At 45.1% G+C, this 260,000-nt stretch overlaps 16 protein-coding genes, 2 long non-coding RNA genes and 1 other non-coding gene across 29 annotated transcripts; 14 read left to right on the top strand and 5 right to left on the bottom strand.

The window, feature by feature from the left end:
* Positions 1-2,320: 2,320 nt before the first annotated feature.
* Positions 2,321-6,580, bottom strand: fgl1 (fibrinogen-like 1). Its single transcript, XM_084470005.1, has 7 exons — positions 6,486-6,580; positions 5,825-6,008; positions 5,260-5,419; positions 3,990-4,084; positions 3,625-3,713; positions 2,969-3,195; positions 2,321-2,710 (listed from the first exon to the last, which is right to left on the bottom strand). The coding sequence occupies exons 1-7, from the start codon at positions 6,549-6,551 to the stop codon at positions 2,530-2,532; spliced, it is 1,002 nt and encodes a 333-aa protein (XP_084326131.1). The 5' UTR covers positions 6,552-6,580; the 3' UTR covers positions 2,321-2,529.
* Positions 6,581-8,311: 1,731 nt separating this feature from the next.
* Positions 8,312-11,106, bottom strand: LOC311345058 (uncharacterized protein). The gene is made up of 5 exons (XM_084469423.1): positions 11,095-11,106; positions 10,447-10,516; positions 9,508-9,627; positions 8,916-9,018; positions 8,312-8,400 (listed from the first exon to the last, which is right to left on the bottom strand). The coding sequence occupies exons 2-5, from the start codon at positions 10,513-10,515 to the stop codon at positions 8,366-8,368; spliced, it is 327 nt and encodes a 108-aa protein (XP_084325549.1). The 5' UTR covers position 10,516; positions 11,095-11,106; the 3' UTR covers positions 8,312-8,365.
* An 879-nt stretch (positions 11,107-11,985) lies between these two features.
* On the bottom strand, positions 11,986-18,257 carry LOC311345203 (cyclic nucleotide-gated cation channel-like; the record flags this gene model as incomplete). Its single annotated transcript, XM_084469586.1, has 10 exons — positions 11,986-12,165; positions 12,732-13,109; positions 13,318-13,416; positions 13,508-13,786; positions 14,131-14,618; positions 15,596-15,702; positions 15,959-16,069; positions 16,393-16,584; positions 17,246-17,356; positions 18,169-18,257. 10 exons carry the CDS (start codon positions 18,255-18,257, stop codon positions 11,986-11,988), a joined length of 2,034 nt encoding a protein of 677 aa, XP_084325712.1.
* Positions 18,258-19,752: 1,495 nt separating this feature from the next.
* LOC311345523 (plastin-3-like) lies at positions 19,753-35,431 on the bottom strand. Its single transcript, XM_084469943.1, has 16 exons — positions 35,315-35,431; positions 33,077-33,145; positions 31,874-32,025; positions 31,430-31,559; positions 31,089-31,221; positions 29,157-29,238; positions 28,411-28,576; positions 27,578-27,720; positions 26,127-26,222; positions 24,658-24,844; positions 23,818-23,896; positions 23,518-23,635; positions 23,177-23,310; positions 22,582-22,705; positions 21,962-22,086; positions 19,753-21,329 (listed from the first exon to the last, which is right to left on the bottom strand). Exons 2-16 carry the CDS (start codon positions 33,135-33,137, stop codon positions 21,197-21,199), a joined length of 1,863 nt encoding a protein of 620 aa, XP_084326069.1. The 5' UTR covers positions 33,138-33,145; positions 35,315-35,431; the 3' UTR covers positions 19,753-21,196.
* Positions 35,432-44,772: 9,341 nt separating this feature from the next.
* On the bottom strand, positions 44,773-55,350 carry ptcd3 (pentatricopeptide repeat domain 3; the record flags this gene model as incomplete). Its single annotated transcript, XM_084469033.1, is given in 24 exon segments — positions 44,773-44,943; positions 45,509-45,661; positions 45,860-45,901; positions 46,249-46,394; positions 46,753-46,838; positions 47,058-47,148; positions 47,935-48,013; positions 48,186-48,292; positions 48,396-48,424; positions 48,588-48,677; positions 48,768-48,818; positions 49,708-49,852; positions 50,934-51,016; positions 51,612-51,672; positions 52,880-53,044; positions 53,380-53,483; positions 53,589-53,712; positions 53,912-54,016; positions 54,337-54,405; positions 54,491-54,536; positions 54,650-54,689; positions 54,812-54,864; positions 55,221-55,333; positions 55,336-55,350. Coding segments are annotated over 24 exon segments (2,043 nt in total). The 3' UTR covers positions 44,773-44,897.
* Positions 55,351-55,600: 250 nt separating this feature from the next.
* polr1a (RNA polymerase I subunit A) lies at positions 55,601-94,054 on the top strand. Its single transcript, XM_084469181.1, has 37 exons — positions 55,601-55,736; positions 56,136-56,244; positions 57,559-57,654; positions 58,265-58,414; positions 58,736-58,846; positions 58,951-59,036; positions 59,272-59,360; positions 59,468-59,548; positions 60,304-60,418; positions 61,452-61,593; positions 62,215-62,412; positions 63,132-63,254; positions 63,812-64,039; positions 64,167-64,274; positions 64,652-64,798; positions 65,171-65,362; positions 66,647-66,796; positions 67,416-67,599; positions 67,977-68,059; positions 71,011-71,169; positions 71,506-71,604; positions 72,692-72,844; positions 76,339-76,421; positions 76,653-76,818; positions 77,466-77,589; positions 79,331-79,431; positions 84,133-84,326; positions 87,266-87,433; positions 87,671-87,806; positions 88,646-88,803; positions 89,356-89,467; positions 89,601-89,723; positions 89,815-90,093; positions 91,384-91,584; positions 92,292-92,409; positions 92,743-92,907; positions 93,680-94,054. Exons 1-37 carry the CDS (start codon positions 55,660-55,662, stop codon positions 93,778-93,780), a joined length of 5,109 nt encoding a protein of 1,702 aa, XP_084325307.1. The 5' UTR covers positions 55,601-55,659; the 3' UTR covers positions 93,781-94,054.
* A 527-nt stretch (positions 94,055-94,581) lies between these two features.
* st3gal5 (ST3 beta-galactoside alpha-2,3-sialyltransferase 5) lies at positions 94,582-111,046 on the top strand. The gene is made up of 8 exons (XM_084469391.1): positions 94,582-94,629; positions 95,963-96,058; positions 97,797-97,917; positions 101,574-101,783; positions 102,573-102,706; positions 104,565-104,751; positions 105,687-105,845; positions 109,895-111,046. Exons 2-8 carry the CDS (start codon positions 96,027-96,029, stop codon positions 110,150-110,152), a joined length of 1,101 nt encoding a protein of 366 aa, XP_084325517.1. The 5' UTR covers positions 94,582-94,629; positions 95,963-96,026; the 3' UTR covers positions 110,153-111,046.
* Positions 111,047-111,195: 149 nt separating this feature from the next.
* Positions 111,196-132,446, top strand: LOC311345564 (long-chain-fatty-acid--CoA ligase 1-like). 3 transcript variants are annotated; one of them, XR_014633686.1, is made up of 21 exons: positions 111,196-111,253; positions 116,584-117,050; positions 118,989-119,103; positions 119,585-119,751; positions 119,899-119,998; positions 120,339-120,514; positions 121,096-121,128; positions 121,254-121,305; positions 121,444-121,517; positions 123,855-123,932; positions 124,446-124,580; positions 124,902-125,036; positions 127,816-127,911; positions 128,009-128,081; positions 128,173-128,261; positions 128,355-128,471; positions 128,735-128,878; positions 128,977-129,081; positions 129,695-129,756; positions 130,919-130,990; positions 131,198-131,213. XR_014633686.1 is itself a non-coding variant. In XM_084469982.1 (20 exons), exons 2-20 carry the CDS (start codon positions 116,856-116,858, stop codon positions 131,336-131,338), a joined length of 2,097 nt encoding a protein of 698 aa, XP_084326108.1. In that variant the 5' UTR covers positions 111,196-111,253; positions 116,584-116,855; the 3' UTR covers positions 131,339-132,446. The 3 variants fall into 3 exon arrangements, 2 of the variants coding, with proteins under 2 accessions (XP_084326108.1, XP_084326109.1); XM_084469982.1 differs by lacking the exon at positions 129,695-129,756 and having other exon boundaries at positions 131,198-132,446; XM_084469983.1 differs by lacking the exons at positions 123,855-123,932; positions 129,695-129,756 and adding an exon at positions 123,684-123,761 and having other exon boundaries at positions 131,198-132,446.
* An 880-nt stretch (positions 132,447-133,326) lies between these two features.
* On the top strand, positions 133,327-140,760 carry cenpu (centromere protein U). Of its 4 annotated transcripts, none has more exons than XM_084469419.1 (13): positions 133,327-133,468; positions 134,023-134,071; positions 134,249-134,330; positions 134,465-134,726; positions 135,807-136,031; positions 136,181-136,265; positions 136,670-136,763; positions 137,645-137,765; positions 138,025-138,103; positions 138,222-138,269; positions 138,363-138,424; positions 139,972-140,128; positions 140,408-140,760. In XM_084469419.1, exons 1-13 carry the CDS (start codon positions 133,455-133,457, stop codon positions 140,516-140,518), a joined length of 1,389 nt encoding a protein of 462 aa, XP_084325545.1. In that variant the 5' UTR covers positions 133,327-133,454; the 3' UTR covers positions 140,519-140,760. The 4 variants fall into 4 exon arrangements, with proteins under 4 accessions (XP_084325545.1, XP_084325543.1, XP_084325544.1 ...); XM_084469417.1 differs by having other exon boundaries at positions 137,962-138,103; XM_084469418.1 differs by having other exon boundaries at positions 135,804-136,031.
* A 1,069-nt stretch (positions 140,761-141,829) lies between these two features.
* LOC311345575 (caspase-3-like) lies at positions 141,830-147,800 on the top strand. Its single transcript, XM_084469993.1, has 8 exons — positions 141,830-141,909; positions 143,056-143,130; positions 143,625-143,773; positions 144,574-144,702; positions 144,919-145,094; positions 145,632-145,746; positions 147,055-147,299; positions 147,390-147,800. The coding sequence occupies exons 1-7, from the start codon at positions 141,875-141,877 to the stop codon at positions 147,279-147,281; spliced, it is 906 nt and encodes a 301-aa protein (XP_084326119.1). The 5' UTR covers positions 141,830-141,874; the 3' UTR covers positions 147,282-147,299; positions 147,390-147,800.
* Positions 147,801-148,071: 271 nt separating this feature from the next.
* LOC311345043 lies at positions 148,072-150,457 on the top strand. The gene is made up of 4 exons (XR_014633653.1): positions 148,072-148,291; positions 148,468-148,552; positions 148,957-149,050; positions 150,106-150,457. It is a non-coding gene; the product is annotated as an uncharacterized lncRNA (long non-coding RNA).
* A 1,175-nt stretch (positions 150,458-151,632) lies between these two features.
* On the top strand, positions 151,633-157,598 carry LOC311345446 (caspase-3-like). The gene is made up of 8 exons (XM_084469849.1): positions 151,633-151,701; positions 152,846-152,920; positions 153,415-153,563; positions 154,372-154,500; positions 154,717-154,892; positions 155,430-155,544; positions 156,853-157,097; positions 157,188-157,598. The coding sequence occupies exons 1-7, from the start codon at positions 151,667-151,669 to the stop codon at positions 157,077-157,079; spliced, it is 906 nt and encodes a 301-aa protein (XP_084325975.1). The 5' UTR covers positions 151,633-151,666; the 3' UTR covers positions 157,080-157,097; positions 157,188-157,598.
* Positions 157,599-157,869: 271 nt separating this feature from the next.
* On the top strand, positions 157,870-160,249 carry LOC311345449. The gene is made up of 4 exons (XR_014633677.1): positions 157,870-158,089; positions 158,266-158,350; positions 158,755-158,848; positions 159,904-160,249. It is a non-coding gene; the product is annotated as an uncharacterized lncRNA (long non-coding RNA).
* A 1,218-nt stretch (positions 160,250-161,467) lies between these two features.
* LOC311345445 (caspase-3-like) lies at positions 161,468-167,158 on the top strand. Its single transcript, XM_084469848.1, has 8 exons — positions 161,468-161,541; positions 162,686-162,760; positions 163,255-163,403; positions 164,170-164,304; positions 164,519-164,694; positions 164,935-165,049; positions 166,414-166,658; positions 166,749-167,158. Exons 1-7 carry the CDS (start codon positions 161,507-161,509, stop codon positions 166,638-166,640), a joined length of 912 nt encoding a protein of 303 aa, XP_084325974.1. The 5' UTR covers positions 161,468-161,506; the 3' UTR covers positions 166,641-166,658; positions 166,749-167,158.
* Positions 167,159-169,229: 2,071 nt separating this feature from the next.
* On the top strand, positions 169,230-181,202 carry casp3b (caspase 3, apoptosis-related cysteine peptidase b). The gene is made up of 7 exons (XM_084469850.1): positions 169,230-169,289; positions 169,949-170,023; positions 170,373-170,527; positions 175,227-175,355; positions 176,570-176,745; positions 178,153-178,267; positions 180,361-181,202. Exons 2-7 carry the CDS (start codon positions 169,956-169,958, stop codon positions 180,585-180,587), a joined length of 870 nt encoding a protein of 289 aa, XP_084325976.1. The 5' UTR covers positions 169,230-169,289; positions 169,949-169,955; the 3' UTR covers positions 180,588-181,202.
* Positions 181,203-181,671: 469 nt separating this feature from the next.
* Positions 181,672-193,716, top strand: irf2b (interferon regulatory factor 2b). Of its 3 annotated transcripts, XM_084469396.1 has the most exons (10): positions 182,005-182,222; positions 183,143-183,217; positions 184,641-184,733; positions 185,080-185,179; positions 186,081-186,257; positions 186,405-186,454; positions 186,955-187,045; positions 187,833-187,985; positions 189,838-189,884; positions 191,218-193,716. In XM_084469396.1, exons 1-10 carry the CDS (start codon positions 182,151-182,153, stop codon positions 191,473-191,475), a joined length of 1,116 nt encoding a protein of 371 aa, XP_084325522.1. In that variant the 5' UTR covers positions 182,005-182,150; the 3' UTR covers positions 191,476-193,716. The 3 variants fall into 3 exon arrangements, with proteins under 3 accessions (XP_084325524.1, XP_084325522.1, XP_084325523.1); XM_084469398.1 differs by lacking the exons at positions 182,005-182,222; positions 183,143-183,217 and adding an exon at positions 181,672-181,923; XM_084469397.1 differs by lacking the exon at positions 183,143-183,217.
* Positions 193,717-195,459: 1,743 nt separating this feature from the next.
* Positions 195,460-214,395, top strand: snx25 (sorting nexin 25). The gene is made up of 22 exons (XM_084469572.1): positions 195,460-195,580; positions 195,846-196,528; positions 197,276-197,360; positions 200,865-201,081; positions 201,983-202,155; positions 202,969-203,155; positions 203,662-203,732; positions 204,119-204,309; positions 204,818-204,949; positions 205,621-205,770; positions 206,201-206,326; positions 206,557-206,721; positions 207,150-207,281; positions 207,767-207,907; positions 208,043-208,156; positions 208,439-208,516; positions 209,057-209,140; positions 210,334-210,451; positions 210,830-210,896; positions 211,844-212,025; positions 212,971-213,071; positions 213,291-214,395. Exons 2-22 carry the CDS (start codon positions 196,157-196,159, stop codon positions 213,354-213,356), a joined length of 2,952 nt encoding a protein of 983 aa, XP_084325698.1. The 5' UTR covers positions 195,460-195,580; positions 195,846-196,156; the 3' UTR covers positions 213,357-214,395.
* On the top strand, positions 198,521-198,636 carry LOC311349401 (U5 spliceosomal RNA). The gene has a single exon (XR_014636477.1). It is a non-coding gene; the product is annotated as a U5 spliceosomal RNA (small nuclear RNA).
* A 518-nt stretch (positions 214,396-214,913) lies between the features above and the next one.
* On the top strand, positions 214,914-237,547 carry LOC311345072 (centrosome and spindle pole-associated protein 1-like). 4 transcript variants are annotated; one of them, XM_084469436.1, is made up of 28 exons: positions 214,914-215,047; positions 215,700-215,820; positions 215,939-216,017; positions 216,153-216,256; positions 216,624-216,677; positions 216,893-217,215; positions 218,363-218,460; positions 218,882-218,978; positions 219,507-219,561; positions 220,604-220,824; positions 220,967-221,097; positions 221,740-221,908; positions 222,517-222,640; positions 224,482-224,629; positions 225,593-225,730; positions 226,839-226,951; positions 227,438-227,587; positions 229,289-229,432; positions 229,704-229,820; positions 230,018-230,084; positions 230,364-230,490; positions 231,249-231,388; positions 232,358-232,489; positions 233,225-233,265; positions 233,813-233,873; positions 234,354-234,463; positions 236,879-237,020; positions 237,175-237,547. In XM_084469436.1, exons 2-28 carry the CDS (start codon positions 215,716-215,718, stop codon positions 237,396-237,398), a joined length of 3,414 nt encoding a protein of 1,137 aa, XP_084325562.1. In that variant the 5' UTR covers positions 214,914-215,047; positions 215,700-215,715; the 3' UTR covers positions 237,399-237,547. The 4 variants fall into 4 exon arrangements, with proteins under 4 accessions (XP_084325562.1, XP_084325561.1, XP_084325563.1 ...); XM_084469435.1 differs by having other exon boundaries at positions 229,701-229,820; XM_084469437.1 differs by lacking the exon at positions 232,358-232,489 and having other exon boundaries at positions 229,701-229,820.
* The last annotated feature ends 22,453 nt before the right edge of the window (positions 237,548-260,000 follow it).

Below are 260,000 nucleotides of genomic sequence, written 5' to 3'. Positions count from 1 at the left end.
AGAAGCTCATAAAACAAAATGCATTCTAATTAACTCTGCGGCACAATGCATCCTCATTCCATCCTCATCAACCTTAATGGCTGTGGAGCTCAGTGCCCCAGTTTCACCGTCAGGGAGCCTCCAAGTCCCTTATTTGGCCATAATTGGTACACTGTTTTCATGCTGTTACTGTACGCTGGGGTTATTTCAGCGAGGACTTCTCCTGAATAATAAAGATGCGACCACGGCTTGTGTCATCATGTTCTGAATAAATCTACATTAAGTTCAGACTCTACTCTGGCTGGGCTTTCTTTTGCACAGGTTTGTGCACCTGTGCAGGTAACCCTGTTGCGTGTCTCAGTCTGTGTCTTCCTGTTGGGGACCGCAAACCTTCTGAAGACACTTCTAGTCCCCACAGTAAACTACAAAAGAAAGATATTTGCAGACCTTTTTCGTTGTGGTGCAATAGCCTTCGTTGCGTGTTCGCTGTCGAACCCTCCTCGTATGGGAATAACCATATTCTTTGTTATTCCTAGTAGGCAGCAGACATCTGTCTATGCATACTGAACTATAAACAGTATACTGTATATGAGAAAGTCGGAAGTGAGGGAGATAGTGTCTGCTCTCATTTGGCAGTGAGATGCTTGCAGAAAAACGAAAGACACACTCAACACACACACTAGAATGGACACATTATTGGTGGTTTGTTATGTTTTATTAAGAAATATCACCCATCTTCTTCCTTTTTTCCAATTTCTTTCGTCAAATGCAAGGCCACATGTTCCATTCTGCCCATTATCAAGCGTTCCCATCTGTCGTTTAGCCTGGAAGCAGCAGGGAGGAAGAGTGAGATGATTGAAGAAATGATTATGTTTGGTTTATCACCACCGTCATCTCTTGTCCTCCTCCTCTCCTCTCTTTTCCTCACCCGCTTCACTCTCCACATTTGATGTTTCCTACGCTTTTCTCAAGTTTTCAAGTCTTTCTTTCTTCTTCTTTGTTTTCCTCCTCTCCTCCACAGGCTCTCCCTGTCCTCCTTTTAAAACAGAGTTAAAGTTCTGTGCTACTGCTAGCTACTGAGCCCTGTATCTTTTTGCTTTAAGGACTTTATGGATTATTAGAGGAAACATTTTACGACAATAATCCAAAGGTTTTGGTAAGTACTGGAAGATAACTGAGCCTTAACTTCCAATATTATTCTATCAATTCCAGATCCAGATAGTGTTCCTTCACAGAGCCTGTACAGCATGGCGGTCTGGACAGTGCAAGGGATAGGGGGGGGTCCTCATATCACTCATCTGCTGCTGAGTGCTGTCGTTTTATTGTTATCCACCCGGGCGTCCATCTCTTCTCGGTGGAACTATTGTCACGATCCTACTGTTGGGTAATGTTAAGCTTGTGGGTAACTGGTTGTCATGGTAACTGTGGGAGTGGCTCCCTTGATTGGCCTTGTTACGGGTCACCTGAGGAATCCAAAATGGCGGATGGTAGCAAGATGGCTGCTGAACAGACAGCATGGTGCCCACACTTGGTTTCACTAAAAACCCTCTGAAACACTATGTGAAGGCTATTCCCCTTAACAAGGACAGCACCAGGATTAGGGATTCCTAAAGGGGGAACGTGACCGCCCCTTTGTCGTGTATGTTTGTCAAGTGTTCGTCTATGTTATATGTCAAACCATAACCAAACGGGACAGGCTAACGTTTACCCCAACGCTTGGGCTATCCCTCAACCAGTGAGAAGGACCAGAGCTCGCCAGGAACCCAGGTGAGTCACTGCTCACGTGGCCGGAAGCTAGTTGCCTGCCAGCTGTGGTTTTTACCACTTATGCGTCTCGACTCCTGCCTAGACAGAGAGCTGGTTCGAATATATCAGTGGGGTCGTGACACTATCACCTGTTTGGTCAAAGGTTATCATATGTAGCAACTGAGACATGAGAATCACACGATGAATGGCTTCTTTTTTGCATATGGTATATAGAGAGATTTCAAACATTTTGACACTGGGCGGGGAATAGCTAAGGGAATAAAACCAACTCTGAGTCATTGAAAATACCAATACAATCCTTTGGCCTGTCCTGCACAAATGACACATAGACCTTGAGAACATTGAGAGAAAGGAAATATGTGCTGCAAGTGACATGAATGATCGAAGGTGTCATATGAAAAGCTTGGCTTTATTTGCACTGGTCATTGCATTTATTTTTGGCTGGAAAACACCCATTAAAATTTCAGAAATATTCTTGGCTCAGTATAGTGTGACCTGCTGATATAATGTTTTTAACTAAACTTAATCAGGTTCCCCTCCAGCGTTTGCACTCCAGAAGACTTTTTAAATGACGAGCATATGCAGCTGGCTCCAAATCTGTGCCCTTCATCCTCTTCTTCCATCCACGCTACTGTCCTGTTGAGCCGGCTGAGTGTTAGCCGCCGTTCATCAAAGCCCATGTGGTTGTACTGTGAAAGGTTGTGCGTGTGTGCGTGTACGGGGAATAATCACGAGCCGATCATTGAGCAGAAGCAGCTGGGTTTTTCGAGAGGCTGGACTGGTCTACACAGAGCTCAGGTCGTAGAGGGGGTCCACTTTGAAGTCGGCAGGTCGCAGCTTCATGACGGTGGTCTTGAGAGAATACCACCAGCCTCTCCAGGTGACCCACACCAGGCCATCGTCGGTGACAGCGCTGTAGGGACCGCGGTGGTAGTAGAGTCCATTAAGATGGGCTGAATGGCACCTTGAGGGAGGATGGATAGAGGAGGAGTTGGACAAGGGCTCAAATCTCGATTGGGACACTTGACACTCATTATAAGGGATAATGTAACAGGATTAGATGGGTCTGTTTGGTGTTAATTTAATCTATCCAACAGATCTAGTTATCTGAGTTGCAGGCAGGGTCTGTAAACCAGGCCCTTATGACTGTATTATAAGAAATAAACATAACTTAATTTGTTGGATGGTTTGCCAGGAAGTGGCTTGGGCCTGAGATCCTCACCGATTGAACCACCAGCCCCCCTTGTCCTCTTGGGCACAGTTCCCCCCGGCGTAGTTGTCATTGTCCCGGTCGTATGTGCTGAACTTCGCCCCCTGGTGGCTGGCCCACCCAGACACGCCCCCCTGGTAGTTGCCAGACAGCGCGTCTCCAGCCGTGCCCGAGTAGGCTCCGAAGGACAGCCGGTAGTCGCTCTGCGGAAGAGCATTTGTTCTCAGTCTAGACACAGCCTACATGGAAATGCATATGAGCCATAAAGGCATGGGAGACGGGGTGTACTTTTAACAAGTGCAACATCGTACCATCAGACCATAACGCTGCCGTTTTGACCTGTCACCACTGAGGTGTCTTGTGTAATAATGAAGTGTAGGTGCATGGTGCAAGATACATGGTTCTTCAGTCGTTGTCAGCCAATCACTGCTCAAGTAAAACAAAGAAATGTAATACTTGACAGACATTGGAAATGTACATCAAATGACTTAACCACTAGACTTTTTAGTTGGAACAATACAATCAAAACAATGATCTATTCTGTTTGGCTGAAACCAACTGGCCCAAACGTATATGATACTGCCGAGCCAAACATGTCATGTTATATTGAAGTGTATATTGTTCAGTTTCAAACAACCCTTCCACATTGATCCACTGATCCATCCCACCTTCTCTGGCCCCAGTCTGAAGTTATTGTACTCAGCGTAGCGCTGGCTGCCCTCAAAGTCCCCCAGGATGATCCTCACAGAGTAGTTCCCTGTTTCACGTAGAACAAGCCATTAGAAAAACCCGAAACACAATAATAAATAGTTCAATCAAGGGAAAACAATTATACTCCAAAGCAACCTACAAAGATTAATATAATTAATGTTATCCATAATAATCATACATTGTATATATATATATATATATATAATAATCTAAATTTGTTATATTACATAAAATTTATCTCATCCCAAAAGTAAAGTGGCCTCTTGACTGTTATTTTCCAAATGTTACTATTAGCTGTAAATTTGTATATTTATAAATATACCTTGGTCTGTTAGGTAATGTAGGTTTTCGTTTCCAAACCAGAACTCTCCAGCTCCTGACTTGTCCCCAAAGCCATTCTTATACTCAGTCCACGACCTGAGGGAGATGAGGAAGATGTGAACATCATAGTGTTCAAACTAACAAAAACAAGCACCATTTAGTAACATTTTAATATTACAAGATTAAAGTCATATGATTTGTTGCGTATGACTTCCATACTGGGTGGCGGGACCTGGTCCCAGAATTCTGCCAAAAATACCAAAACTAATATATTCTATACATTTGATTCTATATGTATCACCAGTCCTCTGATAAACAGGGTCATTTGGTTAAATAGTAGTTATAGTAGTAAATCCATTAAATGCACATGTGGTGCAGTGAATCGCTGTACTGCTGTCATTTAGAACGGACACAGGTCCCTCAGAACGTCTACGCTTCTTCAAAAGTCCTCAACTGAAAGGACACACCGATAATAGTTCACTGTTGATGTTTTCACACAAACCAGCCTCCTGAACTCGGGCTGCACTTGTCATTTTGTGATATTTAAAGATAGCATGGTTTGAAGACAAGAGCAAAGGAGCAGAGGCACCGGAGCATTAGATACGTACTGGCAGGACCGTTGACCTGAGAATCTCAAATCCAACAGAAAATCTTGTTTTTCCAAGTTATTCCCAGCAGAGTGAAAATAATCATGCAGCGACTGCTACATGATGGAATATTTGTTTTGGTTCAGCAAAACAGGAAACGGCAATTGCTTTTTCACCAACAAACTTTGCAATACTGATGTGATCAGCAATACTGATGTGATCAGTATTGCATGCACAGTGACACAACTTTTCCAACCTTGCCTCATAAACCCAAAGATAGCGGCTCTTACGATTTAACTCAATGAACCTTAATTACCTAACAATTTACCCTGACACTGAAATCCAAGCTTCATCCAACCAATGGAAATGCACCTTAATGCCACAAGTTTGTTATGTATGTGAGGGCTTGAGCTCTGTCTATAAGGAGAGATAGAAGTGGGTCTGATTAGGAGATGAGTTAGAGAAAGATGTGTCAACGTGCTATCAGCTGTCTCCCCACACAATGGAATAAAACATGCATGCAGAGTATATGATCGGACCCAAGATGGCAACATTGCTGCTTCACCACACCATGACCAGCGGATTCTCAGAACAGAATGCCCGGTTTATCCACGTTCACTCCCCAGTGCTCAACTCTCCCTCACACCACGTCATGTGCGCCCACTCAGAGGCATAGAACTGCACCTGTTGAAGAGCTCCGAGCCGTCGAAGCGTCTCTGCACCACCGTCCAGCCTCCGCCGTCACTCATGTCGCAGTAGGCCTCCACCGGCGCTGGGCTGCCCGGGGCCCGGAGGCGGTAGACACCACTGGAGTTGGAGCCAGAGGTGAACACATCTGCGCAGTCTGAAGCAGGACACAAACAAGAGGAGGTTGCTTCTTTTACAGAACTTACCAATTGTTTAATCTGACGGGTGAAAGCTGAACATCAGACACAGTGGTCACACTTTGTTATGGTTTTAATTACAATTGTATTGTGGTTACACTAAACTTGCACTTTACATTATAGTGTTAGGTGTTACGGTGTAATTACAAAGGTAAGTGCTGGGCAATATGAATGTGGAAAAGCATGTCACCACAGTGGTTATGATTAGGCGTAAAGAGTGCAGTACACTTGGGGTAGGGACAGGGCTGTTCCATAATGTCATTAAATACTAAGCATATTTAACGTGTAAATCCCACTGTTACAAGTACACTGAGGTAAAGGGTATGGTCCAAGGTTAAGGAGTAGGTGCAGCAGGTTCCCCTCACCTCTGTAAGGGGTGTCCCCTGCAGCCTGGTCCCCCTGCGCTGGGGTCCGGTCCTTGTGGGGGTTCTGGGGCCGACTCAGCAGCTGCAGCCTCTTCAGGAGACGCTCCTGCTTCTGCACTTTGCTCTTCAGGAGCCTCTCCCGTGCCTCCAGCTGGGCCAGCTCCTCGTCACAACTGGCTGAAGTCTACTCACATGCACACGCACGCACGCGCACACACACACACACACACACACACACACACACACACACACACACACACACACACACACACACACACACACACACACACACACACACACACACGTGTACTCACACACACACGCACAAGTACTCACACACACACACGTGCACATACTCACTCACACACCACACACACAAATAACATACAGAGTGTATTTTATTTTGATAGTTATTTAACACTTTTTAAAAAGAGATGGATCCAATTTTTGGATTTCGTTCTATTTAAGCGGTTTGTGCTTAAATGCTACAGAATGTATAATTTATCGATTCTTAGTAGCTGACAAGTAATTCAATTGTGAAAAACACAACCTCAATGCAGTCTTCAGCATCAGATTGCATTGCTTTGTTGGAGTAATACATAAAAACAATATATAAATTCATCAAATCATGAAGGAAAATGTTATCCAAAGCGATACTTACAGCAAGGGCTGAGGCAGCAGCTGCCATCAACATCACTCCCACGATGAGGCATGTCTGGCCTGCCATCCTGTGCCTCCTGTGGGTCCGAGCGAACAGTACACCAGTACAAATATGACCGCCTTTGGGTTTCCCTTGAAACTATGCGGTTCTTATGAATAAAATCAACGTTTCTGTTCAGACAATCCCTCTTGACGTATTTTGTGTAAATGCAGTGTATATTTCCAATTAATCCTTTTTGGTGCCTTTGTTCCAGGGAGAAACAATGTTCTAAGATGAAAGTGTTCCTCTCTGCAAGGCAGCAGAAGAACTGAAGGAATACCGGATCGTTCACGGCTATAAATCAGAACAGGGGGAGCTGGTTCAGGAGAGTTCTGAACCAGTGACGGGAGGATGTGCTTCGCATTACAACAGAACAGAAGGGAAGGATAGAGCGTGTCTTCACTATCCGTTCCCCTCGCTCTCCTACTCAAACACAGGGAGGCGACAGCTTTGTGTGTGAGAAGGAAACTTCAACCAGCAGTAGTGACAGACAAGACAATGGGATGTACCTTTTGAATGAGTGGAATATTAGTGCTGATAAGACATTAGAAGTTTAAACGTCTTAGTGTAAAGTGAAGATGTTCCGGACATAAAATGAATGGTTAATTCATCAGGCGTTCAAATGAATATTGCCACGAAAGTCCCCTCTTTGGTGTTATTGCTAAACATTACATTCCGTCGTATCAGTCCGTTCCCTCCCTCCTCCTCCACATGCCAGCTGTGGACACACTTTCCATTCCTTCAGCCAAACTACTGACCGAGGTACCAGCGCCTGCTTCTGGTAAACACCTCGCTCACATATCTGTGCACATATCATTGGAGCAAGGGATTGAGGAAACATTTCAGCGTATCGATTACAATGGATTTGAAGTTAATGCTTTGTTTCATTCTAACAAGCTGGCGCTCAGGTCTGATGGGTGAAGGTTACAGACGCAGAACATTAAAATACACAGCACTCAAATAAATGTTGCGATAATCAGAACGATTAATGAAAAATCTTGAATAGACATTGAATAGACATGCTACATGCCCCCTGTCAGACTCCACCTAGGGGGATTCTACTGGGCTCCTCCAGGCAAGGACCAGGATGGTCATAGTGTAAAACTGGTTTATCGTAGAGGTTGATTGAGACATGCCGTTGAGGCACGACTCTGAGAAACAGACTATGGGACTTGACTACAAGACTTGACTATATGGAGGACTGGAGGAATCAGATTAGGTACGGAGACTATGTCAAAACACTGCTGATTGGGAAATGTTTGATAGTTGTCATGGAGATTCATTTGTAGTACGTTGCCATAGTGACGTGTGTGAAGAGTGTTTTCTGCTTCAGGGCATCCAGGAGAAAAATGGATTGGTCCGGCACAGTGTCTGATTATCATTAGGCTCTGATTATCATTAGGAAGCCCCTATGCTCTAAGGTCTAAGCAATTTATATAATAAATATATAATAAAATTAAATTTATAAGGAGCGATTTTCTCCATATTTGGAGAAAGCGTATGTATCTCAACCTCTTAGAAAGAATATGACTTTGACAAAAGGACATGTGTAACATCTTTATATTGACTTTATATTGAGTACTATATTGAGTTTTGCCGGTGAATACTAACAGGTTCACATTGTAAGTACAGAGAGCTGACACGCGGAATAACATGATCGTTTTCATCAGCTTCATATTCCTCTTCTTCCTGGCCCCTGGGAACACCAGAAAATATTTATTTCCAATATTTTTACATAGACTTGAAGGCTGGATGAACATGCACTTGAAAGTGTGTGTAATGTTTTTGTTAAAATTATTATTTATTCACCTTGAGATTCCTGAGGTGTTTTGGCTGCTGGTCTACTTCCTCTTAGTCAGAGCTCTGTCGACGCTCCCTACACAAATAACACAACATGTTACTCTGTCATTTACATTTACATTTGACTTACAATAAGTACATTTGTCAGTAGAAGGTGAAACAATATTTTGCTGTCGGTACAGTAAGGATGTTCATAGAACCAAGTGCCAAGCACTTACAATCTCTAGGTTAACCAATTCCCCTTATACAACAAAGTATATATAGTATGTATATAAGTATATATATATATATATATATATATATATATATATATATATATATATATATATATATATATATAGTATAACAAAGAAGTAATTTAGCAGACACTGTTATCCACAGCCACCTATATTGAGTTCAGGTACGTGTCTTTAACAACAGGTAACGGCCTCTGGCTCAAGGCCCAACAGACAAGGCTGCAGACACTGGGAATGGAATCCAGTACGCCACGGATGGGAGCCAGACATCCAACATAGTCCTCTGTGCAGTCCCACAACACAACGCTACAGCTAACACCATACTACTGATAACATGAACACATGCTTTGTTTACCGTCCGTCCCCAGCTTTGGTTTGTCCTCTGACGCCTCAGGGTCATCTGGTTGAACATCGTCTGACTTCTTATAGTAGTAATCTTGATTTGGTGGTCCGAACCTCTGGGAACCAGACATACATACACACACACACACACACACACACACACACACACACACACACACACACACACACACACACACACACACGCACACACACACACACACACACACACACACACGCACATGCACAAAAACATACACACACACACACACACACACACACTCAATGAGACATTTGAGTGTGTGTGTGTGTGTGTGTGTGTGTGTGTATGTTTTTGTGCATGTGCATGCGTGTGTGTGTGTGTGTGTGTGTGTGTGTGTGTGTGTGTGTGTGTGTGTGTGTGTTACTATATGTCTGTATGTGTATGTGTGTGTGTGTGTGTGCGTGTGTGTGTGCGTGTACATGTGTGGGGGTGCTATCTAAGTGTATGTGTGTGTGTGTGTGTGTGTGTGTGTGTGTGTATGTGGTTGTACACACACACTCACTCAATGAGGCGTTTGACTCTAGAGTATACTGTTATATTTGAGGTTGAACTGTTGTGCGCTCACCACGTCGGGCCACATGAAGCTGATGAAGAGGATGGCGGGCAGGCCGATGACGAACACATAGACCCCCAGGAGCCAGGGGCGCTTCTGCACGGCCAGCAGGAGGCTCTCTATCCATCCGGCCTACATCACACACACACACACATGCACACGCACATGCACATGCGCACACACACACGCACGCGCGCACGCATGAGCGCACAAAGGTACGCACGCATGCACGCATGTACACACGCACACACACACACACACACACACACACACACACACACACACACACAAACACACACATGCCCATCCGAGATCAGCAATGGAACATTTTTCAGTTTTACAAAATAAAAGTCCTTCCCAGTATATTTTGGGGGTTTTGTTTTTTTGGAAGACAGCAACAGTGAAGAATGCATTCTGAGTTCTAGGTGGATCAAAGTGAATCCCAAAAGGTCACTAGATGGATTCTTAGATCTGGATCTGTGTTTCAACCTAAAGCACAATCATTTCTTCTTCCTTTTTTACAGGTAAAGAATACAAAGTTGTAATGTTATGTAAACTACTCTACACGTTTGAATAATTTATTATTCATTGGTTTATTTGTTATGGACAGAATACATTAAAACACATTATGTTAATGTGTCAGAGTTAGCTGGAAATACTAGATTCCTGGACAGGACATACATTAAAATACATTATGTCAAATAATAAACCTTAAACAGACAGGACCTGCATCACTAAGGGAAAGATGCACGATGGGAGTGAAGTGATATGGACTATATACAACAGACCAGAGAGATCATCTTTGCCAACAGGTTGTACTTTGTGAAAATGATGCAGTGGTGATTTAGTGTAGGGTTTTCTGTGTCGTTTGTCTTTATCGTTTGTTGAATAGTGATTCACCATGTAAATGCACTTAAACCATCTTTGAATGAAAGAGTTTCAAAGCCGTACCGGTTGAGCAGCAGAGGCAGGTGCCACACCAGCCAGGGTCAGGCATAGCAGAAGAGCAGCATGCTCCATCCTGTTCAAACACACACACACAATCACACCTGCTAGCGCTGTGTGTGACCACAAGCCTGTTCCTGACGAGCACGTACATAGATAACATTCAGTGGAAGATACATGTAGATAAAAAAAACTGTGATAAGCTGACTACTGCGTAAACAATGAGAACAACACTTTCGGTGTTAGGTTCACTTTCGGTGAGATAGCTGAACAGATAGCGGGTCTTTTGGCAGACTGTGACATTACCCAAAGGAACTGGAACATAAAGCTAGATACACGGTAGGTCATCTATAACCCAGGGCATGTCAACATGAAACCTGGTCCAACTGACGAATATGTAGGGAGAGCGATACAGAGGGAGCGGACATCAAATGAAATAAGAGCAGAAAAGAACATTGAGTTAAAAGCAAGTGGAAAAACATGAGACAAAGAGACTGAGAAAGGCTGAGAAAATACAAACTCAGCAGAAAGTCAGCAGAACAGTGTAGAAAGAGAGAGAGAGAGAGAGAGAGAGAGAGAGAGAGAGAGAGAGAGAGAGAGAGAGAGAGAGAGAGAGAGAGCTGAGGGAACCTGAAATAAATGTGTCAGCCTTACCTCAGCGTTTGAGTGTCCCTGAGTGTGCGAGTGACAAAAAGCACTTCCTGGCAAGTAAGTCTTGTCCTGTTGGACTTTGGTCCCAAGTCACTTGTAACCACGGTTACAAGTGACACAAATTACCAAAGGGTAATTACTTATTACACACATACATGCAGGCACACACTAATGCACACCTTTTAGAGCCCAAAGTGGTAGAATAAGTTAATATTTACAACACAGCATGCTGATAAAAAAGGTTACCATACCATTAACTATTATGGTAAACAAATAATTTATTTCAAAATGGACATTCATCAACAAGACAATCTGACAATTGACTAAGGCCATCTAAATTAATCATAAAAAAAAAAAATAGCATAACATTACACAGCTGTATTTTTTACAATTAACACAAAGAAACTCAAACAACACTACTGCAGTGCATTGCTGTACCCACTATCTTCTTGGTAGACAGTGTTTTCCACTGCATATTCCCACATCTTCACTAAAAATGATTGAGCTTCACTGGTGATAACAGAGTGCCTCCTAGGCCATACTTATACTCTAAAAGTTCACATCACTTTTAACTTAAAGTTAAAAGTGCTGTCGGTTGTATCTGAGAGCTGCAAAGACGGCAGAAAAGAGCTGCTCTGTTCTTCTATTCTGTCAGGAAAGTCTCACCTGGAATATGGAACATTTACCAGATAAATGAGGCCTGAAAATGACAGAGAACCAGGAGCACACCCAGATCCTCAGCAGTTCGACGTGCTATGGTCTGGACAAAGAACAAGACGGGATGAGGCAGGCATGGGGGATTTTATCAAGCCGCAAAGTTGCAAAAAAGTTTAGCTAAATGTCAGATAAAAGACGAGCAAGACTAGGGTCGTTTCCATGGCAACCATCCGTCTTCTAAAGCTGGATGTTGATTTCACTGCGAATCTCGTCGCCTCCGGGGATGCTGTCGTCGGCCTCCGAGAGGAAGCCGCTGCCAGTGGTTGCCGTGGCGATGCTTTGCTCGAGGACCGTGATTCGCTGTTTGAGTCGTAGCTGGGAGGAGTTAAACTCACTCTGGAGGCGGGCCAAACAGGTCTGAACAGGAGAATAATATAATTAGAACAACGTTCTATAACACACAATATTTTTTATGTTATTATAAAAAGGAAAACCTGCATATTAGCACATGACATAAAGGGGCTATGTATAATTAAGAATCAAAAACTCCTTCTCATTACTGCCCCCTTTGGTCAGTTTGTGAACTGCAGCCTGCTGGAGCTCTATCACGAGAGACCTGGAGAGCATGCTCCGTGGGTCAATATTATTGACAATATTAGTTCAGAAATCAACGTTGGACAATTTTTTTTATCAGATCGGTTCTGATCAGATCAGAGGTTTCTGCCATCATCAGCGCTTAACCGTAAACCGTCCCGGTTCAAATATAATAGACGTCAGACCACAGGTTGTTCTACGCAAAACGGTGAGAGCCAGTGAAGGTTAATTAATTATTTAATTTAACAACCTGTTCATATATTGTCAATTTAAAGCATTTTTATACAGCTAAAAAATCGTAAAAAATCGTACACATAGTCCATTTAAACAAAGTCTGCAATTTTATACAAATGCGTTATATTAATTAGTGTACTTCAAATTGTCACTACCTGCAAGCGGTCCAGACTGGACTCCAGCCTCTCTACCTTCTCCTCCACCTCCTCCCCGGCAGAGATATTCACTTCCTCCAGAAGCCCCTCCTTCTGCAGGATGTCCCGCCCCCTCTGCTCCAGCTGTGCCCTGGCGTGAGGAAACTCCTGTAGCACGTCCATCAGGTCTTGTTTGGAGAGGCAGAAGAGGTCAGAGTAGCCCAGGCTGCGGATGTTAGCGGTGCGCCGGTTCCCCATCTTGCTCCCGCTGATGTTCAGGATGCTGATCTCTCCGAAACAGCTCCCGGCCGTCAGGACAGCGAGCTGGGTGCCCCCGTCCTCGCCCACCACCGCTAGGTGTCCGTCTTTGATGATGTACATCTCCTTGCCGACATCTCCCTAGCACACAGGGAAGAGGTTGGGCAGGTTGGGCAAAAATGTCTTCACAATACTTTAAATACACTGAGTATACCGTACTGTTAATATACTTACGTATGCCTCATCTGAATCTCTAGGACAACAGCTTCAGTTGTTTTAAATGGTGAAGCAAAAAGTAATGGTACCGATCAACAGCTCTGCATACTACCTTTAGGGAACATGTTCTTACCTTCCTACAGATGTAGTCTCCAGGACTAAAGACTTGCGGTCGAAGCTTTAATACCAGTTCAACCAGAAGGCCAGCCTCACAGTCCTGGAATATCCGTACCTGTACACAAATACACACTTTCACACATTGTCCTAGAGCAAAGCGATTTCGAAAGATCGAGCGTGCAATTGTAATTGCGCAGAGGCCTCACCTTTTTCAGTGTCTCGAGGTGAACGTTGATGGCAATCTCCGCTCTCAGCTTATTGGGCAGGCTCTTCAGCACTTCCTGTTCGTCTACTGTCTTCTGATTGGTCCATAGATAGTCGAACCAGCGAATGACCCGCTGCTCCAGGTCTTTGCTGACGTGTCTGAAGTGCATGTAGTGTTTAAGTGCATCCACGCGGCTCTGGAAGGTGGCTCTTGTTGCGTTCATGTTGGAGATCATCGCTCCCACGTTGCCCACGATGGATGCAAAGATGAGCACGCCAACCTAGGAAAGAATTGAGCTATTAGAGAGATATATCATATGATGTTTTATGAAAAAAAATTGGCTCCTCCTAGCCAATTGTCGAGGTGTCCCTGAGCAAGACACCAACGCCTGAAATGGAACTTTTATACAGTCGCTGTGATGTTTGACAAGTCACCGTTTTGCCATAAAGAGGCTGTGGAGGGTCGGGGTTCGGGTCATTGTGAGCCACTAATCGTTCAGCCCTTTGCGTGGCCATAGGTCTTAAAAACGCTATTTGACATAACAACCCCTTATCAAAAATGAGGACACCTTGCTCAAAGTCAAGGCGCGACGCAATCGGACGGAACCGCCGCCAACGCACTCACCAGGAAGTCAAACACCAGGAAGAGGTACTCCTCGTCGCGGACGGGGGGCGGGGTCTCCCCGATGGTGGTCAGCGTCAGCGTGGACCAGTACAGGCAGTAGATGTAGCTCCGCGTCAGCGAGCCGAACTCGGGGTCGGAGGCGTTGGGGTACACCCAGGAGTCGGAGCCCAGGCCCAGCAGCTTGGAGAAGCTGTAGTAGACGCAGGCGTTCCAGTGGATGATCACCAGGATGTAGAGCACCAGCTTCCAGATGCGGAAGGCGTTGGGGCAGCCCGTGCGCGTCTCCGTGCGCTCGAAGAGCTCGAAGAGGCGCGGCAGCCGCAGCAGGCGGTTGAAGCGCAGCAGCGGGGTGTAGGAGGGCCCGGCGGCCAGGTACAGCAGGTCGGTGGGCAGCACCGAGCACACGTCCAGCTTGAACTGCACCGTGCGGACGTAGCTCTCCCGCAGGCGCCGCACGTCCTTCACCATCAGGCCCTGGTCCAGGAAGCCTGCGGGGGGTGGGGGGGGGACGCAAAGGGGAGCTGGGATCTGGCTGGAGGTTTGACAGGGTTATGGGTAATAGATAGTGATGTGTGTGTGTGCGTGTGTGTGTGTGTGTGTGTGTGTGTGTGTGTGTGTGTGTGTGTATATCTGTGCGTGTCTTTATTAGGCATGGGCGATTCGCGAACGATTCGGTCAGAACAAACAAATCCCGAAGGTGAACGACGAGAACTGATTTCCAAAACAAGAGAACTGATTATTTTTATTAATTCTTTTTCACGTTAATAAAAGATACAAACGAACAGAGCTTCGTCTCCCCTCGACTTTATATTGATTGAGTCTAAAATGTTCTCATGGTGGTTGAGGCAGCTTGGGCTATTCTTCTTAAAACCACACACGTGTAATGCTCGAGCGGAGTCGTAGGCTAATGCTACAGAAATTAGCTATTTTCCCGAGCACTGTCACCGTGTGAGACGTTCTGGTGTTTTAAAAGGCTCCATTTGCGGGCGTACCTCATATTTAAAAGCAAAGGGGTGAGGCCAGACAGCTGAGATTCCCTGCCAAATGACGTAACAGACCATATGTGTGTGTGTGTGTGTGTGTGTGTGTGTGTGTGTGTGTGTGTGTGTGTGTGTGTTTTTCCTTAGTGTATGTGTGCTAAGTGTGTGCTTAGTGTGCTTAGTGTGTGCTTACTGTGTGTGTGTGTGTGTGCGTGTGTGTGTGTGTGTGTGTATGTAATTTCCCCCCGGGGATAAATAAAGTTATCTATCTATCTATGTGTGTGTGTGTGTGTGTGTGTGTGTGTGTGTGTGTGTGTGTGTGTGTGTGTGTGTGTGTGTGTGTGTGTGTACAGGCTTTCCCCCTCCACTGCTTGGATTGACGGATATCGCCTTCCATTATTAGCGTACAAACCCGGTATTGAACTCAATGGACACTGTTGTGTGTCTGTTGTGTGTCTGTTGCGTGCAGCTGTGTGACCTATGACCTGTGCGGAGCCGGACAGCCGTGTCCAGGATGTAGAGGCTGTCACAGAGGTAATCCAGGACCGGCCACGCCAGCACGTTGTTGGTCTGGAGCTCATTGAAACAAGCCCTGCAGACGCACGTCAGCGACAACAAGGAGTGAGTGATTGCTTTGTGTTCACCGTGTTTGGGGTGTGTGAGAATTACATTTGTTTTACTTTCTTGATCATATATGTTTTTACGATGAATTGTTTTTGGTTATTTACTAAAAAAGGACTACCTGTAATAAATACATAGTAATATTAGCAGTACTCTAAGTGTACTGAATGATAGGGTGACGGTTAACACTTAATGATAGAATTGGTAATATCAGAAGTGTTATTGACCTGGCGACCAGGAGGCTCCAGTTGTAAAGAACAGCAGCACCAATCACAATCAGCCAGTGGTAGTACGCGTCATCAGAGGGCGACAACACAAAGACCTTCCACCTCCTCTTCCTGCGGGGGGGAGCAGGAGTCAACGAGAGCAGCGACAGCCAGGTGTTCAACAGATGTGTGTGTCCGTACCCGTAGCGGCGCCAAAGAATTATGTTTGCGGGAGCTACGGGGGGGGGCTAGATTGTTTATAGCAGGTGCTAATACATTTTGACGCAACAAATAATACTACACAAAGCAATATGATAAGAATCAACCAATCAAATCACACAACAAGCAGCCAGGGTCATCATTATGCAAATGAAAAATATGATTTTGTAGTTTTCATAAATATTTGTCATCACAAAATGACCGGGGGTACCCCGTGCGCCCTGGCGTCTCCCTACATGCGTCTCATACGTCGGCCCTCTGCGTCGGCGTCCGAGTCCGCGTGGGTGTGGCTAAACCTGCTGGGCGGGGCCTGTATGTCGTTGGGGGCGGGGCCCCTGAAGCGCTCCAGGAAGGAGTCGGGTCGCTCCACCTCCTCCACCAGACTCTTGTGGGCCCACTCGCGTAGCGTCATCACCATGTTCACTATCCTGCGCGCACACACACACACACACACACACACACACACACACACACACACACACACACACACAAGTCACCCCCCCCCCCACAAAGTCACACATGCTGTCCAACTCATGCACACACGCAGACACATAGATATAACACAGTGTACAATATACTGATAGACTGCATACACATAGACTCAACATAGTGTTTTGAATAATTATGTACTGCACATACTTTCACATAAATCATACTGTAAATAACTTTACTGCTGCATAGACTACCTCACATTTAATTAATTCTATTTACTGTACATACTACCTCTATATGTCATTTTTTTGCACTTTTTAAATGTAAAACTGCTACAGACTTGATATTCTATATAGGGCTTTAGGTTAGGGTGAGGGTTAGGGTTTAATGTAAGGTTATTTTATTTTATTTAACTATTTTGAATGTTGCACAATCTCTGCACTGCCACTTTTCATTTCACTGCATTTCATCTATCTAATACATTTCATCTATCGAATACATTTCATCTATCGAATACATTTCATGTATGTGACCAATAAAACTCTTGAACTTGAACACACACACACACATACATGGCGACAGACGCACAAACTGTGCTAGGAGCAAACCAAAGCAGCAGGAGGAGAGGCTGATGGCAGCAGAACCCCTGAGGTGTACCTGGAGAGAGCCCCCCCGCCGTGGAAGGAGCTCGGGGAGTTATGATCTCTTCTGTCATTGGCTGCCATCCTCTGAAGCTCTGAGCAGGTGTCGTCACACATCGACTGGCCCCTACACAACCAGACGCACAACCAGACAAACAACCACACGCACAACCAGACGCACAACCAGATACACAACCAGACGCACAACCAGACACACAACCACACGCACAACCAGACGCACAACCAGACACACAACCAGAGACGCACAACCAGACACACGACCACACACACAACCACACGCACAACCACACGCACAACCAGACACACAACCAAATGCACAACCAGATACACAACCAGACACACAACCAGTTACACAACCGTACACACAACCAGATGCACAACTCAGTCCATGTCCGCAATACACATACAGTGTAAAGAAAAGAAATACAAAAATATCTAAGGGTAAACCACGATGGAATAATCCGTTATTGGAAAAAGACAAAGTACATCATTTCCAATAACAGGACAACCAGAGTTATTTATTCCCCTTGGACCACAGTTAGCGACAATGAGTTGATTTTAGTTACTTTCATCTATAACGTCATTGGTGTTTGACTGAATCTAGTAAATATTCCTCTGTGGCTTGGAACAGTTTGTTTTTGCATCATCACAGAAACATCTAGTCGCTAGTTGTATTTGACTTGTTTTTAAAGTTGGATTAGTAGAGCATTGATTTGAAACAACTTCAAGGCAGTGGTGTGTCTCCACTGAAAAATAATACAAGCCCTTGGAAAGTATTGCAATGGTATCGAATGCTGTGGAATAAGTAAAGATAAACATAGTGACATGAAGGGATGTACTGAATAAAAAACAAGCGCATATTGTATTGATATTTGACGGTACAGAGATACACACATGGCTGTGGTGGGCGTCTGGTACCTGCTCTGAAGGCTGTCTGCCCGGTCGCTCTCCTCATCCGTCCAGGTCTTCACAGAGAGCCGTTGTGAAGCCACCACCTGACCGTGCATACTGCACACACACACACACACATGCACACAAACATACATACACATGCACACACATGCATACACATAGGCTCGACACGCACACACACACACACACACACACACACACACACATATAAACACATACTCACATTCTCACACACACGCACACAAACACACATACAAGCACACACTCACACACACACACACACACACACACACACACATACAAAGACACACTCACGCACACACACATACACTAATATTTCTCTCTAAAAATTCCATATATAATTAAAGCAGACTGCAAGCGATACTAGGGGGGAGGCAAGTTAGGTTATTTCTGTCCATAAGAGAATGCGTATTATGCATATGCATATTATATTAAGTATCAACATGATGCAAAAGGTGATAGATACCCAATAGGCTACAACAGAATAGCAAGCCATTTGGTGATGATTGATGTGGAAATGCAGATATCAATATAGATCGTTCACAGCTCCCCCTTTTGGTACCCCTGATAATACATTGGATGAACACAAACACACACAAACACACACACACACACACACACACACACGCACACTCACATTTCTCACTCACCAGTCTATGTAGAAAGAGTTGGATGCACAAGAGACTGTGTGAAACCTACTCAAACATCCCCACAGTGACCAAGTGGCCCTATAGCATCGAGCTGCTACCCTCCACTGTCACGCAAATGACACAGGAGTAGATGGAGAGACAAGCAGACAGACAGGCAGGATGAGACACAAAAACAAAAAGTCTGAATCCACAAACCTGATCACTGCTCCAGTTCACCTCAGCCTGACCTGTTTAGTTCAGCTCATCTAATCTCCCTTTCATTCACTCAACCGTTCGGAAACCCGTTAACGCCACGCGTCCCTCGTGAATCGACCGCTAGATGTCCAACATGTCTCCGACGGTGGGTCAGCGGTGGGCGCCGATGTTGTGAGGACCACAGCACACTGGAGAGGACATGGAGGAGCCCACTGCTGGAGGGAGCGACGCATGAAAGAGTCTGCAAATGGATCCGCTAAAAGGATCACAGGGCACTCGGCTCACACACATTTTTAATTGGGAATTGTGTGTTAGTGTGTTAGTTAGTGTGTGTGTGTGTGTGTGTGTGTGTGTGTGTGTGTGTGTGTGTGTGTGCAGCACACATCTGCACTCGCTTTAAACAACATGCTCCTTTTGTGATAGCGAGCTCATCTGAATTCAAGGACCCCTTTTGAAGTGGCCTCAAGGCAGACTGCAGTGTGTGTGTGTGTGTGTGTGTGTGTGTGTGTGTGTGTGTGTGTGTGTGTGTGTGTGTGTGTGTGTGTGTGTGTGTGTGTGTGTGTGTGTGTGTGTGTGTGTGTGTGTGATTTTACATAAGTATGTCTCGAAGATAAGTGGTTTTCTGCCACATTTCACCCACACCTCACTTTATTTTCAATCCTAGAAATAATGCATTCAGCACAGACAGACACAGACACACAATAAAAAAGACATCACACAGAACGGCATTTTTACATCTGTATTATTTCTTAACATACTGATACATCTCCAGTTGCAAGACATTGTAGTAACTCCAGTTTAGACTTGGAATTGATATGATCCCATTTTGGTAATTGGAATCCAAGACCTAATAGTCAAAACATAATGAACAGTTGAGAATGCAGATTGGCCACATATTTTGGCAGCAAATATATGTGATTCTGAAAGTGCTAATGTTAATTATTGCCGTTTGCAATGAATGAAAGCAAAAATATATGTTCCCTGATTACAGAATAATTCTGATCGGTTAATTAAAGTCGGTGATGATGACATTTTAAAAACACATTTTAAGGCAACATTACTTATCTGGCTGGATTCATACAAAAGCTCTTTGGAAATCATTAAAAAGCAGATGTAACAATGTTTGTTTTTTTTGTGTTGTTTTCAAAGTTAGACAATTGAATGTACATAAAAAATAAAAGTGTGAAGTTGAAAATAAAAACCTGTACAATCGTATCATCTCAACTTTGGTCAGAATAGCTCCAGTCTGTAATCTGGCTGAGGCCACAGGTACGCACATTAATTCATGGCTTTGGCTCCATTAAATGCTCCTGTCACCCAGAGATACAGGCTGTAGGACTGGGCTGAGTGATGGTCTTGATGTTCCATGAGGACCATAGAGGCTACACTGACATGCTGTTTGTGGGCCGGTGGAGCCTTCAGGAGGTGAGGCGTGGAGAAGTGAAAGCCAGTGTGGACCTCCCCATAGATACCAACGTCAGCGCGTCCCTCTCCCCCATCCGCTCAGCCTGCGATATAACCCTCCGTAGAGGGTTATAACCGCCAAATATAACATGCCAAGCTGTCGCCTTTCACAAAACCAACTCTAATCAGACGCACTACTCGAGTTGCTCTTCAACGAGTGACACTGAAACAGTTCTAAGATGTATAATTGAACCACACATACGTTTCTTAATTGGAAGCGAGCATTAACCACACAGCACTACCTATGATGAAACGGGCTGTTGCAGTGGCTCTACATGTCTGGCCATGAAGAAACGATTGCAATACCCGGCCCGTCTCCTGATCAAATGTTCCGAGATGTTAGTAATGTAGTAGACTAATCTCCACTAGCGTAGTAGCTTGGTGCATAAAAGGAGCAGACTCATAATTAGCGGGTTTGTCTGATGAAAAACGCCTCTGTAAAGGGTCTACTGTGGGTTGATTCAACTTGTTCAGATGTGTCATGTGATCAGAGAGGAGAGGAGTCGGTGGAGAGCTGGATCTAGGAACGCTGGGTGGATGCTCTGAGGAGCCCCCACCCCACCACTAACCTGGCTGCTCTGCATAACCAGCCCCCAAGGACTTAGCCAGCCAGACAGGACAAAACAATCAGAGCGTGTGTGTGTGTGTGTGTGTGTGTGTGTGTGTGCGTGAGTGTGAGTGTGTGTGAGACGTATGAGTGTCTATTACGCCCTCTTCATGCCCCTCCCCATCAGGCAGGCGAACATGGTCATCACCATCTTGGGGTTCACCTCCACCAGGTCCTCGGGGAGGGCGTACACGCGGGCGCCAATCTTCCTCGCCATGGAAACCGCGTACCTTGTGATGATGTCAGTGGAGGAGGGGTGTGGGGAGGGGGAGGACACACAATCAGTGTGGTAAGGAATTTACATTTGGGAATAGGAAATATAGGCTGTTCATATAAAACGTGTAGATATATTGAATTACTAGCTTTTTCAGAAAAAGCAATTAATGTTATCATTTTTATTAAGCTATTTATTCAGAGAACTAGGTCACGGATAAATCACGGTGTTTATTAATAAACCACATACCGTTTATGGAAAATGATGCACGACAGCAATGTCGATGCAATATCCAATATGTCATTTTATATATACAATATATAAAATAATCTAATCATGACAATGATTAGATATTACTAACGTTTTATCTATAACAACTGTTTTATAACTGTTTTTTCATTGACTATGCTGAAATAAAAATACATTTCTGCAACGTTCTGGGCATATGCAGTATATGTTCTCAACTAAAATTCTGGTCGATGGTTGGAATTGGCCTTCCATTTAAATATGTGATTAGAGGTGCACCGATTCAGAAACGTTAAAGGGCATGGAATGTTATTGACCAATAAGGATCAAGTATTGAACAATGCCATTGCTGTGGTGTAACTCAAGCTAGCATGCTGTCAGGCAGACATAGAGGGGCCTTACTTAGCGTTGCTCAGCTTTTCTTCGTCTGTTAGGCTGCCCGTTTTAACCAGGTCAAAGTTCACACTGTTTGGCTGAATGGAGTCAATCAGATCCAGAACGGGACTACTGTCGCTGATGCTCTTATCCTAGACAGACAGACAGGATGATAGACACACGTCAACATTAGACTTCATATTCAACCAAAGATCTTTGGATCATTTGTTTTCGTTTATATCATTTAAAAGTTGGAAACTAAACCAAAGTCAGATGATTCAATGATAAGATAAGTAACAATTGAGCCGGTTACTACTATTGAATAAGTACTAGTACCTATTACAATATGACCAGCAAAACAAAAGTAGTTACTACTAACTCATGGAAGAAAATCGAGTTTTAAAATAAGTAAAATAATAACAAAATCCTAATAACTTTGAATGATGTGTTTAAAAGTCTGATTTGCAGAACTGAACGTAGAACTGAACATAGAACTGAACATAGAACTGAACATAGAACTGAAGAGCAGAACTGAACATAGAACTGAACGTAGAACTGAACATAGAACTGAAGAGCAGAACTGAACAAAGAACCGAAGCGCAGAACCGAAGCGCAGAACCGAAGCGCAGACCCTGACCCTAACCCACCTTGAAGCTGCGGAGGGACGAGGTCTTCCCGGCGTTCTTCAGCGTCGTGTTCACCCAGTTGATGATCAGCTCGTCTCCGGCCGCCTCTCCGTCTCCGAGGTCCTCCAGCACGTTCAGAGTGTACCTGACGGGTCAACCCCCCAGACGTTACACCGCTGGACCCCCTCAGGGGTCAGGGGTCACCCCTGGTGGTCAACCCCCCAGACGTTACACCGCTGGACCCCCTCAGGGGTCGGGGGTCACCCCTGGTGGTCAACCCCCCAGACGTTACACCGCTGGACCCCCTCAGGGGTCAGAGGTCAGGGGTTACCCCTGTTGCTCAAAGCGCGGTGCTTTGGGAGAAAAGCTGAAACAGTGCGACAGTGCCCCCTAGTGGCTCCTTTAAGTCACACATTCCCCAGGATGGAACTGATTCACGCACCTGTTGACCGTCTCGACAACCACATAATTCAACGTGAAATTATTACATTAGAGCAGTTATTGTTTTTAAATCTATATGTCTGGGTTGGCCGCAGGATGCGTTTTCAACGCAATAATTAAAAAAAACAAAATTAAATTACAACCAAACACATGCTCATAGTAGTTTATAGTTCACCTCCTCATTAGCTGCCAGACCAGGGCCAGGGTAAGGGTGGGGTTTCCTTCATTCAGGTCCTGACCTCCAATACCGACCAGAGAGAAGCCAGCTGACGACTTCCCCAACTCCACTGCATAGTTACAGTTCTCCAGCTGGACACACACACACACACACGCACACACACACACACACGCACACACACACACACACACACACCAGATAACATTTGTTTTATTTGCTGGTTGTAGGACTGTCTCGTGGGCCGCTTCTCTTTGTGATGCACATCATCCTATTGTATATATGATAATGTATTAGATATATGATAGATATTTGTCCAGTGAGTTCAGGACCACTGCTACCTTCTTCATGATGGCTCCTATCTTGGGGTACGGGGGCCGATTGACTCTGTGGTCCCAGTCCACCTGCACCTTGATCTTCTCATACAGCTGGAGGATGACCAGCGCGTCCATCAGGTCACTGGACACAGAGAGAGAGAGACATAGAAAGACACATCAGGAGAGAGAGAGAGAGACACACAGATATAGACATAGACACAGAGACTGAGAGAGAGAGAGAGAGAGAGAGAGAGAGAGAGAGAGAGAGAGAGAGAGAGAGAGAGAGAGAGAGAGAGAGAGAGAGAGAGAGAGAGAGAGACTGACCCGTAGATATGGTGGACGTGAGGATTGACTCCCAGAGAATTCATCCAGTTGCAGAATGTCCTCTCCTCTCGTGTCTCACCTGGGGGTGTATGATGGGGGGGTGAGGTGTGTTTAGTACAGAAAGGGAAAAAAATTATAGCAGAAAATAAGCAGACAATAATCATTAGGGACAGAAAAAGGGAGTCAGGAGAGAGTTCCAATGAGTGGGAATGTTTGTTGGTCAATTATGTATTGCTCAAGTATAATGCAAAAACAATGCACTAGCGCTATAATGGTGGGACAAACAAATATGTTGAGGTAAGGGGAAATACAATTTGAATACTTAAAGGCACTCCTCAATAATGGTGCAGGTCAACTTGTATTAAGGAGAGAGCTTAGTTTAGGTGGGTGGATTCTGCCGGTTTATTCTGCCCAGTGATCGGATTAAGTGGTTGCCTTTATTCCTGCCCTTTTTGAGCTTGTTCCTTGACCACTGTTGTTGTTTTTTGCATGCGCTCGGGCAGCTGCTCGGGTCGAAATGCAGCATTTCCTTGTTTGAATACAGTAGTCAAAACTAACGATGCATAATGTTTAACTTGAAGGACCTGGTTTATGAGCTGCCCTACTGCGCGTCACTCAATTTAAATGTCTGTCTGTCTGTCTGTCTGTGTGTATGTTGATGTGGATGTGTGTGTGTCTGTCTGTGTCTGTGTGTGTGTGTGTGTGTGTCTGTATGTGTGTATGTGTCTGTCTGTCTGTCTGTCTGTCTGTCTGTCTGTCTGTCTGTGCCTGTGTGTGTGTGTGTGTGTGTGTGTGTGTGTGTGTGTGTGTGTGTGTGTGTGTGTGTGTGTGTGTCCCTACATTCCAGGGTCCACTCCTGGTTGGCTGGCCTGGTGAGTGCCGGGTGCTTGTTGAACAGGTTGGCTACGAAGGCGAGGTTGAGCTTGCTGTTGCCGTTGACGACGTCGCTGGGGGTGACGAACTGCCGGCAGCCCAGACGGTCGGCCTGCTGGAGCATGAACTCTGCCCTCCGTAGGTGGTCCATGTCCTGTTGAGACACACACACACACACACACACACACACACACACACACACACACACACACACATACATACACACACATGTCAGTTCATTCATGTCTCAAAGTTTTACACTTTCATTTGTATTTTCCCATAATTTGAGCAACAGAATATCTACATTTTATTTTTGTATTGGAGCCTTTTCACAGATCGTCAACAGCAGGGTTGATTCACTTCCTCTTTGTGTAATTGTAATATTTGGTCAGTTTTATTTAGGTCTGTAGCATGGTGAATCTATGTAATCTAATAGTTGTGTCTCTACTGGGTAGCTGGTGAACTAGGCTGTGTTTTTCTTAACTGTAAAGGGCCTACAGGAGGGGCGGAAAAGGTGTAGATTGTTAAGGTAATTGCGGGTCTGTAGGTATGCCGGTGCTCATGATTAACGTCATGATACACCTGTTCTGTGTTCACAAGCTCAACCGAGCCTGTCATTTTTAACAGGTAAGAAACCCCCAAATATCACTATTTTCAGTGAACCGGTTTAATAAGGGTCTCAAATGTTGGTGAACATTCCTGTTATTTTCGACAGAAATGTATGAAGTTGTTAAATGATGGGAAATTCTCTCTAAAGTACGAAGCCTGCTACCTCCGGCAAAAAATGCTTTTCCAGAGAGGTCGTTTTCTATTGGCTGCCCACTCTAGTGGAGTGACAGTGACGTGGGTTTGGACGACGCCCACTGCTCTCGCTCCTCCGGAACCCAATAGGTCAGTTTCTTCTAAACCTACCGACTTTCACGACGGAATGGAACACATATTTGGAAAATCGTAGGAGGCAGTTCTCTTGCTGGAATGACTTGCCCTTTAACAGAAGTATGCCCGATTAATTTAGCTTTTTCTTTTCTCTCTCTTTCTTCTTCACCCTGACCGCATCTTGACTAGAATCACAGAGTGGACAACTGCGGCAAAGGGTGACATTGGGATTCACCATCCAGCCGGTTCTGATGGCTGGAGGGTGAATCCATTACAAGATTACTGCAGTAAAAGTCCTCTCTGCTCTCCTTTTCATCGCCGCCTGTCAGTTCAGTTTCCCCCTGTGGCTCGGTCCCCCTTCTCTGTGTGGGTTTAAAGAGCTATTTGACTGTTTACAGGAATGGAACAAACCCCCCCTTTGTTATTTACCAAGACGACCCCAGCTTAGTGACAGTAGGAGGGTGACAGTAGGTGTAACTACTCTGAGACAGTAGGAGGGTGACAGTAGGTGTAACTAGTCGGAGACAGTAGGACAGGTGTAACAGAGGGGGTTTACGTACGTTCAGACCGCTCATGTCGATGCTGATCTGTGGCACGCCCTCTTTGCTGCCGTTTGGAGCGATCTGCTGCAAGAGGTTGAAGTATGCCCTGGAGTCCTTCGCACGCCCGGGAGAAAACCAGTTAGAGAGACACGCACGAACACGCACAAAAACGCACACAAACACGAGACAGTCATGAAGCTTATCCGATGGGCTGTAAGTATCGGGTGAATTCAAAATGAAGAACCATCTTCTTGACATTTTTGCAAGCACAGCATGTTCTTTAAAAAATAACCGTATTCTCCAATAAAAGAAAGGGAATAAGTCAGGAAAAGATTTGAGGCAGATACCTTCACCGAGTTTGAGAAGTCCCCTATCTAGAATGCAAGAAGAAGAAGAAAAGGCTGTCAGTTGAAAACCAAGAGACAGAACCCCCAGAAAGTTTATGAATTTAAACCAAAATAGAAAATAGAATAGCAGGACAGGCTGGTGATTCAGGGCCTGGATACTTGCTGCAGGTTCAGGTACCATTCAGGAGAGTAGCAATGCATGTAGGTAGAGGGGTATGCATGCAGGTAGAGCCATATGTATGCAGGTAGAGGTGAGGTAGGTGTATTCATGTAGGTAGAGGTGAGGTAGGTGTATTCATGTAGGTAGAGGTGACGTAGGTGTATTCATGTAGGTAGAGGTGAGGTGTATTCATGTAGGTAGAGGTGAGGTAGGTGTATTCATGTAGGTAGAGGTGAGGTGTATTCATGTAGGTAGAGGTGAGGTGTATTCATGTAGGTAGAGGTGACGTAGGTGTATTCATATAGGTAGAGGTGACGTAGGTGTATTCATGTAGGTAGAGGTGAGGTAGGTGTATTCATGTAGGTAGAGGTGAGGTGTATTCATGTAGGTAGAGGTGTATTCATGCAGGTAGAGGAGTATGCACGCAGGGTGAGTAGTATGCATGCAGGTAGAGTAGTTGACATGACCGAAACAGAAACAGGTACATGGGTTTAGAAGTCAGACAGATGGAAGACCGGCTGTCTGACAGACAGACAACCAGAAAGCATGGGACGTTTGCTGTAGCTTTACATACATAGATGATTACAATAAAGGGAGAACATCCTTATTAAACACATCGTCTTAACTACTGCTGAACTCCTGCAAACCTATGGGACGACACCATCTCTGGCCAACAAAAAAAAGATAGGAGACATAATGTCTGATATTTAACGCTTTCCTCATGGCTTCATTTGGTAAGTAAATGTAGTTGATCAAACACAAAGATTGTCACATCCTGGAAAGTAACACCATGTTAGATATCAGACAATATGGTTATATGTGGGATATTATCATCGGTCAGTTTAGTGTGGATTAAATCTTGGTTGCCACGGTTGCTATTCTAGCATCGGTCCGTTGAACAGTACGGTGAGGTTAAGAGGTGAAGGGGTTAGGGGCTCAGTGGGGTTCAGCAGTTCCCACACCTTGATGTCTGACTGGAGGTTGTTGATGGGCTCGATGCCGGCGTTGTTCAGGTGGAAGTTGGCCCAGCGGAGGAGCAGCTCCTCTGGGCTGAGCTTCATCAGGTCCTCCAGGCTCTCACCATCACGGAGCAGAGCGGCCAGCGCTAAACACACACACAATCACACACATTAACACACATTCACACACATTCACATACATTAACATACATTCACACATTCACACACATTCACACAAATTCAGACATCAAACACAATCACACACATTCACATTCATCACATACATCACACCCATCACACACATCACACAGTCACACATTCACACACATCACACACATTCCCACATCCACACTTCACACATCACACGTCACACACATTCACACATCACACATCACACACATTCCCACATCCACACTTCACACATATTCACACATTCACACATATTCACCAGCTGGTTGGTGGAAACTCTTCTACGTCTACTTTGCATATCAAGATAGAGAGCTAGTATATCTGTATGTTCCACTCTCAGTCCCAGGTTTGAACCATTTTGCATATAGTATAGCCAGTATAAATCTACATTTTGTAACATAGAGTTTCATGATTTATTATAGAATGTCAGTTAATGATAATATATACCACCCTTTTCCGATATAACTGATGGCTACTACCATCTGTTTTTAGTCTAGTCTTCTTAAAGTCTTTCTTTTAATCCTGCAATACTTTGAAACACGTATTGCAAAGCACAGTCCTGTGAGGAGCATACGCATGTATCATCTGTGGTCATCTTGAGACAAGTGTGTGTGCGTGTGTGCGCGCGTGTGTGTGTGTGTGCGTACCTTCGTTGCGACTCAGTTCGATGTCCAGGAACAGCCCGATCTTGATGATCTGCCACAGCAGACCCAGCACCAGGTGGGGCTTGCCCTCCTTAAGGTCCTGGGCTCCGATGTTCACCACGTGACAGCCGATGGCCGAGGCCGAGTTCAGGGCCAGGTTCAGGTTCTCCTGTGTGTGTGGGGGGGGGGGGGGGTCACTCGTGTCCACTCATCAACATAACGAGGGTCTCAGTGATGCCCGCTGAGATCAGTGGTCACTAGGCGCTGATGTGTCTAGATGTCTTGTGTGTCTACTTTGGCTTTACACTTTACTGTTTGTTTTTGTGCTAAATAGTTTCATCTATAATCATGTACGGTGTGTCAAGCGGTGGCCTCTTGTGCCAATACACTAACAGTGTTGTGTAGGAAGGAAGGAAGGAAACTCTAGATATCCACTCATTGAACTATGATCACGTCGACTACGCTGATCGTTGCGCCTCAAACTAGATTTTTACACTGTTTTAGAAATTGTCTGCATTTTCAGCTTACACTAAACAGAATGATTGTTGAAAATAATCTAACTATATGTGACTTTCGAGTCATCATCCTTTTATAACAATGTCATTTTGGGTGGAATATTGCAGGATAGGCCAAGCAACTGTCAATTGAAGTAATATTGCAAATATTTGAAATACTTGAAACACTGACAGTGTAGTATATAGTGTAAATGCATTGTTTGTATTAAAATAACTTCCTCATTGAGAACGCACCTGTGTGGTGAATGCAGTGAGCTTCTTCTTGTTGATGGTTCTCTCATCAATGGTGTCAGGAACTGAAAGGTTGATCATTTTACTGCAAACAAGGAAAAGGGTGCTTTTGTTTTGCATTGGGCTATTTATACAAACCAGTGTGGTAGAAACTCATTTGGGCTTATTTAAAACCACACCCATGATAAACTCTGCTGCAAGAGGTGGGAGTATGCCCTGGAGTCCTTCACACAACCGGGAAAAAAACAGTAAGAGAGACACATAACGTCACTGATACACGCACACGCACCCATGTCGTAAAGATATGCGATGGGTTGGAATTATCGGGTGAAACAGCTAAATCTTTGCAGGAACAGCATGTACACAGCATGTACCCAGTATGTACACAGCATGTACACAGTATGTACACAGCATGTACACAGTATGTACACAGCTCCAGTGAGGAGAGGGAGGAAGATCCTCCTTAACATTGTTGAGAATAAAAAATATAGATTGCCCAGACTACTGTAATGAATTAATGCCCTTAAATATGACTACTTTAATGCCTTTGTACGTGTAGTGTCCGTTTCCCTGGGTAAGGGGACATTAGCACCCCCTGTCACCTATTGGATATTACTTCGGGGAGGACGTTCCTCCCTCAGCCTCCATTGACTCCCATTCATTTCTCGGGAACTACTGGCGGCCGGTGAGTTACATGGGAGACAATGGGCGAGAGGAGGAAAGTCCTCCTCTGAGTGGGTGGGACTAGCTAAGGGACCTGAATCGCGTCAATGTCTATTCACGAATAGGCTGGAGCCCTGGCTGCGCTATGAACCAATAAGCAGGAGCCCTCGCTGTGCTATGAACCAATAAGCAGGAGCCTGGCTGTGGAGCAGCCTGGAGGGAGGGTTTATCCCCTCAAGTCTCTACTCTCTAGGCTACGAGATCCAACAAACCCGCTCGTATGCCTCGTTTCCACCGAGCGGTGCGCTACTGTTCGTCGCGGTACAGTGCGGCTCTGTTCGCTTATATTGGCGTTTCCACCGAGTGGTGCGGTTTGGTTCACTTATATTGGCGTTTCCACCGCCAAAATTCCGCCGAAATAAACACGCTGAGTCTACCTATTTTTCGGTACTCCACCGTTCGGTTACCAAGCCGTCTGAAATTGTGGAGAAAACGTTACGAGTTACACACACCGTTATTCTGAAATCACTTCCCGTTACTATCCCGTTTGGTATGACCAGGTCACTGATATCTTTGCAACATAAACAGCGAGGAGGATTGACTTGATCTATAAATGAAGTCCCTCAATCTTATTTGGCTTAACACCATGACCAACATTCTGAAACAACCATTAACATCCACATTTGCCTCAAACAATGTTAGGCTTACAGCCCATGTCAATAGTAATTATGTTCTTGTTGTTCTTTTAATTGTTTGTTACTCTGACCGTTCTGTTTAATATTGTGGAAAGGATGTTAGTGAATGATTCAGAGCATGATGCATTTTAAATGGCAAAACAATTGTAGCTGAAAATAAACATAGCCAAATTACAACCAATAGCTTCAGTCATTGAGGGCAAAAATAGGCCCAATGATTTTTTTATTTAGTTTTACAAATCAAGAGTAGGCCTGATTTGACTAATTGGCTTTGCATCCTTTCCTTCTGCCCTAGTCCAAGATATGCTGCCAACCAGCTTTCAAAGTACAATGCTGTCACTGGTGGATTTGTATCAATTTTATTCACATAATTATCCCTCCCTGCTATTTTGTAGTTCACCAAAACACCCTGAAACTACTTGATTCTCACATACTTATGTCACCATACGCCACTAACAGTGCAAGCAGGCCAATGGCAACCAAGCGCGCGGTCCTTCCTCCCTCACTTTAAAAACCACCAGTTTACACAATGTTATTTAGTGAACCTTGAGCCCCTGGAGGTCTGACAGAGACTCACCACAGCACTATGCCGTCGCCCACTGCCTGGAACAGGGCGTTGGTGTTGGGGTTGATGGGGATGATGTGGGCACAGTCTGGGTCGTCCTCCAACGCCGAGTTGATCCAGTTGGTGAAGGCAAAGCACTCTTCATCTGGGCACAGAGAGAGAGAGAGACAGCGCTGGTAGAGATACTCTTTATTATTATAATAGATATTTATAGCTCGATGCTCACCCCTAAAAATCAAACCTTCCCACAGTAATTCTTGTGTAGTTTACTGTCCAATTTAGGGACCAATCAGATGATGTCCAGATTTGGTCACTAGAAAGTGCTTCCGATTTGTGAGTGCGGTTGTACTAACGAGAGTATGAATGCTGTGTTCCCGTGCTGGACTGCTCGCTGGTGCCCCCGATGGCCAGGATGCCCTCCTTCTTGTTGATGGCCTTCCTGAAGGTCTTGGCTACCTGGTCGTCCTTCAGCTCGGTGAAGATCTGTGGACAAACACACACATTAGCACCATTTTTCGTTTTAACCCATTGGGGTTAGAATCCTGGCAGAAATCCATTGAATCCTTCATTTTGCCGGAAGTCATTCGTGCTGTAAATCAGGCTGGGATTAATTTAGGGAATTATTAATGGTAAATTAATGGCTTATCAATATTGTTGTTTTTCTACTAGTAAATATGTGCACAATACAAAATATGTGCACAATACATAATAATTGTCAGTCAGTTGATTGGCCAGTTAATTACTCAGTAAAAGACTCAGTCAGTAAGTTAGTTAGTTAGTTAGTCAGTGTTACCTACAGTTATGAATTCTTCAAAGTTCAGCTGGTTGTCTTTGTCCCTGTCCATCTCCTGGACGATCTCCCTGATCCTGAATCCAGGGAGGGCCAAGTTGGCCTCTTTGAAGAGCTCCGTGAGCTCTCTGTCGCAGATAAAGCCATTTTCATTCACATCTAAGACCCATGAAAGGAGATGGAGAGAGAAAACATGAGTTAATACTTGATACTACTTTGCTACGATGCGCTCACTGCAGGAATGAATGCAGTATTCCCATTATTCAAATATCTTTTCCCCTCGAGGCAGGACAGGGTAGGTGTGTGTGTGTGTGTGTGTGTGTGTGTGTGTGTGTGTGTGTGTGTGTGTCTGAAAGACAGAGGAAGGTCAAAAGCTTTGAAATGCCAGTCAAATTGTAAATCGTGAAAACGTGTTGGCGCTATCTGCTTGTAAATACACAGCTGCAAACAGTCAGACGCAAAAAAAACATTACAATGTAGAGAATACAGAACACACAATGAAACAACCGAATGGTTGAGTAAACCCAATAATCAAATCCATAGCATAGCAAATCTAAACCACCTGATAAACACAGATGCAAAAGTTTGTGTATCTGGGGGTTGTTCATGGGTTTACATTTAGTGCACAATGCAAATGTAGAGTCTGTAAGTAAGCACTATGGAATGTTACATACACCCCTTGCGTAACGGACTGCAATCAAATACACACACACACACACACACACACACACACACACACACACACACACACACACACACACAGAAACACACACACACCTACACTTCAGTCCTACCCTTTCCAGTCCCAACCTTTAGGGCATGATGCTGAGTGTAACTGGAAATTGACACCGCAGGCGAGAGAGAGATGTGAGTGTAATGTAGGCGTATCAATTCACACTGCCGCTGTTTATTTAGCTATATTTTCAAGATTCAAGATCAGATAATAGGCCTACACGTCATAACCGTGAAGCTTCAGAAATGCTTGAAAATAGAAGTGAAGTGTAAAGTTAAGCTTTGGTCGGCCGTGAGACGGGCGTAGAACACTGCCGGTGTAAATCAGTGCACTAGTTTGAATGAATTCTATCTCTAGCTGAAGTTGGATGTATGACGGGCGACTAAAAAAAAACGTCTAAAACGGCTCTGGTGTAAATTGGCCTTGAGTGTAACTTTTCCTCTCACACACACACACACACACACACACTTTACTCACCGACTTTCTTGAAGGCCTCTCTGAGCTCCTCCATCTCGTCTGCGTTGAGTTTTCCTGGCATGGTGGCTCCTGGGGGGCGGGGGGTGGAGGGGAGCAAACAAGAGGGTACAGTTCCGTTTTTCTAATCTAAACTAGTGTTAAAATTATACTTTTGTTATTTTCAAAAAACAGTGATTGAAAATAACAAGGAAATCTGAGAAGCAACGCGAACACGGGTATTGTTTGGTTTCTTGATGGAGTAATAGAGGTGTGGAAGTTTGGGTATCAACTTTCAACCACCTGGGGAAATCCTCAAAACAGTTGAGCTGCCTGCGAACGAGGACAAGCATTCTCAGAAGGGTCACCAGCTTCACCCCTTCCCTTAGAATTACAGTTATTAGCCACTGACACAATACACAACACCCAGCAGGGTGCAGCTCTTTTGTTGACAACCATAACTTGGTAGAACCCTCTGATTTAATCCAGCTAATATTAAGTTGTCTTTTGATTATTGTGATTGTTTGATTGACCAGCTATAGAAGACAAATGACAAATGACAAAAAAATGACACAACAGTTTTCTTTTTTTTTACTGTACATTTGAAATTAATTTGGATCGTGCTAACGCTATACTAGACAGGTCACATATTATCATGCTTACTGTAGAATGAATACAGAAATTGGGCGGCCAAACCGGAAAAATTGCAATTGAGAATCATCCTCACCGACACCCCCACACCCAGCCAGTAGCGGGAATATGCCTGTATGAGCACATCCTCCTCGTATAAATAAGGGCAGCTACAACAGAGCTGTTCCATGCAGATAAGGCCTTATTACAGTAACCACACGTTAAAGTCACATCATAACCCCCATCCACCGAACCGTCAATCATGGAGGAGCGTATAAAACACCACCACCAACTCCACCCCATTCATGCTGAGCTGTTTTCAGTTCTGAGCTCTGGTAAATTATTGTAGGCTACTTTGAGGCCCTTGACTGGAAAAACAACAACAACATTCATCAGGGAGTGATAACAGACACTGGCCATTGTGCTCATCCCAGCTATACTCACCAGACACAACAAACCTAGGATTCGCCATTGTGCTAGTAGTGTTCTATTTACATTACTACTAGACAGTGAAACCTCATTTGTATATATCTCAGGGAGTCTAAACGTATACCATTGCTAATAAACTTGAGCTGTGTCTCATTGCAATGTGTAGCTCTTTGACCATGCAAATGTGCATGATCAAAGACTTAAAGAAATGTTCTTTGACACGTAGATATGTCTGACCTGAGTGTCAAATTACGATGGGTTTTTGTAAGGGCAGCAATAGAATAAGGCCACTGGTTCAACATTTTGCGTTGCACGCAGGTTCAAAAGCCATGATTCCTGACCGAAAGCTTGTAGCCCACTTGCTTATCAATCACCGATTGATCCATCACCGAATACTATGCTGAGGGCCATTACCATTCAAATCGGATTCCAATTTGCATCCTGCAAGAACAACATTGGACGCAATGGAGTCGAAAAGCATACGTGTAAAGGAAGTGCTTCACTGCAGCTGAGAAGAGGAGTAATCGGTGGCATTGTTTCAGGCAGGCTCGTTTGCAGCTTCTGGCAGGTTCCTGGTGAGCAGCATGGGGCCCCAGACAGACAGAGCCGTGCAACACGCCGAGACACGCAGCAGACATCAGCCCACTGGGCACGCACACAGGCGAAGGCAGGAAACCGCAGTTTAGACACGCAATCAGCAGTCAGATTATTAGATTGCTAAACAGATGATGGTTTGTTCCACAAGAAACAGATATTGTGCAAGAAATACTAATGATCCACTGAATTCCCTGGGTGAGAGTTTGCAGCTCTTTGGAGATCCCGATCGATGAGCGCGTTCAGTCTGATCACGGAACAGATCATCAATCACATGTTTGAGCGTGCGGGGACACAGTCTGCTCTGTTAAAAGCCTGATAAACATTATCTTTTAAAAGCTGCATGCGAATGTTGAATTACGAAATGCATTCCATATGCAGTGCAGTCCGGATTTCTACCATTATATCATTATGCCATTATAGCCTACATCCGATGATTCATCGCCCTAAATAAGTGCTATGAAATACTAATTAAAACACGAGTTTTGGGGCTATCCCATGCAATGCACTGACAGCAGCACGTTTGCTGCAAAAAGGAGTTAAATCGTCTCTTTGTTAAAACCTTTACGTTTTGCATTATGTTCATGCATGAAATGGACCTTCTCTTACCTGAGATCGCTGGTTGAAAACCCGGAGATTCAATAAGATAAATGAACCGTCCGTCGGTCCTATCGATGCCCGTCTCTGTCCCGTTGTCTCCCGTCCTGGCGCCGGGAGAGGAGCCCCGCCCTTGCACGCCACGCCCTTCCACAGCGAGCCTCCTATCCTCCTCCCTTCGTGCAAAGCGAGCCCATCTGCAACTGGGCTTTTACTAAGAAGCATGGCTTATACTGTCTGCTTAGCCAAGATAGGCTATATAGTAATAAGGTATCTATGTGTAGGTCTTCCATTATATTGCCTGTACACACACGTTCTCATTCCATAATGAACATTTAGATGTGTATGTAACATAGGCCTATATAACACATGTTTCAAATGTTCACATACAACAAGCAAAAGCATAAGTAGCATAAGAGTCTATAGTGAGAATAGGGTCACACACAGAGCAATTGTTTACATATATAGCCTTACAATTGATTGTAGCCTAATAGTAATATTGTGCCACATGCTGTCTATGTAGGAAGCCCTTCTCATAGTGCTCCTCAAGAGGCTTAAACGAGAAATAGCAACGAATGTCTGAAGCTGCAGGCTTTCTTTCACACGGCTAGGGGACCCAACCCTAGACAAACATGCACTGAGCCGATCTACTACTGATCAATAACCTGATAGCACTGATGGGCTTATACCAGAGCTCTCTTATTTTGTTGTATTGTTTCTCATATGTATTAACAGCGTTAATTTTTAAATCGACATCATAGTGTGTATAACATGACAATACGTTGTTGATAACTGTATGGATTGCACAGTTCTGTCAATGAGTTTGTTAAGGGAAGAACAGTGTGATGAAGGGCTGACTCTGCTACCGGTCCCTGCATGTTCAGATTCCTCCCTCTACCTCCTTTTCACCGCCTCTCCCTTCCTGTCATCCCTCTGGTATCTCTCCATGTGAATCCCCATCTAACCTCCTCTGTACGTTCGCTCTGTTTGGGCAGAGAGAGAGAGAAAGATACAATCTCTGGGTGGGGAGATTCTTATGCTATTTATTGCTATTAAATTGTTTTTATGTTATTTGAGTGTTTATAACTAGATAGTTGATTTGTACAGCATTTGTACACAATTTGACTTGACTTGACTTGATTTGATGTTCTGGAAGTAAAAGGTATGCCCGTTCGTTTTCTGCTTTATCCTGCTTGTAGAGCAATGGTTGCATCTGTATTGTATGTTTTTTTGGGGAATTTTTTCTGTATATTAAAATAACTTGAAATGTTTATAAGGCTAGCTAATTAATTTGCCATAGAAACCCCAGTATAGAGTGACAGAGTGTGTAGTTTCAGGATTCAGGGTCACCCTCCATCATATATTGATCATAAAGCCTGTCAGTGATTGGCTGAGAGATGAATGAACCATGGCCTAAACTTCCAATGAACTTCGTGGAGAGGTTAAACAGGAAGAGGCCCGACAGCTGACCCTTGTGGTACACCACATTTTACAGGAAGTTTTACGGATGGACTCACAAGGACGTTACTGTGGTCTGCAGAAAGACAAGCTGCAATTAAGTTCAGAAGAGAGCAGCATATGAGAACCAGCCAACAATAAAACAGAACAGTCTCAACAATGTTCAAACAATGCAATCTGAATTCTGAACAATGAAAACTCAAACCTCAAAATAAAATTGGCAGACAGGCAGGCAGGAGGGCAGACAGACACACATATTGTATTGTGACAATGCTGTGCCCTGCTTGGCCCTGCAGTTGAGTCCTTGGAGAAACAGCCTACATTTGAAATATTCCCGACTGTGTGCAGATTCCAGCCCACCGCTCCCTCAAGCTACACAGCTAACCCTAACCCTAACCCTAACCCTGACCCTTACCCTAGTCCAGAGTTACATTGTACTAAGACAGCTCAGACTTCTCTCTTGCCATCTAGAAAATAAAGATAGTGTTAGGTCTGGGTAGACCTAACACTTAGATACACAAGGGAGAGGACGAACAAGACACTCAGTGTTCTGTGTGACTGCAGCCCGAGGGGAAGACCTTGGCTTTTGGTCAAAGCGAGTGTTTGGCCTGAACATTTTTAGCTGTGTCATGTGATAACATTGAGAGCATGTCAACAAGCCAGCCACTAGGTCAGCAGATTCAACTTTGTTGGCTATTTGTTGGCTTTCTTGGCTATTTGAGTATCGGTTTAATGCGTGTGTATATGGGAATAAGACTGTATTTGCGACTGTGTATGTGTGTGTGTGTGTGTGTGTGTGTGTGTGTGTGTGTATAATAAATCAGCGGGAGAGTACAGAGAGAGAGAGAGATATAATGAGCCATGGAGAGGGAATCAGAAACAGAGAGGAAGTGAGAGAGACAGACAGTTCATTGTGCCGTTTTAGCAGGATGAGGTCAATAATCTTAAACGCATGACTAAAGTTACTCATAAACACACACAGCTCGGTCCCAACCTTTGCATGTCACTATGCCTGTATGTGTGTATGTTTATGTATTGATAACGGTTAATTATTAATAGGGTTAGACCTCCCATCGAGCCCACAGCGGAGCCCTTGTGTCACGAGCAACTGAATCGCCAACGAATGATTTAGATTTTGCAGGAGCAGGAAAATAAAGAGTTGTTGCTGGATTGGAAAGAAACAAATCAGCATATTTTGAATATGTTAACAGACTAACGACAACTCAACAAGGGCCTCGATGGAATCATGTGTCTGAGAATAGGCATTCTGACTGATGGCCGTTACTTGATTCAAAAGGGCCGGTAATTTGATCACATCCTTTATGAAAGAAAACTTCCAGGAAGGATCATTATGGATGTAAACATATCTGTATAATGCTGAGAATGGCCTTGTTCTCCCACACACTGAAGCAGCCAGAGAGATCAACCCAGCCCAGCTCACACAACAGGCTCAGCATGTTTGATAATTTTTGTTTGGTTAAAATTTGTGCATCCTGGGGTCATTTACCATTCAGTGTTTTGCTGTGGCATCACCCTGCACCTTCCAGCCAATTAGAAACATCAATAACATGACCACAGACCTGTTTCGATCCTTATAGAGGTCTGTCTATAAGGATTTTGACTTTTTTGCGTAGTGTATTTGTATTTATGAAGTGTATTTATGAAGCACCCCCACCTCAAGTCATTCTCATCCAAGTTTCTCATTCCCGTTGTGTTCCCCCCCCCTCTCTATTCCACCTCTTGAGGAAGTACAACAAAAAAAACACCTTTCTTGTTAAGGGTTAACCCCTTTGTCCCCTTGGCTAGGAATAGACTGTATCAGGCAGGCATTGGGGGGGGAGTGGAGGTAACGTCCTGTGTTTGTGAACCAGCGGCTGTGCAACAATAAGGGTGACCCAGGCCAAAAACAGCGGGACTGCTTCAAAACAACGGGAGTGCTTTGGTGCTGTTGTGGGTTTAAGGACAACAATTTTGCCTTTTTAGTAATTTCTTTACCCTCCTTATTGGGTCAGTTATCATTTCAATAGTAGGTTTTTAGCAGGCTTATTGTAACCGGTCAATTGCAGTTCACACATCGTGTCCCTTATATCGACCCAAGAAGGCAAGCATTTAGGAGTAGATCATTTATGTTATTTGACTTAAGGAATGAAATATAAATGAAAAACCAGGTGTGTCTGTGTGTTTCTGGCTAGTATGCACATACAAATACAGGTGTAGGACCAACATTACAGGGCAAGAACAGTGCTCTGCCTGCAGACCACACCTACCTCCAGGCCCCCTCCCATTTTGTCTGCTTTTCCTTATTTGGTCGTGCTGCCAATCCAGTTGCTGATTGGCTAGGAAAAAGCATTCTTTTTCTTGAAGGTTCCAACAAGTGCTCTTGTACAGGCATGAAAAATAAAGGCAGGCAGGCGTTTGACAACACACAAAGCAGCTATTTGGTCGAAGCTGCCTCTCGCATAGTTTTAAGGCTGGTCAAGATACGGCCTCACACATTGACACAAAAACACATACCGATATATTAGGTATAGTTTCAGTCATAGTCTTCAGCAGAGAAAATATATTTCACTTTTTTTTCAATATCATGAAAATATATTTTCTATGAAATAATTGAAATATTACATTCCATGGATTGGACATATTTTGATGTCCTTGATATCCCTCTTACTGAGGGAGCGCATGTACAAACGTTGTACCAAAGCTAACATCGGTGTTTCCAAGTAGCAGGAGCCCACACATCCGCACAGCTGTCTGGGAATGTGCTGAACTTCTCAAACATGAAGAACACATAAAACATGAAGAACATATAGACCAGTGGACAAACTGCAGTCTACAAGACTACAGGCAGCATTTTGAAGACGCTGCTTCTAACCGTGTTCATACAAACATATACACACATATAAATCAGTCTATGTAGTATAGTGATTATAATTAGTGTGTTTGCAAAACAAGCCACACTACTGTTTTATTGTCAATTTTTTCTTCAGAAAATGATCTACTCCGACAGTTTGAGGTATGTACACAAAATCCCTAGCAAAAGATTGGGCATATATCAATGCAGTGCACATCTACTTTTAGAAAACAACCATTGCAGACTTAATATTTCTAATATTATTATTTAATATGGAAAGTGAATGGGGCTAAAATGCTAAAATCCATCAAACCTGAACACCTGTTGTCAAATTAAATTAGCATATGTAGACCGGAAGTAAGATGGTCTCCGAAAGGTTTTGTCCCGCTATGACCACAGGGGGCGCTATAACTCTTTGTCAAACCTATACACGGCTGATATACTGTGTAAACATCCAGCCAATAAAAACTTAAATGAGCTTGTTCATCGTCTGTTAACAGAATGTAATAAACATGAAAAGAAAATATTAATTATTATTATTTTATTTTTGTAGACTTTATTTCTAAATCTCTGCGGCCTAGTGGCCAATGCTCCTCGGCCTGAGACCAGACTGCGGACCGGTGGTTGAGAACCCCTGTCCTAGCGCCATATTGGTTAATTTAGGTGTGTCCTGTTTTTTTTAAATAATACATTAATTGGCATTACATTACATGTTGCATGTGTTTAAGACAGATGCCTATATGAACTGCAGAATTATTTTCCCCTGTGCTTGCATGACAATGGGATATTGATCTTTCTTGAATGGTACCCATTAGAGAATTGTATCATCAAAACATCATTTAAACACTGCTTCTGAAATGTACAGTAAACAATGTGGGCCGCTCCATCTTCTCTGGTTGAAGTATGGTTCTCTTATGCATGTGCTGGTGCAGGAGGAGTTGGCCGCTTAAGAGCCTCAAATAAAATAGTTCTTGACAGGGAAATGCAATTCAGTTGGCCATTTATTGCCTCCATTCAACTCATGCTTTTCTGCAGTATAATCAAAGAAGCAAAGGCATAAATCAATAATAAACACAGTAAATTAAGCTATCCATAAATCAGTCTACACCTGAGCACACCTGGAGTCTCTGACTCCGATCAGGTAAACGCTCTGTACGCCCTCTAGGGGCAGAGTTCCTCAGCAGCACAGAGGGAGTTCACAACCCTGGGGACGTCCTGCTTGAGATGCTGCTTCGTCCTGCTGACCAGCTGTCGGTTAGAGCCACAGCATGCTGCCCTGATTATGATTCAGTGGCTACAGTGGAAGGACATTCTGAGTGCAGGTTTGGTAACACTGTTTGGGAGGAGTATTTTCTCGCTGGTACAGTCCTACCTTTGGTCAGGTTTCACCATTTAATTAAAGGGGTGATATTATGTCACCAGGTGTGAGTGGGATAAGCCATTTGCAAATCTGCTTATTTTCCTTTGTTTAAGTGGGAGTGTCCACCTAGATGTATGATGGATAGATAAGCAACATTTGCTCCAGTCCACTGGGTAGGCTGGTAGACTGATCTATCCAGCGTACGTCTAGGTGGACACACCCACTTGTGATGTCACTATAACACAGGAAAAGGTAGATTTTCAAACAGCTTGTAACTGCTAATCACACTCAGACCTGTTGGCATAATATATATCACTTCTTTAAAGTTGACATATTATACCACCAGGTGTGGTCGTGATTAGCTGTTGCAAGCCGTTTTGAAAATCTGCCTCTTCTGACATCACAAGTGGGCGTGTCCACCTAGATGTATGACGGATAGATGAGCAACATTTGCTACAGTCCACTGGGTAGGCTGGTCGACTGATTTATCCAGCGTACATCTAGGTGGACACGCCCACTTGTGTCAGAAGAGGCAGATTTTCAAAACGGCTTGTAACGGCTTATTACACTCACACCTGGTGGTATAATATGGGATCTTTAATGCCGCTTGGCTCTACAGTGGATCAGTTTAATTAATAAGGTGACGAGTACATTTTAATCACAGAGTATCTCACTGCTCTACATATGATGTCACTGAGGTTTGAAGGAAGTATAAGTATTATCTTGTCTGTATGACTGTGACCAGTGTGGAAACAAATTCCACGTGTCACTCATCACACCTCCTGACAGCCCTCTGAGACGTGCTCCTTATCCCATGTTTAGATTAGAGCTGGCCCTAGGGGGAGCAGTGACAACTGAAGTAGTTATCTCTCTATATTCCATGACCTCATTCTTTTTCTCAATTCACTTATATGTTAAGGTTAACTAATTAATGTCACAATTAAAGTTAAACGCCGCTGGTGGAATTAATCTATCTATTATATGTTTAAGGGAAGCAGTTATCTAACCCATGTCAAGGGAATGTCAAACAAAGGCCTACATCCTGAGGGCCATCCACGTGTCTCATTAACCTCTCTATACCAGGCCCACATCATCCTGAGAGGAAGAGACAGGGAGGGTTTTAAGACGTCCACAAAGATCAATAGTGAATTTATTGAATCGGTTTGTTAGAATGAAATCCTAAGCAGACTATATTGCAGGTGTTGGTGGTTTTACATAGGACAACAATAAAACTCGACAACTCTTGTTTTGAAATTGTATTGTAATCCATAAACTCAACACATGATGAACATTGAGCTCTGTGTTCTCAATCCTAAAGATCCTTCGTGAATAACACAAATGCGATTAAACTTTAGTACCAGTAGAAGTCTCAGAGCTCCAGACGGTCTTGGCACTGTTGTCAAGGACCAGGTGACCCGCGTTGGTCAGGGTCAGACGCATCCTGTGGGAGTCCGTGCTCTCCCAGGTATCAGTGCGCCACACGGGTTCATTGTCCTTGGTGTACATAACTAAGTGGCAGTCCTCCTGCAGCAGGATTCTGAAGCCCCCCTCGTTAGCCGTGTTGGAATTCCAGCATGGAGCCCATTTGTAGATGACAAAATTTCCGTCGTCCTGTGATTGGTTGGAATCAAATAATAAAGTTAATGTATCGGACGAGGAATCGCTATCTTTCTTATTTTTTCAAATAACAAGAGAGTATTTAATACTTACATTTTAAAAAAATGATGCTAAACTATAATGATGGAAACAAAAATAGCATTTACTCATAAACGTTTTTTGCTCACCTGAAAGATTGCTTTGAAGTTCCCATTTTTACTCAGGAGGGAGTCCCCGTTCCGAAGCTCCTGGTTGGTGGATATGGAGTCCATGACTCTGAGGACCCCATAAAAAACAATAGGAACACAAACAACATCAAAGGAGTTGAAGTTCTCATACAGAGGCAGGCACACTCAGAATATATTCTCACAGCAGATTTCCCTCACTTATTTAAAGCTAATGGATTGCTATGATCAAACACAAGCTCTTAATTCTTAACAACAGCACCTTTAAAGTGAATTCTAGTCAGTCACCTTTAAGTTAATCTTGCAGAGTTCCCTCACACATTGACTGACTGACCTGAGGCAGATGCAGGTGTTGCGCTGAGATGTTGAGATGAAGCTGTAGTGGTGTCGGACACTATTTATCCCCCCTTGGACATCTGGGGCGTGTGTGCAGGGCACATCTGCATAAGGTGTCCCTACTCAGGTCAACATGCCACCACATTATCTTACATCGCTAACTCCCAGTCAATAATTACAAGGGCTTCTGATTAGATATATATATATATATTTGATTAGATATATTGGATATATATTATTTATAAAGAATCATATCCTGTTCAATTCCCGTTGGGACAGGTATTAAATAATATTGCCCTGATAAGATCTGCGTACAAGTCTGCCAGCTATTTTCTTTAGTATTCATTCATCATTTCTCAATTATTTTTATTAGTGTGGTTGCAAAGCAAGCCACACTATTGGTATCGTGTGTCTTATTTTTCTTCTGCTGATCTTTGGTAATTATCTACTCCTAAAGTTTGACAGACAATCCAACATTTTAGAATCGACAACATGGAGCTTGATAGACTGTAAGTTAAATTGCACATTGCCCTATTGCACTAGAACTTGTCGATGTGCTAAAATGCTTAGTGCTAAAGTGCAAACCCTTTTTATTGCAAATTATTCTATTGCATATTGTTAATCAGCTTAATGGAGGCTGGGACAAATGATGATTAAGGCGGTTAGATTTGCAAAACAGCACACAGACACACTCAGAAATTATTTTCTTTGCTTTTTCCTAACTGCCTGCTCATAAAGGCTCTGTATAGGCTTGTACTCTTTCCTCCTTACGATATTCATTGCTGTTTTGTGCATGTCGGCCAGTTAGCTTTTGAGCCTAACAGTTAGGTGAGGTTGCCAAACCATGAGGTGATCCCATATCTAATGATGCGCTCTACAATGACAAAAAAAAAAAAAAAAAGTCTATTGCACAGGTTGTCGATATGTGTCTTCCAGCAGAGAAGATTATCAATATGCACCCCTTAATACTTACAGTAGGCTATATGAGGATACCTGTGTGATTTCCTGATTTTTGATGACCACTGGCTCATGGTCAGTCACTTCTGCCTCTGGTCCAAAACCATCTCCTGTTTGGTCACATTTGGTCACAGAGCTGGAACAGTGTGAGTGTTCGGGGACTGTTGGAACGTTATACACGAATAGAAACCGCACTTAAGCAGGTTTTCAAAAAATAAAGTACCGCTTCGGCGACAGGGGTCCACTTCAAAGCGGCCCAGGGACTTGAGACTTGGCGTGCTCGCTCATTAGCCTTGCTAGCATTAGTACGTCAGCATGCACACGTAATAGTGCGCACACGACTAGTTGGCTCACGCAATCACACTCATTTTCTTCAGAAAATGCACATGCAGCGACTTGTCTAGTTTATAACTGACATTTATTTATGATATAATGATTGATTTTACTGCAAAATTGTTGGCCAATCTCCAACCCCACCTATGGAAACCACGTGCAACAACCTCGATACCAGACTCTACAGATAGTCCTATGCTGCACTGCTCCGTTCTCATGGTTTAAGCCAAAGGGGATCGACACAACGGAGGTTATGAATGGTTTAAGCTCTGCTGTGCCAAAGAGTTCCTCTTCATTTATGCGTGTAGCTCCCACTCATCCATTTGAGGATTGGTCAACAATCATTGATGGAAAAGGAAAACCCACTCACAAGACGAAAACAGTCAAATTATGTCTTAACATCTTACTTTATTGTCCTCATTGGTGAGTTAAATATTGCCTAGGAACAGGAACAGAAACATAGATTGTACTACTGTGTGGAAACCCTGGTTGGTCTGGTTGCAGCCATGCAGAATGGCTTCATTCGTTGTGCTCCCACGACGAATCCAGCTCAGACAGTGTTGTCCTGGGAGAGAGACAAAAGCAGTAAATCTCACAGGGGACTATAATGAGGAACAAATACCCCTTAATGACTTTATATTCAGATGCTGTTGTTGTTGGTCTTTGGAGTAATACACTTACACTAATTGCAGTTGATCGTGAAACACAATCATATCATTAACCCATCTCATTCATTATTAATGAACAGTAAAAGTATTATTTATTTGTAGGCATGTATATAAAACAGTGAGGTTCCCGTTCAAAGATTTATAATGCTTCCAAGAGTAAAAAAAAACAAATACACAACAAGTCTTTCACTTAAAGCTGCACTGTTTACGTTGTTCCACTAGCAGCCTCTAGTGGCTGGAGTTCGACAGTTAAAGCTATATCACTTTGGACCTCAATAAAAAGATTTACAGAGAACATTTCCCAGGTTTAATGCCTCACAATATTTTGTGATCCATGGTACTGCATTTGTATTGTGATATACTGTGATGAGAACCTATTTTAGCAGAGTGTTTAACTGGTAATACTTATTCCAGCAATTCCAGTAATCAGTTCTCGTCCGATGTGCAATGTGATCTGCTGACCTCTGGTCCTCCGTCAGGTCAAACTCCAGCAGCACCCGCTGGGCCAGTTGGGGTGTGGCGGGCAGACAGAAGGCTGCAGACAGCTTCACCAGCTCCACTGCCGTGGTGGGGGCGCCAGAGCACTGGGACAGGAAGTCCTCCAGCAGCGCCTCACTAAAGAAGAAGAAGAGGAAGAAGAAGAAGAAGGGTCACAAACGTCACAGTGGCAGGGCTGTAGCAACATACCCATACTTATCAAACAGCTTAGGTGAGGCATGTCGCTTCAAGAAGCTAAAAGCTTGGACAATAAAATGAACAATACTGCCTCTGAACATCCCCTTCGTCATTAACCTCATACCACACAACACTTACGATGGGATTCTGTTCTTGGCCTTGAAAAGCTGCATCATTTCCCTACAGATGGACAGACAAGGACCAGACATGAATGAAGAGAAGGAAAGACGAATCAAAGAAACAAAAGCACAAAAGGTTTAGTTTATGCCCCAGAGCAAAGAACAGTTCCTGTCTCCTCATGGTAGATGACCCTCTGTAATCCTGTACTATGATCAAACCCCAGTGTCATCAAACACTGTTACAGCTACAACAAGAGACCTCACTTAGGTGTATCTTCTACCCAATCAGAAATAGCAAATGTGGCTCTGTGGTTTGAATTCATGGAGCCTTTGGTTCCCCAGGCCCCAGGTCAGCCCTCTTCCCGGCTCCCCCTCTCCCCAGCTCCCCATCCCCTCTCCCCCTCTCACCAGGCCTGGGGGATCCTGCCGGCCCGCAGGAGGAGGGTGGTGACGTTGCCGAGGGCCAGGGGGCTCCACTCCAGGCTGGGCTTACGGCGGTCCACGTCAAACGCGGCCTTCATGTCCAAAGCGCAGTCGGCAAACAACTCCTGGACCTGCAGGCATCACCAGAACAACAACAACAATCAACATCCATCACCGACCAGAGACGGATGTAGACTTAAGTAAAGATACACGCACAGGGGAATACCATGTACTGCAAAGCCCTACTATTGATAAACTACTCGCTGATCTGTTCCCTGGACTTGCTCACAGGACATTTCTCCATACAGACATTAAACACAGGAAGATAAGTGAAGATTTAATTAAACCTCTGTTCAAGGTTGAATTCTGTCCACACTTGTACAACGCCTAATGGGATGCTGTTGTTAATAAATTAGCACCTGGGACTGCAGCGGCCATGGACCGCAAGCATCAATGAGTGGATCTGCATGAGAATCAATTCCTACTGACCTCTGGACTGTGCTTCTCTCTGGCCATGAGGGCCAGCAGCTCCTCCACCAGCTCCGACTTGTTATCATGACCCAGAGTCTTCACATCTGAGCCGGACAGACAAGGAGACCGTCAGGGACCGTGTGTGTGTGTGTGTGTGTGTGTGTGTGTGTGTGTGTGTGTGTGTGTGTGTGTGTGTGTGTGTGTGTGTGTGTGTGTGTGTGTGTGTGTGTGTGTGTGTGTGTGTGTGTGTGTGTGTGTGTGTGTGTGTGTGTGTGTGTGTGTGTGTGTGTGTGTGTGTGTGTGTGTGTGTGTGTGTGTCTTACCTTTCCATATGGAGGGCAGCAGCTCCAGGCGGCTCTCCGTGTCCAGGGCCTGCAGCAGGTCCCTCATCCCCTGGGGGTTGGGGTAGTACAGCTGGAGGCAGACAGAGGGAGACACCATCACAATACGCCGAAGACCTCCTCGTTGCCCAGCAACAGGCCTTCATCACAGAGGGCTAACGGTAGGGGCAAACACACGTGTAGCTCCTTAAGTTAGCCCGGGGTCTTTGGGAACGACAGCGGCCTTGATGGACGTCACGAGATCCACCGCGTGCGACGCTAGGGAGGAGTCAGCCACAGCTCACAACATTCAGGCTTTTTGGGCTGTGCTGCCAATCTATCGGTTGGTGCGTTGCGTCATGAGGTGCGCCGAGTCAGAGTTGAAAGAATTTCAAACTTCGCAGTCTGTTCTGCTATGACAGAACGCCGGGACAGGCACATGGCCCCTCCCCTCACGGAAACTTCGGACAACTACTTTGTCTGACCGTGTCTCAAGTGAAACCTCCATAACACCTCTGTTATGAAGGCCTTCACACCAGCTACCCCATCGTTTACAGTCAACAACATTTAAGAGAAACTAGAGGGTGAATACGGAACACAGAAGCAGCCACATCCCCTTTCCGACGGGGGAAATTGGGATTTGAAATACTCGCATAATTGTGCAACCGCAATAACCAAAAGTTGTATGTGCTGCTACTACAGTTTGATTTCACAGTTTGATTGCTCCAAGTATCCATTTTGTTCCGTGATGCGTGCTGGTCATTCAGAAAAGAATAACCATAGCCATCATATGTTAGTGTAACAGCTCCGCGCAGCATGGCGCGTTACCACACACGGTGCAGCAGAACGTATCGTCCCTTCCAGATTACAGCATACTGACCGAGGGCATGAGCTGGTGGTACCACTTCAGCACCACGTCCACGTGCTCCATCATGCAGAGCAGGCTGAAGAAGCGGTAGCTAGAAGAAGAGGAGATATATGGTCACAGCTGAGCACGTGTTGTTCCTGTGGTTGCAGAGTGGGTGCCTTAACACCCCAGGGAGATGTGTTTTGCCACCACAGCCTCAGGGAGGGCAGGGGGGAGGGCATGGGAGGGCAAGGGGGGAATCAGAGTGCGGCGTCGGTGCTTACTAGAACATGCCCTGCTGGTAGGAGTCTCCCAGCAGCCTCCAGTTGTCCCCCACTCCCACCAGACTGTGGACTCTGTAGCCCAGCTTCATGTCTTTGGTTTCCATGCACTGGTGGTTGCAAAGAGAAGGTAGAACAGGTGAGATGGTCACCACGTAAGGACTGAAGGGACGGTAAGATGGATGAGGCTGATGCTTCAGGAAATTTACTTACTATTTTCATTGCACTCGAGAAGAACCAGACTGCGGATAAAGAATACAGAGAATGAGAACTACAGACTCATCAACTAGCATTCTTCTTCTCTTTTTTATCCTGAAGATTTATCCTAAGATTGTAGACACAAGCATTCAAACGCGCGCACACACACACACACACACACACACACACACACACACACACACACACCGTCTTCAGGGTCTCGGCAGGTGAAGCTAGTGGTTTCTATCTCTGACAACACTTCCTGAAGAATATCAGTCTGATAATCGGCAGCGGATCCTGTTCAGAAAAACAAAGAGGAGCACATTCATACCCCGATCACAGGATACAGAAATCCACTACTGACTGGATTCATGAAGCTCATATTACCTCCTTTATAGAAGATTGCCAGGAGGTGGTTGAAGGATGCAAGACTAGGAGCTAGAGAGAGAGAGAGAGAGAGAGAGAGAGAGAGAGAGAGAGAGAGAGAGAGAGAGAGAGAGAGAGAGAGAGAGAGAGAGAGAGAGAGAGAGAGAGAGAGCATGATGACACAGCATTAAACAACATCAGCATGGCAAGTGGAGACACAGTGTCTCTCGCCCACACATCACTCGCTTGTAGAACACAGAACTGAACACACAATGGTCCACGGTGGAGATTGAATAACTATGAATGGCTAACAGCGAGTGCCCGGGGTAGATACAATTTACACGTATCAGCATGGATGTTTATGTGCACCGACTTCAAGTCATTCATAGCAAAAAAACTAAATCAAGTTCACAAAATGTGGATATCAAAAGTCACCAGGAGGTACTGGGATCTCTGGGTCATACCCCAGAGACCAGAGGCGAGGCGGGTATTAATTATGTTACAGAGCGGAGATGTCCAGACGAGACTGCTGAGGAACCAAGCCTAAGGAGTTTACTCTTGTGTACTTGTAGGCTAAGATGTAATAAAAAAAATAATCTAAGTGACTCGCTGAGATGTCCAGACGAGTGTCATTCAGGGATTGTACTTTAAGGCGGTCAACACATCGATCGGTCGGCTGTTTGGAAGCCAACAGATGGGAGCTCAGTGCTTTCAACACAACTCATGCATCTAGGTTTAGACATGAAGAAAGCAGTGGGCGGTAGGATCCCATTCATTTTACAACAAACAAAGCTGTTTGCCGATCTGCTTGGAGAGGTCAGCTTCAACCTGTCAAGTTTGAAAATAATGTTGAAACTAACAGAGGAGAATCTGTTTGAACTCTGGTCGAACAAAGCGTTTTCACACGGGGTCGTCGTTCCACGGATCCCTTCTACATCCTGTTAGTGTTGAAGAGACAGACCTATGCCCAGAGCCTTCATCTCGCTGAGCATTTGCAGAGCGATGGACTTGGCCAGGCCTCCGCAGCGCCGCAGGACTTTGAGCACGTTGTTGAAGGTCTGCAGGTTGGGCCGCACCTTCTGCTGGTTCATGTGGTTCAGCAGCTCCTGTGGGGACCAGACAGAGTGTTGATCAATCCAGAACCATTCAGAGGTCTCCATTCTTCACTTGCATGCATGACCAATCACAGATTCTACTAAGGAACCGTAGTTCTAGAAAAACAGACCCGCTGTGAGACAAACAGGACATAAAATGTGTCTTTGAATAACTGCTCAGTGTTATTCAAAGCGTTATTAAAAACCTGATTCATTGGTCGCTGGAGCTACTTCTCATTTCTGATTGGGGCAATGCAGACAGCCAATGAGAATCGAAGCTTGGGTTTCTTGTTGATTATATGTATTTGACTTGTAAATCCCAATGTTACATGTCAATGACTCCTCCAGTTTCAAAGCATGGAGCACTGGAATGTTAGTTATTGTGTTGATAGGAATGTTAAGTACACTTTACCTCAGGTTGATTACTTATCATTAGGAGTGTACGCCAGTGGTGGAACAAGATAACAAACGCTGTCACTGTTTACCTGTGTAAGGACATGGTTCCCTTTCAAAATGTCAATAGAAAGGGCTTTAAAGAGATGGTCAAAACACACCTGCCCGCACAGTAGGGCTGTACAGTATTGACTAAAATGTATATCACGGTATGATTTGAGGCATAGACAGTAACGGTATTATATCACGGTATGTTAATTTTATCTTCTAATTTCGATATAAATGCTTCTGAAGGGGTAAAATACTGGTTAGGCAGCAAAACTGCAATAGAAAAAATGCAAAATCTTGACTTGTGACTTCCATCTCATTATTTTATTATTTTTTTATTTATTATATACTTATTTACCAACCTTTTATTTATTTATTTATATTATTGTGATATATTGACCAAGCCTAAGAAGTTTACTCTTGTGTACTGTATGCTAAGATATAATAAAATAAACTCTGAATCTAAGTAATAAATTGTGAAAGGATTTGTCATTATAGAGAGACATCGTCATGTTTCAAACTGCAACAGCGTTTCCCATGAGAGGCAAAACAACGTTTCCCTTTCTAAAGAAAGGGCCAACACAAACTCCCAATGATGCATTCTGATGAACATCCCTACAGCTCTGACTGCGGCTCCCCAGACGGCCCTCACCGTCATGAAGTCCACTTTCTCTGTGTAGGGCTCCCTCAGTTCTGGAGTGGCCAGGATCAGCGCATTGAAGATATGCACGTCAGCTGTGGGAGAATACAAACAGTATGAGAGACGACGCTCTTCAGCTAGGTTTGTTTTTTCATTAATTCTTTAGCAAGACGGATAATAAGTTACGCCAGGCAAAGACTCAGGCCTAACCCAAATATAATGGTGGTATAACACCATTTGGTGATATATGATACCAGGTCACACTATAGACGTATTCTTTCTAGAACACTGACGCTGAATACATTTTCCTTTGTATAGGATTCTAACATGCATATCACTTTAAACTGGTAATATATGGACAGGACGTCATTTAACTTTAAATTCAAAATTGGCCCTTGTGTGGCCCTTCCCCGATTCTGGTAGAACAGTGGCTGAACCGAACAGTTTTGCCAGGAGAAGGTAGCTATGCCTAAGCACGGATAATGGTAAACACGTCTGTTCTTTCAAAATTTTTATTTATAATTTAAACAAACATTAGTTAATGATTGTTATCATCTCAACCACGGAGCTCGCTCTCCCGGTCTCTGAACGCACAAGCTCCAGGCTGCAGTTCACTTACAGGACAAAGGGGGCAGTAATGAGAAGGAATCTCTGATTCTTCCGACACGGTACAGCAGAGGTGTCTCTTACCAGTCAGCCTGTTGTTCAGCATGTCTGTGTACAAATCAAATGCCTTGACTGATGCTCCATGCTGTGAAGACAGACAGACAGACAGACAGACAGACAGACAGACACAAAAGATTAATCAAATCAGATGTTTTTCAACGATTTAAATAGCTGGTTAAATCATATCATGGCAAAGCACATTGTATCATGCTATCTGCTTGATGTTGACAGCCATCATCACTGCCTCCGAAGATGATGTGGCGCTATGCTGGATACCAGTAACAGAACGTGGCATGTTCTATTCTGGATACCATAAAAAATTCATAGCATTCTATTCTTGAACATAAATTGAATCAGTAAATGGCAGATCAGCACAGACAACTGGAATAGTTCCTTCCTTTGCAGCGTGTAACAGGATCACTTATGATGAAGTCATGCATTCTTCCCATACAGATTCTGCTAGTAATGCTGCAATGGTAGGTTGATTACCACAATACTCAGTGTGATATTCAAAACACTTTATTTATTTTTTATCTCTGAATATGCACTTAATGATGAATTAAATTAGCCTAGGAACCAGATTGAATCTGCAACTAATCCTATTTAGTTTAGATCATTCCCTCCTGTAAAATAGTATTGATTAAGGGTCAGAGGTCATTTGGTCCGCGCCTGTATGCAACTCCCTGTACCATAAGCCTCGTAACACAAGTTTAATCAAGTTTGCATTTGGCAATGAATATCAGTCTGGCTTTGGCTGGTCTGCAATCGTTTTCCACATATTGGCCTGATGTTCAAAAATCTCTAGCCAAACCGATTAAATAACTAAGTGATGCTCTGTTTATCTTTGCTGTTGCTGAAGTGAATCCAGCTGGAAGTAAAGCAAAAAACTAATTTTAACGTTCTTATTCAGAATATTTTCGGACAAAACAGTTTTCATTGCTCCATTGATAGCTACACTTTCCACAGGTGTCTTTATGGTTTGAATTCTGCATATGGCCGCCGTCCTTCCTTCCTCATGAACTGAATCTTCCTCCAGCGAGTGCTGATTGGTCCCATAAATAACCTTTTTTGGAAAAGGCTTCCAAGGCAAGACCAATCTGCAGTGAATTTCACATGCAAAATAAGGACGGTCTCACAAAATGAAAGAACCTGACTATCTGTGGGAAACAAGGTCCAACGTGCCTAGCTTATTAAAGAATGATCAAATGACCTAGAGCGTCTAACTCTCCCTGATAAGTGCAGTGAGTGGTCCTTCATAGCTATGATGTACTGGAGGAGCGAGGGCGGCATACTTTGACCATGCCCCTGATGACGGCCGAGTAGCAGCGTGTGTCTCTCTCCGGCAGCAGGCGGAACAGCCGCTCTGCGTTGTTGTTCTCCCGCCACACGCCCCGCTGGCTGTCAGACGCTCGGTGGAACCGCCCCCTCTTCCTCCTCAGCTCCTCTGCAGATGCTTCCTGGACACACAAGCCCATTTTACAAATTTTAAACAAATGACAAGTCTGTACAGACACAGATGTCGGTGTGAAAGGTTTCCATATGCAAAATCAGCCCATTGTGAAAGGTGTACTTAGCATCCCTAGATGGAAACCACAACTAAGTGTAGGTTACATGTTTCCCAGAATGCAATTGTGTCTTTTTTCAAGTATAGCTGCTACATTAACGCACCACCAAAAAACAAAAACTACCATGGCTCATTTGTTATTTTAAAATTTAGCATATTCAAATGCAGGGCTAAAAGAACACTTTACTGACTTGATACAAAGTGTGTTTTGTTTAGCAGTGATCTCACCGTCTGATCGGGCTCTGGCTCCCCCTCCTGGGCAGGCTCTCGGTCCCCGTAGAAACAGATCAGGTCCAAGAGGTCATAGGTCATTTCCTTGGAGATCGTGGTACCTGCCAGTTAGATGAATGACGCAGAGTTATCTTGGCTCACAGGAGTCGACTACTGTCAGAGTGAGTGAGTGAGTGAGTGAGTGAGTGAGTGAGTGAGTTCCTTACCAGCTTGCACGAGTTGATCGTACATCTCCACAGCAGCTCCGACTTTGCGCAGGCAGATCCTCTCCTTCAGTGCCTCCTCGCTCACCTCCTCCAGACTCAGCGACACGCTGGCCGGCATAAGACACTTCACAAACACACACACACATTTTTTAAATGCTTCAACTCATGTATAATCTTGTGATTTATATGTGTGTGTGTGTGTGTGTGTGAGAGAGATAATCCATCTGGCTGAGAATGGCTCGGTTATGCAAATAAATAGGCCTGTTGTCGGACAGAGATGCAACATCACAGAGTGCCTATCGGTTTAGACAGATCTATCTCACCGGAATATGCGGTTCAGCAAAGTCCTTTGTGAAGTATTTGGGATAAGTATCGACAAAATACTTGGCCGCAGCTCTTCCCGACTCCTGGGACATGGAGTACAGCTTCTGTGGAGCGCAAAGGGACAGAAGTGTGTTGGTCAGGGCTCACATAGTTCACCTGTAAACCTCTTGAATTATGCTGGAATGCTTACTAGGGTCACAGTCTCCATGATTCCGAAAACATTTTTTTCTATATTTATGTCCTGTTTTTATTATCACTGCAGAAAGAGATTAAGTTAAGTTATCCTTTATTATCCCTTTTTGGGGGGAATTCTTTCTCTGCTTTTTGACCCATCCGGGAGCCGGTGAACACATACACACTTGCACATACACATACAAACATACACAATTAGGAAAAAGGGTCAGAGGTTGTGTGAGAGACGTACAGACTCTGCAGAAGTCCTTGGCGACAGGTAAGGGTCGTCCTGGAACTGGTAGTGGTATGCTGTCGGGTCCTACAGGAGACAGAGATTATTACACATCCATGTGTATTATGCATTTACAAACCATCCTAGGAGGTGAACCGCAGTGAATTCTCACCCGGTTGACAGTGGAAGCCAGAGCCTCCAGCACAGCTTCCTTGCCCCTGTAGCAAAACATTAATAGGGTTCAGTGTGGTGCAATGTTAAACTGTTATGGTCATGTCTTGTGTTCCATTGCAGATTTTATTATCATTATGCAAAATAGGATCATTCATACCATGTTTTCTTCCTGGGAATGACAATAGCGTCTGTGGAATCTGAGGTATCAGAGGAAAGGTTGCGTTGGTGATTCACATTTGTATAACTGCTATATCTAAACCAAAACTCTGTAAATCATCAATTATGCTACTATGCTTTAAAAATCCAACACAAGGTTTACCGGCTTGAAGTGTGGCTGTTTGCTGTCGTAAAACTGAACTCCAAGCAAACCCTCTGAAACCAAAGGAAGAAGCACAGAGTAAGTAACGTTACAGCAGAGTGTTCTGGAGGAAGACGATAAGAAGATGACATGTCCTTTCCTCTTTTCACAAGGCCATTAACATGGATCATAATCTTCTGAATTAAAACACTTTTCCCTACGTTAATACCAAACACGTATTTAATATCTAGAACTATCTCATTAATGAGTCGTTTAGCCTGGTGTTATCATCATTTGACCTCCGCACAGGGCGCTCCGTGCAGCTGTCCTGACCAGACAGACCTCAACACTCAGGAGGATGCACGCTCTAAAGCCCCTCAAATAAAAACCTTATGTTATCATTTAAAATATACTCAAACCAAACTCCTACCTTTGTCCCAACAACTTATCCAAGTGATTTAGCAGAGATCTGCTGTTCTTGTTGATGTAATGCCCTGCATGCCTTCCGGACGCCGCCATGTTTCTGACAGACCCGGTGCATTGTGGGAGGGAGAAACCATGACAGCTGTATAGGGGGACGATCAATTATATTTTGTTGTTTACTTATTATATATACTTAACTTAATAACTTTTTGTGCGTTAAAACAAAATACATACGATTGATAATATATCGTGGGGTTTAAATGTAAAACAAACACGTCAGATAGAGAGTTCTCCTGACCCGGTAACAACATTGAGATCTCCCCCCCCAGACGGGAGCGAAGTGGTTGGTCCCTGAAGTCCCCACGTGTTCTCAACGTGTGGCGCAGCGGAGCTCCGGACCGGGATGTGATCCAGGAGAACTCTAACTTTAATCATCTTTTATCGAAATGCTGCTGCGGAGCGACGTGCCGTGGAGGCGGCTGGAGAGCCTCTCCTTCGGCCTGTACAGCGCCGAGGAGATACGGTGAGCTTTGGCCCGTTAGCCGTGAGCTAACTTCTAAACAGGACTTCATAACACAGTCAATACGTTTTAAAAACAACAGACCACACGTCACGGAGGTTTAACTTTAGTGATATTAGTGTATATCTATGCCTATGTATTGGGTGTTGTTGGCAAAGTTGTCACGATAATGAATAATATGCCTGTAAATAACAACGTGTGTGTGTGTGTGTGTGTGTGTGTGTGTGTGTGTGTGTGTGTGTGTGTGTGTGTGTGTGTGTGTGTGTGTGTGTGTGTGTATTTAATTGAGCAATCTCATTAAGATTGTTATGTATTGTATTTGGCTAGTAGCTTTGAATTCGAGCATACATCGACATGGGGTATGTTCTCTTAACTTTTCCATCTGTTCTCTCTCCTGATCAGGAAGCTGAGTGTGAAGGCGATCACTAACTTGGTGTTCTTCGACAATGTGGGAAACGTCTCAGTCAACGGTCTCTATGATCTGTCCATGGGGCCTTCAGACAACAAAGAGGTGAACTCCCATCTCTGTTCAGTTTGTGGTGTATCAGTGTTGCAATATAGCAACGAGACATGTTTTAAATGTTTACTGGGTGACCCAACTACAACCACACAGCTACAAATAATGGTGTCCATGCATACCGGGCACATTGAGTGCAACACACTCGCACAACACACTCGGATGAAGGCATATTGAAGGCTTTATTCTGTGTAGTGGTGAATATACTGGCACAACAACAATGAGGTGTAAACTGTCACTCATTATGGGATAAGATGCTCACTAATGCCCGGTGAAAATGCAAGCGACTTCTTGCATGGCCAGTCATTAATGTTTGTTTTGTTTTGTTTTGTTAGGGTTTATTTGATAGGGACAGATACAATGTATGTGGATTGTGCACAATCCAGCAGAAAGCATCATAGCATTTGTAGCTTTAGCTAGTTTCCAATACCCGTCCCTAATGTGCTGGATCTGATCAAGAATCACACTTGATTGTGATACTTGTGTGTGAATATATGGCATCTCAGCACACATCAGAGTAGATGCATGCAAAGATTACAAGGATTTGTGGTGTCTAACTACATTCATTGTAATGACAGGGATACAAATGTTAAACATATTAAGGGGTTCACATCTCTCTGTATAGGTATATGCTTGGCTTTTCTTTCAGATGTATGTATTTACTGGACAATTACATAGTTGATTGGATAGCTAATTTGGACATATCCAATATCCATTCATTTCCTGGATTAGCATAAGGGCTCTCTAATGTTTCCTCATCAGTGAGAACTAGTAAACGAGTAATAGTGAGAACTAGTCAGTGAGAACTAGTAAACGAGTAATATGAAGTACATCCACTTTAAACAAACAATGTGCCATTTATTTCCTCATCTATTATTTGTTTGGACCAAACGTCATGAGTTATATAGATGATAAAATCTATACATGGATTATAATAAATCCAATATGGGAGGGGGTGGGACGGGACCAAAATAACACAAATAATCAACATGAGGTACATACATTGTTTGTTTAAATGCTAGGACATGAATACATTGTTTGTTAAAAGCTAGGATGTGATTTTGTCGTACATTTTTAAGCTACGACAAAGATATGAAAAAAACAAAAACAAATGCACCTCTGGAAATAGTATTGTATTATCCCAATACTGTAATACTGTACCCTAACGATCTGTCAAGAGCAGCTCATCAACACATGGTTTATTTCCCCCTTGTTAGTGTAGATGAATAACAGTCTGTATCTAATGCTGTTAGGGTCCTTCTGGCGCAGTAATAGCCCTCTCTCTGACCGATGGCATTTTATTTTCAGGTGTGTGCCACCTGCTGTCAGAACTCACAGAATTGCCCTGGACACTTTGGACATGTAGACCTACCACTACCTGTCTACAATCCCATGTTGTTTGATGTAAGTGTACACACACGCACACACACACACACACACACACATACACCGTTATCCCTCCTTCTTCAGTCTGGACGAGCCTGTCAGATAAACGCATTACACCCATTGCACATTGTACACGTCCGTCGACGGATCTCATTGACTTTGCATGGGATGCTCCCGAAATGCATTGTGGGTCCGTCCGTATCATCAGCTCCGTCTCTTGTGTCCAAAAGTTGAGAAAAGTTGAACTTTTCAGGCAGAGATTCGTCAGCCAATCAGATCACGTTATGCAAATATACTGTGCAAGTGCACTGTCCAATGAAATCACCTGTTTGTAATGCAACCCGGGAAAACACATGGATAGGTCAAAAAGCCCCCATCCGCCACTGGACTGAGGTAGTGTGCAAGAGGCATTAGAGTGATGCTTCTAGTTTACCTTCTTAATGGTAACGTATTTCAAAGTTGTATTGGTCGAGTGTCATTTTTCAAAGTTTTACACCGTCTCTGCAAACCTCAAAAGCTCTGCAAAACCAGAGATGGTCTCCATGGAAACGTTTCCTAGTCCCACCATGATTTCGAACTGCTTCTCATCCTTCCCGGGATCCTCCTCCTTCTCCCCCTCCCCCACCAGACCCTGTTCCTACTGGTGCGGGGCTCCTGCCTGCGCTGTCACATGCTCACCTGCCCCCGCAGCGCCATCCACCTGCTGCTGACCCAGCTCAAGCTACTGGACCACGGCTTCGGACCGGAGGTCTACGAGGTGGAACACGTTCTCAACCAGGTGTGTGGCCGTGGGGGTCTGGAGTGGGTATGCGGGTCTATAGTGGGTATGCAGGTCTGTAGTGCACAGTCTACAGCGTATTGTTCAGTTCTTATCAACACCTGTGAGCATCACTTTTCTCTTCTTACATTTTAACAGTGTGTGTGTACAATTGTCTTGGGTTTATGTTGACTCTTTTGAAAGTTTTACTGTGTGTGTGTGTGTGTGTGTGTGTGTGTGTGTGTGTGTGTGTGTGTGTGTGTGTGTGTGTGTGTGTGTGTGTGTGTGTGTGTGTGTGTGTGTGTGTGTGTGTGTGTGTGTGTGTGTGTTTACGCCTCCTAGCTACTTGACCGTAATGTCCAGGCCTCTGGGACGGACATCCAAGAGACACTGGATGAATATGCAAATGCACTCATCCGTACCAAAGCTGATCATACAAAACAGAGCCAACAGGTCAGCAAAAAAATCCACATTAGATGCCTCTCATAACCAGCTTATTTTGTTGTATTTCGTCCAGCTTTAACTGTATGGTCCGTTTGTGTTTATTCTATTTTTAGGTTAAACATACAGTGGAAAGGAGGCGCAGTCTTATAGAGAGATTTTGGAAAGTCTTCATGAATGGCCGTAAATGTCCTAACTGCAAGTAAGATGGCAACCGGGATGTTAATGATCTTCCAAGTCTGAAAGTCTGCATACAGTGTGGGTGATGCAAACCTCGAAGTTTCATAAACCTGGGGGTCGATTCCCTGCTCCTGCATGCACCTAACTGACTTAACTTCATGATGCCTCATGCAACGTCCTCATTGGGTGTTCCAGATGGTTCGGGTTTTGGGTTTGGATGACATGAGTGATGGATCCCTGGTGTTTTTGTGGTTTAGCTGCGGGCGGTCCACCGTGCGCCGGGAATACAACGTCAAGCTGATCGTGACGGTGCCATCGATGACGCAGGATCAGGAGAACGGAGAGGGTAGGAGACGTGTGTGTGTGTGTGTGTGTGTGTGTGTGTGTGTGTGTGCACATCTCCCATGGTCCTGAGAGTCATCTAACACTTCCGATGGTGTTGTGCCCCGTCAGAGGACCTCATGGCTGGCAAGAAGGGCTACATGACCCCTGTGATCGCCAAAGAGCATCTCGTCAAACTGTGGGAGAAGGAAGGTGAGCTGGAACGTCCCATCAGTCTTTCCCCTTGGTTCTTTTCTCTCGGTTCTTTTCTCTCCTGCACGGCTGAAGGAGTTACAAACATTAAGCACGTCAGGCCGTGTTCCAATCCTTTCAACTGTTCCCTCGTTCTGCCTTATATCGGGAACACTTTATAGTAGACTACTTAGGGAACAAGTAAGGGCGGGGAAATTCCAACCCTCATTCTGTGCTGGAAGTCCGTCGTCGTCCAGCAGTGTTTGGAACATGGCTCATTTGCATAAATCACCTGTATGTGTTGATCATCCCAATTGGATGAATCCGATGACAATGAAAAACGCTACGCATGAGTCGATCAGTTGTAAATGGTGATCGACTCTTGGAATGGTTTTAAAATGGTGAATTATAAAGGGAACCAGATCTGTACCCTTCAATTATGGACTGAACAATAATAATCAAAACACCTCGGGTCATGCTACACAGCAGCCTTTCATTAACCATGCGTCAAGTTCAAGTTCTTTATTTTGTCAAATGCACAACAAACATACAGTAGCATTCATTGCTGGCATTGAAATTAAAGTGTTCTAAGCTCTCCTAGACAATTGTATTTATTGTATTTATTTTAAAATACAATGAAATAAATACAAAAAAATATCCCAGGTCACGGCCTGACAACGCTCTGGCTGTGACCATGCACAACGTGAACCAATTCCAACACAGCCTTGGTGTTCACACGCCTCATCAGAAGAGTTTTCTCTATGTCTCTTGTCCAGGTTTCTTCCTGACGAATCTGTTTCTGGGTCTGGACCACGGGCCTGAGTTGGAGCTACAGGCCGAATTCAACCCTGACCTTTTCTTCCTGGACATCTTGGTGACTCCTCCCTGCAGGTGAGGACCCGCCCGCCCACACACACCTTCTAGTCGTCCTATGGTACTGGTCTGTGGATGAACGGAGGAAACTAAGGATCACCTGGCCAGACTGGGTCCTTTTCCCCGAGGGGGTGCAGTGTTTCCCACAGACCAGGTAGCAATGTGTGGTGGATTTGTTGACGGGGGGGGGGGGGGGGGGGGGGGGGGGGGCGAGCCGCGATTACCTGCTGGCGGAGTTGTTGACCGGGGGGGCGGGGGGGTATTATCAATAATAGAAAATGCGCAGATCATTTTCTTTCTCGTGTGTCTCGTTTATCACCCGTGCCTAAAACCGCCACTGCTTATAATGCTTACGAATTGTTGGGGGTGGGGGGGGGGGGGGGGGGAGTTGGGTTGCGGGCTGACGGACGGGATTGTTGACGGGGGGGGGGGGGGAGTTGGGTTGCGGGCGGACGGACGGACGGGATTGTTGACGGGGGGGGGGCGCGATTACGGGCTGGCGGAGTTACATTTAAAAATCGCATTCAAGTAAAAATAAATAAGAAGAACTGAATCAATTTGTGGCGCTCGTTGTTCAATCTGTGGCGCAGCGCCGCACATTGGCCTATGTGTGGGAAACACTGGGGTGGCATCGTAACTGAACCTACCTCATCCTCATCTTCAAAACTACTTCTCCGGGGTCGTTCACGGGGGCAGCAGCTCTAGCAGGGGGCCCCAGACATCCCTTTCCCGGGTCACATTATCCAGCACTGACGGGGGGGATCCCGAGGCGTTCCCAGGCCAGGGTTGGGCTATAATCTCTCCACCTAGTCCGGGGTCTCCTCCCCACTGGACGTGCCTGGAACACATCCCTAGGGAGGTGCCCAGTGGGCATCCTTACCAAATGCCTGAACCACCTCAACTGACTCCTTTTTAAGCAGAGGAGCAGCAGCTCTCCTCCAAGGTCCTCACGGATGAACCAACCTCCTAGTTTATATTCCAGCCCTCAACGGTCAAGCACCTCTGGGTTCCCCTTGGTGGTGGGAGATTCACGCCTTATTCGCCCCCTTAGGTACCGCCCGCTGAACCGTCTGGGCGACCGCCTTTTCACCAACGGGCAGACGGTGAACCTGCAGCTGGTGCTGAAGCAGTGCAGGATCATCCAGCAGATCCTCACCCTCATGGCGGGAGAGAAAGAGGAGGTGGCGGATCTGGTGAGCAAAGTTTATTGTGCAGGGACAGATACTGTGTATTGTACATTATTTCATATAAAATAGATTCCTTGCATACAGGTTTCTAGTCAATACTTATTTGCAACCCCTGTCCCTGGTCAGGCCTTTACTCAAAGCTACACTAAAAGTTTCACAAGCAAAGTTGAACACGATATACGTGTTAGAATACGAACACATACATAGGACAAAAACAAGGTGTGTGTGTGTGTGTGTGTGTGTGTGTGTGTGTGTGTGTGTGTGTGTGTGTGTGTGTGTGTGTGTGTGTGTGTGTGTGTGTGTGTGTGTGTGTGTGTGTGTGTGTGTGTGTGTGTGTTGGCAGGATCGTGTCATATTACGTGCGCACATATCAACTGAACGTGTCACACCCGCGTGCTTTGACGCCTGTGCAGCAGACAGCGTGTAACGTGTAATGTAGTTTCCTCATTGACTTATAATAGTCCCCCGTTCACGCGCACGTTCACGCGTGATGACTGCTGCACGCCGGTAATCACACTACGCGTAGTGACTACGTGTAACATTCATGCGTTTTTTAGCGAACGCACGCATTAACCATGTTATTACTGTGTAATAAGAACCTTTCCTGCGTTGCCTCGTTAAAACCAGGCTCTGGGGGGCGTCAAGGGGCTGGAGGTGGAGGAGAAGGAGAAAGGCCGTGACATGGCCCTCCTGGAGGGGGTCCCAGGACAGACCCTGACCGAGAAGCTGTACAGCGTGTGGCTCCGACTGCAGTCCTACGTCAACATTGTCTTCGACAGTGACTTGGACAAGATCACCCAGGAGAAGTTCCCTGGGATCAAACAGGTATCTGTCATCATGCTGTTGACACATCAACTAAAATTTTTTGTAATGGTGTGTTCGAGATGCCTCGTACACCACCCGCTAAGTTGCAAAGTGGCTCCCAGCTTTCTTTCGACCACGCCCCCTTTTGTTCGGTTCTACTCGGGATTCTGAGAGTCAACCGAGTTCAGTGAGGTTGACCGTACGACTCGACAGACAAAAATGGCTCCGCCCGTAAAGAGATGTATTTTCTTTGTATTTGTACCACGTTGGTCATTTTAATGTTGATTTTTAAATGCTCTTAAGCACTTGATAACATTGCTGCTTTAATCCGGTAAGGACATGGTTCCCTTTTAAAATGTCGATAGAAAGGGCTTTAAAGAGATGGTCAAAACACTCGATCCCAGGTATGTTACCTGCCCGCACACACTTCAGCCAAATTGAGATGCCAAAACTATACGGCAAGGTCCGTGACCAAGTGGAGAAAGAAATCCATACTATTAAACATTAGTGTTTTTCCAGAGATGGAAGTAACTTTTTTTATTTTACTATGCAGTTTTGTTGCCTAACCAGTATTTTACCTCTTCAGAAGCATTTATATTGAAATTAGAAGATAAAATGAACATACCGTGATATAATACCGTTACCGTCTATGCCTCAAATCATACCGTGATATACATTTTAGTCCATACTGTACAGCCCTACTCTAAAGCTTGTTCTACTCCCCCTGTCACGTGATACAGCTCCTGGAGAAGAAAGAGGGACTTTTCCGGAAGCACATGATGGGCAAGCGAGTGGATTTTGCAGCGAGGTCGGTCATCTGTCCCGACATGTACATCGGGACCAACGAGATCGGACTACCGATGGTACGTCGCACTCAGCCCTCCTTACATTCACCACTGAGGACCAGACTGATGAACACATTACTCAGGCTGGATCACGTGGGTCTCTTCTGCATCTTTTGACACCTTTATTAGGACAAAAGCTAAGGGCCAGACACACTATACAGAAACTCACAAGGCTTATTGCATCCCTGAGTACTTCAGGTCGTCCGTTAACCGGGTCGATATCCAGGGTCTGACGATGCTCAGAACCAGAAAAATGTGCTCAGAGGTCCCGGAGGTGTGCACGGCTCCCACCACACGGGGGCAGTATAGCACCTCCAAACTCAAATGCACATGAATGACACATGAATGTTCAGAAACACAAAGCCAAGTCTGCGCCTTTGAAAATACATTTGAAAAGCTTTATATCCATAAGAAAAAGATGATGCAAAATCATTAAAATCCACTGCTGAATAATCACACAAAAAAACCAGTGTTATGATCCCACCGGGTTTGTTTATTCGGCTGACCAAACAAAACACCACGCGCGTTCCCCCCCCCCCCCCCCCTCCCGCTGACCTCTGTGCTGTGGCCCCCAGGTGTTCGCCACGCGGCTCACCTACCCGCAGCCCGTCACGCCCTGGAACGTGAAGGAGCTGCGGCAAGCGGTGCTCAACGGGCCCGACGTGCACCCCGGCGCCGTGGCCGTCATCAACGAGGACGGCAGCAAGACCATCCTCTCCCCCTCCGACGCCACGCAGCGCGAGGCCGTGGCCAAGCAGCTGCTGACGCCCTGCCCCGGCCGCCAGAAGATGGCCATGAAGATCGTACGACGGCCCGCACACACACACACACGCGCGCGCGCCGCCACGCATCGCTGTTTGTCGTCTTAACGCGGAGCGACGTAACCCTCGCGTTTCCTCTTTCTCCCTCTGACCGCACGGCTCGCTGCAGGTGAACCGCCACATCAAGAACGGGGACGTCATGCTGCTGAACCGGCAGCCCACCCTGCACAGGCCCTCCATCCAGTCCCACCGCGCCCGCATCCTGCCTGGGGAGAAGGCAAGACGAGCGCGCTCTGCTTCACACCTGACTCAGAGAGAGCTGGGGTCACTATGGGGTTCATTGTGTTGTGGGGCGGCAGTAGTTCAGGAGGGAGAGCGGGTTGACTGGTAACCGGTAGGTTGCTATTTAGGTCCCCGGCACCTCCTGGCTTAGTGTCGAGGTGTCCCTGAGCAAGGCTCCTTACCCTCACCGCTCCCGACGAGATGGCTGTCGCCCAGTGTGGTTGACTCTGCCACCAGTGTGTGAATAAATGGTTGTCGCGTTGGATAAATGCATTAGCAGAATCCCATAAATGTTAATGGAGTGTATCCATACAGGGTGTGAGTGATGATAATGATGACATAATAACAATCTGTGGTGTTGTGATGTTGTAGGTGCTCAGGCTCCACTACGCTAACTGCAAAGCCTACAACGCCGATTTCGACGGCGACGAGATGAACGCCCACTTCCCCCAGAGTGAGCTGTCCCGCGCGGAGGCCTACACACTGATCAGCACCGATCAGCAGTACCTGGTGCCCAAGGTGACACACACACACACACACACACACACACACACACACACACACACACACACACACACACACACACACACACACACACACACACACACACACACACACACACACACACACACACACACACACACACACACAGGTATTTTAGCTGTAAAAGTATCACACCGCAATGTTAGCTGTCCATTGAATAATTGAAAAAAACGATGCTATAGAGTTGTTGAGCATCAGTAACGTGTCAGTGTCCAAAACGAAAAGCCTATCCCTCCCCCCCCCCCCCCCTTTATATTGATATCCTCCCATGTTCAAGCTGGCGGCCAGACAATCCCAGTATGTGCCTCTGGCCGTGCTCACCCCTGCGTGCTCTCTGTCTCCCCCCAGGACGGTAAGCCCTTGGCGGGCCTGATCCAGGACCACATGGTCTCTGGCACCAGGATGACGCTGAGGGGCTGCTTCTTCACCCGGGACCACTACACAGCCCTGGTGTACCGGGGCCTGACGGACCGCTGGGGCCGGGTCAAGCTGCTGCCGCCCACCATCCTCAAGCCCCAGCAGCTGTGGACGGGGAAGCAGGTACGCGGCCTCCCGCACACACACGGCGGCACGCTCTGGTCCAACCGGGGGCCTGGTATGGTGGTGTGTTGGCAAGAGTCTGGCGTAACGGTGCCAACAAAACCTTTGTTTAAGTGAACTATTGTGTACGGTGGCCGAGAAGGGTCGCAACACATGCAAACGCCACAACACCTGCATATACAGAAAACACCTGCAAACTCAGAAAACACTTTCATCGATTACACAACACCTGCGCTGCAAATAGCGCAGGTGCATATTCAGAAAACACCTGCAAACTCAGAAAACACCTGCATCGATTTCACAACACATGCGTTGCAAATATTCACAACACGAGCAAATAGGGAAACGAGCTGCAAGTAATGACAATAGAAAGGTTTCCGGGGGGACCATAATCAGTGACGGACCCATATCCGGTTGGGGGTTCTTTTCAATTACGAACGTCTTCAGTCATTCGATTGTGCTACTTGTTTCTCTTTTATTATGACAGACTTGTCGATGTGCTCTGATGGTGCATGCATCTATTGAGTGACCGGAAGCGAGCTAGCCAGCTGGCTTCCAGCTAACAACGTTTGGAGAACGTTTGACAATTATCTGCATGGACTAATATGTTATGGGGACAATGACTTAATATGTTGAAAACACACAAAATCACTTTGTTATCAGAGCACATCGACAAGTCTGTCATAATAAAAGAGAAACACGTAGCACAATCAAATGGCTGAAGACTTTCGTAATTGAAAAAAAAAAAAAAACCGGACAGGGTCCGTCACTGATTATGGTCCCCCTGGAAACATTTCCATTACTTGCAGCTCATTTCCTTATTTGCTCGTGTTCTGAATATTTGCAAAACATGTGTTGTGAAATTGATGCAGGTGTTTTCTGAGTTTGCAGGTGTTTTTCTGAATTTGCAGGTGTTTTCTGAATATGCATGTGTTTTGGCATTTGCAGCGCAGGTGTTGTGTAATCTATGAAAGTGTTTTCTGAATTTGCAGGTGTTTTCTGAATATGCAGGTGTTGTGGCGTTTGCATGTGTTGTGACCCTTCTCGGCCACAGTAATTGTGTGGTGAAATGTGGGGTATATTGCAGTCTCCACGCAAGAGTACAATTTGAGTTCCATAACTAAACGGATTAACAAAGCCTTTTAGCCTCGGAACCAAAAGGCCTGGATAATGTTAGTCCCATCACAACCAAGTAGGAATATGTTGAGTGTAAATGTGTGTTTTATGTGTGTGTCTGTGTGTGTTTAACCGTAGCAATGCAACACTGTTGTGAATGTGCTGTAGGTGGTGTCTACCCTGCTGTTGAACATCATACCAGAGAAAGCCCTGCCTCTCAATCTGAGCGGTACCGCAAAGATCCCCAGCAAGGCCTGGATCCAAGTCCCGCCCAGAGCTGCACCAGGATACAATCCAGACAGCATGTGTGACTCAACGGTACACATTATCTTTATTGGTGTCCTTATCGGTGCCTCCACATAATGCATCCGTAAATACAGCTTCCTTATGGCTGATTAGCTCCCGGAGTTGGCTCTTCAGTCTTCTGGAGTTTGTCTTAATGTTGCAGTGTTTTCTAAGGCCATGAATCACTATTCCTGAAGTCTTGAGACTTCAGGACTTGAGTCCTGAAAGACTTCTCATATTCTCTTACACTGTTATTGCTTTGTTTGGCTATTCTTAAGTCTTAAAGGTGTAGATAAGAAGAAGAATAAGAAGCCACTTGCAGGTTGGCCTCCCCAAATCATTAATGAGGGGAATTGATGTACTAAATCAATCTTTAGATAAAACATAAGACATGGAATTACAGCTAGATTGTTTGCAAGTTGTGTACACGCAATGCGGTTGTTCTGAGTTGTGCATTGCAGTGGACACAGTTGTGTAGCCCTGTGTTGTGTTGCCTAGTCTTGCACTTCTGCCTAGTCTGTAAGATCCCGGTTTCAAGTTGACACAAGTTCACTAACCTCTTCTATTTCTCATCTTAAAGTGCAATCCTGACAACATCTGCCCTGCACACCCTACCCACACCCCTCCTTCCCCCTTCCTGTCCCGCCCCCAGGTGGTGATTCGCCAGGGTGAGCTGCTGAGGGGCGTGCTGGACAAGGCCCACTACGGCTCATCCATCTACGGCCTGGTGCACTGCTGCCACGAGCTGTACGGTGGGGAGACGGGCGGCCGCCTGCTCACCTGCCTGGCCCGCCTCTTCACCGCCTACCTGCAGCTGTACAAGGGCTTCACTCTGAGTAGGCAGCCCTCCCCCCATCTTCACACGGACGCAGTCAGATGTTCGCATCGTAAATGATGTCATGGTGCACGTGCGCCATGATGTTAACGACACCGCGTGACACTGTCTGTTTCAAGTCTGGTGAAAGTGTTCCTTCCACCAGCCATGTTCCTGTATTTGGAGTGAAATCATTTGTGAGCGAATCTCACCGACACAAACTTTTGTGTTTGTGACATTTTGGTTGAGGTGAGATGATCATCTCAGTGCCTCCTGGGTGGTGCTCAAATGTGAGCAGGACCTTCACTGGGTGATGCGTCCATGTCTCTGTCCAGCATGTGTCTGTTGCATTTGGTGGTAAACAGTATCAGTGGTGAAAACTGTGTCTTGTGTCTTAAGGTGTGGAGGACATTTTGGTGAAGCCAGGGGCCAACCGACAGCGGAAAAAGCTCATCAAAGAGTCTCAAAAGATCGGCACCAAAGTGAGTTCAGACCGCGATTGCTGCCATGCCATGTGCACAAAGGCTGGTTGTTGAGTACGTTGGTAAACATCACACTGAAAGGCCCCGCACACAAAAGTCAAATATGGTAACATTGGTGCCAATAGAACAGCCATTCAAATGATCATCTTTGTTGCTTTATTACTTTCTTATGGTGTGAGTATGGTGGGAGAATTTTACTAACACAACATCAGGTGCTTTGCATCCCCTTTGAGTGGCCATCAGGAATGATTATGTTGGATTTATGACTCAATGAGGATATTTCACAAACAAAGGCTCCACACAACAGTCACCTGTGTCTTGCTGGATACAATATACAATATACTTTGTCAAATGCTAAACGCATTTGACAAAGTATAACATTTGTATGTATTAATACCAACCAGTGTTGTGCATGAAGAAGTTCAAAAGAACACGTTCATTTTTCTGTGAACTTTGAACCGAACGCAACACATTTGCAAATCAAGAACTTGAACGTGAACTCGTTCAGATTATGTGAAGTGAGCGCTATTGTTGAGGTCCAATTAGGCGAGCGTCGGAGAAATGGGCAGTCCCCTGCAAGGCAACATCAAAATAATATACCGTTATGGCGATGTTTCTACTCTCAACGACATATCTCTTTCAAAAATATTCCGGTATAACCAGTGTGAGAAATATATTATTCATGGGGCCCCGTCAATATTCGGGGCCCCATCCCCCGATTGTTGTGCAATACCGATATACATTTTCTCAATATGCAGTAGGGGTATAACATAACAATATGTCATGGATGCAAGCCAAGACAATCACTCTATAGCCTACATGACAACACACGCACGCACACACTTAACAATTTTTGATAATCCGATATGCTATAGTATTCGTAAAGCAACACTGACATAGGAGGTTGCTAAAGTTGTTTGGCTGCACGTTGTTTTATACCAAGGAGAGGCATAGTTGTGTATTACAATGCAATAATGGGCACCAATCTGGGGCACTTAGACGAGCCATCAACTGAATAAATGCTAGATATAGCCTCGGAGACTGGCACGCAATCAGTACACTTGCAAATGAGAGCCTGCAGTATGACCGATCGTGTGACATTATTTAACCATCCATCTACAGCAAATACGATCAGACAGATACATCATTGAACACATACACAAAGCACATTTGTCCAGCCACGGTGGATGCTGACAGACCAAAACAAGCCAAACATCACCACGCACCATGCACTCTCTCTCTCGCTATCTTGCGCCCTCGCTCTCGCACCCAGGCACTCCAACTTCTCCAATTCCAAGGCTGCTTCACTAAGACCACAACCAACCACAAGGACTACATAACCATGCAGTGTGCCGCAGCCGGAAAGGACACGAGCCCAGTCCCACACACTCATCTTATGTACAACAATCAGTTCTATCATCACAATTCAGTCACTGCAAAGATTTAAAAAATAGCCTCTTACTAGGGCTGGGCGATATGGCAAAAAATATTATCACGATTATTTTTTCTGTATTGATCGATATTAATCACGATTTATAATTTGATACTGCTGAAGCCTGAAGAAACCAGAGTGTACATTAGTTAAACTATACAATGTTTATTTGCATATTTGTGATAAGAGAACATTGAATCACGTTTAAATATAAACATTTAATTTCACAAACATTTTTATCGGTATCATGTTTTATCTGCCCCTAACAAAACCATATAAGATAGCTTGCCTTGTAACCTATTGAAAATAATGTAAATAAAAATAAAAGCTCTGACTTCTATCACATTAAACTCCTTTGGCAAGCAACAATCATCTTAAATCTTGTAGAGCAGCACAACCAATACATAAAAATTAAACAATTGTATCAACAAGTGTATTCGATTGTTTTTCATACGGTGCAACTGCTGCAAAAGACGATACGATAGACTGCTGTTTTGGAACAGCCCCGCTCACGCTGCTGACAGCAGCGGTAGGACGGCGGAAGCTCAAACATGCACGTCGCACTAGGAAATGGGCTTGTACTTAGACATGAACAGCAAAAAGTGCAATCTGACTCGCTGTTGCGTTTATTTCTGCTGTGTGATTGGCTGTTAGGTAAATCCATATCAGCACTTTTTTTGTGTTTAATTTCATTTCCATTTCGAGCATTTATGTCAAAAACTTATTGTCGTAATCAACGTAATCAACGAGTTTTATCGCAATTAATAATCGTAATCAAATGATTGCCCTGCCCTACCTCTTACCTTAATTTAGAATAGACCCAAAGTGTGTGACTCTGGTTTAGCTTTCGCTTGCTAGCCGTTTTTAGTATGACTACTCAACATTACGTCGTTCTTCTGTTTGGCAAAAGTGGCTAATTTGCATACGTTCACAGGACTGGCTGGCTCCGCTTGGCAAAAAATAGAACATATTTGTGAATAAATGTTTTGAATTCTGAATACTGGACATGGTGAGCTTAAAAACATTTAAGTGACCATTAGTGTCAATAATCTTATTTTTTTTGGACAAAATTTGAGACTTTAAGGGGGTCTCATGGGTAAATCAGGGGGTTAGAGGCCCCCCCGGACACCCCGTATTTCGCACACTGGGTTTAACTCTTACTACCGGTATATCGCCCAGCCCTAGCATGCACAACACTAGATGGAAATATCAACAAATTGGCAACGACTGCGCCCCTGCAAAACCCCTGTGCCCCTAACCCTTCATTTTATTTCTCACCTAAAAAAAAAAAGCAACTGAACTAGTTCAAAATTGAAATGGTGAACTATGAACGTGACCAGTTCACTTTGAACATGTGGGAACTGAACTTTTAACTAGTTCATGAAAAGTGTGAACTTGCACAACACTGATACCAACATAAAGTTACAACACGGCCTGGATATTGAAATGCATCAAACTGTACAAACACAGCCAATATAATTCTTCAGTAAAACATACGTTGTATCCTCTGCACCGGCAGGCCCTGCAGATGGCCTTCAACCTGCCCGACAACGTGGACCCTGCAGAGGCCAGGGGCCGCTGGCAGGACGCCCACCTCAACCCCGACCAGAGGGACTTCAACCTGGCCGACATGAAGTTCAAGGAAGTGGCCAACCAAGTGAACAACGGCATCAACAAGGTGGAGCCCTGGTTTACTACTGTTCATTAAGACTACAATACTGCTCAGTAACATTACAATACTGCTCAGTAACACTACACTACTGCTCAGTAACACTACAATACTGTTCAGTAACACTACACTACTGCTCAGTAACACTACAATACTGTTCAGTAACACTACTATACTGTTCAGTAACACTACTATACTGTTCAGTAACACTACACTACTGTTCAGTAACAATACAATACTGTTCAGTAACACTACTATACTGTTCAGTAACACTACTATACTGTTCAGTCTGTTGGCAGTAATTAGTGTCCAGCCCCTGACCCCCATCTGTCCGTCTGTGTCCAGGTCTGTATGCCCGCTGGCCTCCACAGGTCCTTTCCCGACAACAACCTCCAGCTGATGGTCCAGTCTGGAGCCAAGGGCTCCTCAGTCAACACCATGCAGGTACCCTCTCTCCCTCTCTCCCCCCGCTCCGCTCAGGTAGTCTGTTCCTGATGAGCTAGGGGCGGCTTCTGCATACAGCCAGACCACACTTTAAGTTGTTTACGTTGTGGCTCGGGACAGGAAGTAACTGAGTCAATACAGGCTAGGACTGGATTATGTCACCCTTGGTTGTTTAGATTTTTGAAATGGCAGGGTTTCATCCTGCTGTCCATAGCGGAGGCCCAGCAACTCAGACAAATGGCACACCGGCTTTACAGACAAATGCTCTTCACACTGAAAGGCAGTGAAAATTAGATATGACAATGTCAAAATATAGGCTACTGTCTTCCTAACATAAGTCTGAAATAAATAGATCTAAAGCAGAGAGTGAAAGGCTAATGCACTTGCTGTAGGCCATTTAAAAGTAGGTAGGTAAGCTGTAGGTAAGATAACCTATAAGATCAAAAAGCTATCGTTGAGTGTAATTTGGTCTAAATTGCATAGCCATCCATCAGTAGTAATAGTGAGTATATATTTTTCCTCCCACCTAAATTTGGACCATTTGATTGAGCGAAATTGAGTTGCCGAGAACAAAAGATTTGATGGTTTAGGGGGCACCCTAGCTGTGGCATTTAGAGTAATTTGGATTAAGAACTTCCAAGTTTACATAGTTTGAACTTGAAGCGTAGTGTCAAGGTGTGGGATCCAAGCTTTCCGCTACACCCTGAGTAGCTAGGCTTCAATGCTCAACTACATAAGAACACATCGGAAATGCTGAGGCTGAAAGCGTTTAATGTGAAGGAAACCTTATTCTCCTTCTTTCCATCTTGAACTTCATCAAGACATTCACCACCTCATTGTCACCATAGTGTGTTATTAGGGCTATACGGTATCGACTAAAATTTATATCACGGTATAATTTGAGGCATAGATGGTACGGTATTATATCAGGAAATGTACAATGCACAATAGCATAGTGCCTGAGAAGGCAGTATCGCTGTCAAATCGGTCCCTGGGAAAAGTAATTACGTTACTTGCAGTCACACCGGTCTCACGGCATGGTTACTGTGTGTGTGTGTGTGTGTGTGTGTGTGTGTGTGTGCTTCAGATTTCATGCCTCCTGGGCCAGATTGAGTTGGAGGGGCGTCGGCCACCCCTGATGCCTTCTGGGAAGTCGTTGCCGTGCTACCAGCCATACGAGCCGTCACCGGCCGCCGGGGGATTTGTCTCCGGAAGGTTCCTCACTGGCATCAAACCACAGGTACGGGAGGGAGATGGTGTGGAACGTGTGTGAGGGAGAATGTTTCGGTGCTGCTCTCTGTGTGCGTGTGACTGTGAAAAGCTGAATTTCTGTCTTTATTCATGGTCCAAATTTCCGTTCAAGTTTCCCTCGTTCATGTGTTGAGCACCACCTCGAGGAGCCTGGAAGTAGCAATGCTGGGAGCCGGGAAATCTGTTTAGAGCGGCTTATTTTATTAATTAACATATTGGTATTTAGGGCTCCCCGGTGGTTCCCCGGGTAGAGTGCGTACCATTAAAGGTTGTATCACCGATTCTAGGCCGAAACATAAATGATCACATTCATCTGATCTTTCCTCACGATCCCTTAGCTGTCCGCCCCATAAGAAGGCCGTCAAAAAAACACGTCTCTGTAGGCAGCCTATGCTCCGACATCGTACACAAAAACAAATGTATAACGTACACAAAAACCAAAATAAATAGTATTCCAACCAATCACCGACAAGGTGGGGGGTGTTGTGGGGTTTTGCGCTGCATTCATGATAGTTTTTACTGGATGCACGAAACATTGAAGGGAGGGGCGATCTGGCTCTGTTTGTTTGGGATCTCCCTTCAAATACCAACAGAAGTGACCCAACATCGCTGATACAACCTTTATGGCTCAGTCCTTCAGCTCTTGCCCTCTCTCCCATGTCTCCTCCCTGTCTAACTCTTCATGAAAAAGAAGAGCATAAAGCATAAAAATGCAACTATAAATCATAATAATTGTGTATGTGTATATATGGCGCCAGTGTGTCGATTCTCGTAAGGCACATAGAAGGGTGACGATATATCGCCCTATCTACAGTACATTTTGTCCCACCTCCACTGCCCCAGTGTCCCGGTGTAGCTTATGGGCCTCACAGCATGGTCCGTAGCGGCTGGGGACGGAGATGAGCTCCATACTAAAGACCCACTAGATCTCCAGAACACTGCCCAGGGTCAATTATAAACAGCACAATCTCAAGTGCTGTTTATAAGTGGGTGTAAAATGTTTTATGCTGTTCATACTAGGGATGCCTCATCTGTTTTCTATTGCTGCAATTTGTATGCAGCAATAGAAAATGCTTGTGCATTCGTTAATGCACAAGCGCATTAACGAAAAACACAAAAGCAAACGCCACAACACAAAGTCCTCTAAACTAGAGATGCTCAGATCAGAATCAGCCTCCGCAGAATGTGACTGTCATATACAATACTGAAATGTGCCTGCGCGCCTACTGCTGTTTTTACGGTACTGAAATGTGCCTGCGCGCATACTGCTGTTTTTACGGTACTGAAATTTGCCTGCACGCTTACTGAGCTATGCAAGTGCTCCGTAAACGAAACATAACTATGGAGCTATTACTGTTGCAATATTATTTGCAAATGCGTATCTCAATCTGTGTGTGTGTATTCAGATCTGTGTGTGTGTATTCAGATCTGTGTGTGCGTAATATGATCTGTGTGTGTGTATTCAGACCTGTGTGTGTGTAAAAAAAATCTGTGTCTGTATTCAGATTTGCAAGTGAAGACAAATCTGCAAGTGCATGCAAAGATCTGTGAATGTGAACACAGATCTGTAAGTGTACATAGATCTGTAAATGTGTAAACCGATCTGTAAATGCGTACATAGATCTGTAAATGTCTGTCATCACTTACAACTCAGGCAGGAGCTCTCCATTGGCTGTGTTTTTACACGTGAATTTTGCAACACTTCTGCCGCGGCAGATCTGTGATCTGCAAATGTGTAGAAATGAGATTTGTCTGTGACCTCAGTGTTCCTTTGCCCTGAGCTCAGGCTCACAGGCTCACGCTGCCTGGCTGCAGTAGCAGTACCGCCTACACACCACCAGTCGGCGCGTAGCACCCAGTGATGATAAGCGTGTCACTTGGGGTCATTTCATTGCGCTCACGGTTGGCGTTGTGTCGAGTGTATGGTCGGGAGGCAATACCATGAATTCAAGAGTGTTCGCTGTAAGTACAAGTTCATGTTTCAACAGTAATACACTCGACACAACGCCAACCGTGAGCGCAATGAAATGACCCCAAGTGACACGCTTATCATCACTGGGTGCTACGCGCCGACTGGTGGTGTGTAGGCGGTACTGCTACTGCAGCCAGGCAGCGTGAGCCTGTGAGCCTGAGCTCAGGGCAAAGGAACACTGAGGTCACAGACAAATCTCATTTCTACACATTTGCAGATCACAGATCTGCCGCGGCAGAAGTGTTGCAAAATTCACGTGTAAAAACACAGCCAATGGAGAGCTCCTGCCTGAGTTGTAAGTGATGACAGACATTTACAGATCTATGTACGCATTTACAGATCGGTTTACACATTTACAGATCTATGTACACTTACAGATCTGTGTTCACATTCACAGATCTTTGCATGCACTTGCAGATTTGTCTTCACTTGCAAATCTGAATACAGACACAGATTTTTTTTTACACACACACAGGTCTGAATACACACACACAGATCTGAATACGCACACACAGATCTGAATACACACACACAGATCATATTACACACACACAGATCTGAATACGCACACACAGATCTGAATACACACACACAGATCTGAATACACACACACAGATTGAGATACGCATTTGCAAATAATATTGCAACAGTAATAGCTCCATACATAACGTTAAACTGCCTCCTTTGCCATCATTACAGTGACCCTGTGAAATCCTGGCAGTGTAGCACAAAGTTTTAGACGGGAGAACTCATGCTGACACTGGAAAGTTACGATTTGAAAACAATAAATTAAATAAAAGTTGCGCGAGTAATTTACGTCAAGTGATCGGCTTTTTTGATCGGGGCATTCTCCGATCACACTATTTTTAGCCAATATTGGCCCATGATCTGTGTCCGATCAATCGGAGCATCTCTAATCAAAACGACTTCAAAACAAACACAAAACCCTCAAAATAACTGCAAAAGCGGCAACACAACCAAAGTGGGAGTCAACATACTGTATATTGACAAGGAAACGGAGCGACTATTACAGTTAGCGCACTATTATTATAGTGTATATTTTTCCTCCAAACTGGGATGTCCCGCGCTAACACACAATAGCACAATTATGACTGACATTGTGTAACCTACTTGACCGCTTTGAAATAAAAAACATGAATAGAGCCACTTCCATCACACAAAGGGGTTGTTAAACAGCCGGCTGGTTATTGCATCGATTAACCGTGATAAATTAAACCAGCTATGTCTTTGGTGAAATGTAGCCCACCTTTTGAGAGTCAGGGCAATTGAAAGACGGATGATGTTAAATGCAGGATAAACAAACTTATTGACTGAACATAATGACAGCACAATTTGTTGTCACATGACCGACTGATGCAATCAGCAAGTTTCAATTTGATCGGCAGATCATGTGTCTAGGGTGTACATAGGTTGATAATAATCGGTCATCATCAGTAGTTCATACTGTTGTAATTCAGTGGTCGTTTGGTTTTCCTTTCCTTGGTCCCCAGGAGTTCTTCTTTCACTGCATGGCTGGCAGAGAGGGGCTGGTGGACACCGCCGTCAAAACCTCCAGATCAGGATACCTGCAACGGTACTCACTCACTCACTCACTCACTCATTCACTCACTCATTCACTCACTCACTCACTCACTCACTCACTCACTCACTCACTCACTCACTCACTTTATTTATTCAAGTGACTGCTATATATTTCCGTTCTCTTCCCCTTTTGAACTCTGCACAGCCTTTACTTCAGTTTCACCTGGTGTTCCCTGTTTGTTTGTGTGTTTCCCCCCCCTCCCCCCCCCCCTCTGCGCTCCAGGTGCATCATCAAGCACCTAGAGGGGCTGGTGGTTCAGTACGACCTCACCGTGAGGGACAGCGATGGCTCCGTGGTGCAGTTCCTGTACGGGGAGGACGGCCTGGATGTCCCAAAGATCCAGTTCCTCCAGTCCTCCCAGTTCCCCTTCATAGAGGAGAACTACCAGGTGAGGCCCGCTCTGTGCTCTGTCCGGGATTTTAGCTTTAAATAAATATTTTGGAAATGTGGAAATGAAAATTTGATCTAAGATGGTTTCACCCTTATGAGCCTTCATGGCATTAACATTAGAATCCTTCCAAACCATATTTGCATGTATTTTTATTAGGGCTGTCAAACAATTAAAAATTTTAATCTACTTAATCACAAGGTTTCTTGAATTAATTTTGATTAATCACAATCGTAAATATGACTGAAAATTCACATTGGGGGTTGAATTGTGGGTAAAACAGGGCGGGAATGCGTTCATGCATTAAAAAAATTATCGCTGTTAATTCCAGAATTTAATCATCTTGCGTTCATTTTGACAGCCCTAATTTTTATTATTTTATCTAAAGGGCATCATTCTCTTTTTCTTTTCTGCAAAAGAAAATAACTCATACTCTCAACTCATAACTCTGTTTAATCACTGGCTTTCATGGATGTTTGTGTTTGTAACCAGTGTGGACTGGGAACTGCAGCGTTGTCCAATTCGGTGTTCAGTTGGTTGAAATCTGCAACCTCACAGCTAGAGGGCACTAAGTCCTTAACACTGCAGCTTTAAGGCCTCCCTTGTAAAATAACTCCCATCCCGGCCTTCTGCTTCAAACCTACCAGGTGATCAAGAAGTCCCAGGATCTGGACCAGGTGTTGTCCCGGTTCGACCCCACGGCCGCCCGCCAACACTTCTCGGCCGTGCAGCGCTGGAAAGCCAAGCGATCGGGCTCCTGTCCACGTAACGGTGAGCTCCCCCCCTCCTCCGTCTCCTGTTGATCAGCAGGGTATCAGCTGTGCTCTATCCTGTTGTATGTTCTCCACCTGCAGCTAGGGCTACACGCTAACTCAAGTTGGAGAGCTATATGCTAACTCTAGCTGCTAGCATTGGTGCTAACAAGCTAAGGTTTCAGGAGCACCAATCCACATTTAGTAACACAAAGGTGGACCGTGAAACACAATTTGGGAAATAAACCATTGCTGCTCCTTATAGTTTTGCCTTGAATTTTTAGGTGGGGAGAGCCAATAAGTAATACTACTAATAACCATTATATTAAATAAATAATATCAAAGGAAGTCAGTAAGAAACCCAGTGAGAAACACAAAGTGTAATCCAGGAAATTATACATGATCAATTATCATGAAAGGCATGTCAGGTAAAAATATATACATTTATTACACGGCTCTTCTCAATGCTGTGGAATGCTCTTCACTTGCATGGGCCTTTTTTTTTTGGTTTTGGCAAGTAGCCATGTAATAAGTGGGATAATGTATTGAACGTCGCCGGTCAAAAATAAGCCCCTTCAGGGCAAGACACCTCTGCTTTACGTCGGTGTCCGGTCCGGTGTCCGGTCAGGGCTTATTTTCCTGATAATGACCGGTGTTCTATACATTACATAACGTTCATGTTTAACCTCAGGGTACATGATTATTTTGAGTAATTCTTTCATTGAATTTCTTTAAAATATGTTGTCGCATATAGCATTATGAAACTTTAATCGACCAACAATGGTTTGAGTGTGATGAAGTGATTGCTGTCCAGCAGGTTTAGTCACTGGTTTCCGGTCTTCAATGAGCCGATGTGCAGTGGAATTACATTTTATTAAGGCTATTGTTTAGGGCAGGAGACTTTGTGATCCTCCTATTGTGTAAAGATATGAACCAAACAATGGCTCTACAGAGAGGAGTCCGACCATCTCCTGAGCAGGTGTACAGCGCTAAACACAGGACTGGCAGTGCTTATTCAGAGCGTGACTATCTATTGAAGAGAGAGTCAAGTCTGTACGCAGATCTATCGCCACAGTGTTGTCTTAAGAGTGTCAAGTTTAGACATCAGAGGAAACGGCGAGGGGCTAACGTTGGATTCTGGGGCGACAGATGACTCGAGGCATAATCATCAAAGTTCACCGAAAAGTACAGTTTCAGTTTTAGATCGGAACAAGTAATTATCTTGCATCCTGTTTGCTAGCTGTTCGCAGTGGTGTGAGGTTAACGCCATCGCCAGGATGTGTAGTTTTGAAGTTGTTGTATTGGAACGGAGAGTCGACCCTTCCAATATACCTTTCCTATGATGCATTGCTCCAAAGCTTCATCTTTTCTTGTACGTCAGGACAAATTCGACACATTTTGTGATAGGATAGCAGCACATTCCACTCGCACACGTTGATGCATATTGCTCTTCGCACAAAATCATTTAATTAATAGTATATGATCAGATCTGTCTCACTGTGCAGCTCAGCTGCAGCTCGGTGGGGACGGTGTCCCAAACAGCTGCCACAGTGTCCTGCTGTAGTCAATGGATCCCAAGGCGCCGCTATGAAGCTGCTGGGGACAGAGAGGAAGGCCTTCATACAACATAATCATTTCTCAAGCTACTTCAAACTCTTTTTTTAAAAGATCTTTATTTTATTTTATTTATTTTCAGTGTCAGCTCTGTGAGATTCCCATTGCTCTGAGTTTGACGATGTGGGGCGGGCCTCTCTCTGCAGGAGGGTTCCTGCTGTTCTCTCAGAAAAAGCTGGCCAAGCAGAGGCAGTCGGAGGGTGGCGATGGAAGTCGGATCTGCGGCAGAGAGGCAGCCACCATCCAGGTACATAAACACTACAATCAGGGTGGGAAATCAGCACCTGCTAAATGCGGGTCGACTTTGTATTAGTAGCCCATACAGATTCACCGATAAAAGTGCTTAAAAATCGACAGAATACACCATTCACAAGCCATCAATCAGTAAAGGCTGTTTAAACACTAGACAACTCCAACAAGGAAAGAGAAAGGACACCTGCTCTTCCAGTTTTAACACCCTCCCATCTGTGATTCCTCCCATGAGCTCCAAGCCAGGGTTGTTAACGGTTGCTGATCAGACGCGGTTATGCATGTGTCTTTCAAATATCTTGTTACGAAAGCCCTGAAGACAATGGTATGGGTCTATGGAAGCATATATGTAGCAAAATTCAAATGGAAATGCAATTTGCAATTTGCAATTCAATGAGTCATTGCATTATGCAAATGACAATTCATTATATTTAATATTCAATTTAATAATGTCATTTGAAAATATGTTATTCAAAGTGTATTTTAATATGCAAAGTGACAATGAAATCCTCAATTCAATTTGAAAAAGTTATAACAATAAAAAATAGAATTAACATTTTGTCACATTTTTTGAGTGTATTTATTCAAATGGACAAGCTATAGCGCCCCTGTGATTGCAATGCACTTCGCCACTCTCCGTGTGTTGCAAAATTCAAATGACCTTTCAATCCGCAAAACGCTTTGCAAAAGATTTTGCAAAAGATTTTGCAATCTATCAGCGAATCGCGTGTGGGCGGGACCTACCTCACTTCCTTGTAATTTCCTTGTTTATGTTCGTATGGGTCAGCAATGGAGGAGATTGTCGCTACGCTCCGAAGTTTGGCAGATGATGTGGAGAACAATCGTGTTGAAGACACAGATGCAGTTGATGGAGTGTGTGCTCTGAGAGATAGGATAGACGACTTATCCTTACTGGGCCAGTGTGGATTTCCCAAGTGCTACTGGGTGTGAAACATAGGGTCAGGAGACCTACCGTGGACCCTTGGAGGCAATAGAGGGATACGTTTCCCATGGCGGACCTGTATGGTGTCCACAGAACCACCCTACACCCGAATGTGTGGGCCATACAGGTCCGCGATCTCCTTCACCTTTAGGCACTGGGCGAGGTATCCCTCTATTGCCTCCAAGGGTAGGTCTCTCGACCCTACGTTTCGCACCCAGTGCCTGTAGTACTTACACACTGTCGTCAAAACGTCCCAGTAAGGATAAGTCGTCTATACTATCTCCCAGAGCACGCACTCTATCAACTGCATCTGTGTCTTCAACACGATTGTTCTCCACATCATCTGCCAAACTCCCGAGCGTGGCGACAATCTCCTCCATTTCTGACCCATACGAACATAAACAAGGAAATTATGAGGAAGTGACGTAGGTCCTGCCCACACGCGTTTCGCTGATAGATTGCAAAATCTTTTGCAAAATCTTTTGCAAAATCTTTTGCAAAGCGTTTTGCGGATTGAAAGGTCATTTGAATTTTGCAACACACGGAGAGTGGCGAAGTGCATTGCAATCACAGGGGAGCTATAGCTTGTCCATTTGAATAAATGCACTCAAAAAATGTGACGATGTTAATTCTATATTTATTGTTATAACTTTTTCTAATTTAATTGAGGATTTCATTGTCACTTTGCATATTAAAATACACTTTGAATAACGTATTTTCAAATGACATTATCAAATTGCATAATGAATTGTCAATTTCATAATGCAATGACTTATTGAATTGCAAATTGCATTGCCATTTGAATTTAGCTACATATATGCTTCCATATGGGTCATTCAGATATCTTGTTATTAAAGGAAACTGTGCAGACTCTTGATGCCAGGCCGTGTCCCTGAACAAACCGCATAGAGCCGACCTGGGCTCCATACGGCCCCATGTTCACATTCAAAATTATTATTTTTCTAATAATTTCTTTATTCGATTTTTTTTTATTTTTGGAACTCGCTGGCCACTCAGAATTAACTCTTCATAATACAATTTATTTATTTATTTCCAAAACTTTTATTGTAAAAACGGCTTGTAAGCAGATAAATGTTGGAAATGAAGGGCTTTTATTGTGAAAACTGCTGGTGGTGCGCGTGATCGTGATGAGGAGCATGTGGTTGTTTAGCAAGTATCATTCAACATTCTCATTGCTGAAAGACAACGAGTCCGGATACAGATCCAGTCTCAGTGATGAACACCTGTCAGCTGTGCTGTGCATTGCCACATCAGGGGTAACACCTGACTTTGTGGCTGAGTATTTGTTTATGTGTGGGTTGTAATACCTACCCTACATTATAAGTGTGGATGCACTTCAATACACTTGTTCAAGTTCAGTGCATAAAAAAATATAACATATATATGTAAACCAAACTGTACAATCTGTAATTATGTTGTGCGGTTGTGTGGGTTGTAATACCTACCCTACATTATAAGTGTGGATGCACTTCAATACACTTGTTCAAGTTCAGTGCATAAAAAAATATAACATATATATGTAAACCAAACTGTACAATCTGTAATTATGTTGTGCACATGGTGAATTAAGTGAATGACAAATGCTTAAGAGTTACAGCAATATATTTTCTATAATGCAATATAAACGTCTCTGGCTGATCCTGCCCAGGTCACCTCCATCCCCCAGGCCTGACTAGCATAGAACATCATATCATCTTTCTAAGAAGCAAGGGTCTCTTTTCTCACACTTATGTCATTCATTCCTGTGGAGATGACACATTGTAAGGTTCCCATGATTTAAGGCTAATCTTCACGGCTAGAGTGTGATGCATTAAATGAGAAGTGATACATTTAATACATTTAGAACTCTCTGTGGTTTCACATCTTTATTATTGCTCCCCATAGTAAGTGCAATGGTGTAGAGATAACCCTAACCCTAACCACTGCATCTGGGTAGGGGTGTGTTCCCGGCACACTGGGAGGAATGTACCATTAGGAGGGGGTGTGATCGGTGAACCATTTGTGTATGTTGCGTGTCGTTATTTTCCCATTTCATTTCTGAAGAGGTTCAATTGATTTGAGCTCATGTTTTAATAACACTTTAATAACACACAGCAAAACCGCTGCTTCATACTGAACCGTGCCGGGGCAGTTTAATCTAGTGGAAACACGCCACAGACAAACCACGCAGCGCTGTCTAATCAACTGAACACAGAACAAGACTTAAGATCACATCTTAACAACACTTTTTTCTGCTGGAAGTCAGAGTGGCTGTATGCGGTGCTGGCCTGTGTACTTTTATTGGAAACAGGAACCACGTTCTGGTTAAACCGATGCCCTGAAAATGTGGTTTACACGCTATACGAGCGCATGAACTCAATACACGCATGAACTATTCTTGATAATGGAGCACCAGAAAAGGAGTTTATCACCTAATGACCAGCCTGCACAGAGTCGGTTCGTGAAGAAAGATATCGAGGCACTGATGGTAAAAGCATTAAAAGACCACCGATGCAATAAAACATTTTATGTATTTATTTCAAGTAAGTTCACCTTTGCAAATTAATGTAATGCAATGGGTGGATTAGGACAAAGGATCCTGCGACAAAGCAGGTAAAAGGGGCTGCAATGCAACTGCAGTGTTTCCCATACATAGACCAATGTGTGGCGCAGCGCCACAGATTCAACAACAAGCGCCACAAATTGATTCCGCTTTTTTTATTTTAACAAAATTTTTAAGTATAAATATCTCACGCTCTCACAACAAATGTCACGCCAAAAAAAGAAAAAAAGAAAAGAAAAGGGTGGTTTCCCACCCTGTGTATAACACAACGCCATACAATATTTAAAGGTCCCATATTAAACCACCAGGTGTTAGTGTGATTAGCCGTTACAAGCCACTTTGAAAATCTGCCTCTTCTGGGCATGATCACAAGTGGGCGTGTCCACATAGATGTGTGATGGTTAAATGAGCAACGTTTGCTACAGTCCACTTGCTAGGCTGGTAGACTGATCTATCCAGCACACATTTAGTCAGACACGCCCACTTGTGATGTCAATAAAACACAGGAAGCGGCAGATTTTAAAAACGGCTTGTAACGGTTTATTACACTCACCTTTAAGCACCAAGACCAAGAACGGTGGAGTATTCTCCGGCTGCCATGCAGCTCAGGGAACGCAAACCCGGCCTCAAATGCCCCTTTTCCACCGACAGTACCAGCACAACTCGCCTGGTACCTGGTATTTTTTTTAGTAGCACCTCCGTTCCAAGTGAGCTGTACTGGTACTTTTGTGTGACGTAAACAGGCTGCTTGCCACTGATTGGCCAGCAGAATGTAAGTGGCTGCAAACGGGAATAATCACTCAAAGTTAAATTGTGTCCGGCGTGGCTGGAGTCCACGGACCCGCTCCCGAGGGGGAGACAGATCAGCGTTTCGCCGTGTGTGTCGCTCCTTTCCCGGGGCTAGAGTTAGGCTGCGCGAGGTTGTGTGTGTCCATCAACGTTACCGTATGACAACGGTAGACGCGCACTCATTGCAGGGTTTTTTTGTACTTTATTTCCCATTTCCCGTCATAACCTTTCCCTGGAATCAGGAAATATTCTTAATCAGATTTCCCGGGAATCCCGTCTCCCGGGATTAAACCCTAAGTACCTCGTTGCAGAGGTACTTTATTCTCGATGGAAACACGATGTGCAAACCAAGTTAGCGCCTCTAACCCCCCACCCACCCCCCCCCCCCCCCCCCCCCCCCCCAGCTGATGGAGCGCTGGCAGTCCCTGGAGGTGGCCAACCAGCTGAAGTACCTACGCAAGTCGTCCCGCTGCCCGGAGCCCAGCCTGGGCACCTTCCGGCCCGACCTCTGCTTCGGGGCCGTGTCGGAGAGCTTCCACGAGGTCACGGAGAAGTACCTCCAGGCCACGCCCCGCCGCTGCGGCCTGGACTCTGACAGGTGGGGTTCACTCGGTCTGCGTGGGAGAGAGGGTGGTGTGTGTGTGTGTGTGTTGGAGAAGTGTACGTGAGAGAGGTGTACGTGAGGGAGAGAGATGTGTGAGAGAGAGATGTATGTGAGAGAGTGCAAAACCATTGAAATACTGTTAAACTTCAAAAGTTTCTTTGCAGCTTTCAGCAACACGTGGGCCCTCAGATACGACTTGATGCAGCTTTCAGGGGGTGGGGTGGGGGGGGTGGGGGAGGCGGTTGGGCGTGGGGGAGGCGGTTGGGGGCTCAGCACACATCCCTGTGGAGCACCAGTGCTGTGTTAGACTGGAAGAGATGAAGTTACCTAGCCGTACCGCCTGGGGCCTGTCTGTTAGGAAGTTTAGTATCCAGCTGCACATGGAGGGACTGATGTTCAGGTCTTGCAATTTCATAATGAGCCTAGATGGTATTATGGTGTTGAAGGCGGAGCTAAAGTCAATGAAAAGCATCCGTACGTACGTGTTGTTCTGATCCAGGTGAGAGAGGGCAGTATTCAAGGCCAAAGCTACAGCATCATCTGTGGACCTATATGCAAATTGGAGAGGGTCTAATGTAGTAGACAGACAGGATGTAATATGATCTTTGACTAACTGCTCAAAGCACTTCATCACAACAGAGGTGAGCGCAACTGGGCGGTAATCATTTAGGCCGCTCGCTGATGGTTTCTTAGGGACTGGAATAATGGTGGCCCTCTTGAAGCTTGTGGGGACAACAGACTGGAACAGGGAGAGGTTGAAGATGTCAGTGAACACCTCTGCCAGTTCAGGAGCACAGGCCTTGAGAACACGGCCCGGGATGTTGTCAGGTCCTGGAGCTTTATGTGCATTCACTCTTCTGAAAGATTTACACACATCGGTCACAGATACCTGAAAAGGGCAGCAGTCTTGTTCTAGCAGAACCTCTGATCTGATGGGAGTCTCAAACCGGGCATAGAAGATGTTGTGAAGATGTAGCTCTTCTGCAAGAAAAACAGAGACCTCTGCTTTTTGGCTTTTTCCTTTATAATCTGTGATGGTCCTTAACCCACTCCACATATCTCTGGTGTTAGATCCTGTGTAATATGACTCCACTTTCTCTCTGTACTGTCTCTTGGCCAACTTGATGGATTTCCTGAGTTCATATCTGGCTATTTTGTACTCACATGGGTCTCCAGAATGGTAGGCTGCTGTTCGTGCTTTGAGTGCTGAAGACACCTCTCCATTCACCCATGGCTTCTGGTTTGGAAAAGTTAGTACTGTCACTCGCAGTACAATGTCATCTATGCACTTGCATATATAGCCTGATACAAACTCAGTGTAATCGTTGATGTTATCAGCGGCATCCCGAAAAATTCCCCAGTCTGTTGTTTGGAAACAGTCACATATTGCATCATCCGATTTATCTGTCCAGCGTTGTACTGATCGGATCACAGGCTGTTCACGTTTCAGCTTCTGCCTATAGGATGGTAGTAGGAGAACAGAGGAATGATCCGATTTGCCGAAGGCAGGGCGGGGGCGGGCTTTGTAGGCATGACTGTACGGCGTGTAGGCATGATCCAGGATGTTTTGACCTCGAGTTGGGAAGTTAACGTGTTGATGGTACTTCTGTAAAACTTTTTTGAGGTTGGCTTTGTTGAAGTTGCCCGCCACAATGAATGCAGCCTCTGGATACAAAGTTTCCGGTTGTAGGGTCATCAAATTCTGTCAGTCAAACAATCATCAGTTTCAAAATAATAATAATGATTTGCATTATGATAACCAAATCAAACTGGTTATAAAGGCTGATATAGCCCAGATTTGAGAGCTGAAAAGAGAGCAATGAAAATAAACACCCACAACCAACTCCCTCCCTCACTAAGTTTCTTTGCCATTGAGAAGTGCTGCTGCGTTCACTCCCCTGTGGTGGAGCTTAGCAATCAGTGATTGATTGGTCCCAACCAAATAACCAATAACACCTAATGGATGACTGCGCAATTTTTAACGTATCACCCGATAGCTTTAAGAACACATGGGTATTCTAGCCTACAGCATATCCTAAAAGGCGTCCCTTGCATTAGGCCATGACAGGTGGGTAAGAGAATAAATAATAATTATTGTATTATATGAAAAACTGTGATGACCAAACGCTCCGCAATGGTAAAAACATTCACCGACGTAAACATTTATTTCAAAAATAATAAAGATAACAGCTTAAATGGGCGGTGCATGTTTGATCTATATTCACGCCCAGTTGTGAAGTGATCTGAAACATGGAACGATGAGGAAAAAAACAGGGCCCAAGGAAGCTTTTTAGTGCCCAGTCTTCTCTCACTCCCCTCTTTAGCGGCTTTATTGCAGAGCGCTTAGTACATACTGTGTTCTTTAAGCCAAAGTTAAAAGGATATCTCCACAACTGCTTAACGGGAGTTAATAAGTGGTACCATAAACGGTTATTTTGGAAAGATAACACCTCTGAGATTGCAAGTGACATTTTCAATGTGGATGCTACTTGGTTAGAGTGAATGAAGCTAGAACACAGCATGAGTGGAAGATTTAATTTTAGGTTGAATACCACCTGGGGCATTTACAGTAGGCCTGTAGTACTGTAGGGCCAGAGCACCACATCCCAGGAGTACCTGGGTCAATATTTCATGCCAATGAAGTGTGTAGTAGTGCAAAGATAGAGGTTTTATTCAAGTTAGGTTTAGTGCTTGTTTAGTGCATATGCTATGTGCATTTTATTGTTACATGCAGAATCTAAAATTATGAAATGTAAGAAGATGATGATAATGTAAAATTATGTCATTTTTATATTTCAAAAGGTTAAATCAGCTGATTACAATATATAAACATGAAGGCAAACCAAAGACAAGTGGGAAAACATTCATCATAGAAGATAAGAATCCTGATTCTTATGTGAATAAAAAGTCTCCCTGTGTGTGTGTGCCCCTAGCCTCCGCCACCTGCTGCACTACAAGTGGCAGCGGTCCCTGTGTGACCCGGGCGAGGCGGTGGGTCTGGTGGCCGCCCAGTCCATTGGGGAGCCCTCCACCCAGATGACCCTCAACACCTTCCACTTCGCCGGCAGAGGAGAGATGAACGTCACCCTGGGTATACCCAGGTACGCCTTCCCTACCGTCGCACACGCACTTTCTTTCCGGATGTTTATGATCTACTACTTGACATGACATGATAATATATGCCAATTTGAGTTATATTAGTTTTAAGGAATCAAAGATGAGAAAAGAAACGACAAAAACGACTACCATGTTGCCCTGACCTCCCACATCATCCATACTTCTTCTCTATCCTTCTGCTTTTGCTCATCTCCCCCGCACTCCCCCCCCCCCCCCCCCAGGCTCAGAGAGATCCTGCTGGTGGCCACGTCTAAGATCAAGACGCCCATGATGAGCGTTCCTGTGCTGGGCCACATGGCGGCCCAGAGCCAGGCCAACAGCCTCCGCAAGAAGCTCACCAGGGTGTGTCTGGCCGAGGTGAGCTGCTCCTGTCGTCGGCGCTATGGAGGGGGAAACCAGCTTCATGGTTCCCCTCTCGTCTCCAGTGTGGAGCTATGGAGGGGGAAACCAGCTTCATGGTTCCCCTCTCGTCTCCAGTGTGGAGCTATGGAGGGGGAAACCAGCTTCATGGTTCCACTCTCGTCTCCAGTGTGGAGCTATGGAGGGGGAAACCAGCTTCATGGTTCCACTCTCGTCTCCATAGTTGGGACTCAAACGGTGTTTGAGATGAGGGTCGCTTGGCAACTATTTGGCCGGCACTAACCTACTTCAAATTTCAAAAAGCACTTTGGTCTTTTGAAGTCAATGTTTGGAGTTCATGGACTCAATGTCCTATCACAAAGACCAAAATACCATAAAGGATGGCCTTTGAAGCCTTTTAGATTCAAGTGGTTATCGCATCGTATTGGTGAGTTAACTTGCGATTAATCACACTTTTAAAATTCTATTTATTAAATGCACTCCAATTGAAGTTAAATGAAATTATCACTCAGTGTGGGTTGAATATGAATTGTAAACAGGCTGTCTCTTACTGCAAGTGTAATTGAATGTAAAGTACGTGGAACTAAAAACCAAAATTATTTCTGATATGAATGTTGACATTCTGTGGGCAAAACCTTACAAGTAAAAAAAAAAAAAGTGTAAATTTGTATTAAAATTAGATTGTGTTAATGCATATTTAAAGTGCTTAATTAAATTCACTTGAATTGTGTTTGTTGGTGCCTAGATAAATGTCCCGGTTTCTAATTTGTGCGTAGTGAAAAGCAGGCCGGGCGTCCAAACACTGAGTGCGCCCGTCTGTGTTCTGTTTATCGCAGGTCCTGCAGCGAGTGGAGGTCACAGAGAAACTGAGGATCAAGAGCAGCACTGAGAAGATGCAGATGTTCAACGTCAAGTTTCACTTCCTGCCGGCAGAGCGCTACCAAGAGGATAAGATCCTGACCCCTCATCAGATACTGCGCTACATGGAAAGCAGGTTAGACAACTGCAGATGTGGTGATGCTTGTTCTGCTTTCTGTTGTGTAAAGCTGTATTCAGTAGGGAACCAGAAGTTCAAAGTACCTCCGGAACACAGCCGTGCTGTAGTGACATAAATATCAGCATAGCCATGTACCCAAAGAACTGTAATCAATTGTGATTGTCTACAGTTGTCCATTGTTCACAGGTGGAAGTGGTACATTTTGACAATCTCAAATCTGATCTTTTTTTTTTTTTTATTAGTTTATTTGTCAGGGACAATGCAGCGCACATTATTACATACATAGCTATCACAATCAATGCCATAAAAATGTCTGTAGATGTGTTACATAAGAGGTTTCTAGCCGTTGGCTAATTTGCAACCCCAGTCCCTGGAAAGACCACTTTAATCCATAAGGTTAATAATATATATTTTTTATATTCAACCTTGTGGGAGTTCACATTAATCTCCTAGTCAAGAAAGGTCCAAGGAGTACAGGAATACAAGAGCCAGGAAACACTCGTCGTGTTGGTGTAATTGAACCACTTTCACCCTTTCTCTGTGTCTCAGGTTTTTCCTCCTCATGCTGGAGGCCATCAAGAAGCGCTCAGCCAAGTTGGCCTCCATCGCCGTGGAGACCAGGAAGGCCACGTCGAAGGACCAGGACGAAGCCGCCGGAGTGGTGGGACCCCTTGTTTGTCTTCATCCAATCGCAGCCTTTTAAATGATGCGGCGATATCAGTGGCTTGGTACGACGTTAGAGAATAGCGAAACGTGGAGACCTGGTTGAACGAGCATCGTGATCATTTGTTCAGGCGGGTGGCGAGGACATGGACGGAGACGGGGAGGAGCCGGAGGCGCCCATCGTAGACGACCGAGAGAACGAGGGGGACACCGACGCCACGGACGTGAAGCGGCGAGAGAAGCAGGAAGAAGAGGTGCAACACACACGCACGCATGTACACACACGTACACGCAAGCACACACACGGGATAATGAATACACACTGAAAGTCTTTTCATCCTCCAGGTTGACTATGACAGCGAGGAAGACGAGGGGGATTCAGAGGACAAGCCAGAAGGGGATGTGGGAGAGGAGGAGGAGGAGGAGGAGGGTGGTGACGAGAAGGAGAAGGAGGACGAGGACGGTGGTGCAGAAGAGGCGCCGGAAGGAAGTGGCCCCGAACCGACACCCAAGAAGAAGAGGCGAAGCAGCGCCATGGACCCCACGCGGGTCACCTCAGTGCTGGCCTCCCACCACGCCATCGAGAGTTACTCGTACGACCCGCAGCACAGCCTCTGGTGTCAGGTACGCGCCGTAGAGCACCTCACGTCGCTCCATGGGGCTAAGGTCCGTCTTCAGAGGACTCTAGAGAGTTCTGTCAAATCGTAAATCAACACAAACGTTGTTTACGGGGAATGGGTTAACTGAGTGATTGTTGGTGCTTTGCGCTTGGTTCTTACCCTGGAAATCCAGACCCACATCTAGAAAGCTGTAGGGTCTGGGAACGAGTCATGAAAATGGCCCAACTCGAGGGGCGGAACCAAGCATGCATTTGAAAATATCACTGCACGCAATTGGATAACACTACGACCAATCAGAAGAATACATGGGGTGACGTATCCAGACCAGCAGAGCTCACCAATAGATAAGACTTGCCGTATACGATCGGTAAAACAGCAACGATTTTGGCCCGCCTATGTCAGATACACCGATGTGATTGGTTGGCAGAGGAACGAGAGGTATAGGCCTACTTAGCTTCTACTACTATATGAGAAATTGTCAATTTGTGATTGTCCTGCCAACGTCCTGGGTATGCGTCAAGTCATACATCCTTTCAACATTTCGAGATTATGCTACGTGTCACGATTATCCAAATCCCCCAAGCCTGCTATAAGGTATGCATTACAAGATTCTACAGAATCTCACTCCGGCCAAAACCCAAACGTTGGCAGCCCTGGAAACGTCTGTTACCGATGTGTATTGCAATCTCCATAATACTCGTTTTTTTGCGTTTGCTTTGTTCTGCTGTGTGTAGTCCACATGTTGCAAAACATAGAAATTAGTACACTCACTGTTTGAAGATGGTCTTGTTTACAGACTAGCTCGCTCCATGCTCTTGATAATTTCTAATCCATCGCCAAAATAATCCATTGTTTACGGAAATAAACCATTTGCAAACACCGTCGGTTGCACTATTTTCGCATATTCATGTGCACACCCAAATGGCACGACAATTACTTGTATCATGAAATGAGGCAGTGTGGTAGCCCAGCTGCTGGTATACTTTTCATAGCTGACCGCTATGTAAACAACATAGAATGTTGTACCAACCATTCTCGTCATCACGTTCTGAAAACAAAGATGGCGGCGCACAGGCTGAAAACGTTATAATTAATGCAACTTGTTTGTGCTTTATTCTGAATAACGTCATATTTCCGACTTTATTTGTATTTATGGTCAATTGAAACATTTAACTAGTGCTATAGACATCTGTTTTATTTGACTGCTTCATTTCCACTTTAAGCAACAGGTCTGCCTTCAGACATGAACAGCATGAATGACGCCTCACTGCCCCTCTCCCCCCCCGCCTTGCAGGTGACCATCGCCCTCCCGCTGACCAACGTGCACTTTGACCTGACGTCGGTGCTGTCCACGCTGGCCCACAGCGCCGTCATCATGCAGACGCGCGGCATCACGCGCTGCCTGCTGAACGAGGCCACCGGCCGCTCGGGGCAGAAGGAGAGCCTGCTCAACACGGAGGGCATCAACATGCACGAGCTCTTCAAGTACAGCGACGTACGTGGTGCTCTGGGGTCCGCGTTCTGGGCCCCCTCCTCCCAGGGCAGCCGCTGGGTATCTTGACCAGAACGGAGAGGGGGGGTCAGCTGTAGGACATGAGCGCGATGGATCTCGATCTGTCTTAGATCTATATTGTCGTGGCAATTTCTTTACGAGATATTGCGTCTAGGACCGATGAGACTTCTAAATTCAAAAAAGCACACAATAGTTGTAGACAGTTAACCTATTTGAATGTATGTATACACTAGTCTCCTCTCTAGCAGAGTGAGCCCAGAATACAGGTGCCTGTGTTCTCATCTAACAGAGGAATGCATAAGGAATGCATCCCTGCTTCCTTGTGCCCGGTTTACCCCAGACACCAAGGTTAACGTTAGGTAGCACTAGGAATAGGTAGGGTGGCTAGACAATACAAGGAATAGAAAACCACACTTAAATGATTAAAAGTAAACAACATATGAATTTCTCCAGCACAATAATTGTTGTTGTTTTTTTACATTCCTTTTGGTCTGCCTGGTATATTTCTTTGGTTCTCTTGAAGAGCTTCAGTTTAAAAAGACTGAATATAATATAAGCTTGCACCTTCATATTGCAAGGGACCACAACAATGCAGACGACGGCGATTCTGGGTCCTTTACTCGGACAGCAGAGTTGGACGCCAGGCCGACACGTTCTCCTAAATGACTTCTGTGTCTTCTGCCATCCAGATCCTGGACCTCAACCGCCTGTACTCCAACGAGGTGCACGCCATGGCCAACACCTACGGGATAGAAGTGGCTCTGAGGGTCATCGAGAAGGAGATCAGGGACGTGTTTGCCGTCTACGGTAAATAGTCTCACACACACACACACACACACACTGAAACACGCACGCGTGCGGACGCGTATAGCGGTGGAACGTGAATCCCTGCCGTGCCTCCATGTGTCTTTGCTACACCGTATCACCTCCCTTGTTGCCACCTGTTCAGAGTTCGCCTAGACTCTGCATAGCCAGCCCTCCTACTTATTGTATGTCGCACTTAGTGATAGTACTTAGTTGTGTTGCATCTTATCCTAGCTATCTTTGTATACTTTCTCATGACAAATGTACTTATTGTAAGTCGCTTTGGATAAAAGCGCCTGCCTAACGCTCTTAATGTAAATGTCTTGTGTTCTCCAGGCATCGAGGTGGACCCCAGGCACCTGTCACTGGTGGCCGACTACATGTGCTTCGAGGGCGTCTACAAACCCTTCAACCGCTTCGCCATCCGCTCCAACTCGTCCCCGCTGCAGCAGATGACCTTTGAGACCAGCTACAAGTTCCTTAAAGACGCCACTCTGATGGGTGAGAGGAGCCTCATGCATTATTAGATTGGTTGAATCATGACGAATGATGTGAGGACATTGGGAGATATAGCGCCCCATGTGGTCAAATTTTTACTTTACTTGTGTGAGCGCTGCAACTGCGTAGTTTCTATATGTGTACCAACTTGACAACCCTGTTTGCCTTTGGGCTGGTTTAAGTCAGCGGTTTTCCCCCATTGACTTCCATAACAGAAAATAGCTCGGTGAGCACCTGCCACAGTAATTTAGAGATTGAACCTGTGAGGTCATATCTTGAGTTATCCCCACAAAATGTTCCACATTACCTAAGGGGGATGTCCTTGAGGGGTCCGCCAAGTTGTCCGCCAAATGAGACGCCAATTGCGTCTCATTTGCATAATCCTATATCTGAAGGCTTTTGTGCTATGTGCATTTTCAGGATTTTTTTTTAAGACATTTCAAAACATTTCATTTCAAAAATGTTTCAGATGGTTGTGTCAGAATGTTTCAGACATTGGTCCTTGAGGCAAAAGTTTCAGAATGTCCAGAATGTTCAGAATGATACCGAGTTGCGCAACGTGTCCTCCAACGGGTCAGGTGGGGGGGGGGGGGGGGGGGGGGGCGTGGTCACAGCGGCCCCAGCCCTTTTGCCGCCGAGGGGAAGGTGCGAATAAGCTGTAAAGCTAAATCCCTGTGTAGCGAGAAAGCGTCTTAACTAGTGCTCCGCCTTCCAGTAGCAGCCAGACCGGTGCACCACTCCCACTGACCCGACTGTTTCCCTCTTCCTGTTCAAGGCGCTCACGACGAGCTGCAGTCGCCCTCCGCCTGTCTGATCACCGGCAAGGTGGTGAAGGGAGGAACGGGGCTGTTTGAGCTCAAGCAGCCCCTGCAGTGAGAGGAGCAGCGGGGCCCACAGAGGCCCCCATGCAGCGCAGCTCGTCAAACACCCCGCTCGGCTGGGATTGTGGATAGTGAAAGAAGCGATTGTTGAACTTGAGTTGTTGCAGAAGTTTCTCTGTCCGGTTTGCTGAAACTGTGTGTGCTAAACTTTTCCTTTGTGTATATTTAAGTAGTTGTGTCGATTTTGATTGATTTACGATTGACTTAACGACACAGCTGATGGGATGTTGTCTGGGGAATTTTGCACCACAAGGTTTCAACATGTTGTAAAACTGTCAAAATAAACATTTTTATTATTACATTTTTATCTTTTGTTTGTCTAATTTATAACCGCCCTTATCCCTGCGACCCACGGTCCAAATGGTCTTGACTCTGGGAGAAATGCTGTCGTTGCAGAATGTTTTATTGTGATCATGCAAAGAGGTTCCCATTAATCAGTGCAAATAGAAAGGGAGAGGGGCAAGTACCGTTAAGGCACAGTCCTGATCGCAGCGACCCGGGTTCGATTCCTGTCTGCAGTTCTATGCTGCATGTCCTCCCCTCTATCTCCCATACATTCCTGTCTATCTCACTCATAAACTCATACAAATGAAAAATATTTCTTAAAAAAAAAATAGAAAGGAAGATGGCTTTTATTGTGGCAGAAGAGTAACGGAAGCGGGGCGGTACCGTCTGGCATGTGGCTGACTGGCTGAACCAATCAGCGGTCGCGTACCAAACAGCGCAGCTCCGGTTCAGCCAATCAGCGGCCGGGTACCAGACGGCGCCCCTGAGGATCGCATTCGCTCTGATCATCAGATGTGCTGGGTCGTCGAGGAGACCTGACGACGATAAGATCACAACGGTAAGGATCGTTGTCATCTACTACAGGCTGTTGTATCTTCGTATTCATAACGGGTTTGGTGTTATTAATACGTTTATAGCAGGTTGCATGTATTCATCACGGGTTTGGTGGTATTAACACGTTTAGGCTGCAGCAGGTGAAACCGCGCTGATTATGTAGACTCCGTTTGGTTTAACGGCAACCCGTTAAAGGTTAATACAGAGCATGTAAGAAACCTCTTTATGTAGCCTAATGGTTATATATATATATATATATATATATATATATATATATATATATATAACTGCTTTATAACCTCATCCTTTATATAATGTGTGTTTATTTATATATATATATATATATATATATATATGTATATATATATGTATAACTGGTTATAAACCTCTCAGCCTTTTATATAAGATATATATATATATATATATATATATATATATATATGTATATATATATATGTATATATATATATATATATATATATATATAATATGTATATATTATATTTATAATATAATATTTAATGATATCAATAATAACGGGTTGGATATTACATATTAAAGTGTTTTGAGACCAATCTAATCCAAAGTAGTGTGGAAGCATGGTGGGGATATCATTGTTAGTGTATATTATAAGTGTTTTGATGACGATCCGTAAAAGATGAATGAATGTAATCCAGAAACAGATTCGATCAGTACTGTGTTGTGTGTTATGTTATTGATCACTTAAGTATCGACGCCCATTGTTTGTGTGGAAGTACAAATGAAGGGGAGGACATCTGGTCACCAGACAAGGGCTTAAAGTATTTCATCCTGAAGGTTCAATGCGAGTTTTAGAAAATCCATGAAGATCCGCATTGAAAGCCATTCATTTGTAACCTCATGAAACGTTTTGAGATCCTCAGAAAACTGAGAGGTTAAATGTCTTCCAATGTCTTAACCAGATAGTTAACCTGTAGAGACCGGTCCTCCTCCAGTTAACCTGTAGAGACCAGTCCTCCTCCAGTTAACCTGTAGAGACCGGTCCTCCTCCTCCAGTTAACCTGTGGAGACCGGTCCTGCTGTCAGGGCTTTCTTGGGTTGACAGCTTTCTCAGTATGGTGTTCTTTCTAATGTTGGCTGTAAGTAGTCAATGTTGGCTGTGCTGCGTTCAACACGAGTGCACTTGTTGAGGCTTGCCTCTCACTATGTGATCCTCCTTCTCCTCTGTGATCCTCTTCTTCTGTGATCCTCCTTCTCCTCTGTGATCCTCTTCTTCCTCTGTGATCCTCTTCTTCCTCTTCCTCCTCTGTGATCCTCTTCCTTCTCTGCGATCCTCTTCCTCTGCTTCCTCGGCCCAGAGGGAGGGCGGCGATGAGAAGCGTCTGCAGGACGGCCTCGTTGTTCCGCTGAAACCGGGTCGCGATGAGGTGGCCCAAGCGCCTGGGCTCCTACAGGTAAGACCCAGACAGAGGGACTCCAAGGCAGGGCTTTGTCTGGGACCACTGTGGGAGACACGGCTCACAGACGGGACGGTGCGGAGGAGCTGTGGTGTTTAACGCACCGTTCCAGGTGTGATGTTCCATGTTTGTATGTGTATGCATGTGTATATATATACAGTATATATATATATATATATATATATATATGTGTATGTATGTGTGTATATATATCATATATATATATATACACTATATATATCATATATATATATATATACACTAGACCACTGGGCCACTTCTCTTTATTTACATTTGCATTTATACACTTTAATATACTGTGAAGTACTGGTACTATGCCACTTTATAATTAACACTTTATAATTTATATTGTTTATACAGTCTGGTTTGTTTGCCCTGTTTGTTCTGTATGTCTTTACTTTTTACTTTTAGCTTCTATTTTAGTTTTTATTAATACTTTGTATTTTTATTGTATTGTGTTTTTCACGACTGCTGGGCTGTTGTATCAATCACTAAAGTTGTTATCTTATCTTGATCACGAGGCTCCGTGGCTCCTCTGGGCGACACACACTATGAGGAACACGAACCTGCATGAGAAACATGATCTTTATTGCGTTGTGTCTGAGCCATCAGGGCTTCAGAAAGGCTGATGTCAATGCTCTTAAAGCTCTTAATGCTCGGGACAATCGTCCACAGTTTGTGGTTGTTAATGCTTAACTTAAAAGGGGAGATCGATGATGAAGGGGAAGTGTTACACCGTTCCTAACCGGAATGCATGTTGGTGAGAAGATCTTTATTTATTTTTAATATGTACGGTCCATTATTCCCTGGAATGAAATAGCTGAAAATGAACATAAAAGATTAACTTAGTTTCTGCCAAGTTCAAGGCACATTTGTGCTTTCTAGAGGAAACACTGCAATAAATTAACAACTGTACTTCAAAGTAAATTTTGTACTGACTCCATTGTCTGTTGAGGTTTAGAAAAGTGGAATTTAAATATTAATTTTAACAACTTATTCATTTAAAAACAGCATTTTTATTGTATTATTATAAGGATTCAATTAATTAATTGATCAATAAACCATGGAAATAAGAAGTTGCAATCCTAGTGTATACAGTAAGACAAGATAATTCTAGAATCTCTCTGTATGTCTCTTTGTCTCTTTCTGTGTGTGTGTGTGTGTGTGTGTGTGTGTGTGTGTGTGTGTGTGTGTGTGTGTGTGTGTGTGTGTGTGTGTGTGTGATGTGCTAGATGTGTTTCGGGGATTGTGACGTGTCACTGACAGGCACTGTTTGTTATCATTCCAAAAATGGTTATTTTTGCCTTCCTGTTGATTAGTAAATGGACAATGCTTTGGCAGGCAGGCAGTTGGCAAAGCAAACAGCTATTCGGTTGAATTTTATTATCAAATATGCCATTTCAGATAAGACCTAAAAAGGTAAGACCTGAAATGAATTATCAATCAATTATTGGGGGCTTTTGAATCCCTAGGTAGTAGTAACATCGGTAGTGGGTAGTGGGATTAGCATGTTGTGTAATTGGAACGGTTTGGACGAAATGTTCCATAAACATTGAAACTGCTAGTTTCACAAATGTACTAAGTACTTAAGTTTGCTTAAAGTGTGTGTGTGTGTGTGTGTGTGTGTGTGTGTGTGTGTGTGTGTGTGTGTGTGTGTGTGTGTGTGTGTGTGTGTGTGTGTATATGGATGCTTTTTTTTTTCTCTGTTTGCTAGGCGGGTGTTGCTTCCTCTGGTGGTCTTGGGTTTCGTGAGTCTTGGCATCGTCTCTCTTCCCCTTTTTGAGACAGAAAGTCCCAAGCCTCTTAAGTTGCACGTCGACAATGCACACCGACAGGTAATCCATAAGAAAACACCCCGCAATTAACTCAGATTCACCTTGTCCCTGTTCCTTGTCAATAGCAAACATAAAAACAGAAGTCGAACGTGGCCGTGTCGAGAACAACATAACTGATGACTGTGTTCCGAGGATAGGCTTGCGTCCCAGGGAATCCACAAGACTTGATAAAAGAACAAACATAAAAAAGACTACAGCCCTGACGCTGTCTCAGCTTTCCTTTTGAAGACGTGAGGACCAGCCTGGGTCTCTGTCGGCAGGCGCACTCACACTCGGCCATCTGTACGGTGCCCGAGAACGTTTGCCCCCTAAAGTCTAGATCGTTTGGCTAGTGTGAGCACGCCATCCGTACTCAAGTACAGTTCAATTCCGTGGCCTCAGTACACTTCGGAGAGATGTGCTCAGGTGACGGTACAGATGCTAATGAGCCAACGCGCGCACACGGACGGATACACAACCTATGTGTACAAGAGGCAACCGTACTCAGGCCCAGTTGAGATTGCCTAGTGTGAGCACAGGCCAGCCGCACAGTGGGGGGGGGCGGAAATCGTACTTGAGTACGATACAGGGCAACTTTGCCTACTGTTAGTGAAAAAAGCTTCAAAAGCTCTGTGGATTCAAAACAGTCCATATCTCAGCTGTAATGAGTCCTGTTCCAAAACACTGGTGCCTCAAGAGAACAATGACTATAGGCCAGTAGCTTTGACCTTTATTGTAATGACAGGGCTCAAGAAGATTTTCTACTGGTGGCGATAACACAAACACAAGCTTAAACCAGCCGATTACTTTTTCATTTGGTGACACCCTAACAAACGGACTCGGACCAAGAGACAATCTGAAAGACAGAGACTTCCTCCACACAGCACTAACGTGATAACTAATACTGATACTGATACTGATACTGTTTCTGATACTAACTTGATTTTTTACCTATTAGGCCGTTTTAGAAATGAAATGTCTTTACCATGACAGTACCATCTAAAGGATACATGATGGTGCATCGCCAGTTTAACGTTGTCTGGCAGGAACCCTGTTTATATATTGATGCAACCTCTGTTGTCTGTTGCTGAATGATAATTGCATTTATATTCATGTGGTAGCCTTTATGTCCAAGACAATATCCCATTGGGACTAATTAAGTATAAAACAATACAGTATCCGGAAAAGGCATGGAAACATCTCACAGGAAATGGAAGTCTGACAGGAAATTCCCCCAAAGTGTACTTTCTGATGACAGGAAAGAAGTATATGGGAGGAGTCAGCATTGCATCAATATGTTTATTCATTATTATTATGAATACATTTTTTACATTTCAAAGGTTTTGGGTTGTAGTTTGTAAAAGTGCACTGACCTTTTCTCTGAGGTGTGGGATGGTTTAGGAATGATGTTTTATTCAGCTCATTCATGTTAATACACGTTACAGAAAAACTGGAATTAAAATTCAGGTGTGAAGGAGCGTCCCATACAGACTCCCGGATTGTTTTGTTTGCCATCTTTCGCCTTTATTAATGGATTAATGGGTGCCATTTTATAGAAATGTGGCTCAGCTAAGGACACAAGATAAATTCAGTATCTTTTTACGGGCCTTTTTTGCCCACCAAAATGTACTTGTCTTACTCAACCCAATTATTTTTGGAAATGGATATGCAAAGATTAAGTTGTTGTTGCAGTGATCGCCATCCCGTCGACTGCCGTCGATTGGTAGATCTTTGGCCTGTTTTTTATAAGCTAGTGTCACGACCCCACTGATATATTCGAACCAGCTCTCTGTCTAGGCAGGAGTTGAGACGCATAAGTGGTAAAAACCACAGCTGGCAGGCAACTAGCTTCCGGCCACGTGAGCAGTGACTCACCTGGGTTCCTGGCGAGCTCTGGTCCTTCTCACTGGTTGAGGGATAGCCCAAGCGTTGGGGTAAACGTTAGCCTGTCCCGTTTGGTTATGGTTTGACATATAACATAGACGAACACTTGACAAACATACACGACAAAGGGGCGGTCATGTTCCCCCTTTAGGAATCCCTAATCCTGGTGCTGTCCTTGTTAAGGGGAATAGCCTTCACATAGTGTTTCAGAGGGTTTTTAGTGAAACCAAGTGTGGGCACCATGCTGTCTGTTCAGCAGCCATCTTGCTACCATCCGCCATGACAACCAGTTACCCACCAGCTTAACATTACCCAACTGTAGGATCGTGACACTAGTTAAAGTGTTTTCTTGGTTGCGTCAATTTGAAAGTTGGACCAAGGCATTTCATGTAATTCTAATACAATTAGCCTAATAAAAGGCTGTTGGATGTAATATCCAGAGTTTTTCTTTTTTCTTATTCTGGCTTCTATTGATAGATCTTGCCTTTCACCAAGGCTGAGGTTAGGGATCTTGGGCTGAAAAGGTTGGTGGCCGTTGTAGAGTTAAGACAAGACTCATCTGAAAGAAATCTGTCCTTTTTCAACAAGCTTTTTCGTTTTGCAAGCAAATATCATCAAACTAAAATCACTGCGGTGAGCTTCTATATCAAAACCTTCATTAACCTTTTAAAATATATAGTAATATGAACTAACGAATTGTGACGAATCAAGCGGTCGAGAACTATAGTCATACAATGCATGCATGGCGAATCATGATGAATGCAGAGTTGCATATTTAGTGTACTCTGAGCATGAAAGTGCTGCATCGTGTTATGTCAACAATAACCTGAGATCTCAACTCCCATCACACGCTAGAACCATGCCATACCAGATTGACCTGTGTATTCAGGATTAAGAGATAAAGCTCACATTTCTATGATAAGCCAAGGGTGTCCATAAACGAGTTAATCCCCTTTGTGTGTCTGGTCTGTGTGTGTGTGTGTGTGTGTGTGTGTGTGTGTCTATGGTCGTATCATCAGCTCAATGTTTGGTACGTGATGTCACTGTCATACAGAAGGGATTCTTTCAGCTCCCATCGACACAGAACACCTGACGTCTTCCTGTGTTTATTGTCCGTGTACGGGGGTACTGATGCTTCCATTGATTTCAGACTGCAGCAGAAAGCTCCACTGAGCTTGAGCCTCAGAGATGCTCTGTTAATGTAGTGTGGACGCTACCGCGCTACTTGATCAATAAAAGAGCTTAGTTACAGAAAAGCTTTTTGATTTAGAAAACAGCAATGTTACCCCCACAATACTGAGAAATGTAGTTAAACTAGTAGCGTCAAAGTGAAGGTCAACTTTATTGACAATTTCAAAATATGTGCCAGACATATAGAGGAATCGAAATTGCATTTATCTCCGACCCACAGTGAACAAAAGGATATAATTATATACAATTAGATAAGCAATATACAGTACAATACATAAAATCCAAATAGTGCAAAAGGTAAGACAAAACATAAAATAAAATAAAAAAATATATATATAATCAAATAAAATAAAAAAGATAAATGATAAAAATTGATAAATTGTACATGTAGCAACGCTACCGCCCACCACTGACAATATATGGTGACAGAACATATTTCACGGGGCTATCAGGACCGATCTCCTTTGCTTCCAGCCAACCGCTCCTCTCAGGTGATGCTGGTGCTGCTGGAGGTGTTTGGGGTTCGTGTCCATATGTTAATGTGTATCGTCTCCCCTTTAACTCGCCACTCACCATCTCGTGTGTTTTTATTTTCCCTCCAGCGGGTACACAAGCACGTGCAGAGCGTACTGCAACAGAAGTGTCGTCCCGGCAACGCCCGAAGGAGCCTGCTGGACCGACTTCCTGCCTCTGGTCATGTGACCCAGCCTTTCCTGGGGAGCGATGCACCGTTGCCCGATGACCTCTTCCTCTTCCCGCCCCCCTTTGGGTTCAGAGGTCTGCGGGACAAGCTGGAAGACACGCTTAGGCTGGTGGGGGCAATATGTATCTACTGATTATCTCTTGGAGAGACTCCACCATCTCTGGTGCTTGACTGGTTATTGTCAAGACATTCACCAGGGGACAAACACCCAATGGCCCTCAATGGAAGGGACATACAGATATATCAAATGACAAACCACTTTCAACAAATGAATGGATGTAGAATGACCCGCCAGCATTCAAGGTCCACAGGAAGAAATGTGATTGCCTCCTGGTAATACAATGGCCATCATTTTTGTCTCTCGGTGGCTAGATCATCAAAATATGATGTATTTTGTGAGGTCTGGGTAGACTGCATTTCATTCAAAGGTTATGAAGGATTGAATACGAATGCGTTTCGGGCGATAACTTGTGGCCTCAATGTTGGGCAATGTGGCAATCCATGTGTGTCAAGTAATCACAGACATTACATCACGGTACATTATTATAATGTTGTTACATGTTATTATCACATTACCTCAATCGGTTATTCAAACTAATTATATCTTGTGCTTTCAGCCTATCAGCTGTCTACCAACACAGAGACGTATACAACATACACAAAGATATCTAAAGTTAGAAGGCAGAAGTGACCAAAGTCATTTCCATAAAGAACTACAAAAACACAAAGCCAAAGCAACATCGGCTGTCATGTGTCAGTCTTTGGTCCTCCCAGGGGGGGGGGGTCATCAGTCTTCATGAACCCCTCTCTATTCAGTCGGAGGAGTGCTGCTCCCAAACACACAGTGTTCCCTCTGTCCGCCGCACACAGACAGCCTGTTGTCCTTTGTCCTCTGCAGCTGCCCCGCGCTGAGCCGCCCACGCAGCAGCAGGGCCCGGGGTCCTGCCGCCGCTGTGTGGTCATGGGAAATGGAGGCATTCTGAGAAACCTGGAGCTGGGCCCTCTCATCGACCGCTTCGATACCGTAATCAGGTCGGCGTGCTTTGGTTTTGTCTGTCTGTCGACGATGATGATGTTGTTGTTGTTGTTGTGTCTGAGGCGTTGGAACGGCGGCCCTCTTTCCCATCGGGTCAGTCACTGAAGAATGTGGCCGGAATGTGAATTATGAAAGAGCAAATGAACTGTGTGTTAATTTGACCTAATCCCTTGAAGCTGCTGTAGTTAAGGCTTAAGAATGTAAGAGAGAGACCATGGCCCTGTTTCAAAGTGCTTGGATACGTTTTGGCTTAAACCACAGCGCTCCCCTGGACAGAATATTCAGTTTCAGAACAGCTGTCTTCAATCTGGAAGAACTAGGTCAATCAGTCTCTGATGGGTGGAACCTGAAAAACGCTGGCACATGTTAGGCTTCAAAAGCCATCATCAATCGCATCTTGAAAATGTGATTATTCATTATTTATTCTACACAATATGACGGATGAGGGTGCGCATACACACACACACACAGGTTTAAGCCTATAATTATTGACGTGTGTTTTTATGGCTCTGGCTGTGAAATTTTCTAGCTATTGATTGTTAGAAGTCCTAACCACAATGTGTGCATGGGTACAGAGTTGTCCTTAACTTAGGCTACACTGCCTCTCCTCTCCACAACAGATTTGCTTTGGTCATGGTGTCTGCCTCTGTAACACCCATAGACTTTAGGTAGGTTACATCCTGCATATAGCCTACCTAACATGCCATAATCCCTGTTTAAAGACGTTTGTGGCATGACGCAACCCGTTTCGATTTCAGCCAGCAGAAGATAGATAAGACCAGCATAACAGTCACGGACTTCTTGAAGAATATGGGCATGGCCCGTGCCCCTGCTTGTACATCAGAGTGTGTCATGGGATCCTTTGTGGGCAATACTCTACTACATTCTGTGATCTCTGTCTCTGTCTCCAGAGATAGTTCTAACAAAGATGAATCCTGGATGAAAGTAAATTCACCATAACCTCGGCTAATCAAGTCTCGTAGGAGAAACACTGTGGCACTTCCTCAAAATCAACAACGTCCCCCTAAAATGTCGATCAATGTATCAAAGTCCATGCTGCCCGCCACCTCCATGTCGCCAGGCAACACGGAGCGCCCCCCCCCCCCCCCCCCCCCCGACCGGAGATGGGGCCTTTGGCTGGGCCCGGGCTGCTGCCGGCTGGATGCAAGGGTGTCTGTTGCCACAGGCAACAGTTTCCTGTGGCGCCCGCTGCCTCCACTGGCCTCCATTGGGCTCCACTGCTCTGTTGGGGAAAGGGCTGGTGCTATGTGGCGGCTGTATGTCGCCGCTGCTGGGGGCCCAGTGCGTCCTCGGACAGCCCTTCTGGGTCCCTTTCTTGCTTCGAGAGACCCCACTCTGGGTGTCAGTGTAGTCCATGCTAGTACACGCCACCTCTGTGACTTTTACTGGGGGACGCAGGATGGTGATGTTGGAAAACCTGTTCATCGTAGAGGTTACATGACAGTGATACATGAACTGGTGCTCCATGTTGCCATGCAACACACACACACACACACACAAGCATACTCCCTGAGTGTGTTTGGTGATGGCCCGAGCCCGAATCAGTTGGACTCAGGTAGTAAATTACTAGACAATGACCAAAACACCATTACTACCGATTACATATGTCGAGTAATATTTAAAAAATTGACAACCCCAATAACATCCCCTCCCTCTCTGCTGTATCCCTCCCTTATTTCTCCACCAAAACTTTGAAAAGTTCTTTGTTCACGCACCTGTGACTGACAGGCGAGATGGATTCAACCAAACCCAACATCAGAGGCGCAGAACCAGTTATGTAAATGAACATTTACATAACATTTTTGAAATGTTCCTTCTCTGTAACCATAACAGATTAAACAGCGGGCCCCTGGGCAAGTTCAGCGGCGATGTGGGGAATCGAACCAGCATCAGGATGAGCTACCCAGAGGGCACGCCACGCCAGTGGGCAGACCATGACCCCCAGCCCCTGTTTGTGGCTGTGGTCTACAAGGCAGTGGACCTCAGCTGGCTGTCTGCTATGATCAACAAACACACCGTGGTATGTGCGTGTACGCATCCACTCACCTTTTAAACACGATGAATGGATGGATTTATTATTATCACATTTGAATCATCTTTCTATTACTTTTTAAACAAAAGGGACTGGTGAATCTCTCAACATAGCATTTTAGCTCTATGCTACACGCCACCTAGGCGGCTGCCCCCCTCCACCTAAGTGACTTTACTCGCCTCAGGGTGGCGTTGGAAACCAGTTTGTAAGCAAATAAAGAGAAATGACGATGCTGTGCTGCCATGCAGAAGATCTACCTGAGTGAGTGTTGTGATACCTGGGTTAACCTTTTGCACGGTGATTGTTCAATGTTAACAGGTATGCAGCCTCACCCAATGCCCATAGTCTGCCTCAGGGCCAGTTGAGGCTGCTTGAACCAGCCACCCCCCGCACTCAATGACCTTTGGTGTTGGTTATTCTCTCACCATACCCAATTACAACCATCCAACTGATGCCCCAGCATGCCCCAACATGATTGACCTTTTCGACCAAAGGTCTTTTTTATTCACATCACAATCTGTGAGGTCACTGGCTAGGTTGGCTAAGGCTTACTGACCGCTAACTAATGGCTAACTAACCGCTGCAGGCTGATTGTGAACGGGACGGCTTCACAGGCGCCGGAATTCAGAATGCTGTCCTGACAGGAATCATTATTAAGATTCTAGATGTAACTCTAAACGTGTAATAGGTTTTATCTGGCAGTAAGAGTCTTTACTTTGACTGATTTGTCTATGTTAGAATACTATCATGGAGACCCCAACATGAGCATAACATGTGATGTCCTTGGCGTTGTTCTACTCGTAAACCTTGAAGCATGCAGTGGCATGTGATATGCCTACAGAAGTGTTGAACAGCACTAGGTCTTGTCAGCAGAACTATTGTACAGGCTAGTAAAAAGCTGTTTCTTCTCTTGTGCCGCACAGGGTCTGTGGGACTGGCTGTTCTTCTGGCAGAAAGTTCCGGATCGGATCCCGCTGGAGCCGCAGCGGTTTAGACTGCTGAACCTGCAGGTCATCAGAGAGACGGCCATGGGCCTGCTGCAGTACCCCCCTCCCCAGCGCCGCCTCTGGGGCTGGGACCCGGTAAGAGAGGACAGGCAGGGCTCTCAGATCCTGTCTGCTGGCTCATCTGGAAGAGCGGGGCCCTGACACTGCCAGGGGTTAGGGGTCTATTCTCACTGAGGGTGGTAGGAGTTGTTGTGAAAATGATCTTTTGAGAGTAAAACACCGCCGTAGAAGCCTTGTAGCTTCGGTAGCCTCTGTAGCTTCGTAGCCTTGGTAGCCTCGGTAGCTTCAGTAGCTTTGGTAGCCTTGGTAGCTTTGGTAGCCTCGTAGCTTTGGTAGCTTGCCTGAGCACATTTGGACAGCCTGCAAATATGGAGTGCCGGCATGCATTAAACATTTAAGAGGACTGGGATTACATATTCTGTGACTAAGACCCTTTACAAAGCTCACATGAAGGCTCATTGACAAGTCACAACAAGCCCAGCTCAGAAATAATACATTTTCCACCACAGAATGTTTGCGCTCGTGGTATTGTAAGATTGTGAAAGTCAATTCACACCAGTGCGATGCAAAATTGCAACCTTAGCAGAATCTCCACACAAATCTTCCACACTTAAAGTATACACACAGGTGTTTCGCAAATCTTCCATACTGCTGATTGTCAGCTAGGTAATCAGTATAGGAAGGGGTCAGTACCAGCAGCAATGATTCACTTGTTCAAAAGGCTCATCATCGTGAGCTGACTGCACCATGACCTCCTCACTCAATATATTATTATTAGGCTTTTTCTAGGTTAACTTTCAATAAAAAGTTTGAGTTAATAACAGGAATTAATTGAATATATAAATTGTATTTTATTAGTATATTAAGTTAATATACGTTGTACATATAAGTCCATACATTTGTCTATATATTCTACTGAAGTGCACACACAGCTTGTGTGATGATGCAGTTATTTGTCAGGAGGATTTGCATTTTACTGACGAGAGATAGCTGTTTTTAGTTGTGTTGATAACTCTGACTCTCGCCACGTTGTTTGCTCGTTGCATTGCTACGGCTGGACTAGCGTATTTATTTTTGTTTCAGAGCTGTTATTGTGTTAAGTAACGTTTGCAGTACTATAGAGAGGACACAGTGCACCACACATTCAATAAGATCACATTCAATTCGATTTTCATAAATATCTGTGTAGGGGTGTACGGTATGAACGGTATAGAGAGTACACCGGTGTGAATTTGTGCTACGGTATGGATTTTGACATTACCGTGTGACCGGCGTGACCAGTAGACGGTGTTGTGTGTAACGCGTCACAAAGTAAGTAACGCATAAATACAGTTACGTAAATTATTCGGGTAACGCGTTACTATTGAGAATTTGGTAACGAAACGTAGTTCCTTTTTCAATTCGGCGCAACGTTACTTTCCCCAGGGACAGATTTGACAGCGAAACTGCCTTAAGCACTTTGCACACACACACACACACACACACACGCAATCAAATAGGCTATAGTCTATAAGCAATCGCTCCATTAATTAGATAGCAGTGTTTCATGTATTTAAGCGTATTATTCTTTCTCTATTGACCAAGCTTATCTTGTGTTTTTGTGGCTTGGAATCAGCAGCAGCACTTGCCTCAACTAGGCCGAGGCTGTAGTAGGCAAAAAACACGGCTCCTTTAAATGGAAGAGCAAGACCGAATGTTGGAATGAGCGATATGAGCTGTAAATGTTTTTGGCAGCGTTGCGTTTTGAGGTATTCAGCAATATTGCATCTTTTACAGCTTTTGGTGTGAACGTACAGTTACACAGGCATTTTCCAAAGCCAGTCCTTACGACAAAAAAGCCAGCGGTGGAACGAGATAACAAATGCCGTCACTGATTTTAAAGACATGGTCAAAACACTGGATCCTAGCGTTACCGAAAAATTGACAATGACATGACAAAACTATAAGGCGAAGAAAGTGGAGAAAGAAATCCATACTATTAAACATTTGTGTTTTTCAGAGATGGAAGTAAATTGAGAAAAATATTTTAGATTTTTTCTATTGCAGTTTTGCTCAATAAATGTTCTTAAAATACTTCTGTACTATGTGAAATATGTCCTAGTAATACAAAAGTACAGTTATAGCTGCCTAACTAGTATTTTACCCCTTCAGAATTTATATAGAAATAAGAAGATAAAATTAACATAGGCCTACCGTGATATAATACCATTACCGTCTATGCCTCAAATCATACCGTGATAAACTTCCATAGTCCATACCAAAGTCCATACCGTACAGCCCTATATCTGTGGAAGTATTTAAGCCCTACAAGCACTTTGTAAACTGGCTTGTGTAATGGATTCTCTGTAAGATAAAGCTGCTAAAAGTGCTGTAAGTGTAGTAGTCATATCAGCAGTTGTTATATTACTTAAAGTTATAGTAGGGGAGAGTGGGGTAAGTTGTGCCAGTGGGGAAGTAGTGCCACCCCTTGTTTCTAGAAAACCATAGAAAAAATTGGTCATGTGACCACATATTTTTGAAGAGCCATCCATTAGACTCATCCTGCAAAGAAGGGAGACACATGGAATGAGAGGTTTGCACATTTAAGCTCAAAAAACGTTTTTTTGCCTTTCAAAGTAAAATTTCTATGATCAAGGTTTTTTGATTGTTGCGTCTGAACAATTATAGTATATTAGTATATTAGTATATTAGTATATTAGTATATATATTATATACTATATACAAGTTTGAAAACATTTGACACATGTTTTAGTGCTTTAGTATGCTACACTATGAGTCTAATGTTATCCCTAAACTGCTAGTTTTGCAAAATGGTAGGGTTGGGGTGAGTTTTGCCAACCTTTTGAAAACCTACTACAACAGAGTGACGGATGGTTGGATGCGCACACATCCTGGTCGACCGTATTGATTTACGAGGTTGCAGAACTAAGCAAGCATTTATGCCTGCAATGACACCCACACACATCACATCAGGTTTCAGAGCAACGGGCATATTTCCGTTGAACAGGGATATCTTCCCAGATGAAGATTATGCCCCATCAATGGTAACAGACAAAACCCAAACCAAACCCAGAAGAGTCCTCCACCAGTGCTGCTGCTGACCTGCCTGTACCATCACACAAGGAGCCAACCAATGCCACAGGTCAAAGATTTGTCTGCCAGTGACTTTGTCATTGTGAGCTTTGCAGATAAAACTACAACCTATAATTACGTTGGATTGGTGGAGAAGGTTGATGATGCCGACATCAGTGCAAAATTTCTAAGGCAAAGTTGTAAGAGGTGGATGGAAAGCCCATCTTCACATTTAAAGACAATCCCTAGAGGTGATGTGCTCTGAAAACTACCAACACCAAAAAATCTTGGTACAGCCAGAAGGGAGGAGAAGTTCATATTCCCCTGCAGCATCGACAAGGGGAATGTTAAGTAGTAGGCCGGATCTGTGGTTTTCAGTCAATTACGGCCTGATTTTGAATTTAATTTTGTTCTTGTTTTCTTTCTCATTTTGTTCTTTTGTTCTTGTCATCTTCTTGGTGTAGAAGAAAGGATGTTCAGCATTATCCTGGTTGGAACCCTATATTTACTTTAAATAAACCTTAAATTAGTCATTTTCTAATGGATTTGTCTTGCTTTTATATAGCATTACAGTTTATGAGATATATATCAATGGCACAATTTACCCCAACGTATTCTCTCCAAAGGCACAACTTACCCTGCACCGGGGGCAAGTTGTGCCACGAGACCACTTTTTTTCCTGAAAGCTATATTTCAGTTTATTTCAGATCCATAGTTATTGTTGCCAGGGATGCACCACATCCTGAAATATACATACATATTTCATTTGGAGACATTACTGTCATGGCCTCACTTTAAAGTCACTTTGGGTAAAAAGTGGCACTACTCACCCCACTCTCCCCTATAGATTGTGGTTCTATATAAGATAACTTATATAGAACCTATATAGAATATCTATATAAGATAACTTATATAGAACCAGAATTATATAAATCTCTCCCACAATGAGAGATTTGTCTTGGACTGTAAAGTGCACTCGCTGTGAACAACAATTACATACAAACAGGACAACTACATGTTGCATAACAACGTGTCCTGTGATCCCCCGACAGAACGTCCCGACCCTGGGCATGTCGGCGCTCTCCCTGGCCAGCCTGCTGTGTGACGAGGTCAGCCTGGCGGGCTTTGGCTACAACCTGTCCCAGCAGGGGGCGCCGCTGCACTACTACGACCGGCTGCCCATGGCCGCCATGCTGCAGCAGAAGATGCACAACGTGGACCGGGAGCGGGAGCTGCTGCGGGAGCTGGTGAAAGGCGGGGCCATCAGCGATCTGACAGGGGGGCTGCACTGCTCCTTCTGCTCAGGCTGACGGGGGGGGGGGGGGGGGGGGGCGGCTACTGGGGGAACCAGGAGGGCCCTGGAACCCGTCATGAGGAAAGGAAAAAGCAATATTGAGCAATCTCAAATTTTAGTTTTTCATGTGACAATTTTATTGTATGACACGAATGATCCACATATGTCTTAAGAATAGAATGGAAATGTTCTGGATCCATGAGTTCACTGATGCAAACAAGCTGGTAATGCTGGGAACTAAGACGTTAAAGTGTTTTGCCAGACGACGTACGGGATAAAGAGAAGGAAAGCTCTCGAACAAAGAAGGGAAGCCTCAGGCAAAGGTCTTCACCAAAGATCAGGAGAAGACATTGGACACTGCTGTTGCCATGGTGAAGGACTTCCGTCTTGCAAATCTGGGATGAAACTAAAACTGCACTGGTCGATGTTTGAGACTCTGTTAGAATATGAAACTTTTAATTGTAATGTTTTGGTTTATTTACATTTACAGATTATACCTTAATATCCTCTTATTGATCCTTGTAAAGTTATTATATTTGTTATGATTGATTTGGATTGCTAATCTGCTGCACACTTAAATTATTTTGATATTTTTTGACCTTTTTTCAAAAGAAAGTAATGTGCTCTCTACTGTATGATTTATATGTTTGACCAATGCCCGTCCATTTGCGTTGTGTTGTACTTGAAGCCCTTTTACCCTTGAGGTCATTATATAAGTTCAACTAGCACTAGCACTGTTATACTACATTGTTTTTGCTCATATTTCATTATGGAATAACAGCCTAGATCAACTTATTAAGAACTATTTTACAGCGAGTAAATATCAAGTGTATGATCAAATGTGCACTGATCATGGGAATATTGACCACCATGTTCCATAGCCTAACGAATAACTAATAAAAGAACAACACATGCATTATGGAGCCATGCATACCTTCCTCCATACGTTGAGTTACTATCAATGTTTAACCAATAGAAAGTTGTCTTACTATGCTAAACGTCGTATCCTCTTGCTGATTGGCTGACGTGGGTCTCGGTTTCCCTTGGTTTCCGCCTCCCCACCAGTGTACTACAGGCGCGTGCTCCTCAAGACGTTAGGAGCTCGAGAAACGAACAGGTGGGAAACCGTTAGAAAATATTATTCTGTACTACAAATTATAACCGCTCCGTTATGTCGCTGATGACTTGTGTTATGATGTGTTGTGACTCTTTAAACTCAATGCGCTGTTCTGATTTGATATGACCCTGAGAGACGTCCCTGCTGCTGTGTTCTGTTACTACTGATATATTACCACAAACTTTGGTTAACCTGCGGTACAACGTTAACACGGACCCGCGCTTTAAGACGAGTCGCTCCTAGGAGGGACGTTATGAAGCCTCGTACGTCGTGTACCGTATTAGGACCAGCCGGCTGTCTCACCGCCATATACGGACCGGTCTCAACGCTGTTTCCTGCAGAGTTTTAACAGTTTCAACCCCACAGTCTCCGCCTGTGTTAATGCGCTGAGATAGATATCGTCTGGCTCACGGGCTGCGGCAGTACTGTCACCCGCAGGGCATACTTAAGCGCCCTGACCATTCTGCAGCACACTGCTCAATGGGACTGGAACCGGCAGTGATGGGTTTTTGCCACTTCGAAGTCGAACCCATGTCAGTCTGTCAGCGAGCGGCTTGTAGGAGGGCAGGACACTAGTGTCGTAAGATAAGATGGTGTTTGGTTCAACACACGCATGGCTTCACAGTGCATGTCTGGTGGAGGAAGTTTGGAGGTAAAAGGTCCACTGTCTTATTGGCGGACGGGAACCCACCAGCTAAGCCATGGGTTCCTTCCTTCACAGTGATCTTTAATCCGTGACAGGTTCTCCCTCTCTCTCTCTCTCTCTCTCTCTCTCTCTCTCTCTCTCTCTCTCTCTCTCTCTCACTCTCACACACACACACACACACACACACACATGCAACTCGTCATTGACCATGTTATCATGCACAGAAATAATAATGTAACGTGCAAACACACACACTCACAGCCATGTCCATAAACCATAAAAAAAAAGGGATATCACTTTTTTTTTAATCAAACTTTTACTCCAAATGATGAGGTGGAAATGCACAGATGAAATAGATTCAGATGTGCTATAGATACATACAAAAGTACACATTTGTAGGCCTTGGTAACTGCACAGAGCACACAGAACTCCTGTCTCTCTCTCTCCGTCTCCTCATCCTTCGATCTCCTTATCTTTGTCATCCCCTAACCGATGGTGTAAAGGCCTCTCAGATGGCAGGTGCCCGTGCGCTGGTCACTGGGGTAAAGGTGAGCTGTGTACTGTGCATAGGGAGTTCTCTCGGCCTGAGGGGGCGCTGTTTCCTCCAACCCAGTCAGTGAATGAGTGGTCGCATTCACAAGGTTGTTGGGACGAATACAGTGTAGGTTCCACTGCATAGGATAGGTTACAATGGAACTGGAGTCTCCCAGGAACAAATTTTAAGCTTATTAACTTTGTTATTTTGAGGATTGACGAACCAGGATCTAGAAAATGGCCAAGCTACATTGCGTTTGCATAAATAACAAATCAGAATTGTACTGTGTTTGATAAGCTATATGGTTAGATAATAAGGTTGAATATTTCTGTCTGTATGCCAGGGAGCTTTTCACTCTCTGCAATGACATTCGATTTTGCAGGTTTGTCTTCTGTTTGGCATTCTGGTGGATAATCTTCCTGGCTTCATGTCAAATATTTGCCTGTGCAAGCAATTTGGACTTTATTCCTGTTTTTCTATAGGAAACTCCACCTCCTCACAACGTTTGAGGATAAATTGTTATATTATATCATATACATTTATATTGATATTTTTTACGATGCTTTTCCTTTTTCTTTACCCATTAGAATCAGGTTTTTGTTGCCTTCTGTTAACGTGCCATGTTCTGTCATATTCTTTGCCGTTCTTTGCTTCTCACCACCAAGTCCCCAAAGTGGACTTATCACAAGCAGATATTGTTTGTGGATCCAACCATCGTCATCCTCGCTCGCTCCCTTCCTAAGCCTCTGTTCTGTCTCATCCGTTAACCAATCAGAGACCTCTTTCTATGTAGTCAAGACACAAGCGCACAATACTCCTTGGTGACAACATCAGTGTGTCCCAGCCCGAGGGACCAATCACAGGGAGCACCTATCTTTTGGACTGTGGGGACCTGTTAGTTTACAGTGTGCTCTTGAAGCGTGCTCCTGAGTGGTCTGGAGCCTTATGTGCGGTGCTCTGAGGCCAGTGGGCTCAGTCAGAACAAGCTGCTGTGGTTGTCATTGGCTACAAGGTTGTGGAGGTAAATCAAGCCTCCTCCGTGTGGTTGGATGGTCTATTCAAAGGGGTGGATGAAGGGCTTTAGACGTTGAATCACAAGTTGTACAACAAATAGGGACAGACCTCACTGAAACTGAGGAGACTGAATGATTTCTGACAGTTATTTCAAGCTGTTTAATTTTATGGTTGCTATTAAACAGGCTTTACACAATTGTGTGGCATAATTGCAATGTTTCAATAGGCTCTGTCACAAATAATTCAGTATTTTGCATTGTTCTTTGATCCTGAAGGGCTACAAATTGTAGTACAGCGGTCATTTTTTTGGGTAAAACTACTAGTTAACTACTAGTTAATAGTAGTTCCAATCCTGACCGTTTGTTGTCAGGATTGGATGAGCTATGATGTGTGTGTCGTGATTGGCCTACATACAGCCATGCATGTGTGTAGAACCATGAGAAACAGCAGCTGGGACAGGATAGTCTGCTGGTGAGGGTATTTGGCTCCCAGTCAACATGGATCTGGGTTTGCACCTCGCTGTCTCCAGTGTATCTGTAGATACATGTTCATGATGTTCATGATTCATGATATGTGGCTCTATATCTGCTGTAAATTGCTTTGGGTGATTCGGCTTCATGGTGAACCTACCAATGCTGTTGGCTCCTAGATCGGCAGAACGAATTTTTTTTGAATGAAAACTGGAATAAAGATAAGGTGACCATCTGGCTGATTGAATATAATTATAATATTAATGCTGTTGCAAAGGGATATGCGTTATCTATAAATAACCTGAAATTAAAAGGAAAAAATAAAGAAGCATGTAAATCTTTGTTATAACATATAATATATATATATATATATAGTACATCCTAAATGGAAAATATCGATATCTTTCAATCAATGTGAAAAAAGAAAAGAAAAAGATAACCTTTTATATTGGTCCAGTATGGAGCAAGAAAACTGCAGCTGTGATCGATGAAACAGGCTGCAATGTAATGCTTTTGGACTATATTGATAAGTGGAAATATAAGTGTCTGACATACTATGGAACAGATCCCAACAGAGAACTACAACTTTTTCTTTACATTTTTCTTGATCCAGCCAGTTTCTCATTGTGCCTGACAAAGTACGTGAAGTGGACGCATAAATTACCCGTCAATGGGATTTCATTTTTTAAATCCAAAGCCAATCAAATACATTTTTTCTTTGTTAGGATATCCTTGGCTTTTTATTATGTATTTTGCTAGACAAATATTCATATTTATTACACGGCTCTTCTCAATGCTGTGGAACGCTCCCTTCACTTGCATGGGCCTTCCAGACTTCCGACGGTCAATTATTTTTCAATAGAGCTCGTAAGTCCCGCCCCTTCTGGTGGTCCCCATGGGACCTATGAGATCATAAAATATGAATGAGTTTCAATGGAGAGAAAGTAATTATTTTCTGGACCAAGTCTATATGCCCCGGATTACACATACTGTATGTTTTTTGTGGATATAAATTATAATTTTTCATGTCAAGAGTTTGACCGTTTATTGTGCAATTGTTCAGTTAAAGGCTTTTAGGAAATACACAATGAGAAAGACTACATACATGTGACATCACGCTCCCTGCGAAAAAAGTGAAGTGAAGTGGAGCAGAGAGATCGCCATGTCTGTACCAGAGTTCCAAGTGCGGGTGTTGGCGTATATCATTCGCGTCGAGAGCAGCGAAGGATGTAGTTCACAAAGCGGCCTCACACAAAACCTAACATTATCAATCTTCTTTGCGATAAATTGTAGTTTTCTTTGCATGAAAAATTATAATTTAAATACACATACAACATATGTGTAATCCGGGGCATATAAAGACTTGGTCCAGAAAATAATTACTTTCTCTCCATTGAAACCCATTCATATTTTACGATCTCATAGGTCCCATGGGGACCACCGGAAGGGGCGGGACTTACAAGCTCTATAATGACCGCTGTCAAGGAAAGTGGATTTTTTTCAGGTCTTTTGTATCACTCCGCAAGTAGTCCGGTAACTTATTAACCCCAGCGTAGTCAGTTTCTAAGCGACGTCAACGTCTTTGGCGGACTATTTCTCTGCTGATCAACACTACGAATGCTGGTAATGAATTGTAAAAAGACACACCGTGAAAAGTTATTTTTTCGTTTTGGCAAGTAGCCGTGTAATAAGCAGGATAATGTATAGAACGTCGCTGGCCATTATCTAAAAAAAGCCCCTTCAGTCAGGGCTTATTTCCCGATAATGACCGGCGTTCTATACTGTCAACAATACCGCCGTGTTTGGTAGGCGAAGAATGACCTGTAAACAAATAAGGCCCTACATAGGCCTATGTAGGGCCTTATTTCTCTTTGCCCCTCTCTCCCTGTTAAATTCCTGCCCTCAATGTTGACCACTGCTCAACATGAACTGTTTCTGATAGTGGCTGCTCCAATATGACCACCCTCCCTAAACAAGTATCAACACCTTCACACGACCTTCTCCTGTCAACCAACGAGTGCCCATACAAGGCTTATCTCCAGAGCCAAGCGCAGTGTCTCAGCCACATTCTGTTATCTAGAAACGGGACTATTAATGGGACCATTGTTTCATGACCAGGAGCCCAGGGGAGGAGCGGCGTCTCTCTGGGTGGGTTCCCATACATAATGGGGACTCAGCACCTGACACCTGTCATGGAAAGCTGTTGAACAGAGGCCGGCGGTAACACAATAAAACGAGAGTCTGTTGAGGTGCAGCAGAACAATGCAGCCTGGTTTTATTGAATCCCCACCACACCACAGGCTCTCAAACTGAAACCCAGCTAATTGCATGAATTTAGTTATACAACCTGTTGGGAAACCTGAACCACAAGAAAGTGTGCATCTTCGCCTTGGGCATAGACTGTTCTTTGACTAGTTCAGTTCAGTTTGATGAACATAAATAACCAAAAAGGGAACCCTTTTATCCTGAATGCTTTTTCCACACAGTGCTATCTCCTTTAGTCTGATGCCAGAATATAAATGTCATCATACAACCAGCTTCCAAAAGCCAGGAATTGGACTAGGGTGGAATGTTGACAGTAACAATCAATATCAACATTATTTATTCCATTTAATTAAATAATAATAATAATTAATGAATTGTGTTCACCCATTTTCCTTCCCAGATTATCGCCTGGACCGGTCCTCCACTCGGCCAATCTTCCCACCACACTCCTGTTAAACACATACACACACACACACACACACACACACACACACACACACACACACACAATGCAACCTAAACAGCTTCACACTCCTAGTTAGGTTCATCCTCCCAGTCCCCCGTCTCCCCTCCCCGCATACACACACACACACACATACATACACACACACACACACACACACATACACACAGGCACTCCTTGCAGTAGAGGCCATCCTGATCATTCCCGCCATGCTGAGCCAGGGGCTGGTGACCAGGCTGCGCTGGCCCGACATGGACGACTTGGGCAAGTACCTTCAGAGCCTCTCCGTCCCCACGCTGGTCAGCATGGGGGCGGTGGCCGCCGTGACAACCTACTACCTGGCCACGCGGCCCAAGGCCCTACCCTCGCCCTGCGACCTCCGCACGCAGTCCCGGGAGATCCAGGTGAGGGGGGGGGGGGGTGTCGGGGAGCAACCTCCATCAGGTCATTCACAACCTTAGAAATGTAAGCACACCGTGTGAATGAACCAGGGCTGTGTTCTTGGCTCGCTCCCTATAGGACTTGGGAACCGACCTGCCATCTTGGTTCCATCATACAGTTTCTTCTGTCCCAAACGATTCTATTAATAAGTCTCTCGTTGTGTACTTCCTCTTTGCATGCTTCCTACTTTTAGTCTACTAGCCATTCATGAGCTAATGCCCCTACAGTATCATGGGTTTATTTTTATATTGCAGATGAACCGTTATGCCGTCAGGAATCTTCTGTAATATTTCTCCAAAGACAAGATGGGCAGTGTAACAATGGATGGGGTGCAGTATGGGGTGGACATGATTTTAATGCTTCTAAATAAAACACATTTCATTTGGGGTGCTCAACATTGTCTGGAAATTGTAAATTCCTGGGTGCATAAAGGGGAATCTATCTCTCTCAATTTCAATTTTCAATTCAAAAAAGCTTTATTGGCATGAAAAATATACATTTACATTGCCAAAGCAGGTGAACAATAAAATAAAAAAGTTCAGGTAAAAAGGTCAGGTATATGGTATAATATAAGTATAAAACATTAAATACAATATATATACATATATTATACTATAAAAAGTAAAATGTGTGATATTATTAAAATGACAGTATCTTGTATAAACAGATAAATTAAAGACATACACTCTAAATACACAGTATTTACAATATAGAGGATGTGTGCAATAGTGCAATTATTGTGGAAAGAGTGAGTCCAGGAGGATGAGTCTATGGGGAGTTTGAGGTCCTTCTCTCATCACAACATGTGACGAATCTTGCTGCTGCAATCGCACATTGTTGTATTTCTCCCAACAGGTATGGCTTGTGAGCATCTGGAGTGTCTTTAAAGTCCTTGCATGCCTTTGTAATCTGTGGGAAATGTGTGTTCCTGATGTCTTTGTGTGACTGGCAGGAAGTCAGGAAGTGCAGCTCTGTTTCCAGTTGGTTTTGTGTGCAGTGGGAGCACAGTCTGTCTTCTCTTTGTTCGCTGAGTCTGTATCTGGTCAAGGATTTCCTCAGTTTTGGGTCGATCACGGTGGTCAGGTATTCTGCAACAGGTATTCTACTGGTTTTTGGTGGCCTCTTTCCAATGGGCCAAATAGTCTCTCTATCTCTCTCTCTCTCTCTCTCTCTCTCTCTCTCTCTCTCTCTCAATTCAAACTAAATATTCAGTACGAGATACTACAAAGCAGTGTAAAAAGTCAACAAAGATAGTAACAACTCTCTCTGTCCATCCGTCTGTCTGTCTGTCATTATCTGACCCCCCTTGCCCTGGCACCATTCAGTTAGAGTGGCACCATGCAGACAGAATGGCACCATTCATTTAGAGTGCTGTAAACTTTAGGGCCCAGCACGGCTCGGAGCAGAGCACTGGGTGCAGCGCTGCCCAGCGTCTCATGCAAATAGTTGGGTTGAGCTTCACGTCCAAACTAGAATATCCCGTTTACTTTGGTTGCAGTGCAGCCGTGGAGCGGGCTGCTCTGTACCGACAGCACGCTCCACACTCGGCCCTCAGTGATCTGACGTGATGCCTTGAGACATCATTCAGTTCAGAGCTTACATGTGTTTTGATTTGGACCGTGATACTCTAATAGGATCTGTTCATCCGAGGGAGGCTTGTGAAAGCACAGCAGGTCTACTCTGAGCTGTAGGATTTATAGGTTGACACAGGCAGGGTTGGTTGGGAGCAACAGGCCCCTCCAGGTTCAAGTGAGGTAAGACCGGGTAAACCTTCAGTTATCCTTGTTATTTATTTATGGAAATGAGCTGCGTGTGTGTTTCTTTTTGTGTGTGTGTGTGCACGTATCTCTATTCCACTGACTGAACCCTTTCTTTATCTCCCCCTTTCCTCCTCCAATCAGGGAGGAGGCTTTGCGAGGGACTCGGTTCTTTTGAACGGAGACAGTCACATGACCCACTTCTACGACGACGCCAGGACCATGTACGAGTTCCTCCTCCGTGGGGTCCGAGTCTCCAGTAGGTCCTTTAAAGGGGTTTATCAACTGCGTTGAAAGCAGCTGGTCAGGGCACAGTAATAACATCCTCCCACAGCCGGATGAATAACACAACGAGGGCTGGGGAAGACAATGACAGAGGAAATGAAGAGTTCAATAGTTTAAAGGGGCAGTGTGTGGGATTTAGGGGCATCTAGTGGTGAGGTTGCAGATCGCACCCAACTGAACACCTCCTCTCGACCCTCCCTTACCAACGACCTGAGGGGAGATACAGTGACCTGTACGGGACTGTGGAGTGCCATTACATTCTTCCAAAATGTTAGAGTCTACAACAGCATCAAGTAGCCAAGTGATGAGGTTCCTTGATCGATTTAAAAATTGTATTTAGTTATCTGCAAAACCATAGGTCATAGCTTACAAGTAAGTGATTCTGATCGAAAAACACGATCAGCCAGTGTATTATTAGTCTTTATTTAATATGTGTCTATTCATTCATTCCTCAGACAACGGCCCATGCCTTGGCTCCAGGAAGGCCAAGCAGCCCTACGAGTGGCTGAGCTACAGACAGGTGTTGGAGAAGGCAGAGCACCTGGGCTCTGCGTTCCTCCACAGAGGCCACTCCCAGAAGGGAGACCCCCACGTCGGCATCTTCTCTCAGAACAGGCCAGAGGTGACGCCAATGACAAGCCTCCCGCTGTTTAGCTATGAGTCCTGATCTGTGGATTAGCCACTGTCCTGCTGACAAACCAGAACACTCTGATCATATGTTTGGACCTATACTCAATATAACAGTGTGTGCGTGTGTGTCTCTCCTCAGTGGACCATCACCGAGCTGGCCTGCTATACGTACTCCCTGGTGTCCGTCCCGCTGTATGACACTCTGGGGCAGGAAGCAATCACCTACATCCTCGACAAAGGTAATCCAACAACCTTTTGGTGCGCCTCCTTCTCTCCAATCTGGTGGTTTCTTCCTTTACCTTTTTGATATAGAAAGGGACGGCAGAAGCTCAGGAGGTAGAGCAGGTTGACTGCTCCTAGCTGAGTGTTGAGGTGTCCCTGAGCAGGACACCTCACCCTGACTGCTCCTGACGAGCTGGCTGTCGCCCTGCTTGGGTGACTCCGCCGTCGGTGTGTGAATGAATGTTTGTAAGTCGCTTTGGATAAAAGTGTCTGCAAAATCCCATAAATGTAAATGTATATATACGTAGATGTATAGCATGAGAAAGCGTTGGCTGACGCAGATTGTTGTTTGTGCAGCCCTCCTCTCGACCGTCGTGTGTGACGTGGCGGCCAAGGTGGAGCTGGTGCTGGAGTGTGTGAGGGACAAGGAGCACACGGTGAAGACCATCGTGCTGATGGAGCCCCCCAGCAGCGAGCTGGTCAGCAGGGGGCAGCAGGCCGGGATCCAGATACTCAGCCTGCAGGAGATGGAGGTACCACAGTGAGGGGTCAGGGTTAGGGAGCCTTGTTTGTAGCACTCATCATAGGGCTGCTCGATTATGGAAAAAATCATGATCACGATTATTTTGGTCAATATTGAAATCTCGATTATTCAAAGGATTATTTTTGAGTTTGAAAACATGATGCATTTATTTATAATTTCTCTCCAAAAAAAACACTTTGTAAATGAGAACTTTGAAATTTCCCCTTAAAAAAATAGACAAAATGGTCAAATAGAAAATAATGTCCAGATATCTATCCAGCTGTTCTAATAATAAATATTAAATAGTTTAAACTTGATTATATTAGTTTGGTGATTTTTTCATGCTCAAATCAAAGGGGAGCAGAGAGGGAAGTGGCGTTTGAGGATTAGTTTCCAAATCCTCCTCTCATCGGCTGTTTTCCGCTCGCTCCCTCTTTACAATTCTCACATCGTACCTGTAGCACCTTTGAATTGCTTGCTGAATGTTGGCTCTGTTTGGCTTGTATTGAATCTAAAATATTGATGGGTTTCAATCAGTCCCGTATTGAAATGAGCCGGAGCATCACAGAGTTCACTGTTTTTGTCCCTCAGGCGATCGGTGCTGCCAATCATCGCCAGCCCATTGTGAGTAACCCTGTCGACATATTGAATAACCACAACAACCGCTGGTGAATACATTATGGTGGTGTCTTTCTGACGTGTCAGCGTTTGACCCGCCCCCCCACCTCACCTTCTTTAACTCCCACCAGCCCCCACGACCTGAGGACATGGCTATCATCTGCTTCACCAGTGGAACCACGGGTAACACACACTCAATACACCACACCTCATACTACTCCACAACAACACAGGTTCAACTGTTCCGAGGGCTTTGCTCTAATGACGTGGGTATGGGTTTGTGTGTGTGTGTGTGTGTGTGTGTGTGTGTGTGTGCATCAGGGAACCCTAAGGGAGCCATGCTGACCCATGGGAACCTGGTGTCCAACTGCTCAGCCTTCATCGGCATCACTAACGTAAGAACCTGTCCCCACTCCCCCAGACTGACTCTGTTGACAACACGGCTACTAACCACACGGCTATTAACCACACAGTCGGAACGGCAACATACGCTTACACACACACGTAGGCTATACACAGCACAAACATGCAAACGATTAGGCTGATTTAAATATGATGTCAACGATTGTTCATATGAGTGAAACCGCATAGAAATAGCATAGATTGTGGAAACATTTTTTTTCCATAGGGGCTGCATGAATGAACACAGTAGAGTTGGCTATGCCATGCGTTTAAATAATAATAATAATAATAACAATAATAAACTTGAGCAAAGTATATTCCAGCCTCCCAGCTCATACAGCGGTAAGTTATACTTTTAAATCAATGCATCTGCAAACACTGTACAGCAAACACATATTTTCTTGACACAGACGTCGTTTACAAGCCCATATCTTTCGGGATTGATGAAGATTTGATTGTGATAAAACATAGTTTTACCGCGAGTGAGTGTTTAAAAGAATGGCCACAGGACCTCGTCTGCATATCATATATGTGTTAAGTTGTCTTTGCCGCAATTTACATGACGACTCAGTGTTTTTGAAGTTGTAGAAGAAAACGCTATTCCATGTGTGAATTAGGCCTATTATTTGGCCATAAACTGAGCCATTTGAAGTTTGAAATTCATGTAGTCATGCATCTGTCTCAGCGGAGAATGCAAATGCGCTGTCAAAATATCAACTCGTCAAGTCAAATGCGCTGGCTCTTAAAGGGGATGGGAGATGGCACTCTCATTGGTTTATTGCACGTTACGCCCAAAACACACCTACAGGTATCAGACCAACCCATTATAGATTTGCGCCGGGCACAAAGCTCATTTATCTCGCCGTCATCGCCATAGAACCTCCCACAAAGCTAATCGACATTGCGCCTTGACGTCTGCGTTTGAGACCGACTAACTAGGGCCCTTTGTCTCTTCCACCTTGTCCTGGTCCCTCCGTCTCTCTCCCGGGGCAATCAGTTTGTTCCCCCTCCATAGTGAAGGATGGCTTCATCTTTGCTTATGTATCTGGTAGCCTCTTGTGCCATTTCATGGCTTTTAGAAGAAGCACATCTTTCATTCTGTGGGCATCTTGTTACAATCTATAAAGATAAACGCCAAATAAGATGGCACATAATTCTGTACAGTTCATAATAATAATTTTGTTTTTCTCTATTAATATTGTGTTTGCGTTTCCCAAAGTCTCAAGTTTGAAGGTTTCAAATGTTAGAGTGGACATGGCCATACCATCTGTAAAAATGTGGTACATTTATACTTAATAGTAATAATAGTAAAGAACAGTTATAATATTATTATATAACATAATATTGCTAGCTAGCATCTAGCATCTATGGACCAGGTGAATGCCTGATGTGTTGATGACCTAGTCAACTCTGCTTTCCTATTGACATATTCAAGGGGGAAATGCTACCATGGAGAATCAATTGTAACCATGGTAACCCCTCCACCCCCAGTCCCTACAGAGTGAGAACAGCAGGCGACTTTCCCTGATGAGCTATTGTGAGCCTGAACAGTGCTCACCCCTGGCCTGCTCTGCTTTACTGGGCTATATGATACTGCTATGATATACTACCATGATACTGATGCTCCACTGTGCTCTATTCCGTTCTACTGGACTGGGATTGCTCTATTGTGCTTCAATATGTTCTACTGTATTGTGATAATTAGACTGTGCTCTATTCTTTTTTACTGTCCTGAGCTAACTCTACTGGGCTCTACTAGTGTATTCTACTGTCCTGTGTTAACTCTACTCAGCTTTATTCTTTTTTACTGTCCTGTGCTAACTCTACTGGGCTCTAGTGTATTCTACTGTCCTGTGTTAACTCTACTCAGCTATATTATTTTTTACTGTCCTGTGCTAACTCTACTGGGCTCTAGTGTATTCTACTGTCCTGTGCTAACTCTACTGGGCTCTAGTGTTTTAGACTTTGCTGTGATGACTCTACTGGGCTCTAGTGTTTTATTCTGTACTGTGATGTCTCTACTCAGAACTATTCTTTTTTACTGTACTGTGCTAACTCTACTGGGCTCTAATGTTTTAGACTTTGCTGTGATGACTCTACTCAGCTCTACTGTTTTCTACTGTGCTGTGATAACTGTGATGCTGTGCCCTGCTCTCCAGTCGTACTCCACCACCTCGTCCGGAGACGTGATGATTTCTTACCTGCCTCTGGCCCACATGTTTGAGAGGATGGTGGAGGTACACATGAACACTGACACTCCCCTCCCAGGCCGCCCTCCTCACCTGTGTGTGTGTGTGTGTGTGTGTGTGTGTGTGTGTACCACCCTGTAGGCTATCACTCCATGTACTTCCAGTGATGTCCACATGTCTTACCTGCCCCTGGCTCATATGTTTGAGAGAGTAGTAGAGGTATGTTTTGAGCGTGTTGTGGTTCGTCCTCTCCTCCTTCCTGTTTTTCCGTCATCTCCACGACGCTGTTTCTCCAATCCCCGACTGGCCCGGCTGGTGTCTGGTTCCCAGCTGCCAGTTAATTATATCTTAGCCCGAGCCCCTCCCTTCTCTGTCTCTGCCACAAACCGAGGTGTTTGTGCATCGTTGCCTTGGTAACGGCTCCGGAAACCGGTACATTCCTTACTCTTCTGGCCGCGAATAGTGCATGATCATCTGACCCATTATATTATATAAAGTCTTCCTCAATTACCTTTGACCTACATCCCTAAATCCACCACGAAAATACAATAAATAATGAAATAGATTAAAAAAATATAGAACTGAATGAAAGTTAAATCTCGTTTTGCTTGTCGTGTCACTTTTAACCCATCTTCTTTCTGACCTAACCCCACCTGCCTCCTCCTTCGCCGCCGCCCGCCCGGCCTCAGTGGCCTGCGTCCCCCTCCCCTGAACCGTGTGTCCTGTCCTCAGGGCCTGCTGCTGGTGCACGGGGGCCGCATCGGATACTTCCAGGGGGACATCCGGCTGCTGATGGACGACCTGGTGACCCTGAAGCCCACCATCTTCCCCGTGGTGCCCAGACTCCTCAACAGGATGTTTGACAAGGTCAGCCTGCAGGACCCTCCCCCTCCCCCCCTCGCCTCACCTGCCAGCTGGCCGCTTGATGTCCTTGTGTCTAGGACAAGTAGAGAGCAGAGCCCGGTGACACGGTGGTGGGGAACAATTTGCGCACATTGATTACACACTACATAGCAACTACATAGCAGCCGATTTTTAATGTTTTTTATGTGGCCCCGTAGGTGCGTGCGTGCGTGCGTGCGTGTCCGTGCGTGCGTCTGGGCTTCAGAAACCGTAAACTGTGTGCTGATGCTCCTGTTGCCGGGTGGTGAAGCCCTCTGAAGTGTGTGTGCCCTGGTGTGTGTGCAGATCTACGGACAGGCCAACAGCTCGCTGAAACGCTGGGTCCTGGGCTTCGCCTACCGGAGGAAGGAGGCGGAGCTGAAGAGAGGCATCATCCGCAGAGACAGCATCTGGGACAAGCTGATCTTCAGGAAGGTCCAGGTGGGTGGCTGCTCCCCCTGCTACCCAGCAGTCCGGGGACGTTCAGCATGGTCTTCAGCAGTGTTGCCAGATTGGACGGGAAATCTGGCCCAATCTGGCAACACTGGTCTTCAGGAAAGTTAGCCTAAAACTTAAAACGTGCTGGCCCTCTAGTGTGATGTTGAACATGCTGCAAGACTGCAGTTACATGGTCGGACCAGATCGACTTATCATGGATTAAGCCATATAACAATGTTGCCACTCGACGGGGGAGCTGTCACTTGTCTGAGTATACATACATCGGATCAGATTGGAATAATGGTCGGAGACCTGGCTGACTCCGCTATGCTAGGAGGCGCTGTAGTCCTTTCAACAAGAGGTACTAGAGCCACTTCCGGTTCACGGCAACGTAAAAGCAACAACAAACTATTTGGCGGCCCCTGTCACTCAGGTGTGTTTTGGTCTGACCGCAGACAGCAAAGGAGGCAGAATGGGCAGAACTCATCGCAATCATCTTAAATGTTGCTGCAGCGATGCATCATATATTCTGTTGCATCCACAACATCCGCATCAATCGATGAAAGATTGGAGCATGAGTTACAGACACATAGAAGAAACGACGAATAAGAAAGGCGTCGCGAACGACTGCGTTACCGAAGGGAGAGAGCGTCTTCTTTTGCTTCATTTCACATCTAACAAACACTGGGACAAATGTAGTTGATTTCTGTTTTTAACTGAGAAAACAGGGAGTGGAAGGCCGGGACCCTATAATGTTCAGCTAACTGTTGTCAATAATAAGTGTTATGAGAGTAGCGTATGTGTGTGCGCGGGAATGGTGTGTGTGTGAGTGAGTGGACGAGTGAGGAGAGCGAGCGGTGTGTGTCAGTTTAGTGAAGTAACGAACGAGTCTGGTTGTGTCTGTGCAAACGTGTATTGTAACGTTAGTGAAACTAAGAATAAAATACCCAGCCTGTCAATAATCGGCGGCCACTTCATTCCGACCACATTCCGACCTATAAGCAGACCCACTGCTGGTCAAAGTGAAGGGTGGTACCCCCGAGAGAACATCGGCGCTGTGCTCCTCGACTACGCTCTGGGAGCCGACAGCAGGAAAGGTGTAACATAATAATAATAAAAAAAACATTTTCTATATCCACATGCAGTTATGAACACTGAGCTGAGCAGCTAGGGGCACTGAAATTATATAGGCTATGTTATCGGGGCTATTCGTCATCATATCAGACTTATCAGAATGACGTAATAATTTCTGTTATCGGCCCGATAATTATCGTGCACCCCTAATACAAATACATATGAGGGAACTAATGGAGCTTTTTGCTGCGGCGGCGGCGATAGAACTTCCGGGTGAAATCCCCGGCCGAAATTCTCGAGCATGCGCAGGACGCAAACTCCCGGCAATACAATACGATCAAGTACACATGCCGGTAGATAGCCGCCTATGACCGGCTCAAGCCCAGCTATCCTATCGACTTCACAAATCCGGTCCTGAGACGATCCTTTTGGCGAAGTAGATCGAATAAACCTGTTTACATGAATCCAATCTTTATTCAATACATTCATTACACGATTATGCTCCAGCATGTAAACGCAGAATGTTGCAACGCAAGCCGACTATGAGTAGACAGTGTGACATCAGGCTGCTTGTCTCTCAGGTTTCCATAAGAGATTTCAACTGTGTATTCTGACATTATGCATGATGATGATTCCTTTCCTCCCAACAGTATAAGTTTCTCTTCACTAGGAATATGGATAAAGAGTAACCCTTGGGTAAACAGTCTGAAGTAAATTATTGCAAGTCATAACTAGACATGTTGCTGCATGTGCATTTTCTAAAGAAAATGTGTGTGGTTACGCCAACTCTTCGTGTGCGGGAGGTTCCGTGAACGTGCTGACATTCTAATGCCACCCGGGCTTGTCTAATGAGAGAGCACACTGAGTATCAAGTCCCCGGGCGGCTTTGAAGTGGACTTGTGATTGGTCGATAATCGTGCTGGTCGTTTTTGTTTTATTGCGAGGTATGGTGCCCCCTGTCGCCGAAGCGGTACTTTACTTTTTGGAGACCTGCTTCAGCGCAGTTTCCATATGTGGACCAACTTTGACAACCCTGAGCATTTGCCTTCGGAATGGTCGAAGTCAGCATAGAAAAATGTCTTGCTGTCGCTGAGCACCTGCAACAGTGGTCATTTTAAATGGTGATGCCATTTTGTTAGCTAACAAAACAAAACGTTTTGGAAACATCAAATGTTAGGTCTCGTTGGGGTTCTCTGAAGCGGACTTGGCATTGACTTGACATAATTGAAAAAATTGTAGGAATTGCGCAGCTCACTGATATATGTGCAATTCTTTGCAATGGTCTTGGTTTGTTTACCTTCAACACAAGGAGATAATTACAGAAATTATGGTAGAAGAATTATAGCAAGAAATAATAACTTGCTATCAGTTTATATTTTTTATGTAAATGTACTCCAACACGCTATGTTGTTAGCAAGATTTAAAGACAATGAAATAATAGTTCTTGATATTGGGTTTTTGTGTGTGAATATTCTCTGATACCAAAGACTTACCAAGACTAATTTCAGTGCTCAGCATCTGTAATATTTTCACAGGAATGTTTGATTTGAAAATCACCTCTAAAACTGCATTTGCCTAATATATTCTATATGTTAGCTCACAAAGCAAATGAAAAGGCAATTCTGATAATGGATATTGTATTGTTGTTATTGTATTGAAAATGTCATCTCTCAATAATAATGTAACATAACAACACTGCCCCCTACAGGACAGTCTTGGCGGTCGCGTGCGGCTCATGATAACTGGAGCCGCTCCAGTCTCTCCTACTGTGCTCACGTTCCTGAGAGCAGCGTTGGGCTGTCAGGTAACACACACTCACACACACTCACACTCACACTCACACTCACACACACACACACACACACACACACATTGCCTGATGTTGTCTCTTGTTTTCTCAGTTCTATGAAGGCTATGGGCAGACAGAATGCACTGCTGGATGCACTTTATCGATGCCCGGTGACTTTAGCGCAGGTAGGATGAACGCACACACACATGCACGCACACATACACACCCACACACACACAGGCTGCAGTATATTTCTTATTGTCTTCCCCCACCAAGGCCACGTCGGTGCTCCCCTGCCCTGCAACGCCATCAAACTGGTGGACGTGGCGGACATGAACTACCTGGCCTCCAACGGGGAGGGAGAGGTAACACACACACACACACAACCACACACACACAAAGACTCTTTAGTTCCGATGCCAACAGAGAGGGTGTGTGTGTGTGTGTGTGGTGTGCAGGTGTGTGTGAAGGGGCCCAACGTGTTCTTAGGTTATCTGAAGGACCCAGAGAAGACGGAGGAGGCCCTGGACGCAGACGGCTGGCTACACACCGGGGACATCGGGAAATGGCTGCCGGTGAGTCGTGAACTCAAATCAGCCCCGCGCGCTGCTTCAGCTCACGCTCTGAAGGGGCAGTGTGTAGACATGATGCTGCACCGCCAGAACCAACCAACAGTTCTAGAAACAACCGTTGGCTGCAATCTTTGACCGCACCACTAGGGGTCCCCTCAATGTTACACCCTGGACCTTGATAAACGGTCCTAATAAAATATTGCAACTATGGACAGCTATATCAAAACATAATGTCACTTGATCATGGACTGTGCTGGACTGTGCAGAACGGAACGCTGAAGATCGTGGACAGGAAGAAGAACATCTTCAAGCTGGCGCAGGGCGAGTACATCGCACCCGAGAAGATCGAGAACGTCTACATCCGCAGTGACGCCCTGGCCCAAGTCTTTGTGCACGGGGACAGCCTGCAGGTAGGGGCACTGTGTGTGTGTGTGTGTGTGTGTGTGTGTGTGTGTGTGTGTGTGTGTGTGTATTGAAGGTGTATCCATGCTGTCCTCCGCTCCTCCAGGCCTGCCTGGTAGCGGTGGTGGTCCCTGACCCAGACTTCCTGTGTGGCTGGGTGAGGAAGAGCCTGGGGCTGGAGGGCAGCTACCTGGAGCTGAGTGGCAGAGAGGTGAGGACTACAGACCATCACACACACACACATGGAATCATACACGGTGCACGCACACACTCACATAAACACACACACACGCACACACACATTCAAGCGTACACACGCACACTCACACACACACACACACAATGGCACACACGCACACACTGACAGACACACATGCACACTCATACATACAAAGACGCACACACTCACACACACACGCACACACTCACACAAATGCACATACGCACACAGTGACCCACACAGACACACGCACACTCACATGGAGACACATACACTCACGCAGTGCAGAGTCCATACAATAGTTTTTTACGTAACTAAGTTACGGCTGGCTGATAGTATGCTTTTTTACCATAATTTCATTGTTGTCATGTGTTTTCTATATTTTCAATTGGAAGCTAAAGTTAGTCAGATGTGCCAGAAAAATCCAGTACTGAAAATTTGTTTGAATTCTATTATTCATATTGGGGACATTAAACTAATTGTACTCAATTAATAAATGGGTAATAGACAAGTAAACATCTGCACCAACATCAATAATCTGAATGACTATAGCTGCTTTCACATATGGACGTGCATCCGTCTGTTCTCCGTCTATTCTATGGAGGTGCCGTATATGTGAATGACATATCCTGACGTTGGACCTCCTGAAAAAATACTACCCCCGAGGTAGTATGTTCTCCGCAGGAAATGCTAATTACCTTATATGTGAATGAGCAGTAGGATGTCGGCATTTCACACCAGTTGAGTGGGCGTGTTGATGACGCTTCGGTCTACGTTTGCATGTCATTGAGTGGCACCCGCACCCTAATCGATAATCAGCCTATTGCCTTTTGTTCGCTGAATGGTTTAAAAAATATTTTTATTATTATGTTACACCTTTCCTGCTGTCGGCTCCCAGACCATAGTCGAGGAGCTCCGTAGATTCTCTCGGGAGTAACACCCTTCACTTTGACCGGCAGTGGGTCTGCAGTGCTTTGCTTTGGTTTGAATATGGTCGGAATGAAGCGGCCACAGATTATTGACAGGCTGTGTACTTTATTCTTAGTTTCACTAACTTTACAGTAGGCTAGGGCCTACACGTTTGCACAGACACAATCGGACTCGTTCATTACCTCACTAAACTGACACACGCTACCGCTCGCTCTCCTCGCTCATCCACTCACACACACACACACACACACACACACACACACACACACACACTGCCATTCTCGCGCACACACATGTGTTACTCTCGTAACAATTATTATTGACAACAGTTAGCTGAACATTATAGGGTCCCGTCCTTCCACTCCCTGTTTTCTCAGTTAAACACAGAAATCAACTACATTTGTCCCAGTGTTTGTTAGATGTGAAATGAAGCCAAAAAAGACGCTCTCTTCCTCCGGTAACGCAGTCGTTCGCGACGCCTTTCTTGTTCGTCGTTTCTTCTATTTGTCTGTAACTCATGCTCCAGTCTTTCATCGATCGATGCGGATGTTGTGGATGCAACGGAATATATGCATCGCTGCAGCAACATTTAACATGATCGTGATGAGTTCTGCCCATTTTGCCTGCGTGCTGTCTGCGGTCAAACCAAAACAAACCCGATCCCGCCTCTTGCGACCCTACGTCATATGCCGTCCCTTGCAAGCCCGCCCCCCTTAAGCAGCCGGAGATTCTACTGACACCGATCTCCGCATATCGGGCATCAAGTGTGAATAAGTGTGAATGACCCTCACGGTCGAACCTCCTGCTCCACAAATGCGGAGAAAAGACGGAGGTCATATGTGAAAGCAGCTTATGTGACATCATTTTCAGCTTCTTCTTAATTCCCTTGCTGTCCTAGGAGGTGAAGGCGGCCATCCTGGATGATCTGCTGAACATTGGCAAGCAAGCAGGCCTCAAGTCCTTTGAGCAGGTACTCATCACTAATGTAGACGCCATCAGCATTCAATCAACCTACCAATGCAGACATTCTGTCATTCAAGTCTGACATGTGTGTGTCAGTGAAGGGGATAGGTGTAAATATCACGCCCCCTTCAAGAACACACCCACGAGTTGCTGGTTCGATCCTGCGGGGGTGCGTGCGTGTGCCTATGTTGATCCGTGCCTCCCTGTTCTCCAGGTGAAGGCCATCCATGTCCACGACCAGATGTTCTCCGTCCAGAACGGCCTGCTCACCCCCACGCTGAAGGCCAAGAGGACCGAGCTGCAGGCGCGCTTCAGGGCCCAGATCGATGAGCTGTACGCGGGGGTCAAGATGTAGGAGGAGGGCGTGTTGGGGACCCCCTAGCTACACCAGGGTCCAGATGTAGGAGGAGGGGGTAGCAGAAGGATGCAAGGTTACAGCTGAAAGCACAAAGAGCCGGCAATTCATTGTAAAGATGAAAACACACACACACACACACACACACACACTCCTGGTCCTGGATTGTTTCAGCGTGTGAGTGTCTGTGTGTGATGCTATCTGATTAAATGATGATTTCATAGAGCATTATGGTGGGATTTATTCAGTAAAGGAAACAGGGGTCCATGTGGGGTCATGTTAGACGTACGGCACAGAAGAAGAGTGGCCCTGTGATGTGTGACTGAGCAGATGAGGCCTATACACACCGTTAGGCGTTGATTAGGAATCAGGTGTGTCGGTGGGTCTCAGAGCTGAGAGGGCTTTCTAAAGGGAAAACAGTGCGGGTAACTGCCAGTGTTCCCAGATTGGGCCAGATTTCCCGCCCAATCTGGCAACACTGGTAACTGCTCCATTGGATCAGGGACGGGCGTCATGCTGCTAAACCACACTGGATCTCGTTGGCACAAACGTTTTTAAAAGGGATTCTCTCAAACAGGGATTAAATATACTTACCAGCCATATTGAATACTTTCTTCTCTTACACCTAAGATGAATTCTCAAGTGTCATGTAAACCATGTTTTTTGTTTGGAAAGGTGGTTTAAAGTAGTGTTTGAGGTTATTTTTGGTGGAGAACCACAACAGAGACATTGAAGCACGTGTTTCTGCACAGTGCTACGTTGGTTTGTTGTGGTGCTCAGGTCCATATCAGGGACGTGACCGATTAGAGATTAAAATGTATTTACTCACTCCTTCACTGGAGCTCATTGCGTGTTCATTTATTTATCATAGACGTGAAGACAGCTTTTTATTGTATGAAATGTTCCTAGGAACGCTAGCTAATTAAGGTAATTCAGAAAGTATTTTTTGTTTAAAGAAATTGCTTGTGGAATGTCTTATGTTGACGAGATCACATTTAAATGTATTTTATTTCTTACAAATCCAAATATGATTGTTGTGCTATCATTTTCTTTCATTGTGCTCTCGGGGATTTGTCAGTTTTTATAAATATTAAAAACTGTATGTATATCATGTGTGGTGTGTTGTTTGTTGTGTGTTCTTCTACATGCTAATACCCTTTGAAATTCATCAGAAATCTGATATTTTGATAAATAACCACTCAGTTTACAAACGTAGTAAAGACCTAGTTTGATAATATGAACAATGTGATTTTAAAAGTTTGTGTTTCAAAAGTGTATTAGGGTCTAATAATATTATACAATTAGACAATGTAGAAGAGCATTTATTTACAGCATCACTTTAATGCCTGTATTACAATTCTTTATAATTGGGCTTTATTATATTATATTAGTTATATCACCTGATCCTTTATACTTTAAATATTATAATTCTTTATTTTATTCAGTATCGTTCATAGTAGATTTACACTCAAAACGTCCATGTCTTCATATCGTCTTTATATTATAATGTGTTGTAAAATAACTAGGGCTGGGCAACGATCAAAAAATGTAATCGAGATTAATCGCATAGTATTGGTGAGTTAACTCGCGATTAATCACACTTTAAAAATTATATTTTAAATCCACTACAATTGAAGTTAAATTTGATTATCAAATGGAATAACGCATACCATTCATACCAAATGTACTTAATAAGCAAAACCTACTGTATATAATACACAGATGTTTACATATTTGTATACATTTCTTATTTCTTATTTAATATTTTCTTATAATTGTTCAATGCCTATATTTCGATTATAGGACTATGGACTACCAACTTCGACGTGAATCAGGTATGCACCAATAAAGTATTTCTGATTCTGCTTCTGTGTTTGGTGTCATTCCTGGTCGTCCTGCGGGGGGCAGTGTCCCATGTCGACGCATTTAACTGCCAGCAACCCCGGCCAGAAGAAGACCGTCCAGACTTCTGAATGGTTTAGCGGGAACCCCTCCTCAGCTCAGTGGTACGGTCCAGGCGACCAGCGCTGATCTAGTGTTGTTGTAGTTCACTTTGAATACGGTTCACTATTCTGGAGGACTGATGCTGGGCTGAAAGCTTGAGGCGGGGCCGTTCATGATAACGATGGGGTATGTTGTTCTCTGCTATGTACCATGAATTATAAGTGTAGCGTCGTCTTTCCAATGTTCTTCACAACACTCGGTAAGCCTAAAGAAGCAATGAGTTAGACTCCAAATACGACACGTCTCAGGGAACAACAATACAAACAAAGGCCTGAAATCCAAATAAGGGTCAGAAAAATGTGTTGCTCCCTAGGACTCGAGCTTTGTGTTTCCCGCGCATGATTTCACTATTTTGACGTCCTGACTCTACGGAAGCCTCATGGGACCATGGTGATATGCAATCTGAAAAGTAGTCATAGACTACAAATGAATGACTCAAATATCTAAACTACACATTTACTAAACATGGCTCTTACAATAATATATAATATAATTATAAAATATATAGTTAATAAGTTAATTATATTGTTAATCAAAACACGCACTGTGGGTACCGAAAATCCAGACCGTGATTTACACCTGTTTGTTTGTATTTATTATTATTGGTTTGTTAGTTTGTTGAAACGGCTCTTATTATTATTTCTGTTCACATTGACTCAACATGTTTGCTGGATCCACAGACCCAAGAAGCAGGGAGCCATGGCTGAAGCTGCTCTCAGTCAGGCTGAGGTGAGTAGAGACCTGTGTGTGTGTGTGTGTGTGTGTGTGTGTGTGTGTGTGTGTGTGTGTGTGTGTGTGTGTGTGTGTGTGTGTGTGTGTGTGTGTGTGTGTGTGTGTGTGTGTGTGTGTGTGTGTTGGAGAGAGCTTGTGGACTGAATGTTACAAAGACCTCCGCCTGCCCTCCAGAAAAGGGTGGTGCCTGAGAGCCTGGACGTGTCCAGCATAGAGCGGGCCAGCATCCTGGATGGAGAACCACACAACAGTTACGGTGAGTCTCCCGCACACTTGGAAACAGCCTGGTTCCTGACATGTGCTCTCGAAGTGAGCCAGCGGTCCAAAACCAAACACCCGGTGGTCCGATTACGTTTCCCCTGCTTGACTGTTGATGCTGTGGTTGCCCAGGTAACCCTCTCCATAGCACGGCTCTGGAAGAAGACTTCAGACTCCCGGAGGAGGAGGAGGAGGTGGAGGAGGAGGAGGTGTCCAGGCCCGTAGAGAAGGTGGCGAGCAAGGGCAAAGGAAGAGCAGGAGGTCCTGGGAAGGCTGCTCTGTCGGCGGGGGCCAAGCAGAGGCCAGCGGCGTCCCCCAGGAGGCAGGAGGGCCCCGCGCAGGGAGAGAAGAGGGGGAGGAAGAGGAAGAGTGTTGGGGGGAAAGAGGCGGCTGGGTAAGATCATCGACACGTGCTCCCCTGTTTGGGACCCTTTTAAAGTAGTCCCTTATCTTATCCACAAGAAGGCTTGGTGCTGGACCATTAAAAGAAAATAAACAATAATATTATTAATAAGTGTTGTGCAGCCCCATGACAAACAGACACGTCATATTGATGACACCATCGGGGATGGTGTCATCAATATGACGTGTCTGATGTGTATGATGGTCCGTCGATCAATCCTGATGCATCAAATATCAGGTTCATAAATGAGTGAAAGAAGAAAACTATCTTCGTCTGATAGCATACTTGACATTTCCACAGACTTCAATGTAAGGACCCTCGGTAAGACTGTTTAGAATGGTCTTCTGAATTCATAAGTATATTGTGACATTTATCATCATTGTGTAAAATCCCCAATAATTAATGTGATGCTACATTTTTCTGTACGACCCAGCATGAGTCATACCCCCTCGCACCCTCGCCCCCTCACACCGCGTTCATATTGTACATGTCCGTCGACGGAGGGCGTGTCTGATGTATCAGTAACGCAATCTGATTGGCCGACGGAACATTTCTCAACTTTTTGACGCAGGCAACGGAGCCCCCTCACACACTCACACACTCACCCCCTCACACACTCACCCCCTCACACACTCGTTCCCTCACACACTCACTCCCTAATACACTCACCCCTCAGACACTTACCCCCTCACACTCACCCCTCACACTCACCCCTCACACACCTGCCCCTCACACACTCACCCACAACACACTCACCCCTTAACACAATCACCCATCACACACTCGCCCCCTCACACAAAACCTCAGTATTTTCATGTTTTCTTCTTGTTGTTTATATATTTCCTCAGACTGGCTAAGTCAGTGGTGTCAGAACACTTTCGTATTCTCCTATTACTGATCCTATTTCCCAATGTACCATCATATTTGGAACAGTTCGGCATCAGTATCAAATCATTCAACACACAGTTTCGCAATGCATTGTGAAAGAGAGCGGGTGGGAGATATCTCTGTTGTAATGAAGCATCACTTTCTTGCCAATACACAACAGCTATCTCTGTTGTAATGAAGCAGGAGAGGGGGGAAGCCCGGCCGAAAGAAGGCAGGAGGGATCACGGAGGAGGAGAGAAGGAAAGGCCCAGGCTTAGGGAGGAGGCCTGGTCCTCTCCCCACCAGAAGGAACCCGCCACCAGCCCGAGCCCCAGCCCCCAGAGAGGCCTCACCCAGGGTCACACCCCCAGATAGACAGACCGCTGCTAGGAGGGTTAGCCGGCAGCTGCAGCTCCAGTTTGTAGCCAGGTACGGTCAGTTAGCCTGGTTCCCTCATGCAGGCTCACAACAAAGAGGCACACACTGGCTCTGTCGCTATGAACAGGCTGACCGTTCTACCCAGCATAGATACCCTGCTCCCTGTTCTTATCATCTGTGTGTCGGTTCTCTTCTGCCAGACCTGAAAAAGAACCGGGGGCAGAGAAGAAGAACAAGAAATTGGGGAAATCAGCCAACAGGAAGTCCAGCAGCTCTCAGACACCGGTAAGGAAGTGATTGTTAAGATAGTCTTTGTAATGCTTGAGGTGTTGATGCTTAATAAAACATTGAATACAATTTCTGTGCGGTTGGGTTTTCATGGTTTATTTAGCATGTATGGAAGACATTGGTGTACCTAGAAGATATGCTTAGTGGAAGATGTAATAGCATGTGGACATTATTTTTAAGAGGTTCCTACTTTACAAAGCAATGCACCTGATTCACCGTCATAACAGACGGGCTCGAAGATAGAAGGGGCGTGACTGTGGGCCCCTGCCTAGGGCCCTTGCTCATGTTGAGGCCTCTGGCCGAGGCCTCAACCACTCAGGGCCGGATCTAGAATGCAGGCCAATGGATACTGTGGGGGTTTGCTGTGTTGTTGTGTTGAAATTCTTCTGTCATGTATTTAGAGCCCTGGTCCCAAGAGGGCCCGGACCAGGAAGTCCTCCTCCAGCCGGTCAGCTGACCGCCAGCGGCAGTTAGCCAGGACGTCCTCCTCTTTAGGTTGGCTTCCTGTACCCTCCCTAACGTATGATCCTGTTTATATGACTGTCATCGTGATATCAGACTGATGAAGAGAAACTTCTTTTTAGGACACGTCGGCCAGCGAAATATTTGATTTAATATTAGAGCATGATCATGGGAAAGTATAGGCAGCAAAGTTACCAAAGATACATTCAGTGAGACGGTGAACAAGATTCTTATAGGGAAACGTTTGCATTGTGGGTAGGGAATATACAGTTAACAAAGGTAAGTGGGAGTGACCTTTCTGGAGCATTTAGGATTGGCGGGAGAGGCCAAGTTAATTTGCAATACACTATGGGGAAAGTGGACATGTCTGCAAGTCTGTGAGACAGGGCTGCAATAGTTAAACAAATCTACACAACAAAGAAGTCAGTCGATTGGCCTGGCCTCAGTATCAGACTCAGTGGCTCCAGTGGGAATGCAAATCTGAACTCCAAAGGTCCAAGGAGAATGTAAACAGTTCCTTTTAGATTGACTAGTAATTATATAATCAAGGTTAATGTAAGGTTTATAATTGTGTATTATAGTTATGATTAATATTTCCACGACACAGACCAATATGTTTTACACAGTATCAGGAAATAGTATTCTGTAGTCAAGTTGATTGGATGTTGAAAGGTGCAAGATGTCACTGCTGGACACCCTCTCTAACTGTTTTCCTCTGTGTATTCTTCAGCAAGAAACAAAGCAACGCCCCTACATGCTACATTACTCAAAAGACGCACTTTCAATACAAGCGATTGTTCAGAGGTCAAAATGGTACTAAATAGAAAGGCCCTTTGAGCCAAGACTGTCCACCGGGTAAGGGTTTATTATGAAGGTGTGAAGGTGACAGTGTTCCTCTGTGTTCCTCCTCCCAGACGGTGGAGATGTGCCCTCTGTCACACAGACAGACAGTCCAGGAGAGAGGCCACGGGGGCCTGGAGGGGCGGACTCATCCGTGGTGCTGGACAGCTTCCTGTCCCTTTGCCAAACATACAAGTCAGTCATTTATCTTGGGGGGGGGGGATGGGGGGAAACACCTCCCAACTTTGTCTCCAACTACAACCTTACGAGTGCAAAAAAAAGTTTGTATTTCTTAACGTATATGAATGTATTTGTTGGGGCGAATGTTTTACGGATGATCTGTAATGTAAAGATGACCTGTATCAGAATCAGATAATGTTGCCCTACACAGTTTCTGGTATCCCTCTGCCACAATGAACCAACATGGACTAATCTGTCTCTTCTTCATGGGAAGAGAGTCTGTGGAGTCTACGGCCATTCGACGCGCCATCGACACGTTCTCCTCCACCCTCGAGGAGCAGCTCGCTGAGAGGGTGAGCGCTCCCATCCTGGTCTTCTGTGGTTGACTATTAAACCTGGTATTCACTGCCCTGAATCCAACGCACAGAGCAGCAGACCCCAACACACGGTTAACACTCTGATTCCCCCCAGATCACCACCTCCAAGGAGGTCCGCGTTCTGAAGAGAGACAACGCCAAGGTAACCATGGAAACCAGTGGCTGTGATAACAACAGCATTTTCCAGTGCTTTCCCTGCCGTCCCTCAAGGCTTGATCTCCTCTGTGATTGACAGGTGGACTCTTTGATCAAAAGAAAGACACACAAACTGCTGGGTGCCAAGTATGAGCGGTTCAGGTGAGTTTTGAGATCCCTCCAGTTAAAAACCACAAACCATACCGGAGAAGATTCATGAGTAAACATTAGGCGTGACAGAGTGAAATCACTAAAAACATAGCCTGTATTTGCCATAAAATGCGTCAGCTAGAAATGGTGTATAAGTAAGGGATAATCACCTCAAGGCAGGGCAATAAACAGTTTGATATGCCCGGCTAGTGGACGGGCGGTAACCTTCCACTAGCCGGGCATATCAAACTGTTTATTGCCCTGCCTTGAGGTGATTATCCCGTTTATTGTACTTCTTGCTTGCCAACATTATGAAACAATTCAAATACTTTAATAATTCTGCTTTTTCTTATTCGTATTGCATGCTTAATAAATGTATACTCTGTTTGAGTTCATCTCCCTCAAAAAGTAGTTTTAGAACTATGGTGAATAACGTTAGCGAATTTTTCATAGGTGGAATCCGGAAGAATCATGAATATTAGGATTATGGTTATGGTGAGGGTTACGGTTACGGTTATGGTTAGGGTGAGGGTTATGGTTAGGTTTAGGAGTCAGCGTGTGAGTTTGCCTGTCCAATCCTAGCACTTGAGGTGGAACTTTCCCGGATTCCGCCTACGAAAAAACACATGCGACCGGGGAACTAGGACCCGGGGAGCATAGGTACGCTCCCCGTTAGCTCAGCTGTAGCTTATTAGTTTCTATAGCAACCGCACAAGGCTGCATCTGATCACTAGTTTAATAACGTAGTTGCTACATTGTATCTCGCTTGCGAAACATGTATCGACTGACCCTCCGATAGATTTCCGATTTAGAAACATTTTAGAAACTTTTTTAAACAAGGTTTATTTTTACAATGGACCTCATGTTTGACTATTCTGTGATAGAAAAAAAATACAAGCGGTGTATTGATCTACTATTTGATGACGCTGTGCTCAGTCAGCGGGCAACCTGCCGGGTTAATACCCTCCTCCCAGCCAATCAGAATCAAGCATTCTTAAACGAAGTAGAATAAAAGTTAATAACAGTAATAATAAGAGTTAGATTTCATCTTATTTCTATGCTATTTTTTCGTTGTCATGGTAATTCTTGGAGTAGAAATCAAGGCAGCTTGACAGGTTGGATCAGAAGGTCGAATAAATGGTTTATTCCAGGATGTAATACAGCAAGGTACAGACATAGGTGGAATAGTGTAGGTGGGTGAGGCGCAGTCTCCTGACGTACTCCTTGGCTGTCGATCCATCTTCTCACCAAACCAAAAGTTTGGGGTGATTGTTATACAAAAGAAAGTGTGAATAACAAAACAACAGATGCAGTTTCTCCCTTGATAAGGTATATGACCCTGGCTATGTCCCAGATGGCCTGGGACCGGCCATTTGGTTCATCCTTGTTGGGACATAAACAGATGGAGGCATGGGCTGTCCCCACACTAAGAAATGTGAACACAGATAGACAAGAGAAAACACCAACCTTCTACAGTGTTCTCGTAGCGTGCGGGTTGCCTCGTAGCAGGCGGTTTGCGTAGCGGTGTGTTCTCTGACGTCTTCCGACCGGTCCGACAGGGCGGAGCAGCAGCTGGGCTCGCTGAGGAAGGAGAAGGTGGAGCTGGGGCAGCGACTGGCCCACATCCGGAGAGGCGTCTCCTTCCTGCAGGGCCTCAGGGACCTCACCACACGATACCTGGCCCACAGACGGGCACACCCCTCGGAGAAAGAGCAGGTGGGTCCTGGAAGTTAGGCAAAACGACCACATTGATTACAGCGCCTTTATAATGAGAGGAAAAGTGTGACTCCCGTCACAAAAAACAACTGTAAGCCCAGTCTGGTGGCTTGACCTGTTCAGGGAGATGACTCTAATAAGGCTACTTCTACGTTTCATAATTGTTTTCTTGATTGGTTTGAATCGTCCCTTGTAGTTCACTCATCTGTCGGGCTAATCTGTTCTCCTCTAATGTAATGAAATAATGAATGACTCTTGGTGTTTTGCGTCCTTATTTAGTATGGGTCGTCCAGTCTGCCTGCCCTGCTGCTGGAGACCAGGAGCCTCCTGAGAGCTGAGGACCACCTCCGAGACATCAACAACCGGCTGGAGGCCGGGATGAGAGAATGAACCAATGAGGACGTCTGGGAACACCTGCTGTGTTCAATGAATGAATCTAATCCGATCGTATCCGGACATCACTCAAGTGACGTTGAAAGCACACAAACAATGTATTAGTCTGCTAAATTAACTGTTTATTTCAACGTCAGAATTCATTGTGACCTTTTCTTCTATGCGTGTCTTGGTCCTACTCATGAGCAGGAAAGCAACTGTTGGCAGTAATTATACCGTTTATGTTGACGAATTAAAGAAAATATATTTTGCGAATCACCTGTGTATGCGTGTTTCAGAATGATTCAGATTACTCGCCCCTATTTGCACCAAGTCATTACAACATATCAATGAGAAGACTTATTTATTATTCAGATATATTGTAATGAAGAACTTGTGTGAAGGCATTGTGTTGACTGTCTTGTGTGGGGGGGGAGGGACCGAAGAGCCGGTTGTGTTAATTAATTGGTCGCACCTGATCACTGGTGAGGGGGAAGGAGCAGGTGAGCAGGTGACGGTGATTGAGGAATTTAAGGGAAGGGCACAGCGACGGGTGGTAGAATCTGGGAAGTGACGTGTTACCGCTAACGCCGAGCTGCACTCAAGGGTTGGGGTGGGTGCCGTTCGCACACTGATAGGGCTGCCGGCGGCGAAGATAGATTAGCGGGCTGCACTAGAGCTAGGGCCGGGGAGTAGGAGTGCGTAGGCGGTGCGTCTTCCCAGTGAGGGGTGCTCCGTTCCGTCACTAATCGGAGGCCTCAAGAGTGCTGGACTGGCGTCTCCCTTCTCCCGTTGGCCTACCAGCACCAAAGCCTAGACCCCGGGGGAGGGTCCCGTATCCCGGCAGAGTTAAGTTGGAAACTGTGTGTGTGTGTGTGTTTCCTTGACGTGGCGGGTTAGGGGGTCGCTTAGGCAGGTGGGGTAGCTCCGGAGCCTGACCCAGTCTCAGCTGGCTGGTAGTGGAACTACTTATCGTATCAAATAAATATCATTGTTTGTATCTTGATGGTGCTGCCTTGGTTGTTTGTCACATTCCTCCAGCCGCAACAATCTGACCTCGTGTTCTAGGTTTATTACAATATTTACAGGCCTGCCACATTGACAACCGATTCCCTGTGGTCCAGGAGAAAGTCATGGAGCAGTGGCCGACAGCTCAGGCCCGTTAGTCACCAGTGATTGGCTGTCTGTTGGTCCAATCAGCTTCCTCCTAGCACTTCTCTGTTGGTCCAATCAGGCTCCTCCTAGCTCTGGACCTGTGATTGGCCGTCAGTTGGTCCAATCAGGTTCCTCCTAGCTCCGCCCTATGATTGGCTGTCAGTCCCCAAGAGCGTCTCCCTGTCTCCTTTCCTGAACTTACTTAAGTCGCGTCCTTACATGTCCATCACCTTTGGTCGCGACTTGCGTACACGGTAGGCTAATGAACTTTTAAAAACACTTCGGGATATCTTGTTACGTTATGTTAATCATTTGCGGAGCATTATTTAAAAAATTAAAATTGAAAAAGATTTGAGCGTAAACTAGTTATTTTGAGTTGGCCCTTTCACTTTCACTTCTGCGTTTCTTCTCGTCAAACAATCGGTCCTGTGGTTCCAGGTCGCATTATTCATCAGCTCTACTGTCACCTTTTCAAACAAATCGACTATACTGTAGATGAGTTACTTCCCCGTCATGCACCCGGTCGTGTGTATTAATGTGTAGCTAACTCCAGAAGTGGAAAGTAACTAATTACATTATTTACTCAAGTGTATTGAGTAGATTGTTTTAGGTAAAAATGGTGCTTTTACTTTTACTTAAGTGAGTTTTGGTTGAAGTTTTGTACTTAGTTACATATTAAACCACACAAGTTACTGAGTAAAAAATTGCAGGCAAGTTTGTCGAACGACAAGATGCATGCTGCATTGCCCTGAGAAGTATCTAGCAACATCCTACCTTTCAGCCATCAGTGCAGTCAGACTAGGGTGTAGTCGGTAGGCTGAATGGATAATGACTGACTGTCTTGTTATGTCAAGCTTCAAACTGTAACTTCAGTTATGGACTTGAAATAGTTTTAGTCGTTTTGTGTAGGCTATTGATGAAATTATTCTGATATAAGAGGAGTGTTAATATCACAGGTCAAGCATATAATGTCATGACACTCCTTCAAGTCAAAGTAGGCTATAGAGTAAAATAGAAGGCCTTAATGTTTGTTTTGAGTTTGAAAAAAGCTAATTAAGTCACAATAACCAATATATTCAAGATATGTTTTCAAGAGTTATCTTATGAAAGTATGTAAAATTGCTCAGTCGTTGTTCAAAGTTAACCCTGATTAGAGATTTTGGATCCCCCATTGCAGTTGAAAACTTATGATTGGTGAGGCATTAAATATGACCAGTACAAAAGTAACTAGTAACTAGTACTGAGTAGGTTTTGAAAATAGTACTTTTACTTGTACTTGAGTAAATCTTCACTGCAATACTTGTACTTGGAATTGAGTAAGATTTCAGTGATGTAACTGTACTTTTACTTGAGTAGCTTTTTTTAGTACTTTTTCCACCTCTGACTAACTCCATGTATAGAATAACCATGTCTGAGAACCGTGGCGATGCAGAGGAGCGAGGAGACAGTGTGGACGCCAAATCCTGGTTTAAAAGGTAACTCCCTACTGGAGCCTATTGAAGATAGAGTTAGTCCTTTATCCTCTCACAGCAGGTAACTAATTACTGGACCCTAATGGTGATCGATATATCATTAGTGGGTTATCAGCATTGCAGAGGAAATTCCTTTGCGAAATCAGGGTGCATGTTTGATCATTGTGAGTAACACAGTGCACAAGCACACAGGACGAAAACCCAACAGACAAAGAATAAACTACAGACACATAAAACGTTCTGCTGCTCCCACCACAGTCCCTTTGAGTGGAAAGACCATAATGAACATTAATTTAACAAGAAACATCAGCTACCTGAACAACTGGATGAGGAACATGTTCTTAACCATTGCTTACCTATATGTTCTTTATCATGGCATTCAGGGCTTCTTAAAGCCATTGATGCATGTGTCTACACGTGTGTTGGTTTGTTGATCTCTGTTGTACCACGCCCCCTTTGTAGTTCTGTGTTTAACCACACGGCATCTGTGTGTTGAGTCAATCAAAGGCTCCCCAAGCACCTGACAAGGCGGGGCCAGAGGGAAAAGCTGGAGCCGTGTCCGGGGACCCCTACCGCTACAGAATGGACTACCCCAGCATAGGAACCTGCGTGATCATCAACAACAAGAACTTCCATAAGAGCACGGGTAAAGCCCCCCATTACACATCATGACTCCTCACACACACACAGACCACACCTGGCCTCTGAAGGACGTCTTGGGGTGTCAGATCACAGCCATACTGCAGACCGCTGTGAAGGACATGGATCAATGTTAGCCAAGTGTCTGGACCCATCATAATCAACTGAATGCATTTTATTTAACAGTCAAGTGACAAATAGAGAGGGTGTGTCAAATATAACTTACTGAGGGCCATGCTGAGGGTTGTGAATAAAATTAGGGGGCCAGACATTTATTACAATCATTATTACTCTATTGAAGAAATATAATAGGAAACTGTATTCAATGAAAAACTATGACAATCATGCAGTGCAAACATTATAGTTGTTTTTTTTTGTTTGTTTGTGGTTAAAACGGATCAATAAAGCAAAATAGTATCCATCAAGTGCTGAACAATGTTTTTGTATAAAATGAGAATTGAAAGTTGAATAAAACACTTTTGGATCACGGTACTTTTGTCTTAAACAAAACAACAAATAAGGTCATGGTTTTCAGCAACACTGCTGCCCTAGATATTGACATATGTGGAATAGGGTAGGAGATAAGCGGTTACTGTGATCTGTACTGATTTTGACTTCTTGTGGTCACCTTTTGCACTATTAACACAGAATCTTTTTTTACTTGCAACAACGTGTGTGTGTGTGTGTGTGTGTGTGTGTGTGTGTGTGTGTGTGTGTGTGTGTGTGTGTGTGTGTGTGTGTGTGTGTGTGTGTGTGTGTGTGTGTGTGTGTGTGTGTGTGTGTGTGCACGCCTACCTACCCATTCAGGCATGGAAACGCGTGAGGGGACCAACGTGGATGCGGACGCTGTGAAGAAGACCTTCGGCGGTCTGGGCTACAAGATAAGAAGGAAAGATGACCTGACCGTGGGACAGATGGAGAAGCTGCTCTACGCTGGTACAGGAAAACATCAGGCAGCGCTTAAACTGACCCAAAGCCCTGAGTTGTAGGAGTAATGGCGCTCTTCAAAGCCTGGTCGGTACACGGGTCTGCAGGGCCCTGGGTTGCTGACCCTCCTGCGCTAATGGAGAAGCGGCATAAGTTATAGCGGCATAGTACGCCAACTGAAAAAATATTAGAACTAGAACTAAACCCCCCCCCCCCCCCCCCCAGTGTCCCAGGAGGACCACAGTGGCTCCGCCTCCTTTGTGTGCGTGCTGCTGAGCCACGGCGATGAAGGGATCTTCTACGGGACGGACGGCTCCATCCAGCTCGAGAAGCTGACCGGAATGTTCTGTGGCGACTGCTGCAAGACTCTGGTGGCCAAGCCCAAACTCTTCTTCATACAGGTGGGCTTGAGTGACCGGGACTATGTCTACTATGATGTGTGGTTTACTGTTGATGTGTGGGTTTATTTAGCGCACTAAGGTGCATGTTGTTCTTTCCTTTTTATGGTAATGGCTGGAAAAGCTAGTGTGGAGGGAGAGTACTTATCACAGCCCTATACATATAAAGTATACTAAACAGCAGGCTAATACCTTCCTATTGAACAGTACCGTTCTAAGACCTAAGTTATTGGACTCTAATCTAGTCCCGCCTTATCTGAACAGTGTAACTGCCTTTAACTAGGTGCCCTTTAAGTTGTATGTCTGTATTAGCTTGTTATTTGTCCTATTAAGTGTAATGTCTTGGTTGTATTCTAGTATGTGTAGTATGAGATTTGTGGTGTAGTGTGTAACCTTTGTCCTGTCTTTTACATATTTTGAAACTTGCCGTGAGTCTTTACCAGGGGGTTCCTGGGAGAAGAATTACTTTAACTCAATGGGACTTTTCCTGGTTAAATAAATCTTAAATAAAATAAATAAATTAATACAAATCTCTGCTAGGCGTGCCGTGGCACCAGTTTGGACGACGGCATTGCGACGGACTGCTCCACCGACCAATCATCGGATAGGATTTTCGTGGATGCGGACTTCTTGTATGCCTACTCTACAGTTCCAGGTAATCATACGTGTGTCCAAACAAACACATTGCTGTGATTGGTTGTAGGTTTATCCAATTGCCTCCAGAGGCCATTCGGTCGACGCCTGTTGTTTTCGCCCCTTGGAAATCATCATCCAAGGGGTTCAGGACTAATGGTGTGTTCCAGATGCCTCGTACACCAGCCTTACGAGTTGCACTTGCGACGTAATTTCCTGTCTCATAGCACTTATGGTGCGTTCACATCATGGAATTATGGGGAAAACATTTTCGCGACGTCGGAAAGTTCTTGTGAACGACACCTCATGACGCTCTGATGATTCTACTTCCGTTCGACAGAGTTGCCCAGTTGGAGACGTATGGTTTATTAGTGACGCGCATGAAGATGGTGGACCATGAAAGTTTTACTCAATATAAAAGAATCAACCATCATATCACATACTTCACTATTGATTGACGTTGTAACCGTCTGTTGGTATCGACCTTGCTCAGTTTTAAACGTTGTGTACTGGTAAACCAGCTCTAGATAAGTGTAAGTGTAGCCTTCCATACAGTGGCAATACAATGTGCTTCTCATAAATAAAAGCAAAGGGATAGTAGGTGATAGGCTACAAGGAAATAAAGGCGTGCAAACTTGAAACTGATCCTAATAAGTTCTGTTTAGTTCTGACTGTTTTTTATCAGATAAAAAAATTGTTTAGATTCCGAACGCAGTACACATGAACGGTCGCTGTCAGGAACACACGTAAGCATGAGTGTCATCACTGTCTCGTTATTACCAGGACCATGAACGCGCCTTTATAGCGTTCCTGTTCGTCTTTGTGATCGTGTCATGTCATTGGTTAGTCATTGTTATTGTTAGCTACATTAGCTTCTCAAGATTGTGCAATGCATAAATTGGTGACTGGAATAAAGTAGCAATGTAATCAAGTGTGTAAGAGCATTTAAAATTGACATAAAAATGGCCAACGTGGTACAAATACAAAGAAAATGTTTATCTTCATGGGCGCAGCCATTTTTGTTGTGGAGTCGTACTTCACTGAACTCGGTCTACTCTCAGAACTACGAGTGGGCCCGACAAAAGGGGGCGTGCCTCCGTGAAATGCAGCAAGAAAGCTGGGAGATTTCCCGACTTGTAACTCGTGAGGCTGGTGTACGAGGCATCTGGAACACACCAGAGCACGCGTTGGCTGAATTTGGTGATGTCAGGCTAATCATCATCAATGCCCTGTTGTGAATTGGGTCGTGGGGGGATGGTATTTGGCTGATGTGTAGTTACAGGGGGTAAATATTAAAACAATAAATGTATGGTTCATGATCTCCCACCAGGCTACTACTCCTGGAGGAACCGGGCCAACGGCTCGTGGTTCATGCAGGCGCTGTGCGAGATGCTGAAGAAACACAGCAGCCAGCTGGAGCTGATGCAGATCATGACACGGGTCCACCACAAGGTGGCGCTGGACTTCCAGTCATCCACCTACAAGTTAGAGACCCATAAGAAGAAGCAGATACCATCCAGCACCACCATGTTGACCAAGGACTTCTACTTCCATTGATAGTTGACAACTGATGGAGTAAGTTTTGGAACCGTTCAAAGTGATTGTGTGGATTCGACTACTGGTGCTGAGGAGGCTTTATTATTGGCTGTTTTTTTCTTTCTTCAGGTATGTGCTGCCTGTGCTTGTGGTGGATGGGAGAAGCATTTGGTGCTGGCTGTGCTATCTGGACCTGGGGTTCCTGCGCTTGCTTTGACATACTCTACGTTGTAATGTGATGGTGGATTTTATGCCAAAAGGTGCTTTGGAGATGAACAGCTGTGGCCACATTTTAATCACTTGTTTTACGTAAGAATTTCTAGATTATTTCAGAATTTATTCAATTGTGCTACAGGAAAATGTGTATATTGCTTTCACTCCAAAGTGAATGCAAGTCATTTAAATGTTCAACTACCAGTATTGTGCTTGAGTAATATTGATTTGTTGTTGCTGTATTTGGCAATGTTTTGAAATAGCACTTTCAAGCAAAATGTACCTTTCAATTTGTTTATGAAAATACTAAATAAAAAGTAAAATGTTTTCATGTTCTCTTGTTGTTGATATTTTAATTTATATATTTCCTCAGACTGGCTAAGTCAGTGGTGTTAGAACACTTTCATAAGCTTAGCATGATCCTATTTCCCAATGTACCATCATATTTGGAACAGTTCGGCATCAGTATCAAATCATTCAACACACAGTTTCGCAATGCATTGTGAAAGAGAGCGGGTGGGAGATATCTCTGTTGTAATGAAGCATCACTTTCTTGCCAATACACAACAGCTATCTCTGTTGTAATGAAGCAGGAGAGGGGGGAAGCCCGGCCGAAAGAAGGCAGGAGGGATCACGGAGGAGGAGAGAAGGAAAGGCCCAGGCTTAGGGAGGAGGCCTGGTCCTCTCCCCACCAGAAGGAACCCGCCACCAGCCCGAGCCCCAGCCCCCAGAGAGGCCTCACCCAGGGTCACACCCCCAGATAGACAGACCGCTGCTAGGAGGGTTAGCCGGCAGCTGCAGCTCCAGTTTGTAGCCAGGTACGGTCAGTTAGCCTGGTTCCCTCATGCAGGCTCACAACAAAGAGGCACACACTGGCTCTGTCGCTACGAAAAGGCTGACCCTCCCTTGATGTTTTGTATGACACACCGTCCTACCCAGCATAGATACCCTGCTCCCTGTTCTTATCATCTGTGTGTCGGTTCTCTTCTGCCAGACCTGAAAAAGAACCGGGGGCAGAGAAGAAGAACAAGAAATTGGGGAAATCAGCCAACAGGAAGTCCAGCAGCTCTCAGACACCGGTAAGGAAGTGATTGTTAAGATAGTCTTTGTAATGCTTGAGGTGTTGATGCTTAATAAAACATTGAATACAATTTCTGTGCGGTTGGTTTTTCATGGTTTATTTAGCATGTATGGAAGACATTGGTGTACCTAGAAGATATGCTTAGTGGAAGATGTAATAGCATGTAGACATTATTTTTAAGAGGTTCCTACTTTACAAAGCAAAGCAACTGAATCACCGTCATAACAGACGGGCTCAGAGATAGAAGGGGCGTGACTGTGGGCCCCTGCCTAGGGCCCTTGCTCATGTTGAGGCCTCTGGGCGAGGCCTCAACCACTCAGGGCCGGATCTAGAATGCAGGCCAATGGATACTGTGGGGGTTTGCTGTGTTGTTGTGTTGAAATTCTTCTCTCATGTATTTAGAGCCCTGGTCCCAAGAGGGCCCGGACCAGGAAGTCCTCCTCCAGCCGGTCAGCTGACCGCCAGCGGCAGTTAGCCAGGACGTCCTCCTCTTTAGGTTGGCTTCCTGTACCCTCCCTAACGTATGATCCTGTTTATATGACTGTCATCGTGATATCAGACTGATGAAGAGAAACTTCTTTTTAGGACACGTCGGCCAGCGAAATATTTGATTTAATATTAGAGCATGATCATGGGAAAGTATAGGCAGCAAAGTTACCAAAGATACATTCAGTGAGACAATGGGTGAACAAGATTCTTATAGGGAAACGTTTGCATTGTGGGTAGGGAATATACAGTTAACAAAGGTAAGTGGGAGTGACCATTCTGGATAATGTATAAAAAACCATGTCAACCTGTATTCAGGACTCACTCTGCTAGAGAGGAGTCTAAAGTATGCATGCATTAAATCTTACTCATTGGAACTTGCTTTCCAATGTATTGTGTGCTTTTATTGCAGTGAGAATCTCATCTGGCCTAGACGCAATCTCTGTTAAAGGGAATTGCCACGACAAACCCCATAAAGACTACACAACGTACGTCTAAGGCAGCTTTCAATTAGTTAAAGCAGAATTGATCAAAATGAATGTGTTAAAAAGAGTGTTGGACAGCGCTATATTCCGACAGACATTGCCAATGCAGTGTTGGTCAGTGGTTGGTTGGTCAGAATTATGTGTTTTCCAGTCACTCCGCTCTGCAGTAAACTAGAACAATCTGGTATCCCGTTCCCGGGAATAGCTTGACAACCAAACAGGCAGAGCAGTTAAAACCGTCTGTCGTCGTGCCAGAGCCACGTTGATATGGAGAGGAGGGAGACTGCGCTGTCCGTGTCTTGACTCCAGACACGGACAGGAAGTTAGCCAAAACGACCACATTGATTACAGCGCCTTTATAATGAGAGGAAAAGTGTGACTCCCGTCACAAACAACAACTATAAGCCCAGTCTGGTGGCTTGACCTGTTCAGGGAGATGGCTCTAATAAGGCTACTTCTACGTTTCATAATTGTTTTCTTGATTGGTTTGAATCGTCCCTTGTAGTTTGTCGGGCTAATCTGTTCTCCTCTAATGTAATGAAATAATGAATGACTCTTGGTGTTTTGCGTCCTTATTTAGTATGGGTCGTCCAGTCTGCCTGCCCTGCTGCTGGAGACCAGGAGCCTCCTGAGAGCTGAGGACCACCTCCGAGACATCAACAACCGGCTGGAGGCCGGGATGAGAGAATGAACCAATGAGGACGTCTGGGAACACCTGCTGTGTTCAATGAATGAATCTAATCCGATCGTATCCGGACATCACTCAAGTGACGTTGAAAGCACACAAACAATGTATTAGTCTGCTAAATTAACTGTTTATTTCAACGTCAGAATTCATTGTGACCTTTTCTTCTATGCGTGTCTTGGTCCTACTCATGAGCAGGAAAGCAACTGTTGGCAGTAATTATACCGTTTATGTTGACGAATTAAAGAAAATATATTTTGCGAATCACCTGTGTATGCGTGTTTCAGAATGATTCAGATTACTCGCCCCTATTTGCACCAAGTCATTACAACATATCAATGAGAAGACTTATTTATTATTGAGATATATTGTAATGAAGAACTTGTGTGAAGGCATTGTGTTGACTGTCTTGTGTGGGGGGGGAGGGACCGAAGAGCCGGTTGTGTTAATTAATTGGTCGCACCTGATCACTGGTGAGGGGGAAGGAGCAGGTGAGCAGGTGACGGTGATTGAGGAATTTAAGGGAAGGGCACAGCGACGGGTGGTAGAATCTGGGAAGTGACGTGTTACCGCTAACGCCGAGCTGCACTCAAGGGTTGGGGTGGGTGCCGTTCGCACACTGATAGGGCTGCCGGCGGCGAAGATAGATTAGCGGGCTGCACTAGAGCTAGGGCCGGGGAGTAGGAGTGCGTAGGCGGTGCGTCTTCCCAGTGAGGGGTGCTCCGTTCCGTCACTAATCGGAGGCCTTAAGAGTGCTGGACTGGCGTCTCCCTTCTCCCGTTGGCCTACCAACACCAAAGCCTAGACCCCGGGGGAGGGTCCCGTATCCCGGCAGAGTTAAGTTGGAAAGTGTGTGTGTGTGTGTGTGTGTGTGTGTGTGTGTGTGTGTGTGTGTGTGTGTGTGTGTGTGTGTGTGTGTGTGTGTGTGTGTGTGTGTGTGTGTGTGTGTGTGTGTGTGTGTTTCCTTGACGTGGCGGGTTAGGGGGTCGCTTAGGCAGGTGGGGTAGCTCCGGAGCCTGACCCAGTCTGAGCTGGCTGGTAGTGGAACTACTTATCGTATCAAATAAATATCATTGTTTGTATCTTGATGGTGCTGCCTTGGTTGTTTGTCACATTCCTCCAGCCGCAACAATCTGACCTCGTGTTCTAGGTTTATTACAATATTTACAGGCCTGCCACATTGACAACCGATTCCCTGTGGTCCAGGAGAAAGTCATGGAGCAGTGGCCGACAGCTCAGGCCCGTTAGTCACCAGTGATTGGCTGTCTGTTGGTCCAATCAGCTTCCTCCTAGCACTTCTCTGTTGGTCCAATCAGGCTCCTCCTAGCTCTGGACCTGTGATTGGCCGTCAGTTGGTCCAATCAGGTTCCTCCTAGCTCCGCCCTATGATTGGCTGTCAGTCCCCAAGAGCGTCTCCCTGTCTCCTTTCCTGAACTTACTTAAGTCGCGCCCTTACATGTCCAGCACCTTTGGTCGCGACTTGCGTACACGGTAGGCTAATGAACTTTTAAAAACACTTCGGGATATCTTGTTACGTTATGTTAATCATTTGCGGAGCATTATTTAAAAAATTAAAAATTGAAAAAGATTTGAGCGTAAACTAGTTATTTTGAGTTGGCCCTTTCACTTTCACTTCTGCGTTTCTTCTCGTCAAACAATCGGTCCTGTGGTTCCAGGTCGCATTATTCATTAGCTCTACTGTCACCTTTTCAAACAAATCGACTATACTGTAGATGAGTTACTTCCCCGTCATGCACCCGGTCGTGTGTATTAATGTGTAGCTAACTCCAGAAGTGGAAAGTAACTAATTACATTATTTACTCAAGTGTATTGAGTAGATTGTTTTAGGTAAAAATGGTGCTTTTACTTTTACTTAAGTGAGTTTTGGTTGAAGTTTTGTACTTAGTTACATATTAAACCACACAAGTTACTGAGTAAAAAATTGCAGGCAAGTTTGTCGAACGACAAGATGCATGCTGCATTGCCCTGAGAAGTATCTAGCAACATCCTACCTTTCAGCCATCAGTGCAGTCAGACTAGGGTGTAGTCGGTAGGCTGAATGGATAATGACTGACTGTCTTGTTATGTCAAGCTTCAAACTGTAACTTCAGTTATGGACTTGAAATAGTTTTAGTCGTTTTGTGTAGGCTATTGATGAAATTATTCTGATATAAGAGTGTTAATATCACAGGTCAAGCATATAATGTCATGACACTCCTTCAAGTCAAAGTAGGCTATAGAGTAAAATAGAAGGCCTTAATGTTTGTTTTGAGTTTGAAAAAAGCTAATTAAGTCACAATAACCAATATATTCAAGATATGTTTTCAAGAGTTATCTTATGAAAGTATGTAAAATTGCTCAGTCGTTGTTCAAAGTTAACCCTGATTAGAGATTTTGGATCCCCCATTGCAGTTGAAAACTTATGATTGGTGAGGCATTAAATATGACCAGTACAAAAGTAACTAGTAACTAGTACTGAGTAGGTTTTGAAAATAGTACTTTTACTTGTACTTGAGTAAATCTTCACTGCAATACTTGTACTTGGAATTGAGTAAGATTTCAGTGATGTAACTGTACTTTTACTTGAGTAGCTTTTTTTAGTACTTTTTCCACCTCTGACTAACTCCATGTATAGAATAACCATGTCTGAGAACCGTGGCGATGCAGAGGAGCGAGGAGACAGTGTGGACGCCAAATCCTGGTTTAAAAGGTAACTCCCTACTGGAGCCTATTGAAGATAGAGTTAGTCCTTTATCCTCTCACAGCAGGTAACTAATTACTGGACCCTAATGGTGATCGATATATCATTAGTGGGTTATCAGCATTGCAGAGGAAATTCCTTTGCGAAATCAGGGTGCATGTTTGATCATTGTGAGTAACACAGTGCACAAGCACACAGGACGAAAACCCAACAGACAAAGAATAAACTACAGACACATAAAACGTTCTGCTGCTCCCACCACAGTCCCTTTGAGTGGAAAGACCATAATGAACATTAATTTAACAAGAAACATCAGCTACCTGAACAACTGGATGAGGAACATGTTCTTAACCATTGCTTACCTATATGTTCTTTATCATGGCATTCAGGGCTTCTTAAAGCCATTGATGCATGTGTCTACACGTGTGTTGGTTTGTTGATCTCTGTTGTACCACGCCCCCTTTGTAGTTCTGTGTTTAACCACACGGCATCTGTGTGTTGAGTCAATCAAAGGCTCCCCAAGCACCTGACAAGGCGGGGCCAGAGGGAAAAGCTGGAGCCGTGTCCGGGGACCCCTACCGCTACAGAATGGACTACCCCAGCATAGGAACCTGCGTGATCATCAACAACAAGAACTTCCATAAGAGCACGGGTAAAGCCCCCCATTACACATCATGACTCCTCACACACACACAGACCACACCTGGCCTCTGAAGGACGTCTTGGGGTGTCAGATCACAGCCATACTGCAGACCGCTGTGAAGGACATGGATCAATGTTAGCCAAGTGTCTGGACCCATCATAATCAACTGAATGCATTTTATTTAACAGTCAAGTGACAAATAGAGAGGGTGTGTCAAATATAACTTACTGAGGGCCATGCTGAGGGTTGTGAATAAAATTAGGGGGCCAGACATTTATTACAATCATTATTACTCTATTGAAGAAATATAATAGGAAACTGTATTCAATGAAAAACTATGACAATCATGCAGTGCAAACATTATAGTTGTTTTTTTTTGTTTGTTTGTGGTTAAAACGGATCAATAAAGCAAAATAGTATCCATCAAGTGCTGAACAATGTTTTTGTATAAAATGAGAATTGAAAGTTGAATAAAACACTTTTGGATCACGGTACTTTTGTCTTAAACAAAACAACAAATAAGGTCATGGTTTTCAGCAACACTGCTGCCCTAGATATTGACATATGTGGAATAGGGTAGGAGATAAGCGGTTACTGTGATCTGTACTGATTTTGACTTCTTGTGGTCACCTTTTGCACTATTAACACAGAATCTTTTTTTACTTGCAACAACGTGTGTGTGTGTGTGTGTGTGTGTGTGTGTGTGTGTGTGTGTGTGTGTGTGTGTGTGTGTGTGTGTGTGTGTGTGTGTGTGTGTGTGTGTGTGTGTGTGTGTGTGTGTGTGTGTGTGTGTGTGCACGCCTACCTACCCATTCAGGCATGGAAACGCGTGAGGGGACCAACGTGGATGCGGACGCTGTGAAGAAGACCTTCGGCGGTCTGGGCTACAAGATAAGAAGGAAAGATGACCTGACCGTGGGACAGATGGAGAAGCTGCTCTACGCTGGTACAGGAAAACATCAGGCAGCGCTTAAACTGACCCAAAGCCCTGAGTTGTAGGAGTAATGGCGCTCTTCAAAGCCTGGTCGGTACACGGGTCTGCAGGGCCCTGGGTTGCTGACCCTCCTGCGCTAATGGAGAAGCGGCATAAGTTATAGCGGCATAGTACGCCAACTGAAAAAATATTAGAACTAGAACTAAACCCCCCCCCCCCCCCCCCCAGTGTCCCAGGAGGACCACAGTGGCTCCGCCTCCTTTGTGTGCGTGCTGCTGAGCCACGGCGATGAAGGGATCTTCTACGGGACGGACGGCTCCATCCAGCTCGAGAAGCTGACCGGAATGTTCTGTGGCGACTGCTGCAAGACTCTGGTGGCCAAGCCCAAACTCTTCTTCATACAGGTGGGCTTGAGTGACCGGGACTATGTCTACTATGATGTGTGGTTTACTGTTGATGTGTGGGTTTATTTAGCGCACTAAGGTGCATGTTGTTCTTTCCTTTTTATGGTAATGGCTGGAAAAGCTAGTGTGGAGGGAGAGTACTTATCACAGCCCTATACATATAAAGTATACTAAACAGCAGGCTAATACCTTCCTATTGAACAGTACCGTTCTAAGACCTAAGTTATTGGACTCTAATCTAGTCCCGCCTTATCTGAACAGTGTAACTGCCTTTAACTAGGTGCCCTTTAAGTTGTATGTCTGTATTAGCTTGTTATTTGTCCTATTAAGTGTAATGTCTTGGTTGTATTCTAGTATGTGTAGTATGAGATTTGTGGTGTAGTGTGTAACCTTTGTCCTGTCTTTTACATATTTTGAAACTTGCCGTGAGTCTTTACCAGGGGGTTCCTGGGAGAAGAATTACTTTAACTCAATGGGACTTTTCCTGGTTAAATAAATCTTAAATAAAATAAATAAATTAATACAAATCTCTGCTAGGCGTGCCGTGGCACCAGTTTGGACGACGGCATTGCGACGGACTGCTCCACCGACCAATCATCGGATAGGATTTTCGTGGATGCGGACTTCTTGTATGCCTACTCTACAGTTCCAGGTAATCATACGTGTGTCCAAACAAACACATTGCTGTGATTGGTTGTAGGTTTATCCAATTGCCTCCAGAGGCCATTCGGTCGACGCCTGTTGTTTTCGCCCCTTGGAAATCATCATCCAAGGGGTTCAGGACTAATGGTGTGTTCCAGATGCCTCGTACACCAGCCTTACGAGTTGCACTTGCGACGTAATTTCCTGTCTCATAGCACTTATGGTGCGTTCACATCATGGAATTATGGGGAAAACATTTTCGCGACGTCGGAAAGTTCTTGTGAACGACACCTCATGACGCTCTGATGATTCTACTTCCGTTCGACAGAGTTGCCCAGTTGGAGACGTATGGTTTATTAGTGACGCGCATGAAGATGGTGGACCATGAAAGTTTTACTCAATATAAAAGAATCAACCATCATATCACATACTTCACTATTGATTGACGTTGTAACCGTCTGTTGGTATCGACCTTGCTCAGTTTTAAACGTTGTGTACTGGTAAACCAGCTCTAGATAAGTGTAAGTGTAGCCTTCCATACAGTGGCAATACAATGTGCTTCTCATAAATAAAAGCAAAGGGATAGTAGGTGATAGGCTACAAGGAAATAAAGGCGTGCAAACTTGAAACTGATCCTAATAAGTTCTGTTTAGTTCTGACTGTTTTTTATCAGATAAAAAAATTGTTTAGATTCCGAACGCAGTACACATGAACGGTCGCTGTCAGGAACACACGTAAGCATGAGTGTCATCACTGTCTCGTTATTACCAGGACCATGAACGCGCCTTTATAGCGTTCCTGTTCGTCTTTGTGATCGTGTCATGTCATTGGTTAGTCATTGTTATTGTTAGCTACATTAGCTTCTCAAGATTGTGCAATGCATAAATTGGTGACTGGAATAAAGTAGCAATGTAATCAAGTGTGTAAGAGCATTTAAAATTGACATAAAAATGGCCAACGTGGTACAAATACAAAGAAAATGTTTATCTTCATGGGCGCAGCCATTTTTGTTGTGGAGTCGTACTTCACTGAACTCGGTCTACTCTCAGAACTACGAGTGGGCCCGACAAAAGGGGGCGTGCCTCCGTGAAATGCAGCAAGAAAGCTGGGAGATTTCCCGACTTGTAACTCGTGAGGCTGGTGTACGAGGCATCTGGAACACACCAGAGCACGCGTTGGCTGAATTTGGTGATGTCAGGCTAATCATCATCAATGCCCTGTTGTGAATTGGGTCGTGGGGGGATGGTATTTGGCTGATGTGTAGTTACAGGGGGTAAATATTAAAACAATAAATGTATGGTTCATGATCTCCCACCAGGCTACTACTCCTGGAGGAACCGGGCCAACGGCTCGTGGTTCATGCAGGCGCTGTGCGAGATGCTGAAGAAACACAGCAGCCAGCTGGAGCTGATGCAGATCATGACACGGGTCCACCACAAGGTGGCGCTGGACTTCCAGTCATCCACCTACAAGTTAGAGACCCATAAGAAGAAGCAGATACCATCCAGCACCACCATGTTGACCAAGGACTTCTACTTCCATTGATAGTTGACAACTGATGGAGTAAGTTTTGGAACCGTTCAAAGTGATTGTGTGGATTCGACTACTGGTGCTGAGGAGGCTTTATTATTGGCTGTTTTTTTCTTTCTTCAGGTATGTGCTGCCTGTGCTTGTGGTGGATGGGAGAAGCATTTGGTGCTGGCTGTGCTATCTGGACCTGGGGTTCCTGCGCTTGCTTTGACATACTCTACGTTGTAATGTGATGGTGGATTTTATGCCAAAAGGTGCTTTGGAGATGAACAGCTGTGGCCACATTTTAATCACTTGTTTTACGTAAGAATTTCTAGATTATTTCAGAATTTATTCAATTGTGCTACAGGAAAATGTGTATATTGCTTTCACTCCAAAGTGAATGCAAGTCATTTAAATGTTCAACTACCAGTATTGTGCTTGAGTAATATTGATTTGTTGTTGCTGTATTTGGCAATGTTTTGAAATAGCACTTTCAAGCAAAATGTACCTTTCAATTTGTTTATGAAAATACTAAATAAAAAGTAAAATGTTTTCATGTTCTCTTGTTGTTGATATTTTAATTTATATATTTCCTCAGACTGGCTAAGTCAGTGGTGTTAGAACACTTTCATAAGCTTAGCATGATCCTATTTCCCAATGTACCATCATATTTGGAACAGTTCGGCATCAGTATCAAATCATTCAACACACAGTTTCGCAATGCATTGTGAAAGAGAGCGGGTGGGAGATATCTCTGTTGTAATGAAGCATCACTTTCTTGCCAATACACAACAGCTATCTCTGTTGTAATGAAGCAGGAGAGGGGGGAAGCCCGGCCGAAAGAAGGCAGGAGGGATCACGGAGGAGGAGAGAAGGAAAGGCCCAGGCTTAGGGAGGAGGCCTGGTCCTCTCCCCACCAGAAGGAACCCGCCACCAGCCCGAGCCCCAGCCCCCAGAGAGGCCTCACCCAGGGTCACACCCCCAGATAGACAGACCGCTGCTAGGAGGGTTAGCCGGCAGCTGCAGCTCCAGTTTGTAGCCAGGTACGGTCAGTTAGCCTGGTTCCCTCATGCAGGCTCACAACAAAGAGGCACACACTGGCTCTGTCGCTACGAAAAGGCTGACCCTCCCTTGATGTTTTGTATGACACACCGTCCTACCCAGCATAGATACCCTGCTCCCTGTTCTTATCATCTGTGTGTCGGTTCTCTTCTGCCAGACCTGAAAAAGAACCGGGGGCAGAGAAGAAGAACAAGAAATTGGGGAAATCAGCCAACAGGAAGTCCAGCAGCTCTCAGACACCGGTAAGGAAGTGATTGTTAAGATAGTCTTTGTAATGCTTGAGGTGTTGATGCTTAATAAAACATTGAATACAATTTCTGTGCGGTTGGTTTTTCATGGTTTATTTAGCATGTATGGAAGACATTGGTGTACCTAGAAGATATGCTTAGTGGAAGATGTAATAGCATGTAGACATTATTTTTAAGAGGTTCCTACTTTACAAAGCAAAGCAACTGAATCACCGTCATAACAGACGGGCTCAGAGATAGAAGGGGCGTGACTGTGGGCCCCTGCCTAGGGCCCTTGCTCATGTTGAGGCCTCTGGGCGAGGCCTCAACCACTCAGGGCCGGATCTAGAATGCAGGCCAATGGATACTGTGGGGGTTTGCTGTGTTGTTGTGTTGAAATTCTTCTCTCATGTATTTAGAGCCCTGGTCCCAAGAGGGCCCGGACCAGGAAGTCCTCCTCCAGCCGGTCAGCTGACCGCCAGCGGCAGTTAGCCAGGACGTCCTCCTCTTTAGGTTGGCTTCCTGTACCCTCCCTAACGTATGATCCTGTTTATATGACTGTCATCGTGATATCAGACTGATGAAGAGAAACTTCTTTTTAGGACACGTCGGCCAGCGAAATATTTGATTTAATATTAGAGCATGATCATGGGAAAGTATAGGCAGCAAAGTTACCAAAGATACATTCAGTGAGACAATGGGTGAACAAGATTCTTATAGGGAAACGTTTGCATTGTGGGTAGGGAATATACAGTTAACAAAGGTAAGTGGGAGTGACCATTCTGGATAATGTATAAAAAACCATGTCAACCTGTATTCAGGACTCACTCTGCTAGAGAGGAGTCTAAAGTATGCATGCATTAAATCTTACTCATTGGAACTTGCTTTCCAATGTATTGTGTGCTTTTATTGCAGTGAGAATCTCATCTGGCCTAGACGCAATCTCTGTTAAAGGGAATTGCCACGACAAACCCCATAAAGACTACACAACGTACGTCTAAGGCAGCTTTCAATTAGTTAAAGCAGAATTGATCAAAATGAATGTGTTAAAAAGAGTGTTGGACAGCGCTATATTCCGACAGACATTGCCAATGCAGTGTTGGTCAGTGGTTGGTTGGTCAGAATTATGTGTTTTCCAGTCACTCCGCTCTGCAGTAAACTAGAACAATCTGGTATCCCGTTCCCGGGAATAGCTTGACAACCAAACAGGCAGAGCAGTTAAAACCGTCTGTCGTCGTGCCAGAGCCACGTTGATATGGAGAGGAGGGAGACTGCGCTGTCCGTGTCTTGACTCCAGACACGGACAGGAAGTTAGCCAAAACGACCACATTGATTACAGCGCCTTTATAATGAGAGGAAAAGTGTGACTCCCGTCACAAACAACAACTATAAGCCCAGTCTGGTGGCTTGACCTGTTCAGGGAGATGGCTCTAATAAGGCTACTTCTACGTTTCATAATTGTTTTCTTGATTGGTTTGAATCGTCCCTTGTAGTTTGTCGGGCTAATCTGTTCTCCTCTAATGTAATGAAATAATGAATGACTCTTGGTGTTTTGCGTCCTTATTTAGTATGGGTCGTCCAGTCTGCCTGCCCTGCTGCTGGAGACCAGGAGCCTCCTGAGAGCTGAGGACCACCTCCGAGACATCAACAACCGGCTGGAGGCCGGGATGAGAGAATGAACCAATGAGGACGTCTGGGAACACCTGCTGTGTTCAATGAATGAATCTAATCCGATCGTATCCGGACATCACTCAAGTGACGTTGAAAGCACACAAACAATGTATTAGTCTGCTAAATTAACTGTTTATTTCAACGTCAGAATTCATTGTGACCTTTTCTTCTATGCGTGTCTTGGTCCTACTCATGAGCAGGAAAGCAACTGTTGGCAGTAATTATACCGTTTATGTTGACGAATTAAAGAAAATATATTTTGCGAATCACCTGTGTATGCGTGTTTCAGAATGATTCAGATTACTCGCCCCTATTTGCACCAAGTCATTACAACATATCAATGAGAAGACTTATTTATTATTCAGATATATTGTAATGAAGAACTTGTGTGAAGGCATTGTGTTGACTGTCTTGTGTGGGGGGGGAGGGACCGAAGAGCCGGTTGTGTTAATTAATTGGTCGCACCTGATCACTGGTGAGGGGGAAGGAGCAGGTGAGCAGGTGACGGTGATTGAGGAATTTAAGGGAAGGGCACAGCGACGGGTGGTAGAATCTGGGAAGTGACGTGTTACCGCTAACGCCGAGCTGCACTCAAGGGTTGGGGTGGGTGCCGTTCGCACACTGATAGGGCTGCCGGCGGCGAAGATAGATTAGCGGGCTGCACTAGAGCTAGGGCCGGGGAGTAGGAGTGCGTAGGCGGTGCGTCTTCCCAGTGAGGGGTGCTCCGTTCCGTCACTAATCGGAGGCCTTAAGAGTGCTGGACTGGCGTCTCCCTTCTCCCGTTGGCCTACCAACACCAAAGCCTAGACCCCGGGGGAGGGTCCCGTATCCCGGCAGAGTTAAGTTGGAAAGTGTGTGTGTGTGTGTGTGTGTGTGTGTGTGTGTGTGTGTGTGTGTGTGTGTGTGTGTGTGTGTGTGTGTGTGTGTGTGTGTGTGTGTGTGTGTGTGTGTGTGTGTGTGTGTGTGTGTGTGTGTGTGTGTGTGTGTGTGTGTGTGTGTGTGTGTTTCCTTGACGTGGCGGGTTAGGGGGTCGCTTAGGCAGGTGGGGTAGCTCCGGAGCCTGACCCAGTCTGAGCTGGCTGGTAGTGGAACTACTTATCGTATCAAATAAATATCATTGTTTGTATCTTGATGGTGCTGCCTTGGTTGTTTGTCACATTCCTCCAGCCGCAACAATCTGACCTCGTGTTCTAGGTTTATTACAATATTTACAGGCCTGCCACATTGACAACCGATTCCCTGTGGTCCAGGAGAAAGTCATGGAGCAGTGGCCGACAGCTCAGGCCCGTTAGTCACCAGTGATTGGCTGTCTGTTGGTCCAATCAGCTTCCTCCTAGCACTTCTCTGTTGGTCCAATCAGGCTCCTCCTAGCTCTGGACCTGTGATTGGCCGTCAGTTGGTCCAATCAGGTTCCTCCTAGCTCCGCCCTATGATTGGCTGTCAGTCCCCAAGAGCGTCTCCCTGTCTCCTTTCCTGAACTTACTTAAGTCGCGCCCTTACATGTCCAGCACCTTTGGTCGCGACTTGCGTACACGGTAGGCTAATGAACTTTTAAAAACACTTCGGGATATCTTGTTACGTTATGTTAATCATTTGCGGAGCATTATTTAAAAAATTAAAAATTGAAAAAGATTTGAGCGTAAACTAGTTATTTTGAGTTGGCCCTTTCACTTTCACTTCTGCGTTTCTTCTCGTCAAACAATCGGTCCTGTGGTTCCAGGTCGCATTATTCATTAGCTCTACTGTCACCTTTTCAAACAAATCGACTATACTGTAGATGAGTTACTTCCCCGTCATGCACCCGGTCGTGTGTATTAATGTGTAGCTAACTCCAGAAGTGGAAAGTAACTAATTACATTATTTACTCAAGTGTATTGAGTAGATTGTTTTAGGTAAAAATGGTGCTTTTACTTTTACTTAAGTGAGTTTTGGTTGAAGTTTTGTACTTAGTTACATATTAAACCACACAAGTTACTGAGTAAAAAATTGCAGGCAAGTTTGTCGAACGACAAGATGCATGCTGCATTGCCCTGAGAAGTATCTAGCAACATCCTACCTTTCAGCCATCAGTGCAGTCAGACTAGGGTGTAGTCGGTAGGCTGAATGGATAATGACTGACTGTCTTGTTATGTCAAGCTTCAAACTGTAACTTCAGTTATGGACTTGAAATAGTTTTAGTCGTTTTGTGTAGGCTATTGATGAAATTATTCTGATATAAGAGTGTTAATATCACAGGTCAAGCATATAATGTCATGACACTCCTTCAAGTCAAAGTAGGCTATAGAGTAAAATAGAAGGCCTTAATGTTTGTTTTGAGTTTGAAAAAAGCTAATTAAGTCACAATAACCAATATATTCAAGATATGTTTTCAAGAGTTATCTTATGAAAGTATGTAAAATTGCTCAGTCGTTGTTCAAAGTTAACCCTGATTAGAGATTTTGGATCCCCCATTGCAGTTGAAAACTTATGATTGGTGAGGCATTAAATATGACCAGTACAAAAGTAACTAGTAACTAGTACTGAGTAGGTTTTGAAAATAGTACTTTTACTTGTACTTGAGTAAATCTTCACTGCAATACTTGTACTTGGAATTGAGTAAGATTTCAGTGATGTAACTGTACTTTTACTTGAGTAGCTTTTTTTAGTACTTTTTCCACCTCTGACTAACTCCATGTATAGAATAACCATGTCTGAGAACCGTGGCGATGCAGAGGAGCGAGGAGACAGTGTGGACGCCAAATCCTGGTTTAAAAGGTAACTCCCTACTGGAGCCTATTGAAGATAGAGTTAGTCCTTTATCCTCTCACAGCAGGTAACTAATTACTGGACCCTAATGGTGATCGATATATCATTAGTGGGTTATCAGCATTGCAGAGGAAATTCCTTTGCGAAATCAGGGTGCATGTTTGATCATTGTGAGTAACACAGTGCACAAGCACACAGGACGAAAACCCAACAGACAAAGAATAAACTACAGACACATAAAACGTTCTGCTGCTCCCACCACAGTCCCTTTGAGTGGAAAGACCATAATGAACATTAATTTAACAAGAAACATCAGCTACCTGAACAACTGGATGAGGAACATGTTCTTAACCATTGCTTACCTATATGTTCTTTATCATGGCATTCAGGGCTTCTTAAAGCCATTGATGCATGTGTCTACACGTGTGTTGGTTTGTTGATCTCTGTTGTACCACGCCCCCTTTGTAGTTCTGTGTTTAACCACACGGCATCTGTGTGTTGAGTCAATCCAAGGCTCCCCAAGCACCTGACAAGGCGGGGCCAGAGGGAAAAGCTGGAGCCGTGTCCGGGGACCCCTACCGCTACAGAATGGACTACCCCAGCATAGGAACCTGCGTGATCATCAACAACAAGAACTTCCACTTGAGCACGGGTAAAGCCCCCCATTACACATCATGACTCCTCACACACACACAGACCACACCTGGCCTCTGAAGGACGTCTTGGGGTGTCAGATCACAGCCATACTGCAGACCGCTGTGAAGGACATGGATCAATGTTAGCCAAGTGTCTGGACCCATCATAATCAACTGAATGCATTTTATTTAACAGTCAAGTGACAAATAGAGAGGGTGTGTCAAATTGAACTTACTGAGGGCCATGCTGAGGGTTGTGAATAAAATTAGGGGGACAGACATTTATTACAATCATTATTACTCTATTGAAGAAATATAATAGGAAACTGTATTCAATGAAAAACTATTGCAATCATGCAGTTCAAACATTATAGTTTTTACATGTTTGTGGTTAACTCTTAAAAAAACGGATCTATAAAGCAAAATAGTATCCATCAAGTGCTGAACAATGTTTTTGTATAAAATGAGAACAAAACCCTTTTGGATCATGGTACTTTTGTCTTAAACAAAACAACAAATAAGGTCATGGTTTACAGCAAAACTGCGGCCCTAGATATTGACATGTGCAATAGGGTAGGAGATAAGCGGTTACTGTGATCTGTACAGATTTTGACTTGTGGTCACCTTTTGCACTATTAACACACAGAATCTTTTTTTACTTGCAACAACGTGTGTGTGTGTGTGTGTGTGTGTGTGTGTGTGTGTGTGTGTGTGTGTGTGTGTGTGTGTGTGTGTGTGTGTGTGTGTGTGTGTGTGTGTGTGCCTACCCACCCACCCATTCAGGCAAGAGCAAGGATACCCGTGAGGGGACCAACGTGGATGCGGACGCTGTGGAGAAGACCTTCGGCGGTCTGGGCTACAAGATAAGAAGGAAAGATGACCTGACCGTGGGACAGATGGAGAAGCTGCTCTACGCTGGTACAGGAAAACATCAGGCAGCGCTTAAACTGACCCAAAGCCCTGAGTTGTAGGAGTAATGGCGCTCTTCAAAGCCTGGTCGGTACACGGGTCTGCAGGGCCCTGGGTTGCTGACCCTCCTGCGCTAATGGAGAAGCGGCATAAGTTATAGCGGCATAGTACGCCAACTGAAAAAATATTAGAACTAGAACTAAACCCCCCCCCCCCCCCCCAGTGTCCCAGGAGGACCACAGTGGCTCCGCCTCCTTTGTGTGCGTGCTGCTGAGCCACGGCGATGAAGGGATCTTCTACGGGACAGACGGCTCCATCCAGCTCAAGACGCTGACCGGAATGTTCCGCGGCGACCGCTGCAAGAAACTGGTGGCCAAGCCCAAACTCTTCTTCATACAGGTGGGCTTGAGTGACCGGGACTATGTCTATGATGTGTGGTTTACTGCTGATGTGTGGGTTCTAGTATGTGTAGTATGAGATTTGTGGTGTAGTGTGTAACCTTTGTCCTGTCTTTTACGTATTTTGAAACTTGTTGCCGTGAGTCTTTGCCAGGGAGAAGAATTACTTTAACTCAATGGAATGATTCTACTTTAAATAAAGCTTAAATAAAATAAATAAATGAATAAATATCTCTGCTAGGCGTGCCGTGGCACCAGTTTGGACAACGGCATTCAGACGGACAGCTCCAGCGGCCAATCATCGGATAGGATTCCCGTGGAGGCAGACTTCTTGTATGCCTACTCTACAGTTCCAGGTAATCATACGTGTGTCCAAACAAACACATTGCTGTGATTGGTTGTAGGTTTATCCAATTGCCTCCAGAGGCCATTCGGTCGACGCCTGTTGTTTTCGCCCCTTGGAAATCATCATCCAAGGGGTTCAGGACTAATGGTGTGTTCCAGATGCCTCATACACCAGCCTTACGAGTTGCACTTGCGACCTAATTTCCTGTCTCGTAGCACTTATGGTGCGTTCACATCACTGGGAATTATGGGGAAAACATTTTCGCGACGTCTGAAAGTTCTCGTGAACGACCCCTAATGATGCTCTGATGATTCTACTTCCGTTCGACAGAGTTGCCCAGTTGGAGACGTATGGTTTACTAGTGACGCGCATGAAGATGGCGGACCATGAAAGTTTTACTCAATATAAAGGATCAACCATCATATCACATACTTTACTATTGATTGACGTTGTAACCGTCTGTTGGTATCGTCTTTGCTCAGTTTTAAACGTTGTGTACTGGTAAACCAGCTCTAGATGAGTGTAAGTGTAGCCTTCCATAGAGTGGCAATACAATGTGCTTCTCATAAATAAAAGCAAAGGGATAGTAGGTGATAGGCTACAAGGAAATAAAGGTGTGCAAACTTGAAACTGATTCTAATAAGTTCTGTTTAGTTCTGTTTTTTTATCGGATGAAATAACTTTTAGATTCCAAATGCAGTGCTCATGAACGGTCGCTGTCGGGAACACGCGTAAGCGTCAGCGTCATCACTGACGAGGCGTCTCGTTATTACCAGGACCATGAACGCGCCTTTATAGCGCTCCCGTTCGTCTTTGTGATCGTGTCATGTCATTGGTTAGTCATTATTATGTTAGCTACATTAGCCTCTTTAGCAAACCAGCTCGAAAACAAACAACACAACTTTACATTGTATTGCTTGCACAGCAAGATCGTGCAATGCATAAATTGGTGACCGGAATAAAGTAACAATGTAATCAAGTGTGTAAGAGCATTTAAAATCGACATTAAAATGGCCAACGTGGTACAAATACAAAGAAAATGTTTATCTTCATGGGCCCATTTTTGTTGTGGAGTCGTACTTCACTGAACTCGGTCTACTCTCAGAACTACGAGTGGGCCCGACAAAAGGGGGCGTGCCTCCGTGAAATGCAGCAAGAAAGCTGGGAGATTTCCCGACTTGTAACTCATAAGGCTGGTGTACGAGGCATCTGGAACACACCAGAGCACGCGTTGGCTGAATTTGGTGATGTCAGGCTAATCATCATCAATGCCTTGTTGTGGATTGGGTCGTGGGGGGATGGTATTTGGCTCATGTGTAGTTACAGGGGGTAAATATTAAAACAATAAATGTATGGTTCATGATCTCCCACCAGGCTACTACTCCTGGAGGAACACCACCAACGGCTCGTGGTTCATGCAGGCGCTGTGCGAGATGCTGGAGAAACACAGCAGCCAGCTGGAGCTGATGCAGATCATGACGCGGGTCCACCACAAGGTGGCGCTGGACTTCCAGTCGTCCACCAACGAGTTAGAGACCCATAAGAAGAAGCAGATGCCATCCAGCACCACTGTGTTGACCAAGGACTTCTACTTCCATTGATAGTTGACAACTGATGGAGTAAGTTTTGGAACCGTTCAAAGTGATTGTGTGGATTCGACTACTGGTGCTGAGGAGGCTTTATTATTGGCTGTTTTTTTCTTTCTTCAGGTATGTGCTGCCTGTGCTTGTGGTGGATGGGAGAAGCATTTGGTGCTGGCTGTGCTATCTGGACCTGGGGTTCCTGCGCTTGCTTTGATATACTCTACGTTGTAATGTGATGGTGGATTTTATGCCAAAAGGTGCTCTGGAGATGAACAGCTGTGGCCACATTTTAATCACTTATTTTACATAGAATTTCTAGATTATTTCAGAATGTATTGAATTTTTCTACAGGAAAATGTGTATATTGCTTTCACTCCAAAGTGAATGCAAGTCATTTAAATGTTCAACTACCAGTATATTGCTTGATTAATATTGGTTTGTTGTTGCTGTATTTGGCAATGTTTTTGAAATTGTACTTTCAAGCAAAATTTACCTTCAATTTGTTTATGAAAATACTAAATAAAAAGTAACCCAGAGTAATGCATGACTCATCAGTCATTTCTCAAATAACGACCCCTAACCTTTTAGTGTTTTCAACTATTCCCCAAAGTGATCCATTATATATCCTGCTGATAGGAACTCATAGGCTACATGAGGCAGACAGCCCGAGCATGTCTGTTATAGACTGGCTGAGGCTGCGATTCCTCTGGACACCAGTTGACGACAGTCCATGTACACATTCACAAACCGGCTTGGAATCAGTTTCCAACCCGGTGCCCGTAGTCCAGCCCGGAGCCGAGCGCAGGGGACTGCCCGATCCCTCAGGCTGATGTGGCCGTCCTCCAGAACACTGGTGTTGGTGCATCTGATTGTCCTAAAGATGAACTGCTTGGGCCTCCATTTGGGAGGACTGCTGTATGTAGGATCTGTTACCCGGAGAGACCGATGGACCAGAGTCACCAAACGGTCCTTGACTGAGGAGCACCCCAGGACCCAGTGGCACGGAGACCAGGATGAATTGGGGCGGCCTTCGTCATCTGTGGAGAGGCCGATGGACTACCTATTATTATCCATTGTTTGAATGCATATGGTTTTAATAAACCAAATAGATTTTTTTTTCATAAAATCTTTGAAGACACACTTGCAAACAGTTGTTACTTTCAACACAATTCATTAAATTAACTTAATTATTAATTATTAACTAAAAAAACCATCAAGACTACTAAAATATTTGAGTATCTTCATGTTGATTGAGGTAACAATGTCAACAGTATTATTTTAACAAGATAAGAAATTGAAAGGATTTCAGACACACACAGATTAACAAGGGAAAATGTAGTAGATGATCAATTCCAATAGTGTTTCCAGTGAAACAATATTTGTATTCCAAAAGTGTGAACGTAGAAGAGATACAGCGGTCCTCCCAGAAGGTCTGCGGTCACTCTCACCCCCAGTCTGATGAGTGGAAACAGGTCACATGCTCAGCTGAAACTGGGGTTTGGATAGGCTTTAAAGCCCTCTGAGTTCAGCACTGCAGGACTCTGAGCTGTCAATCAACACCCCAGAAACCGTGGCACCCATGAACTATCACCTCACCGTCTTTTTTTAGACAGTGGTCTGTGGATCCTTAACAGGTTGGTTCATTCCACTCAATCAGAATGTGGACCACCCTTCATTGTTCGCTTGTGATTAGTGTGAAGATGCAGCATCCGTTCCCTTTATCTGTTCATGTATTATGTTTTGATTGACAATGGTGGCTTCATCACCATTGTCAATCAAAACAATCACAACAATTATAATTTCCCTCACAAAATAAATTTAATGACACACTAGGTCGTTTTCCAATCTTGCTTGACTTGAAATCAACCCATAATATGATCTGCAATAAAAACCATAGACCAGAATTGGCCATGAGACTTGACATTTCACAGTTTTCTGCCATGCTAATAAGGTTATAGGTTATAATTGTGATATTCAACAGGGAATTCACACCAGTTTGCATTTTGTAGACTGTTCGAAAGTTGAATCTTCTGTTGTATCGTTGTTTCAGGCTCGGTATTACTCAGATAGTGGGAAATGTTAAACAGGTGGTTTATTCAGAGACACAAGGTTAAGGAGCTGGCACTCGAGGTGCTTCATGAAGAATCTCTTGAACACAAGTAAGAATTCAGTTTGGAAATGGGCAAAATGGTAAATAAGCCATGCCAACAGGTTGTAATTTACCCAGGTACACCTTCGGCCTTTCTTGGTCTGGGCGGAATGGCCAGAAGCCAGGCTCGTAGGGTCTGACTTATCTCAAACACATACAACTGTATGTGGTGATGTGTTGTTGACCACGCTATGTGTAGAAGAAGAAGCTATTCAGGACTGGTGTTTGCACTACAAATGTGTGGTCCAATGAGGTACTGATGTACGCTTGAATATCATGTGGTCTAAAGCATAGAATAAATCAATTTAAAACTTTCAACACAGCAGAGCCATTTAGAGATGTATTTGGTTCTCTCTAAATAGCTCTGCAACACAGGATACAGTATTCAAATCCATCAGTTTCTTCCTAGCTCCGCCCCTTGTTCGTCACTGCTCCGTGATTGGCTGGCCGCTGACAGGGAGCGCTTCCTCGACCTCGTCTCGGTCCTGTCACCACTCACCTTCGGTCGCGTCTAAACGGTAAGTCAGACAAAGTAGTGTACATTTAGTTAAACACTTCGTGGTACCTGGTATACTAATCATTTGTGTATACTTGTCTTTATATTGTATATTGTCTTTATGTTGTAACATGTAGTTATGCGTATGAATGATAATCCATAAGAGCCAACACCCAACCACCTTAGTTTCTTTATTTGTTTGTTTAAGCGTCAAGTTGTTCCCTAAAAGTGATCTTGGTCGGTCTCTGCAGTAGTAAAAGCATCAAAGTGTAAACCTAGACACCTCGTACTGAATTAACTGTACACGTCATCAGCTGATACCTGTTCTTTTGGTTTCACCTTAACGCAGCGCTACTTCAGAGTCGTACAAAGCCAGCTTCCTCTCGTGTCATTCACTGGCTTTATTGTCACTTGAGATGGGAACAAATGTTGACTTTTAATGAGTTCCCTTAACGTGAAACCCCTCTTATTGTTCATTTGTGTTTCACTGAATATATATGTGGCCAGTACACTTCAGAAAGAGCCCTTAGTCCACCAATCACACACCTGATCACACATCAGCTGATACCTTATGATGGCTTATTATGCACCTGGTACAGTAGGCAGTGGGGTTTGCAAGGCAATAGCCCATTTATAATCTCTCAATAGCCCATTTATAATTTTTTTTTTGGTAATGTATAGAATAACCATGTCGGAGAGCTGTGGCGATGCAGAGGAGCGAGGAGACAGTGTGGACGCCAAATCCTGGTCTCAAAGGTAACTCCCTACTGAACGGACCCTATTGAAGATAGATAGATAGTCCTATATCCTCACAGGTAACTCACTACTGGACCCTACTGAGGATAGATAGATAGATAGATAGATAGATAGATAGATAGATAGATAGTGTTTTATCCTCACAGGTAACCACTGCTGGACCCTACTGAAGATAGAGAGATAGTCCTTTGTCCTCATCAAAGAGGATATTCCTTTTCATAACATAGGGGCAAACGTTTAATCACAGTAAGAAGACATACACGTTAAAAAAGGTGAAACCACATCCCATACTGAAGAAATGACAGACATAATAGGTATGTGTTCAACCAAACGTAAATTCTGTGTTAAGGCAAGGTGGCTCCGAGGTTCCTAAAGCGACTGACAAGGCGGGGCCAGAGGGAAAAGCTGGAGCCGTGTCCGCCGACCCCTACCGCTACAGAATGGACTACCCCAGCATAGGAACCTGCGTGATCATCAACAACAAGAACTTCCATAAGAGCACGGGTAAAGCCCCCCATTACACATCATGACTCCTCACACACACACAGACCACACCTGGCCTCTGAAGGACTCCTTGGGTGGTCAGATCACAGCCATACATCTTGCAGACCGGTGCTTCCCGGGCACGTTAAGGTAGGAGCACACCGTCTATATTGGGAAGCGTGGTCCGGGACGCATATGTCCTGCTGTATGTCACCTGCTTGGTCCCTCACTCCTATATTGCGGTGGGAATCTGCCTGTGTTGTTACAGTGTAAAAGTCAAACAGAAAACTAAAAAAAGGAAAAATTAATACAAATAACTTCAAATGAATCTGTTCCTATTATTTCACCAAACGCTAATCTGTTATCCTATTTCATTTGTTTTTAGTCGCTGTTGAATAATAGGCATGCGTTTGATTATGATGAGGCCAGAAAAAACTTGGATAACATTGAACCACGTCTTGCAAACATTTTGTTATTCCTCAATGGTAGTTAGCTGGCAGTGATATTCAAGTGTTTGAAAGACACGAAACCTACAGCTACCTTGGACACAAGTTTAATGTGGCGGGCGAATGGCAGGAACAGGTGAGATATATATGTGATGAGTATTCTGCCAGATTGGACCTGATAGACCAATGCCCCTTGCCGACCTGTATGAAACTTCAGTCAGTTCGGGACATAGCCCTCTCCAAAATTCAACACCTGTTTGCCAACGTTCACATCGCCAACAACAATAAGGAGTATCATTTTCATGAACAAATCAGAGGGGGGACTTGGAGTCCCCAATATTGAATGGATTTATACAGCCACCAGAATAAGTCACCTATTGCATATGTTAAATAACGACGACCCGACTGTGCGAGTAACGGCCCGGAGCTCATTGCTACTGGATCTAAGCAAACGCAAGATCCCCCTTGCCCCTCGTGGAGAACCAGGTTTCCTGAGCTTCAAAAAGAAACCCAGTGGGAAGCTGGACACCAGGGCCACAGGATTTGGAGTGCGGTCAGATTGGCCTGATCTGAACGATCAGTGTAGCAGCAATAACATACAGCTAAATTGGATACACGAAAGCGGAGGAAAAGGTAAACGTCAGCGAGGAACTAATCATGGACTTAAATGTGCATGCTGAAGCGACTCTACACCATGACGAAACCAGCACAAAGCTGAACAGCCGGACATGCAGGTACGAGATCCTCCAACACTTCCATTCGCAGCAGCGCAATTACTGGGTAAACCTGCGCCACCAAGGTAAACTCGCATGGCTACAGTGCACGGACCGGACAGTTTCACATTTGGCACTACATAACCCATCTGTTAACACAGGCATTCAACAATTTGTGATTAAAGCTAGGCTGCAAGCACTCCCCACTCAATATAACCTCTCTCTGTGGTATCCACAACATCATGAACCATTTTGTCTACTACACAATGATAGCGCAATAGAATCAACCGCGCACATAATGAACCAGGTTGCCCAGCATATAAAGCACTCTACATAGCCCAACACGATCGCATTGTCGATATTACAGCCAACGAACTACGCAGAATATATGGACAAAGTGTAATACACACAAACAAAAAAATACAATTGAACTGATTCACACACTTGAATGACAACTTGCTAGAAATAGTCTTCTTAGAGACTCTCCAAACACTCCTGACATTGTTGTTGTTGATGATCTTTTAAAAACCATTGTGATTCTGGAAGTGGGTTGTTGCTTTGACATGTACATGGACCTGTGTTTCTCAGACAAAATGTTAAAATACCAGCCATTAACTTTCAGTAGGTGGTTATAGCACAAAACTGGTTGTACTTATTTATAGTTATAGAAGATAAATATATGAATAGGTTGGCATTTTTAAACTCTTATATTAAGGAATGTACATATGCAAATATATTTGTGATGGGTGATTTGAATGCAGACATCTCTGACGATAAATCTCTCTTTGGTCAGCACTTGATGCAGTTCTGTCATGACAGTAAACTGGTTCTTTCCAGCATGAAATTCCTGCCTGTAGATAGTTATACTTACATCAGTGAAGCATGGCACACAACATCCTGGCTGGATCATGTAATCTGTACAGCCGATGCTCATGAAAGTCTGGAAGTAGTTGAAATTTTGTATGGGTTGACTACCACTGATCACTTACCTGTCTCTATGATGATAAATGTTGATAACCTACCTGACTGCAGCAGTTCAACAGAAGATGGCGCCAACAGGGTCAAAGTGGTTTGGGCTAAACTATCTAAAGAGGATGTCTTGTATTATTGTGGGAGGTCAGATGTTCTCTTAAGGGAAGTACAGCTACCCATGGATGCTATTTTATGTCCAAATATTAACTGTGATGATGTCACTCACTGTAATGACCTATGTGAAATGTATAATAGTATAGTGAGTGCTATACATGAAGCCAGTAGACATCTACACACTCACACCAGAAAGGTTAAGAATACCAAGCCTGGCTGGAAGTATGTAGCAGACCACCAAGAAGCCGCTAAGGCAGCTCATAGGACCTGGGGTATAGCTGGTAGACCCAGACAGGGGCCAGACTTAGAGCACAAGAAACTTACTAATGCTAGATATAAATATGCAGTGCGCTTTATTGGGAAGCATGAGCAAGCTGTAAGAGCTCATTCTATGGCTGAAAACTTGCTTGGTAACAATGTCACTGAGTTTTGGAAAGAGGTAAAAGCTACAAATAGGGCCAAAACAGTACTGCCATGCCACATTGAAGGTGTATCTGGTGCAGACAATATAGCAGAGCGGTGGAGGCAGCACTATGCAGCTCTGTTTAATTGTATCAAAAGTGAGCCCTATTGTGTGGGCAAGTTAAATGAGGAAGTGATTCATTTTACTCCCAACGAGGTTTATCATGCTATAGAGCAACTAGCTGATAACAAAGCTAGTGGCAAGGATAACATCACTGCCGAGCATCTTCAGTTAGCCAGCCCCAGAGTAGCAGCACTGCTGTCCATCTGCCTCACAGGGCTGATGACACATGGTATACTGCCAGACACCATGCTGACAGTCACATTAGTGCCAGTCATTAAGGACAAGGCAGGTAAAATAGGGAGTTTGGACAACTATAGACCCATCGCCTTAGCCAGCATTCTCTCAAAGGTGCTAGAAAAGATGCTACTAGATAGACTGAGTGAGTTCATTTACACCACAGAAAATCAATTTGGCTTTAAGTCTAAGCACAGTACAGATCTATGTATCTATGCCTTGAAAGAAACTGTTGAATCCTACAGAAGGCAGGGCTCTACAATGTTTCTAGGGTTTATTGATGCATCCAAGGCATTTGACAGAGTAAATCACCATAAGCTTTTTACTAAACTCATGCTTAGGGGTGTGCCTGGATGCATCATACAAATCTGGTTTACTGGTATGCCAACCAAGGTATGCAGGTGAAATGGGGAAACAGCCTATCCTCACCCTTCAGTGTAGGCAATGGGGTACGGCAGGGGGGGCTTCTGTCTCCAGCCCTGTTCAACCTATACATGGACAACCTGTCAAAGCAGTTGGGGAAGTGTAAGACAGGTTGTCTGATAGGGAACACTCTGTTAAACCATCTGATGTACGCAGACGATTTGGCTATTATGTCCCCCAGCACTGTTGGGTTCCAGCAGCTGTTGGATATATGCTCAGAGTATGGGGTTGAGTTTGACGTACAGTACATTGCAAAAAAGAGTGTTGTATTGATATGTAGGATCAAGGAAGATCAGAAGCTGCACTTTCCAATGTTTTACCTGTCAGGGCAATCCCTCTGTGTATCTAACTGTACGAAATATCTTGGGCACATCATCACTGACAAGATGGAAGATGATGCTGACATGTACAGGCAGAGACGAATGTTGTATGTCCAAGCAAACATGTTAGTCAGGAAATTCCACTACTGTTCTGATGATGTGAAAGTAAACTTGTTTCGTTCTTACTGCACCCCTATGTATGCAGCCCCATTATGGGTCAGCTACAAAAAGGAGACTGCGCAAACTTCAGGTAGCATACAATGACTGTCTGAGGATACTACTGAAAAAGCCCAGGAGTAGCAGTGCTAGTAAGCTCTTTTGTGACTCAGGGCTAAGCACTTTACAGGCTCTCTTGAGGAACCTGATGTTTAAGTTTATGTCTCGACTTGATGAGTCACAAAACTGTATTATAATGATGCTCACAAGCCCCAGGTGCAGCTCGGTCAGATATCAATCATATCTGTGGAAACATTGGTATGGGTGCCTTTTAAGACTCTCATGAATAAGAGTATGTTTGTATGTGTTTATGTATCTGTTGTTGTCTATTGGGTCTAGAGCCTGTAATAAAGTTTATATATATATATATATATAGTAGCCTTGGACACGTTCATAGACTCTGTGTTAGAGGATTGCAAATTGCTGGACTTAATAAGAAGAAATCTAAGCAAATAGCCAAATACTGCTCTGTGTCAGCAAGCATAGGAAGTCTGCATGTATGGGGAAGGCGGTGCCATCTCTACCCCTGATAACTATGTATTTATTTACTGATTTGCTTGGCTGTAAGTACTTGCACAGTGTTTTTTGTTGCTGTGTGAGACATAAATGGGCTCTTTATTAATATTTGGAATGCTGTGTCGTTGTAAGTATTGGTCATTCCAAATAAATGAATTAAATGTGTGTGTGTGTGTGTGTGTGTGTGTGTGTGTGTGTGTGTGTGCGTGTGCGCGCGCGTCTGCCCACCCACCCCTCCAGGCATGAACATCCGTAATGGGACCGACCTAGACGCGGGGGGTGCGATGAAGACCTTCTCCGGTCTGGGCTACAAGATGAGGATGGCCAACGACCTGACAGTGGCAGAGTTGGAGAAGCTGCTCTACACCGGTACAGGACACATCATGCAGAGCTCAAACTGAACCAAAGCCTTTATTTATTTGCTGATTTAAAAGGGACAATGCACATCAATTGAAATAGTTTGTTTACACTCAAAATGTAAATGTGCCAGAGCTAGCAAAACAGCTACACGCTAGCTAAGCTCTACACGCCTTGCAGCTGTGTCTCTTGTGCTCATGGAGAATTCAATTGTTTCTGTCTCAAAGGGGATTATCAGGCCATATATTTACGACACCCTAAAACTTTATTGTTTTTATTAATTTATTGTTCCCTAAAGGTGATCAAAGTTGGTCTCTGTTTTTCCAATGACGGTAGCATTTTAGAATAAAAGCATAAAAGTGTAAACTTCAGACACCTTACTGTACACTTCTTCATATGTAAGTTAACTTGTACAAGCTAACAGGAAAAGGTTTTAGTTAACCATTCTAAAATGGTTAATGGGATTTTGCTTTGCTTGCACCACTTGGCTGCTCCCAGGTGCTCCGGACAACACCACACCTGTTCCTGGCTTTTAGTTAAAAATAGCATTAGTAAAATTATAATATTTAAGTTCTATCTTACTTGAAACCCCAGTTTTCCTTACATAAAACATCATTTGAAATTGAATCAGGTTTTCTATTTGAATATAATTACTCAAGCTGACGCAATCTGTGCCACACAGGGCACATCAGTGTAGTACTTTGACCCAGAGCAGATAGTCCCAGTGCTGCTCTTATCAGAGTGTACAAGCAGACAGAGAGACACCCGGTCCCTGGTGAACTGCCAGCAGAACCATAAACAGGATAAACATCCAACAGGATAAGCCACACCTGTAGAGGTTCAGCGACCACAAACTGTATATCCATGGTGTTACTGAGTGGAGTCGCCACAGGGAGACAACAACTACACAAGTGGTAACTGGTACAGACTTGTCCGTGTAATGAGTGTTGAAGATGGAGCGCCTGTTCAGACCCATTCGGGGCTTATAAACACCAACACTTATGCATCTAACCAGCCTGGATCTCATCCTCCTCAATCTAAACAGCCTCCATCTCATTCTCCTCAATCTAAACAGCCTCCACCTCATCCTCCTCAATCTAAACAACCTCCACCTCATCCTCCTCAATCTAAACAACCTCCATTCTCCTCCTCCTCAATATAAACAGCCTCCATTCTCATCCTCCTCGATCTGAACAGCCTCCATCTTGTCCTCTACCCCCTCCCAGTGTCCCAGGAGGACCACAGTGGCTCCGCCTCCTTTGTGTGCGTGCTGCTGAGCCACGGCGATGAAGGGATCTTCTACGGGACAGACGGCTTCATCCAGCTCAAGACGCTGACCGGAATGTTCCGCGGCGACCGCTGCAAGACTCTGGTGGCCAAGCCCAAACTCTTCTTCATACAGGTGGGCTTTGAAGGACAGTTATTATGACATATGGTTAACTGATGTGTGGATTTATTTAGCGCACTAAGGTGGATGTTCTTTCCTTTTTATGGTAATGGGTGGAAAAGCTAGTGTGGAGGGAGAGTACAGTTGACCTTATTAATTGTATAACTTTATAACTTTAACTTTATAACTCTTAACTTATGACCTTACAGTTGACCTTATTAATTGTATTTTGGTGTGTATCAATCTTTGATCGCATTATTAGTATTTGTGTTAAATCAAATGTTTTCTCCATTAGAAATATCATAGCCCTCTACAGTATATTAAACAACAGGCTACTGTTTGATCATTAAACTATGGAAGCATATATGTAGTAAAATTCAAATGGCAATGCAATTTGCAATTTGCAATTCAATAAGTCATTACATTATGCAATTGACAATTCATTATGCAATTGAATAATGTAATTTGTAAATACGTTATTCAAAGTGTATTTTAATATGCAAAGTGAAAATGAAATCCTCAATAAAATTTGCAAAAGTTATAACAATAAAAATAGAATAACATTTTGTCAAATTTTTTGAGTTCCTTTATTCAAATTGAAAAGCTATAGCGTCCCTGTGATTGCAATGCACTTCGCCACGCTCCGTGTGTTGCAAAATTCAAATGACATTTCAATCCGCAAAACACTTTGCAAATCGTTTTGCAAAACGTTTTGCAAAACGTATCAGCCAATCGCGTCTGGGGGGGAACTACGTCACTTGCTCGTCAGACCAGCTGATCATCCACGCACGTTGCAATTTATTTTCTATGCCTAGCATTGTGCCAGATTTGACTCTTAATAGGTCTATGGTTTGACTGAGTTTACGTAATTATAACTGAAAATGGCGGAAAAGACGGTCTGGCAGCTGCTGCGGGATAAATAAATAAATAAATTGCAATGTGCGTGGATGATCAGCTGGTCTGGCGAGCAAGTGACGTAGTTCCCCCCCAGACGCGATTGGCTGATACGTTTTGCAAAACGATTTGCAAAGTGTTTTGCGGATTGAAATGTCATTTGAATTTTGCAACACACGGAGCGTGGCGAAGTGCATTGCAATCACGGGGACGCTATAGCTTTTCAATTTGAATAAAGGAACTCAAACAATTTGACAAAATTTTATTCTATTTTTATTGTTATAACTTTTGCAAATTTTATTGAGGATTTCATTGTCACTTTGCATATTAAAATACACTTTGAATAACATATTTACAAATTACATTATTCAATTGCATAATGAATTGTCAATTGCACAATGTAATGACTTATTGAATTGCAAATTGCAAATTGCATTGCCATTTGAATTTTACTACATATATGCTTCCATATTAAACAGTACCGTTCTTAGACCAAGCAATGCTCTAAACTAATCTTATCTCTGCTAGGCATGCCGTGGAACCTTTTTGGATGATGGCATTCAGACGGACAGCTCCTGCGACCAATCATCGGATAGGATTCCCGTGGAGGCAGACTTCTTGTACGCCTACTCCACAGCTCCAGGTAATCAGTAAACGCTGCTGTTTGAATCATGAAAATAATACATGAATGAATAAATAAATGCAGGGTTAGGGTTATGCCAATCGTGGTCCTTTTGTGAGAAACAACATATGTCCTACATTATTATCCTAACATTGTATTCATTATTTAATCATTACTGCCCATTTTATTGTAATTTTTGTTTGAAGACTTATCCATACCAAATTGTTATTAGGGTCCGGGCAGCTAAGCTGCCGGGAACCTATTGTATTCCTAGGAATTCTTTCTTCTTCTTCTTCTTCTTCTTCTTCCAAGGAAGTCATACTTCCCATGGGTGAAAACTCACCAAACTTTGCACAAAGGTCCAGTCCCATGCCAGATTCACTCAACTCCAAGGACATGTGCCCCCCCCTCCTAGGGGGGGCACAATAAGCGTTTAAATTTAAAAACTTAAAAAATTCCTACCAAACCAATGGTAGATGCTACAGTGTTGAAACTTCACCACAATGTAGCCTCAATACTGCTGAAACTTTTGTCCACTTAAACTCATTACAAATTATGAAGTCCATCACTCTGTTTTTTTCAATAACTGTAAAACTTTTAAAATGTATCTCCTCCCACAATTTTTGCTCAATTGTCACCAAACTTGGTACAGAGCATCTCCAGACCGTCCTCAACAAAACTTGTTTCTCGGATTTTTGATTAAGCAAAAATTGATCCTACAGTGCATGAAAACGTATGACTGTAAACAGTACTGTAAACGTATACCATCAAATTCTTGATAAATACATTTTCAATCTTCCTGAAAAAAATTGAGAATATTCTGGAGTCATGGTTGATGAAGTTTGGCAAATATCAGAATTTTATCTCAAAAACTGAATTTTTGAGAACATTTTGAATTCTGCTCTCATGGGAACAACTGCAGCCAATGTGAGAGTGGAATTTTTAAACATCATATTTTCTCTTATGAAGCAAAACACTTATCATTAAAAGCAAATCACCAACATTTCCATGCTGTCAAGATGCAATTTATGTATTATCAGATTTTTGTTTAGATGACTGAATTTCTGAAATTTTGACCATTTTTTAAATTTGCCTTTACAACAGCTGTCACTCAATTTGTGAAGCCACTGTTGAAATGCCACTTGCCAATTAGCTCAGTGCGATAGACAATGGTCTTTGGTTCCAGAGGTTGTGGGTTCAATCCTCAACTGGTGCAAATTGAACATTATAAGGTCAACTGTCCTGTCTTCCTATTCTCCTGTTTGTTGCTCAGAATTTGCCAAAATTAGCCCGGACCCGACCCATTGCTGCGCAGCAGCTATAATTAGTTATGGTATTTGCCCAAACAAATATTTTGGCTTCATACACATTTTAATGTATAACTCTTAAAGCTGGGTGGCAAAGCCCCTAATATTAAAACCCATAGTAATCAGGCATGAGGCTTTCTTAAAAATATAAAATCTGAAATTGGTTCAGGGATTTCCAACACATCTTTTCCACCTTGAATGTAGTTCCCTCTGGGTCAAAGCTGGCCTAATGGTTCTCAAATGTCATGTCCAGTATAGATATATATATATGTCTGTTTATCCGTCTCTGTGAAGTGTGTGTGAGAACAGTACGATGTATAAAATACATATAATTATTATTATCATACTATTACTATCATCCATACCTTTTGGGTGGATCAGTCAAAGTCACAGGGGATTAACAAGTATTAAAATTACTTTACATTTACATTTAGGACATTTGGCAGACGCTTTTATCCAAAGCAACTAATAAGTACATTTGTCAGAAGAAAGAGAAACAATATATCGCTGTCGGTACAGTAAGGATGTTCATAGAACCAAGTGAAAAACACAATCACTAGGTTAACCCATTCCCCGTACACAACAAAGATAGCTAGGATAAGATGCTACACAACTAAGTACTATAACTAAGTACGACATACAATAAGTGCGTACATTAAGTGCCAGGACGTACAACATACAATAAGTAGGAGGGGTAGGAGGAGGTGGCTATGCAGAGTCTAGGTGAACTCTGAACAGGTGAGTCTTGAGAGTAAAAACGATGATCTGTCCTAAAATGAATTGTGTTGCCTCATGATCTCCCACCAGGCTACTACTCTTGGAGGAACACCACCAACGGCTCGTGGTTCATGCAGGCGCTGTGCGAGATGCTGAAGAAACACAGCAGCCAGCTGGAGCTGATGCAGATCATGACAAGGGTCAACCACAAGGTGGCGCTGGACTTCGAGTCGGCCTCCAGCACGCCAGGCTTCAGTGCCAAGAAGCAGATCCCGTGCATCATCTCCATGTTGACCAAGGACTTCTACTTCCCTTGATAGTCGACTACTGATGGAGTCCGTTTTTGAAAGCAAAGTGATCGTGTGGATTCGACTACTGGTGCTGAGGAGATGATTGGCTGGGTTTTTGTTTCTATGATTAATATAATTGGGTTTGTGTGCATGGGGGATGGATGTTGTGCTGGATGTGCACTGGGTGTGTTGAACTGGGATTCCTTGGCTTCTTTTGATGTACTTTACACAGTATTGTGATGGTGTAATCTGCACCGTCAAGGTGGAGGTTAGAAGCTGGCCACATTTGGTCCAGAACAGGGATCTCTTATTTATGTAAAATCTATTTTTTTATGTAATTTTATAATTATTGCCATGAGGGTATCTGTGTCTTGAATTCACTCCAAAAGTGTATCCATTCCAAAGTGAAAACAAGGCATTTGTGCTTGGCTTGAATTTGTTTGTTTTTGTATGCTTGTACGTAAGACATTGTTTTGAAATGAAAGGTTTAAGATTATTATATTATATATTAGGATATTATTATTCCCCAGTTTTAGTAGCAATTGATTTATATAGGGAGGCATTCCAAACTTGTCATGCACTTTTAAGATAAATTAGCATATGGGTTATGAAAAGTCTTAATAAAAAGCAACACAGAATGAAGGATGACTCAATAATTTCTCAAATAATTAACAATTCATTCATTATAGATCCTCTAAATTGACACACAGCAAATCTTTTTTTTTATTATTATCATATATTGAGGCGTCATCGAATGACTTTCCTTCTTGGTCGTTTCTAAAAGCGGCCACTAGATGGCGCGCTGCGCCCTGTTAACCAGCAGTTGTGAGTCAGCAGAAAAGATTCTGAACCAACTCTTGAGTCAACATGTCTTCACACCACCTGACCTAAACTAAACATTGTCCTCCGTTAGAAAACAGTTTCTCGGGTTTCTTCAGTCTGGTTTTAAACACCCCAGCCCCACAGAAAGGTCGCTGGTTTCGTTTCAGCGACAGAGGAGACGTGCGTCAATGTGGCAGGATTGAGGAAATGAAAACGAAATCGGGGCGGTTTGTTGTTCTGATCTCGGGCGCCCTGCGCAGGCGCACCAAGGACTTCCGCCAAGCAGCAAATGGTCGCGCCGCGAGCAGAGACTCGGGGATTTCCAGCGCGAGCGCCGCCGCCGCCGCCGAGCCTTGCTTTTGGTTTCGTTCTTCTGGAGATAAACACCATGGCTCCGTCAAACGTTTCTTCTTAAACCAGAACTAATACAAAAATAACAAACATTACGGACACTAGGAACAGCGACTCGTCGACACTGTGTGTGACTGAGTTGGAAGCGGGACGAGGCGAGGGTGCAGATCCGCGGGGGGGAACTTCACAGGTAGTCAACTCTTTATTTCCGCATTTGTGCCGAGCGCTGGCACAAGTGAAACTGTCTTTCTCTATCTGATTTCACTTTTGCTTGGCTTCGAGAGACGCGCCGAGAGGAAAGGCGCACTGTTAACTCTTTAGTGCCAAATGCTGAACCAGGGAACGGTTCTCCGCTCCAGGTGATCGAAAGCTTCTGGTTGTTCTCTGAGGAACTGAATTCAAACCTAGAGAATAGAAATGTCCAGCATAGTGGATGATGGTTCGGATGCATGTGCTGCAGACTGCGCCGACAGTGAGGCTGTACTGCAGGTACCGTACAGTTTATTCTCGTTGATCCGTTGAAAACCTCAATTTACTTAATGCAACATGCTGAACTTTAAGTGGTTGATGTATTACATGATGTTTTAACTTGATATATTGGTGTTTTAACATGATATATTGGTGTTTTAACCGTGCTCGCTGAACCTCTTGGACTGAAACGTAAGCTACGTCTCCCAGTCCCACCAGATCGACCTTAAATAACCCGACATGTCAACAGATCTGATATTATGAACCAGTACCACAACGCGCGTGTGCTGGGATGTTGCAGGGAGTGTCTCTGTATAGGTTTAGACAGATTTCGATCACACAGGGACCCAACTCAGATTGTGACTTTATTTGAGAGCAAGTACGCGCGCGCGCGCGCGCGCGCGCACACACACACACACACACACACACACACACACACACACACACACACACACACACACACACACACACACACACACACACACACACCGTTTGTAGTGCAGTAATAACTGAATGCTGTAACCTTTTTGCGTGCAAAAGTTACCACCAGTGCATTCTAACACTGTTACAACATTGGGATTCGGGTAATGGTGTTAGAAGAGTTTGCAGCTACCAGATGGTATGAAGTTGTTCATATGATGTAACAATACTATACCAACCTAGCAGTCCCATGCTTGTAGCGATGACATTACGTCTGATAGAGGTTAGAGCAACGGCCGATGGCTGCAAGGATTCTGGTGACTAGTTAAGTTCCAATAATGTATTGCATACAATATGTGCTGATTTCAATGGTGCCCGGCGTTTTAAGAAAGGCTGTGCATTTCCTTTGCTTGTTGTGAGAGGGCCACGCACCTACAATCACATCATTCTTAAACCCAGATACTTATCATAATATAATATTAAAGAAATCCCTTTGGTTTGCTGGGTATTTTGATATGCAGGGCTATTGTGATACTGCTACTCAGGACGGGATGTCACACACCGAGAGGTATAATCAGGAAGAGAGTTACGGTGAGGTAAGCGTCCTATCAGCCCGTCACTGTCGTTACCATGGTAGAATGACACTTAAAGCCTCAGGAATCCAGTCATTACGTGAAGTCAACCTTTAAACGAAAGCAGTAGCAAAATGTGCATTAGGCAGTTTAATTAATAGTGTACAGTTGTGACCCCTGTCCAGGTTAATGCATCATTATCAACCCTCTCCCAATACAACACAGAAAACATTTCTCTGTGTTGGGAGATTGAGATAAAAAAATATAAAAAATATAATTCGTTTTGAGAGCTCCGCACTGGAATTAGGGGGAGGAGCTGATTGCAAATTATTTTAATGAATTAATTGAACCACATTATTATTGAAAGGAAACCAAATCTAATGAGCTGCTACATCTCTGTTACATGATGAAACTACTGTAGGTGAGGAGGAGCATGGGCCAAGATGGTAACACCCTGTTTCCCCTAGCACCATGTGGTCCTAACTTTTAATCCTCTCTGGCACCACAGTTGTCATGACGTCATGACATTGGCATTTTCTTAGGTATCATTTTCTCCGGAACTTGATACAAATGGGAATGTCTACGTCCAAAAACATTCATTGTATTCAATTCTGTTCAGCTTTATCTGCATTGCCCTTAATCACAGGTACAGTCTCAAAGGCCGTATATTTATGACCCCCCCCCCCCTTACCCTAGCCCCAAGAGGGCAAAAAACCCCTCCCTTTATCACTATGGAAGAAATCCTAGAACTCAATAGCTGTATGCTGTTAATTGTTCGAAAATGGATTCCTTGATTTACGATTTGATAACCTTTGGTCTTGAAGACCAGTGTGATTGATGGCTCCAAAATGATGGCCATGTAATCAGACTGCACCGCATGCACGGCGGATCTCTTCTCCACTGGTGCAATAAGACGATTAGGAGCCGATCGCTTTCATGGATTTGATTGCGTCTTTGAAGACATATCCTGTTTCCTGTTTATAAATGTACATGTTTCCCCGTATATGTATTTGTACTTAGGTTTTAAACTACTATTCCTTCCAAAGACCAAGCTAGTTGCATTAGGAAAAACAACAGTTCGAGCCTAATCCTTGGTTAAATATATAAAAAAAATAATATAATAATGTAATATATATATAAAATAATATTAGATTAATCAAGTAATTTATCATGAGGTGTTGCTATTAAAATACTATAGTTATTAAAGTTTTAATATAAAGAACATAGAGAAAGTAGGAAGATAGGAAGATACACATTGTACACTATCTTCCCTAATATTCATAGAATTGGTCAATTGCACAATGTAAGTGTGTGTGTGTGTGTTTGTGTGTGTGTGTGTGTGTGTGTGTGTGTGTGTGTGTGTGTGTGTGTGTGTGTGTGTGTGTGTGTGTGTGTGTGTGTGTGTGTGTGTGTGTGTGTGTGTGTGTGTGTGTGTGTGTGTGTGTAGGATACCATGCCGGTGGAGAGGATGCGAATGCGGCCATGGTTAGAAGAGCAGATAAATTCCTGTCTGATACCAGGACTCAAGTGGGTCAACAAGGTGAGTCCGCACACACTCACACTCACACACTCTCGTGCACTAAGTGGGGTTGCATTGTAGGGTGAGTGCAAAATGTATGGAGAACAATGCTGTCAGCAAGACTCGGCCATTTACTACCACAACTGATCGTCTTTTAGTTCTGCTTTATCCTCACCGACTGAAGACACAGGCATTTCCACATGAGTTTTGACAAGTTATGATTGTCCTTTTGTCCATTAATCTCCATTGACGTTATCTCAATGTGTTTTGTTGAAATGCGAGCAGTGTGATGCTTATCTCATCCGCCTCTGTTGATTGGTCGGAGGGTGGGGTCATCAACCGTGTGTGTGTGATTCATTTATTTCAGGAAAAGAAGATCTTCCAGATCCCATGGATGCACGCGGCGCGCCATGGCTGGGATCTGCAGAAAGACGCTCCGCTCTTCATGAAGTGGGCCATACACACCGGTAAGGGACAGGGCCCACAGTACTAGCTCACAGTACTAGCCCATGTGCCCACAGTACTAGCTCACAGTACTAGCCCATGTGCCCACAGTACTAGCTCACAGTACTAGCCCATGTGCCCACAGTACTAGCTCACAGTACTAGCCCATGTGCCCACAGTACTAGCTCACAGTACTAGCCCATGTGCCTACAGTCAGTGAATACACACCTTGCTTTTTTTTATGCTTTTTTTTTTTTTTACTTTGCCTTTATTTTCTTTCAATCTATTTTACTTTTTTACTACTGACTACTTTTTTACTTTTCTATTATTTTCTTTTATTGAATGACAATGTTTATATGTGAAGCACTTTGAGTCTGCCTTGTGTATGAAAAGTGCTATATAAATAAAGTTGGCTTGCCTTGCCTTGCTGGGCACTAACTGCCCAACGTGAAGGTTACAGTACTATCCAAAAGATCCACAGAATATGACAGAATCCCTAAGAATGTATATGGAAAAGACCTATCATTCATTCTATATAAATGAGGGCGATGGCTGTGTTTAGTAGCTAGCCAGGTAGGTTGGTGGTGTAGTAGTAGTAGTTCTTTTTACCTACTGAATGCACTATGTACAGCACTTTGGTCAGTGCCAACTGTTAGAAATGTGCTTCATAAATAAATTTTACTTCCTTACGTCACACATAACAAAGAATTGCTGATTATTGCTATTAACACACACATGTGAGTTAATAACTACTTGTTTACTAACCTATGCACTAGCATAGGTTAATGAGATGAACTGTGTGTGTGTGTGTGTGTGTGTGTGTGTGTGTGTGTGTGTGTGTGTGTGTGTGTGTGTGTGTGTGTGTGTGTGTGTGTGTGTGTGTGTCTGTGTGTGTGTGTGTGTGTGTGTGTGTGTGTGTGTCAGGTAAGTACCAGCAAGGCGTGGACCGCCCGGACCCCAAGACGTGGAAGGCCAACTTCCGCTGTGCGGTGAACAGCCTGCCAGACATGGAGGAGGTGAAGGACAAGAGCATCAAGAAGGGCACCAACGCCTTCAGGGTCTACAAGATGCTCTCCTCCTCGGAGAGGAGCAACAAGAAAGGTGGGCGGGGTCACCAGGCAGGAGGAGGAGCTTCTCTCACACTTCACCAGGAAGTTTGCTGTATTCTGCAGTGCTATCTGATGGTTTCTGAAATGTGTGTGTGTGTGTGTGTGTGTGTGTGTTTTTCGTGTGTATCTGACTAAACAGGAAAGAAGAAGAACGGGAAGCCCAAGGCGGCTAAAGAAGGCGACTTCAAGGTAAATTTGGATGGATGGTGGACGCAAATCCTGGTCCAATGAAATGGATGGTTTAACTTTTCCGGGGGTTGCAGACGTTTTCTCTCCAATATGTGTACGTGGTGCAGTGCTCTCAGTACGCTTAGCTCAGGAGGTCGAGCGCGTTGGCTGGTAACCGGAAGGTTGCTAGTTTGATCCCCGGCTCCTCCGAGGAGCCGGGGATCAAACTAGCAACCTTCCGGGGAGCCGTGTCGAGGTGTCCCTGAGCGAGACGCCTCACCCTGACTGCTCCCGACGAGCCGGCTGTCGCCTTGTATGGTTGACTCCGCCGTCGGTGTGGGAATGTGTGTATGAACCGTTTTATCCAAAGTCCCTTTGGATGTCTGCTAAATGCCCAAATGTAAATGTACTCTGATATGGTAGAACCGCTTCCCTTTCATGTAAAAAGTGCACCGCTGAACTTTACTGTTAAACACAAACCCCCAGTGGACGTCCTGGTGACATGGAGTGCTTTGTCACAGGCCGAGGACACGGGAGAGGCGATGATGGCGGTGGACATCAAGGAGGAAGTGTGTGAGGAGGAGGACGGCCGAAAGCTGGACAGCAACCTGGGTGAGGAGGAGACTCTGGTTCAGAACCCAGTTATGGTCCAGAGCTGCACGTTTTCACCGGGGAAACGCTCTGGGGGGGATCAGTTGGGCCGGTTGCCATAAGTCATTTTGACCTATTTTGTTACACTACTTTATTACATGGCTACGGTTCATGTGCACATCAGTGTTTCCCACAGACCAGGTAGCAATGTGTGGTGCCCCCCTGCAGGGTTGGCAACTTTTGGTTTTTGGCCGGAGTGAGACTCTGTAGAATTCTATAATGCTTACATTATAACAGGGTGGGGGGGGGGAGTTGGATTGCGGGCGGGAGTTGGATTGCGGGAGGATGGGATTGTTGTGTTGGATTGCGGGTGGACGGGATTTGACAGGGGGGGTGACATCCGCAGCAATTTAGCGCTTGTCCGAAGCAACGAGAGATCTAACGGGTATTTTTCTTTTTTTGGCGTGACATTTGTTGTGAGAGCGTGAGATATTTATACTTAAAAATCGTGTTGAAATAAAAAAAGCAGAATCAATTTGTGGCGCTCGTTGTTGAATCTGTGGCGCTGCGCCACACATTGGTCTATGTATGGGAAACACTGCACATTAAAATACAACCTTGGTGTATTGGTCAAATTGTTTTGGCCAATGGGATGAAGGAAATGGAAGAGATTGCTTTCTATGGATGAATATGACGATTGTATTGGTTACTGCGACGTATGACTTGAGTGAAAGTTAACCACACAAGGCGTTGTGTCTAGTGCCCGATCGGTGCACTAACTCACATCACGGCCCATGACCGCCCGCAGGTCTCCACTATCCAATAGGGGAGCACCTGATCACCAGCGAGCAGCTGCCGTTCGTCTGTCAGACAATCGAGGTGACCACTGAGAACGAAGAGCAGATAGTCAGCTCCTCCCACCCCTACCCGCTCCAGATCTCGCCCGTGTCTTCATTCTGTGGTGAGACCCCCCGCACACACACACACACACACACACACACACACACACACACACACACACACACACACACACACACACACAGGACATGAACCAATATTCAATTGTATCTTATTATAAGGTGTTGCTACTTCGTATGTTACTATTGATATTTTCATGATGTAGAAAAAGACATCAGCCTAGACTTTGATACTAGGGATTCACTTCTCTGGAGTCTACTTATTGTTATTATTGTTATTATGGTGCAGAATTACTTCTTAACATGTTATGTCCTTGAACTCTCTGTGTTTGAACAATATGAGATAAAAATAAATCCCTTCTGGGCTGACCGTTTTAGCAGTTTTAATTTTAGCGTTATCCCCATGGTAACGACCCACACCAACTTTGTGACACTTTTTAAGTTCCTTTGTTGGTTTTGAGCATCATGAAAATATTTGACGAGGGTTTTCTCTTAATGAATAATGAATGTGTTATTTAGTAACCGTCACAAATGTCTGAAATTGATCTTAGATGATTGGATAATGTTACCAAAGTTTTAAGAAAAATTAAAGGTTCTTGTTAAAGGTGCCATGACATGCCACCAGGTGTGGTGTGATTAGCCGTTACAAGCCATTTTGGAAGTCTGCCCCATATGACATCATATGGGGCAGGAAGTGGGCGTGTCCACCTAGATGTGCTGGATTGATCAGTCTAGCAGCCTACCCAGTGGACTGTAGCAAACGTTGCTCATCCATCCATCACACATCTATCACACCACACCTGGTGGCATGTCATGGCACCTTTAATGACTAATTGAATTGCAGATAAGGCAGTTAGGAACTATTTAAAAGTTATTCTTTAAGAATTATCTTTAAGGGTCAATACTAGCTTTAAAAGCATCACAAAGTGGGCATGGGTCGTAACCATGGGGATAACAAGGCCCCCCTCCTTTCCAGAACTCTCAGCCCATAAATAAGTTTTGATTTCATAGGGTTCCCCCCAGAAATCGGGGGTTCACTTATTTAAACTTATTTTAACATACCTTTGTGAGTCTTACCCAGTATTTCATTTCTATAAAATTGTTGTCTGTTGCAAAATTTGAAAACTGAGTTTACATGTTTTTTGGTCTTCAAAGCAATTAGTTTCTTTGTTAAGTGATTGTTTGATGTATTATTAATTATTATAAACTTTAAGATGAATAGGGGCCTATAATAATTCTACCTTGTCCTTTTATTGTCCCCATCGTCACTGTATGTTATCTTTCAAATTATGATGCATAACATTGGGTATGTGATTTATGAGCAGGGGTTATATCATTCTAAAGAGATAGCTACAGTAAAAAAGATCACTGATACCGAAAATGTATGTCGAACAAAGTGCAACTCCACAAAGCTCAATCATAACCAATAGACAACGACATGCGTTATAAAGGCGTACTTATCTTATTTGGCAATGTTAACATTAGTAGTTCAACCAAAGGTTTGCGAATCCACTATGATTGTTTGTTGCTTACGTTTTAATACCTTTGAACATTCAGCTTATTCAATATTCTATAAATAAAAACGTATTTCACTCTGTTGTCTCTGTGACAACAACACGCTGTTTACTCTTTCACTGTGCTTCTGTACTTCCACTTATCCTCTCCTGCCCGCCCTCTCCCTCCCTCCCTCCCTCCCTCCCTCCCTCCTTCTTTCAGTATAAACAGTCTGGTGTCCTCAGACCGGTCTTTCCAGCAGATCCAGATCTGTTGCGTTTTAATGCAAATGTTACACAATCCCACAAACAGTCCTCACATTCTCCTTCCTCTTTTTGAAGCAAAACAGATTTTTTTTATTTTGGTTTCTGGTTTTCAATAACTGGTTCTCTTTGTCTACAGACAGTGACACAGATAGCTTGAACAGTGAGACAGAAGATGCAGGAGAGGTGAGACTCATGCACACACATTCACCTGCAGGCATGCAGCCAAACACGCTAAAGAGAGAGAGAGTGGGGGAGTGAAAGAGAGATGGATGAATCATTAACTGACGTGATCCACAGATATAAACAGGTCTTTACCTGTTTAAGGCTTGGCCCAGACTTACTGTTGTGTGTGTGTGTGTGTGTGTGTGTGTGTGTGTGTGTGTGTGTGTGTGTGTGTGTGTGTGTGTGTGTGTGTGTGTGTGTGTGTGTGTGTGTGTGTGTGTGTGTGTGTGTGTGTGTGCGCCAGTGCACGTGCATTGGAGGACATGGACGCATACACAGCATTCATGCATCCTGTTGTGGAGAAAGACAAAGGAGGAGGGGCTTTCCACAAACTGTAAATCATTAACATTCTGATCTCTCTCACTCTCACTCTCCATTTGATTGATGTTCTCATTCCTGTTTTTGCATTTTGATCTCTCAATGTTTACACCCTTCCACATAAATTGATTACATTTGAACAGCCAGGCCAAGGAAATACACCACAGCCATATAAATATTAGTCTTTTTTTGGCTGCACTGCATTCAACTATGCAAACATGCTTAAAGAAGGGATTCCAAGCACTGAAGCCGGGGTGGCAACACTGAACAGTTTGAGATGTGGCTGACACAATGGCTGGGTCTTAGAATACGAAGATGCCTCCTAAATAGGTGGTGAACTAGAAGGACACATAACTAGGCACTTGGATTTAGAAAAAAATTGAAGGAGGCATATGATGGTTCCTCAGTGGTTGCAGGATATCCCATAATTAAATCCCACAATTTAATCGTTTTCAACAAAGCGTTATAATCAAACAGCTAGCATAGTAACTTTGAAGTCAGCTCCAATGTGATCTTTTTTTAGTGGCAAGGTGACACAAAGCCTCCTCACCATTGAGACACCGCCATTGTTTTGAAATTGGACTCGTTATTTGCCTCTGGCCGTTATGACAGAGACTAATACAATGTGCTCAAAGTATCAAACAGGCTTTTCCTGTGTTTCCAGGTCGTGAACCTGGGCTCAGATTAGAGGCTCACCTTTCCTTTCACTGCTTTGGGGAAAATTTGGGGAAATAATCGAATTGCGATTATTTCGACCAATATTGCGATTGCGGTTTTTCTTTTCTTTTTAAAGTTCCGGCTAAGTACCTAAGTAAGCATTTCAATTGTACTTATTTTTTCCGCAGCCGTTGCGATGTGCAAATCGCGTCCTGTTACATCGCGACGTCGGTTAGAATGTTCAACTAATGGTTGAGGCCCGGTGCGTCTCCCTCTAGACCGAGCCGGTCCGGATGTTAACTGTGCTCTCCACTCCCAGGGCGCGAGCGGCGCCTGGATGCGGAGCTACAGCTCGTCCATCCTGCGCATGCCGTCGGGCCCCCTCCCCGGCATGTCCAGCTTCATGGCCCCCAACCGGCCCAACCTGCGCATCACCACCATCCAGGACCCCAACCCGCTCATCAGTTACCGCGCCGACAAGTGGACCACGCGCTACGTCAAGTCGAAGCCCGGCACCACCGGCCACGAGGTCCGCGCCAGCGTCATCATGAAGACCTCCGACGTCAGCTCCTCCTGACCTCTGACCCGTGCACAGGCCGTCATCAGGTTCGAACACTGCGTAGGAAGGACGCCGACACGCATTGTTTTTTTGTGGACACATCAGGGCGGTGGTGACGGAGGTTTATACAGCCCCCCCCCCCCCCCCCCCCCCCCGGGACCCAACTTCAGGGAGCTGGGCGGCGGGGGGGGGGGGGGGATCTCAGGGTCCCACTCTGGGGCCGCGTCACGGTGGCGTCTTGAGTCACTCGACTTTGGCAAAGACAAAGCGGTGGGTTTCTGACAAGGGACTGAATGCAATATTCTACGTGAACTCGGATGTCGGCTGGCACATCAGCTCTGCCGGCGGTGACATGCATCAAAGAATCGCAGGGATCTTTTTTTTTTTTTTTCATCGTTTTTTTTTTTAATGGGTAAATAATTTCAGAAAAAGCCAAATATGAACCCATGTAGTAGGAAAGCCTCCTTCTTTCTGTCCGTCAGTTGGGCCGTCCTTCCCCAGCGATGGCAGACCCTGGAGCATTCACACTGGGACATGAATGTAGATAAACAACCCAACAAGCAGGCGGACCCGCTGACTTATCGGCTGTGACCTTGTTGGTCACTTTTTATCTCCCTCTCCTCCTTTCTCGCTCTACAGTATGTAGAAATATGTGTGTCTTTCAGATGCTTTTGCACCTTATGAACAGCTCGTGTGTGTGTGTGTGTGTGTGTGTGCATATAAGAAATCGACTAGACAAGCCTTATAGATGATTTGTGCCTTCAAAAATTGCAGTGCCTGTTTTCCTGAGGCACATTTATTGTGACCCCTGCACATGCTAGGTAATACAAAAAAACATAGTTGGAGTTGCAGAAATAGCAGAGAGGGTCCTTTGTGGCTAGCTGGAAGGATGGAGATGACAATAATTCCATTACTAGTGAGTTTCATTGAATGATAATTAGTTTGTTGTTTGAATGCCGGTTGTGATGTGTAAAGGACAGGACAGAGGTATACCTGAACTACAAGCATGTTTTTGTAAATAGCGTTGATATGTGTTGGTAGCTGTGTGGTGCAGCTGATACACTAGATGACACTGTATTTTGCTGTACCCACTGGTTAACCACTTTTTATTTTAATCCCGAAATAGAAACTTATGAAATGTCCCCCCCCCTTAAAAAAAGCAAGCACAGAGATTCTATATGATGAGATCGTATAAGGTAATGGTTCACTGTGACACAGGAGAAGTGCTTGAAAATGATTGAATTTGCAGTCTTGTGAGCAAAATCTGTATTTGACAACAATTTCCAGAGGGTAATATATGGGACAATGTGGTATTGATTACAAATTAAGGGTTTTAATCAGATTAGGACCAGCTTTGAAAAACTTCTCAATGTATTGTTTGCTTTTTCTGTTCAACTTTAAAAGCATATCTTGTACTTTTGTTACTTGACGTCAGACCAGGTAAATGGGAAATTAATACCACAAGTGGTATATTTATATGGATTGTCCCATATTATCCGTTTTCAATCAGTGTTTTTCCAAATTTTACTATTGTTTCTAAATATTTCAAGTATAATACAATTTATTAATTGATTTATTTAGCCCCCTTTTTTTATGAATATCTCCGTCCTATTTGCCTGTTTGTCTGTTTAGTCTGTGAATTAATCTAGGTCTGTCAAATAAACGACCAAAGTGCACTTAAACCCTGAGCCCCTTTCTGCATAGATGCATTTATCATTTATGCATTTTATAAAGGGAAGTTCTTAAGTTGTGAACCTGAAAAATGAACAGAGTGAACGATTGAATGTGACTTGATCAATTATAATTGTATTTCCTTCAACCAAGATGAAAATCCATCATCATAACCTATGTTTTTAGATCGGCTTATGCTCGCCTGCTGATACTTTGCACCATGAATTTTCAATGTGTTCAATCAAAATTATATGTATTGTCCAAAAGGTTGTAAGATCACACACCACAAAATATCCCATGTGTTAGAGTAGAGGGCCCTACTCTCTGGACCCTACTTCTTTCAATATTTTTATCAAGAGAGATTATAGAAAATCTAATAATTCCCCCTCCATTTTACTGAACTTCCTCGGGGACCAGTGTGAGTGAGGCCTCGGTCATGAATCACTGCCGCTTTGAAACAGTCATTTGTATGGACAGCAAGAGGTTTTCACACAGCACTGGCTCTGACTGGTTATACTCCGCCCTACAGTGTGGATTCTATCTTACCTGTGGATCAACTACTAAATCACAATAAAGGACTTTTATTTATTCTTTTGTTGGTGTTAATGTGAAGTGGGCGATATTTTGATCACTTGGGAATTGATACATTCATATGGCCAAAAAATATGGCCATATGGACAGTGAACAATGTATAAATGTTATGTACATTATGCAGAAACAAGAAACAACATTTTAAGCATTTTGTTGTTCCTATGATGAAATTGTGCAGAGTAAACGTCCATCATGACTTTAGAAACGCTTTACTCAATATTGACCTGATGGCAGATAAATGCAAAGGATATTTTATTAATTAGTATATTATGAGTTAATTACTCTTAAATATTGTTCAGTTTTGACAGTCAAACACATCTTGCTGAAATAAAGATGGGTATATTTCTCACACAATCCATGAAATGGTGGCATGCCTTGCACAGTGCCCGGGCTGAAATGGTGCGGCTGAAACCTTTACTGTCTTTGTTGCAACGGTTGCACCACAGATGACTGGTCTGCCACTTCACCCCAGCGTTCATAGCCTCCAAAAAAAACCCTGGCTGCTGTTTCAGTTTCAGTTGCTGTTCTTAGTTCTGAGCCTTCCTGTTTGTCTCTGGGCCTTAAGGAAATAGCTGACTGGTTGTCTTGACAACGGCTTACCACAGATGCCATTAGTCAGAAACTAACTGTCTGTAGGACTAAAACTATGTTTTTTTGTATTTTCACTTCTCTCATCTACTATCGCCTCTTCTTGCTCTTCTCTCATCTACTATCGCCTCTTCTTGCTCTTCTCTCATCTAATTTCGCCTCCTTTCTCTTAATAGTCTCTCCTCAGATTAATGCTTTAAGGCTGCAGTTTCACCAATATGCCATGTCCCCAAATACTTTCTTTTTATTATTTGGGGACATGGCATATTGGTGCAACTGCAGCCTTAAAGCATTAATCTGAGGAGAGACTATCAAGTGTGTTGATAAATGTAAATTATGAAAAATAATTAGCATAAAAACAATGGCGTTTTTATACCATTATACCATTTATTAAGAGAGGGATACAATCTAATATAAATAAATAAACAAACAAAATGTCAACAGGGAATGTAAACACAACAATTCCATAAAGCTATACATACTTTAAAATTAACCTTATTAAAATGAAGTTATTTAACAAATTGCTTTATCAATACCAAATTAAGAGGTTTTCAGTTGCCTAAATCGCCTTGGCGTGCGGCCAGTCACACGGCGCCCCCTGGCGGGGAAGAGCCGCTCGTTGTGAAAGCTGTTGGAATGTATTGTGGTCTGGTTATATAATATATATATATATATAATATATATATATATATATATATATATATACATATAAAACATATATAAAACATATTGGAATGTGTTGTGGTCTGGTTATATAATATTATCCTCATCCTCATCCTCATCCGTTTATCCGGGGTCGGGTCGCCAATAATAATAATAATAATATTATATATATATATATATAGGCCTATATATAGTTCACAGTAATACATCAACACAACGCTCATGTTAGGAAAATTTAAAAACGTTTGCTCCAATGATGTGCATTTGTTCGTTGAGGTGCATTGTATTTACAGATGGGCGGGGTATGCTCCTAATCCCTGGTATGTGTTATTAGATTAAATCAAACGCCGCCCTTTCGGATGGCCCTAGTACATAAAACAGGCGCAGCACATGCCGCTACGGGCGCCGCTGATTGGCTGTCAGCGTTCGACCGTCGGTAAGATTTAGCAGTCGGCTGAAGCCTGACACAACAACAATGTATAGAGACGGCTTTCTGACAGACTGTTGCTGTTTCACTCATTCACAAACTGTGGCAGAAACAAATAAAGCAGGTGTGTTTAAAACAGGAGCGGGAGAACGCTTATTGTCCCGGGACCTCGTTTAAAGAGTGGTAAGTGTGTTCATATATGCGCCGCGGCCGATGATGCCTCGGTTGCTTAGCAATAAGCTAGCTGCTTGGTGTGATTGCGTTCCGGTCGGAGCCAATGGGCGACCACGGTCCTCCCTCACACGGAGGGTCCTCACTGTCCTCTGTTTTAATACACATCGATCCGATGAAAAAGCTAATGCTAACAACAGATGCTAGCCTTCTCCAAACCTCTCCTAGATGGTTAGCAGTCGTCGCCAAGTAACCCCTCCGTTCGACTGTCTCCAAGGTGACGGGGGTTGGAGCGACTCGTCCGTCCCGTGGAGATCCACGGCCCCCCCCCCCCGGCGCTGGCCCTGAGGTCTAGACCTGTGCTGTCTGAGGCATCGCACAGTGCACGGTGCGGACCGGCCGGACCGTGAGAGGAGGCGCTGCGCGGCGGTCAGGAGATGTGTGAGCGGGGATGCCTCTCCACAGGACCAGCTGGGTAGTCGAGGGTCTACTACACGACTATAAACGCCATACCTCCATCCCTGGACTCACCTCCCCACCTTCTAACCGAACTACAAGTGACACATATATGGATGGTGGCTACGCACTATGCCCACCTCCTCGGCAACCCCTGCACCGCTGGCCGGAGGGAGGACCGGTAACGACCCCGGAGTAGCCGGGCAGCCCATGTCTGCTGCTCCGGCGTCTGCCTCGTCCTCTCCTCCGTCCATCAGCTCCTCGTTCCGGTTCGTCCCGGCTTTCGCTCTGGGCGTAGCGGCAGCGGTGGCCTTTCAGCTCGCCTGGGGAGGCCTGTCGCTGACCGCCTTCTTCTTGAAGCTCTTCCTCTACGTGTCTTTCGCCCTGCTGTGCTTCTTGGCCGGCAGCTTCGTCCTCTTGGTGAGGAAGAGTCCGCCGAAGGTCAGCAGCTTTCGGAGCAGGAGGCAGTCAGCCGCACTGGTGGATTTCTTCAACAAGCTCATGGTAAGAGACACGGTATTGTACCTCTCAGTCTTTAGACCATAATAACAAGGGGCTACTGTGTGTGTGTACCAGACGATTATAGATGGATCACACTTAACTTCATCCATCCAACACCAGGTTGTGGATCTGGGGTAGTTTGACAGCTCTTTGGGGCTGATGGTTAAGCCCACTCCATGACATTAAGACATCCGCACCATGTGGTTGAAGGGACAGACATCACCAATAACTTATTTTGTTGATCCTGCAAACAGTGGTGGTTTTAGGCACAGGCGAAGCGGGCAGCTGTGCAGGGGGGGTGGCAGGAGCACACAAGAAAAAAAATGATTCCCCCCCCCCCCCCCCCACAACTCCTTTTTTTTTGAGGGGGGGGTGCACAGAGTGGGTCTCGCCCGGGGCGTAATTCAATGCAGAACCGCTACTGCCTGTAAATGTCTCTAAAGTTGTCTTTGTCTGGCTATCACTTCAGTTAGATTTCCCTTCCTGACCTTTCCCCTGCATCCTCCACCACTAGCCCCAGGGTTTCGTGTATTCTTGTATTATAAATGAGATTAAGTCATGCTGCTGGATTTAAAAACACATGCTTGTATATACACACACACACACACACACACACACACACACGCACACGCACGCACACTGAAAATTCAATATTGAACCTTTTCATGGATGGCCACGTTGTACATCTATGCTTTGACTGATTGAGATGTGGTTGACAGTGGTCCATCCTGACAGTGTTTTTGCTTCCAGGCTCGTTTTTCGGTGCCGGTGCAGGAGTCCATGCAGAACCGGAGGGTGGTGATCTCACACAACGTGGACAAGGCCCTGAAAGAAGGTGAAAGATAAAACCTCTCCTATTATAACTGCTCACCTGCGATCTTTTAGTTTCAATACGGGCAGCTCTTTACCTGATATCGTTCTTGGACTGCAGGACAGTCATTAAGGAGTCAATATTAATAAAACGTCACAAATACGTCACAGAGCTGGCCTGTTGCTTTTCTTGACAATTATTTTAGGGAACCGAATTTACCATAGAATCCAAGCTGCATGACCGCGAGGCAACATTAAGGCTTCTGCCCATGAGCTTTGTTTACTTCCACCCATGTTTTGCTGACTGGTGTCTATCCTGCAAAAAAAGCATGTATCTCAGTTCTCTGAAGATGTTAAAAGTAATTGTGAAATATCCGTTGGTTTGCCAGTCAGCAAAACATTGCCAAGCCACTGACTCTGCTCCATTGGAGAGTTTGTAGCCAGCAATTCACTTTCCACTGGACAGGGGGGTCATGCTGGCATATGGCTGCATGCATTACACTAATGTGTATTCAAAGGGTTTTTATGAGCTCTTTATGTGATTATGCTGTCGTTTTCGGAGATGACATTTGACTGTGTGCATGTTCTCAGATTTAAGTAATTTAAAACCAGGGCTGCATGTGGAAGGCTATACCTGAAACGAGGCAAAGCAGGCTACACTATCTTTTTTAATCTTCTTTTCTTTAGGCCTACGAGGAGCTCTGATTCGTTGAATTTGTTTTCCACTTCTTCATTAGACAAAGCCTTAGTTGCATGATCCATGCTTTTAATGAAACCGTACCTATGATTATTCATCCAACCTGAATTATTGATGTATTTATATAAATTTGAGTTGCGTCTGGTCTGCTGCGTAGACAGTGAGAGAGTTGAGTTTTATAAGCGGGAAAGAGAATATGTACATAACGGCGTTTTTAGCGCTTCCGCTAAACCACGCCCACCAGGAAGCGGCTCTTTGCACAGCGTTTACCCATCATGCACTGCACTCTATTTTAAACATTCTAATGTTCTAAAATAAAGCCTTTGGATATGACGGTTAGTTTGATCCGTTCCCAGGTGGACATACATTTATTACGTCACAATATAGCGAAGGCGCTGTGAAAAAAAAAGAAAAAAAGAAACGTTAACCGTTTGTTTAAACGTCAGTCCTGGAGACGACTACCCTCGGCGTCGCCGTTATTCTTCAGTACACTCTTGGTTCTCTTCAGATCGCATAAATCTTTCGCCTTTTACTAAAGATTTCCGTGGAGAGGACCATTATGAGTATCAACTAATTTTTTGATGCCCTGCTATATTGCGGGGCTTTCTCACCTGTTAAAAAAAAAAGGAGTTAATGAGCTGTGGCGCACTGCTAGAGTTGTAACTATTTGTGTACTCTCAGGGCTCTCCAAACAGCATTTAGATAGTATATGATGTTTATTTTCCTGGCATGCCACACAAATGGCCCTTCCCACACAGGATTACAAGACACCGATATAACTACACAAAGAGTGTAGTACATACACAATCACAATACACCATACAATACAAATTCGAAAATTCTATATTTGAATGCTAACAAGCTAACATATCTGTGTCACGCAAATAATCGACTTTCTTTCTTGAATTAGTCGCAAATCATGATAAAACGAATAATACAAAATAAAATGAATGTCTATTCTCCTCGCTGGTGCCCACCCACCAGCCTGATTCAATGTGTAGAGGTGTGTTCCTGACCTAATCTGAGCACATAGAGACTCTTTCTCTTTAGACAAGTTGTAAAGAATATATTTTCCCGTGCCAAACACATGTTTAATTTGACAAAATGTACGACGCTTAGGCATCCTCACTTCAGAAAACCAACTCTCTCTCTTTTTAAAGGATACCAGTTCTTTACCTCTATTGGAAGATCCATTTCATGTCTGTAAATACATCCTCACCACCCAGTCCCACATATAGATCATGCACCTCACTTGCCCTATTGTCATTCATCCTCAACAGCCTGTTCCACAACCTCGTCATACAGACACTCCAGCGCCCCCTACAGGAGGCCCAGCCCATGTCTCCAGTAGTAGCTGGTATCGTTGCGAATTTATGAACACCCTTAAAATATCGGACATAGCATATATATTATTCTATATTCGGAACATTGCACATTGGCTCCTGTAAATAGAACATTACTTCACAGGCCCTGGGATTTGAGGACCTTCTGGACTTAGTCTGGTCTCTCTGTAGGGGGGTCTGGGGGAATCTCCACTGGAATGTTTTTTTACTAGTGCGGTCAAACGATTAAAATATTTAATCGCATTCATGTCATAGTAAACTCGCAATTAATCACACATTTTTTTCTAAATGTCCCCTGATTTCTTTTTGTCCCTTTTTTTATTTATTTTTTTCTCATTTTTAACATTGGCATATACTGTAGTGTTCAATTTCACACTAACATTCTCACTTGGAACCGTCATTCACACTTGGAGAAAATAATCTCTCACACAATGTAACATTGTCCATCAATAAAAGGGTAAAGAAAAAAAAAAAAAAAACCCTGTTTATCCTGCAATAAAAAAATCTACGCCACAAATGGGTTTGTGTTAACACCGTTAATAATGTGTTTAACTGACAGCACTATTTTTTACATTACATTCTTATTTACATTCAATGTACATGTCGTAATTGTTGTAAATAATTGATGCGTGCCTCAAAAACTCTAGTTTACTTCCCAGATGAGTTATTCTATCGGTAGTTAGTAATAAGTACTGGTATTATTGGAGTAGAAGCAGAATACCTCACAACTCATCAAGTCACCTTTTAATCACTACAAGAAAACTCAAGGCAAACAAGGCATTCATGCATCTGACGTATGCCCATAAAGAAAACTGCATGTTTAGTAATTATATCCCAGAATCCCCAACAGATATCCCAGAAAGCCACATACCTTTCACCTAAATAGATCAATAAGCTATTCTAAGCTATCTGGTGAGGGTGAAATGTATTGAAATATATCCACCAGGATCTATGGAGGGTTATGAAGGTGGCTACGTTATATACCAAGTGTCAGAACCACCTCACCTCAAGGTAGAAATTACATAATGAGTGATGTTACATTTTTTTATCAATAATTATTTATTATATCAAAGTTCAAAAGGTATCAGTAGTGTAGGTGATCCAAAAGTGCTTTCATGCTCCCTCCAATCAGCAGCCAATGGCTGGTTAGCCACCATGGCTAACCAGGACAGCTCCCCCTGCAGGCCAGCAGGGAGAGAGACTCGAGACGTTATGCAAAGCCCGGTAGAGTGAGGCAAACCCAGCATGGCAAAGCCGGGGCGTGACACAAGGATAAGATCCTTAGAGGGCCTAAACTCACAGCGCTGCAGTGTGGCGTAAAAGCGGCACTCGTGCATACAACATTTCTAACAAGGGACCGTTGATGGAAGTGTGCAGCAAAGATTCGTGATTAAAGCGATGAGAAACCCCAGCGACTTCGTGGCTCTCCTTCCATTATCTCCCCATTCATTTCGCCCCCCCCCGCTGCCTTTCCCTTGTCTGGCCACAGTGTTTGACTACTCGTACCGGGACTACATCCTGTCCTGGTACGCGCCGCTGAGCCGGGACGAGGGGCAGCTGCACTCCATGCTGTCCGAGGACTGGTGGCAGGTGATTGGCCTGTTGAGGGCCAGGCTCGCCGACATAGACCTTGTCAACGTGGTGTGCTATGACACCATCAGGGTGCTCCACACACACTTCACTGACCTCAAGGCCGCTTCTGCAAGGTATGCGCACGCACGCACGCACGCACGCACGCACGCACGCACATACGTACATACGTACATACATACATACATACATACATACATACATACATACATACATACATACATACATACATACATACATACGTGTGTGTTGTAAAATCTGGTGAATGTATTTCCACCACTGATTATTCTGCTGTTCCCTTGAACTTTCTCCTCTTCTTTAGTTTTTTTATTGTTGCATAATTCCATCAACAAGCTCTTTTGATCCGCACATTGACCATTTCATTTTTTGTGCATTGGACAATATATTTTTAGATACAAATATTGAGGAACAAAGCTGCGCTTTGCATAGCATTTGCCCATCATGCACAGCACTCTATTTTAAACATTCTAATGTTCTCAAAAGCCTTTTGATATAACTAGTCGTTTGAGCCATTCCCAGGTGGACTTCACAATATAGCAGAGGTGCTGTGGGAAAAAGAAATACAAAAAAACGTTAACCGTTGGTTGAAAAGTCCTGGAGAGCACTAGCCTCAGCTTCCATATTATTATATAGTGCACTCTTGTTTCTCTTCAGATCGCATAAATCTTTCGCCTTTTACTAAAGATGAGATTGTTCCCGAAGCTGCACGCACGGTGTCGTCCTGTCTGGTGTTATAACCATGTATACTAATGGATAGAACTATGATTGTGATAATATTGTGACTATTAAATATAGATGATGTACATGGGATGGTAGTCACTAACTTATCTATCTATCTATCTATCTATCTATCTATCTATCTATCTATCTATCTATCTATCTATCTATCTATCTATCTATCTATCTATCTATCTATCTATCTATCTATCTATCTATTTCTCTACTTCTCCTTCTCCCTCCCTTTCTCTCCCTCCCTCCCTCCCTCTCTCCCTCCAGACCCGAGGAGTGTGCCAAGCCCTTCCCACTGCACCCCTGCCTGGTCAGCCCAGAGTCTGAGCTGGCCTTCCTGCGCTGCGTGGCCCGGATCCTGCTGCTGTGTCTGCTGCCTCACAGAGACGCCAAGTCCAACACGCTGCGCTGCTGCCTCACGGAGGTCATCACTACCAAAGGTACTGGGCCTACCAGCAGCTAGCTGCTGCCTCACGGAGGTAATCACTACCAAAGGTACTGGACCTACCAGCAGCTAGCTGCTGCCTCACGGAGGTCATCACTACCAAAGGTACTGGACCTACCAGCAGCTAGCTGCTGCCTCACGGAGGTCATCACTACCAAAGGTACTGGGCCTACCAGCAGCTAGCTGCAGCTAGCTGCAGCTAGCTAGCTGGGCCTTCAGTGAGCCTCTCCTGTAGAAGCACCTACAATTTATCAGTGACAAGGATTTTTACTCAACTGCATGTGAGTTAGGTCCAATACCTAGCTAACTTGATAAAGGCCCACTAAAGGCTCACATGACTCTGCCCCTGACATTTCCAGGGAATGGGCCCTTCCTAAAGCTAGTGCACATACCTAAAGCTAGTGCACATACCTAAAGCTAGTGCACATACCTAAAGCTAGTGCATGCACTGTGGCAGCAGTGAAGGCCCTGGCGGCTGTGTTGAGATGTCACCATTTCAAATCCAGTTATGATCGATTGACTTATTACACAAATAGGATGTCTGCCATGCACATTTTGACCTTTCCTTCATGCCTGGATAATTGATTAATTAGAAGAGACCGGACCACAGTGTTTCTTGCTGTTGTTTTGCTCACATAGTGTGTGTGTGCGCTCTGTGTGTGTGTGTGTGTGTGTGTGTGTATGTGTGTGTGTGTGTGTGTGTGTGTGTGTGTGTGTGTGTGTGTGTGTGTGTGTGTGTGTGTGTGTGTGTGTGTGTGTGTGTGTGTGTGTGTGTGTGTGTGTGTGTGTGTGTGTGTGTTCCCTCCAGTGCTGAGGCCTCTGGTGGAGGTGCTCAGCGACCCGGACACCATCAACCGGATGCTGCTGTCCCAGCTGGAGCAGCGGGAGCAGCAGTCGGAGCAGCAGAAGAAGGCCTACACCTACGCAGCCTCCTACGAAGACTTCATCAAGCTCATCTCCACCTCCGCCGACATCAACTTCCTCACACAACTCAGGTGCCGGATGACGCAGGCTATCCCGCGACTCATTTTTGATACGGCCACCGCAGGCTCCAATGAGCAGGGGCTAGTCATCGTGACGATGTTGCCGATGGTGTACGATGCTGCCACACACCCATACAGAGAGAGGCCCTGGGATGAAAACAGCTCATTAAAACCACGATCGCAATCCACTTACCCCTCCAGCCCAGCATTGAGACGCACAGTGCAACACACACACACACGCACACCCACACGCACACACACACACTCAATCTACTGGTTCATTTGCTGATGGGCTGTGTTACCATGGGAACAGACAGCAGTAGACTGTTCTATATATGGTGCTGGCAGGAGACTGCCTGGTGCAGCCATCAGTTCTACACGGTTGCTGCATTTGTATACGATCCAAATAAATCTTCCACTCAGAGCAGGTCCTTGGATAACTTTCTTGTGCAATCTTGTGCAATCGCAATGGCTGAAATGGCTTTAAGGGCTGTCCTTCTCTCCCTCCTTGTCTCCAGGACCCAGATCATGATGGAGATCATCCATGCCACCACCATCAGCAGTCTGCCTCAGCTCAAGAAGCAGAAAGGTACATTGTGCTCACCAAGCAAATGTGCACCAACTCGAAGCAAAGTGTTTTATTAAGAGCACTAGACTGTTTGTTGCCAGGCCCTACCCCGTTTAGTGGAGGAGGTGCTGCAGAGAAAATACTTTTTCTAGTACAGTGCCTTCATGCTTGAAAAGGTCTGATTCAAATAGGGAAATCAGAAATGCAGGATGTCAAGCAACATTTAGTATCTTTAAATAAAGGCGTAACAAGCAGTGTTTCTTACTGTGTCTCTGGAGTGCAGTGGAACAATCAGGAGACGGATACAGTCTGTCCGTAGTGGCGTGAAGCAAGCCCAGGCTCTTACGCCATTAGGACGTTGTTGCATGGAATGACCGAACGTGTCTGCCCTCTGTGTGCACGCTCAGACCGGAAAGGCAGAGAGTCTGCGGCCATGAAGGCCGACCTGCTCCGGGCCCGGGACATGAAGCGCTACATCAACCAGCTCACCATCGCTAAGAAGCAGTGTGAGAAGAGGATCCGGCTGCTGGGCGGACCCAACTACGAGCAGTCTGAAGAGGGGGCAGCGGACGAGGCCGACGGGCCGCAGAGCCAGAAGGTGAGCCTCCGACTTCAGTCATACATCCACTGCATTTTCAAACACAACCACGGTAGTAAAGTGATGGGAGGCTGGATGCATCAGATGGGCTCCCTGTATCCCTTCCGAACATCCCTCCATGTATCCCTGAAAACACCACCTCGGTGGTGTATTAGAGTGGTGGTGGTGGTGGTGGTGATGGTGGTGATGGTGGTGGTGGTGGTGGTGGTGGTGGTGGTGAACTGCTCCATCTGAACTAACTCTGATACTGCGGTGGAAATTAACAAACAAAGTATTGGAAGACAGGATAAATCTAATGACCTTTTCTGAGGTAAATGATGGTGGTTCTGGTGTTCATTTGGGCTCCGACTGCATTTGTAAGTTTAGTATTAGTTAGAATCAACATTTATAAAATTGCATCATTTTTCACTGAGTTGATTGGCAGGTTTTCGAAGGACAACGTAAGCTCCATTAAGCGACCAGTCAATGCCTGCCTGACCCGTCAAATCCCTTTTGAATGTCTTTCCAGATCCTCCAGTTCGACGACATCATGGTCAACCCGGGCTACAGGGAGCACTTTCGGGTCTACATGGAGCAGGTGGATAAGAGGGCTCTGATCAGCTTCTGGGAGCTGGTGGAGACCCTGAAGACCGCTAACAAGGTGAGATATCCCTTACACCTCGCTCCAATATGACACCTTTGTCCATGCGTGTGTGTAGGTTTTTTTGTGGTCCAAATATAAATTGGAGAGACTTGCACATCCAAACTGTGGTGCCGGTGCGTCTGAGTCACACGGTACACGTATATTGATTTTTATGATGATTATTGATTTTTATTATTATTATTACTACAAGACAAGTAAAGCAGACGGCTTGCTCCTTCCATGACACCCAAGGTGGCCTTTTAATTCATAAAACAATCTAGAGTTAAAACAAGCTGGCTATGCAAGAGCTGCATAGCCAACAGTACGATCAAAACAGGTGGGGAGAGCAGCAGCACAGTGAGCAGACCCAGGTAGGAGGGGAACGCACGCTAAGGGGGGCTAGTGAGTAGGCCAGTGGGAACAGATGTGTTATGAGGCGAGAGTTGAACGCTGTTATGGTTCAGACTGTCGAATGTGCGGGAGGCGGAGCTCAGAAGCCTGGGCGCAGTGCAGCTGAAAGCCCTAGCAGCCATGGTGCTGAGGTGGGGATGATGAGAAGGCCAGATGAGGATGAGCGAAGGGAGCGGCAGGGCCTGTCCTCCTGGTGGAGGTCGGGAATCATCCTATAATTGTCCCAATAGGGAGCGACTGCTAAAAGTGTGCTGTTGTGACAATCGTGTGCCTGACAGAACGAGGTGCCCCAGATCGTTGGGGAGATCTACCAGAAGTTCTTTGTGGAGAGCAAGGAGATCCCGGTGGAGAAGGTCCTCCTGAAGGAGGTCCAGCAGAGTCTGGTGGGGAACCGAGGAACGCAGGTCTTCATCAGACTGCAGGAACAGGTAATGGGCACTGTAATGCATCCATAATGTCACTGGCAATATAACCAACTGATGGTGAACTGGTGGTGGACCGCACTGGTTCTGCATGTGTAGCAGAACTACAGGGAGACAGGTCTGCATGTGTAGCAGAACTACAGAGATAGAGTTCTGCATGCTTTTACTTTTCACAGTGAATATATCATGATGATGATATGATCATTCTGGTTCAGAGCAACATGGTTTAGTTGTGTAGTAACATAGCTTCTTCTCTCTCATCTCTCTATTTAGCATTTATTTGACGTACATTGGTCATACTTTAATGGAACTGATTGTCATTTGCTTCTTTCAAGCCCTTGGATACCATTGTTTTGCCGTAGATATTGCTTCACAGATGCCAGACCTGCGTGGAGGCACTCTGCTCAAAGATCCAGAATGTTCTTGTGTCCTCCAGGTCGCTGAGACGATGAGGGAGCGATACTACCCATCCTTCCTGGTCTCTGACCTCTACGATAGGCTGATCAGGAGGGAGGAGCAACGCAGCCAATCAGAGAGCAGTACCGAGGACAAGGAGGAGGGGGTTAGCGCCGTACACGTTCACATACACATACAGCCCAACGGATCACACACTATTTCATAAATGTTATCATCACAGAATGTCTCCTCATTTTCTGTGTGTGTGTGTGTGTGTGTGTGTGTGTGTGCGTGTGTGTGTGTGTGCGTGTGTGCGTGTGTGCGTGTGTGCGTGTGTGCGTGCGTGCGTGCGTGCGTGCGTGCGTGCGTGCGTGCGTGCGTGCGTGTCCTGTACAGTGCCCAGGTCTAGACGCAGGGGAGGACGTGTGTGACGAAGGGAGCAAAGGAATCAACGAGCAGGCGAGCTACGCCGCCACCAAGCTGCGGCTGCTCTACGACAAACTGGAGTACAAGCGCCAGGCTCTGGGCTCCATCCAGAACGCCCCCAAACCCGACAAAAGGGTACGGGAAACAAGCCAACACGCTGCCGGTCCAGCAGCACCGAGCATGGGAGTGAATGGGAATGGACTTCTTGACCGGACTTGTGTTCACCATGCAGATATAACTGCACCGTGTTCACTGAACTAGCTTTCAGTGTTATGTTGGCTACAAGTGGGTAGGAGTAGTTACACTGTACCTCACCTAGCGAAAAAACATGTTTGCATGTTAATTCGGCTCTTTTGTTTGGTGATCTTTAGCCCACGGAAACATTAATAAACTATAATAATAGTATATACTGTATATAATAATAAAATAAAGGTGAACCGTCTTTCAACTCATAACTACAGTTAAATGTAGTGGTGCTGCAGCACCCAGTACTAACAGCCGCACACAGGCCGGAGGGCGGACTGTGACGGGGCACATCTAACAGGGCACCGTGGTGTTTTTAGATCGTGAGCAAGCTGAAGGACGAGATCGCGGCCATGGAGAAGGAGCACAGCGAGCTGCAGCAGCACATCGGCCGGACGGACTGGTGGTGTGAGAACCTGGGCCACTGGAGGGCGACCATCACCGCTGCAGAGGTAACCGCCGCCGCCGCTAGCCCGGAGCCAACGCGCTGCGGACCAGCTCGAAAAACCAACCCGGCGCGGACTGGGGAGAGACCATCTCCAACACAATGCCTTGGTTTTAGAGAGAAGTTTAGGGATATTACATTTACACATTTTCCTGACGCTTTTATCCAAAGGCGACTTACAACCATTCATTCACACATTCACACGACGACGGCAGAGTCAACCACGCAGGGCGACAGCCGGCTCGTCAGGAGCAGTCAGCGTGAGGCGTCTCGCTCAGGGACACCTCGACTCTCAGCTAAGGAGGAGCCGGGTATAGAACCAGCAACCTTCCGGTTACCAGCCAACCAGCTCTAACTCCTGAGCTACTGCCGCCCCTGTAGACATCGGCTGTGACGGTTTAGCCCTGTCCCCTTCAGGGTGCATGGCAGAAACGTCACTCTGAGAAGCTGTAAGTGCTCAAGGTGAAAAGTGTGTGTGTGTGTGTGTTCCAGGCCACAGAGGAGAGCGGCGAGATGACGGCCTCCTACAGCATATGTGTGAGCCTGGCGGAGGGAGAGGAGTCGGCCAACAGCCGCTGGTGCGTCCAGAGGAAACTCATCGAGTTCCAGATACTGCACCGCAAGCTCACCGAGGTAACGTGACGCAGAGACACCCAGTGTTTGGATGATTGCATCGGGCGCTGTGTAGAATAAGAGTACGTCCTCTCTTATTACATGGGCATGTGAAACGTCTTGTTCTGAGTCTCTTTGCGTTTGTTCGTACGCCAGTGTTTTCCATCGCTGAAGAAACAGCAGTTGCCGTCGTTGAGTAAACTGCCCTTCAAATCCATCGACCAGAAGTTCCTAGAAAAGAGCAAAACGCAGCTCAACGCCTTTCTACAGGTAGAATGACACTTTTGTCTTTTCGTTGAACGATGGAACTGTATCACTGTCGTTTAATTAGGCACTTCATGCCAGAACCGTGCCAACACCGCCTACGAGAATCAGTGTTGGAAACGGTGATGCTGACTTTCTCCCTCTCCGTGTGTGTGTGTGTGTGTGTGTGTGTGTGTGTGTGTGTGTGTGTGTGTGTGTGTGTGTGTGTGTGTGTGTGTGTGTGTGTGTGTGTGTGTGTGTGTGTGTGTGTGTGTGTGTGTGTGTGTGTGTGTGTGTGTGTGTGCGCAGCGTCTACTGACAGATGAGCGGTTGTGTCAGTCAGAGGCTCTTTATGCATTCCTAAGCCCCTCCCCAGAGCACCTCAAGGTAAGGCAGCTTGTGCAACTCCTGCATGCGGCTCACACATGGACCTGTCCATCACTTTTAATCAGTTGAACTCCACGAGCAAGGTTTAGAAATGTGTGTCGTGATTTACAATTGAATCACATTCACAAATACGTCGGAAATAATTTATAATTTATTTTGTGATTGAGAGAATTAATCTTACTCCAATATTACAGAGTATATCAGGCTTTCTCAATCAGCGATTCATGACCCATTTGGGGCCCCCAAAGTATCTAAACACATTTGAACGTGTATTTCATTCCAACTTGAGTCTTCTTTGTTACCACAATGATGGGTAGTCTATTGAAAACCATTGCCGAAAAAATGTCAAATGCAGCAATTGAATGGATTTAGAAGCGTTATCCTCGAACATGTTCAGTCCATACTTCACCCTGACTTGTTTATTGAAAACGGGACCAAAACATTCCCTTGTGTGCATTTGCCTTGGTACAAGAGTGGTAATACTATGCAGACCTACCAGACGACTGTGTGTGTATGTAACTGTGTGCTGTTTGTCTACAGGTGATGTCCATCACCAAGAAGTCGTCTTTCTCTCTCGCATCTTTCCTGGAGAAACTGCCTGGAGACTTCTTCTCACATACAGAGGTACCACACACCCACACCCACACCAACACTCACATGCAGAAACACACACACGCACACACACTCTAATCATGTGTGGGCCATTCATTATCTGGGTCAGATGATGAACACACAGCTTTCCTGTGGAGCCCGGGGGGCTCAATTACACTTTTCATTTTCCTCGAGTGCAGCGAACTCTTTTGCAACTCATTTCACATTTTAATGATGACACTAATGACATCAAAGAGTGTGTGTGTTCCTGGCCTGTGTGTGTGTGTGTGTGTCTGTGTGTGTGCTAACTTGGTGTGTGTTTTTGCTTGTGTCTGGTGTGTTTGTTTTGCCAAATAAATGTTGATATATATGTTTTCAAGAAGCTTAAGTGTTGATTGTGGTACATGTATTGGCAGGGATTGAAATAAGAAAAGGAGTCTATAAAATATTCATCGTCACTGACTCTATTCGGCCAAAAAGGGACAAAGGCAGAATATCCCACCTACTTATATCTTGGTTGATCTCTTTGACTAGTTTGTTGTAATTGGAGGGATAAAGCTGTGCTGGTTTTGGTGTCAGAATAACGCCTAAATATCTAAATCCCTGTTTGGATTTCCTAAAGGATACCAATTTATCGAATTGCTGGCGCCATTCGCCACTTACCATCATTGCTTCCGATTTGTTGGTATTTATCTTATATCCTGACCCTGCACTGTATTTATTTAAACTATTTAGAAGTGCAGGGATAAAGTCTATGGGATGTTCTAGGAATAACATTCTAGGAAAATGTCATCAGCAAATAGAGCTAGTTTGTGTTGAATCATTCCCTCATCAGGAATGCCCAGTATGAGAGGGTTTGTCCTTATTGTCTGGGTTGTTTGTGTGTCTGTTGTGCGCTGACTTGTTGTGTGTGTGCGTGTGTGTATGTGTGTGTCTGGTGTGTGCTATCCTTGTGTGTGTGTGTGTGTGTGTGTGTGTATGGGTGTGTCTGGTGTGAGCTAACTTGGTGAATGTGTGTGTTTGGGTGTGTCTGGTTTGTGATATCCTTATGTGTGTGCGTGTGTGTGTGTCTGGTGTGAGCTAACTTGGTGAATGTGTGTGTGTGTGTGTGGTGTGTGCTATCCTTGTGTGTGTGTGTCTGGTGTCTGGTGTGTGGTGTGTGTGTGTGTGTGTCTGGCGTGTGCTATCCGTGTGTGTGTGTGTGTGTGTGTGTCCCCTCCCCCTAGGAGGAGGCTGATGACGACAGCGACCACTCAGATTACGGCGATGAGCCCGACGGCCGGAAGGACGCCCTGGCAGAGCCCTGCTTCATGCTCATAGGGGAGATCTTCGAGCTGCGAGGCAGTGAGTCCCGATGCTCTCTCCCCGCGTCACACTAGTACAGCGGCCCTCTGTGCGCTTCACACCGCCTCCGTACCACTCTGTACAGTGGCTCCGTGAAAGCTGGACAAAATGTGTCTCCCATGCCATCTGCTGGTGTTGACGCACGCGGCAAGGTGACGTCATCACCGAGTCTGTTACTTTATGGTGTTATCAGCTCCCTGCGTTATCTTCATTCGTAAAATGATTACAATTTGATAGAGGCATGACATTAGCCCTATATGTTTAGCTTCCTTGTGTGTGTGTGTGTGTGTGTGTCCGTGAATTTGGGACTGAGTTATTCTTAACTATTGATACTGTTATGATTATTTTCCCCTCCTTTCTCTTCCTGTTGCTCCCTAGTGTTTAAGTGGGTGAGGAAGACTCTTATTGCACTAGTCCAGGTGACGTTTGGCCGCACCATCAACAAGTAAGTCTCAATTTTGAGCCGTCCTGTAATCGCTGATTGTCAGTTATGAAAACTAAGGCCTGAGTGTCTGTGGCCCTGAGTGTCTGTGGCCCTGAGTGTCTGTGGCCCTGAGTGTCTGTGGCCCTGAGTGTCTGTGGCTCTGAGCGTCTGTGGCCCTGAGTGTCTGTGGCCCTGAGTGTCTGTGGCCCTGAGTGTCTGTGGCCCTGAGTGTCTGTGGCTCTGAGCGTCTGTGGCCCTGAGTGTCTGTGGCCCTGAGTGTCTGTGGCCCTGAGTGTCTGTGGCCCTGAGTGTCTGTGGCCCTGAGTGTCTGTGGCCCTGAGTGTCTGTGGCCCTGAGTGTCTGTGGCTCTGAGTGTCTGTGGCTCTGAGTGTCTGTGGCTCTGAGTGTCTGTGGCTCTGAGCGTCTGTGGATACTACGCCGACTCCGTAATCCGACTCCGTAACTACGGAGACCCCTCGAGCCTTCCCAGTTCTCCGTCGGGATCTCGGATACGCAATGCAATTTGCCGCCTGATCGATCTTATAGTCTGACTACTAACCATGTAGTCATGCTTTTAAAATGGTATTTGATGTTTTATTGGTCCTTAATGTGCAAAGTAAACAAGGTACAAAATACATAAGGTGCCAAGTAAATAAGGTGCAAAGTGATTCCGGAAATGATTTTGTAAGAGGACCAATCACAGCCCTTGCCGTCTCTGTTGCGTCGACGGATAGTTAAAAAATATTGGATGCGAATGTACAGCTACAGAGAGGGTCTCCGACGACGGAGAGGGCTCTCCGTGTCTCCGTACAGCACTTTACAGAGTATAAACCAGCCTTAAGGTGTAGGCAGGACGGCCGCTGGGTTAACAAGGCCCATGGCAGTGGAATGGTGTGCTTCTCCACCTCTGGTAGAGTGAACGGTGATCTCTAAACCTCGTCCCTTGTGATCTATTTGTGCTCCTTCAGACAGATCCGGGACACTGTGAACTGGATCTTTTGTGAGCAGATGCTGGTCTGTTACATTAACATCTTCCGGGATGCGTTCTGGCCCAATGGGAAGCTGGCGCCGCACATCAATGCCCGCACGGCCTCGGAGCGCCGGGACACCAAGGAGCGAGCCCAGCAGAAGCTCCTGGACAACATCCCTGGTAAGGGTCTGGGTCCTGGACCCAACCCTGCTGTTTACTGCTGCGTCTGTCTCGCGAGGAAGCAGGCTTCATTTAATGATGTGGTTATTAATATTTATTGAGAAATGGTCCCATTGGTCTGTGAGGTTTAGTGTGTATGAAAAGTAGAGAATGCATTGAAGCAGTCTCCTTCATTTTGAGCTCTCTAGAGCCCAAACACACGAATTCCAAGAATGTGTGTGGCGTGATACAAAAATGAATTAGGATCATATCGGTTTAAAGGCCTAAAGTGTAACATTTCCGCATAAAAAGATCTTCAAACGACCTTTATCCTAATTGTTCCGTATCCCAAGTTTTAATGACGTTAACCGTTATGTTCGATCGCATGTCAACGGCGCCATATGCCCACTATCTCTGGGTAAACAGTGAAAATAGTCACCTCAACTCATGGTACGTTAGCACGTTAACGAACGTTACTTGCTGACTTACCTGACCGATTTTCACCAGCCTTGGTGGTGAAGACAACAACCCCTGTGATCCCATGTTACGCATCTGCGTCATCAAACTACTTACTTCTTTATTGTTTTTATTGAGCGACACCTAGAAGGCAAAATTACTCATGAAGTCTTAAATGGGGCAAAACAAGACTGAGCGCTAAAGTAGTGGAGTTGTCGTTTTGCTCACTTGGTATAGGACTCAAGTCTATTTTCGACATGAAAAATCCAAGGGAATATTTTGCATTCGTCCCCACATGGCCATATGCTATATGCTCAAGGGTATGGATTTAATCTTGAATGGCAATGATTGGTAACCAATTACATCCTCCACACCCACCAGCCTTTAAACATTTGTTAGTAAAATTCAGCTGCAATGAACTATATATTGTTCGCCATAGCGGTTGGAGAGAGCGCTTTCCATCAGTTCTGGATGTTGATCATGTTTTTTTTTCCTCTTGCTCGACAACAGAAGCCCTGGCGATTCTGGTGGGCCAGCAGAACGCTCGCTTTGGGATTATCAAGATCTTCAACGCACTGCAGGAGACTAATGCCAACAAACACCTGCTCTATGTAGGAACAGGACACACACACACACACACACTGTAGTGCAGTAATAACTGAATGCTGTAACCTTTTTGCGTGTGCACCAGTGCATTCTAACACTGTTACAACATTGGGATTCGGGTAATGGTGTTAGAAGAAGGCTTATCTTCAACAGACCAACGCACCAGCATTGGTGCCAGCCATGTGAGTTGGTTGTGATTGCTTCTGCGTCTCCGTCTCTTCCAGGTGCTGATGGAGATGTTACTGAAGGAACTGTGTCCCGAGCTCAACACGGCAGTGGAACACATCTGAACACCACACACACAGACACACAGACACACAGACACACACACACACACACACACACACACACACACACACACACACACACACGGCCAATGTTAACAGGCCAGACGTTGACTTCTGCTGGCTCGTCTTTAAGACCTCCCGGTGGTCGAACCAATCATAAACTGCCAAGCCGAAGCGGGGGGATGAACCATTGGTAGAGGCTGAAGTCCTGTCGTTGTTAAAGAGAGCTGTTCTGTTTTTGTATGGTTTTTGTTTTGCAGTGAGGCATTTCAAAATCCTAGATCCACACTAGAATACAACATCTGACGTCTAACTCACTGTAGCACAAATCTGATCCGATGGCTGTCCATGAAATAGATGTCACTCCTTCCTCGGTTAGCACGCCATCTGCTCAGATGTAGATCAAATCTAGAGGTGAAAAGCTGTATGCTTTTGCACAGTATCAGATCTATTGTTTTGTCTGATCGTTGGACTCACCAGTTGGACTCACCAGGACTCATGCCTGCCGCTTCTTCCACGTTCAAACTGCGGCGATTGTTTTCTTCCCATGCCTAGAAGGAGTTTAAATCCATACCCCCCCCCCCCCCCCCCCCGTACAGACAGGGTCTGTCCATCAAACGTCTGGACTCCACTCAGAGTCAACAGTGGGTCGGTTGGCTCCTAAAGGAACTCTAGGCTGTAGTGTTCACTCTCACACAAGCGCGACCACATTCGTAGTCAGGGAAACTTGTTTCGTGTGGGTTGTAATCTGGCCAAGATCCTTTATAGGCTGTGTAATGTTTTGAGATGTAGCCAAAAGACGGAGCAGAAGAAGTTCAGGTTTATTTTCCCAAAATGCAGTCCGTGTGGGCTGTCTTTGCACAGAACATCCCCACATGACCAGAGCAGCGACACTTCTGTTATGTTATCATTGTTAAAAAAAAAAGGCTTATCATTGTGCAATATGTCATGTTAAAGTCATTGTGATGATTTTATTTGTGATTTGTTATTATTGATAGATTTTATTTTTACCAAAAACTGTTTAGAGCCTTTATATAAGCAATAAATTGCAAAATGACAAAAACAACATTGGGGGTGTGATTTCTGTTACTGTATATTATGTACATAGAACTTTAGAACTATATAATCTGGAGTATCTAGGGTATCTGCATCTTTGCAACACAACAAAACAGTTTATTGATAATATTGAATATATATATTGAATTGAATATATATATATATATATATATATATATATATATAGTAAAATTGCCAAGACAAGATCATTGTATCCATCTGACTAATAATAGGGAACTCTGGTCCCTTCTATGTGACATGTATGACTACTGCGGGTTTCTAGAGGAAATTACCTCCAGTGACACGCTGGTAGTTTAGTTAGTTGTTAGTTAGTTAAGTAATAAACATGCATGAAATATTATACTAATATTAACCGACTGATATAATAGTCGGTTAATCCGCTGCGGAGAGGTGACCGCGGGAACATAATCTGTGGGCGGGGCATGAGCCGAGGTCGAGACGTCTCTGGAGCGCGCGCGAGGGCGCGCAGCAGGGCCAGTGTGAGTTTGATTGAGCTAGGCTAGCATGCTAGCAAACAGCTGAGCTCGAGCCGACCGCAGCGGACCGCAACAGTTGGGAGATAACGCCAACCGACACACGCCGTCACACCCTCCACGTTACACCGAGGCTCATCCGCGGTAAGAGTTACGGTTACTTTGTCCGTTGTTTATGACGTGAACACAGAACATACCTGTGCGCGTTCACACTAGTTTGTAGCTCCTCGTCTCATGTTTACAACGTCTAAACATCGCCGTCGGTCAAGGTGCATATGACACACTTGAACCACATTTCACACACTTTATCCCGAATGGCCATGCATGGTGATGACGATGACATGTTATTTTTCAGCGTCTGAACCAGATAGCTATTGAGTGCTAACTAAACGCTATCAGTCGATTCCATGACAACCGACTATTAAAGACGCAGTGCCGCGTTTATTCACCTGTGCTGCGTCCCACACTGTCGCTTTATGATGAGGTGTTGGTGTCTGTAAAGAAATACTGAATTATTAGATGGTCAAGGATCCAAAGGATTTTGTACGCGTTGATATCTCTGCAGTGTGATATAGACGTGGTGTACAGTATTGTGGACCAACAGTACTGTTGATGACACTCACTTCCCTTTCATACACATTGCATGCAAAAATATTGATCTCTTATTGAGCCATGGGAAACGAAAGCCGTAATACCTAAAGCCTCATGTCATCATAGCCAGAGCCACAGCAGGGCTGTAAACGGCTTAGCTGAGTCGTATTAACATGACTGCATACATACTGCATGTTGTCCTCAGTGGATCTGTGGTCCTCATGGAAATGGACGAGGAGCTGCGGGCCTTCATCAGGGAGCACAAAGCCAGAGTGGCAGAGGACAAGGCCAGTTTGGACCAAGACCCTCCTTACATGGAAATGAGGGTAGGGTATTTGTTTGGGACTTAATGTATGTACTGTGGACGTCATATGTTTTGATATCTCTTTGCCCTGTCATGTGCTAAACAACCTTTTGAGTCGGCTCTCTCTGTTTGGTTTACAGAGCAATGTCCGCAGAGCCCAGGATTCTGCCCTTAAGGAGAACATCCCACCCTCATGTAGAACTACAGTCCAGGTCAAAGGTACCATTTTAAAAGCAGCCAGAATCTATCCCTCGCTAACTTTTTTAGTTTATTTTGTTGTCCTCATAATTGCTCCGTGACTGGATCCATATGAAATGTAGAGTTTGTGGATGTCTGGCTCTTGTGTTTGATCAGAGGAAGGCTTCTGCGTTGGTCTGCCTCTCGGAGTGGAATATGCCAAGAAGAAACAGGGGCTCCAACAGGAGCTGCGCATGGACTTCAGGCGCTACATGGCCGAGGTGTCGTATTAATTACACTGTGGTGGTGTCGTCCTGTCCGGCTCCAATCTCACATTTCCCAAGTCTCACTCCTCCAAGTCTGTTGTTCTCAAACAAACATTTTAAAGCGAATCTTGCATGAATCTCAAGTCCCCAACTTATCTCAGTCAAGATTAATATGAATCCTGAAGGAGTCCTACAATACATGCAGGGGTTTATACATACCACTTTCAGGACGCCTCCTGACCTTCATATTAGCAGTAAAGACACTCTCTTATCAAAAACCCCAGCTGCCACTGTTGACTCCTTTTAAACTATTCATATTTTGCGTTTGAGCACAAAAGTTCCTTTCCATGTACTTAACAATAAGCTTGTGTTTTTATGGCAGAAAAAACGCCTTGACACCGGACAGAACAGAGCCTGTGAAGGCCGGTCTGCCAAGGTAAATGTCTTTCTTTCATCTATTTATTTTATTTGCTTCATGTATTTATCTAATGGGTATAGCTGTTAATAACCACCTCAATTCAAATACAAAAGATGCCTGTGATTGTGTGTGTTTGCGCGATGCATGATTTTGTGTGTGTGTTCCATCTGGACTCGATATATGATCCCTGCCACTGAAACCGCCGTACATGTTTTGTCCATTTCCCGCCGCAGGAACATCTGCTGCCCCACCCCCCTACCCTCAGCCAGGGCCCCCGCCTCCCCAGCCACGCCAAGCGCGGAGCGGGCGCCAGCAGGGACGCCGCCCCCCCGGCGGAGGGCAGGAGGCCCACGCAGAGGGCCAACCGACCGCGGCGTCGCCGGACCTCCCACCGAGAGGGGAGTGACGAGGAGCCGCTGGAGCGGGAGTCTGGGAATGAGGAGGACGACGGTGGAGGCGGGGAGGAGAGGCTGGAGCCTGCGGAGGGCAGGCAGCAGCAGAGACACATGGGGGTCCAGGCCGCCGCGGAGAGCAGCAGTTGGTACAGGGCTATCGGGTAGGTCTTCGGGGAGGGAGCCCCTGTTGGGTGGACTGAAGGCTTCTGGGTGTTTAGGGGGCATCGAGCAGCACTGAGCGCTTCTCACCCAGGTGAAACGAGACACCGTTGCATCGACCTCCTGACCGCCGCCAGGCTGCTGACACCGAGCGCTGACGTTTACTTTCTGGCCAATGTTTGTTTTTCTTGGCTGCTTGTTAAGATTAAGAATAGCAGTGAAGAAATACAACTTTGGAGAAGTACTGTATTATATACAGGGTTTCCCGAATATACATTTGTTTATATTATAGTGTTTAAATGTATTAAACACAAAATATTAAATAAAAATGACAATTTAAAAATAAGCAGCTTTTCAAAATAACACCTGGAACAAGAACAGTGACTTAATTTGTGAAATATTTAAAATATTTTAAAGTTTTAAAAATATTCAAAACGTAAGAATTTTATGAAAAGAAATGTAGATAATTTTTTTTTTTGACAGCGTAGTTAAGGTGGCAGGCGTGTGTTGCTTAGGCGGCTGTAAAGTGCTGTGGGAAACCCTGATGTATCCTATTGTCAGTCATCCCAGCCACCCTCCTTGGGGCACAATGCTCCCTCTAAGGATCCTACCTGCCAACGGTTCTACCAATATTGGGAAGGGAAAGTGATGAAAGAGAAGAGTAGATGGTTCAACATCAGAGTCATGTTAGTACCTATTTTAAATTAATTTCATTGAATACAATCCACGTTTCATTCATTTGAATTAAATAAATAATCATATCCCCAGTCCCTGTTGTTGGTCCAACAAATGCATAACATTTGAAACCAAATGAGAAACACAATGCTTTCTTATTTGCACAGCGTTATGATCTGGTGTAGAAGAAAATCTAAAGCCCCAACATCATGGATCTGAGCCCTTGTATTTGTCACCACTTTACTCTTAAAGGCCGGTCACAACACCTCTTCCATACCAACAACCATCTTAAACTACAAATGTTAATCTTCCATCAGAGTTGGGTATAAGTCCCTTATGTCCTCCTCTTCAATATATGCATGGATTGCATTGATTTGGTGTGGAAGCAAATGCCTCATTCACAGATGTGAAAATGTCTTGTAACTTGACCATGACCTATTATTTCATATGTGCTCATTGATTTGGGTCCATCAGGGAGAAAAGGGAACCTGTCACAGGGGGCGCCAGAGCAGACCGGAGATCCAGGCTGACCAACAGAGACCAGACTGAGTTTGCAACTGGACTTTTAATTGGTGAGAAGACATTCTTCCACCGTTAGCAAATACTGCTGTGATACGTGCTGTTTCTTGCATTAACAAAAGCACCATGATGTTTTTGTAATCATGAGAGAAAGTGCATGTCAAGATTACGTGTAGGATTATGCTTTCCTTGGTATTTTCATCTAGTTCTTAAACTAGATGAGACAAGTGTAGCTATCTCAATCATAGCATACACCTCTGCGATGATTGTGGTATTTTTTTCGGAATGAATGGTCTGTCATTCTGTCAAATGTGCAGACATATCTATGGAAATGAACCAACGACCCAGCCCTTGATAAAGATAATGAACAAAGAGGGGAAAACTGATGTTCAGGGATTTGAGGAAAAACTGATTGCAACCATTAATAGATTCACACCAAACTGTCTCTCTCTCTCTCCTCCTGCTCCTCTTCAGGGGCAGCGGATGCGGAGGAGGCCCTGAGGAAGAGGCAGGAGCGCTACAGACAGGAGCTGGAGGAGCAGATAGCCGACCAGCAGAGGAGGAAGAGGAGGTGGGGAAGGATTCATTGTCACTGTGTAGTGAACTATGCCTGGATATACACATGACCTTGGGCACTGTTTGGTTGATCTCAAGTTAAGATGCAAGTTTAAACTCTTATGCGATGCAGTGGATTGTGTAGTTCATCTATTTGTAACTTGCCTTGGTTGCCATGGTTTGATCAAGTTTAAATGGAAAGTGGTATTTTTAATTTAACATTGCAGATGGGTATGTTTAGGTATTATCTAAGAGATGTTGGCTTACATTAGAGAGGCTAACGCTTAGGTATGTTTAGTTAAAAATGTTTGAAAGCTAGCCTTTAGTGTGTCTCTTCTATGTGGGGTAGAAGTAAATACAAATAATTTAACCAGACAATATGACAGTCCACCTGCTCTTAAGTCTAAGAACATTTTGTATAAAATGTACTTTTATTTTGTACTAAAGACAAACATAAATACATGGGTTGATTTAAAAACTACTCAACAGCTTGTGAATGTCCAGACAGTATCTTCTAGAACCTTGTGCTCTGTCCTGGCTGCAGGGAGAAGGAGCTGGAGCTGAGAATGTCTGCAGCAGCACCAGAACCAGACAAGCAGGTCAGTCAGACGCCAGCACAGAGCAAACTAATCAGAACGAATGGGCTTCAAGATGTGGAGATGGAAGGACTAATTGCATGCAAAGTGGATTCATTTGCTTCATAATGCTTTTACTGTGTGGTTAGACACGGTGTGTTATGTGTACTTACTCGACAAACTAGAAACACCAGATTTCAGTTGGGAGCATCAGTGGGCAATTATTTAGTATAATTTGTGAATTATGATTATATGATGATGGAAAATTAGCCATCATCATATATGGATGTACTTTGTATTTCAGCCATAGTTTATGGCATAGTCTATTAAGCATAGTTTATTATTCGATTTTTGGTATTTTAATGTAATTGTAAAATCAAATTTTTGTGACGTTGACAGCGCAAAGAAAACCTTCCCCTGAGAGGGGAACAGAACCGAACTCGGGTTTGAATGACTCCCTCTCTTGGTGAATACATGCTATTGCATGCATCACCTGTTATTGGCTTTATCTGGTCATCTGCTGATTAAGTGTTGGTGCTGACAGGGTTCAGCTTGCATGCGAAGGGGCGGCACGAACAATCAAAATTCATTCATCCGCTCAGGTTGAAATATGCTCACGAATTTGTCTCGACGCTGAATCACTCACACAAGCATAGTTTGCCGTTTGCGCGAGCAACCCCGCCAAAGTAACGCAAGTAGAATATTCGCTTAGCGTTTGGTGTGAACGCGTCCTTTACAGTTGGCAAACAGTGGTGGTTTAGGTAGGGTGCGTTCCACAATGTGGCCGCAACTGTTTGTCAATGTGTGCAAGGCACTAACCACCAAAGATCGGGATTTCTACTTAAACTAATTGACCCTTGAGAAAAGGTTACCAAACCTAACTAGTTACTAGTGCAGTTACTGAGTCGCTAGGAGACAGCAAGACCCAGCTGCATGGTTCATTAGTTGTTTCATATAAAGAAAGAAGCCTTTACAGGGGAGCCCTGCCCCAGAATGACGCAGGCGGAGTCAGAGGGCGTGGCCTTTTTTAGAGCTGTGTTCATCCCATGTTGTGTCTGACACCCAGCTGGACCACATCAAATACATGGGCCTGACCCGGAGGAGGGAGGGAGTGGCGAGGGAGGCCTACACCGGCGGCGGCGGCCGGCCCGCCAGGGAGAACCCTCCCCCAGAGCCCGGCCGCGCGGCCTTCCAGTCCCCCCTGCTAGAGTACAGCGCTGCCCTGGGGGAAGGCCTGCTGTCCCCCTACTGCCCGCCCGGCCCGCCCCCGCTGCACCGGGCCCTCAGGTACACACATGCGCACACACACACGCACGCACGCATGCACGCACACGCACACTCTTCATATTTTGAAGTCGCTTTTCAGGAAATGTATATTTCATGCTATTGTCTTAGTATTGAAAGTTACTCTGAAACCATATCTGTCCAGGATCCCCTCCTACCTGCCACACCCACCGGCAGTGCTCCCTGAAGCTGCGTACCGGGGCCTGTGTCAGGATGCGTGCCACTACCATGGCAACAGCACCGCTGTGGAGCTAAACCCCCACCACCTCCCTTACTGTAAGCACCGTCTGTCTGTCCCTACACACCTCCCTTACTCTAAGCACTGCCCCATGTCTGTCTGTCCCTACACACCTCTCTTACTGTAAGCACTGTCTGTCTGTCCCTACGGACCTCCCTTACTGTAAGCACTGCCTCATGTCTGTCTGTCCCTACACACCTCCCTTACTGTAAGCCCTGTCACATGTCTGTCTGTCCCTACACAACCTACCATGTGTATTCTCCCTTGGCTCCAAGTCATTTTATTCATTGAATTGGAGGACAATTTCTGACACATCTCCAAGTATCTCTACATGACAACGAATCATGGGAGGGAGTTGTTTGGACCATCAGGATTACATTGGGTCTAATTTTACGCCTGCCAGGGCCAAAATACAGGGAAATGGTTAGAGTACTATAAATGGCCATGACAATTAGCTAAAGAGAGGAAAATAATGTCTAATTTCACGGTGTCTCGAACTGAATTCCCGTCCCACTATTATGTCTGTTCAGCCAAATCGATTTCATTCACTGAACTTGAATTTATTTTTCCATCCATTTCCAAGTATCTCTACATAACAACACAACATGACAACAGCACATGGGTCAGGGAACGTCTCATCACGTGTAAAGTGTCACCCCATCCACTGTGCCTCCCCTCAGGTGGTCCGCAGCTGCCTGGGACCAGCGGTGGCTTTCCCGCGTCCTACTGGACCGTGCCACCAGGGGGCAGCGTGCCCCAGCTCGGACACCACAGCCAGCACGGTCACTACGCTGAGAGCCACGTCCCAGACACCCCCCATCCTCCTCCTCTTGCTGCTGCTGCTACACGGTATGTCCCCCCCTGCCCCCACGGTGGCTTCTCCTGGGGTTTGAACACTGAGGAGACACGCCATTGGTCACCTCGGGGCGAGAGCGAGGCCATGGTGGGAGCTGCAGTGTGTTTACGTTGTAAGTTGGAGGTGAGTCTCTCTGTCGGAGGTAGAGGAGCAGCAGAGACGCAAAGAGAATGCTGATTCATAATATTAAGATGTACGCTACCGTTCAAAAGTTTGGGGTCAGCCAGACAATTTCATGTTTTCCATATAAACTAACACTTTTATTCAACAGTTTTCAGCTGTGGGGTTTTCTACTCATCAATTAGCCTTTTAACACGATGAGCTAAACAATGCACCATTAGAACACAGGAGGGATGGTGGCTGGGGGCCTCTGTGCACCTAGTAGATATTCCATTAAAAATCTGCCGTTTCCAGATGGAATAGTAATTTACCACATTAACAATGTCTAGACTATATTTCCGATTAATTTAATGTTATCTTCATTGGAAAAAAAAAACAGTGCTTATCTTTTTTTTTTATAAAACCCTAGCCCAAACTTTTGATAATACTATTTTCTGTATCCAGCCGTCATTCCCTGATTTCCGTTCTTTTGGTTTGACAGGAGCCCCCTGAGGGCCGCTGGAGGGGCGGCGTCCGTTGACTCTCTGGCGGGGGCGTTCCCCGGGGACAGGGCCCGCAGCACCAAGGACAAGATGAACAGCTACAAGGAGGCCCTGAAGCAGCAGGTAGGCCTCCCATTAGCCCGGCGCTGGTTCCTATCAGACAGGAGAACTACTGAGAGTCCTTCCTACCGAGCCTCCCATACAACAGAAAGGTCTCATGGCCCAGAGCTCACAGCCCTGTCCGCACACAGGTGATACAATAATGTGGAAATAATGTTTTGTTATGTTTTTGAATTTTCATGTCCAAAATAGACTTGAGTCCTATATGAAGCTACAGAAAACATGATACTATTTCGTTTTTTGGGTTGCACTACAGATATTTACTAAAATTTGCGATCTTTGGGCGTTAAGCGTTTGTTTGAATCGGCACCTTTTTATGCTTGCCAGAATCAAATTGGAGCATAAAATATGTATATATATTTATTTTTTTTACACCCGGAGCACTTCAAGAACCAGTCCTTGGAGAGTACACCAATGGGACGTTTCTGACAGCTCTTAACAGTTCCTCTCAGAAACATTGTCACGTCCCACCTGACCTTTTGACCCACGAGCGGTCAGCGCTGGGTCTCTGCCCGCGTGCAGAAGGCCTGACTGTGAAGTGCTGTCCTGAGTGGGTGCTAATGGCTACGGCCGCCCGGTACACCTTATGTTCACTTCTCGAGGCATGAGTGCAAGGAAGTGAGAGAGAGAGGGGGGGAGAGAAGGGGAGAGGGAGAGATTTGACTGCATGCCCAGCCTGTGGTTATCTATTTGGCAGGTAGACCCAGGCAGACCACGGAGTGAACTTTACAAGCAGGTAAAATAAATGACATTTAAACAACAAGCCCCTCCCATAAACTCAAAAATAGTGTTGTATAACAAGCCCCTCCCATAGACTCAACCTGCCCCTGATAGTGTTGTATAACAAGCCCCTCCCATAGACTCAACCTGCCCCTGATAGTGTTGTATAACAAGCCCCTCCCATAGACTCAACCTCCCCCTGATAGTGTTGTATAACAAGCCCCTCCCATAGACTCAACCTCCCCCTGATAGTGTTGTATAACAAGCCCCTCCCATAGACTCAACCTGCCCCTGATAGTGTATCAAATGCCCCAGTGCAGCCTCTACCCCAGATCCTCCGAGCTGCCTTGTCAGTTGCTGACCCTGCCTTAATAGTTTCCTGTAGTTATCACTTGATTTTGCTGTCATAAGATTTGGTTGTTGTGTTGTTTAACTTGTGCACTAGTTGCTAGAGGCTCTTACACATAGGGCTGTTCTTTGCCATCTACTCCGCACTTTGTGCATTTGTGGTATAAATCAGAAAAGCAGTTTTGCACCGATTTGATCACATTCAATAAAGGGTGTTTATATTACTACTTTGGAGGTGCTGCTATATAATGGACTAAATGTAAGGTGGTGGCGTAAATGCAACAGCAGGGCTATGATGGTATTGTGCGTAGCGTCTTGGAAGTCATTACAAACAATTCAGTGAAGCCAAGGAGTCACATTGCTTGGTACACTAAGCTTGGTATAAGTCAGTTCATGAACGCCCTAGAGACTCATGTGGAAGAGAGAAGAGGCATAGTGAGTGCAGGCCTGGTCTGCCAATTCTTCCGTTAGCGTGATGCTGAACCCCTTCTACCCAGTGTCCTCATGTTACATGTTACATTCCTGTTCACAGGAACTGTTCTTTGGAGCAGATAATTAGTTAATAATTAGCAGATTGTTAGTTAGCCTTTTTAGTTTTGTCACTGTCAAAAAAGTATAAAAAGTATATACAAAAACAATACCCAGTAAAAAGCTTTTCTTCGTTCCATTGGAGAGTTTCACATGATGTCGTGCACCTTCCACGCTGACATCTTGGTACTTCTTCATCGTAATGGAATAACAGCAATCGGTTGCTTGGTGATTCTTGCATTTCCCAGATCCTGGAGCGCCAGGAGCGCCGCCGCGTGGAGCAGGAGGAGCGGGAGAGGTACGAGGCCCGGCTGGAGGCCGACATGAGGAACCACCAGCCCTGGGGCCGCGGCGGCGGAGGGGCCCCGCTCAGAGACAGCACCGGCAACCTCCTCAGTAGGTCTCCCTCCCGTTGTTTTGTGGGGGATTGATTGTCGGCCTTCTGTGTGCAATTTGCTGTGTTATGTTTGGCTTTCAATAAATGTCCTTCATTGAATGATGTCCATTGTTTGACTGATGAGCCCTTTGAGACATGGCAGTGGTACTATCCAATCACTCTCATTCCTAAGTAGAGCGCATCCTAGACCGTTAGTCCAGGAGGATGCACAATATCGGGGAAAGATTCGTCTGAAGTCGGGCAGCTTTTTGAAACCATTACAGATGATGAACCAAGTGCCAGCAGCAGCTGTCACATCGTACCACTCGCTCTGCTGAAGGATTCTCCCGGTCCTTACTCCCTAGTCACAGTTCTGCTAAACTGAATGGTATTGCTGTGCTAAGCTGTACTCTGATAGGCATTGCTCGCATGTATTCAGAATTCAGAATTTATCATGAGGTGATTTGAGCACCTTGCGTAATCAGACAGAACGAAGCTCTCCATCACAGAGACCGGCCTCTGTTTGAGCTCCTAATACATTCATATATTAATTACGGTAGCTCGTATTGGTCTGGTGAAAAGTTAATCTGATGGTGGTCTGTACCTAGCAGGGGTTGAACTCGCTCTTCATAGGCTGGGGGACACCTTGATAGGCTTATTCATTATTTTCAAGTGTTTAAACCACGTAAAAGTCACAACAGATTAGGCCTCATTGAGCAGAATATATAGAACTGCTTCATATGCGTGTTGTGGAAAAAACGCCTTCCACAATGTCAAATTTGTTACATTGTTATAGGTATTAATCCAAATCTAAGAATTATTATTATAATATTATTTGTATATTTAAATGGTTTCCCGCAGCTAACTGTTGAGACTGTGGTCCCTTTTTCCGTTGACTTCCGGTTTCCGGTCGTACTTGACACACGTTGACTTCCTGTTTCCTGTCGTACTTGTCCCATTGACTTCCTGTTTCCTGTGTCCAGCCGACCTGCACCAGATGCACAAGCTGAACGAGGAGGCCTACACCCGCCCCGAGCAGAGGGCCAAGAGAGGCCCCGCCCCCGCCGCCGTCGCCATGGCCCCCCAGGCCGACCAGCCCGCCACCAGCGACAGAGTCTCTGGTACCGTGGCAACCGCACTCTCTTCATCTTTAGTATGAGCCGAGTCAGGGTCTCTGGTGTCCTAGCAACAACACTGGATCCTCACAAGACAGAGCAACACGGCAGTGAACCTTCCAATGCGGTCTGCATGATGATACGACATGTCAACCAAGTAGCAATGAGGCAATAAACGTTGCATGACAACAATGTGTTTTTATGTTTATGATTCATTTTTTTGATTTTGAGCATAACAGATATACAGTACACCTCATACATGAAGTGAAATGAATACACAGAATCATTCTGTGAAACAAGGTACTAACAAAGAGACAGTTTACCCCCAACTCCGACCCCCCCACCACCTTCCCTCCCTTACAAGTGCCAATGAGGGGTATAAGTAAGAGATAATGTATAGAACGCCGGTCATTATCGGGAAATAAGCCCAGACAGGGCGAACAGGACACTGACGCGAAGCGTCTGTCTTGCTTTGCCCTGAAGGGGCTTATTTTAGATAATGACCGGCAACGTTCTATACATTATCCCGCTTATTACACGGTTACTTGCCAAAACGAAAAAAATAACTTCACACGGTGTGTCTTTTTACAATTACCATTTGTAGTGTTGATCAGCAGAGAAATAGTTCACCAAAGACGTTGACGTCGCTTAGCAACCCAATACACAGGTGTTGATAAGTTTCCGGACTACTTGCGGAGTGATACAAAAGACGTGAAAAAAATCACTTTCCTTGACAGCGGTCATTATATACTTAGCAACGGTCATTATTGATATAAATAATTAAATAATTCACCACCGAAAGTCGGGAAGGCCCATGCAAGTGAACGGAGCGTTCCACAGCATTGGGAAGAGCCGTGTAATAATGAATAATCATAGGGTATGATGGGTTTTGATACATAGTAATGGTAGTGATAGCTAATATTGGCCATGCATGCCTTCACATCTACAGAGAAATACGTATACAAGTCAAACATGCAATGTTTTTCATGTTTATATTATATTAAATTGTAATATTTATTGAGCCTGTGATTCCTGGATTGATTCTGATGCACTGAAGCAGCAGAGCAGTGCCGCGACATTTGCGATGTCTCCTTTTGCTCTTCCTTTCCACTAGGTTTTGCCCATGTGCAGACGCCCACGTTTGCCAGAGGCAGTGTGTTCGCCAACGAGCCCTCGGCCCAGCAGGTCCAGGAGCAGGACAAGTACAAAGTCTACCTCAAAGAGCAGGTAAAGGTCCAGGCTGTCCCTGGGGTGGGCTCTGCATAACAGACCAGGGTTGTGCTCCTGCTGGCCTCCGCCTCATTGGACACCAGATGCCCTATGGCAAGGAACAACTGGCTCCCTCTTGTATATCTGTTTGGCTTTTGTTTTGGTTGCTTTTATTGCCGGGGCAAAACATTCCTTATCATCTCCTGTGCAATGGTAATATATGCTGTCAGTGTGCTTCCCTAAAGACAAAATGCTTTTTTTATGTTTTCATTTTGCCTCGGGTCGGTCAGTGTAGATTCTTGCCTTATTCAGCATTCAAGGTTAGAACTGTTGGGGAAGAATGTAACTTTTATAGCATTGTGTATTAAATGTCTTGTTTCGTGTGTGTGTGTGTGTGTGTGTGTGTGTGTGTGTGTGTGTGTGTGTGTGTGTGTGTGTGTGTGTGTGTGTGTGTGTGTGTGTGTGTGTGTGTGTGTGTGTGTGTGTGTGTGTGTGTGTGTGTAGATTGAGGAGAAGCGGCGGCAGAAGGCTGAGGAGCAGGAGCAGAGCCGTCTGGAGGAGGCGAGGGAGGAGCGTAAGCTGGCGGAGCAGCGCGCTCACATCCAGCGGGAGTTTGAGGAGGAGCAGGACCGGAGGAAACAGAAGGAGACGGAGGTGAGTCCGGACCCTGCCTTCAGGAGCCACCGCTGCCAAGGTTATGAGACATGGCTGGAACCGGCCGTTACGGGCTACTGCCTACCGTTAGCCAGCCCGTAACTTAGCGTCTGTCCCTACTTATTTCAGTACTTGAAGCATGTCCCTGAACGTCCCTGGGTGAGTGCGATCTTACCTATCTAGTGGGTTAGGTGTGAGGTACTCACCGCCGGACCACGGTCATGGTAACTGAACAGCTCTCTATTGCTCCCTTTTCCACCGGCAGGGTACGCTTCGGGCCCAGCACGCCTCAGCCCAGTAGTGAGGGTGCAGTGTAGCCCAGCTCAGTTACGGCTCGCGTTTCCACCGCCGACAGTACCCTTATGGTAGGGCGGGGTTTAATCGTTTAATCATCATGATCTCATAGCAGCCCGACACAGTGTAGCCTGCTAATAAATCCAAGGAAAAAGAAGAACGCACACAATGAACAAAGAGCAACAATGTTGGACGTCCAAGAAGGGCGTCAAACTTTTGCGCAACATTTTCTTCATTAAACAAAGCTTTCGCCGTTGTCCAGAAATACCTTGCGGGTAATGTGTTTGTTTGTTGTTAGGCGTGTTTCAGATCGTCTGCATTTGAGCGCATGCATGCACGAGACTTGAGAAGATCCGCCGGCACGGGTCAGAAGCACGTCAAGTTCCCACCACGTCAAGTCGGACACAGGTGCACTTCTCGTAGTTTGAACAAGCATAGTTTGGGAGAGGGCACGCCTCTTTGAAAGGAGTTGTGTCATTTCCCACGTGGTAATTCCAACCAACTAGGGCAATGTTTTGATATGTTGAGGGGAGTGTCTTATGTCCGCATTTATTTGAGACCATATGCACAGAAATGCAGACGGAGGGAGCTCCCGCGAGTTTTTAAAGCCATGTGACATGTCGCGTAGGGAAGTTATCACCAGCATTTCTGACGTTTTTATCCCAGAATGCCTTATGTTATGCAAGGCAACGTAACGCATACTTGATCTGTAACTTGCCTATTATCCCCCTGTCGCACGGAGGTGACAATTCTGTCAACCAATCAACTGACGGTGTGTGTTGCTCGAACTTGCCGGAACCCTTTCAGGCGTCTCAGTACCCCAACGGAGGAGTACTGCGAGACTCAGTCCGGATCACGCCCACTTTTGGCGGTGGAAACGCGACCCGTGCCACAGACTGCAGACTGAACCCGACCCGCACCCTCCGGTGGAAATGTGCCATATGTGACACGCCGTACCGGCACCTTGCCTCGGTGGGGTGTGCCGTCGGTCCAGGCGACCAGCCCGCGCTCTGATCCGGTCGTTCATTCATCCAGAGGGTTAAGCTTCTCGGAAACGTGTAGGATAACGCCCCAGTGTGTGGCGCGTTTCATATGTACGTAGATGGTTATAACCCTCATACACAGCGACGGTACAAAGGAAGTATCACACAGTTGACGTGGGTCAGGTCGTCGGTCAACCCAATGCTTCCACAGACTTGAGGCAAAAAGTTTTTATTGGAATTTGAGCACTTACACGTTAAGAAGATGACATTGTTATTACCTCTAGTCATGTCTGATCAAGGTTTGATGTCATCTTAAGGAACGATGAACAACGGTGGAATGCTCCATATTCGTAGTACATCTCCCATGTTGGTTTCCTCATTCACCTCCTTCTTCTCCCCTCCTCCTCTGCTCCTCCTCCCGCAGCAAAAGAGGAAGAACGAGGAGCTGGTGCGTCTGGCGGAGGAGCGCAAGAAGGAGGTGGAGCGGGCCAAGCAGGAGGCGGAGGAGAAGGAGAACGCCGAGCTGAGGCAGCAGTACGAGAGGGAGCGGCAGGCGCGCCTGGAGGAGGTAACCACGCAGCGCTGGTTACCATGACGACACGCTGCTACTGCTGCTGCTGGCGTTCTGCTCCTTCCGACTCGTCGTTAATCGTAGCGGGGGCTTCTAAATACATCTGGTGGCTTCTGCTTTGTTCTCTGTCGTGATCCAATGTGCACGGCAAGGATAGAGTCGAACCCTTCAAACGTCCAACCCCGTGTGTCTTGCAGGCAAAGAGGGGGTTGCGTTTGTGGTATCTCAGTGTGTTTGTGTGTGTGCGTGTGTGTGTGTGTCCTAGCAGGTCCACAGGGAGCCGTCCCCCCCCATCCCCACGCTGCAGCGGAGACAGGGGACACCCCCGCGCTACACTCCCCGACCCCCAACCTTCGACAGCCAGCGCTCTACTGCTCCCATGTCGGTGTGTGTAGAGGCACGCGCACGCACGCACTCCATGTCCAACTCGCCCTGACGCTCTCCATAGACATTATTCCATCATATTATCAGATAAACCCCAACTCCCAACACAGTGGGAGTTGGTCTGAGACGTGCTCTCTGAGCACCAGCCTGTAAGAGAGTGAGAGGTTTGATGGACTCTTCCTCTCTCCCATGGTGAAGGAGCGCTCCCTGTCCGGCCTTCAGTCACCCCCCGTTCCGGCCTGCAAGAACCACCTCCGTGCCACAGGTACGCACGCACGCACGCACGTACGCACGCGCGAGCGAAAACACACACGCACGAAAACACACACACACACGCACGCGCGAAAACACACACACACACACACACACACGCACACGCAAACACACACCCACCCACCCACCCACACACGCACACAAATTCCTTTGAAAGAGCTCAATGGTAATAAATTCCCAACAGAAAAGGTAACTTCTGATGTGTGTGTGTGTGTGTGTGTGTGTGTGTGTGTGTGTGTGTGTGTGTGTGTGCCCTCCCCCCCCTACTCAGAGGACAAGCGTGACGTGTTCAGCGAGCTGTCTGCGCTGCGGCGGCAGCTGCGCAGCGAGCAGCGGCGCCTGGAGGAGGGGCTGCTGCAGGGCGACTGGGAGGAGCGGGAGTCTCCGCTGAGAGACCGGTGAGCCCGGCCCCAAAGGGCTCCCCAACCACCACTTGGGCACCAGCATCAAGGGCTGTGCATGATGGGCTGTGAATGGAGTGATAGATGGGGGGGATTCCAGGGAGATCAGAACAAAGTTACAGTCCCAGAAGGCCATTAAACATTAACGGTGTAAAAAGTAAAGAGAAGTTGTATTTAAGAGCTAATTTCTGACTAATCAGGGCATCTCTTCTCTGATTGGTTGAGGAATCCATCTTGCCTGTCATTCACAGGTGCATGAAATGCAACCGTTCTCAATGACGGAGGGAGAGAGCAGGGAGGAGCAATCTTTTGGGGATGTTGGGGATGTCTTTTTACTGCTGTCTGTAATTACAACTCTCCAGTCTTCCCGACAGCACCTTTTAAGTGGTAGTTTGATGACACATTATAGATCTTAACTTATCTTACGTTAAAGATGGTAATACCGTTACACATCAGGCATTATTCATTTTTACTCATCATCCATTCATCCTAATTATTCATCATTATTCATGTGATGGCTAACAATGTGATTAGTATGTTGCACGAAGTTAACAGCATAGACGTGTGTATATACATAGACACCGCAGTGACCGCTTTGAACAGCAAAAACACTGCACTACAGGGCTGATCTGTGTGTGTGTGTGTGTGTGTGTGTGTGTGTGTGTGTGTGTGTGTGTGTGTGTGTGTGTGTGTGTGTGTGTGTGTGTGTGTGTGTGTGTGTGTGTGTGTGTGTGTGTGTGTGTGTGTGTGTGTAGGCTGCGGGAGCGCCCCCCGGTGGACGTGTTCGACATGGCACGCCTCCGCCTGCAGGCCGCGGTCTGCCGGCCGCTGTCCAGGAACCCTGAGCCCGCCACCCTGCAGCGCATCCACGACTCCCTGCAGCTCCGCCCCGGCGGTGAGGCGAGCTCTCTGGAGCCGTTTGACCCTTTATATAGAGGCCCGGTGCTGGTGTAATCCCATGACGTTGCTGACCAATCGCAGGCAGTGTGTTAGGAGGGGCGTGTGGGCGGAGTTTGACTGTTTCCACTGAGCACAACGCATAGAAGCCCGACGCAGAACTTTTGTTTTAGTCACAAACCGGCCATTGTGTCTGTGCAAACGTTTTCATTGTAGGTTTATCAGTGCCTTGTGAGATATACTGGGAGGGACGTAGGGGGGATTTGATGGGTCGGGTTACAATCCTCTTTAGGGGACTGTCTCTACTGTAGGGGACGTACCTGGCTGCAGCCAGATTGGGTCTGCCAGATCGGGCCAGATTTCCCACCCAATCCGGCAGACCCAATTTGGCTGCAGCCAGGGTTGCCAGATTGGGTGAGAATCTGGCCCAATCTGGCAACACTGGCTCTCAGGAGCTCACGTCTGCAGTGGCACGCGTCCGGGGGTCTCTGGTGGGCCAGCTCACGTGTGTACTTTACAGGGATGGAGATTCATCTTAAGTTACGATCTAAAAATAAATTTTTGAGACGCTGAAGGTGAGGTAGTCGGGGCGTCCAGTCGCGCGGCCGACCTTGTTTCGTGGAAGACGCTCGTTCATATGTAGATGTGTAAATCACGCCCGCTACGAGCTCTGGTGGAACATTGGGTTATATGAGCGGCCCTGAACATGGGTACGAATACATTTACATAGAAATGGTAATAATAACCTCCCAGAATTGAGTTTCCGCACCAGAATTTTTATGAGAAGGACGTGCGGAGCCGAGCAGAGACTGACTAAAGACATCATGGATATTTTTGAATTCATTCGACATTTGTCTTCTTGTGGTAATGGATTTGCAGTTAGACTGTGTAGACTACTTTCCTGTGTGTGTGTGTGTGTGTGTGTGTGTGTGTGTGTGTGTGTGCGTGTGCGTGTGCGTGCGTGCAGAGGGTGAGTTGAGGGCGCTCTCCAGTGGGTTTCCCAGGGTCCGCGAGGGAGACAGGGGCGTGGCCAGCCAGAGGAGGCGGGGCTACAGGGACCATCCTCCCATGTCCGGCCCCCTGAGAACTGCCCAGGACGGTCAGTCCCCTGTTCTGCTCTGTGTCTCAGCCATCAATCAAACCCTGATCGCCCAGTCAACCAATCACAATCAACCAGTCAACCAATCACAACCGGCCAGTCGCCAGCCCGCCAGCAAATCCCCCTAATATTTCATCCAATGAAAACTTGATTCAGAACACGAACTATAGGAATGAGGGTGAATAATATTCTGGCAATAAAGTAGGAAAATGTTGAATCATTGCAGTAAAACGCAATGTCTGCTTCCCTTGCCGCCCGCTAAAAATGTGTGTGAAAGTCCAGCATATATATCTGGAGACGAGGCGTCTGATAGGCTCGTTAACACAGAGATATATGCAGCTGTGTGTGTGTGTGTGTGTGTGTGTGTGTGTGTGTGTGTGTGTGTGTGTGTGTGTGTGTGTGTGTGTGGACCCAAAGAACCGTGACGGACGTGTTCAGCGGCTGCATGGGGTCGGCTTAGCTCAGGAGGAAGAGCAGGTCGGAATTTCCATCCCCGGTTCCTCCTAGCTGAGCGCCGATGTGTCCCTTAGAAAGACACTTAACCCTAGCCGCTCCTGACGAGCCGGCCGTCGCCCTGCGTGGTTGACTCCGCCGTCGCTGTGTCAATGTGTGTATTAACGGTTGTAAGTCACTTTGGATAAAAGCTCAATCCCATAATTGTCAAATGCAATGTAAATGAATCCCCCTGAGATATGCACTGTGTACTGAGAGCTCTCTCTCTCCTCATTGTTCCAGGTTACCTGGACGGGAACGCCCCCTACCACAGACTCTACCAGGTGAGCACCGCTGGACACAGCAACACCTCCATCAAGTCCCCGCCGTCTTGTGGGTTTTTACTTTCTTTATTCAATGGGATGACTAGAAAACCGTCATTATGCATGCGTCATGTGCATAAGATGAGCGGAGCGCAGAGGAGGGAACAATCGATCCTCCAGCGTTGTGTTAATATCAGAAAACCAGGTCACCTCTCAGTTCTAGTCTGGAAGATCAGGGGAAGAAAGGGTCTTAAAGCTTTATTATAACATTAAAATAGCCATAATCCCAGGCCCACTTAATCCCCAGTACATCAGCTGGCTATAGGCAGCACATTTATTTGTCTGGATTCTCCTTCCGCTGCATAAGTAGGCACTGCAAGGGATGGGGAGATTTATTTTATTAACTTCGCCGCACCTTTGCAGGGTCCATTCAAATGATGATCCAATGTAAGGTCCCACTTCATGTATACTCCTGTGTGTGTGTGTGTGTGTGTGTGTGTGTCTGTCTGTCTGTCTGTGTGTCTGGTGTGCACTTACTTGGTGTGTGTGTGTGTGTGTGTGAGCGCAGAGGGGGAACACGGCGGGCTCTGCCAGAGGATCTCTGCTAGAATCGGACAGTGCTTTCATAGGTAAGGTGGTGACACTTGATCTGTTTCTAACTTTGCTGCTGGGAAATTAGATTGTATGTTGCTGTTCCAGCTAAAGAGTTGGACTAGGAGATGTTGCCAAATATCACTTCTAAAAATATATAGTGTATTTTTCCTCTCAATAAATTCCCATTACCTTTATTTTTATTATTGCAGTTGAAACGGAATTCTAAAGTTTCTTTAGACTTTTACAATAAGACTTGGCCTAGAGTTAACTATGCAATCGGTGTAGCTGTTTTCTAGACAAGATTAGGATTTTAAGATAAGAGAGGATAAGAAAGTAGTTTAATCATCCCAGACAGGAAACGTCAGGGTCACAGCACAACGTAAAGAGATAAGAAGCAAAAACAAGAAGACCAAAAAACTAAGCTGACAAAAATGTGATATGAGAAATGTTATTAAAGCTGTAACTTTATATATCAATACATATTGTGTGTGTGTGTGTGTGTGTGTGTGTCTCAGATCCCCTGGGGGAGGCCTACCCCGTCCCCCCCACCCCGGAGCAGAGGGAGACCCCGCAGCTGTCAGCCAGGGAGAGGCGACGGCTGACCAGGAAACCGCAATCCCCCCAGGTACAGACACACACACACACACACACACACACACACACACACAGACGGTTTGATGGAGCGGTCTGATGGCGGAGACATCAGCAACAGCCCATATCACCCCAGGGTGTTGAGTTCCTTGCCCTCCTCCCTTCATTTATCCTCTCCTCGTTCGTCAGCGAAACTGGAGCTCTCACACTGGCCCGCCGAAGAGCTGTCCTGAGTGAAGGCCACCTCCAGTGTTTCTTGGCATTCCTCCAAGCAGTTAAACTGTGCTTAATGAAAGCCGCTGCTGTTCTAGACAAATCGCTGTTCATTTTTTTTAAATTTAATGTGTTCAAGATCTCCACCTCTTGCTGACACGGTACTAGGCAACAGTGAGGTGTGAATATTCAAACGGTGAACTAAACTACTAATACTAACTACTAATCGCCACTAAGTGGAGATTACTGTGCGGCTCATTATGCTTTAGTCAGAGCGCCAGTTAAAGTATATCCTGTTATCTATCATTATCTCTTGGCCCAAAATCACACAGAGCGAGAATGGTGTGGTGGGCCAGCAGCGACTTCTCTGCTGGCCCTGTCAAAATCTAAATAATATATATATATTTTATTTTATTTTCAAAATGACATTAATGTGTGTCTGAACGTATCTTAATTCCGTATTTCTTTCAGTACATTACAATATAATTCCAGAAGGAAAACGGTTCTTTTTGTAAGGCTGAGCTCAGCTGAATGGACCAGCGGGGCCAGCACTAGAAGTATTGCTAGCCTTCTGCTGAAGCTACCACCTCCCATTGGGTAATAAATTTGACTGACGTGTGTCATCAGCCAATCAAATGTTGATGTGTAGTGATAGAACGCCCCCAGGGCCCAGCAATATGCCGGCGCTGGCCCCCGGTGATGTCATCAGGGAAGTTTGAAATGTTGGCGGGTAGTGAGAGAGAGTTGATATGAACTACTATGGCCACCGCCTTCACACCACCTAGCGATCCTGTTTCTGATCTCCTTCGTTTGCCTTTTGGCCAAGGCCATCGTTTGGAGAGAAGACAGAGTTAATTTCAAGTGATCTTTCTCAACTCTCAATTATTAAAACATTAAAGCGTACTCGCGGAGTCGCGGAATGCAACCGGACAGACCCGACTCTCTGGCATCTATTGCCATCGAGAAGGAGCTGCTCATTAAACTAAAACAGGACGCCCGACTGCATGAGGTCATTTAACGTTTTTCCCTGAAAGGATCGGAGGATGGATTTCCACCGATCCAAAGTGATGGTTGAGTGTTACTTTGTACTGTGTAGGAGGAGCGATAATGTTGTTGTAGTACTTTAGTTTATAAAGCATTTTTTTGTAATGATTGGAAACATAAATATATTGCTGGAATTTGGGCAGTAGGCTAAACGGTAATGCTGTGTTTCAGTGAACCCGTTCTCAACTACTCCTGGGCTGGAGGCGGTGCACTTGTAATATTGTCGCTATATTTAATTTAATCCATTGAAGTTGAAGTTGCGAAAGCATCCGGTGAACAATATAACAATAACTCTGAAAACTTGTTTTTGTGTCATGTGTGTGATGTGTAATCTGGTTGCGGAGTGACATAATGAAAGATCTGATGGTGATGCTGCATTAGTCTAGCTGCGGTAAAGCACAGTGGTGTGCGCTGTTGTTGAAGATCAACTGTCTTGTTGTTGATGTTATGCAGTAGTGCATAGTGTGATGCACATATGGCTTTGTTGGCTGTATCGGCACCTAATATGATATTTGTGGGCATGTCTGTGGGGGGGGGGGGGGGGGGGGCGTTGTTGGGCATTGGAGTTCGTTACTGAAGGCCCTGACTTAAACGGTACGCTACTGAATTTAGGTTCATATTTTGTTGCACGACCAAATACAACAATATCGTTTTAACAGAGGAAAGCACTTGGTCCGCTGATGTCGTGGAACTGAATCGCTTCGTATCGGACTAAAATCTGTTCTGGAAGTGAAATCTAAAAACCTTATGTCCGTCTGTCCCTATCGGGGCCGGGTGCTGAGGGTTTTAAAGGTCCCATGACATGCCACCAGGTGTGGTGTGATTAGCCGTTACACTCCGTTTTGGAAATCTGCCTCTTCCTGTGTTTTAGTGACATCACAAGTGGGCGTGTCCACCTAGATGTATGATGGATAGATCAGTCGAGCAGCCTACCCAGTGGACCGTAGCAAATGTTGCTCATCTATCCGTCATACATCTTGGTGGACGCGCCCACTTGTGATGTCACAAGAAGCAGAATTTCAAAACGGCTAATCACACTCACACCTGGTGGTATAATGTGGGACCTTTAAGATCACCGTCCGCTGAATGAAGCCTCACCACGGGGCCAGCCTGTGCTCCAGAGTCTGGCTGCTCTTTAGACATCACCAACACGCCTCTGATCTGTGGACTGGTCTGGTTGCTCTGGTTACAGCCCGCCCCCAGGGATCCGGTTGGCCAGCCGGACAGCTATTCCCGCCAATCACAGAGCAGTGTTCATGGGATGAATCCGGGCGGGAGGAGGGTCCAGTACCAGACGGGGAGACCCACACACAGTCGCCATGACAACCAAACTGGTAGGTTTTTATTTTGTTAAAGCATTTCACCAGAACTAGGAATACAAAAACATGCCATTCTTTTTTTTTGACATATTTTTTTCTTTTTTGAATATACACGTCATTTCTTGGACCATATCTGACCTGGACACTTTGTTGAACTTCTCCCCCCCAGGCCGAGGTGACCGGCCCTCGCCCTCCTTCTCCTCTGAGGATGAGGAGGGGGACTACGGGGAGGAGGAAGAGGGCTCCCCCGCCCCCCGCCACCCCACCTCCTCCTGGGACTCAGTGGCCACAGACCTCTGGGCTCAGCCCCAGGTGAAGGACGCGCTGCGGCGAATCACCAACCACCGCCTGCTGAGGAGAGAGCTGCCCGCTGCGCACGGCTCCGCCCACTAAGAGGAAGCCCCGCCCCCTGAGAGCAAACCCCGCCCACCCATCCACAGCCCACTGACTACCCTCCTCTCTAGTTTTAGGAGTTATATTTTCAATGAATTTCTAAAAGAAAAAGTGATCATGTTTAGATAAGCAAAGCCCCCACCAGACGATAAGGGTTGTGTACTGAATGTTTGCATAGATTAGATCTTTCTTTTGATGTTCATATTTAATAAATTATATTTTAATGAGAAATATGTTCTGTGTGCGTGTGTGTGTGTGTAACAGAAACCATCGTTAACCTCTGGTTAAAGTCTGGTCGGCTCCCATTTTGTGCCCGTTTCGCTCCGTGACATCGATCCAACTCTTTAATCTTCCTAGCGGGCAGATCCCTCCTGGATGGAGGAGCGGGCTTCATCATCTGGGAGTCATCATCATCATCATCATCATCATCATCTGGGAGTCCCACAGGAGGGGCGTGTGGCTCCGTCCCAGAGGATGTCTGGCTGCTTCCTCCACCTCTCCTTCCTCTTCCTCTCCTTCCAAACCGTAGCTTCTCCCTTCACATATTTGCAAATATATGTGAATAGGCGGTGGTGTCTCTGGTCTCTCTCTGGACATTGTGTGGTGTCTCTGGATGGTGGCGCTGGTGTCTCTGGTCTCTCTCTGGACATTGCGTGGTGTTTCTGATCTCTCTCTGGATGGTGGCGGTGGTGTCTCTGGTCTCTCTCTGGGCGGTAGTGTCTCTGGTCTCTCTGGACGGTGGCGGTGGTGTCTGGTCTCTCTGGACGGTGGCGGTGGTGTCTGGTCTCTGGACGGTGGCGGTGGTGTCTCTGGTCTCTCTGGACGGTGGCAGTGGTGTCTAGTCTCTGGATGGTGGCAGTGGTGTCTCTGGTCTCTCTGGACAGTGGCGGTGGTGTCTCTGGTCTCTGGACGGTGGCGGTGGTGTCTCTGGTCTCTCTCTGGACGGTGGCGGAGGTGTCTCTGGTCTCTGGACGGTGACGGTGGTGTCTCTGGTCTCTCTTGAGTGTGGCGGAGGTGTCTCTGGTCTCTCTGGAGTGTGACGGTGGTGTCTCTGGTCTCTCTTGAGTGTGGCGGAGGTGTCTCTGGTCTCTCTGGAGTGTGGCGGAGGTGTCTCTGGTCTCTCTGGAGTGTGGCGGAGGTGTCTCTGGTCTCTCTCTGGAGTGTGGCGGTGGTGTCTGGTCCCTAAACTTAGCTACTCCCTTCACATATTTACGTTGTCTGGACAACCCACTCTAAACCTTGTTAGGACGTTTCTGCAGTCAGGATAACTTCTGTCCACTCTCAACTGGGGACGATGGATCCTCTTCCCTCTCTGATCCCGTCTCTCTCTGTCGGGATGAGTGATGACCTTCTGCTGTGAGCCCTCCCATTACTCACCCGCACAGCGCTGGGTCAACAACCCTCCTCTCACGTCTTCCTCAAAACACGCTGTGAAATCATGTGACTTCTTCACGAGAACTTCATTCATTCATCAAATGTTCACGTTTAGCACAATGCCGCCCACACAGTCATGATGAGCTCGATATGGAGAAGGCATCCTTCGGACGAGGAGAGCCTGTGAGCTACTAGTTCATTTGAGCGCGTTGAATCACTGAATACGGTGACATTGGGGATTCTGTGGATCTGATGTGTTGAAGCTCAATTCCAGTCTATGAGACTTCATACTCTCTGGCTTCACACCTGTTAAAAGTTCCTAAATTAGCTTGTTTCAGTAACCATTTTTAAGTCTTGTATTGCTTGTGTTCAAGCAAAAAGAAACCAAAACTGATTTTGGCACTAAAATTCAGATGTACTTTATTCAATTCAATTCAATTGTAATATGTTGCTATGCACTACTGTATGGCAACAGGCTGTATGGTATTCAGGCTACTTATCTCAAATCTAAGTTTATGGTTGTGTGTGCCTGTGTGTGTGCGTCAATGAATGCATAGCATTCACTCGACCTAAACCGTAAAAGATGAGAGAAAATCGACGAATCGCCACTGGGGGGCAGTAGTGGGTCAGAGAACGCTGTTAGTATTGCAGCATAACAAACCCCAAGGGAGGGATGTGGCGATACGAAAACAGCCACAAGTGAAAGTGTATATTAGTTGCAACAGTATGAAGGGTGGCCCTATGCACTCCATTAATATAATAATGCTAGATCATATTCAAATGTATTCAGAATAAACAACCATGTCAATCTTCTGCTCTCCTCATCCCCTGCAATATGATTTGGTTTTCCTTATTTTTTGTTGTGTTGCATCCAAAGACACCACCGCCATCATCCAGAGAGAGACAAGAGAGAGACAAGAGACACCACCCCCACCGTCCAGAGAGAGACCAGAGACACCACCGCCATCGTCCAGAGAGAGACAAGAGACACCAGAGACGCCACCATCCAAAGACCAGAGAGAGACCAGAGACACCACCCCCACCGTCCAGAGACACCAGAGTGTTGCTGTCAGTTGTTCTCTGTTGTTGTCCCTGCCTCCTCTCTGCCCTGCGTCTCTCCAGCCTCCTTCCCTCAGACCACTTCCCTCAGACCACTTTCACACACAAATCCAAAATGACTTATTTTTGGGATCAAGTACTTGGTCACTCTGCAAAAGATCATGCTACCCAATTTCACAGCCGAAAATACACACACACACACACACACACACACACACACACACACACACACACACAGTCTCCATCCCGCCAGGATACATCTGATGAATGACTCGTCTGCTGATGTTTTCCCTCAATTGTGGAGATCTTTCAGATGCGACTTTACAAAACAAAGAGAATATACGGCTGTAATAATATAAAGATAACAGATGAAAGACGTATAAACGTACAACTTCAGGAAAGTGTGCAGACGCCTGAGCTGACAAAAAGCAGTTGAGGCATTTTGCTTTTAGACATAAGCAATAATAACTTAATAACTTTAAATCGTGCGCCCCGTAACACCTTGATGGCTTGGTGAGGGCCGGCGGGACACGGCTGTTTGTGGTCCTCCTCACTGGTGGGCGAGGAGGGCTGAGGGGCCCCAGGGGGCCAGGGTGGGACGGCCCAGGGGGTCAGGGTGGGATGGCCCAGGGGGTCAGGGTGGGACGGCCCAGGGGGCCAGGGTGGGACGGCCCAGGGGGTCAGGGTGGGACGACCCACCTCTCCCCTTACACACACCGTACACTAATGACGCCCAATGCCTGTGTTTAGTTTGCTGAGGTCGGTGGTGGTGGTGTCTCTGGTCAGGAGACTGCTCCTCACCCACCTACACTATAGATTATTTCAACCTTAGTCTGTACCTTGCTGTATTACATCCTGGAATAAACCATCTATTCGACCCTCTGATCCAACCTGTCAAGCTTCCTTGATTTCCACTTCAAGAATTACTACTACGACGAAAAAATACACAACGCGGAGACTGCTTAGAAATAAGCTGAAATCTAACACTCTTAACGGTCGCGGTGGTGTCTCTAGTCTCTACCTGGCCGTTGCATGATGTTTCTGGTCTCTCTCTGGTCTCTGGACGGTGGTGGTGTCTCTGGTCTCTCTCTGGACGGTGGTGGTGTCTCTGGTCTCTCTCTGGACGGTGGCGGTGGTGTCTCTGGTCTCTCTCTGGACAGTGGAGGTGGTGTCTCTGGTCTCTCTCTGGACGGTGGCGGTGGTGTCTCTGGTCTCTCTCTGGACAGTGGAGGTGGTGTCTCTGGTCTCTCTCTGGACGGTGGTGGTGTCTCTGGTCTCTCTCTGGACGGTGGCGGTGGTGTCTCTGGTCTCTCTCTGGACAGTGGAGGTGGTGTCTCTGGTCTCTCTCTGGACGGTGGTGTCACTGGTCTCTCTCTGGTCTCTGGTCTCTCTCTGGACTCTCACCCCCCACAGGGACCAGGGGGGACAGGGTGGGACAGGGTGGTGATGTGACCCTGTCACATCACCCTGTAGTGAGGAAGAGTCCTGTTTTCACATCTCACATTCATCACTAGACCGACACTGGTACATTGCTGTTCTGATTATTCATTATTCATTGTGGCAACAAGACTTTCTTAAATTGCACCACTGAATAACTCAAAGCTAAAGTATTTTGTAAGTCATTTCCCAGCTCTTATTTGAACTGAATAATCGTGAAGATTTGTAGATTAATGGTTTACCAATCTCAGTGTTTAAGCGAGAGCTGTTCAGTTTGAGCAGCTACGTCTTTATTGACTCATTCCTAGCCCAGTAACAAATATGTCATGAATAAATCATCTGCTCAATCTGCCACCAGACTGATATTTTTTGCTCCATAAGATAGGAACCTGCAAAAAAGGTAACGTATTGATTAGTTTATATTTACATAATACGTTCACAACACAAACAACAACACTCAAAACAAGCTGAAGCATTATGTAACCAGGCACTGTTTCATTGGTGCCCAACAGGCCTGTTGTCTTACAGAGGACAGTCATTTACCACCAATTCAATTCATTCTTTCCTATTGCAGACATCCACAATGGGTTTCTCATGCGTGCAAGCATCATTTGACTTGCAATCAGCCGAAACACTTAACCTTTGATGGAGTACACTTCAACGGCGGCGCAGAATAAATTTATTTTAACAAATGACAGTAGCCCTGATGTATGTGTCAGGCTCATTATTTGTCTGGATGGATTATGCTTTCACAACGGTCCATAAACATCTGTTCACAGAGCAGCATGTCGACTGTCTGAAGAAGCTGCTCCGAACATGTGTGCGTGAGTAGCAGGCTGTTTGGTACTTCCTGTTTGTGTCTCCTGAGGTTGACGATAATGAGAGGTAAAGCATGTCCCTTATGAGGCGTCCATTCATCAAACAAAACAGCACAGACACACACACACACACACACAAACAGAACACACACACACACACACACACACACACACACACACACACACACACACACACACACACACACACACAGACAAACACCCCACTTGGCCGGGGGTGCGATCCATCAACAAGTGTCATTAGCTGTGTGTGTGTGTGTGTGTGTGTACACACACACACACACACACACACACACACACACACACACACACTTGTTCCACCCCAGTGTGTGTGCAACTGAAATAACAAACTTATTAAGACGTTTGCACATGACAGCTTGATGTTTCTGCACACTTCTTTTTTCTTAGTTCTAATATACTCTTTGCTCATCTACCTTTTATTATGTTAAACCGTCAGTAGACAATCCCAGTCCCTAAACAAACACTCACAAGCCCCTCCAATTATCATTGTAAACTGATGCAAAACACCTGCAAGCTCTCTCCACCACCAATCCACCCGTTACACCAGAGAAACGTTTCAGAGAGGTGTCGTCATAAGAGCAGCAGGTGCTGCTCAGAACCATCATTATGGATCAGCTCCTTCTGTGTACCAGGACCCGCACTCATCCTCAACAGAAGGATCCACCGTCCCCTGGAAACAGAGACGAGCAGACCCATAATCAGTGTGATGAGTGATGGCTGTGTGGTCTGATGATGACTGCTCTGTGAACAGGGTCAGTAAAAGAGAGGATTGAACTCACGGTACAATCAAGTTCATAGATGATTTGTTCAGAAACAATTCATGCACTCAAACACGCAATTACATCACTTTGTTAAAAGTACCGAACATATTGTTGAAGGTTTATTGAAATGATTGTTGTTTAGAACTGTTTCATGATGCACTAAACTGGTTTGATCAACTGTGAGAAGAAATGACATCAAACTTTATCACTGGTCACTACATTCACTACATTAAACTACCGGGATGTTCATGTTCATTCTCTTGAATGTCCATCTTTACTCCTCTGTAACCACCAGGAGACATACGTTCTATCCCCCATTGTCTTTACATTCTCTGTCATGCGGCTCATGTTATATTCAATATAATCTTTATATATATTGTTTACTTATGCAAGGACGTTCACGGTTCAGAATGACCCTGTGATATACTGTGCATATGAGAAATAATACACTTTGACCTGTGGAATCCTTAAACTTCCCCATAATCTGTAAGAATTCATGAGGTATTTTATTCATTTGATGATGTCTTCAAGTATATTCAACCTTGAGGTTAACATGAACTGGTGCATTAACATTCCATTCATATTATTAGTCAGACTGTAGTACCTAATTGAGGTGTTTTCACTTTGAATATGTTGTACAGCTAAATCCGGTTTCAAGTGTTACAACCTTGAGTCTGCGTCTGTGGAGTGTGAGTACCATGTCTTGAACACTTCAGATGAATGTGTACTGTGTGTGTGTGTGTGTGTGTGTGTGTGTGTGTGTGTGTGTGTGTGTGTGTGTGTGTGTGTGCGTGTGTGCCTGTGTGTGTTTGCCCGTGTGTGTGTGTGTGTGTGTGTGTGTGTGTGTCAGATTAGTGGGTGTTGTGACAGTCAATCATTGGTGTGTCATCTCACTCTATTATTGTGTGTGTGTGTGTGTGTGTGTGTGTGTGTGTGTGTGTGTGTGTGTGTGTGTGTGTGTGTGTGTGTGTGTGTGTGTGTGTGTGTGTGTGTGTGTGTGCGCGCGCGTGCGTGCATGTGAACCCCCAACACACCAGAATCCATTTCAGGGCTGAAGCAATTATTTCCATTGTCAATCAATCATTTAGCAGTCAGAAATAAGAATGTCAGAAATAATGACACACACGCGTCACGTGGGCCTGGACCAACAGTGACTGACTTCTGGAGCTTCATATAGAAAATATTAGTTTTCTTTCTGTCTATTGTTTAGTAAATAGTTTCAGCCCTAATCAATTGGGGCCTTCCCTGTAATTAAATGTATATCTTTCTCTCTCTCTGAATTCCCTGTCCTGTTTAGATGGTAATAAATTGATATTTATAAAGTGACAAAATGTGGTCTGCTGCTACGACACAAAGGCCCATATGAACACTATCGAGAACAAAGGACTAACATAAATCAAATCAAATAATAATAAAGTGCCAATCTTGAAGATTTTGGATAAAATAAATGAATGTTCAATTAAATTAAATATAATTGCAACGAAAATAGGATCTATTGTCCTTCTAATTGTAACAAAATGATATTATCCTAAGGGTGTATGTAGGTTTCAGTGTAAATGTAAACGATACCAACGAAACATATTCGTTGTTCCTATTTGTGATCTTATTCCTATTGGTGTGTATTGTGTTTATGGTGTTTATCGTGGTCAAAAACTATATCGCCGCATTGGCTGCTTGGACGCAAGAAATGCGGCCGCCATCTTGGACCGGTCATACTCCTGTTGCGTAGCAGCAGAAGACACAAGATGCCAGAGCACTGTGCAGCGTATTCCTGCTCAAATCATCGGACCATCGCAAACAGGGCTGCCTCGGGGGATTACTTTTCAGGAGGAGACCACAGGCATCGACAATCATCATTCAGACTTGTTGTCATTGGTTGTGTCTGTGTTTCATAAGATAAGGCTGCACCACATTGCCAAACTCGCCTCTCTTGAACTGCAGAAAGGGAGCACGAGAAAGAAGCTCTGCAAAACAGTCCTCTTTCAGGGGTTTTAGCTCATACAAAAACTTTTATGTGCTTATATTCATACTTTGCGGTCACGTGACTACCATGGATACCTGGAGGGCATTAAACGCTGGCAAAATGGTGACGAACAACAGCCAACCAGGGGAATTGCAGCCTTGCAGATTTCCGATACTTAAATCAATCAACTATTTAGACCATATGTCACAAAATGTTAAAATTAGATGCGAAGAGAAGATAAACATACTCAGAACTTGTGATCCATACACAGCACCTGCTGATGTATTCATTGCTTTGAAGCTGGCAAAGACTCTACCAGACTTGGAGTTTGGAGATATTTACATTTATCTCATAGAGAATCTGTCACCTTATACTGCACAAAAATTGAAAGCCTACGGATGGGTTAACAATGCTGTCGTATGGGAGGTGAAAAACAGGAATATCTTCATAATCAAAGCAAAGGTGAATGTTACTATTCCACCATCCACTATGAAATGTCCCCTTTTGTCCGCGATTACATAGCCAATGTGGTCTTATTATAGCCCGATCATTCACTAAAAAACACATAGAAAGATTAAATCATCCAGCATATTATTTCAACAATGTGTGAGGGCAGGGATGATCACACAGTTGCTGTTACAGAATGCTGCGCGAATTACTCTGCAGTGGAATGAGCGCTGGGCGGAGATGTTCGCACATTTCAGAAGCAGGGAGATTCCGTACAAAAATATATGTCTAATTTGTCAGTTTGCCATGTGTATGCCTGGCACAAATGCTCCCGTTGAACTAATCTTTCCATCATGGCGGTATTTGGACTGAGAGGAACCTAAGGACCGTTTGTGTGGTAATTACTGGCGAGGTTACTAGGTTTCGTTGCTGGAGTTATTGCCCGCCAGCCAGTCGTGGTGATGTCACGTGCAAAGTATGAATATAGATATCTAATGTATTCATATATTGTTTATGTAGGCTATGTATATATAGTTATAGTTATATTAATTGTTTCAACTTATTAAAATAGCTTTTTTTAATTTACTGCCCCTGTTTCTGCTTCTCTATCATATTTATAGTGTGTGATTTGCAAAGTATGAATATAGATATCTAATGTATTCATATATTGTTTATGTAGGCTATGTATATATGTATATATAGTTATAGTTATATTAATTGTTTCAACTTCTTAAAATAGCTTTTTTTAATTTACTGCCCCTGTTTCTGCTTCTCTATCATATTTATAGTGTGTGATTTGAAAAATACCTATCATAGCCTACATCACATATCATAGGGTGACCAGACGTCCCCGTTTTTGGTTGCCTGTCCCTGGCTAAATACAGAAAAAACAACCTGTTTTTGAAGACACAACCATAGGCGTCAGTTACGCTGGGGATGCTGGGGACGAGTACCCACCAGTTTTCGTCAAGATTCATTTTGTACCCACCACTTAAAATGACAAAAAAAATTTAGTTTAATTATTATGGATTATTACACTCTTCTCAATGCTGTGGAATGCGCCGTTCACTTGCATGGTCCTTCCCGACTTCCAGTGGTGAATTATTTTTCGTTAATTGACTGTTGCATATAATGACCGCTGTCAAGGAAAGTGGCTGTGATTCACTTCTCTCATATCACTCCACAAGTAGTCCGGTAACTTATCAACCCCAGCGTATTTGGTTGCTAAGCAACGTCAACGTCTTTGGTGGACTATATACTACATGTATGACCTTTGCAGAAAAAGAACCCGCGTGAAAATATATTTGGTATTCAGTGAGGTTTCATTAATTAAATGCGCTGGCACCAAACGGATTACACTGAGTGGAGCGGTCCACCGGTCCAAGATGGCGGCCCCACGGCTCGTCAGCGCCAGTCGGCAGTAGCGGTCAATGCGGCGTCTGCTCTTTATTATGTCTATGCTCTCGGGCCTCACATCCTGATTACCTTTATTGATTTCCGGGTCGCATCGCAAACAAACGTAAAAGTGCCAGCAGGGGGAGATCATTTTCAATAAAATAAACTAACAATAAATTGGCCCTAACAATGTTAGTATATCGCTAAATGAGGAAACACAGTGGTGATTTAACCTATGGCCCACGGATGGAGGCCACTGCAATAGCAGTACTCTTTGTGATTTCCTCTTTAAGTAGTAAAAGTGTATTCATATTTTTTTATTAATAATAAAAAAAAGAAAGACACCCTGGAGTCAAACTTATTGCTCTCTGCCCACCACTTTCATTGCACACGTACGTACACACACAGACAGACAGACAGACAGACAGACAGACAGACAGACAGGCAGACGGCCAGACAGACAAACGGACCGCCAGACAGACAGACAGACAGACAGACAGACAGACAGGCAGACAGACCTACAGACAGACGGACAGCCAGACAGACAGCCAGACACACAGACGGGCAGACAAATAGACCGATCGACCGACAGACTGACCGACTGACCGACAGACAGACAGACAGACAGACAGAGGCATCTCTGTTCCCGCTGCAGTGTACAGAAGCTCTAGGCTGTACATCTGACAGATGATGAGATCACCCCTGTCCCGGAGCACATCAGCGGGCCACAAACACCCTCCTCCCCCACACCGGGGAACCGTCCGGCTCCTCCCACCGTCACTCTCCTGACGTCAGGAAGGCTGAAGTGAGTCTCCCCGCTCCGCAGAATCCAACTGTGTTCCCGTGAATGAGGGAGACGCTGGGGTTTGTGTGGGTGTGCGGGTGTCTGTGTGTGTGTGTGTTTGTGTGTGGGTGTGTGTGTGAGGGAAGGATGTGCCTGTGATCCATGGAGGATAGATGGGAGAAATGCATAATTCCCTGTGTGATGTGGCTGTTCCATATGTATCGCTGCGGATAGAAGCGCTGCCACCTCACAGCTGAACCCTGAGCTGTGGATTCTGAGCATTCCCACTAAAACAACCGAGGGGGATGAGAGGCGCACAGTCACCGTCTCCAGTCTCCCGGTCGAAGGTTTTACTGATCCTGAAGGGGAATTTACACCGCGGGCGAGAGAGAGACGTGAGCGTGACGTAGGCGTATCAATTCACACCGCCGCCGTTTATTTTGCTATATTTTCAAGATTCTTCAGATAACATCATAACCCAGACGCTTCAGAAACGCTTGAAAATAGAAGTGAAGCGTAAGTTAAGCTTTGGGCGGCCGCGAGACGAACGTAAAATGCTGCCGGGGGCCAAGACGGCCCAATCATCTCTGGAACCGTCAACATCTCTGAGTGCCTCTCCTCCTCCTCCCCGCCCAGCGTCCTCGCTAGCTCAGTGCCCTCTGACATGAAGGGTAGGGCTCGGCACCCCATCCCCTTCCAGAGTTCTGTTTCCCTCTCTTCTCCCCCTTTCAACGATATTCCCAGTCGAACGCCGTTCCACCGCCGTTCCAATTACATTTACATTTAGGGCATTTGGCAGATGCTTTTATCCAAAGCGACTTACAATGAGAACATTTGTCAGAATAAAGAGAAACAACAATACATCTCTGTCGGTACAGTAAGGATGTTCATAGAACCAAGTGCCAAGCACTAACAATCGCTCAGTTGACCCATTCCCCGTATACAACAGAGATATCTAGGATAAGATGCTACACAACTAAGTGCTATAGCTAAGTAGAACATGCAATTAGTGAGTACATTAAGTGCCAGGACGTACAACATACAGTAAATAGGCTGGCTGGGAGGGGGTGGCTACGCAGAGTCTAGGTGAACACTAGGACTAGGTGACCACTAGGGTCGTGAACACATAAGGATCTCTCAGGGTCGGGCGTGGCGAGTCCTCTCCCAGGCAGCAGAGCGCTGAAGCCCCCCCCCTGGACCGAGCGTTGGCCAATCCCCGGGCGTAGCGGACCGCTCGGACCCTCCCCGCCGCACTCAAGAGTTCAAACAGTTTTGACTTTGACCCAGTGGACGCTGACCCATCGGAGCGCATCCAATCAGATTACAGCTCTGTTTGACATCCTTAAACCAACAGGCTCTCACTCGCCAAACGGCTCTCTTTGTTTCTAAACTCAAAGCAAACATGTTTCCTGTGTTGACGGAGAACTCTAGTCTGCTGGGTACATATTCCGAAACCTAATGTCCAACCTAGAATCCCATCGTGTTTTGACCGCTTACAAACAGTTGTTTACTGTTTACTGTGTGTGTGGTTTACCTTCCTCGACGCCACCCTTAAAGGTCCCATATTATACCACCAGGTGTGAATGTGATTAGCCGTTACATCTAGGTGGACACGCCCACTTGTGGACACGCCCACTTGTGCGATTTAGAGTTAGTGGTTGCCCCGCCGCAAGGTGGCGGCATTGTTGACGCATTGGTTAGAAGCCGAATGCGATACCTAGTCAGTATATATATATCTATGAGGTTGGCAGAGCTAGCGTTAGCGGCCCCTCCTGCTGCTAGCTCTGTGCTGCGGAGAGGGGCTGCTGGCCTGGTTTAACCTGTGGAGCCACCGCCACTGGCTAGCTAGCCCTCTCCCCGGTTTTGTCTGCTGAGTGTCTCCTTCAGGTTCGGCAGTGTTGTTCTGTTCTCCATTGTTGGATTGCATCATTGATTAAACTTTTTGTTGAAATGGATTATGCTCTTTCCTGCTCGCCTGTCGTTTGTGCGCTGAGTGTGCATGTGGGCGGCCTCACCTTGCCGTTTACCGGGACAATTCAGAAATTCAGTATTCAGTATTTTTGTCTCTTTGTGTTGCCAGCTTTGTGTCTGCCGAAAAGAGGAGCTGAGAAAATTCAACCAGAAACCAGAGCCAGTGAAATCCCACCATATCTCCTTCCCCCAGTCTCATTGGCTGGATTGATAAGTCAATCAATGACTTTTGATTCAATGATGCTGAGCAGAGTGTGTTTTTACACCTTTAAGATGGCAGGAAACAATTAGTATTGACGTGTTCAGTGTATAGTTACAGTGAGTGTACAGTTATAGTTTATAGCCTTGTTATAAAGTATCTGAAACAATCAAGGTCGAAAGAATGGCTAATCCCCTCCTCCCTGTGGCGGTGCTCTTCATGTCCTCCTCTCTCTCTTATCTCACTGCTGTAATGATGTTTGCCTCCACAGTGGCTCAGCCGCCCTGCTGGGAGGGAGACGGGACAGCAGGGTGACATATAAAACACAAATAAAAGAGAGACACGGCATTATGGGGAGAGAGAGTGAGAGGGAGAGAAAGTGAGAGAGAGATGGAGACAGAGAGAGCAAGAGAGAGAGTGTGTGAGAGAGAGAGAGAGAGAGAGAGAGAGAGAGAGAACGAGAGAACGAGAGAGAACGAGAGAGCGAGAGAGCGGAACGTAGGCCAGGGAAGGTAGAGCGGGTGGTAATGGTTGAACGAGGACGAGTAGTGAGGGGAAAATGAGACGGGGGATCAGGGAATCAGCATGTGGCCCCGCTAGCCCACATCCTCCACTACACTCCCTCCTCCTTCCCGCTCTGCAGTAATTACATGTCGACTCCCTCTCTCCCGCCGTCCCTCGCCCCTAACTCCTCATCTTCGCTTTGACGCAGACTCGGGTTCCTCTTGTCGATAATTGTTTCCCTGCTTTACCTCACCCATCAGTCGGGCGCTATGGCTTTGGACCGCTGACTTTGTGTTACCGTCACCGTTCATTAAACCTATTCCTCCCCCCCCTCCCCCCCCAACCCCCCAACTGCTAAATAAGACCGAAGGCTGGTGTAGAAATAGGTAATAATACTTTATTCACACAGTCTCTGATGTTAACGGAGGAAGGGCACGGTGATGTTAAATAAATCACAGGAAGGATTAAGTAGGGCTTAAGAAACTAGGAAACTAGGAACCGGAAAGGAGTGATGGAAGGGGGGACGGGACCCAGGACGAACTAGGAGGCCCGCTGGGTCACGCAACACAACAAACAAATCAAGAAGAAGTGGGAAACAAATCTAACTTAGAATGAATCAAATCCAATCCAGGATAACACTTAACGTTATCAAGACCCAGCACACATTAGACCATGACCGCCCCTCAATGTGGTCCACATTAGACCAGGACCACCCCTCAATGTGGTCCACATTAGACCAGGACCACCCCTCAATGTGGTCCACATTAGACCAGGACCGCCCCTCAATGTGGTCCACATTAGACCAGGACCGCCCCTCAATGTGGTCCACATTAGACTAGGACCGCCCCTCAATGTGGTCCACATTAGACCAGGACCGCCCCTCAATGTGGACCAAGCCTCCCCGCCCGTAATGATAACCAACCAAGCTTAAGATAATCATAATGACTAATAATACCACACAAATAAAAACATGGGAAAAACAGTGGGATTTGAATTTGTTTAGTACATCCTGTTGTGAAATATACAAATATGATTTGGTCTAAATATAAACAGATTTGAAGTAATTTATAATTAATGAGGTTTAACTCAACTGCAACGGTTATATTAAATGCAATCATAGTTCATGTTAGAGTGGCAGATAATACCCTTTGTTGCATACAGCTGGATCTCTGTCCTACAGACCCTCTAACAGGACTCGGTACAAAATGAAAGAACCAAGCCTCCTGTAGTAAACAAATACGTTCTATTTAGAATCATTTAATGAGGTAAACAGCAACAGATGAAAATACACTATGTTGTCTGATGTTAAAGTCACAATCACAGGTACTACCTTTAGCTGGGGCTCATCTGTTCAACAAACACCCGAATCAGGGTCTGTTCAGAGGAAGGCCGAAGTCTTGTGCCCCGAGTTAAACCCTTACCTGGTCCTCAGGCAGCGTTGCCAGATTGGGCCAGATTCCCCGCCCAAGCTGGCAACACTGTCCTCAGGGGCCCACTTAGATTCACGACGGACCCAATGAGTGATCTCAATGGATCAGAAGGAGAGAATGAAGCCAACTCGAGGATCCCCAAAGATAATTTAATTTAAATAAAGGTCAGCTAATGCCATCTATCACGGAGCGCGGTAGAGCGATGCTGACTATGGCCCAAGGCTTAATGTCTTGCGTTTGCAGTAATATGAATGTTACCAACTTGTTGCCAGTGGCAACATTCCCACCATGCATTCAAGCCACAAGCTCAGCTAGTGACGCGCTCTCCGTCCCCCTGCAAGAGCCGTGATCTTTTCAAGGACGAGCCTTCAGTTGAGTTTACCGTTTATTCAAGTGAGATAGAAAGCACCATCTGGCAAGCGGCTCCAGGAGGCAGAGATGTACAGTAACGAAGTAGAACTACTTCACTACTGTACTTAAGTACTAAAATGCTGTATCTGTACTATTCTTTTTTTCTCCTACTTCCACTTTTAATGAGTTTAATACTTTTACTCCAATACATTTTTCATGTGCTGAATTGTTACTCGTTACAATTATGATAATGTTATCCCATTGATTTCTGTTGGAAGACTCATTGAAACGGAAAGGGGGGCTGTTTACGTTTGGTTGTAGTCTTTTCGTTCGGTTCTCCGTCTCAACAGTAGGGCTAGAACCGAAGGAAAAGACTACAACCAAGTGTAAACAGCCTGCCAACGAGCAATGAGTCTTCCAACAGAAATCAATGGGATTTACAAAATGCGATAAAATAGCAATCAAACATGACAGAAACTGTATTTCGCTACGATACTTGATTTGGAACATCAACAAACACCACTAACCACTCGGTGAGTTGCACATTTCTGAAAACAAACGTTTAGGGTTGTTTTAAGGACACATCGCCAGCCATTCTGAAGCAGGCAGTGGCGATTCTAAATGAGCCAAATACCTGAGACAGGACCAACAGTCAAAATGTTCTCTATTTCATCCTAGACAAATCAGAAAGGGGGCTCAATGTTCAAAATACCGGAATTGTCCTTTAACTTACCCATGTTTGTCACTTTTGTCACGTTTGCCGTTTTCTTGGAATACCCCTCTGGCCTTTGAGATGTTTTAGTTGTTTGTTTTTACATAAACACTTGTACGTGGCCTTTGACAGCTTTAATACAGCTCTGTATATATTCCTGTCCTTGTACTGCTGCTACAGCCAAAGGAATTGTGTGTCCTTCAGTTTAAATATTTGAGATAATATAAACAATATGATATTCAAACTTTTGACTGCTTTCTTTAATATAAACATAACACAATACTTTTACTTTCAGTACTTGAGTAGTACATTTTAAAATAAACTACTTGCAATACTTAAGTACAAAACATTTTGAATACTTTAGTACTTCCACTTAAGTGGGGTGTTTAAAGAACACTTTTACTTCTACTCAAGTCACTTTTTTGATACAGTACTTGTACTTTTACTTAAGTCTGGGTCTCTAGTACTTTACTACATCTCTGCCAGGAGGAATCACTATGTGCACAGGGAGATTCGAGCCACTCGTCTAATGAGCCTCTCCGATGGTCCACTGATCTAGGGTGAGTGTGCGTATTCATACCATGACTCTAGGAGGAGCTGTGTTTTATCCACAGCTCGGCCTGAGAGTTGTCTGCCATGTCCGGTGATGTTCTGGGCGTTCTATGATGTTCTATGGTCTCGTGGAATCCAGCCCTGAAACTGTTTGGCCTTTGATTACTCTCCTAGTGAATGCAAAAGGTGCCATGTTTTGACGTGGGCAACCTTGGGTTCAGCAGATTATGCTAATTTGTCTACGGCTGAACCCTTTTTTGTCTCACTTATATTCAGGACTACGATCATAACAAGGGGGGGTTTGCTGGGGCGCCCAAGGCTTGGTTGTTATCAGCCTTTGGCCATGACGTGGCGATGGTACTGATGTATGGCGTGGGCTGGGCCTCATAGACACAGATACATCGTTTCAAAATCTAATTGGCATGTTGTCTAAGGCCACGCCGACTGTCAGTGCAACTAAAGAGATGTGGGGGATATCTTCACACAAGGGCTGTTCGCCCTGGAGGGCTGGTAGACAAAGACGGAGAAGAGATCTTGGAGATTTAGTTTAAGCATCTGTTGTTTGGATGAAGAGCATCCCCTCCGTCTGCAGCATGAAGACCCCCAGACCCCCAGAGGGAGGGGCAGGGGGGGGGGGTTAGAGGTAGGGTGGAGGGTTAGAGGCAGGGTGGAGGGTTAGAGGCAGGGTGGGAGTTAGAGGCAGGGTGAAGGGTTAGAGGCAGGGTGGAGGGTTAGAGGCAGGGTGGAGGGTTAGAGGCAGGTGGAGAAGTGAAGGGTTAGGGGTAGGGTGGAGGGTTAGAGGTAGGGTGGAGGGTTAGAGGCAGGGGGGAGTTAGAGGCAGGTGTAGGGTTAGAGGCAGGGGGGAGTTAGAGGCAGGTGGAGGGTTAGAGGTAGGGTGGGGGGTTAGAGGTAGGGTGGAGGGTTAGAGGCAGGGGGGAGTTAGAGGCAGGGGGGAGTTAGAGGCAGGTGGAGGGTTAGAGGTAGGGGGGAGTTAGAGGCAGGGGGGAGTTAGAGGCAGGTGGAGGGTTAGAGGCAGGGGGGCGTTAGAGGCAGGGGGGAGTTAGAGGCAGGTGGAGGGTTAGAGGTAGGGTGGGGGGTTAGAGGCAATGCCTTGGACCGTGGTGTTTGACACTAATACTAACGACAAATGTTTTTTTGAGATATAATTTGTGTGACAATAAAACATATTTGACACCTTCAATGTGTTGAATATGTTAAATTAAACTGTGACAATCCAAATTCAATCTATTTTAATTCCAGGATGTCAAGATGGAAATCAAAGGGGGGTATATTTCCGCAAAAAATTAACATTTCCTTTTCCTTCATAAAAACATCTAATCAGTCAATCATCTCTGTGAACACAACGTGGGTCGGTGAACCCAGTGTTGCAGTCACCTTATCATTCAGGATGAGTAGCAGCCTGCTCTCTGCCCGTCTGGCTCCAGGCTTGAGCCCTCCAGTGTGACGCCCTCCTGGGCCCGTGAGGGGTTCAGGTAGCATGGAGGGCCTCTCACCGTACCTGGGCTGATCCTGATGAACCTGCAGGTTCATCAGCTTCTCAGGAAGAAGGATCTCATCTTCGTTTGTAGATTCTCATGACACACACACACCACCACCACCACCACCACCACCACCACCACCACCACCACAGTGGTGTGCTCTATGGTGACAGAGAGCACATCCGACAACTACATGGGAAAGAAGCGGTGCTTCCACCCAGAGATGGATCAGGGATGGACTCTCTGTCACCCCAGTCCCCTGAATCATGGGAGGGGGCGGGGAGGAGCGCTGGAGACGGGGGGTGGGGGGGGGGGGCTAAGCTCCGCACCCACTGTTATCATAACGGATAAGGGGCTGGGCAGGAGATGGGGGTCAGCTGAGCTGGTGGGCGTGGGGTCCGAGTGAGAGAGAGGATAGATGGACTGAATGGCCCCCCCACTGCAGTTAGGGAGAGGAGGGCTGGGCCGCTATAGACAGAACCACCCCTCTGTGATGCCTGTGATCAAACACCAACCCAATACTAACTCGTCCGCTTGAAGGCGCTGGAGGTAGAATCAAGAGCTATTGTTTGAGTGTTATTTGTTTGAAACGGAATAGGGCTTGTACATCAGAATGCATCGTGGGACTTTTTGTTGGTGATACTCGTAGTACTGTAAAATCCTAAATCAATGTAAATATATACTGTGACCTCGGCTGAATCCCCCCATGAGAAACACTGCAGCAGTCTCAGTGTAAGGGAACATTTCTGACCACCCACACACTCCTGATTGGGTCCGGGAATCCATCTTGCATGGTCATTCACAGATACGTGGGATGTTTCTTTGGTTGCTTTGTTTCTGCTCTCTCTAACTTCACTGTGTCCCTTACGGACGTAAGTCCACTAAGGGGGACGAAGGCCTGCGAAAGGCCTTCGTCGCGACAACAAATGGTACCTACAGCACCTTTAGGGACATTGTAACAATGTAGGGCAGCACTCATGTGTCTCATCAATACGATGAGAGAGGCTATAGGTAGTGATGGGTCGTTTGCGACCGAATCATTTCCAAGCTTAGCTAGAGAACTAGAGCGACACAAACCTCCGACCATGGCAGAAGCAAATTTGCAATGGGAAACAGCCAAAGTGGATTTAGAAAATATATTGTTGGATTTGGACATTCATGGCTATTTGTACGAGCCACAATACAGCCAGGAAGAATTGAGACAAATGGAGGAGGCTGCTGCTGCGGCTGAACAAGCCTTGCCTGTTGCAGAGGACGAGGAGCCGGAGCGTGCCAGAGTGAACTGGTGGTGTAACTGTTTGCTCTGTTCGCCTATGGTAAGGTGACCAGATTTCTGAGACAAAATCTGGGGACATTTTCGGTTCAGCGGTGTAAAAACCTCCAAACATGTAGTGTGTGTGTGGGGGGGGGGGGGGGGGGGGGGTTTACGGGCTGGCGGAGTAGAAGAAGAAGAAGATAGATAGAAGGAGAAGTGGAAGAAGATAGTTCTACCGCGCAGCTATGTGCATTCTAGAGGGGCATTCTACTCTGATCGGGGCTTGTTCTGGCTGGCTTTAGCCTGTGGCTGTGCGAGCAGTGGGCTACAGTGCGCAACTACATGTCTTTTGGTCAATTGGTATTTTTTCCTTTGTTCCAATTTCGGATCTTTCAGTCACAGTGAAAACCGGGGACATTTCCGGGGACAGGTCTCTGAAAACGGGGACTGTCCCCGGTTTCAGACCGGGGACGTCTGGTCACCCTAGCCTATGGACACTAACACAGAGTCCCTGTGCTGCAGCGAATTTCAGCGATGCCAGTTTCTTCTTGAAGAAATGGCTGAATCTGGCGAGGATGGGGCCATGTGTGTAACCTCTCACCCAGGCTTTACGCCTCATCTGAACAGTTGGGTGTTGGATACATATTTCCGGACCCAGAAAGTGAACTGGAAACGCCAGCCAAAGCCCGCTGGGAGAAACGGACGTCTGAGCATAGAGTAAGTGTTGTTGTTTTTACTAACACATTGGCTACAATAGTTTTGAGTCCCGGGGAACGTAGCAATGTAGTTATCTGAAAGTAGCCGATCTTATTGGCGAGCTTGAAGTCTGTGTAATGCTGTGTAGGCTACTCAAGGCATCATTTATCTTGCTTTGCTAATGTTGTTCTTTTTCTTTCTTAGACAGTATCGGCTTACAGCTTACCGGCATTTCCTGGAGTGGATACTGCAAGGTATAGACTTGGGAGAGGCAATCGCCTTGTTTTGCCAGCCTGTGTTGCCTGTGTAGCTCATTACCCAGCACAAGATGGGCAGTACCGTGGCTAGCAGGAGACAGTAGATGATGAGCTGTGACTATTTTGACTTTGGCAAACGCACCCTACACATTTTATTTTTGTAAATAGTTCATATTTTGTCATGTATAAAACTTCAAATTAATGTTGGTTGTTGTGATTTGTTTACTAACCCAAGTGCTGCTAAAGTAGGCCTACTGTATAAGATAAACACTTATTTCAACTGGGGAGAAAAGGTTGAGTACAAATACTTGACATGCTGAGCTACTGTTAGCAAATGTTTTTATGCTGTACATTCTTGCTACATTCATACATGATGGTTGTATTCTGAACCTACTTTGCATCTTCGTGATTTATACCACATAAATTGTAGTTTTAAAAAAACATGGAAAAAAGGTAATCTGACAGAAATGTAAATAATTATTGCAGTGAAGTGTCCCACCCACAAGTTTGTTATGGTGAACATGATACAGGAGTCCAAGGTAAGGTGGTGAAAACAATATAAGATTTTATTCACAAAGGAAAATGATCCAATATATCAACATTACAAAGATAAGATTAAAAACAAATGCTTTAATATAAAAGATAAGTTAAAAAAATAAATAAAATATGTACAATGTACCTATCCTATCCTATGGCTATCACAGCCTAAAAACAGCAACGCCACCTTCAACAGACTCAGGCTCCGTACATGCAAGCTCCAGGTAGTGACAATGCCCATAGTACCCATCCCCATGGAACATGGGTACTTGTTCCATTTTAAGTATTCAAGCTATTATTGTGTACTTTGTAAACAGAAAAATAGTAGAATATTACGACAGTCTTACCTGTAGGCCAGTGTGTTTTGCTGCATGAGGTGCATTAGAAGCGCTGGCCTGTTCGTCATCTGGGAACGGGCCCACAGTGAAGACAGACGGAACAGCAGTTTGTTTTAGAGCGTAACCCTCCAGTTTGAAATGAAGACTGCATATCATTTTACCTTTTATCATTTCAATACCAGCGTCTTCTCCAATTGTGGGGTTGTTTATCGCCCGCAGCCATCGTTTGCAATGCTCACTGTCTCTCAAAACTTACTTTCTGTCCCTTCCTAGACTTTTCGGTGCAACCGGGTACCAAACAACAATTGGGCATTTTTGCATTTGAAAAAACAAGAGCAGAAGTCTAAACTAGTCAACGTATCACAGGGATATGTTTACACAAAGTTTGCTCGCGCTACCACTCGCACAAGTAGTTCCTTACCCTGCCGGCCGTTGATCATCAGATAGAGAGTACCTGACACAATCTCAAAATTAATTTCGCCAATCTTTTTTAATGCTGTGTTTTTCTTCCTGGTATCTTGCTTCTGTGGTCCGGTCTGACAGTATGGTGGTATAATTACAAATCATTAATCATTAAACCCAGATCAGATTGGTTAGCGGCAAGGGTCGCCAAAAGGTCAGCATCAAATTAAACGTATTGCAACTCTGAGGTGGCAACAGGCTCCTCCTCCGGTGGTGCCCTCAGCTCGGCTGACCATAGACCTCAGGGCCCGGCCGTCCAGGGGCCCTCAGCGGGGCTGACCGTGGATCTCAGGGCCGGCCGTCCAGGGGCCCTCAGCGGGGCTGACCGTGGATCTCAGGGCCCGGCCGTCCAGGGGCCCTCAGCGGGGCTGACCGTGGATCTCGGGGGCGTCCAGGGGCCCGGGCGTCCAGGGACTAGGGTCTAGCATGGTGCTAGTCTTAGTAACGCCCCGTAGGGACGTTGCACAGTGCTTCCCCCCGACACTGGGCCCTTGGGGGGCCGGTCAGGGACACAGGGCTTACCAGTGTAAGCACTGGTGACATTCAACCGGACCTGTGTTGATTTTGTTCCTCATTTCTTATTCTAGATGAGGAGCAGTGAGAGGGGGTCCGGAGAAAGTTGAGAAAGTGTTGTTGCCGCGCTGAGAGGTGGACGACTGAAGGATACATACAACACAGACAGACTGATGGCTGGAGAAACAAACAACGGCAGAGAGGACACGCCAGGACGAAGCCAGCTGGGTTTGGCGATGGCTGGCTGGCTGTGTGTGTGTGTGTGTGTGTGTGTGTGTGTGTGTGTGTGTGCGCGTGCGCGTGTGCGTGCATGGTTCTCCCTGCGTGAAGAGGGGGGGGAAAGGTTGACAGGTCTGTGATGTCATCGGATGACATTTGGTTGACGAGGGCCACGCAACAGATGGGGACCGGGCACCGAGGTGTAATGTGTCTCTTCCTGTGCGTGTGTGTGTGTGTGTGTGTGTCTCGGTGTGTGTGTGTGTGTGTGTGTGTGCGTGTGCACAGAGCACGAGGACACCTTAGGTTTCAGAAGTGATGTGACGCTAATTGGTCGCCCAAAGGTGACGCGGGTTCAAACTGGCCGTTCGTCACTCGGACACATCGTTTACTCCCCCGCTCGGCCAAAGACTTCCTGGGGGCCCCTCCTGGACCCGACCCCCTCTCTGACGCCCCCCCACCCCCCCCCCCCCTCACAGATAGATACAGAGATGGGTCTCCACACAGGACAGGCCAGTCCAATGGGTTCTGCTGCTCTTATGCAACGGAGGACCAGTGGACCAGAGGGGGTGTGGGGCGATGTGGCTTCGCTGATCCACAGACCTCCCTAGGGTGCCCCGGTCCAGACCCTGGTCCGGGGGCGAGACCCTCACCGTGTTGGTTCCCCTGGGGGGGGAGGGGGGGGGGGCGGGGAGGCTGTGCTCTGCTTGTCAGGGTCTGTTGAGAGGTTAATCTGAGCATGGGGTCTGCAGACCGGGTTGGGCTCCTCTTTCCTCTGGGGAGACTGCGTACTATGTGAGTTTTTCCCAGCATGCCCCTGCAGACGGGGGGGTGTGGGGGCCACGAGAGCACAACGCACCGACGTGAACTGAATTATCTCATTTCCAGGAAATGACTTATTTCCAAAACGTTCAGGCAATTTGCATTACATTTGATTAGACCTCAGATGAAATGACCAATGGCACAGGCTGAATAGAAGTGTGTTAGTCTATTGCAGGCTTTATTCATAGGAGAGGGGAGGAGAGGAAAGTAA

Source organism: Micromesistius poutassou, assembly GCF_964030765.1.
Source record: "Micromesistius poutassou genome assembly, chromosome: 6".
NCBI classification, from domain to species: domain Eukaryota; kingdom Metazoa; phylum Chordata; class Actinopteri; order Gadiformes; family Gadidae; genus Micromesistius; species Micromesistius poutassou.
The sequence above is the reverse complement of the archived record's forward strand: the minus strand, read 5'-3'. Positions and strand labels throughout refer to the sequence as shown.

Bases quoted from the DNA above. Each gene is read 5' to 3' on its own strand.
- snx25 (XM_084469572.1), top strand. From the start codon at position 196,157: ATGCCCACCTCCTCGGCAACCCCTGCACCGCTGGCCGGAGGGAGGACC. The intron at 206,722-207,149 runs GTACGGGAAACA...TGGTGTTTTTAG, and splicing joins CCCCCAAACCCGACAAAAGG to ATCGTGAGCAAGCTGAAGGA. The intron at 210,897-211,843 runs GTAAGTCTCAAT...GTGCTCCTTCAG, and splicing joins TTTGGCCGCACCATCAACAA to ACAGATCCGGGACACTGTGA.
- LOC311345575 (XM_084469993.1), top strand. From the start codon at position 141,875: ATGTCCATCACCTTTGGTCGCGACTTGCGTACACG. The intron at 143,131-143,624 runs GTAACTCCCTAC...CTGTGTGTTGAG, and splicing joins GCCAAATCCTGGTTTAAAAG to TCAATCAAAGGCTCCCCAAG. The intron at 145,095-145,631 runs GTGGGCTTGAGT...AATCTCTGCTAG, and splicing joins CCAAACTCTTCTTCATACAG to GCGTGCCGTGGCACCAGTTT.
- cenpu (XM_084469416.1), top strand. The intron at 136,266-136,669 runs GTAAGGAAGTGA...TCATGTATTTAG, and splicing joins CCAGCAGCTCTCAGACACCG to AGCCCTGGTCCCAAGAGGGC. The intron at 137,766-137,961 runs GTCAGTCATTTA...TGCCCTACACAG, and splicing joins TCCCTTTGCCAAACATACAA to TTTCTGGTATCCCTCTGCCA.
- st3gal5 (XM_084469391.1), top strand. From the start codon at position 96,027: ATGAGGTGGCCCAAGCGCCTGGGCTCCTACAG. The intron at 96,059-97,796 runs GTAAGACCCAGA...TCTGTTTGCTAG, and splicing joins AAGCGCCTGGGCTCCTACAG to GCGGGTGTTGCTTCCTCTGG. The intron at 104,752-105,686 runs GTATGTGCGTGT...TGTGCCGCACAG, and splicing joins TGATCAACAAACACACCGTG to GGTCTGTGGGACTGGCTGTT.
- polr1a (XM_084469181.1), top strand. From the start codon at position 55,660: ATGCTGCTGCGGAGCGACGTGCCGTGGAGGCGGCTGGAGAGCCTCTCC. The intron at 67,600-67,976 runs GTAGGCAGCCCT...TTGTGTCTTAAG, and splicing joins GTACAAGGGCTTCACTCTGA to GTGTGGAGGACATTTTGGTG. The intron at 89,724-89,814 runs GTGCAACACACA...TTCATCCTCCAG, and splicing joins GAGAGAAGCAGGAAGAAGAG to GTTGACTATGACAGCGAGGA.
- fgl1 (XM_084470005.1), bottom strand. From the start codon at position 6,551: ATGGCAGGCCAGACATGCCTCATCGTGGGAGTGATGTTGATGGCAGCT. The intron at 5,420-5,824 runs GTGAGGGGAACC...GTCCTGCTTCAG, and splicing joins AGGGGACACCCCTTACAGAG to ACTGCGCAGATGTGTTCACC. The intron at 3,196-3,624 runs GTGGGATGGATC...ATTTCCATGTAG, and splicing joins TCAGACTGGGGCCAGAGAAG to GCTGTGTCTAGACTGAGAAC.
- LOC311345072 (XM_084469435.1), top strand. From the start codon at position 215,716: ATGGAAATGGACGAGGAGCTGCGGGCCTTCATCAGGGAGCACAAAGCC. The intron at 219,562-220,603 runs GTCAGTCAGACG...TCTGACACCCAG, and splicing joins CACCAGAACCAGACAAGCAG to CTGGACCACATCAAATACAT. The intron at 234,464-236,878 runs GTACAGACACAC...CTCTGGTTACAG, and splicing joins GGAAACCGCAATCCCCCCAG to CCCGCCCCCAGGGATCCGGT.
- LOC311345564 (XM_084469982.1), top strand. From the start codon at position 116,856: ATGCTGAGCCAGGGGCTGGTGACCAGGCTGCGCTGGCCCGACATGGAC. The intron at 121,306-121,443 runs GTAACACACACT...TGTGTGCATCAG, and splicing joins CTTCACCAGTGGAACCACGG to GGAACCCTAAGGGAGCCATG. The intron at 123,933-124,445 runs GTATGTTTTGAG...TCCTGTCCTCAG, and splicing joins TGTTTGAGAGAGTAGTAGAG to GGCCTGCTGCTGGTGCACGG.
- irf2b (XM_084469396.1), top strand. From the start codon at position 182,151: ATGTCCAGCATAGTGGATGATGGTTCGGATGCATGTGCTGCAGACTGC. The intron at 183,218-184,640 runs GTAAGCGTCCTA...GTGTGTGTGTAG, and splicing joins AGGAAGAGAGTTACGGTGAG to GATACCATGCCGGTGGAGAG. The intron at 187,046-187,832 runs GTGAGGAGGAGA...GACCGCCCGCAG, and splicing joins AAAGCTGGACAGCAACCTGG to GTCTCCACTATCCAATAGGG.
- LOC311345523 (XM_084469943.1), bottom strand. From the start codon at position 33,137: ATGCCAGGAAAACTCAACGCAGACGAGATGGAGGAGCTCAGAGAGGCC. The intron at 31,560-31,873 runs GTAGGTAACACT...GTTTGTCCACAG, and splicing joins ACTTTGAAGAATTCATAACT to ATCTTCACCGAGCTGAAGGA. The intron at 29,239-31,088 runs GTGAGTCTCTGT...CCTTGTTTGCAG, and splicing joins GGCGACGGCATAGTGCTGTG to TAAAATGATCAACCTTTCAG.
- LOC311345445 (XM_084469848.1), top strand. From the start codon at position 161,507: ATGTCCAGCACCTTTGGTCGCGACTTGCGTACACG. The intron at 162,761-163,254 runs GTAACTCCCTAC...CTGTGTGTTGAG, and splicing joins GCCAAATCCTGGTTTAAAAG to TCAATCCAAGGCTCCCCAAG. The intron at 165,050-166,413 runs GTAATCATACGT...ATCTCCCACCAG, and splicing joins TGCCTACTCTACAGTTCCAG to GCTACTACTCCTGGAGGAAC.
- LOC311345058 (XM_084469423.1), bottom strand. From the start codon at position 10,515: ATGGAGCATGCTGCTCTTCTGCTATGCCTGACCCTGGCTGGTGTGGCA. The intron at 9,628-10,446 runs GTACGGCTTTGA...TGTGTGATGTAG, and splicing joins CTGCCTCTGCTGCTCAACCG to GCCGGATGGATAGAGAGCCT. The intron at 9,019-9,507 runs GTGAGCGCACAA...TCTGGTTCCCAG, and splicing joins GCTTCATGTGGCCCGACGTG to AGGTTCGGACCACCAAATCA.
- casp3b (XM_084469850.1), top strand. From the start codon at position 169,956: ATGTCGGAGAGCTGTGGCGATGCAGAGGAGCGAGGAGACAGTGTGGAC. The intron at 170,528-175,226 runs GTAAAGCCCCCC...CCACCCCTCCAG, and splicing joins GAACTTCCATAAGAGCACGG to GCATGAACATCCGTAATGGG. The intron at 176,746-178,152 runs GTGGGCTTTGAA...TATCTCTGCTAG, and splicing joins CCAAACTCTTCTTCATACAG to GCATGCCGTGGAACCTTTTT.
- LOC311345446 (XM_084469849.1), top strand. From the start codon at position 151,667: ATGTCCAGCACCTTTGGTCGCGACTTGCGTACACG. The intron at 152,921-153,414 runs GTAACTCCCTAC...CTGTGTGTTGAG, and splicing joins GCCAAATCCTGGTTTAAAAG to TCAATCAAAGGCTCCCCAAG. The intron at 153,564-154,371 runs GTAAAGCCCCCC...CTACCCATTCAG, and splicing joins GAACTTCCATAAGAGCACGG to GCATGGAAACGCGTGAGGGG.